Below are 288,358 nucleotides of genomic sequence, written 5' to 3'. Positions count from 1 at the left end.
TATACAAGGGCGTTGTACTTGAGGACAATGTTACGGAAATGGAAGAGGATATAGATGAAGATGAAATGGGAGATGCAATACTGCGTGAAGAGTTTGACGGAGCACTGAAAGACCTGAGTCGAAACAAGACCCCGGGAGTAGACAACTTTCCATTAGAACTACTGATGGCCTTGGGAGAACCAGTCCTGACAAAACTCTACCATCTGGTGAGCAAGATGTATGAGACAGGCGAAATACCCTCAGACTTCAAGAAGAATATAATAATTCCAATCTCAAAGAAAACAGGTGTTGACAGATGTGAAAACACTGAACTATCAGTTTAATAAGACACGGCTGCAGAAATACTAATGCGAATTCTTTACAGATGAATGGAAAAATTGGTAGAAGCCGACCTCGGGGAAAATTAGTTTTGATTCCGTATAAATATTGGAACACGTGAGGCAATACTGACCCTACGACGCATCTTAGAAGATAGATTAAGAAAAGGCAAACCTACGTTTTTACCATTTGTAGACTTAGAGAAAGCTTTTGACAGTGTTGACTGTAATAATCTCTTTAAAATTCTGAAGGCGGCAGGGGTAAAATACAGGGAGTGAAAGGCTATTTACAATTTGTACAAAAACCAGATGGCAGTTATAAGAGTCAAGGGGCATGAAAGGGAAGCAGTGGTTGGGAAGGGAGTAAGACAGGGTTGTAGCCTCTCCCCGATGTTATTCAATCTGTATATTGAGCAAGCAGTAAAGGAAACAAAAGAAAAATTCGAAGTAGGAATTAAAATCCACGGAGAAGACATAGAAACTTTGAGGTTTTACGATGACATTGTAATTCTGTCAGAGACAGCAAAGGACTTGGAAGAGCAGTTGTACCGAATGGACAGTGTCTTGAAAGGAGGATATAAGATGAACATCAACAAAAGCAAAATGAGGATAATGAAATGTAGTCGAATTAAGTTGGGTGATGCTCAGGGAATTAGATTATAAAATGAGATACTTAAAGTAGTAAAGGAGTTTTGCTATTTGGGGAGCAAAATAACTGATGATGGACAAAGTATAGAGGATATAAAATGTAGACTGGCAATGGCAAGGAAAGCGTTTCTGAAGAAGAGAAATTTGTTAACATCGAGTATAGATTTAAGTGTCAGGAAGTCATTTCTGAAAGTATTTGTATGGGGTGTAGCCATGTATGGAAGTGAAACATGGACGATAAATAGTTTGGACAAGAAGAGAATAGAAGCTTTCGAAATGTGGTGCTACAGAAGAATGCTGAAGATTAGATGGGTAGATCACATAACTAATGAGGAAGTATTGAATAGGATTGGGGAGAAGAGAAGTTTGTGGCACGACTTGACGAGAAGAAGGGATCGGTTGGTAGGACATGTTCTGAGGCATTAAGGAATCACCAGTTTAGTATTGGAGGGCACGTGGGGGGTAAAAATCGTAGAGGGAGGCCAAGAGATGAATACACTAAGCAGATTCAGAAGGATGTAGGTTGCAGTAGTTACTGGGAGATGAAGCAGCTTGCACAAGATAGGGTAGCATGGAGAGCAGCATCAAACCAGTCTCAGGACTGAAGACCACGACAACAATAACTAGCATCACCTGGTAATGCCAGCTTTACAGAGCCACTAGCTGTAACTCACAAGTAACGTAAAATATGTGTAGGCCTCAGCTGCCGAACTGCACGCCCTCTCCACTGCGCGGTCGTCGATCACAAACAAGCCCCCACCACTGCCATTGGCTCATCCTTCTTCAGGCACCTACGCATGTACGGGCTAAGCTATTTTGTGCACACTCAACCTCACCCGGTTCTTCCTTTAATTGGACAGTGACAGGAAATCAGTATTAACATTTAAATACATATTAAGTTAATAAAATTTACACATTATAAATTGCTACTCGCAATATTGTCTTTTTGCTGTTCCACCTGATAATGGCCTTTCTAAGGTGCACTGGGGGGTGAGGGGGGGGGGGGGACTCTGATTTCTCTTTCTTGATCATCGATTATCGGAGGTAAAAATACATTAAATACAAACCGCTTGTTCGTGGAAAAACAAGGAAGAAACATTAACGTCCTATCGGCAGCGAAGTCATTACAAGGGTAGCACAAGTTCGAATTAAAAGATGGGGAAGGAAATCAGCCATGACTCTTTGAAAGGATCTATCTCGGAGTTTTCGGGGGCGACTGAGGGAAATCACGGAAAACCTAGACTTAAATGGCTGGGTCGCGGAACTGAACCACCGTCCTCCCAGAAGCGAGTCCAGTGTTCTGACCACCTCGTCCAGTGCGCTGATGCAGATGTGCCGTAAAACAGCCAGAGTCAGAAAGAGTGCGTAGAGGACATGCGTGGTGCAAACAGTGTCAAAGTTTCCGTCTGTGAAAAAGCCTCACACAGCCTGATGCGTGTGTTTTCTGACGATTTGTCTGCACAGTCACACGTAGCACAGTGCGTGTCGCAGAAGCATGCCAACGTGCAGCGAGGGACTGTGAAATCCGTAACAACCAGCAAACGTGTCGAGTGATGCATGCGGACGGGTATTCGGAGCGGCGGCGTAATTGTGTTTGGACGGCTAATGACGCCGGTCCGCGAACACGGCAGCTGCCGCCATTTTGTTTGCTCCACGCCGTATGGAAGCGGAGGATGTTTCCGACGCCATTAACCAACTGGAGGGGACTACAATTATATTTCAGCCCATGCGCTGTAAGCGTCGAACATATTATTTCGCAATTTAATTGGAACTGATTTTAAACATTAAAAGGTTTATCTTATTATCCTTTGCAGACAGCAAGAAAGAATTGCCTCGGTCAGGGACGACTGTCAGAACGTCAGAGGACAGCAAAAGCTTTCACAATAATTGAAGACTAAGAAGAAGGCGAGTGTTTTGAAAATAAAAAGGTTGCGCGCGCCTGCTGCATTAAAATCCGCCAGGTCTAACATCAAGGATCAGTAAAATAAAAAACTGTACTGAACATAATTTCGCAAGCAGACGCCGGCCTCTACAGCTTGTCATGTATACCAAAAATCTGAACACATTGTAACTTTACCTGCCTTCACGAAACACTTTGATCCGAATACTGATACGAACACGTCGTAACTTACTGCAGTCCACTTCGTACCATCTATGTTATACAACGTATCAACCAGACAGGCGTTTATAAGGACCCTTCAATTTAGGAATCGCACTACATACATCGTTAGCTAGTTTTCCGCACAAGAGATCAGTGTCATGAGGGATAGACTCTTCACCAGCCCCATTCCGAACCCCCGTGTTCTCCCTTCCAAAGCCCAACCACTCTACTTCTATTATTTCGGCCACAGTCCTCATTCTCTCATCATTTACCCTCCCCCGGTGTGTGTGTGTGTGTGTGTGTTTGTGTGTTTGTGTGTGTGTGAGTGTGTGTGTGTGCGTATGTGTGTGTTTTCACTTTCTTTAAACAATTTTTTTTTCAGAGTGCTGCTGCACTGCCATAAACAAATTCCACGTGCTGGAGCTGCTTGCCATACTATTATTATGTTCGTATTATTTATTTGAAGGCAGCATGGACTGCTATAGTTAACACTACGCATATGAACGAAGTCAAATCATCCATTTCGAAGGTCAGAGAAAGACGTGTTATCGAACAGCTATGTAGTTTGAGAACCCAACAAACCAACACACAAAATATTCCTGTGTAGTTGCATTATAATACGAGGCCTGGATGACTTACTTCTGGTTCTAGGCGCTCAGTCCAGAAACGCGCGACTGCTACGGTCGCAGGTTCCAATCCTGCCTCGGGCATGGATGTGTGTGATGTCCTTAGGTTAGTTAGGTTTAAGCAGTTCCAAGTGCTAGGGGACTGATGACCTTAGAAGTTAAGTCTCATAGTGCTCAGAGCCATTTGAACCATTTTTGAACTTACTTCCGGCTCATCTTGTAGATACGAAACAACACTCACAGGAGAATAAAGGTTTCAAATATTTTCTATTGGTCACTGATGCATATTCCAAATTCGCTTGGCTCTTACCTGTAGAAAGAAAAGATAGGTGAGGCAGTTGCGAAGGCGGTGGCTCAATTTCTGCAGACAGGGACGAATCACTATCCCACAAACCTTCAAACTGATCGTGGTGGTGAGTTTTACAATAGATTTTTCAAGGCATTACTAGGAGCGATATGCTATATGCCACAATTAAACATTCTCCCAGAAGAAAAAAAGTATCATGGAACAATCAAATAGAACTGTAAAAACCCATAAATGGATGTGTTTCAATTTTCATAGCCATACCAATGGATTGTTACTCTTTCACAAACAATTTAGCTTTATAACTGAATCGTACACCAAACATTAAATATGAAACCAATTGGGGTTCAAGATAATAGTCTTCTAAATACTGTATACGGTTGGGTGTTGGAACCATGCAAACAAAAACTTAATAGTAATGTTTTGGTACATATTTCAAAATACAAGACTGCATCGAAGAATCATACCAACCAAACTGCTCACAAATATATTTACGGTATCCAAGTTCAACAGATGAATCTGACAACATACATTTTAAAGGATAGCAGAGTTAACAAAACAGTATGAAGTTTCTACTTTTAAGAATTCCAGACAGGCATCGGACGAGACATGTTTCTCATAGAACATGTCATGAAATGTAGAGGGAACAGTGTGTTGGTTTGATGGCTAAGTTTCCCTTCGTCACACTACAATTGGATGCACGTCAAGCGTTTGGTATATAACAAGGCTCGCAAACCCTGAAACCATACAGTAGGATAGCACGCAGAGTAGGAAGCACATCGTACATGGTAGTGGCAGTATTCTCCACAAGCTACCTGCAGACTTACACGTTTCGACATGCAGCTATTGCAGACTGGGAACAAAGCTGGAGAATTGGTTAGCACCTAGTGATAAAGGAATTAACCTATTGGACGAAGCTTCCAGACAACACAATATTGCATAAGTCACGAGTAAAAATCAAGCAAACCATCACACGGCGGACCTAATAACGGCTGGTATAGCTACGCAAACAATGTAAGAAGAGATACTTGTATAGTTCAGCATATTGCAGCATTTTCAGTTGATAAAATAAAGCATCCCAAACATAAAATGGGTGCTGGGATGAATCGTGGGCAACGTAGGAACGGTGCTTATAGCCCACTAAAGTACTCTGCTTATTGTCCACTAAAGTAAATCCAAAAAGCCTAGAAAACATCCATTAAATCGCTATTGTCAGCTGATAAACGTGCCCTGAAACAGAAAGCAGAAAAGAAAAGGAGGAAGACTGGTTCAAATGCAACGGCCTCTGCCAATATCTTAGACATCAATTGGAATTCTTCTACTCATAATTTGCGCACTGGCAAGACTTTCATTGATAGGACCCTTAGCTTGTGGAACTGCAATCATCGCCCAAGCAGTGAAAAATCCAAAAAGTGCTCAAGAGCAGCTTGATGAGGCAAAAAGATGGAACAAGGTGGTAGAATCTGTGGCTACTGGAACCGGACTATATTTAAAACCGACGTGAGCTGGTATTCTTCACTGGTTATGTGGAAAAAAAAAACTTTTAGCTGGAACAGCCAACAGCCTGTTTACAAATACACGTCTAGCAGCAGGAAAAGGCAGTTTTATTTACAAAAAAAGTATTTATATGCTTGTTGCGGAGGATGGCCACACAAACAAACTTGAAGTACCAGTCTGCTTAAATCCGTCAGAAAGTTCCGCGTCCCGAAATGTCGCGAAGTGTTTATGTGGTATACGTTGCTTAAGAGTATGTGAAAATCAAACAAATATAGACATTCTTTGAGGACCTAGAACTAACTGGGATGCATATGCTAAAAAGTGAAAATGTTTCTAGTACTTACATTCATTTGGATATCCATACCCACCTCGAGAATTACATCACTACTTTACAAACCCATGTTCTACAATTTTTGATGCTGCCAAAAATTCAGTACACAAGTGTGTGCTGATTTGAGTCTGACGTTCCTCCCAATAGCTGCAAAGAAGAAGAAGAATCATATAGAAAAAATAGTCATCACGCATTCATTCACCAGTTGAGCTTCAGGTGTTGGGTTGGACACTCTGACTTTAAAAGAAGTACCGGTATGTTCAGTTCAACATACAAATTACTTTCCACCAACTGGTTTAAGAAAAGGATATTGGAGTATCACACTAAAAGGTTTCGAAATCTACAACAGCATTCTAACTAATACATAGTCAGACTGTAAACTACATCTAGGAAGCGGTATAGTTGTAGAAATATCATTATGGTGCGCACAAAAGTAATTATGATTTAAGCGGGTATTTAAAATAGCTTATACAAGGGCTCGAGATACATGCAAACACCAACACACTTAAAGCTGAAATAAGAACAACAAAAGAAACAATGGACAGTAGACAGGAATGTTCTACAGCACCCACATTAGTTTTCTCAAGGGGATTATTTTTGAAACCAAAGCCAGAAATTTTTTTAAGCTAGCTCAAATGGTAGTAGTACTGCCGATTAACACAAGCTGAGTTGAGTGCAGTATTGCAATGAATTCAGATCTCAACAACAAACAGATTCATACAATCTATACACCCGTAAGCCTAAACATAATGATCACTGCCCACGGCGATGTCGTACGCCCGCAGGTGACTTTGCGAGCACTAGACGCGGTAACAAATATGTATAAGCTGAGCAGACAGGGACGGAGGAGCTCCTGCCCCCTGCCACGTCTTCACCGTTGTGTCCCCCCTACCCTCCATCTCTACACCCTACATCTCCTTTCCCAAGGTGGCTTCCATCAACTCCCCCTCCCGGATGATGCCCTCTCTCCCTCCATTTATCCCTCCTATCAACTCTGATCCTCACCCCCGTCGTTCCCACCGTCCTTTCCCTGGGCACCCTCTTCCTCTCCCCTTCCATCCTGTGTTTTCTCCCCGCCTACCCTCCCCCTATCTCCTTTCTCCCCCCCCCCCGAGTCCTTTTGTATTCCCCTCCTCTGCCTTCCCCACTCCCTGGCATGTCTGCTCAGCATCCCCCCCCTCTTATGTATACTCATCTTCCATTGGCTCCTTTCCCCCCTCCCGCTTCACTTTTCCTCTCCTCCCCCCCCCTTTTTCCAGTCATCTGACCAGTTTCCCCCCACCTGCTCTTGGGTGTGGTCTGTCATATTTGTGCCAACTTTTTAGTGCAGTGTTTAAGTGAGTGTTCAGTGTTGTGCGTCTTTCCACAGTGTTGCGAACAGAAATCATGCTGTCGCTGGGTGTGCATTTTATATCTCTTGCGAACAGAACCCAGACTGTCGCCGTGTTTTTTTAATTGTCTGTCTATTATTTTTCTGCTTCCTGTGTATTTTATTAGCATCATCAACCCTGTGTTTTATGTTTTAAGCTCCAGAATTTTCTGCCATTTTACCTTTAAGTCACCGATTTTATCGCCAACTGTTATTATTTTTCTATTATCTTCATCTTTTTAAAACAAATTCTGTAGGCTGAAGAGCGGCGTAATACGCTGCTGTCAGCCCGCCCCCTTTAGGGGGAGTCGAAACTCAATAAAGGAAAAAAAAGGGGGACGGAGGATCATCCTAGCGAACATTTGGGATGCAGGTGAGGAAAGCCACTGAGATAAGCGACTTCGACAAAGGGCAGATAACTATTACGCAGAACATGTGAACGAGCATCTCGGAAACGGCGAGGCTGGTCGAATGTTTGGCACACTGTCTAAATTTAAATAATATTTCAGTTCGACTTTGACAACTTTTTAGTTTTGCTTGTAATTACCTGACTAAGTTAATAGAGACACCTTAATGTATTTACTTTTATGGATGTTCTAGGTGAACGCATTATACACACTCAGTTCTCAGTTTTGTGCACAAACAAATAATATTAACACTTGAAACTTTTTGACAGATTAACACTGTGTGCCGGACCGAGACTCGAACCCAGGGCATTTGCCTTACACAACTGGTTTTAATCTTCCAGGAAGTTTCATATCACTAGACACTGCACTGCGGAGTGAAAATTCATTCTGCAAATAGTTTCCTGTCTGTGGCTAAGCAACAGCTTTTTATCCAGAAATGCTAGGCCCGCAAGTTTCGCTGGTGAACTTCTGTGAATGTATATAACCACTCAAATACACACATTTCTGTAAGAACTAGATGTCTTCTTGACATTTGTTTTTCATTGCGGATGCACTAGTATCGTTCGAACTCTACGGGAATTTGCGAGTAGGAGGTTAATGGACGAAGGACGTTGCATTGCAGCTTGCGATAACTTAAGAATTTGGAGCGGACGAAAGCGTATTCGGATAGCCGAAGTGGCTGAGCCAACCGTTCTAGATAATCTGAGGGTCTAGGCTCCAGTCCTCGTCAACTTTGGCCATTACTTTAGTACAGTGCCCTGTGTAACTCGTAACGGTACAAGCATCGTTACCACCTTGTATAAACTGTTTCATTTTCAATAATATACAATTGTTTTCATAGCGTTTTATTACGAGTATTAGCCGTGGATATATGGGTGACAGTATATCGATGACAGTGAGGTTTCAGAGTAAGCATGGTACGCTTATGCCATCTAGAGATATTGGCGATAAACTGAGCTCCCCCACGCACTGCACGGTGCTGCCGCCAGACAGGTAAATGAGTAATCTTAAATTGTAGATATATTTTTGAACTTTACTGTTTAAATAATCACTTGTGTATTGTTATATGTATTTTGTAAAATGCTTTTACCATTGTAATTGCCATGGATTCGTGTAACTACAAATGTACAGGGTCATGACGTTAATTTAAAGACACAACCAATACTCAATAGGGACTTGCCAGCGGAAGGCTTTTGGCGGCAAAATTACCGTCTTTATACACACTGCAACATTCTCTGTGTAGACGTGGAAGACAGTCTCGAGTTATGTGTGGAATCAGGATCACGTGTATTACGTAACGGTCGTAAAATTGAGCATAATTGTAATAAAAGCCTCAGATGAACGAGATAAAGTTGCTGCTATAACTTCTGCAGTGATTTTAAGCATCTCTTATGCAGAGAAGCAGAAGTGGCTGTGTATTTTGTGTGCCAGTTTGAAGCTGTTGTATGCTAGCCTTACGATACAGCAAGATCTGTTTTGCTGGCCAAGTCTGACGATGGGAAGTACTACGACGTGTAAGTCGTAATCAAAAGCTGAAAATTCATCGTACTGTAGCAATTCTCGTAAGAGGCTACAAGCAGTGCTCACCACCAGTGAAAACACTGAAGTATGTTTTTATTGTCGCAGTTCAGTGTATAATAGTTCTCGTACTAGGGCAAAATATTGTAAAAGTAATGGCCTGGCCTCTCTTTTGGTGAAAATATTTGAGATGATTATAAATATAAAACGTTCTAAATTTCTATTACTGGTATAATTGAGAAAAACATCGTAGTGTTGCCAAAGAATTTCTACCAGCTATTTTGCTGTAAATATTACTATACTGTCACTGTACACGATTTCATAAAGTTATTTGCGTGTGACATAAGTAACTTCCACTTTCATAAAGTGCAGGATACAGTGTTTTCCTGTTTAATGAAAGTGTAATGACTTCGTTGTAGGTTTGTTTAGACATTAAGTGTAATGTTTTAATAACAATACCAGGCACATTTCTGCACATATATATCAGATATTGTAAATTAATACGAAAATAATGATTTCTAGGTACACCACTAGTAAAAGCACCACCGCAGTCGCTAAGCTCTTCAATGCTTAGCCGGTTATTTTTTCTGAATATGTCGCTGTACATTTATTTACAAGTGTGTCATGTTTACAATAGAGGTGTTTTGTGCAGATGAAAGTATTCTTTTCCCCCCTAATTAACTTAGTACAGGTATGGTGTCCAAGTTAGTCATCTGCCGTGTAACATCGTCATCTCAAAGCGTTGCCCATTAATATCTGATCCAGTTTGGTTATTGATTTTAATTTTGCAATGAGCCAATTTATTGCCAGAAGGGTTTAGCACCAGGACAACAAATGGTGATACAGATTGTCCAGTCAGTCTCGTAGCTGTAAGTGCTTTGTAAAAACATGTCGTGCAAATACTGTACAGTACTTTTCGAAGGAAGTGCTTTGCAAAATATAATTTCTTCCATGATCCTTTCATCCGCTTTAAAGCGTGCAAATACCATAAATCGTGCAAAATCTGAAATATCACTAGATTCATCATACTGCAAAGAAAACGTGGGTTCTTGTTTAATTTTACGACTGTTGTTCTCAAATATCACCGACTATGTCGTCTATTCTGCATTCATTGTATTATTAGAAAGTGTTACCCCTTTTAGCTTGTTTGCCGCCTGCTTACCTAACATACAAAGAGCCCTTCTTACGAGACAGCAGCAACTGTACAAGTCTATTTTGAAAACTGAAGAAACCGCAAAACAGTTGCTTAATGCTTAATCCACAATCTTTTTTTGTGTAGACGACCAGTTTTGAAAGATTTACAGTAGTAATAAAAGTATTCTGTTACATGCGAATGGGAGGGGATCCTCAAATCTGAAATATCAGATAAGGAACCATGCAGCTAAGATTTTTAAATTAAAATAAATTAAGAGACAGAACACGACATTAGTCACAAATAAAATCACTTATTCATCCGAAATCATCCTCACCCACAAGTTGTCATGAAACTAAAGATTCCGTGTCAAAACGGTAAAAGGAAACTAAAAATAAAATAAAATAAATTTAAAACGGACAGAACGACCAGATATAAAAAGTTAAGAAGATAATAGAATATGTAAAGTCCAATGAAAATGGGGGAAGGGGGGGGGGGGGGAATAACCTACAAAATTTCGCAACAACAAAATGTTCAAAATGTGTGTTAAATCTTATGGGACTTCACTGCTAAGGTCATCACTCCCTAAGCTTACACACTACTTAACCTAAATTATCCTAAGGACCAACACACACACACCCATAAAGAATACCACAACTTTAAAATTGTGTATTTAATGAAAGAAACATAATATAACCTTCTGTTATACATCATTACAAAGAGTATTTAAAAAGGTTTTTTTTCACTCAAAAACAAGTTCAGAGATGTTCAATATGGCCCCCTCCAGACATTCGAGCAATATCAACCCGATACTCCAACTCGTTCCACACTCTCTGTAGCATATCAGAAGTAACAGTTTGGATAGCTGCTGTTATTTCTCGTTTCAAATCATCAATGGTGGCCGAAACACCATATCCTTAACATACCCCCATAATAAAAAATCGCAGGGGGTAAGATCAGGGCTTGTTGGAGGCCAGTCATGAAGTGCTCTGTCACGGGCTGCCTGGCGGCCGATCCATCGCCTCGGGTAGTTGACGTTCAGGTAGTTACGGACAGATAAGTGCCAATGTGGTGGCGCTCCATCCTGCTGAAATATGAATTGTTGTGCTTCTTGTTTGAGCTGAGGGAACAGTCAATTCTCTAACATCTCCAGATACTGTAGTCCAGTTACAGTAGCACCTTCGAAGAAAAAGGGACCAAAAACTTTATTGGCTGAAATGGCACAGAAAACGTTCACCTTAGCGAACAAATGTACAACTAAATGAAACTTTATAGCTCACTTAATTCGCCGACAGATAGTGCTTAGCTCTGCCTTTTGTCGTTGCAGAGTTTTAAATTCCTAAAGTTGTGGTATTCTTTTTGAATCACCCTGTATAATAGCAAATCCTAGCTGTGGGTACTGAAGCCGCACACAACCCAAGCGCAGGCGCTGAACGAAACGGATCTGAGATTGGTGTATTGTTTGAAGTGGAAAAGTGGGAAATAGCAGCAGGAAGGTGACGGAACCATCAGAACATTGAGAGGGAAGAGGACTTGTATATTTAAAAAAAGGAAAAATACACTCCTGGAAATTGAAATAAGAACACCGTGAATTCATTGTCCCAGGAAGGGGAAACTTTATTGACACATTCCTGGGGTCAGATACATCACATGATCACACTGACAGAACCACAGGCACATAGACACAGGCAACAGAGCATGCACAATGTCGGCACTACTACAGTGTATATCCACCTTTCGCAGCAATGCAGGCTGCTATTCTCCCATGGAGACGATCGTAGAGATGCTGGATGTAGTCCTGTGGAATGGCTTGCCATGCCATTTCCACCTGGCGCCTCAGTTGGACCAGCGTTCGTGCTGGACGTGCAGACCGCATGAGACGACGCTTCATCCAGGCCCAAACATTCTCAATGGGGGACAGATCCGGAGATCTTGCTGGCCAAGGTAGTTGACTTACACCTTCTAGAGCACGTTGGGTGGCACGGGATACATGCGGACGTGCATTGTCCTGGTGGAACAGCAAGTTCCCTTGCCGGTCTAGGAATGGTAGAACGATGGGTTCGATGACGGTTTGGATGTACCGTGCACTATTCAGTGTCCCCTCGATGATCACCAGTGGTGTACGGCCAGTGTAGGAGATCGCTCCCCACACCATGATGCCGGGTGTTGGCCCTGTGTGCCTTGGTCGTATGCAGTCCTGATTGTGGTGCTCATCTGCACGGCGCCAAACACGCATACGACCATCATTGGCACCGAGGCAGAAGCGACTCTCATCGCTGAAGACGACACGTCTCCATTCGTCCCTCCATTCACGCCTGTCGCGACACCACTGGAGGCGGGCTGCACGATGTTGGGTTGTGAGCGGAAGACGGCCTAACGGTGTGCGGGACCGTAGCCCAGCTTCATGGAGACGGTTGCGAATGGTCCTCGCCGATACCCCAGGAGCAACAGTGTCCCTAATTTGCTGGGAAGTGGCGGTGCGGTCCCCTACGGCACTGCGTAGGATCCTATGGTCTTGGCGTGCATCCGTGCGTCGCTGCGGTCCGGTCCCAGGTCGACGGGCACGTGCACCTTCCGCCGACCACTGGCGACAACATCGATGTACTGCGGAGACCTCACGCCCCACGTGTTGAGCAGTTCGGCGGTACGTCCACCCGGCCTCCCGCATTCCCACTATACGCCCTCGCTCAAAGTCCGTTAACTGCACATACGGTTCACGTCCACGCTGCCGCGGCATGCTACCAGTGTTAAAGACTGCGATGGAGCTCCGTATGCCATGGCAAACTGGCTGACACTGACGGCGGCGGTGCACAAATGCTGCACAGCTAGCGCCATTCGACGGCCAACACCGCGGTTCCTGGTGTGTCCGCTGTGCCGTGCATGTGATCATTGCTTGTACAGCCCTCTCGCAGTGTCCGGAGCAAGTATGGTGGGTCTGACACACCGGTGTCAATGTGTTCTTTTTTCCATTTCCAGGAGTGTATTACGTAATATGGACACCGTTATGTGCCTGGATAGTGTCATAATTAACGAAAATATTTTTGCAGTTCTGTTCGTTCGTTCATTGTATCGAGAGGATGGGAATGAAGAGTTCTTAAGATTTCAATTTCTTCCAGAACACTGGGTATCCGGCCTCTCTCTCCCGTGCGTAAGACAATTAAATGCTTCAAATGGCTCTGAGCACTATGGGACTTAACTTCTGTGGTCATCAGTCCCCTAACACTTAGAACTACTTAAACCTAACTAACCTAAGGACATCACACACATCCATGCCCGAGGCAGGATTCGAACCTGCTTCCGTAGCGGTCACGCGGTTCTAGACTGTAGCGCCTAGAACCTGTCGGCCACCCCGGCCGGTAAGACAGTTAAGTTATCGCTAACCTGCTCCAGCTGATTCTGGTTGTCAATCAGATGCCCTGTCAGAGCTGACCTGGAACTGACTAGGGCTTTATATTCTTCAAATCTCGTATAAAAATTCTTGTCTGTCTGGTCAATGTATGTGCTCTTGCACAAGGGGTTTTTATCGCACTCAATACGATACGCTTCGGGTCAGGAGAAAATAACCTTTTTGACTATTTCAGGGTTCCTTAATGTATTGTCCAGATTTTTTTGGTGTAAAAAGTGCCGGAGCTATGATGGCTGGCATCAGTTTCTTTCCAATCCTCTGTGATATGTGTGTATGATATGAAATCTTATAAATCTTGTTCTTTTTATTTTTCTCTAGCGCCTTCAGAATGATTCCCTTCTATGCTCCCCACCGCTTCGCTAGTGTTTTCCTATTCAGTTTCTCAGTCATAGACCGCAGATACCCATTCCTCGCAGCAATATACTTAATTATATAGAACTCCCTCTGATGTGAGGGGAAAATAAACGTTGTGGATATTTCACTCTGGCCGTTTCGCTGGGGCGGCGCTGTCGCAAATATGTGCTCCACGTCAGATCAATTTTGTCGAGACTGGTGACAGAGACCTCCACCCAGCTCTAAAGAAAACTTCAATATGTTGCTAAATTTCATACGCAGCAACATACAGAGTGTTTCAAAAATGACCGGTATATTTGAAACGGCAATACAAACTAAACGAGCAGCGATAGAAATACACCGTTTGTTGCAATATGCTTGGGACAACAGTACATTTTCAGGCAGACAAACTTTCGAAATTACAGTAGTTACAATTGTCAACAACAGATGGCGCTGTGGTCTGGGAAACTCTATAGTACGATATTTTCCACATATCCACCATGCGTAGCAATAATATGGCGTAGTCTCTGAATGAAATTACCCGAAACCTTTGACAACGTGTCTGGCGGAATGGCTTCACATGCAAATGAGATGTGCTGCTTCAGCTGTTCAATTGTTTCTGGATTCTGGCGGTACACCTGGTCTTTCACGTGTCCCCACAGAAAGAAGTCACAGGGGTTCATGTCTGGCGAATAGGGAGGCCAATCCACGCCGCCTACTGTATGTTTCGGATAGCCCAAAGCAATCACACGATCATCGAAATATTCATTCAGGAAATTAAAGACGTCGGCCGTGCGATGTGGCCGGGCACCATCTTGCATAAACCACGAGGTGTTCGCAGTGTCGTCTAAGGCAGTTTGTACCGCCACAAATTCACAAAGAATGTCCAGATAGAGAGATGCAGTAATCGTTTCGGATCTGAAAAATGGGCCAATGATTCCTTTGGAAGAAATGGCGGCCCAAACCAGTACTTTTTGAGGATGCAGGGACGATGGGACTGCAACATGGGGCTTTTCGGTTCCCCATATGCGCCAGTTCTGTTTACTGACGAAGCCGTCCAGGTAAAAATAAGCTTCGTCAGTAAACCAAATGCTGCCCACATGCACATCGCCGTCATCAATCCTGTGCACTATATCGTTAGCGAATGTCTCTCGTGCAGCAATGATAGCGGCGCTGAGGGGTTGCCGTGTTTGAATTTTGTATGGATAGAGGTGTAAACTCTGGCGCACGAGACGATACGTGGACGTTGGCGTCATTTGGACCGCAGCTGCAACACGGCGAACGGAAACCCGAGGCCGCTGTCGGATCACCTGCTGCACTAGCTGCGCGTTGCCCTCTGTGGTTGCCGTACGCGGTCGCCCTACCTTTCCAGCACGTTCATCCGTCACGTTCCCAGTCCGTTGAAATTTTTCAAACAGATCCTTTATTGTATCGCTTTTCGGTCCTTTGGTTACATTAAACCTCCGTTGAAAACTTCGTCTTGTTGCAACAACACTGTGTTCTAGGCGGTGGAATTCCAACACCAGAAAAATCCTCTGTTCTAAGGAATAAACCATGTTGTCCACAGCACACTTGCACGTTGTGAACAGCACACGCTTACAGCAGAAAGACGACGTACAGAATGGCGCACCCACAGACTGCGTTGTCTTCTATATCTTTCACATCACTTGCAGCGCCATCTGTTGTTGAAAATTGTAACTACTGTAATTTCGAAAGTTTTTCTGCCTGAAAATGTACTGTTGTCCCAAGCATATTGCAACAAACGGTGTATTTCTATCGCTGCTCGTTTAGTTTTTATTGCCATTTCAAATATACCGGTCATTTTTGAAACACCCTGTATTATGCAATACGTACCAAATGCAAAATCATAGCGGCCCTTGTTTCTCATTGGAAACTTTTTCGAATTTCGTGCAACGCTACAAGTAAAACAAAAACGTATTGAAAAAGATTTTAAAAAACCACTGCTCAATTTCATACGAACATCCGCGCAGTCTGGAAGGAAGGAGATGAGTTACTGTTGGAAGTAAAGCTGTGATGAGCTGTTCTGGGCTGTGCCGCGGTAGCTCAGTCGGTAGAGCACTCGTTAACAAAAGCCAATGGTCCTGAGTTCGATTACCGATCCTTCACACAGTTTTAATCTGACAGAAAGTTTCATATTAGCGCAAACTCCGTTGCAGAGTGAAAATTCTTTCTGGAATACTAATGCTTATTGGAAGACAGGAGTACACACACTTGCGAGCGACATAATAGCTTGTGCAGCGACTGTGTAATTAACTCGATCCATCACACGTGATTCCTACTATGTGGTGTTTTGCATGACTTTAGATTACATCACAAATCAGAACGATTACTCTGGTGTAGCCGACGCAGTGTACCAAACTACATCGATAGAGGCAAAATTCAGTTTAATATGTGAAATTTTAATGACTGATTAGTTAATTATTGTATACATAATAACTCATTAATTATCTCATTAACGTTCATCACAGTGAGATTTTAAGCCAGTGTACAGTTGGAGTTGTGTTAGAGCTTGGAGTTCAGTTTCTGTGTCTAGATTTTGAAGTACGCAGACCAAGTCGCACACTTTGCGTTTTTCTTTGGTGTGTGAACTACGTTTCAACAGCTAATTTTCTAGCATTTCTAGATGGTTTCAGTATTCAACCGGCTTTGTGCGTGTGTGTTCACGTGTCATTTTTCACAACGATCGCTGCTTTACATGCGTTAGGGACTTAAAAATACTCTGAGTGGTTTTGCATGAGATAGTAACGTGTATCATGTATCCATTCGCTTTTTGTCCGTCATCGTTCGTGTTCTGTCTGATAAGCCTCTTCCAAATGGACCTCTCGGTAGTAGAGAGTATCTTCTTAGGATAAGTTATGAGTTTTTTTTGTCAGAATTGTTGCTGAAATTCTTTTAGTCGGTATGTTCGACAAACGCGTGTGTTTCCGATATGTTCCGTTTTCCATACGATGTCTCACGTTAGTCCAGTAGTAATAACAGTAGTATATCTTGGGTAGATTTCCTTATTGTTTCCCTTTTCTAATTTATGTGAGAGACTGAGTCTTTCATACTGCAATTTTTTCTTGACCCCCGGACTCGTGTTAAATTAATTATATCTTTACTGGTTGCCGAATACCATCAGTGCTCGAACCTGTAACTATTGCGTAAACAAATAGTTATATAAAATTTATATCCAACACACGAATGATTTTTCTAGAACCACGTTAACATCAACTCACTATCCATTGCCAGAGCCCATCTTCAACCTCTACCAGGTCATTATTGTTTAACTGATTTATTCAATTGTTGATCCAGTTTTTCCGTATTGAAGGGATCTCCATATTTCTTCTGATTTTAGTTTTCGTCAAGGGAGGTTTGGCGATTCGTGACCGTGTAGAGTACAGTATCTTTGCTTGAGCTGGATGTGAAACACAACCGAGGCCTGTGGAGACACTTAAATGTATATTCATGCTTTCATTTTTCTTTCAGCTTGAAGACAAAGCAATACAGATATTATTATAGTCAGACATTTTCTCATTTATGAATGTTTGTCATTATTTCTGTGGATTTATAGCCAGATCATTGGAGACATTAGCACAATCGTAGAAGTGTGTATACCTTCTTAATTATTCTTGTACGCAATTAACTAAGCCAATAGTGCCAGCGCAAACATGTGCCTTGCACGGGCATGTTGCTCCTACAAGGTATACCCTACCTACATTAATCAGCGCTACTTAATTGCAGGTTCAAATGGCTCTGAGCACTATGGGACTTAACAGCGGAGGTCATCAGTACCCTAGAACTTAAAACTACTTAAACCTAACTAATCTAAGGACATCACACACATCCGTGCCCGAGGCAGGATTCGAACCTGCGACCGTAGTGGTCGCGCGGTTCCAGACTGAATCGCCTAGAACCGCTCGGCCATTCAGGCCGGCTTAATTGCAGGAATTAACCTTTCAATTCAGTGTTCTGTTCAATCTTCACTTACTCTACCAAAAGGTAAGGTTGGCGATTAATGCAGATAATAACTTGTTGTTGTTGTTGTGGTCTTCAGTCCTGAGACTGGTTTGATGCAGCTCTCCATGCTACTCTATCCTGTGCAAGTTTCTTCATCTCCCAGCACCTACTGCAACCTACATCCTTCTAAATCTGCTTAGTGTATTCATCTCTTGGTCTCCCTCTACGATTTTTACCCTCCACGCTGCCCTCCAATACTAAATTGGTGATCCCTTGATGCCTCAGAACATGTCCTACCAACCGATCCCTTCTTCTGGTCAAGTTGTGCCACAAACTTCTCTTCTCCCCAATCCTATTCAATACTTCCTCATTAGTTATGTGATCTACCCATCTAATCTTCAGCATTCTTCTGTAGCACCACGTTTCTAAAGCTTCAATTCTCTTCTTGTCCAAACTATTTATCATCCATGTTTCACTTCCATACATGGCTATACTCCATACAAATACTTTCAGAAATGACTTCCTGACACTTAAATCTATACTCGATGTTAACAAATTTCTCTTCTTCAGAAACTTAAGTCAGTAACTAAAGCATACATATTCAGCCAAGAATACTTGTAATCGAAATATCTCTTGATCCATGATTGATAAAGTTGGTGGTGGCGGTTTCACCTTTATTTATTTATTTATTTATTTTCCCCCCACATTTCCGCCTCAATCAGTAACGTCGGTTGTTACTAAGCTGTCGTGCAAATTAGATGAGTGCCTCCTGGGCGGATTTTCTTAGCAATTTTAGGTTGGCAACATGTTAGCCGTGTTATATTGAAAGACTGATGTTTCTTTCTTTATTGACGAAACACACACTTAATAAGTTGTCAATGTTCGTTTAATTAATTAGCTAAATTCAGTAAACGTGGAATTCTAAAATGGTGAACCTTTGACTATTCAGCTCTGGATTACAAACGTAAGAGCGAATTAAGTATTACATTACATGAATTCGCAATTGCGAATAAGGACAACCATCAGCTGTAGAACGGAATGACGACAATGAAAATTTGTGCCACACCGTGACTCGAACCCTCATTTCGCGAGCAGTCGCCTTATCATTTGGTTATCTACGCATGACTCAGAGCAAGACGCAAACTTCCGTATGTCGTGTACCAATCGTCTACGGCCTGTACTCGTACATCCGTTTTGTATATTCCCCTATAGATCAGACGTTGTACTTGAAACTCGCTTGCCCGGTATCGGCAGATAAATACGGTATTGCATGTCCAAAGGAACTTTGCATCGTAAACAGAATAACACAGGCACTGCAATTTAGTAAATTAAATGTTTTCCATTAATGTGCAGATGGATATCGTCGAACTTTAGTGTTCGCGAAATACACTCCTGGAAATGGAAAAAAGAACACATTGACACCGGTGTGTCAGACCCACCATACTTGCTCCGGACACTGCGAGAGGGCTGTACAAGCAATGACCACACGCACGGCACAGCGGACACACCAGGAACCGCGGTGTTGGCCGTCGAATGGCGCTAGCTGCGCAGCATTTGTGCACCGCCGCCGTCAGTGGCAGCCAGTTTGCCGTGGCATACGGAGCTCCATCGCAGTCTTTAACACTGGTAGCATGCCGCGACAGCGTGGACGTGAACCGTATGTGCAGTTGACGGACTTTGAGCGAGGGCGTATAGTGGGCATGCGGGAGGCCGGGTGGACGTACCGCCGAATTGCTCAACACGTGGGGCGTGAGGTCTCCACAGTACATCGATGTTGTCGCCAGTGGTCGGCGGAAGGTGCACGTGCCCGTCGACCTGGGACCGGACCGCAGCGACGCACGGATGCACGCCAAGACCGTAGGATCCTACGCAGTGCCGTAGGGGACCGCACCGCCACTTCCCAGCAAATTAGGGACACTGTTGCTCCTGGGGTATCGGCGAGGACCATTCGAAACCGTCTCCATGAAGCTGGGCTACGGTCCCGCACACCGTTAGGCCGTCTTCCGCTCACGCCCCAACATCGTGCAGCCCGCCTCCAGTGGTGTCGCGACAGGCGTGAATGGAGGGACGAATGGAGACGTGTCGTCTTCAGCGATGAGAGTCGCTTCTGCCTTGGTGCCAATGATGGTCGTATGCGTGTTTGGCGCCGTGCAGGTGAGCGCCACAATCAGGACTGCATACGACCGAGGCACACAGGGCCAACACCCGGCATCATGGTGTGGGGAGCGATCTCCTACACTGGCCGTACACCACTGGTGATCGTCGAAGGGACATTGAATAGTGCACGGTACATCCAAACCGTCATCGAACCCATCGTTCTACCATTCCTAGACCGGCAAGGGAACTTGCTGTTCCAACAGGACAATGCACGTCCGCATGTATCCCGTGCCACCCAACGTGCTCTAGAAGGTGTAAGTCAACTACCCTGGCCAGCAAGATCTCCGGATCTGTCCCCCATTGAGCATGTTTGGGACTGGATGAAGCGTCGTCTCACGCGGTCTGCACGTCCAGCACGAACGCTGGTCCAACTGAGGCGCCAGGTGGAAATGGCATGGCAAGCCGTTCCACAGGACTACACCCAGCATCTCTACGATCGTCTCCATGGGAGAATAGCAGCCTGCATTGCTGCGAAAGGTGGATATATACTGTACTAGTGCCGACATTGTGCATGCTCTGTTGCCTGTGTCTATGTGCCTGTGGTTCTGTCAGTGTGATCATGTGATGTATCTGACCCCAGGAATGTGTCAATAAAGTTTCCCCTTCCTGGGACAATGAATTCACGGTGTTCTTATTTCAATTTCCAGGAGTGTACATTACGACTCTTGACTGGAAGGTGTATCGGGATCAGCCGCGAACAAGTCGAAAATGTCACCTCTCACGGAACAGAGAACTCCGAGTAGGAGCAGAAAAGGGGAAGTGTTCTAGGCAGCCTAATCTCTGGATGAAGATTACGTGTCTTTGGGCGGGACCGCAAAACTGCGTCCATTCAATGTAAACAGGACTCGGTCCGAAGTCCGGCTGCAGGATACACGGGCGGACTTGTGGAACCAAAGTTGAGATACCTACTGGGGGCGAACCGAGTCCGGAGCCGTAAAGTCAGCATCTGCACACAGCCCTAGGGGGCACGGGCTCCTCCAAGTTTGCTACTTCCACTCCGTCCGACACCGTCTCTCTCTCTCTCATTCTCTTTATCTTTCTCTCTCTCTCTCTCTCACCTACTCTGCCCTCCCCCTCCATTTCTCCTTTGCAGCCACTGCCACTGGCCACGCCTCTGTCTGTGCACAAGCACAGGCTCTCGGGCACACACGAACGCGTATGCCCGACTATAGCGGTGAAGAAAAATTCGCGCACTCTGACTTCGCAGCGCTATCTCCCACATACCAGCAAAACAAAAATGTCTCTCAGAAAATTTCTTTCTGCGCGTATTACCAGCAGTAAATGGACGTTAAACATTAGCAATCTTGCAACACTGTAATCACATGTACGATAATTACCGCTGTCAGGAAATCGCAGTATCGTTGTGCAGTTGTTGCAGTGGATAGCGTTTTAGGTTAGAATACAGGAGCTCCAGGGTTCGATTCCGGCTCGAGCCGGATTCGTTTTTAGTTGCTAAATGTAGTCTGTGTGTGGTACGGTGTCTGGCTTCTTAGTCGTCATACAGCGATTTGCAGCGTATCTTCTACAAAACAGTTGGACTTACGCACTACGAACACAGAAATAGAAGTACAATCGTTTTCATTGGTCAGCTTTTAAAGGAGCCTTTTGCACATCGTGGATGCGAATTGTTTCGCACCGGTGCATCTGCTAGATTCCAAACCTGTTTTATTTGTACCCTCCCCTAACTGATTAGTACCAACCATTACTCTTGTCACGTTCAGGTCCATTGCATTTCGTTAGGACATTACGTCACCTTTAGAGCTAGCAACGTTCTTTGCAAATAATTTCCAAACTCGGTTAGCATTTTTATATATATTATCACCATAGAACCACTAATTATTCCTTTCAGCATTGAGTCTGACATGCGCATGCTGGTTAGCAAGTATCACCATGCGTTTCTATTGTTATTATTATTATTACAATCGACGGAAATGTGGAAACATTACGTCCATTACCTTCAGGGAAACAATGTGATTAGAAAACGAACATTTCACAATTAGCATTGCCGGGATGAATCGTGCAGAAGCTGTAAGAGATGTAATGCGCGTAAGGTGGAGCATACCGCTGCAACTAATGACGTATTTACACTATATGCGCTGTTCACCAGATAGGTCCAAGTTCTACATCTACATCTACATCACTACTCTGCAATTCACATTTAAGTGCTTGGCAGAGGGTTCGTCGAACCACAATCATACTATCTCTCTACCATTCCACTCCCGAACAGCGCGCGGGAAAAACGAACACCTAAACCTCTCTGTTCCAGCTCTGATTTCTCATATTTTATTTTGATGATCATTCCTACCTATGTAGGTTGGGCTCAACAAAATATTTTCGCATTCGGAAGAGAAAGTTGGTGACTGAAATTTCGTAAATAGATCTCGCCGCGACGAAAAACGTCTTTGCTGTAATGACTCCGATCCCAATTCGCGTATCATATCTGCCACACTCTCTCCCCTACTACGTGATAATACAAAACGAGCTGCCCTTTCTTGCACGCTTTCGATGTCCTCCGTCAATCACACCTGGTAAGCAATATTCTAACAGAGGACGAACGAGTGTAGTGTAAGCTGTCTCTTTAGTGGACTTGTTGCATCTTCTAAGTGTCCTGCCAATGAAACGCAACCTTTGGCTCGCCTTCCCCACAATATTATCTATGTGGTCTTTCCAACTGAAGTTGTTCGTAATTTTAACATCCAGGTACTTAGTTGAATTGACAGCCTTGAGAATTGTACTACTTATCGAGTAATCGAACTCCAACGGATTTCTTTTGGAACTCGTGTGGATCACCTCACACTTTTCGTTATTTAGCGTCAACTGCCACCTGCCACACCATACAGCAATCTTTTCTAACTCGCTTTGCAACTCATACTGTCTTCGGATGACCTTACTAGACGGTAAATTACAGCATCATCTGCGAACAACCTAAGAGAACTGCTCAGATTGTCACCCAGGTCATTTATATAGATCAGGAACAGCAGAGGTCCCAGGACGCTTCCCTGGGGAACACCTGATATCACTTCAGTTTTACTCGATGATTTGCCGTCTATTACTAAGAACTGCGACCTTCCTGACAGGAAATCACGCATCCAGTCGCATAACTGAGACGATACGCCATAGGCCCGTAGCTTTATTAGAAGTCGCTTGTGAGGAATGGTGTCAAAAGCCTTCCGGAAATCCAGAAATACGGAATCAACCTGAGATCCCCTGTCGATAGCGGCCATTACTTCGTTTGAATAAAGAGCTAGCTGCGTTGCACAAGAACGATGTTTTCTGAAACCATGCTGATTAGGTATCAATAGATCGTTCCCTTCGAGGTGATTCGTAATGTTTGAATACAGTATATGCTCCAAAACCCTACTGCAAACCGACGTCAGTGATATAGGTCTGTAGTTCGATGGATTACTCCTACTACCCTTCTTAAACACTGGTGCGACCTGCGCAATTTTCCAATCTGTAGGTACAGATCTATCGGTGAGCGAGCGGTTGCATATGAGTGCTCCTAGCGGAGAAAGACTCCGTGTACATTCGTACACATATCCATTTTCTTCTTGAATTACTCTAAAACAGTGTGACAGAGGAATGGCATACACAAACGATGAATATGTGAATACGCTTCTGATTCTTGGTGCGTCCGATAACCGGCTGGTGTTGCCGCTCGTGATATCCTGGTGGACGTCATCCAGACCAAAATGTGTTTCGTTGTCTGGAGCTGCGCCTTCGAGAGACAGCTTTCCTCCTTCCACCGTCTCGTGAGAGAGGCCGTGCACGTTCCCTATGGGCTCTGTTATGTCTTTAGCGTCTCTCTTGTCTCCTGTGCTTCTTCCTTCATGCTCCTGTCGTTAGTCCCTTTCTTTCCCTGACCTCTTTTTCCGTCCTTTTCCTCCCTTCCCTGTCAATAGTTTGTCATTTTATGGACATTTTAGTTCCCTCTTCTAATATGGGATTTTATCGGTTTTAGTTAATCCGAGGTCGGAGGGACTGCTGACCGCGTAGTTTGGTCCCTTCCCCACCCAACCAACTATCCACGGACTCGCCGTACTCCAGCTACCGAGGAAGCTCTTCTGGAAGTCACACACCATGGACCCCAGCGCAGTACACGTAGCGTAGTGAGGCAGCTGCGCGAATCGCAACGTACTCTCACTGGCGTGCTGCGCGTGCATGGCTGCTCCCCTGTCATTATTCCTTAACCCAACGCCTGCTTCCTGCAGACCGCCGTTTGCGGATGCAGTTCCACCAACAACAGGAAGCCAACGACGACTTCATGAACACTGTTATATGGTCGGATGAAGCAGCGTACACACGTGAGGGCGTCTTCAATATGCAGAATATCCACCATTGGTGTGACGTTAACCGTCACGTCACCCGCGACCGTGGGTATCAAGTTCGCTTCGGCATCAACGTCTGGCCCGGAATGTTGGGAGACAGGAAATTGGGTCCCTCCTTGTTGTCTGGCTGGCTGACTGCATCAACATATCTCGCATTCCTTTCAAACTATTTGCCTGACTCACTGGAAGATGTTCCACCTCCTGTTCGGCAGAGGTTATGGTTCCAACATGATGGTGCACATGCACACCAAGGAATTCATGTGCAACGGTATTTAGACAGAACATTTCCAGGGAAATGGCTAGGACGGGAATGTCCTGTTGTACGGCCTTCGCGTTCAGCTGACCCAAATCTCCTGGATTTCTTCCCGTGTTGACACTTGAAGGGGCACGTACATTCTACTCCGCTGACACATGTGAAAGCACTGATATCGCGTGTTTACGCTGCTCTTGTAACTGTTAATGCAGCCACATTACGAATATTCCAGAACTCTATGATCGAGCAGGTCGCGCCATGTTTGAACGTACACTATCCACTGCACCAACTGCACAGCACAATTCCGATCGCAGACCGAAGTAGCTACTGTACACGTGATTACAGGGTTACCAGATTGCCAGTCTTTAATGTCCATTTACTGCCGGAAATATGTGCTGAACGCACATTTTTGTATTACTAGTGTGTGAGGAATCGCGCTACCAAGTCCGAGTGTGCGAATTTTTCTTCACTCTTATACACTGTCAAATATTTCCTGTACATGTGTCTCCGCAACCATAATAAAACGTTTAACAAAAGTAGTTACCAGCATCTGTCTATAAAATATTTGTTACAACCTGCTATCGGCCAGTTTCGCCTTACACGTCATTTTCAAAAATGGTTCAAATGGCTCTGAGCACTATGGGACTTAACATCAGAGGTCATCAGTCCCCTAGAACTTAGAACTAATTAAACCTAGCAAACCTAAGGACATCACACACATCCATGCCGGAGGCAGGATTCGAACCTGCGACCGTAGCGGTCGCGCGGTTCCAGACTGAAGCACCTAGAACCACTCGGCCACATGTCATTTTCAAACGAGTTTTTAACCCGCCCAACGAACGACGGATGATAAAGAGAAACGTGACGGCGTTAGTCACACAAAAGTGTAACGTAAAGGTAAAACCCCACCTGTTAAGAACATACTAACATTTTCCCGTGCACTAATGTATTGTCTAGTTCCATGCCAGTGACTTTTGTATTACAGTTGTAGTTACCGAAGGGATGGGGAAAACCGACATATTAAAACTAATACCGCTATTTTAATTCTGAATTTTAATTCTGTTTGAACTCGATTATAGCACCTGTTTTTCATTTTTTACCAAGAACAGAGAAAAAAAACGAAATATCAGTTAGCGATGGCACCAACCTTAGCCTGGAAATATTTTTAAAACGTGATGTAGTAATGGATTACAATGGTGCTTTAAAAGATTAAATATTTCTCCGGCGTTTCTGTGAAATAATAAAACAGGGAGGAAATTATGGTGACAGTAATAAATTAAAAACTTAGCAACAATTCATTCGTAGCATACAATAAAAATATCAAGTAGCTGATCTACTGCCTGTGACTACGTAACACGGCTTAACCTGTTTATAGCCCTTGAAAACGGACAGATTCACACGAAAAATAGTTCTTCTACCTCAGTTCTTACACGGACTATTCGTAATACCCAGTTAGTGGTATGATACCCGATTACAATATGATTTTTGAGAAGAGTTTCAAAAAATTAGAATCAATAGCAGAATGCTGGTGATTTTTTTTTTGTTGTATTCACCCACTTATCACGTTCCGAGAAAAATAGTGAACGGTGGACGGAGTAAGTTTTCTGTCATTAGTCTATTTAATGTAATGTTTTGATTCTATGTATCTTGAAGCTGAGAGAGCTACTGTTTTTCAATCTTTGTTCGATTTCCGTGTTTATTACACGAAATAACAGGAATAAATAACCGAAAGTTGGTTGTTTCAGAAACCGGTTACTTTTACTGGTTTTAACGGTCAGGTTAACACCGATGTGGAAAAAAAAAGAGAAAGAAAAAAAATGATATAACCGAAAACCGGTTGTTTCAGAGATGACCACCATCCCCAAGTTACCGCAGTCATCCCGATGTCGATTAATGGTGTACAAAAATTTTAATTGGTCCCTTAAGTAAGTCGTGGAGTTCTGTGTAGCAATATCAATCCCACCGTGAGACCAAATCCTTCCTGACGGCGTCGCGGCTTGTGACACGTTTAGGCCACTGTACAAGCGGAGCAGAGATGAATGGGGAATCATTCTACCGGTGATATGGATCGCAAATGGAGGAAGCCACCGACGTAAGAGACTCTGACAAAGGGGAGGTTGCTACGGCCCAGCGAGTGGGAACGAGGATCTCGGGAACGGCGACTCTAGAAGAGCGTAGCGTTCCAACGGATTGGAAAAGGGCGGAGGTCATCCCCGTTTTCAAGAAGGGACGTCGAACAGATGTGCAGAACTATAGACCTATATCTCTAACGTCGATCAGTTGGAACACGTATTATGTTCGAGTATAATGACTTTTCTGGAGACTAGAAATCTACTCTGTAGGAATCAGCATGGGTTTCGAAAAAGACGGTCGTGTGAAACCCAGCTCGCGCTATTCGTCCACGAGACTCAGAGGGCCATAGACACGGGTTCCCAGGTAGATGCCGTGTTTCTTGACTTCCGCAAGGCGTTCGATACAGTTCCCCACAGTCGTTTAGTGAACAAAGTAAGAGCATATGGACTATCAGACCAATTGTGTGATTGGATTGAGGAGTTCCTAGATAACAGAACGCAGCATGTCATTCTCAATGGAGAGAAGTATTCCGAAGTAAGTGTGATTTCAGGTGTGCCACAGGGGAGTGTCATAGGACCGTTGCTATTCACAATATACATAAATGACCTGGTGGATGACATCGGAAGTTCACTGAGGCTTTTTGCGGATGGTGCTGTGGTGTATCGAGAAGTTGTAACAATGGAAAATTGTACTGAAATGCAGGAGGATCTGCAGCGAATTGACGCATGGTGCAGGGAATGGCAATTGGATCTCAATGTAGACAAGTGTAATGTTCTGCGAATACATAGAAAGATAGATCCATTATCATTTAGCTACAATATAGCAGGTCAGCAACTGGAAGCAGTTAATACCATAAATTATCTGGGAGTACGCATTAGGAGTGATTTAAAATGGAATGATCATATAATGTTGATCGTCGGTAGAGCAGATGCCAGACTGAGATTCATTGGAAGAATCCTAAGGAAATGCAATACGAAAACAAAGGAAGTAGGTTACAGTACACTCGTTCGCCCACTGCTCGAATACTGCTCAGCGGTGTGGGATCCGTACCAGATAGGGTTGATACAAGACATAGAGAAGATCCAACGGAGAGCAGCGCGCTTCGTTACTGGATCATTTAGTAATCGCGAAAGCGTTACGGAGATGATAGATAAACTCCAGTGGAAGACTACAGGAGAGACGCTCAGTAGCTCGGTACGGGCTTTTGTTAAAGTTTCGATAACATACCTTCACCGAAGAGTCCAGCAGTATATTGCTCCCTCCTACGTATATCTCGCAAAGAGACCATGAGGATAAAATCATAGAGATGATAGCCCACACAGAAGCATACAGACAATCCTTCTTTCCACGAACAATACGAGACTGGAATAGAAGGGAGAACCGATAGAAGTACTCAGGGTACCCTCCGCCACACACCGTCAGGTGGCTTGCGGAGTATGGATGTAGATGTAGATGAAGATGCTCGGCTGTTCACATGCTACTGTCACTAGAAGGCTCTCGACACCGTGCCTCACAAGCGTCTTTCTAATCAAACTGCGTGCCTACGGAGTATCGCCACAGTTGTGTGACTGGATTCGTGATTTCCTGTCAGAAAGGTCACAGTTATCAGTAACAGACGGAAAATCATCGAGTAAAACAGAAGTAATATCCGGCGTTTCCCAAGGAAGTGTTACGGGCCCTCTATCGTTCGTGATCTATATTAACGACATAGGAGACAATCTGAGTAGCCGTCTTAGATTGTTTGCAGATGATGCTGTCATTTACCCTCTTGTAAAGTTATCAGATGATCAAAACGACTTGCAAAATGATTTAGATAAGATATCTGTACGGTGCGAAAAGTGGCAATTGAACCTGAATAAAGAAAAGTTTGAAGTTATTCACATGAGTACTAAAAGGAATCAGCTAAATTTCGATTACGCGATAAGTCACACAAATCTGAGGGCTGTAAATTCAACTAAATACTTAGGGATTACTATTACAAATAACCTAAATTGGAACGATCACATAGATAATATTGTGGGTAGAGCACACCAAAGACTGCGATTCATTGGCAGAACAGTTAGAAGGTGCAACAGGTCTACCAAAGAGGCTGCTTACACCACGCTTGTACGCCATATTCTGGAGTACTGCTCTGCGGTGTGGGATCCGCATCAGGTGGGACTGACGGATGACATCGATAAAGTACAACGAAAGGCAGCTAAGGCAGCTCTTTTTGTATTATCGTGAAGTAGGAGAGATAGTGCCACAGACATGATACGTGAATTGGAGTGGCAATCATTAAAACAAAGGCGTTTTTCGTTGCGACGGGATCTCCTCATGAAATTTCAATCACCAGTTTTCTCCTCCGATTGCGAAAACATTCTGTTGGCACCCACCTACATAGGCAGAAATGATCATCACGATAAAATAAGAGAAATCACGGCTCGTACAGAAAAATTTAAGTGCTCGTTTTTCCCACTTGCCGTTCGAAAGTGGAACGCTAGAGAGACAGCACGAAGGTGGTTCATTGAACCCTCTGCCAGGCACTTTATTGTGAATAGCACAGTAATCACGTGGATGTAGATGTAGATGTAGATCATCGATGAAAAGTAGTTCAAGGGCGAGAGAGCAGGAGTAGGTCGCAAGGAATTGAATATGCACGCCTGTGGCACATCAGTCATGGAGTACAGTTATGAAACAGGCACAAGTGTTTTGCAGCAAACCATTCAGTGCACGCACACTGAGAGAAGTGTAATGTGCTGCGAATACACAGAACGATAGATCCTTTATCATTTAGCTACAAAATAGCAGGTCAGCAACTGGAAGCAGATAATACCATAAATTATCTGGGAGTACGAATTAGGAGTGTTTTAGAATGGAATGATCATATAATGTTGATCGTCGGTAAAGCAGATGCCAGACTGAGATTCATTGGAAGAATCCTAAGGAAATACAATCCGAAAACAAAGGAAGTAGGTTACAGTACGCTTGTTCGCCCACTGCTTGAATACTGCTCAGCAGTGTGGGATCCGTACCAGATAGGGTTGATACAAGACATAGAGAAGATCCAACGGAGAGCAGCGCGCTTCGTTACAGGATCATTTAGTAATCGCGAAAGCGTTACGGAGATGATAGATAAACTCCAGTGGAAGACTCTGCAGGAGAGACGCTCAGTAGCTCGGTACGGGCTTTTGTCAAAGTTTCGAGAACATACCTTCACCGAAGAGTCAAGCAGGATATTGCTCCCTCCTACGTATATCTCGCGAAGAGACCATGAGGATAAAATCAGAGAGATTAGAGCCCACACAGAGGCATACCGACAATCCTTCTTTCCACGAACAATACGAGACTGGAATAGAAGGGAGAACCGATAGAGGTACTCAAGGTACCCTCCACCACACACCGTCAGGTGGCTTGCGGAGTATGGATGTAGATGTAGATGTAGATGTAGATGAGGTGACAAAAGTCATGGGACAGCGATATTCACATATACGGGTGGCATTAGTATCGCGTACACAAGGTATAAATGCACCATGCACTGGCGGAGCTGTCATTGTACTCTGGTGACTCATGTGGAAAGATTTACGACGTGAATCACGGCCGCACGACGGGAATTGACGGGCTTTGAAAGCGAAATGGTACTTGGACCTAGACGTTGGAACTATCCATTTCGGAAATCGTTGAAGAATTCACTGCACAGTGCAGTGGTCGACGGACTTCACTTAACGCCCGACAGCAGCTGAGTTTGGCTAGAGTTGTCGGTGCTAAGAGACAAGCAAAACCGCGAGAAATAACCGCAGAGATCAATGTGAGACGTACGTCGAACTTATCCGTAAGGACAGTGTTGCGAATTACATGACATCGACTGTAGTCCCGCTCTTAGTCTCGTGACCATATCGGTTGGACCCAAGACGTCTGGAAAATCGTGGTCAGATGATCCCCTGCTTCAGGTAAGAGTTAACGTTAGAGTTAGAATGTGCCGCAGACCCCATGAAGCCATGGACCCAAGTTGTCAACATGGCGTTCTGCAAGCTGGTGGTGGCCTCATAACACAATGGAATAGACTGGGTCCTCTGGTGCAACTTACACGACTTCTGACCGGAAATGGTTATCTTTGGCAATTTGCAGATCATCTGCAGCCATTCATGTTCCCGCCATGTCACAGGGCCACAATAATGTCAGCGACTGGTTTGAAGAAGATTCTGGACAGTTCGAGCGAATGATGTGTCCATCCAGATCGCCCGACATGAATCCCATCGAACATTTATGGTACATAATCGAGAGGTCACTTCGTGTACAAAGTACTGCAGCAGTTGTGTTGTTGTTGTTGTGGTCTTCAGTCCTGAGACTGGTTTGATGCAGCTCTCCATGCCACTCTATCCTGTGCAAGCTTCTTCATTTCCCAGTACCTACTGCAACCTACATCCTTCTGAATCTGCTTAGTGTATTCATCTCTTGGTCTCCCTCTACGATTTTTAACCACCACGCTGCCCTCCTATACTAAATTGGTGATTCCTTGATGCCTCAGAACATGTCCTACCAACCAGTCCCTTCTTTTTGTCAAGCTCTGCTACAAACTCCTCTTCTCCCCAATTCTATTCAATACCTCCTCATTAGTTATGTGATCTAACCATCTACTCTTCAGCATTCTTCTGCAGCACCAGAATTCGAAAGCTTTTATTCTCTTCTTGTCCAAACTATTTATCGTCCATGTTTCACTTCCGTACATGGCTACACTCCATACAAATACTTTCAGAAACGACTTCCTTACACTTAAATCTATACTCGATGTTAACAAATTTCTCTCCTTCAGAAACGCTTTCCTTGCCATTCCCAGTCTACATTTTATATCCTCTCTACTTCGACCATCATCAGTTATTTTGCTCCCCAAATAGCAAAACTCCTTTACTACTTTAAGTGTCTCACTTCCTAATCTAATTCCCTCAGCATCACCCGACTTAATTCGACTACATTCCATTATCCTTATTTTGCTTTTGTTGATGTTCATCTTATATCCTCCTTTCAAAACACTGTCCATTCCATTCATCTACTCTTCCAAGTCCTTTGCTGTCTCTGACAGAATTACAATGTCATCGGCAAACCTCAACGTTTTTATTTCTTCTCCATGGATTTTAATACCTACTCCAAATTTTTCTTTTGTTTCCTTTACTGCTTGCTCAATATACAGATTGAATAACATCGGGGAGAGGCTACAACCCTGTCTTACTCCCTTCCCAACCACTGCTTCCCTTTCATGTCCCTCGACTCTTATAACTGCCATCTGGTTTCTGTACAAATTGTAAATAGCCTTTCGCTCCCTGTATTTTACCCCTGCCACCTTTAGAATTTGAAAAAGAGTATTCCAGTCAACATTGTCAAAAGCTTTCTCTAAGTCTACAAATGCTAGAAACGTAGGTTTGCCTTTCCTTAATCTTTCTTCTAAGATAAGTCGTAAGGTCAGTATTGCCTCACGTGTTCCAGTATTTCTACGGAATCCAATCTGATCTTCCCCGAGGTCGGCTTATACTAGTTTTTCCATTCGTCTGTAAAGAATTCGTGTTAGTATTTTGCAGCTGTGACTTATTAAACTGATTGTTCGGTAATTTTCAGATCTGTCAACACCTGCTTTCTTTCGGATTGGAATTATTACATTCTTCTTGAAGTCTGAGGGTATTTCGCCTGTTTCATACATCTTGCTCACCAGATGGTAGAGTTTTGTCAGTACTGGCTCTCCCAAGGCCGTCAGTAGTTCCAATGGAATGTTGTCTACTCTGGGGGCCTTGTTTCGACTCAGGTCTTTCAGTGCTCTGTCAAACTCTTCATGCAGTATCGTATCTCCCATTTCATCTTCATCTACATCCTCTTCCATTTCCATAATATTGTCCTCAAGTACATCGCCCTTGTATAGACCCTCTATATACTCCTTCCATCTTTCTGCTTTCCCTTCTTTGCTTAGAACTGGGTTTCCATCTGAGCTCTTGATGTTCATACAAGTGGTTCTCTTATCTCCAAAGGTCTCTTTAATTTTCCTGTAGGCAGTATGTATCTTACCCCTAGTGAGATAAGCCTCTACATCCTTACATTTGTCCTCTAGCCATCCCTGCTTAGCCATTTTGCACTTCCTGTCGATCTCATTTTTGAGACGTTTGTATTCCTTTTTGCCTGCTTCATTAACTGCATTTTTATATTTCCTCCTTTCATCAAGTAAATTCAATATTTCTTCTGTTACCCAAGGATTTCTAAGAGCCCTGGTCTTTTTACCTACTTGATCCTCTGCTGCCTTCACTACTTCATCCCTCAAAGCTACCCATTCGTCTTCTACTGTATTTCTTTCCCCCATTCCTGTCAATTGTTCCCTTATGCTCTCCCTAAAACTCTGTACAACCTCTGGTTCTTTCAGTTTGTCCAGGTCCCATCTCCTTAAATTCCCACCTTTTTGCAGTTTCTTCAGTTTTAATCTACAGGTCATAACCAATAGATTGTGGTCAGAGTCCACATCTGCCCCTGGAAATGTCTTACAATTTAAAACCCGGTTCCTAAATCTCTGTCTTACCATTATATAATCTATCTGATACCTTTTAGTATCTCCAGGGTTCTTCCATGTATACAACATTCTATCATGATTCTTAAACCAAGTGTTAGCTATAATTAAGTTGTGCTCTGTGCAAAATTCTACCAGGCGGCTTCCTCTTTCATTTCTTAGCCCCAATCCATATTCACCTACTACGTTTCCTTCTCTCCCTTTTCCTACACTCGAATTTCAGTCACCCATGACTATTAAATTTTCGTCTCCCTTCACTATCTGAATAATTTCTTTTATATCATCATACATTTCTTCAATTTCTTCGTCATCTGCAGAGCTAGTTGGCATATAAACTTGTACTACTGTGGTAGTCGTGGGCTTCGTGTCTATCTTGGCCACAATAATGCGTTCACTAAGCTGTTTGTAGTAGCTTACCCGCACTCCTATTTTTTTATTCATTATTAAACCGACTCCTGCATCACCCCTATTTGATTTTGTATTTATAACCCTGTATTCACCTGAACAAAAGTCTTGTTCCTCCTCCCACCGAACTTCACTAATTCCCACTATATCTAACTTTAACCCATCCATTTCCCTTTTTAAATTTTCTAACCTACCTGCCCGATTGAGGGATCTGGCATTCCACGCTCCGATCAATAGAACGCCAGTTTTCTTTCTCCTGATAACGACATCCTCTTGAGTAGTCGCCGCCCGGAGATCCGAATGGGGGACTATTTTACCTCCGGAATATTTTACCCAAGAGGATGCCATCATCATTTAACCATACAGTAAAGCTGCATGCCCTGGGAAAAATTACGGCTGTAGTTTCCCCTTGCTTTCAGCTGTTCGCAGTACCAGCACAGCAAGGCCGTTTTTGTTAGTGTTACAAGGCCAGATCAGTCAATCATCCGGACTGTTGCCCCTGCAACTACTGAAAAGGCTGCTGCCCCTTTCAGGAACCACACGTTTGTCTGTCCTCTCAACACATACCCCTCCGTTGTGGTTGCACCTACGGTATGGCTATCTGTATCGCTGAGGCACGGAAGCCTCCCCACGAACGGCATGGTCCCTGGTTCATGGGTGGGGGGGGGGGGGCGGCCTCTGCACCAGTAACATCATCGTAATTATGCACGGCTATAGAGGCAGCATTACTCAATATTTCTGCAGGGACTTCCAAAGACTCCTTGAGTCCATGCGATTTCAAGCTGGTGAACTACGCTGCGAAAAAGGAGGTCCGACATTATGTAACGCCGGAAATGCATATCCTCCTATTTCCATCTATTGTACTATAATTTTTTTTCCCTTGTTTTGTTACCTCAAGATATGACATTTCTGTATCTTTATATATTGTAATTGTTTTACTGTTTGTATATATATATATTTATGCATTTATGTTGTTTGTTTTGTGAATATTATTTGTATTTATACGCTGGGTCTGGCGTAGGGAAAACTATGCTATCGAACGAATACATCGATAGGTCGTGTGGAGAACCCAAGTGTTTAGGATCTTTGGTAGTGTTAACTCTGTCGCGTGGAGCGCGGGCAGAGGGGGAGTCTGGCTGGGGTGGTGCAGTGGAGCAGGTGTGTTGTGAGAAGCTCCCTCGAGTTGCCGCGCTTTCGGGGTTTCGCAGCATGTAATTGCGCTCGACTTGCGATGAAAGTTTCTGACATGGTGTCGCGGACAGGAAGCATTAGCTGGCGCACATCAAGAGCCCGTTTCGTCTGGTGACCGTGTCGAGAAGAAGGCGCGCCAACATCCAGCTTCTGCAACAGTGACGGCCGACAATGAGTGACTGTCGCCACCTCCTTGATCGACGGCTTCAAACCTTCAATCAACCAACAAGGAAGACTGGAAGCACGTAAGGTTTTAGAAGTTTACGGCAGACCTCAGCTTTTCAAACTTTTAAAATTGTTGCATCACAAAATTACAGCAACTTAGCATGAACCTTTGTTGCTCATTGTCCAAATTGCATTACCAAGAATACATTTTTCCGAAATGAACCCAAGTGTCGTTGAAATTCAAACGCCAGCATTAAAGTAATATAATTCGATTTCACTGCTTTAATTTCTAAGTTCAGTTAAGGGATTCATAGCTGGCTACAATATTTAAATTACACAAGCACAAATTAAGAGTGCGAGTTTTGTTACAGCAGTTTAGCTTACCTGTGACTGCAGCTCAGCTTGGTACGTACTAAATTTTACTATTGTTAATTGTTCAGAATCATTTAATTCAAGTTCAAAGTTAAATCTCTTATTTATAAATGCATAGATTCAAGTAGCTTTTGAAATGATTGTTGAGGTAGTCCAAGACTAACCGTATTTTACTGAATTTGGATGTGCTTCAGAAAGAAAGCTCACTATTAACTTCAGTCACTAAATTAACTTTCGATTTTCCGGTTTTATTAATTCTTTTGCTAAATTAAGTCAGAGTGTAGCGAAATTTATTACTTCTGACAAACTTTCAGTTTTCACACTACACGTGTCAACTTTCAGTTGCCACACTTCTAGTGCTAATTATATGTGTGATAGCCTTTCTTTTTCAGTTACTATAGTAATTGTCCTTAGGACTGGCGACCGTAATTTCCCCCAAATCTCAAATATCTAATTACCGCTAGTTAATTGTTAACGTAACGGCCGCACATTTACTTTCTTTATTAACTTTACCCTTTTCAAAATTAATTTCCACCAGTTTCATTTGCATTTTTTCTTTCATTTAGATGTAACCTTTTCCTCCCTCTTTACCGACAAATTAACTTCGGTGACGATTGCTTTTCCCAAATTTCCATTAGGTACACGCGGTTTAGTTTTTCACTGTCATTAAGGTCGATAAGTGAGGGGGAGGTTACAATTATATTAGGAGGTATCCCATGACTTTTGTTACCTCAGTGTGTGTGTGCCTCTCCAGCAGAAGAAAGCTATATCTTGCGATTTTTATCTGACGGCACCGTGAATTACGGTAGCAGTGGACGCAGGATCAATGAACACTTGTGTTCGAGTCGTAAGAATCGAGCTTGTCGTTATATCAGGTTGATGTTCGCGTCCAGGTGCGCCGTCATACGGGAGAATGGCCGGTCTAAGCATGCCTCGCCGGTGACCGCAGTGTTATGCTATGTCATACGTTCATCTGACCTCCCATGGGACCTTTGGTAGCAATCGAAGACACCTTGACCGCTGTGGACTAGATGACCGTTACTGTAGACCTTTCGTGCTCGCTGTCTTCCTCGGTGGCGTTGGCATCTTCTTGCAGGACAGCTGACCATGTCACAGTCACGAGGCCAAAACGATGCTATTGAGGTTTGAAGCTCATGATAGTGACTCACATTGCTCTCTTGGTCAAAAAATGCACCTGATGTGAACCCCATGAAACATATCTGGAAGACTTTCAGACGCCAGCTGGGCAACCACAATTTTCGGGAACTGCGTGACTCGTGGGTGCACATAACTTCGTAAGCCTATCAACAACCTGTCGAATGACGCCGACAGAGGCGATGCTGTATCGCATTCAACAGGTGGACCAATACGCTATTAATCTGGCGGTCTTAATGGAGGAGATCAGTGTTTAACGTCCCGTCGACAACGAGGTCATTAGAGACGGAGCGCAAGCTCGGGTGAGGGAAGGATGGAGAAGGAAATCGGCCGTGCCCTTTCAAAGGAACCATCCTGGCATTTGCCTGAAGTGATATAGGGAAATCACGGAAAACCTAAATCAGGATGGCCGGAGACGGGATTGAACCGTCGTCCTCCCGAATGCGAGTCCAGTGTGCTAACCACTGTGCCACCTCGCTCGGTGGCGGTCTTAATGTTTTCTCTCATTAGTGTATAACAAAATTGATTCTTTGCCGACTATTCGCATAACTATGGCTTTGGGAGACTCTTTATTGCAACAATGGCGCATTTGTAGACCGTGCTGGAGAAGCGTGAGCTCGGAGCGAGGCAGTTGGGATAGTTCGGCAGGCACTTCTAAGGCCGTGTGCATACGGACCGTGCCGGCCGAAGTGGCCGAGCGGTTAAAGGCGCTGCAGTCTGGAACCGCAAGACCGCTACGGTCGCAGGTTCGAATCCTGCCTCGGGCATGGATGTTTGTGATGTCCTTAAGTTAGTTAGGTTTAACTAGTTCTAAGTTCTAGGGGACTAATGACCTCAGAAGTTGAGTCCCATAGTGCTCAGAGCCATTTGAACCATACGGACCGTGCATTCGATCGCCGAACGTTGAGCGTGCTGACTCTCTGACGTCATATCGTGGAAAAAGTACGCTGGGCAGATATTCTGAGTGTCTGTTTCAATGTAGACCAGTGAAATAGAAGGACGCCAACTATGCCACATGACGTCATCTCTCGCCAGTACAGTGTCACGAGACGTCTTGTTGGCTTTCAGTTGAAATCCATATGTATATAAGTCGTTTCTAAGCACCATCAAACTGAGAATCTCCCTAAAACCCCGTCGTTAATTTATTACTTATCTTGCGTATTATTAAAGTATACTATTTCAAGGCAACGGCACGTTGAGGAATCATGACAGACGCATTGTTCTTGCTACAATTTACTATAATTATACGTCAGTTAATAACGTATTTACGATGTATGGTAAGATGCAAAGTATGGTCATAACTCGTTAACAGTTGGTGTTGTGTTCTGAGTAGAGATGTAGAATTATAAAATACCACGTTATTTGTTGCTGGTTCGCGTCTCACAGGATGCACATACTTTTTTTACTAACCTAATAGGTTCTGATACTTTTTTATCTGTTCAAAAGATGTACCTTCCATAGATTTCGATTTTATGTAAATATAAGTGCGCTCTTTCTAAGGGTTGATTTTGTTCGATTGGCGTTATCTATAAGGCAGCTTGCTCTCCTTTCTTGTTTCAAGCTTTGTGTTTCACCTGTTGTAAAGATTCTGCTACTGAATAGGGACCGCGATCAAGTAAGACGACCTCGGGGTTTTACTAAAAAGTGAGAATGATGATATAATTTTTTAATTTTGTGGACAACTGTTGTAAATTTGTATCACTCTATTTGTTCAAATGGTTCAAATGGCTCTGAGCACTATGGGACTTAACTTCTAAGGTCATCAGTCCCCTAGAACTTAGAACTACTTAAACCTAACTTACCTAAGGACATCACACACATCCATGCCCGAGGCAGGATTTGAACCTGCGACCGTAGCGGTCGCGCGGTTCCAGACTGTAGCGCCTAGAACCGCTCGGCCACTCTGACTCTATTTGTAACTGAAGTTTTATAAGCCGATGTCCTTACTGACTGGACGTAGTACCTTCCTTTCTGCCTTGTAACATCTTGATGGACTTTGAAATTTATGTGTATTACACAAAAAACAACATGATCCGTTTCTGCCTGATTACATGTTGATGGAAACTGAAATTTTTATATTACAGAAAGAAAAACATGACTAGCGTGAGTAGTAGGGAGGAAATGTGCGTTTTACGTGAGCTATCTAGTACTTTTACGCCCTTTATTTCGTAAACAGTGTGATTTGTGGGCCAGATGCAGGTGACAGCTGCCGCTGGTGCGCGCTGCCATCGCGTATACCACGTTGAGACACGTGTACCGTATGCACAACGAAGGCCACTAGAAAGACACGCCGTGTCGTGTAGGTCGTAGCACGTGTCACTGTATGTCTTACGAGTGACAGCAGCCGTCTCCGGTGGAAAGCGAGTAACTATTACAGAGGAGTTTAATAATCCTTAACTGGGCGTCTAAGTGCATGCGACAAAATTAAGACCTTTAGTGGGTACTTTTTCAATTAAATATTGATTTTCCGTGCGCCCTGCACGCAGGCGAACGTGCCCGAAGTGTTGCGGACAAGCCTTCATACGTGACGTCACAAGTCTGTTGCAGGTCCCGTATATCTCGTTGGACCTGTATGCACAAGTCGCATCGTTTCTGAGCTTTCGGCAGCACGTTGAACACGGAATGCACAACGTTGACGTTCGAAAGTACGGTCCGTATGCCGACGGCTTAATGTGGGCCATGAGTTTCAGAGCCAGTAACAGGAAGGGTGTGTTCTACTCGACTCAAAAATGGTTCAAACGGCTCTGAGCACTATGGGACTCAACTGCTGTGGTCATAAGTCCCCGAGAACTTAGAACTACTTAAACCTAACGAACCTAAGGACAGCACACAACACCCAGCCACCACGACGCAGAGAAAATCCCCGACCCCGCCAGGAATCGAACCCGGGAACCCGGGCATGGGAAGCGAGAACGCTACCGCACGACCACGAGATGCGGGCTCTATTCGACTCGGTATACGGTCTGGTGACATGGCTGCAGGATTATTTTGGGATTGTTGATTGCGTTCCCGGTTAATACTGACGGATGTGGAAACGACTACCGGACGGCAGGGGATTCAGTCACGCCTAAACTTCCTGGAGGGGAGTTTTATTCGCATACAGCCTGTGTCACCACCAGTAACTGTGAAACTAACAGTACGTTCTTACAACATCTACATGCACGAGGTGCGACAATAAAGTAATGAGACTGATGTGAAAAAATTTTTGCTTACCGTGTTGTCTCCTTCAAAGTAGTTCCCTTCTGATTGCACACACTTTTTCCAGCGCTTCTGCCATTGATGGTAACATTTCTGGAACTCATCTTTTGTAATATCCTCTAAGACCCTCGTCACAGCTTTTTGGACATCTCGTGTTGTTTGAAAATGGTGTCCCTTGACCGAAGTTTTGACTCTTTGGAATAGAAAAAAGTCGCACGGAGCGATATTTGGTGAATAAGGTGGCTGTGGTAGTACTGCAATTTGTTTTGAGGTACAAAATTGCTGTACTGACAGAGCAGTATGGGATGGTGCATTATCGTGATGTAGAATCCAATTATCAGCAATGTTGGCCGGGACCCGAAGAACTCTTTTACAAAGTCTTTCTAAAATTTCTTCGTGGTAGTATTTGTTAACTGTTTGTCCAGGAGGTACCCACTCTTTATGAACAATTTCCTTGGAATCAAAGAAGCACACAAGCATGCATTTCACTTTTGACTTTGACATGCGAGCTTTTCTCTGGTGTTGTGTGATGTCCTTAGGTTAGTTAGGTTTAAGTAGTTCTAAGTTCTAGGGGACTGATGACCATAGATGTTAAGTCCCATAGTGCTCAGAGCCATTTTTCTTTGGTGTGGGTGATCCCTTTGAGCACCATTGCGCGTTTTGTCTCTGGATCGTATTGAAATAACCAACTTTCATCACCAGTTGTAACACGGTTCAACAATTCTGGACTGAAACTTGAAACTTCACTGAAATGATACAGGATTTGGGGGTGCTTCGGTAGCTCAGATGGCAGTGCACTTGCCCGCGAAAGGCAAAGGTCCCGAGTTCGAGTCTCGGTCGGGCACACAGTTTTAATCTGCCAGGAAGTTTCATATCAGCGCACAATCCGCTGCAGAGTGAAAATCTCATTCTGGAAACATCCCCCAGGCTGTGGCTAAACCATGTCTCCGCAGTATCCTTTCTTTCAGGAGTGCTAGGTTCGCAGGAGAGCTTCTGTAAAGTTTGGAAGGTAGGAGACGAGCTACTGGCAGAAGTAAAGCTGTGAGGACCGGCTGTAAGTCGTGCTTCGGTAGCTCAGATGGTAGAGCACTTGCCCGCGAAAGGCAAAGGTCCCGAGTTCGAGCCTCGGTCGGGCACACAGTTTTAATCTGCCAGGAAGTTTCATATCAGCGCACACTCCGCTGCAGAGTGAAAATCTCATTCTGGAATTCTGGACTGATTTTCGTTTGCTCTAATAGATCGGCTGCCACATTTTTCCGTGTTCTCTCTGTTGTGGTGTGAGATTTTTGGGGACCATTTTTGCACAAATCTTTCTCATACCAAGATGTTCAGTAATTATTAGACGAACCGTTTCTCGATTGATGTTAAAGTTCTTCTGCAATCAATTTCACGGATCATCTTCGATCAGATCGTACGAGTTCACGCACCCTGGCCAAGTTGACATCCGTCCGTGAGGTTGACGGTCGTCCACTGCGGTCTTCACATTCAACATTCGTTCTGCCTTCACTAAACATTTTATGTCAACGGAAAACTTGAGCTCTTGACATAACCTCCTCCTCTCCAAAAGCCTTCTGAAGCTTACCGTAAGTTGTCGTCACGTTTTCACCCAATTTAACGCAAAAAGAAATGGCATGCCGCTGCGCAATATTATGCGGTTCCATTTCCGTGACGAGTGACACAAACACGTGTTAACTTATTGCAGCACAACTCACGACTGAGCAGTTGCATCGATGTGCCGTTTGGACTACAAGCAGCTTATACACCAACGTCAAAGATATTGTGCCTACACAAGCCTGCAGGGTTGCCACATCTTGCAAAGAAAATCAGTCTCGTTACTTTATTGTCACACCTCGTACATCTACATGGATACTCTGCAAATCGCATTCAAGTGCCTGGGAGAGGGTTCATCGAAGCACCTTTACAATAATTCTCTGTAACTCCAGTCTCGTAGAGCACACTGAGGGAACGAACACCTATATCTTTCCGTGAGAGCTCCGATTTCCCCTATTTTATTATCACGATCGTTTCTCCCTACGTAGGTCAGCGTCAATAAAATATTTTCGCATTTGCAGAAGAAAGTTGCTGATTGAAATCTCGCGAAAAGATTCCGCCACAACAAAAAACTCTTTTGTTTTAATTACGTCCACCCCCAAATCCTGTATCATTTCAGTAGCGCTCTACCCCCTATTTCGCGATAGTACAAAACGTGCTGTTCTTCTTTGAACTTTCTCAATGTGCTCCGTCAATCCTATCTGGTAAAGGTCGCACACCGCGCAGCTGTATTCTAAAAGTGGGCGGAAAAGCGCAGTGTAGGCAGTCTCTTTAGCAGATCTGTTACATTTTCTAAGTGTCCTGTCAATAAAACGTAGTCTTTGGTTAGCGTTCCCCACAACATCTTTCATGTATTCCTTCCAATTTAAATTGTTCGTAATTGTAATTCCTAGGTATTTAGTTGAATTTACGGCCTTTAGGTTTGAGTGATTTGTCGTGTAATCGAAGTTTAACTGATTCATTTTAGCACTCACGTGGATGACTTCACACTCTTCATTATTTAGGGTCAATTGCCAATTTTTGCACCATACAGACATCTTTGCTAAATCGTTTTGCAATTTGTTTTGATCTTCTGATGACTTTGCTAGTCGATAAACGACGGTATCACCTGCAAACAACCTAGGACGGCTGCTCAGATTGTCTCCTAAATCGTTTATATAGATACTGGGACGATATTCCATAAGCACTCAATTTCACTGCTTGGATGGTACAGTGTCAAAAGCCTTCTGGAAATATAAAAATACGGAATCAGTCTCAAATCCCTTGTCACTCGTACTCAACACTTCATGTGAGTAAAGAGCTAGTTGTGTTTCACAAGAACGATGTTTTCTAAATCCGTGTTGACTGTGTGTCAAAAGGACGGCCGTTGTGACCGAGCTGTTCTAGGCGCTTCAGTCTGGAACCGCGTGACCGATACGGTCGCAGGTTCGAATCCTGCCTCGGGCATGGATGTGTGTGACGTCCTTAGGTTAGTTAGGTTTAAGTAGTTCTAAGTTCTAGGGGACTGATGACCTCAGATGTTAAGTCCCATAGTGTTCAGAGCCATTTTTTGTGTGTCAAAAGATCGTTCTCTTCGAGGTAATTCGTAATGTTCGAACACAATATATGTTCCAAAATCCTGCTGCATATCGACGTTAATGATATGGGCCTGTAATTTAGAGGATTACTTCCATTACCTTTCTTCAATATTGGTGTGACCTGTGCAACTTTCCAGTCTTTGGGTACGGTTCTTTCGTCGAGCGAACAGTTCTATATGATCGTTAGGTATGGAGCTATTGTATCAGCATACTCTGAAAGGAACCTAGCTGGTATACGGTCTGGACCAGAAGACTTGCTTTTATTAAGTGAATTAAGTTGCTTCACTACTCCAAGGATATCTACTTCTACGTTACTAGTGTTGGCAGCTGTTCTTGATTCGAATTCTGGAATATTTACCTCGTCCTCTTTCGTGAAGGAATTTCGGAAGGCTGTGTTTAGGAATTATGCTTTGGCAGCATTATCGTGTATAGACAGCTTAGGTCATCGGTCCTTATGCTTACACACTACTTAATCTAACTTAAACTAACTTACGCTAAGGGCAACACACACACCCATGCCCTAGGGAGGACTCGAACCTCCGACGCGGAGAGCCGGGCGAACCGTGGCAAGGCGCCTTAAACCACGCGGCTACCCCGCGCGGCCCATAGCGTATGTCTGGGATGCACTAGGGAGACGGGTTGCATCACGTCAGCACACACCAATCACTCCCCAAGACTTGCGAGCAACTCCTCAGGAAGAATGGGCCTTATTCCCTCAACATGACAATTATGACGTTATTCACCGCATGCTCTGCCGTTATCAGGCCTGTATTGCAGCCAGAGGCGGTCACACACCATAGTGAGCACTTTAACTAGATTTCGGAATGTCTGTGCATATCTGTTAAGTTGTAAAAAACAAAGAAAGTATTCGTGTACAGTTACGCTTATTGCAGTTGTTTATGTTCTATGTTTTTTACGTTGTTTCTACTTTGCTATCGCCTGTTTATACTGTTTTGTCGCAAAATAAACGCAAACAGCAAAATTTTTTGTTTGTTACTTTAATTTCGGACTCCAGTGTAGATGTATAACGACGTACTTTCCCACAGCTGACCAAAAGCAATTGTTTGCCTCCATGGCAGAAGAGGGAGAGTTCAGGACGCTATTAACGTTCCTTCGCTCTTGTACAACGTAAAGTTGTTCTGACCAATGTCCAGCCTAGTTCTGTGGCGGTCGTTGAAACTTCGACAACAGTGGACGCCGCTTCGCTCGGAATTCGTGCGCTTGCAAATGTCAGAGCGCAGAGCAGCGCTGTGGTTCCGTGGTGTGTGGCAGTGGTCGCTTTGTGCCCTTAGCGTGCTGTGGCCGCTTCCACGCAGTCTGTGACGTGTGAACACTGTACACCTTTTCCTGCGACAGTTCACAGGCTCACTTCTGTAGTGCAGTTGACAAACGAGTTGGACACGCATAACTCTCTTTCTTCTGACAGACTGTAACAACACTAACGTTATACTATTGTATATGTAATAAATTTTTTTCTTCTGAATTTCGATAAATTAGTATAATCGATATTCTGGTTTCATTTCTTTTTTGTTTCATGTCATTATGTTGAAGAAGCTATAAACAATTTTCGATGTAAATTTTAATATTTATGTCAAATTTCAAACAATGTTCTAATCGAAGGGAAGTGTACCTAATGTTGAAACTATTGTAAGATGTGAAAGTTGTATTTGTACGCCTGGTCCATACGTAGGCAATGTATTAGAATATGTGGAATGTAAAACCTTTGGTGAATACCCTGTCTGTAGCGGAGCGGTAAAAGGTGGAGGCAGGCAAGCGCGGGAAAATACACACGGGCGCTGCACGGCACAACGGGCTCAGCAGTGGTAGTCGGAGTTGGGCATCGATCTGAGAAACACGTGCTGGATCGAGGAGGCTCTCCTGGAAAAAGTGGTTTCGTTGAGCCTCGGATGCGCTGTTTCCGACGTCTATACAGCATGACAATATCCCATAGGCACTAAATGCAAAAGCATAGCGACGCCATGAAGAAGTAAAGTGCCGATATTTCATGAGCCATTGCCGTAATTGCACGTGTGCTTTGTGCCTCGCCATCTTGCCGCCTGCCGACCGCCTCATCGATACGAACAGGTTGAAACTTTCAGTACTGTATTCGTATGGACCAGTGTCACTTTTGCTACATACTGTTCAATAATAACTTAAATTTTACCAGAACTGTCCTATCAATTAATTATCCTCACAACTAACCTAGACAGGTTCCTTTCCACATGTTGTGCAATTCGAGTATCCTAAGATGAAGATTTAAAGTTTATGTTAATAATAATTACCTGCAGACCTATCAATGTTAAAATGATATTTAAAGATCTTTGTTGTTAATGAATACTGGACGAATAATATAGGTTTGACAAAGTTGGAAGATAATGTTGAAATTGGTTTAGTAATGAAGTTTATTTAAATTGAGACAAAAATAACGGTAGTTAAATGAGCAGGAAATAAGACAAAAAGAGTGGTAAATCATATTTTGAAAATCTGGAATGCTTAATGCTCTCAATAATCAAACTTTCACTACAGTGATCATAACAGTTTCAGGGTCCCCCCCCCCCCCCCTTCTTCTTTCTTTCTTTTCTATTCATTTGAATCCTGAAGTGTGCTGAACTGCTTTGACCAGCGAAGTTAAAGTCAATATAAAACCTAAATTTATCGGTGTTTTCCCTTCTTAAAATTGACTTTGTATGTATGTTTCAAAAGCGCTATTTCTAGGGTAACCTATGCCCGATTTCGGTCAGGTCAATAGACAATACGACATTTGTAGTAAACATTATAGTGTAATGTTGTGTATTTATGGCTTGCCCATAGTAGTGCAGAAAGTGAAATTATTAGTTCAGTAGATTTTCTGGTTCTAAAATTTACCATATAATGCAGTGTTACTACGTGTTGTTATGCTTGAACGTACTTCCTCTTGTACAGGGCAGAAACTCAGTTAATGCCTAATTAGGCTGGCGACCGTATTATTGACAATTGGTAGCATCTGCTGTGTTGTTTCTTGTCCATCCTAACACGTAGTTGCTCTTTAGACTTGCTTGAAGTATCATTGTTGTTACTGAGTGGGCGTAAGTCTGATTTTGCCTCCATTCAGGTACACGCGGTCAACATATTTACTAAAATCCTTTCTTATAAGGTGAAGCCCGTCAACTTACCATAGTACAGGCTTTAAAGAGTTAACGTACGCCAGAGCGGAAGCGTTACAAGACGGCTCGTCCGTTTTCTGACTCATCCTCCGCAAGGCCTCTAGTCAGCTCCTCCCTCCACACTTAAATTAGTCCCAACTGATTCACTTAATAGACGTTTCCGTTATAACTGAGAGAGAAGTAGTGATGACTGGTCAACATGTGCAATGGTTGGACTAGAACATGGAAAGAAAGCGAGAAATGCTTGCTTCGTTGCGCTGTTGTATTTGGCGACGAGCGGCACCTGTGCAACGTCCTCAGTACGTTGCATGCGTCAGAGGCGGTCAGAACAGTGTTCTGCGTAGTTCAAAGTGGATTATGTCGGAGCTAAGCAAATTCGAGCGTGAGCAAATTCTTGGTCCGAGTGTTTGGTGTTCACAGAGGAACAGTAGCGAAGATTTATAGCGTGTACAGGGAAAGCGGAAAAGCATCAGTCTCTAAGTCACAACCCATACGAAAGTGTGTGTTGAGTGATCGTAACAGACGGTACTGAAGAGGACATTAATTTATGAGACCCTTTCTCGTGGAGAAAAACAGCCATATAACGAAAATACTTTAAAAATGGGCTACAAACAATCTCAACCGCAATAAAATATTTATTTACACTGTTTTAGGTCAAAATGTGGTTACCTTCAAAACGTTTACACTTATATGTAAATACAGAACGAATTTAGAGTGCAGTCTGATAATAAAACTAACATGTCAAATACGTAACACACAACCAAAATTAAAAGAAGAAATTGTACCCATGATGGTAAGCAGCGGCGATTAACCAAACTGGTGACATCACGAACATCAACAGCTAAGAGAGCGACACAGTTGTTACTTAGATACGCGATGCTCCGCCCAACTCATACCAGATAACGCCAGCAATAGCCAATCAAGCATACAGGACGTAAACCAGTAGTTAGAACAAGGTATATTATGCACTGGCACTACGATCTAGGAGCAGTCTACAACACCTGACACGCATTTCTATATGTGTGCGTGCGTGCCAGTACGGTTTCAACATTTAGTTGCCGTCGCAGCTCGGATATCGTCTTCCACTGGATGGCGTGCATCGACACGTCAACGCCGTGTCCATAGAAATCACTGGCGCTCTTTGCTAGCATTCGATCTACGACTTTTTAATGGTTATGCTTAGGTGGTTTCTCATTCTATGACTGAACACAACTGTGTAAGCTGTAATGACATTGTCTAATATTTCAATCTAATCAGGCAAATACGAGCTTTTGCACAGTTCGCAGTGTGACAATGTTAAGACAGTTGTCCAAATGACGCATTTCGGCCTCTGAAAGGGAACTAATCCTAAACGCAACACTATTAGATTGTAACTGTCAGAAGGTTAAATAATTCTAAACACAACAATATTAAATTTTAACTAGAAGTTTCTTTACATAATTATTCTTAGGGTTACGTTATGATATTGGTCAGTACTACGATAAATCATCCGATTCCGGTTCAAAGTTCGGTACTATTTTTAGGATGGCAATCAAGTCTATGGTGGATGGTTAGTTATGTGACAAATTGAGCAAAAGATTACCCAAGGTCGCTCGAGTCTACAGTGGATGCAAGCTGGTGAACCAACAAGTTTACACCTCTCCACGCAGTACTTACCTTAGCTGCAATGAGTTGTCGTCTGCATGGCTGCTCTCGTCTACTAAAATTCCTATAAAATCTGATTACGCCTTTGCTGAATTTTCCAGCAGAAAATCTCCCTATGTTTCTCGATATGCGAGAAAACATGAACTCATCCCTAGTCTCAGACTATGGTGTTATACACGCGAATGGCTGGAGCAGCGTGCATATTATATTGCCCTCTCCATTCTTGCAAGAACAGTTAACTAACTGGCTGGTTCGCTTCTCCACAGTTGGAGCTCAACGACGCTACAGCTAATTTGTAGCTGGAGGTCAGCCGTTGTGAACTCAGTGTTCACACAAATCTCTCGTCTGTGTCGCACAGAGCGTTATGCACTCCGTTCTGCACTTGACGACAGTTCAGAGAAAAGTCACGGAAAATTTCGCTCTCGTCTTTCTCATAGCCGAACTCTCTCCTCACCTGGGTTCTTTCGTTCTCCACGTCATGGCTTTTTTCGGCCAATAGGAGCGTTCCTCTTGTTTTGTGGAAACTCACTCTACCAATCGCAAGAGTCCTACCATTGAGTTACATCTAAATCTCAGCACTTTACTCCTTCCTGGTGCGTTTCCGCCAATCGGACGTTTTGTGCCTGCTCCAGACGCCAAAAAAGTTAAATGTGTCTATCACGTGCATGCCACTTGCAGTTCACATGATCGAATGTGTCACTGGTTTTGTGTGTACCCCTTTGGAATTCCGAAACGCAGTTCTCTAAAGCTTCTTTCTGTCCTACTTCTGGCGGTCCGTTACTCGCCCTGCAGTACGCATCACCGGTCACTCACCCACCACTGTGGGACGCGCCCCCTTAAGAGCTTTCTGTAGTGCCCCCCGGGGTGCGACCTCTGCATCTGCCCACGCCTGCTTCCACACAAAACGTTTCCTCTCCCTGCTTGTTTCGCGTTCTGCTCATTGGCATGCATTATATAGGAGTGGTATGAAATTCCGTCGATTGAGTGTCATCCCTTTCGCATTACATATTTATAGGCATTACTCCTCATTACTGCTGAAGTAGGTTAGGTGTCATATTCACCTTCCCATCACGATGTATGAACTCTTATGTAAGGTGCAAAATTGACCTTCATTTATTCTGCCACCTTACAACTTTTCAACAAATCCTCGCAGGGGGATATCAGTGTTCTCGCAACACATTATTATTGGTTATCTCTTCTACGTATATTTTTGTCACATATTGACGCAATGCTGTCTACAGCAGTTATTTCATATAACGTAATGTAGCTATTTCTTCCATTGTTTTAGCTTTTATGTAAATACTCTGTAACTTATAGCAACCACTGTGTTGCGTCCTGTACGCCTGACTGGCTATCGCTGACGTAACTGTGTATGCAGTGGGCGAAGCATCGCATGTTTAAGCGGGTGCTCCGTTCACCGCCACCGCCTAGCATCATAGGTATAATTTCTTCTTTTAATTTTGGTTATATGTAATGCATTTTATATGTTACTACTATTATCAGACTTCCCCTCTAAATCCATTCTGTACTTAGGGTTGGGTTGGGTTGTTTGGGGAAGGAGACCAGACAGCCAGGCCATCGGTCTCATCGGATTAGGGAAAGATGGGGAAGGAAGTCGGCCGTGCCCTTTCAAAGGAACCATCCCGGAATTTGCCTGGAGCGATTCAGGGAAAGCACGGAAAACCTAAATCAGAATGGCCGGAGACGGGATTGAACCGTCGTCCTCCCGAATGCGAGTCCAGTGTCTAACCACTGCGCCACCTCGCTCGCTATTCTGTACTCAGGTTGCAGTGTAAATGGTCTAAAGATGATCAAATTCTGACCAAAACCGGTAACCATTGCATTTTTTATTGCGGTCAAGACTGTTTTTAATCCATTTTTTTTTTAAAAGGATTCTAACGAAAAGTAAGAGGATGGCAGTAGCGAAATTCATGTGTAACTGAATGTCGCGCCCGCGAATCCTGTCAGCACCAAAACAACACGAAGTTAGCTCCAGAAGCAGGGAATGGCAGGGCCAGCTGGAATTCCAGAACCACACATCAGTGACACTAAAGCCGGTAGAAGGAAAACGTGGTGCCAAAGTCATAAGGACCGGACGGTGGAGCGTTGGAAGATAGCCATTTGGTCGAATGAGCCTTGTTTCACACTGTTTCCAACTTCTGGTCGCGCTTACGTCCCAGGAGAGAAACATGGCGGGGATTTGCTGATGATTTTGGCAGCCATAGCGTGGCATTCCATGAGCCCGTGTCACTCTGCAAGTTCGCATTGCGACTATGCTACCATAGGTTCCGAAGAAAATGAATCAGTGGTGACACGAAATTTTAATCCATAATGGCCATAGCCACAAGCTGAACTATGTGTAAAGAAAATGGTTTTCAGACATTTACTTCGCTTAATTTTGACCGTGGATTCCACTATTCACACTCAAAAGAACCCGTTTTACTTCAAAAGCTAACTAAACTAACCACGTCATAATTTGGTAACAAACTGCCACAGAACACGAACACAAAAAAATCCCGTCAATAATTAAAGGAACTACTGTAATGTTGTTCATCTACTGCGAAAGTCAAATACATCTACATCCATAATCCTCAATCCACCTGACGGTGTGTGGCGGAGGGTACCTTGAGTACCTCTACCGGTTCTCCCTTCTATTCCAGTCTCGTATTGTTCGTGGAAAGAAAGATTGTCGATATGGTAATGTTTGGGCACTAATCTCTCTGATTTTATCCTCATGGTCTCTTTCCGAGATATACATAGGAGGGAGCAATATACTGCTTGACTCCTCGGTGAAGGGATGTTCTCGAAACTTGAACAAAAGCCCGTACCGAGCTACTGAGCGTCTCTCTTGCAGAGTCTTCCGCTGGAGTTTATCTATCATCTCCGTAACGCTTTCGCGATTACTAAATGATCCAATAACGAAGCGCGCTGCTCTCCGTTGGATCTTCTCTATCTCTTCTATCAACCCTATCTGGCACGGATCCCACACCGGTGAGCAGTATTCAATCAGTGGGCGAACAAGTGTACTGTAACCTATTTCCTTTGTTTTCGGACTGCATTTCCTTAGGATTCTTCCACTGAATGTCAGCTTGGCATCTGCTTTACCGACGATTAATTTCATATGGTCATTCCATTTAAAATCACTAGTCATGAGTATGCCGTAATATGACGTTCTACCAAACGTAAACACAGTTTACGCAGCTGACAGCTGCCAAACCCCAGTTTCCCACGATAGCGTGCCTTGCACCAATAGCGAGCGAGCAGTTTTGCTAAGATTGCTCGACTCTCGGAACCTGATGGTGGGCGCCACATCTTACACTGAACTCCACATACCAGAAAAAAACACGTAAATTCACTTGATAAATATTTACTATTAAAAACAGTCTTGATCACGATTTATTTATCAAGGTGACCGGTTTCGACCACTGCTGTGGTCATCTTCAGACCTACAAGTTGTATACAAAGCTATAATTACAGGGCGTCATACATTAACTCATTGGTTAGTAATGACATCATGCCGTCAGAAGTGGGCGGAGCCTCCATTATATATAGTAAGACGTGCACTGGTTTCTCCAGTAGTGATTCTTCAACAGAAAGAGGTTCCTACTCAATGGTAATTCATCAATTTATTGCTTTATAACTTTATGTATTTTCTTTAATGTATGTAGCACTCTAATTATAGCTTTGTATACAACTTGTAGGTCTGAAGATGACCACAGCAGTGGTCGTAACCGGTCACCTTGATAAATAAATCGTGATCAAGACTGTTTTAATAGTAAAATTTTGTAACACATTGATCACTGCCACTCCCACAATGTGTTCAAAATTAATTCACTTGATAAAACTCTGTACACATTCACACAAGCACATCCCTCCAAAAGACCCCTTAAAATAATTGGGACAACAGCTGGAATAAAACAAAAGAGAAAAGATAGATAGCAACTAGTATGAACTACTGTTAATGGTGGGTAAACAATGTCAGCATAGAAACACTCTTTGCAGAAAGTAAATTTACTTAAAGTAAGCAAATAATGAGGAAAGTTCGTTATAAAAGAAAAAGAAATTACCTTTGAAACTCCGTGAAGTGCTTTAACTGCTTACAGAGGGAGAGCGGTTGGCGTTGCAGCTGACCTGAGTGTGTGTGTGGCTCTTATAACGGCAGCTCGTTGGTGCTGGCGGCTTTGTTAAAGTAGCTCCATCAGTTGTAAAACTGCAGAGTATATCTCCTGCTGCTTATTATCTTCCTCCGTTTCGTGATATTAGCGTTCTTGGCGTTCCTTTGATCACAGTCCGGTCAGACGTACAAATCCAAAGTCGCATGTGAACGGCAATAACGTTCCTTACACACATGTTTCTGTTATCAATGTCCTGTAAATTGTTTTAAAATAGTATAACATACACTATACCTCGTCGATCACGAAACTATATGCGTCTGTTTTTAACAATCGTGATCGCGAATTCTCAGTTCTGGCGAAAAGAGTACCGCACGTCATAAACAGATTGAAAGCCTCCACGACGACAGTTAATGCTATACGCGAGCAGCAATTCACTGAGTTGTAAACAAGATCAGTTTTTTAAAGTATATCAGTTCGTGAAACTCATTTAACTGCAAACGGTTTTCACCACGATGATCACTGACCACATCCATACAAACATTTCCTTTCACAACATCCACGTCGAAATTTAGATTAATCCGTGGCCGAAACATACGAACACAGCCCTAAATTTTCGTGTGTTTCTATCCAGCAGACGACACCACACTGCAACCAACAACTCACTGTCAATGTTGGTCTGCAACTATCGATATTGCTCTCGCATCACATTTCGTATACACTAACCATTTGGCATATTACATTTAGTTTTCCACAGTCCATTAATGAAAAGCATTGCAAAGTAGGTGAAACATACATTGAAAATTTGCAATATCAGTTAATAGATTCATGTAGCGATATCAACAAACCTTTTAGAAAGCACTCTTCCAATGAAGAGTGAACAGTGATCGGCGTAAAATATTTTAAAAACGTTAGCAAGACAGTCTTGACCTCAACTGTTCTTTATTTTGTTTGGCAACCGGTTACGGATTATCATTTAGACAATCTTCAGGTTGTAGGCAACATGATGGTGACTGGTTACGATGGACGGAGCAAGATCGGTAATGATACGGACTTCAGCTTGCTCTGTCCACCGCCACCAGCTACCATCATGATGCCTACGGCCTGAAGGTCGTCTGAATCATAGACCGAAGCCTGTTGACGACCAAAATAAACATGGTGCGATCAAGACAGATTTATTAACGTTTTTAAAATATCAATAAAGCAAAACAGTTATATTTCATATTCTAGAACAAAACAAAAAAATGTTATAAACCATCAAAGATGTGTGTACAGATTAAAAGAAGGAAAAAGAAAAAAGAAAGAGGAAAAGAAATTTATCTCTCATAACTAGCAATTTCTTCACAATGTCCACCCATGGTACAACTTTTTTTTTACAATTTGTAGTTACATGAGCAGGAATAAAATGATGATGTGTTCATTAATGTTAACACTAATCATATGCGATTACAGGCTTTCTCGTCGTATTTCAGCAACGAAATCTTCACGAGTTCTCAGCCGAGTGGCGTTCGCTGGCTCTCTGCTTTGTTATTGCTCGCGTAACAACTAATATATGAGACAAAATATCTTGCTACGAAAAGAGCCCCGAAATACTTTTTAGGGATACTGAGCTGTGACATTCTTTGGATCATTAATTTTCAACAAAACAAAGTATATTATGTTCTTATTATTCTGGATCTGGCTTTGTATTAAAGGAACATTTTTTTTTCGTTACTGTAACTCGCCATGCAGTTCAACATATCTTCCTTCCTTTACAGTTATTGAAAAGATTACTGAACATTATTTCGTTATCAATACTGATGTTACAGTACGCAATATTTGTTCAACTTCAAAATTTTGCAGTGGATTTTTGTTAACAGTAATGTCCTAGTTCATGAACCACGGGCAACGTATGAGTGGCCAAGTAAGTGGTCCCGACAGTCGGGATACCAGTTACTTTGGAATAAGGCTGGGCATCTCGGACATATTCTGAGTCGTGGTCACCTTTGTGCTCATACGGCAAAGATTACCAAATCCACCGGTTAGTCCCTCAGCCGTTAGGGGTAAAACCCAATGGGACTCGGGGCAAGTAAGACTAGCAACCTGCTTCCCTGGTACTTTAAATATGATGCTGGCAACAATCAGAGCAAAATGCCTCGGACCTTTGGAGGTGACGAACTGACAAACCAGGGACTCCTAAGATACAACTCGGCAAACAAATGGTAATTAGATGGGGAGCTATTAATATCAATGGGGGCTACTCTGGGAAGAAGGTAGAGCTGGCAGAGGCTGCAAGTAAGGTGGGGCTGGGTGTTTTAGCTGTTAGTGAAATTCGGGTAAGGGGTGAGAAAGAAGAGGAAGTGGGAGAATACAAGGTCTACCTGTCAGGAGTCAAAGCAGGAATAGCACAATGGGGTGTAGGTCTTTACATCAGGAAAGAAATGGAACCCAGCGTAGTTGCAATAAGGTATGTAAACGAACGACTGATGTGGATAGATTTGACAGTGTCTAGCAGGAAAATTAGGATTGTGTCACTATATTCGCATTGTGGAGGGACAGATCAAGATAAGATGGATATTTTTTATGAGGCACTCAGTGATGTAGTTGTAGAGTAAAAGACAAGGACAGTGTTCTGCTCATGGGTGATTTTAACGCCAGGATTGGAAATCGAACAGAAGGGTATGAAAAAGTTATGGGTAAATTTGGAGAGGATATGGAGGCCAACAGGAACGGGAAACAACTCTTGAATTTCTGTGCCAGTATGGGCTTAGTAATCACAAACTCCTTTTTTAAACATAAGAACATTCACCGGTATACTTGGGAAGGCAGGGGAACCAGATCTGTCATTGACTATATAATAACAGATCAGGAATTCAGGAAGGCTGTGAGGGACACACGTGTATTCAGGGGATTCTTTGATGACACTGATCATTATTTAATCTGCAGTGAAATTGGGATTGTGAGGCCGAAAGTGCAGGAGGTCAGGTCCATATGTAGGAGGATAAGAGTGGAGAAACTTCAGGATAAGGAAATCAGGCACAAGTACATAACAGCGATCTCAGAAAGGTACCAGTTAGTTGAATGTAGTCAATTACAGTCATTGGAAAAGGAATGGACAAGGTACAGGGACACAGTACTAGAAGTGGCTAAAGAATGTCTTGGAACAGTAGTGTGTAAAAGTAGGATGAAGCAAACAGCTTGGTGGAATGATACAGTCAAGGCAGCCTGGAAAAGGAAAAAGAAGGCGTATAAAAAATGGCTACATACCAGAACCCAGGTAGACAGAGAAAGTTATGGTGAAGAAAGAAACAAAGCCAAACAGATAATTGCAGCATCCAAGAAGAAATCGTGGGAAGACTTTGGAAACAGGTTGGAGACTATGGGTCAAGCTGCTGGAAAACCATTCTGGAGTGTAATTAGCAGTCTTCGAAAGGGAGGTAAGAAGGAAATGACAAGTATTTTGGACAGGTCAGGAAAACTGCTGGTGAATCCTGTGGATGCCTTGGGCAGATGGAGGGAATATTTTGAAGAGTTGCTCAATGTAGGTGAAAATGCGATCAGTAATGTTTCAGATTTCGAGGTAGAATGGGATAGGAATGATGATGGAAATAGGATCACATTTGAGGAAGTGGAAAAAATGGTCAATAGATTGCAGTGCAATAAAGCGGCTGGGGTGGATGAAATTAAGTCGGAACTCATCAAATACAGTGGAATGTCAGGTCTTAAATGGCTACACAGGATAACTGAAATGGCCTGGGAGTTGGGACAGGTTCCATCAGACTGGACAAAAGCAGTAATCACACCAATCTTTAAACATGGAAACAGAAAAGATTGTAACAACTACAGAGGTATCTCTTTAATCAGCGTTGTGGGTAAAATCTTCTCAGGTATTGTTGAAAGGAAAGTGCGAGTATTAGTTGAGGACCAACTGGATGAAAATCAGTGTGGGTTTAGGCCTCTTAGAGGTTGTCAGGACCAGATCTTTAACTTACGGCAAATAATGGAGAAGTGTTATGAGTGGAACAGGGAATTGTATCTATGCTTTATAGATCTAGAAAAGGCACATGACCGGGTTCCTAGGAGGAAGTTATTGTCTGTTCTACAAGATTATGGAATAGGAGGCAAACTTTTGCAAGCAATTAAAGGTCTTTACATGGATAGTCAGGCAGCAGTTAAGAGTTGACGGTAATTTGAGTTCATGGTTCAGAGTAGTTTCAGGGGTAAGACAAGGCTGTAACCTGTCTCCACTGTTGTTCATATTATTTATGGATCATATGTTGAAAACAATAGACTGGCTGGGTGAGATTAAGATATGTGAACACAAAATAAGCAGTCTTGCATATGCGGATGACTTAGTTGTGATGGCAGATTCGACTGAAAGTTTGCAAAGTAATATTTCAGAGCTAGATCAGAAATGTAAGGACTATGGTATGAAGATTAGCATCTCCAAAACGAAAGTAATGTCAGTGGAAAGAAATATAAACGGATTGAGTGCCAAATAGGAGGAACAAAGTTAGAACAGGTGGACGGTTTCAAGTACTTAGGATGCATATTCTCACAGGATGGCAACATAGTGAAAGAACTGGAAGCGAGGTGTAGCAAAGATAATGCAGTGAGCGCTCAGCTACGATCTACTCTCTTCTGCAAGAAGGAAGTCAGTACCAAGACTAAGTTATCTGTGCACCGTTCAATCTTTCGACCAACTTTGTTGTATGGGAGCGAAAGCTGGGTGGATTCAGGTTACCTTATCAACAAGGTTGTGGTTACGGATATGAAAGTAGCTAGGATGATTGCAGGTACTAGTAGATGGGAACAATGGCAGGAGGGTGTCCACAATGAGGAAATCAAAGAAAAACTGGGAATGAACTCTATAGATGTAGCAGTCAGGGCGAACAGGCTTAGATGGTGGGGTCATGTTACACGCATGGGAGAAGCAAGGTTACCCAAGAGACTCATGGATTCAGCAGTAGAGGGTAGGAGGAGTCGGGGCAGACCGAGGAGAAGGTACCTGGATTCGGTTAAGAATGATTTTGAAGTAATAGGTTTAACATCAGAAGAGGCACCAATGTTAGCACTGAATAGGGGATCATGGAGGAACTGTATAAGGGGGGCTATGCTCCAGACTGAACGCTGAAAGGCATAATCAGTCTTAAATGATGATGATGATGATGATAAAACGCCAATAAGTACCACGACTAACACGAGAACATGAGACCATTATCAGAGAAAAAGATGTTTTTACAATAATGTTTGCCAGACCAGAACTACGCACAGCAAGATTTCTTTTACGTTATGAAGGTAAATTACCTTTTTGCACTGTTAATAATATATCACCGAAAGCCCGCGCCCACCTGTAAAACAAATGATAAAATCTGCTGCTCTGCCCTGCAATTCCGAAAGCTGAAAGAAATAATTTTAGTTCAGTATTACCTGTCCGCTTCTTTGCGGTATGATTGGTTTCATTTAATGCAGTTTGAATGCGCCGCGGCAGCGGCTCGTTCGTTCGTAGCGCAGCTCTGCACCACGAATAGCTGAAAATGTCTTAAAAGGATGGGATAAAATACCAGGCAAGCTTATTACAACTCATAATGCAAGTTTTCACTAAGTAGCTCTATTCAAAACATTTAAACAGATTAAATTATTACACACCTTTACAATGAGAATGGCGTACGTCTCTCAATCTTGACAAAAGAATGCTACGCAAGCGTACAATAAAACGTCACAGGCTCTTCCTACTCACGTGACTCCAAGAAGACGACAGAGAAATTAATGTACCGTCACTACTATTTATACTTGTCACATATTCTCATGTTTGTTTGATATTTAATAAGTATCGTCTGTGGCGGTTTCAGTACTCGCCGACACAGATAATATCTTTAAAAAAAATCGGTACATGATTCTATACAAGAACAAAACATGACACATAATGCTTTGTGGTGCTACAGAAGAATGTTGAAGATTAAGTGGGTAGATCACGTAACTAATGAGGAGGTATTGAACAGGATTGGGGAGAAGAGAAGTTTGTGGCACAACTTGACTAGAAGAAGGGATCGGTTGGTAGGACATGTCCTGAGGCATCAAGCATTGGAGGGCAGTGTGGAGGGTAAAAATCGTAGAGGGAGACCAAGAGATGAATACACTAAGCAGATTCAGAAGGATGTAGGCTGCAGTAGGTACTGGGAGATGAAGGAGCTTGCACAGGATAGAGTAGCATGGAGAGCTGCATCAGACCAGTCTCAGGACTGAAGACCACAACAACAACAACAATGCTTTCTCTTTATTACATAAAGTTCGCACAATCGTTGTCCACGCAATTACAATCATCCAGTTCAATTATTCTTTTCTCCTTTTTTTTACGACATATAATATGTGTTTTGCTAAGAGACGTTACATGGCGTCGTCTTCTAGTCGCAACGTTTCAACGGATTGCATATCCATCATCTTTGCCTGGAGATGATGGATACGCAATCCATGGAAATGTCGCGACTAGAAGACGATGCCACTCGGCTGATAACCCGTGAAGATTTCATAACAGTAATCATGTATACATAACCTGTAAACAGACTTGTTCCACAACATTTCGATACAAGAATCGTTCAAAAGATCTGTGGGACGAGTAACTACCTAACTAAGTTCGTGATTTTCATTGTGTTCCTAGGCGGCAAGGTGCCTGTTGACAGAGCTCGCATCCTCCAGGACTGTCGCATCTCCCCTGGCCACCAGTCACCAGACCTCAATATTATTGACCTCAATATTATTTGCGGTCTTCTTTGGAGAGAAGAGTGTGTCATCGCTATCCACCTCGTTAATCGTTAACTGAACTTGTCACCGGTGGGATCCAGCAAGGCGTTCCGTATTACCCTCCTGAACCCACCGATTCCATATTCCGGTAACAGTCACTGGATCTCGACCAGTGCGAGCCGCAGTGTCGCGATACGATAAACCGCAATCGCGATAGGCTACAATCCGACCTTTATCAAAGTCGGAAACATGATGGCTCTGAGCACTATGGGACTTAACTGCTGAGGTCATCAGTCCCCTAGAACTTAGAACTACTTAAACCCAACCAACCTAAGGACATCACACACATCCATGCCCGAAGCAGGACTCGAACCTGCGACCGTAGCGGTCGCGCGGTTTCAGACTGAAGCGCCTAGAACTGCGGAAACGTGATGGTACGTATTTCGACAAACTGCCTATTTGCTTCTGTCTCGGGTTCTTCGGCCGACGTTCATCTAATGATTTTTCTGACGTTTCGCCAGCACGAGTGGCTGGCATTGTCAAAGCTTCACCCTCCACTGCCGGTGGCGAACTGGAGGCGAGCTCGCGGCCGCAGACTATATGTACCTGGCGCGCTAACGTCCGAGGGCTTCTCCGCGGTCATTTCCGGTGCGGTTCTCCTCTTGCTACCTGCGACGGTCGTTCGCTGCAGTACGGGAAGCCAGGATCCGTTTACCTTAAGGCTTTCCTCTTTCTTGTTGAAACTGTTCGCGTGTTTTTGGATTTCTACAGCTTCTCTGAACAAGCGCGTGTGATAGTGCTTCTCTACAGCCAGAACTTCCGTGTCGGCGAATTTTCTTACGTGGTCGGTCTCATTCAGTGCGTGCTCTGCCACGGCCGATTTCTCCACCTGCCCCAACCTGCAATGTCGCTTATGCTCTTTGATCCTGGTGTTAATGGATCGTCCAGTCATTCCGACATAAGAAAAACCACCACCCGAGCCAGAAAAGAGGCATGATTAGTACGCTCGTAACGAGAGCAGGACGAATATGTGAGCCTCAACACTTCAAACGAGAAATGCAACACCTGGAAACTGTTCTGAGGAGCAATGGGTACTCCACAAATTACATTAGAAGTGTAACAGAGCCAAACACTCGGCGAAGTAAGGAACCAGAAAAAGAAATGTCGGGTAGGGCCTTTCTACCATACATTCCCAGAGTGACGGACAGAATCGGCCGTATATTGCGCAAACACGGCGTAAAGACGATTTTCAAACCGACAAGGAAGATCAAAGAGTGTCTTAGATCGGCGAAGGAGAAAAGAGACCCACTTGCAATGTCGGGAATATACCGTATACCTTGCACATGCGGAAAAGTTTATGACGGAATGACTGGACGATCCATTAACACCAGGATCAAAGAGCATAAGTGACATTGCAGGTTGGGGCAGGTGGAGAAATTGGCCGTGGCAGAGCACGCACTGAATGAGATCGACCACGTAAGAAAATTCGCCGACACGGAAGTTCTGGCTGTAGAGAAGCACTATCACACGCGCTTGTTCAGAGAAGCTGTAGAAATCCAAAAACACGCGAACAGTTTCAACAAGAAAGAGGAAAGCCTTAAGGTAAACGGATCCTGGCTTCCCGTACTGCAGCGAACGACCGTCGCAGGTAGCAAGAGGAGAACCGCACCGGAAATGACCGCGGAGAAGCCCTCGGACGTTGGCGCGCCAGGTACATATAGTCTGCGGCCGCGAGCTCGCCTCCAGTTCACCACCGGCAATGGAGGGTGAAGCTTTGACAATGCCAGCCACTCGTGCTGGCGAAACGTCAGAAAAATCATTAGATGAACGTCGGCCGAAGAACCCGAGACAGAAGCCAATAGGCAGTTTGTCAACAAGTGGCCACGAAAGCCTTAACAATTTTGTAGTACGTATTTCTCTTCCTTACACGAGGCATCACAACAATGTTTCACCAGGCAACGCCCGTCTACTGCTGTTTGTGTATGAGAAATCGGTTGGAAACTTTCCTCATGTCAGCACGTTGTAGGTGTCACCACCGGCGCCAACCTTGTGTGAATGCTCTGAAAAGCTAATCATTTGCATATCACAGCATCTTCTTCCTGTCGGTTAAATTTTGCGTCTGTAGCACGTCATCTTAGTGGTGTAGCAACTTTAATGCTAGTAGTGTAATATTTTTGTGCTTTCGTCATGGAGAATGAAAATATAATGGCCAGTCAGTGCACTGCATTAATAATTCTTAACAATGACAACTGCTACCATGTGCACTGAGAAAACTGCAGATATGGGAAATTAACGTGAATTTTGCTAATGTAAAGATAAAGGGGCACATTTTAGGCGTAGAAGAACTGATGTAAACCCATGCACGTGGTGATACGTCTGTCGACGGCGGCACACGTAAAATCCTCAGATTACAATGACTGGACAAATTTATTTCTCAAAGGTTAATGGCAAGTCTATTCCCAATTGGGAACAATATTGCTTCTGGTGGCTCAAGGCCGGTTAGACTGTCACTAAGTTCTCAAAAAATGGTTCAAATGGCTCTGAGCACTATGCGACCTAACTTCTGAGGTCATCAGTCGCCTAGAACTTAGAACTAATTAAACCTAACTAACCTAAGGACATCACACACATCCATGTTCGAGGCAGGATTCGAACCTGCGACCGTAGCGGTCGCTCGGCTCCAGACTGGAGCGCCTAGAACCGCTCGGCCACTCCTGCCGGCTACTAAGTTCTCAAACACCCAATTCGTAAAATTCAAAGTCCTGTAGGACACTCAGTGTTAAAGTAGAAACTGAACAAACAATGTTTAAGTGCCATAGGTAGCAAAATTGTCTAAGTACGGGGTGTAGTCGCTTAAATGTTTAACAAGAATAAATTTACAAGTTCAGAAGTCTGCCGCAACGACAGATTCCCCGTCTTCTTCGGCAAGGAGGTGGCCATGGACGCTGTTAAGTCCATAGCTCCTGAGTTCGTGAAGTCAGACGTGAATGGCAGCAGCGTCATGGAGGCGGCTCTCGAGTGAGAATCCTGACTGGTGGAATCCTCGTGGAACAGGCGCCTGGCCCAGGAAACTCATTCGGAGTGAAATGATATGGTCTGGCCTCAGCGCTGCTCTAAATACTGCTTTGCATCAGGATATATCTTGGTACTAATTTCTATTACGAGTCTTACAGGAGAGAATAGGTTGGTGCATCCCGAGGCCTCTAGGGCCGTTTAGTTTGACTCCCGATGGACGATCAAAACATACCCACCTGTCATCCGGAAAATTGTCCCCTGTGCGTAGGTAGCTTCGAAGCACTGATGTGATGTTGGTTGCTGACACTCCAGGGGTTAGGCCTCTTTACTGCACTGGACACACTACGTGACGGGTACAGAAGCAGCAGCATGTGTCAGCCACATCAAGTAGAATGTAGGATAATTCCATAGGTTGGACTTTTAACGTTTGGCTGAGTTTGGAAGGTAGGTGTCACGTGAATTTTATCAGATGTATGTTGCCGCAATTGATGACAGACTCATTTAAAAGCTAAATGGAAAGAACTCTGAAATATTCGAAAACAGTCGACTTTATATCATTTTATGGCAGTAATGTGTTTATTTTCTTCAGGACTGTACACTTGTTCCACGCACCGAGTGGTACACAAGTAATGCTCTGCTTGACAAAAAGAAAAGAAAAGAAAGAAAGAATTGAAGCACTCTTAACAGGAGGAGAAAACGAAATGCAACTTCATGTGTTGAGAATGTATGTGATGTTATTGCAATGATTAAAATGTGAACCGAAACTGACAAAGAACTTGGTAGTTTGGGTCTGGGCTGGATATTTGAACTGACTCAGTTTGGAAGAGTCTCTTAAAGCCGCTGCCTCCTCTCTCAAGGTGAACTGGCTCAGAAGTTTTTAACTTCTCCTTGATATAATGGATATTGGCTCAGAGATATAGTCGATTCCATGCTGGTCCCACAGATCTTCAATCAGGAAGAGATCTGGGAGTAGCTCAATGCAGGCAAACAATTCATAGAGACATGTGTCTTGTGTGGACGTGCATTATCCAGTTGAGAAATGGCACCGCAATATTTTCACATGAGGGCACAAGTTGTCCATAATCTAGTGTTGTGCTATCCAAGTTCTCTGAGTCATTACCAGCAGTTTCCAGAAAGAGATTTTCACTCTGCAGCGGAGTGTGCGCTGATATGAAACTTCCTGGCGGATTAAAACTGTGTGCCGGACCGAGACTCGAACTCAGGACCTTTGCCTTTCACGAGCAAGTGCTCTACCAACTGAGCCACCCAAGCACGACTCACGCCCCGTCCTCATAGCTTCACACCTGCCAGTACCAGGTCCTGAGTTCGAGTCTCGGTCCAGCACACGCTTTTAATCTGCCAGGAAGTTTCATTACCATCAGTGACCTAAAGCCATGTTCCCCACACCATGATATCAGGAGTAACATTCCTGCACCTCTCCAGAACGTTGGAAGAATGGGGTCTCTCCCCATGTCCCCATCATAATCATTGACTATGGTCATCTGGTGTATTGCAGAACCGTGATTCGTCACTGAACATAATGTGATGCCATTCATCATCAGTACTTACTTTACACTCATAGCACCCCCGAACGCAGCTGTCTGTGCTGTGGTATAAACGGCAGACTGTGCATGGGACGGTAATTCCTTGGCCTGGCTGTTGCTGGTCTCCCATCTACTCTGTGGGGCGACGCAGAATGTTCCAGGGAGTCAAATAGTTGTTCTCGTATGGCAGGTGAAGATGTGACGGAGTTACGATGTGCTGGGTGTGTTATACAGCATCCTGCCTTTTAACAGTTACACAAGGTCAGCTGGAACCTTGATGGTGAATACTCTTGCACTCAATTTCACATGCAGTCCGACATCGGGCCACTCTCACATCTGAATGCCCCTCAAATCTGGATATCGTACGAATCGACCAGCGAGCCAAACGGAGATTCACAATGATGCCCCATTCAAAATCTGTCAGATGCTGATAGCGCTGTCTCACATGAGTACGAGGCACCTCCATTCCCTTTACAGTAGTCGCTCAACATGTGACACTTTTCATGCATCCAGGAGAGTTCAGTGTGCTAACCACTGCGCCACCAAGCTTCGAAACATCTTCATTTGATTTTCGTTCTCCAAAGTCACAATTCAATCGTTTCTTACTGCTTTGGTGTGCGTCTTTCACAGCCCTGTAGCAGTACGCACCAGAAGAACGTGTTGCCATCGGTTTTTTCTTTCCATTTTGTACCAAATAACTTGTTCATTAGAAGTTGTTATCGTTCATTAAAGCACGTTTAGCTGTTGCACTTCTTTTTTCTGCTTTACATGCCGGATCTATTTTTTTTCTTTAATTAAGGTGCCTAAACAACGAAACTTATGAACTTTTCGCTTTGTTACAGTTTTGCTATTAGTTTTCCTTCTCCTCTTTTACTTGCTTACTTTCAGGCATTCGTGTTTGCCATAAATTTTAAGTTCAAAAATTTTCAGAGTATCTGAAAATTTAGGAAGTATGTTCTGCATACGTTTTTCTCTGTCACATCTTGAGGCACTATCATCTGTAAATCTTGTGCATTGAAGGGGATTCCGTTGTCCATATAATCAATTTTTTTCCTTTGTTGATAGTCATAGTTCTTCAATTAAAAAGTTAAATTACTAAGGAGATAGTGAGCACCCTTGTGTTGCTTCTTTCTAATTTTCGCTTAACGTTCTTCTCTGTTAATCTGTGTCGTTGCATGTTGGTTTCTTATATGTATGTTTAGAATGTTGTTTCCCTGTTGCCAGTCTAAGTAAGTAAATTTCCAGATCTCGAAGAGTTTCTTCCGCGTATTACTGTCCAATATTTTTTCTACATCAATAAAAATTTTGTAAGCGTATCTATTTAATTACAACCTTCTCTCTAGCACGTTCTTGAGTGCTATGAAACTTCTCTGATACCTGTTTTTTTATTTAAAATCAAACTGATCATTTCCAAATCATAGTTCCAATCTGCATTTTATTATATTTCTCTGTATAATGGATGTGAATGTTTTTGTTGAATGATATATAAGGTTTATCGTTATGTACTTGGAAGCACTATGTTGTATTCCCTGTTTTTATGAATCAGCATTGCGTTACTTTCTGAAATATCTTGTGATCATAACAAAGGTTGACAATTTTGGAAAGTTCATCTATCACATTTTTCCACTATTCTGACCAAGATCTGATGGCAGTTCATCTGTATCTGGTGTGTTCTTTACACTCAGTTCTTTCAGTGCTTCTTCAGAATCCATTTTCATTGTTAGAGAACTAACTTCGCTTGCCAGCACGTCTTGACTTTCTTAGGTGTATTCTTGATCTATGGTAACGTCTTTTCCTTCGAAAAGTTCGTCGAACTTTTCCTTCCATCAGTTGGCTATTTCAACTGAGTTCAGTAATAGGATTCCTTGTTTATCTTCTACCGCAGATGATGTGGTCCTTAACTTGGATTGTAATCGCTTTATCTTTATGATTGTTTTATCATTCATTCCACTTTTTATGTCAGTTTCTATATCCTTGCACGTATCATTTATCTAATGTTCCTCAGCCTCTCTGCATTTTGGTGCTATTGTGTTCTTTATGACTCTATCTTAGTTCGCCTCCTATAGTGGCTCTTTTTCTGTGCAAATTCCATTCTCTTCCATCCTACACCTTCCATTCACTAATATGAAATCAATTTGGTGCCCGTTATTATCACATGGAGCTTTTCACTTGTACTTCTTTCGTGTATGTACTTTGAAGGACGTGCTTTTTAGTACAATTTCATGCTGGTAACTGCCTGTAACACGGCCGGGGGTACTAACGGTGGGGTCCTTAAACTGACTTGTCGTTTCGTGACCGTGCGCCCTGTCCACACCACGTACCTGATAATCCCGCGGCGGTCGTATTGTCCTGCTCCACACTGCTGCTGGCTTGCCTGAAATTATGTATCTAAATATGAAAGCGGATTTAGGGAAGCCACTCAACATTAATCACAACACTGTCCTACGTCTGGTACGAACATCTATATTCTGAGACGATAAGAAAATCGCAGGTTGCACTGTTTACATTCTAAGTCATAAGTGTTTATCCCAATTAACATTCTTGATGATTATCTGTCCACAGTATCACTTGGACGAGCATAAGCGTAACCGTCGCGGCGCGGCTGATTGTTGATGATGCGGAACGCGATGACCGAACGCACGTTCTCACGCTCGGTACAAGACACTGCCACTTAAATGCTCTCTTTTGTGGTAAATAGTATTACTGATCCACATTAGTTCACCAGGGAGACCGAACACTGCGCGGATGATCGATACTGTACGGTACGAGACGCAACGAGTGGACACACAAATACGTTAACGGCGGCACTGCTCATATTTAATCACTTCTTTGCGCCCCCTTTCACTGAATTCACTTATATATCTCATCACTTCACCGTAATAGCGCTTTTAGGAACACTTGATCGTCCATAATAATACCTTCCATACGCAGAGCAACGCACAACACAACATAATAGCTTCGTGTCCCGGCTCGACACTGCAAAACGCGGCCACCCGCAATGATACTCCGCAAACAAGCCAGCGATATGGCAATACGCTTACAAGCCCGAATAGTTAAAATGATAAGCTCGTTTTAAACTGGTTTATTATCAGTGTTTATTGCGTATTCAATAGTCAGGAGGACTATTTGAAATGATATACGATCCCTTTTTCAGTCTAGGCTGAATACATCCACCCAGAAATGAATTAGAAGTGGATTGATTCCTGGAGACTGATGTAGGGTAATTACTTGTAATATTACTTGTAATATGTACGGAGTTTCCAGTTTTATCCGCCGTCACTGGAGTGACAAGCGTCAGATGTGGTCCGCCTTGTTTACAATACACGCCCTAAATAACTCGGCTCTGAGCATTATGGGACTTAACATCTGAGGTCATCAGTCCCCTAGGATTTAAACCTAAGTAACTTAAGGACATCACACACATCCATGCCCGAAGCAGGATTCGAACCTACGTCCGTAGCGGTCGAGCGGTTCCAGACTGTAGCGCCTAGAGCCGCTCGGTCACACCGTCCGGCCCCTAAATGGCGCGACACGTCTGGTGGTTGCCTGCCGTCGTAGAGGTGCTACTGTGCAGGGTAGCAATGTGCGATGTTAGCAGCGCATCGAGTCTCATTTCTGTTTCATAACAGGTGGCCGGTAACAGTCGACTCCAAAACATCGACTTCTTTAACATCGACGTTTATCGATGACTTTATAAAAGGGCATAATAATCAAAAAAATTTTTAAAAATTGTATATTTTTAATAAATACATCAGTAAGTAGAATTACGTCAACCACGATCTTTTTGTCTGCAGATTGTAGTGTCTTTTTTACTACCTGTTGATGGTTCCAGTGTTGATCCAGGTATAAGCTGAGTCTTACTGTCCACTCCACATTCAACGTAAAACGGAAGTCTCCTCCAATTTTGTAACGTGTTTCACAACAAGCGTAAGTATCAACAAACGTTGACAGCACTCTTCGTGGAATACGACGTCCCTGCACTGTCATATCATTTCGTAAACATCTTTAATGTTACCACAGATTGCAAGAGAATGGAAAAGATTTGAAAGCGTTTATTATTTGTACTAATTATCTTTCGAAGTAACAAACGAAAACACTAACATTATTCGAGAACTGACGTCTGAAAAACCTAAAGTGTCGATATTTTGGTTTCCTTCATACAGGTACAGCAGAGTCCCACTAATCCGAACCCCGGTAATCCAAACGTTCGGTTAATTCTAACATGAAAAACGTTAGTCTAAGTGTCGAAAACTGTGCGGTCAACTGTTGTACGTACACGCTATTTCAATTTACACAGTGCAGTAAACATGTATTAGAAAAACTGGCAAGAAAACGTTAGGTTTAAACAGTGCATAACAATGAAAGGAAAGCTGCCAAACTTACTAAACTACAGCGGACATGTTATCCCTACTTTTTAGATGACGAAAATTCAGTCATTGTTTTCTGGCCTAGTGAAGACAGTCGTTATATGACGCATAGTTGCGTCATCGTCTCATAAACATCAGATCAGCAGGTGTAGCAGCGGACTGTTGCTCCAAAAAACGTAGCGCGAGGTCAAGGGCTTCTGCTGTGTCACTGCGTGGCACCAGCTCTCCTTTGTCGCCTCCGTCACAGCAGTCCACGTCTTCCTGGTCTTGAGTCTCAGCACAACTAAATCAGCGTCAGTAAGGTTCTCCACACATGCCCCAACCGCTGCCATCCACTCATCTACGTCTCCTTCACTAGATTCTTCACATACAGGGATTGTCTGTATCATTTGTAGTTGATTTTCCTCTTCGTTTTCAACTAGGTTGTTCTGAAATTCAAGAGATGTCCACAGTTTTCTCCACGATTTTCTCAAAGTATGTTCTGAAATATTCTGCCATGCCTCACTGGCCCAATGACCGACATCCTTCACAGTGGTCTTTTTTATTTTGTCCATCTTGGATCAGCATTCTTAAAAACTGTTTTCTGTAAATCAGTTTTAATGTTCGCAGTACGGTCTGGTCCATCGGCTGTAAAAGTGGTGTAACATTCGGCGGCAAAAATTTCGCCTCAATTTCTCCATTTCATAATTCCTCAGTGCTGGGGTGAGATGGCGTGTTATCAATAAAAAGGATTGCACGGGGAGACAAATGACTTTCTTTAGAAAACCTTCGAACAGAGGGAACAAACTGACCGTGAAACCATTCTTTGAACACATTACCGTCCATCCATGCTTTTTTCTGGTTGCGATAATTTACGGGCAGGGACTTCATGTTGCTGTTTTCAAGAGCCCTGGGCCTAGCAGATTTGCCGAAGCATTAAAGGCAGCTTGTGATTGCCAGCAGCTTTGCTGCACGCTAATAAAGTCACATGATCCTCGCACATTTTAAAACCAGGATCATGGTCTTCCGCTTTTGGTGCCAAGCTTTTTGTTGGCAATGCCCTAACATTTAGGTCAATCTCGTCAGCGTTATAAATTTGTTGGGGAGAATACTTTCCCTCTCTCATCATTTTTTCAAACTCACTCAAGTATTCCTTCTCTGCATTAAAGTCAGAAGAAAGCTTCTCCCCAGTAATTGTTGACTGACGTATTCCATGACTTTTTTTGAATCTGTCCAACCAACCCGCACTCGCACTAAAAGATTCATCACCATTCGTTAACTTTCTCAGGTAAACAACGTTCTCTTGAACCATTCAAAGGAGTTGCGAGGTGCCGGGGCAAGAAGTGTGTTTAACACTAAATTCTTCTAGAATTTACATATGTAAATGATGCTCTAAGCCCCCCCTATTCTAACTCCGACTTTTGCTGTTGCACAAGGATTAAAAAAAAAATACGCGAACTGACTCTAATCAACCCTGCCAGTGGAGTAGAAGAGAGTTTGGCACCTGCAATAATTTAATTTGATAAATAAGTTAAATAAACGAAGGTTTCATTAACATAGTGAGGAATGATAGGGTTGCTCTACCGATTAACAGAATGAAAGTTCTGTCCAAAATAACAATATGATTTATTAAGACTAAACACAAAATAATAAACAAAAACACATGAAACATTTACAATACATCAAATTGGCTCAAATTGGATACTCAAACAAACACTGTGAATGTGAAGTTGTCCCTAAACTAGATTGTGAGGATTATGACGAAGTGGTATGTGCAGCCAATTCCTTGCAACTCAAATCTTAGAGAAAACACATAGCTAACCCAACATTAATTGCTGCTACCCAAGACAGAACAATGTTAGAAAAAGACGAACAGGCGCGCTTTGCTGATCTCTGATTATCACCTAGGAAAATCCCTGTCTGCCGGTGCTGCGGACATACCTTACCAAACTGTCTTCTTAACTGCCAGAACACGATCTGGCGTACCGGAGGAGATGGCTGGTTGCTTCGACGTTCTCGACCGAAAGGCGAGAGCCGACTACCCACAAGAGCACCCGTACAAAACCGAACACAGAACATTCCTGCCCCCACGACAGTGGCCTTGGTTAACCATTCCAATCAGCAACTCGAAAACCGGCGGAAAATTCCACTCCATTGCCGGAACACTACCATTCCACCATTGGAGATTCTTGGCGCCAATTTCTGCGCCGATTTTGCTACGTCACGGAGCTATGCCCTGAGTAAGCCAATCACAGTTACGATTTTGCAGAAAGTACGGGAATTTGGCAGCCACAACTGCCTGGGTACACAAGTCATTCCCACGTCTCGCTGGTAGCCCGCCAGAAAGTGTTTTCGCTAAGTTTCTGCGAAGTAACGGAACCTCTAGCCCAGCCGCTACTTCAGGACCCTGTGGGCGTGCCTCTTGACAATGTCAGCGTGTGGAAAGCATTCACTCGACTCTCTCACACCCGTCGGCTTACCCTTTCAAAGTGAGCAGAGCCCACCTGTCACCGGACCACCCGGGTGACGAAAGACGCTGCGTGGGAAGTCCGCGTGTGAAGGAATAGCGACTTTTCACTGCATGCAATTAGAGAGGAAAATCGTAAGATAGAAATATGAGAGGGGGCTCATGCCACCTCTCAGAGTTCCCCCTTCTTTTTCCTGCATAAACCAAAGGAAAAGAAGCTTCATCCACTTTATCATACTGGGACTGTTCCAAAGTCTGCCGAACTTCGAGTGTCTTTCCCGAAGACGTTGCACAAGACTGTTCAAGCTTTACTCGGTTCTTCTTCCAATCACAAATAGTTGCTTTACCAACACCCAGTTCCGTTGCCGATGTAGATACATTCCCACCATTGTCTATCCGCTTCAGAGCATTCAGTTATTCTTTGAGAGTTAACGTTATATGTTTCCGTTTACTCGTGACCAAAATACATACACCACTAGATCTGCACGAATACAATACAACTGTTACGCCTGCCAGCGACCGATAACTAACATAACCAAGCGCTTTGCGAGCCAACTAGCAGTGCACTGACCTCAGACACTACAAAGGTCTCAACAATGCACAACAACAAGGGCAGGGAGTGAGAGTGAGCCATTGTTCCCACACTTGTTCTCATTTGTTACCATGGTGTACGTACTTATCTCCTTGGTATATTTCATTCTAGAACTCGTCACCGTAATTTCGACTGATCCAGATAAATCGGTAATCCGAATAAGGTCTGGTCCCAGTTAGTTCGGATTAACGGAACTCTACTGTATTCATATAGAGCCTTTTTAAAAAAAAAAAAAAAAAAAAAAAAAAAGTGTCGAACATTTAGAGAGCTGTTTGTACCTACAAATACAAGAAAAAGAAGTCTAATAAACATACGCTCTAACATGCATGTATTAAGAGCTAAGAACATTTGTTTGTCTTCGATACTGTGAAACACATCTCCTCTACTGATCAAGTGCTCATAACTCTTATAGCATGCATTTTAGAATCCATGTTTACTAGCACTTTTTTCTTGTTTTGGTGGGTACTACCATCCCTCAAAATATTCTACATTTTTTTTAACATAATGTGGAGCAAATGCAACGTATCATAAACGGAACATCGACTTACATAATTCGAAATATCATTTTTATCAGTTAAAAACGATCTTTCGAAACAATGGCACCCGCTAGTAGACGCTTTGAAAGCATGAACTGAATGAACAATGAAAAGCATTAGTTCACAACAACAGCCAATGTTCCTACCTTGGTAACCGGCCCACCATGGGCAAGTTTGACAAGTCATAAACACGATCCACTGGTGTAGTTATGTTCACAAAAAAATTCTTGATTCACAGTGATGACAAATTGCCATCACAGAAGATACATCGCTGTACGGTCATTCATAGACTTCATTATGAATATCGAAGTATTGATTTTTAAACTTCTGTCTTTGGCACTAGTAAAAATCGATCGTAATCGAATAGCCGTAGCGCAAAGTGATTACGTTATATGGTGACGTGGCCAGGCAGCTGTCGCCTCTTCGATACGTAGTTCTGATCTGCCCTGCTGCGCTGTGCCTCAGAAGGCGCCGGGACCACGCAAAGGGTCCGCGGCTCCCGGGGTGGCGCCAACAAATTCATGAGCAACCCCTCCACCCTCCCCTCTCGTAAATACGAGGCGCGCGCACCCGCTGGCGGCGAGTCCTTAAAAACGAGCTGCCTGTAGCAGCCGCGCCGGCGCGTGACGTAACGGGTTTAAGGGGGCTGCAGGGTAGGCAACCCGCGGCGCCACCTCGCCTGGGGAGATGGGGCGCGTGAGACTCGGATGTCGGCGCACGTCACGTGTTTTCATTCTCCCTTTATACAAAGCACTGCTGATGTACGTCACGTTACATTAGTAAACATCCACACCACTCCGATTAGTGGGTTAAAACAAGTCGAGGAGATCTTGTTGTATTTCATGAGCTACACTTAAAACAGAAAAATAAGTTTAGATTCGTACTGTGCGCTTTTGCATCAACGATGTGCCTGTCAGGCATGAAATCTTGATGATAATTAAAAATGATATCAGTCTCGAAAACACAGTAAGCTCATGAATACTTAAAATATAATGCATACATGACCATTGCACAGCCCAATAGCTCGTGTTAAAAACAAAGTGTCTTACTGTGGGGCGGCGGGTAATAATCAAATGGTCGTTACCTCGTTATGCCTTTATGAAAAGGCTCTTAAAATGTCTGTACGTGCTTTCCAGCTAGGTTCGCTGTACACAAGAACCTGAAAAATATTTTTGCAGTCAGCCAGAAAGCAATAGAGAACATACTGACCCTAATTTCCAGCTTGCAAGTCGACATTGCTCTTTGTGCTCACTAAAAGAATTTGTTTCTACTTGCTATATACTCAGAGTGATAACGAACTATGACTATAAATAAAAGTTTTGAGTTTTAATTAATTGACACATAATTTAAAAATTCGTCACACGAAATATGAGTCTTAATATTGTAACTAATACCCCTATCGGAAATATTTAACTATTAACAGTCCAGAGGCTACCCTGTAACACCATAGCTCTAATGCTGTACGGATTTATTTTGCTTTTTTGCTTTTATTTAATGTTACATCGATGAGCTTCTGTAAATATTGTTTGATTGAATAGATAACACAAAATTGTATACTCTTTTCTTTGTTAAAACTTTGATGACATGGTCTGATTCTATGCAGTATATCTGTCATTTAAATTCTTTGTCCCATTTGGAGGGAACAAAACTTACTATACATAAATTTAATTTCTGTGTGAATAATTTTTTGTAGAAATGTCAATATGTGCAAATGTTCTGTTTTATTTAATGTATTTGGTTACTGTTATGTAAACTTAGTTATTGTGTATGTAAAAGGTGTAGTGGTTCCCCTCGGAACGGAACTATGTAGCGCGCGCAAATTGTGGTTGGCCTAGGTAGAAAAGGTGGAACAAGAGTCAGTCGGGGACGAGCTACGAGGCGGGGGCGAGCTACCAAACTGTGCACTGCCATGTAAATGTTGCATATTGTGCTGGTTCCGAGAGAGGCTTTTTCTGCCGCTTACCAATACCTCGGATGGATAGATAAATAGCTGGAACGATTCTGGAATTGGTATCTATCATCGCCACCAAGAAATGACAGAGTCCAGCAAATCTACCTGCAATTCCGCCTACCAATATGCAATCGCCACCTCATTGCGCAATCACTTTAATGAAGCACTATAGTAATGTACAGTGAAGGATCAGCTTAATGGATGTGTTAGTGTGCTCAAATATAAGGTAATTTATATCTGATGTTATGTACCTACCTTGATTTTTTCCTTATCATAACACCTCTCAGGTTCCTCTCCGTTAGAACTAAAGTGATTACCGAGTGTCCCAACTGAAAGAACATTAAAGACCAGTGTTTTTGCTAATTAATGCCTCTTGAATATAGTAAAAAGAAAGTTAAAGTTAATGTGGCGAGAGAGTGAGCTAAAGTTAATGGTGCTTTCTGAAAATAATTTTCCTAGTAAAACTGCTTATTAATGTGTTGTTGCCAACTTCAAATTAAAAGTTCTTAAGACTGAGGCTTATAAAGTTTTGCTTAGTAAATGATCACATTACTGCCTGTTGTAAATCGCAGAAGGTGAGTCAATATCTTACATATATGTTAATTTTATCTCTCAATGTAGTAAAAGCGGAAAACTGCAGTTGTGAAACGTTATATACCCATGTTTACTAAGTGTTTGTCTCTCTTGTGTATTGGAAGTGCATATTAATAATATAACAGGATCCACAGTTTGTCTATTGTGTTAATGCTAGTTAACAAGTAATGAGAAGACCACTAATTATGAAAACCATAATTTCTTTATTCAAATGATAGTGAGAAGCAACCTGTTCGTGGATTCCAATTAACTTTCATTTTAAATAGTAAAGTATTTAACTGAGAGACACTTAACCTATATCCAATTAATGATTCTGCAGTGAACAGTAATAATAATGTTATAAAGACCATTCAGTTTGTATAAGCCCTGAAAGTAATAGTGTGTTTCGATATCTGTTAAAATTTTGCAAATAGTTTCTGTTGCTCTAACTGTTAGTTTCAATCTTACCGTAAACATATGTATGTGTCAGAGTTCGCTGCACTCGCGGTTGACAAAGTATAGCTTGTGTTTATCCATCAAAGTTACTAATAACTATTTTCTTGAACGAGAATGTTAATCACTCTCTTGCCTAGTTAGGCTGGCGACCGTTTTCTTTATCAGTCAAACAGTGCAGATAGGCAAAATTTTGTTTGTACTGTTCAAATATTTACGTAATTCCGACTTTCATTTCCGATAAGCCACCTCCGTTAGATACAACACGGTCAACATAACAAAAATCCTGTCAGAGAGTAATACTGTTCTGATGCTTTATACCGTAATTGTTTTTATTTTATTATTAACTAGATAATTATATTATATATATATTATATATATTAACTAGATAATTATATTTCACGACCTGCCTCCTATTTTAAGGTTATAGTATAGCACTAGCAGACAGGAGTGTTATAACCCCTACGGGAAGTTCCAAGTAAAGTGGTCTACACCCTGACTTTTACCTTGAACGCATTTAAATTTTGCCGGATAGCATTTTCAAAACAGAATCGACAGTAGAACATGAGCTCTGAACTGCCTCTTTAACATTCCTTGTAACCATTTGTAAGCTTATTGTTATATCGCTGGCTTGGTTGCGGAGTATCTTCGCGAGCGGCCGCGTTTTTGCTGATTCGAGCACGGGACACGGAACTGTTATGTTGTGTTGTGGGTAGCTCTGCATGTGAGAGGCATTGTTATTACGGAAGTTCAAGTGCTACTACAAGAGCTATTACAGTTAGGCGATGAAATATGAAAGTGATTCAGAGGAAAGTGCGTAATGATGTAATTAAAAATGAGCAGTGCCGCCAATAACGTATTTGTGTATCCTCTCATTGCGTGTCACACAGCATCAATCATCCGCGCCATGTTCGGTCTCTCAGAATGAACTAATGTGAACCAGTAAAAGTTAGTTACCATAAAAGAGTGCAATCAAGTGCCAGTGTCTTGTAGCGAGCGTGAGAACGTGCGTTCGGTCATCCGCATCATCAACAATCACCCACGCCGTGTTCGGTTACGCGTACGCTCGTCAAAGTGTCATTGTGGACAGATAATTATCTGGAAGTTGGCATAAACACTTGTGACTTAGAGTGTAAATAGTGCGACCTGTGATTTTCGTATCGTCTCGGAATGTAGATGTTCATACCAGACGCAGGACAGTGTTGTGTTTGACATTGAGTGATTCCCCTAACCTGTTTGCATATTTAGATAAACAAATTCAGGCAGGTCGGTGAGCAGTGTGGAACAGAACAATACGACCGCCGCGGGATTATCGGGTACGTGGTGTGGACAGGGCGCACGGTCAAGAAGCAGCAAGCACTTATACCAATTAAGGTTCAAATTGTTCAAATGGCCCTGAGGTCATCAGTCCCCTAGAACTTAGAACTACTTAAACCTAACTAACCTAAGGACATCACACACATCCATGCCCGAGGCAGGATTCGAACCTGCGACCGTAGCAGTCGCGCGATTCCGGACTGAAGCGCCTAGAACCACTCGGCCACCGCGGCAGGCCAAATTAAGGGACCCTCGTCATTTGTACCCTGGGCGTGTTACACATTGTCATTTGAAACTTTGCACAGCTGCATTATTTCATGAATTTAATCGAGGGCTGTAATTATAACTTTGCCATTACAAATACAAATGATAATTAATCTACCATGAATAAGGAAATTTCCGTTCCAAAATTGGTTTTTAGTAAATAACTCGAAAATTAATAGAGGTAGCTTATTGATGTCATGTATTTAATGTTTCTACATAAAACTGAGGCTACATACGAATTTTCAGCTTTCTGAGTTAAATACTTAGCGGTTTTAAATTTTCGTAAAAACGCCGATTTTAACCAAAATACTCCTCTGATCAAATCGAGAGGTCAGTTCGTTCGCATAATCCTGCACCGACAACACTTTTGCAATTATGGACGGCCATCGACGCAGCAAGGCTGGACTTGTTCAATCCATGCCACGTCGAGCTGCGGCACTACGCAATAGGAGGTCCGACACGATATTAGGATCTACCCCACGGCTTGTCACCTCAGTGTTGAATGCCCTTTCCTTACAAGAAACGAACCACTCTCACATTGTTTACAGAGCATTGCCACCCTGCCACTAAGTCCTTGCTTATAAAAGCAGTACTGACTCCATTTTTTTTAAGAATAAGTGCTGCACTCACTGTTCGAACAAAGATTTTCCTACCAAAACATAACTATAGAATTGTCAAAGAGATGATAACATGTGTCAGCGGAGGTACTTCGACACAATACCACTGATTGCTGGCTTTTAATACATGCAGAAAGCGCTCCTAGGGATTAAGGACAAAGGTGCACATGTGATCAGAAGTATCCGGACACCTGGCTGAAACTGACAAGTTCGTGGCGCCGCCCCCCCCCCCCCCCCGGTCATCGGAAATGACAGGTTCCACTCACGCAGGCACACGTTTAGTCAGGTGCTGGAAGGTTTCATGGCGAATGGCAGCCCATTCTTCACGGAGTGCTGCACTAAGGAGAGGTATCGATGTCGGTCGGTGAGGCCTGGCACGAAGATGGCGTTCCAAAACATCCCATGGGATTCAGGTCAGGACTCTGTGCAGGCCAGTCCATTTCAGGGGTGTTATTGTCGTGTAACCACTCCGCCACAGGCTGTGCGTTATGAGTAGGTGCTCGATCGTGTTGAAAGATGCAATCGCCATCCCCGAATTGCTCTTCAACAGTGGGAAGCAAGAAGGTGCTTAAAACATCATTGTAGGCCTGTGGTGTGATACTGCCACGCAAAACAACAAGGGGTGCAAGCCCCTTCCACCAAAAGCACGACCACACCATAACACCACCGCCTCCGAATTTTACTGTTAGCACTACATGCGCTGACAGATGACGTTCACCGGCCATTCGCCATACCCACACCCTGCCATCGGATCGCCACATTGTGTACCGTGTTTCGTCACTCCAGACAACGGCTTTCCAATGTTCAATCGCCCAATGTTTGCGTCCTTACACCAAGCGAGGCGTCGTTCGGCATTTACTGGCATGATGTGTGACTTATCAGCACCCGCTCGACCATGAAATCCAAATTTTCTCACCTCCAGCCTAATTCTCATAGTACTTGCAGTGGATCCTGATGCAGTTTGGAATTCCTATGTGGTGGTCTAGATAGATGTCTGCCTATTACACATTACGACCCTCTTCAACTGTCGGCGGTCTCTGTCAGTCAACAGACGAGGTCGGCCAGTACGCTTTTGTGCCGTCCTTTCACGTTTACACTTCACTATCACATCGGAAACGGTGGACCTAGGGATGTTTATGGGTGTGGAAGTCTCGCGTACAGACATATGACGCAAGTGACACCCAATCACCTGACCGCGTTCGAAGTCCGTGAGTTCCGCGGAGCGCCCCATTCTGCTTTCTCACGATATCTACTGACTACTGAGGTCGCTGATATGGAGTACCTGGCAGTAGGTGGCAGCACAATGCACCTAATATGAGAAACGTATGTCTTTGGGGGTGTCTGGATACTTCTGATCACGTAATGTACTATTCATCCGTAGTTTTCCCCTGCAGAGTACTACTGTTAAGACATTTAGGCAGCCGGCCGTTGTGGCCGAGCAGTTCTAGGCACTTCAGTCTGGAATCGCGCGACCGCTACGGTCGCAGGTTCGAATCCTGCCTCGGGCATGGATGTGTGTGATGTCCTTAGATTAAAAAAATGGCTCTGAGCACTATGAGACTTAACATCTTAGGTCATAAGTCCCCTAGAACTTAGAACTACTTAAACCTAACTAACCTAAGGACATCACACACACCGCCCGAGGCAGGATTCGAACCTGCGACCGTAGCAGTCCCGCGGTTCCGGACTGCAGCGCCAGAACCGCACGGCCACCGCGGCCGGCTGTTCTTAGATTAGTTAGGTTTAAGTAGTATTAAGTTCTAGGGGACTGATGACCCCATATGTTAAGTCCCATAGTGCTCAGAGCCATTTGAACATTTATGGCCATCACTAGATAGTTCTGTATCGTCTGTAAACAAGTGTCTTGCAATGTGAGATAGTCAAGTTGATCAGGGGGTGGTGTCAAGGAATGGTGGGTGTCATGGCTTCTTTCAATTCTGTCTGTAGCCTGTGACCTACATTTTATTCCTATGATAGTACCTACTGTACAACCAGAAAATTCAAAGTAGTAGCCCTTCCCGCCATTGCAGATTACGTGGGCTATCATGATTAGCAAACAGTAACTAGGGAATGGAGGGGTGTAGTTTTACATGTTTATATAAACCCAGGCAATGCCAATCAACTATTATCGCCGGAAAATATTCTAGCGTAGAGGGTCGCTATCCGACAACTGTTAGACAAGTAAATTTGTGGTGTATCTATCAATTATGTACAAGCTAAATTCTCTAAGTACATTTCTGCGATACACATTGTCGAGGCGAAACTATTAGTTCCGCCACATGGGAACATCATTTAAAACATCTAATTTAGTGATCCATAGCCTCAGCATGAGAGAATACTTGATAAAAGGTCTTTGAGGGAAGGAAATCTTTGATGTATGTAGTGTGATGACTCGAAAAATGTACAGACGATTAATCTAAAACATCCATAGCCTCAGCTTGAGAGAATACATGATAAAAGGTCTTTGAGGGAAGGAAATCTTTGATGTATGTAGTGTTATGACTCGAAAAATGTACAGACGATTAATCTAAAACAACATTAGAAATGAGTCTTTATACGTGTAGATGTTCCATTGGCTTGTTTACTATAATGACCGTAGTAGCACGTCATTTGATAAAGGGTGAGCTATCTCCAATGGGGCTCAAATTAAATCAGAAGCAGCAAGAAACTATTAATTTGAACCTAAGTTCGGTAAAAACATCAGCTCAATTTGCACTCCGAATTTGAATGTTAACAATTTATGCGACAGCATTCTCTGTCTAGAGTAATGTGACCTTCCGAGAAAGGTCTTCTAACTCATACCTATGCCGTCTTAATAGTCTGCTGCTGTCAAGTACTTTCATCTACTTTTACAAAATACGGAGGAGGAAAGTTTTAGTGTTGTATGTTTATTAAAATATAGATATGTGGTATCTCCCTCTCACATTTTAGCTTAATTTTATTTGATGTCAGATGCTACATCGTTTATTCGATCCATGCGCTACATAATCTGTTGTATAACTTAGAATGTTTCGCCTTTCTTCTATTACAGCGCGCAAACCGATTGGAGGATCTGTTACTAGTAGTTTGCCTGTCTGATATTTTGTACCATCAACTGTGTGTTGAGATGTTCGAGTTTTTGGAATCCGAATGAAATCTTGTATTGATTCCCTATATCAATGATTGCATGATACTATTATTGAGTTTACCGATTGAAGAAAAGAATTTTTGGCAGGAAATGACCAGTAAGTTTCGCTCGTGTACGGTGTGGAACTGTAGTGGCTTGCGGTTGTCATAATTAAGACTGGCTGCACCACTGTTTCAATGATCATTCAGTTGGGTGTGTCCCTTTTGGATAGTCCGAGGACGTGTGGCTCACAGAGGCAATGTCCGAGTGAGCGTTGAGGTGGCTCGCTCTGTTTATGAACTTTTATTAATTTTGCCGTCCGTGTTATGAAGGTTCTTAATCTCGTTGGCTGTTTTTATTAAAATGGTTTTGATGGTGCGCACGTTTGCGTATCTAATTTAAGCAGTTGCTCAGTGTCCAGCTTGTGTTGATTACTGTCAACTTGTTGTAAGGAATAACGTGTGTACATTATCGAGCTTGTCCTCTTTGCTAAGTGCCGATGCTGAATCGTTAACAGTAATATTCCACTATTAGAGCTCTTCTACTTCTACCAATGGCAAATCAGCGTTACTGGGCTGATTACTAGCAACCCCACTGCCGTACGCTTTTATCCTATTGTTAGTATTGAAGGGGTCAAAGTCTGTGTAACTATAAACGGGTTGTTTGCCCTGGAAATTTGTGGTAAGTTCCTATGGGACCAAACTGCTGAGGTCATCGGTCCCTAGGCTTGCACACTACTTAATATAACTTAAACTGACTTATGCTAAGGACAACACACACACCCATGCCCGAGGGAGGTCTCGAACCTCCGACGGGGGAGCTGCTCTAACCGTGGCAAGGCGCCTCAGACCGCGCGGCTACCCCCCGCGGCCCTGGAAATAGATAGGCTATAGCTAGTGCCGTTTAAGGCTAGCGGCCTTGCCGCAGTGGTAACACCGGTTCCCGTCAGATCACCTAAGTTAAGTGCTGTCGGGCTGGGCTAGCACTAGGATGGGTGACCATCCGGTCTGGCGAGCGCTGTTGGCAAGCGAGGTGCACTTGTAAGGCAAACTGAGGGCCACATGCCCCTCCATATCCGCATCCAGCGACGCCTGTCGGCTGAGGATGACACGGCGCCCGGTCGGTACCTTTGGGCCTTCATGGCCTGTTAGGGAGGAGATTTTTTTTAGTGCCGTTTAAGGATAAGATAGTTACTGTCCGATAATTCTAAGTGATAATCTGTGATAAAGGACTGCTGCTTTAATGTTAAGTGATCCTAAAAAAAATGGCTCTGAGCACTATGGGACTTAACATCTATGGTCATCAGTCCCCTAGAACTTAGAACTACTTAAACCTAACTAACCTAAGGACAGCACACAACACCCAGCCATCACGAGGCAGAGAAAATCCCTGACCCCGCCGGGAATCGAACCCGGGCATGGGAAGCGAGAACGCTACCGCACGACCACGAGATGCGGGCTAAGTGATCCTATTGTCATTAAAGTTAACAACTATCAAATGAGCGCTCTAGGTTAAGAGTTAACTTTGGTGCGGCTTAGTGAGCGGCCGCCAGTGTGTGTCTCATTATAGCAACCGTTATTACTAACCAGGTACATGGTAACGTCTGTGTTGTTTATGTAATTACTCTGCTCTGGATGGTGTTTGTTAATCGTAATTGCGGCGTTCCCTTCACATTTAATATGTACTGAGGCCAAAATTTTGATTTTCTTAAAGTCTTTAATGAATGATTACATGACGCATTTCTGCTGAAGACGTTAAATAGTTGTTTAATTGAATATTTTTATTTGGTACGTTTCTTAAATACTGTCACCCAATGCTGCTGTAAGGTGGAGTGACAATGAAGTTAAGTGGATGTCAAATTAAACACCTTTCAGCCGTCAAATTTCCAACTTTAGTTGGCGACCAGTTTCAGCGTTTCACTACGCCGTCTTCAGGCCCCTGGCCCACGTGTAGCAAGAATCTACCTCGGTTGTGATCAAAACAGGGGCCAGCAGTACTGGTATTCGTAGATGCTTGCTATGGCGATCGGTCCAACTATCACCTGCCGACTGTTCAGCCGAGGTAGATTCTTCCCACACGTCGGCCACGGGCCTGAAGATGGCGTAGTAAAAAGCTGAAGCTAGTTGCCAAATAAAATAAGGTTGGAAATTTGACGGCAAACAGAGACGAAGCTAACTGTTCAGTAGAGCACATTAGTTATTCATATTGAAACGTCCCCTTAGAACAATTATACATGACTGTGCTTAAACTGACACACAAAATTTTTAGCGCAACGCAATCTGACTTTCAATAATCCCTACAAAACAATGGCCCTGACTAACATTAACCTATACCTTTCACAAACCACTTACCTCACAAAAATCTTCGTTACTCGAACTACTGCAATACAGCGAGCGCCACTACTGCCAGCTAAATAAAAGATTCAAACTACTGAAGGCTCTAACTACTGATAGGTATAGTTAGCAAATGAAAGATTTTGATAGAGAACGAACAATGTATTTACCTCAATAGTGTTCAAAAGTCATAATACACTCCTGGAAATTGAAATAAGAACACCGTGAATTCATTGTCCCAGAAAGGGGAAACTTTATTGACACATTCCTGGGGTCAGATACATCACATGATCACACTGACAGAACCACAGGCACATAGACACAGGCAACAGAGCATGCACAATGTCGGCACTAGTACAGTGTATATCCACCTTTCGCAGCAATGCAGGCTGCTATTCTCCCATGGAGACGATCGTAGAGATGCTGGATGTAGTCCTGTGGAACGGCTTGCCATGCCATTTCCACCTGGCGCCTCAGTTGGACCAGCGTTCGTGCTGGACGTGCAGACCGCGTGAGACGACGCTTCATCCAGTCCCAAACATGCTCAATGGGGGACAGATCCGGAGATCTTGCTGGCCAGGGTAGTTGACTTACACCTTCTAGAGCACTTTGGGTGGCACGGGATACATGCGGACGTGCATTGTCCTGTTGGAACAGCAAGTACCCTTGCCGGTCTAGCAATGGTAGAATGATGGGTTCGATGACGGTTTGGATGTACCGTGCACTATTCAGTGTCCCCTCGACGATCACCAGTGGTGTACGGCCAGTGCAGGAGATCGCTCCCCACACCATGATGCCGGGTGTTGGCCCTGTGTGCCTCGGTCGTAAGCAGTCCTGATTGTGGCGCTCACCTGCACGGCGCCAAACACGCATACGACTATCATTGGCACCAAGGCAGAAGCGACTCTCATCGCTGAAGACGACACGTCTCCATTCGTCCCTCCATTCACGCCTGTCGCGACACCACTGGAGGCGGGCTGCACGATGTTGGGGCGTGAGCGGAAGACGGCCTAACGGTGTGCGGGACCGTAGCCCAGCTTCATGGAGACGGTTGCGAATGGTCCTCGCCGATACCCCAGGAGCAACAGTGTCCCTAATTTTCTGGGAAGTGGCGGTGCGGTCCCCAACGGCACTGCGTAGGATCCTACGGTCTTGGCGTGCATCCGTGCGTCGCTGCGGTCCGGTCCCAGGTCGACGGGCACGTGCACCTTCCGCCGACCACTGGCGACAACATCGATGTACTGTGGAGACCTCACGCCCCACGTGTTGAGCACTTCGGCGGTACGTCCACCCGGCCTCCCGCATGCCCACTATACGCCCTCGCTCAAAGTCCGTCAACTGCACATACGGTTCACGTCCACGCTGTCGCGGCATGCTACCAGTGTTAAAGACTGCGATGGAGCTCCGTATGCCACGGCAAACTGGCTGACACTGACGGCGGCGGTGCACAAATGCTGCGCAGCTAGCGCCATTCGACGGCCAACACCGCGGTTCCTGGTGTGTCCGCTGTGCCGTGCGTGTGATCATTGCTTGTACAGCCCTCTCGCAGTGTCCGGAGCAAGTATGGTGGGTCTGACACACCGGTGTCAATGTGTTCTTTTTTCCATTTCCAGGAATGTATATATAGCAGTTCATGACATTCATTCTGTACTCAAAAATCCGCCATCTCATTTCCCACATCCACCACTGCTGGCGGCTCACCTCCAACTGCGCAACGCTACGCGCTGTTCACATCCAGCTGCTCAACACTACAATGGCAGACAACAATGCAAACTGGCCACAGACTGCACACAGCACAGCCAGTGATTTTCATACAGAGCGCTACGTAACGTTGTCAATAAGAAAACATAAACAGCCTACTTACAATATCTCCGTTTTGGAGTAAGAGCCCTTCGCGCCGTGGCTGATAAGGACGCCACGCTGGTCGAGTTGGGTCCGCTTCTGATGTCTGCGGCCAGGTCACTCTCAAGAGGTTGGAAGTTCTGAGGGGTCTAAGCTGACTCCGCAGATTGAAAACTGTATGTTTAAAATTTGAAACTGACTAAAAAACTGTTATTTAACCCAACCGACTTCCAGTCGCAGGAAGACTGCACTGTAGTTCCTTCTCTAGATTGTCGCACAGATGAAAAAATGGTAGATATCGAAATAGACGACAGAGGGATAGAGAAACAACTAAAATCGCTCAAAAGAGGAAAGGCTGCTGGACCTGATGGGATACCAGTTCGATTTTACACAGAGTACGCGAAGGAACTTGCCCCCCTTCTTGCAGCGGTGTACCGTAGATCTCTAGAAGAGCGTAGCGTTCCAAAGGATTGGAAAAGGGCACAGGTCATCCCCGTTTCCAAGAAGGGACGGCGAACAGATGTGCAGAACCATAGACCTATATCTCTAACGTCGATCAGTTGTAGAATTTTGCAACACGTATTATGTTCGAGTATAATGACTTTTCTGGAGACTAGAAATCTACTCTGTAGGAATCAGGATGGGTTACGAAAAAGACGGTCATGTGAAACCCAGCTCGCGCTGTTCGTCGATGAGACTCAGAGGGCGATAGACACGGGTTCCCAGGTAGATATCGTGTTTCTTGACTTCCGCAAGGCGTTCTATACAGTTCCCAACAGTCGTTTAATGAACAAAGTACGAGCATATGGACTATCAGACCAATTGTGTGATTGGATTGAAGAGTTCCTAGATAACAGAACGCAGCATGTCATTCTCAATGGAGAGAAGTCTTCCGTAAGAGTGATTTCAGGTGTGCCGCAGGGGAGTGTCATAGGACCGTTGGTATTCACAATATACATAAATGACCTGGTGGATGACATCGGAAGTTAACTGAGGCTTTTTGTGGATGATGCTGTGATATATCGAGAGGTTGTAACAATGGAAAATTGTACTGAAATGGACGAGGATCTGCAGCGAATTGACGCATGGTGCAGGGATTGGCAATTGAATCTCAATGTAGACAAGTGTGATGTGCTGCGAATACATAGAAAGAAAGATCGCTTATCATTTAGCTACAATATAGCAAGTCAGCAACTGGAAGCAGTTAATTCCATAAATTATGTGGGAGTAGGCATTAGGAGTGATTTAAAATGGAATGATCATGTAAAGTTGATCGTCGGTAAAGCAGATGCCAGACTGAGATTCATTGGAAGAATCCTAAGGAAATGCAATCCGGAAACAAAGGAAGTAGGTTACAGTACACTTGTTCGCCCACTGCTTGAATACTGCTCACCAGCGTGGGATCCATACCAGATAGGGTTGATAGAATAGATAGAGGAGATCAAACGGAGAGCAGCGCGTTTCGTTACAGGATCATTTAGTAATCGCGAAAGCGTTACCGAAATGATAGATAAACTCCAGTAGCTCGGTATGGGCTTTTGTTGAAGTTTCGAGAACATACCTTCATCGAGGAGCCAAGCAGTATATTGCTCCCTCCTACGTATATCTCGCGAAGAGACCTTGAGGATAAAATCAGAGAGATTAGAGAACACACAGGGGCATACCGACAATCCTTCTTTCCACGAACAATACGAGAGTGGAATAGAAGGGAGAACCGATAGAGGTACTGAAGGTACCCTCCGCTACACACCGTCAGGTGGCTTGCGGAGTATGGATGTAGATGTAGATGCAGAACCCAGTGCTCCGCTCCCCAGTCACCATCCTGTGGCACACTGGTATGGCATATGTCACCCAATGACGTGATTAGTAATTACGAAAAAAGTGCCACTACTTAAGTCAGTTTTACACATTCACGAGTGGACTGGTGAAGACCGACCTAACTGGTGTCGTAATTCCGACCTAAATACGACTCGGGCCTCCATACAACTTACTGGGGCGGCGTGGTGACCACCCAGGAGCGGCACGTCCACTGACATTGGTTCAGGCTGCAGAACGAGCGCCGACATAGGTGGCGTCAGTGATGGGGGCGGCGACGGGGTGTCACACCCTCCAATGGGCGCCATTCAGGATGGCGCCGGCAGTGACTGGAGGAGGAGCGCAGGTGACCACTGGAGTGGACCCTAGGGGCATGCCGAGTCTGTGGCCAAACATTCTGCAGCAGAACCACTGACATACCCGGAAACACGCCGCAGGTGGTTCTGATGACGCCAATGCCGTTCGGAACCTGTCACTATATAAGTAGAACGTCTCACGATTTTTGTTGTGACACTGTGCTCCCAACGCTGTTTCTTGCCAAAAAGTTTAAAAAAGACTTCATCCTGCAGCTGAAACTTCGTCTGAGCTTGCGGGACGACTTGTTTCCACGGCAGCCGCAGAAGATGCAACAGGATACGATGACGACGGCTGTGTAATAATTCTGCTGGCGGCTTCCTGCCACATGGCATACAGCGATAAGAGGAAGGAAAATTACCTAAAGCTTTCTTCCACATGTGACTTTCGAACGCTCGGACGAAACGTTCAGCTTCATCGTTAGATTGAGAGCGAATAGGTGAAGCAGGCACATGGTGGATGCCATAAACAACACAAAACTTTTGAAAATCGGCTGACGTGATCATGTTCCATTGTCCAAGACAGTGACCTCCGGAAGACCTTCAGGACGAAAAATTGAAGGCAAAACTAATAACGTACTCGTAGTAGTGGTGGATGTCATTGGGACAACAAAAGAAAATTTAGCGTATATGTCTGTCATCAACAACCATCGCGTGTTCCACAATAGATACGATAAACATGGATGTGTTCAGATGGTCCGGATATATGTGCGCACTCGAAAAAGCGTTGAGGTGGTGCTTACTGCCGGCCGCTGTGGCCGTGCGGTTCTAGGCGTTTCAGTCTGGAACCGCGTGACCGCTACGTTCCCAGGTTCGAATCCTGCCTCGGGCATGGATGTGTGTGATGTCCTTAGGTTAGTTCCGGACTGGAAAGAGATAGAAACATGCGCAGTGTTTTAAAATGAGGCCGCGTTCATTGTCAGTACGTCCCAGAGATGGCAGCACCGTACGGCAGATGGAATTTTACCGCCAGCGGCGAGAATGAGAACTGTTTTAAATTCTTAAAATGACGACGTTTTCCTTACTTGAACAGCGTGCAATCATTCGTTTTCTGAATTTGCGTGGTGTGAAACCAATTGAAATTCATCAACAGTTGAAGGAGACACGTGGTGATGGAGTTATGGATGTGTCGAAAGTGCGTTCGTGGGTGCGACAGTTTAATGAAGGCAGAACATCGTGTGACAACAAACCGAAATAACCTCGGGCTCGCACAAGCCGGTCTGACGACACGATCGAGAAAGTGGAGAGAATTGTTTTGGGGGATCGCCGAATTACTGTTGAACAGATCGCCTCCAGAGTTGGCATTTCTGTGGGTTCTGTGCACACAATCCTGCATGACGACCTGAAAATGCGAAAAGTGTCATCCAGGTGGGTGCCACGAATGCTGACGGACGACCACACGGCTGCCCGTGTGGCATGTTGCCGAGCAATGTTGACACGCAACGACAGCACGAATGGGACTTTCTTTTCGTCGGTTGTGACAATGGATGAGACGTGGATGCCATTTTTCAATCCAGAAACAAAGCGCCAGTCAGCTCAATGGAAGCACACAGATTCACCGCCACCAAAAAAATTTCGGGTAACCGCCAGTGCCGAAAAAATGATGATGACCATGTTCTGGGACAGCGAGGGCGTAATCCTTACCCATTGCGTTCCAAAGGGCACTACGGTAACAGGTGCATCCTACGAAAATGTTTTGAAGAACAAATTCCTTCGTGCACTGCAACGAAAACGTCCGGGAAGGGCTACGCGTGTGCTGTTTCACCAAGACAACGCACCCGCACATCGAGCTAACGTTACGCAACAGTTTCTTCGTGATAACAACTTTGAAGTGATTCCTCATGCTCCCTACTCACCTGACCTGACTCCTAGTGACTTTTGGCTTTTTCCAACAATGAAAGACACTCTCCGTGGCCGCACATTCACCAGCCGTGGTGCTATTGCCTCAGCGATTTTCCAGTGGTCAAAACAGACTCCTAAAGAAGCCTTCGCCGCTGCCATGGAATCATGGCGTCAGCGTTGTGAAAAATGTGTACGTTTGCAGGGCGATTACGTCGAGAAGTAACGCCAGTTTCATCGATTTCGGGTGAGTAGTTAATTAGAAAAAAAATCGGAGGCCTTAGAACTTGAATGCACCTCGTAGTTCTAAGTTCTAGGGGACTGATGACCTCAGATGTTAAGTCCCATAGTGCTCAGAGTCATTTGAACTATTTGGTGCTTACTGATCTTCCGCAAAAACATGGCAACAAGAGGTAATTTGCTCAATCCAGGTGACCATGCCCTACCAAGTACAATAATGTCTGATTACTTGCTTCATGTGAACAACACCCCAACAGCCTCGGCGCCATATAGACCAAAAGTCCCGCTGCAGGAGTGAGCGATCACAAGATGTGCATCATCGTTCTCTGTATGCAACAGCAGAGCACCTGACCACGCGGATAGCGTGTGACGATGCAACACGTAGTGATGGGCCACTAGGTATGGAATTTCTTGCAAGCTCTGTGACCGACCACAGCACCTGTGTTGCAAGACAATCTGAAGAGCTGATTCAGAAGCAGTTGCTGTGACAACACACTGAAAATCGAGAGGAAAATTTGGAAGACTCTCTTTGTCTTTTCTAGTGATTTGAAAACATGATGGCCCAGATGAATCAAATGCTGTGTCCGTACCGGGCAATAACAGAGACAACAATACAGCATTCAAATGTTGGGTAGTGGGCCTGTACAACAATTCATACTGACCATTAGACAATACCAGAGCCCAACGTCGCAATTTCTGCCCTTCTAAGGATTGAAAAAGGCTATTAAAGGAATTTTCAACCATTCAGTTACTGGTAGAACTTGATAACAATGTGCATAATGACGCACACTTCTTTTGCAGCAGACTGAAATTACACTGCGGTTTGTTAAGAGTTTTTGAGGCAAATGCAGTAGGTCAGTCAGAAGAAATCCTGTGGGAGAGCCCATAAGAAGATGCGTCCACAGCTAACACAACAGGCTCAGCTGAATCAAAATGAATCAAACATTGACGACTTAATAATGCTTCCTTTAATTTCAGAAGTGCATGGTGACGTTCTTGGGACCACACAAAAGGAACATTTTTCTGGTGCAGCTGGTTCGGTGGGGCAGCAATTTGCGCTGCATTTGCAATGAATTTAACATAACAGACAAGCTTCCACACGCCAAATAGGAGCTCCTTAATGTCACGGGGCACAGCAGATCTCTAATCTGAGCCAAGTACAAAGTAGCTGGATGAATACCCTCCACATTTATTAAGTGTCCTAAATAGTCAAGTTCTTCTTTCGAAGAAAGAGCACTTTTCCGTGTCACAGAAAGAATTTGAAACAACCAGTCTAAATTTTCCAAACTTTCAGTAGGCGTACAACCCACCGTAACAATATCGTCCAAATAGTTTGCACAAGAAGGGACTTTTGCTGTTAATTGTTCCAGGAACCACTGCAAAACAGCAGGAGCTGAAGCGCTTCCAAACGGTAGTCTCGAAACTGGAACAATTCCAGGTGAGTGTTTGTCATAAAATATTTCTCGAACTGCTCATCCAGCAATAACTGTAAGTCTGCCTCACGTAAATCAATCTGGGAAAAGTATCCGCCTGTTGCAGTCCATCCATTATCTTCTCCGGTCGTGGGAGAGGAAATGCCTCATCAGTTGTTTGCGGGCTTACTGTTAGCTTAAATTAGCAGACAGACATGAACATCCTTGTGATTTTTGGGAATGGCTAAGAGCGATAACCATTGACTTGCACAAACGGGTTGGATAACGCCATTGTGTCCCGTCTTTGCTGTTCCTAAGCAATTTGCAAGGGGGCAAGCGTTGTACGAATCAATCGCGTTTGAGCGTTGTCTTTAACAGTAATGTGGTCTTCAAAACCTTTAACGCTTTCTAAACCTGGTTGAAACAGTTATTTGTTGTTATTACGCAAGTCAGAAACATTAGTATGAGGCACTGAAACACTGATTTGTAACACACTGTATTGTAAGCACAGGTTGACCCAATCAAACAAGTCTAAAACAAGAGTGTTTTCACTGTATGTAGAACTGAGTACATGAAACGACACACATTTCATAATATCAGAAAAAGTTTCTGACAAACTGCACACGACAAGTACTGGAATTTCTTGTCTGTCGGATGCAGATAAAATAGAAATAAATACGATATTGCAGTGCCTGTATTGTTCAGAAATACAATGCAAAGTTCCTTCGAACAGGCAGGCAGGCATGTCTGAAAAAACTTCGCCGCATAGAACAAGATGGGTATGGCAATGAGTCACGCTCGGATGGCCTAATCGTAAGGCGACCGCACGCAACAAATGGGAAATCCGAGTTCGATTTCAGGCCCTGCACAAATTTTCATTGCCGTAAGTTCTTTATATAGCTGCAAATAAATTTCATGTAAAACAGAAGTAGGTTGCTGTAGCAGCGGGCTGCCGGACATGTTGTGTGCCTTCATTAATAAGAGAAACAGAAGCGCCAGCGTCTAGCTACCATTTTATTGTCTTTTGAGCCACTCTTAATCGAACAAAACGTTTGTTGTCCTGTCCGCGTACGGTAGCACAAGCGTTGCGCGATGCGGACGTGCAAGCTGTTGCCTGCGCTGGCTTTAATGAGCTATTACAATGAAATGAACGCCCTTATCTGCTTACAGGCGTTGACATGCGCCAACGGGGACAGATGAAAACGTGTGCCCCGATCGGGACTCGAACCCGGGATCTCCTACTTACATGGCAGACGCTCTATCCATCTGAGCCACCGAGGACACAGAGTACAGTGCGACTGCAGGGATTTATCTCTGGCACGCCTCCTGCGAAACCCACATTCTCAACGTATTCTCCCGCACTACATTCGTAGTACATTATACTCATTAGTCCCTGCAGTCGCGCTATCCTCCGTGTCGTCGGTGGCTCAGATGGATAGAGCGTCTGCCATGTGAACAGGAGATCGGGGCACACATTTTCACGTGTCCCCATTGGCGTATGTCAACGCCTGTAAGCAGCTAAGGGTGTTCATTTCATTGTACGAGGTGCATTCAAGTTCTAAGGCCTCCGATTTTTTTTCTCCGGACTGGAAAGAGATAGAAACATGCGCACTGTTTTAAAATGAGGCCGCGTTCATTGTCAATACGTCCCAGAGATGGCAGCACCGTACGGCAGATGGAATTTTACCGCCAGCGGCGAGAATGAGAACTGTTTTAAATACTTAAAATGGCGACGTTTTCCTTACTTGAACAGTGTGCGATCATTCGTTTTCTGAATTTGCGTGGTGTGAAACCAATTGAAATTCATCGACAGTTGAAGGAGACACGTGGTGATGGAGTTATGGATGTGTCGAAAGTGCATTCATGGGTGCGACAGTTTAATGAAGGCAGAACATCGTGTGACAACAAACCGAAACAACCTCGGGCTCGCACAAGCCGGTCTGACGACATGATCGAGAAAGTGGAGAGAATTGTTTTGGGGGATCGCCGAATTACTGTTGAACAGATCGCCTCCAGAGTTGGCATTTCTGTGGGTTCTGTGGACACAATCCTCCATGACGACCTGAAAATGCGAAAAGTGTCATCCAGGTGAGTGCCATGAATGCTGACGGACGACCACATGGCTGCCCGTGCGGCATGTTGCCGAGCAATATTGACGCACAACGACAGCATGAATGGGACTTTCTTTTCGTCGGTTGTGACAATGGATGAGACGTGGATGCCATTTTTCAATCCAGAAACAAAGCGCCAGTCAGCTCAATTGAAGCACACAGATTCACCGCCACCAAAAAAATTTCGGGTAACCGCCAGTGCTGAAAAAATGATGGTGTCCATATTCTGGGACAGCGAGGACGTAATCCTTACCCATTGCGTTCCAAAGGGCACTACGGTAACAGGTGCATCCTACGAAAATGTGTTGAAGAACAAATTCCTTCCTGCACTGCAACAAAAAGGGCTTCGCGTGTGCTGTTTCACCAAGACAACTCACCCGCACATCGAGCTAACGTTACGCAACAGTTTCTTCGTGATAACAACTTTGAAGAGATTCTTCATGCTCCCTATTCACCTGACCTGGCTCCTAGTGACTTTTGGCTTTTTCCAACAATGAAAGACACTCTCCGTGGCCGCACATTCACCAGCCGTGCTGCTATTGCCTCAGCGATTTTCCAGTGGTCAAAACAGACTGCTAAAGAAGCCTTCGCCGCTGCCATGGAATCATGGCGTCAGCGTTGTGAAAAATGTGTACGTCTGCAGGGCGATTACGTCGGGAAGTAACGCCAGTTTCAACGATTCCGGGTGAGTAGTTAATTAGAAAAAAAATCGGAGGCCTTAGAACTTGAATGCACTTCGTAATTTGTTTCTAACGAGCTGGGTGGTCACCGATGGTATCTGTTCTTTACAGAACGGATACCATCTTAGTATACACATTTAATGACGTAGCCGGCTCATATTGCGCGTGTTAATGGCTTTGCTTCAGCCGTGCATCCGGCCACCGCCGGTCGTTGCCTTATAAATACACTTGACCTTGCTTTCCACAATGTAAATGTTTTGCATCACAAGGACAAGGTTTATGGTCATTATTTGAAAAGCACTGAGGATAAGGCACCCTCACTGTATGCTGTAGTACACGTCGTGTATCAGAAGACTGACTGGAAACTTTTTCCTCTGTGTTCACTATCTGTCTGTGCCCCGTTTTGAGCCTCAAAATCAACTTCAGTTGTGTCCACAATAGTTTGAGGTTCCACAACAAATATAACTGTTTCCAGGTCGGGATCTGGCAATTTTAGAATTGCAGTGTGAGAACGTGTGTTTGACACATTTTACGTGATTGCATCATGTAACATGACATCCCTAGAACTGAGTCCACAAGAACACTTAAACCTACAATGTCTCCTTAGCGCCCTGAGCTCAATACTCGTCTGTTTGAAAGTTTGTGCTGAGGCTCCGTGAGTCCAAAAAATATAAACCTTACCGCCGCGACATGTACCTCACTGTCACAATGCTTGTTTAGCAGCCAAACACCTTTGTCGTAACTACTGGTCTAGGGACAGTTTGACACACACACACACACACACACACACACACACAGTACTGAGCCGTGTCGTTTGCCACGGTTCCTGCTTACCCTCGGTTTATTTCTGTTTGAAGTTTCCGCGCTTTCCTGGAGCGCGTTGCGAACCCTCCTCAAGCGCGCTGCTAGCGCGCCCGCTGGGACGTAACGGGTGCCGTGCGAAGGGCGATGAGGGCACAAGAGGCCGTAATTCTGTGGACAACGTTTGGTTTCCTGGTTTCCGTTCATGGACTGAGGAAGCTATGAAGTCCGTCTGTGGTTGCCAATAACCTCCAGAAGCTGGTGTCGTCACTGAAATGTAAGATTTTTCATCTACACTACTGGCCATTAAAATTGCTACACCACGAAGATGACGTGTTACAGACGCGAAATTTAGCCGACAGGAAGAAGATGCTGCGATATGCAAATGATTAGCTTTTCACAGCATTCACTCAAGGTTGGCGCCGGTGGCGACACCTACAACGTGCTGACATGAGGAAAGTTTCCAACGGATTTCTCATACACAAACAGCAGTTGACCGGCGTTGCCTGGTCAAACGTTGTTGTGATGCCTCGTGTAAGGAGGAGAAATGCGTAGCATCACGTTCCCGACTTTGATAAGGGTCGGATTATAGCCAATCGCGATTGTGGTTTATCGTATAGCGGCATTGTTGTTCGCGTTGGTCGAGATCCAATGACTGTTAGCAGAATATGGAATCGGTGGGTTCAGGAGGGTAATACGGAACGCCATGTTGGATCCCAACGGCCTCGTATCACTAGCAGTCGAGATGACAGGCATCGTATCTGCATGGCTGTAACGGATCGTGCAGCCACGTCTCGATCCCTGAGTCAACAGATGGGGACGTTTGCAAGACAACCACCATCTGCACGAACAGTTCGAACACGTTCGCAGCAGCATGGACTATCACCTCGGAGACCATCGCTGCGGTTACCCTTGACGCTGCATCACAGACAGGAGCGTCTGCGACGAACCTGGGTGCACGAATGGCAAAACGTCATTTTTTCGGATGAATCCAGGTTCTGTTTACACCATCATGATGGTCGCATCCGTGTTTGGCGACATCGCGGTCAACCCACATTGGAAGCGTGTATTCGTCATCGCCATACTGGCGTATCACCCTGCGTGATGGTATGGGGTGCCATTGGTTACACGTCTCGGTTACCTCTTGTTCGCATTGACGGCACTTTGAACAGTGGACGTTACATTTCAGATGTTTTACGACCCGTGGCTCTATCCTTCATTCGATCCCTGCGAAACCCTACATTTCAGCAGGATAATGCACGACCGCATGTTGCAGGGGCCAATCTCCCGGTGTTGTGGGAGCTATTAATAACTGTGTGGCAACGTTTCTCTCCTTTGAGTTTGTGATCGGAAATTGCCTTTCGTGTGTGTTACTGGCCCCTTCCATGATCCTGTATTTGAACCCCATGCTGACTTACTTAAGGCGCGAGTCGTAAAAAAAAAAAAATTGGGCTGTGTACCTTCTTCAAGCCGTTGTTTTCCCATGGACGGCGTAGGTCACCGTGTGGATAAGCACGTTGTTGTTGTTGTTGTTGTTGAGGAAACTGACTATGTTGTTGTTGTGGTCTTCAGTCCTGAGACTGGTTTGATGCAGCTCTCCATGCTACTCTATCCTGTGCAAGCTTCTTCATCTCCCAGTACTTACTGCAACCTACATCCTTCTGAATCTGCTTAGTGTATTCATCTCTTGGTCTCCCTCTACGATTTTTACCCTCCACGCTGCCCTCCAATACTAAATTGGTGATCCCTTGATGCCTCAGAACATGTCCTACCAACCGATCCCTTCTTCTGGTCAAGTTGTGCCACAAACTCCTCTTCTCCCCAATTCTATTCAATACCTCATTAGTTATGTGATGTACCCATCTAATCTTCAGCATTCTTCTGTAACACCACATTTCAAAAGCTTCTATTCTCTTCTTGTCCAAACTATTTATCGTCCATGTTTCACTTCCATACATGGCTATACTCCATACAAATACTTTCAGAAATGACTTCCTGAAACTTAAATCTACACTCGATGTTAACAAATTTCTCTTCTTCAGAAACGCTTTCCTTGCCATTGCTAGTCTACATTTTACATCCTCTCTACTTCGAACATCATCAGTTATTTTGCTCCCCAAATAGCAAAATTCCTTTACTACGTTAAGTGTCTCATTTCCTAATCTAATTCCCTCAGCATCACCCGACTTAATTCGACTACATTCCATTATCCTCGTTTTGCTTTTGTTGATGTTCATCTTATACCCTCCTTTCAAGACACTATCTATTCCATTCAACTGCTCTTCCAAGTCCTTTGCTGTCTCTGACAGAATTACAATGTCATCGGCGAACTAAAAAGCACGTTGTAAAATGTTTAAATAACCTTGTACTGTCTGGCGGAGAGATAGAGCGAATTGTGGCCAATTAATTTTATGGATGTCTGAATTGCGAGATTATGTTAATGTTCGCTAATATCTGTTGAGTTTTAGTACGTAGGCATATTTAACTCAAGTCGTTGTTATTGTGTATGTATTCTTGTGTTAAGGAGTTTAGTCCCCGTGGCATTTAAGTGCTCTATTTAATTATTTAAGGTAGTGCTAGAGTTTCTATTTGGTAATCCGCTTAGCCACGTTTGATGTTGGTTGCTCGGTCTGCCTAAAATGTTGGGTCTGTTGGGTAGAGACCGTTGTTGACTTGCTCGCCTCAGCTCCGAAGTCCCCGTATTGATACTACGGCGGTACTTCTGCCGGAATGTCATTTGCGGGAGTTATCAATTCTTGTGAACACAAATAAAGTTACCTTTGCCTCTGTAATTTTCGTCCGCTGGCCAGCAAACTTTGGTTAATGATTATAAATCGCTAACTGGTCTTCGTCCAACCTAGTGGCTCTTGTTAGACGAGTTCCCTTTCCAGTTCGGGTAAATGTTTCCTCCTCCTGGTGGAGCCATCCTCTTTCCCGAGCCACGCTGGGGTAAGAGTTGCCCGAGCGTCTATTGCCGCTCAATGTTCCAGGAGAATGAAAGAAGAGGTTCATTATCTACTCCAACGTTATGCCCAAGAAAGGCGAATTAGAGTAGTTCTGGATAACCTGAGGATTGTACACTGTTAAGATAGTTTTAGGTTTGGAGAAATTGCTGTTTGGTAAAATTTAGCCTTTTGTGTCGGTAATCCGGCGTATTCCACGATCCAACATTGTTACAGAACTGAAAGATTTGGTTTTGATACATTTGTTGGGACGTGACTTAATTATTTGTTGTTGATGTTAATTGCTTTAAATCTTCTTTAATCTGTGGTTATAATTCTTAATGAGTGATCGTCCTTAACGGTGTAACACTTAATGTACGTGTGATTGTCCCCTATGTCACCTACTGACTTCATTAAGAGACTGTAAAGGTGATCCTTGCTCAAGTTTATGGGACTTTATTATCCGTTGATCTGTATCGTTTGTGGTCTTAAATATATGTATGTTAAAAATGAATAATCATAGATTCTTATTGTTTAAATAATTAAGTTATATAGCAAATATTACGAGTGAAAATATTCTCTCATTGTTACACTTGCTTGTTCTGTGGTTTGCACTGAAGGGTGTGAAATAAATGCAAAATCTAAAGTGAAGCGTTGGAGCGAATTAATCCTTTCCCTTATCATTACCTTTAAAGGTAACTGATTGTTTGTCGCTTGTTACTGAAATTGGTTAGGAGAATAGATTATTGATTGATCCCATAGAAATAGTGGTCATCGACTCCGACTGTGAAAATAAAAAAATCATTGCACGCCTTACCTGTAATGTTGAGTGAAGACAAACTCCACACGACTAAGACAGGTGAACAACGTGCACACTGTAACACTTTCTGTTATCTTTAAATGCGAATAAAACACACAAACAGATTTATACCAAAAAAATGTAAATCCGCCTAATGATGGAGGTCTAAACCTTTGAAACGTGTCGTCGAGATAAATAAACAGTAACTGGTAACAGTGAACTTGTTGTTTCATTCAATAACTTTTGTGTCCTGCCTAATTGGTGAATATGGGGTGCCTAGGAAACTTGTTTTCTCGGATCGCTAGGACAACACTTCAAGCCAATCGTATTAATGAATTTTTATTGCAGTAAGATAAAGGATGAAACTTTGAGAATTTACAGTGGTGTGTCGCAACAATGGGCGACACACAAAATAAGAAAATCACTTCAGTACTCACAGTGCCTAATACAAGAGAAACAATACAATTCCTGAGTTACTGCTGTAGGGCTCGTAGAACGACTAGTCTCCAACTGGGCCACGGCCATACGGCGCGGCGCTTATGTTCTCTTTTCCTGGAGGCCGCTGCTGTCTCGGTGTCGCCCTAGAGAGGGGTCCGTCAGCGTACTAATGACTGACGTCTTCTTCACAGCCCTCTCTACTGTACCGTTCCTGACCGTCGTGCCGGCGCTTGACTTTTATGCTGGAACACGTTCCAACCAAACCAAGTCCTTAAAAACCACCAGCCTGGGCGCCATTTGTTGTACCGGACGAACAAACGCTCATCGGTAGAATGATCGGTTCTTTTTCCAGACTCCGCAAGGAGGTCAAATGGATCATCATAGGTCGTACCACTCTCTCCTTCTGGCTCCTGGATTTCTCCCTTACCTTCTGCGCCCGTCCTGTCTGCCTCTCCCCCACCTTCACCTACCTTGGCCTCACCATTGACCGTCACCTCACCTGGATCCCTCATCTCCGCTCCATCCAATCCAAAGCCCACAACCACCTCTGACTCCTCAAATTCCTCTCTGGCCGGACATGGGGGTTGCACCCTTCCACCGTCCTCCACACCTACAAATCCTTAATCCGTCCCATCCTCTGTTATCCCAGTCCTGCTTGGATATCCGCCTCCTCCCCAAATTCTGTAAGTCCCTCCCGATCCTCGAGTGCCATGCACTCTTCCTCGCCTTTCGTATACGCCTCCCGTCCCCCACGCGAATCCTCTATGACCTAATTCCTTTCCCCCATCTGCTCCTATTCCTCGAACATCTCTGCATACTCTACACCTCCCACCACATCGATCCCCCTCACCCCTCGCTGGTTGCTCCTCTCCTCTCCAATCCCCGCCCTCTGCCACACCTTCACTGTTGTGTCCCCCCTACCCTCCATCTCTACACCCTACATCTCCTTTCTCAAGGTGGCTTCCATCAACTCCCCCTCCCGGATGATGCCCTCCGTCCCTCCATTTATCCCTCCTATCAACTCTGATTCTCACCCCCCCTCCTTTCCTCTGTCCTTTCCCCGGGCTCCTTCCTGCCCCCCTTCCATCCTGTTTTCTCCCCACCTAACCTCTCTCTGCCTCCCCTCTCCCCCCCCCCCGAGTCCTTTTATATTCCCCTTCTCTGCCTTTCCCCACTCCGTGCTGTGTCTGCCCAGCACCTGCCCCCTCTTATGGGTCCTCCTCCTCCATCGACTCCTTTCCCCCCTTCCCCCCACTTCGTTTTTTCCTCCCCTTCCCCCCTCTTTCCTTTCCTACCTCTGTCCATGTCCCCCCATCTGCCGTCAGCTGTGGTGTCTCATATTTGTCTCAATCTTTTAGTGCAGTGTTCAAGTGAATGTCCCGTGTTGTTTGTCTTTCCAAAGTGTTGCGACAGCAGACAGCCAGTAGCAACAAAAAAGTTCCTGAGACAAAGAAACTTGTTAACATCAAATGAAAATTTAAGTATTAGGACGTTTATTCTAAATGTATTCGTATTTGCCTGAAGTGTAGCCTTGAACTAAGTGAAACTTGAACGGTACACAGTTCAGCTAGAGAGAGCACAGACGTTTATCGGATGTGGTGCTACAGAAGAATGTTTATGACTACCTGGATGGGTCAGGGAACATATAAACTGCTGAATCGAATCGCAGAGATAAGAAAGTTCTGGTACAACTTATGCAAAAAACTGATTCGTTGATACAACAGATTATGAGCCATCAAGGAACCGTCGATTTAATAATGGGGGAAGTACGAGGGGAGGGGCCGAAAACTGTAGATGGACATCAGAGTTTGAACGCAGTACGCTGGTTATAATGGTTACATGCTGCAGCAGGTACGCAGAGATGGAGAGTCTTGCACAAGATAGATTATCATGGAGACCTGCATGAAACCAGTCAAGGCCACAACAGTGCTACTGCCGATGTAGACAGTGTAGATGTAGATACAGAACAAATCATAATTCTACATCACATTAGATAATTGTAATGGAACTAGCTGATAATAACCATCTCTGGGTTTTACTTTTCTCTCAGTAGTTGTATAAAAATAATAACAGACAATAAAACTGCAGCGAAAGACTTTTTTGTTTCTTTTTTTTATTCTGACAAGTATCTTACATATGCAGAAAGTATTTACATTCATATATACTATATTTGATGTTTGGTTGTGTGGAGCATACACATCCTGCTTGTCCTATACGCGTAAATGCAAGGTAGAGCTGACCATGTGAGAAACGGGGTTCCTTCAAATTCAGTCCGCAGTAGTGAAATGTTTGGCCTGAGCCTTATTGATTGGCATACTATAAGCTAATTTCATTGGAAATTGTAAAAAAAATGGCACATGAGTTGAGATCAATGGAATTCTTGGTATGACTATCGATTTTTCTTTACGTTTACCTGTTAAAATTATTACTTCAATAATATTATGAAGTAGTTGTTTGACACACAATCTTGTGCCATTACATAATATGGGTGAGTTAATATTTCGTGATAGTATTATTGACGATCCAATTTTCAGTTTCAGTGCATGCAGAGATATACTGGACGGATTTAAACAGTTTGAAAATTCGGTTGGATATTTGACGCTTTCTTCTTCATCCATTGCTGCATCTGTCGATTTATGTATTGTTTTTGCTCTTGAAATCATCTTTTATATCATTTAATTTATTTGTTGTATTACGTCATTCCTTGGTGTTAAAATTGTTCATTGACACAACCAGTCTTTATTTAGGTAGTTCATATCTATCGATGGGTACACATTGTCGATAAGCTGTTCCTCGGCTTCTGCCACACTGCGTAATTATTGTGTTAAAATAAGCGTACCAGGGCACAGGTCAAGATGGTAAGTACCATTCACCTTTTCAATAAATTTGCGCCAAATATGTGAGCTTTTGGATTTCCCATCTCTATTGCACGCACATTTTTTTAAAAAGATAACTTTTCAACCTTATCCCAAATTATTAATCTCTTTAAGCTTGTGTTTATTACATCTGCCGGTATTGATTTTGGAATTACCGGTAATGGTTGTCGAAAGTCTCCTGACAGTAGCAATAAAATCCCTCTCATTAATCCGTTACTTTTCCGAAGATCTTGTGATGTAGTAACGAGTGCTTTAAGACTTTTTTTTCTTTTTTTTTCCATTGTACATTCGTCTCTTATAGTCGTTATATCACTGGCTGGAAACTCTAGGCAGAGATTACACCCCGCAATTTGTGTTGCATAAACGCCATTGGTCTGCATGAACAGTATTGGCAACAAAGTGAAATATACGGACACACGCCCCATATTTTATATATTTTCTGATGCTTTCATTTGCCAAAAATTAGGGATGCCACTAAGAAAAAGAACTTTAATTCAAACGTTTATTTAGTAAAGTAATGCAATAAAATCTTCTTGAGCTTCTTCTCGCATCTATCCGCAGTGTATCTGTGACGTTTCAGAAGTCATGTTCTCTGGCGATCTCGTACCCAGAGGATGGGATAAGAGAACATGCCTTCCGAAACGTTACGGACTCACTACAGCTGTACGAGACAAGAAACCAAAGAACATTTTACAGCAAAGACACTCGGGGAGAACCTCCATTTGAGTATCGTTTAATCAGTGTCTCCCACTTATCGTCTTATTGAATCGTGGCTGCTACATCGCTCCGTTTAATTGGTGGTTAGCGTTGAGTTTCACAGATGCGCGTATGTACATTTTGCGCTGACAAAACGCAAGATGACAGTATTTGTCTTGCGTAGTCCTTTGCAGCGAGAGTCAGTCACATCTTGGTCGGCAAAATTTTGAAAGCCACTTTTTACTTTAAGACTCGCGGTGGAATTTCGGAGCTGAACGATCACAAATCTAGATGCAGCTGACACTGCTTTGGTTTGAGAGATCGCACAATGTTTTTGCACGCAGGGGACGCATTGCTATTACAATTTTCTGCTCTAACTTCGTTCTACTTCCTACATTTCTTTGAAATTTGGTAAATTCAGAGTGTAAGACAGGGCTATAGTCTTCCGCTCCTATTGTTCAATTTGTACATCTCAGAAACAATTATGGAAATAAAAGAAAGGTTCAGGAGTGCGATCAAAATTGAAGGTGTAAGAATATCAGTGTTACGATTCGGTGATGCCGTTGCTGTCCTTAGTCAATCCGAAGAAGAATTAAACGATATTCTGAATGTAATGAACAAACTAATGAGTACAGAATATGGATTAAGAGTAAATCGAAGAAAGACGAAAGAAACGAGAAGTAGTAGAAATGAGAACAGCGAGAAACTTAACATCAGGATTGATCGTCACGAAGTAGATGAAGTTAAGGAACTCTGCTGCCTAGGCAGAAAAATAACCAATGACGGACTACCTCTGACAAAAAGGGCATTCCTGGCCAAGAGAAGTCTAGTAGTATCATACACAGGCCTTAATTTGAGGAAGAAATTACTGAGAATGTACGTTTGGAGCACAGCACTGTACGGTAGTGAAACATCGACTGAGAGAAAACGGAAACAGAAGAGAATAGAAGCATTTGAGATGTCGTGCTACAGAGGAATGTTGAAAATTAGGTGGACTGATAAGGTAAGTAATGAGGAGGTTCTGAGCAGAATCGTAGAGCAAAGGAATATGTGGAAAACACTGACAAAGAGAAGCGACAAGTTGTTAGGACATCTGTTAAGACATCATGGAATAAATTCCATGGTACTAGAGGGAGCTGTATAGGGCATAATCTGTAGAGGAAAACAGAGATTGGAATACATCCTACAGATAACTGAGGACGTAGTTTGCAAGTGAAGAGGCTGGCACAAAAGAGGAATTCGTGGCGGGCCGCATCAAACCAGTCAGAAGACTGACAACTCGAAAAAAATTTCAGTCATGTTATCGAAAGTGAGACGAAACAAGCGCTGTTTCAGGTGATCGTGTGTGCCGGGACTTAAACAGTTAGCTGTTACTAGCGCCATGTCATCATAATGCGCCTGTGCGTAGCATACAAGTATTGCACCACAATCTAAGTTGTTGTTGTTGTGGTCTTCAGTCCTGGGACTGGTTTGATGCAGCTCTCCATGCTACTCTATCCTGTGCAAGCTTCTTCATCTCCCAGTACCTACTGCAACCTACATCCTTCTGAATCTGCTTAGTGTATTCATCTCTTGGTCTCCCCCTACGATTTTACCCTCCACACTGCCCTCCAATACTAAATTGGTGATCCCTTGATGCCTCAGAACATGTCCTACCAACCGATCCCTTCTTCTGGTCAAGTTGTGCCACAAACTTCTCTTCTCCCCAATCCTATTCAATACTTCCTCATTAGTTATGTGATCTACCCATCCAATCTTCAGCATTCTTCTGTAGCACCACATTTCGAAAGCTTCTATTCTCTTCTTGTCCAAACTATTTATCGTCCATGTTTCACTTCCATACATGGCTACACTCCATACAAATACTTTCAGAAATGACTTCCTGACACTTAAATCTATACTCGATGTTAGCAAATTTCTCTTCTTCAGAAACGCTTTTCTTGCCATTGCCAGTCTACATTTTATATCCTCTCTACTTCGACCATCATCAGTTATTTTGCTCCCCAAATAGCAAAACTCCTTTACTACTTTAAGTGTCTCATTTCCTAATCTAATACCCTCAACATCACCCGACTTAATTCGACTACATTCCATTATCCTCGTTTTGCTTTTGTTGATGTTCATCTTATATCCTCCCTTCAAGACACCATCCATTCCGTTCAACTGCTCTTCCAAGTCTTTTGCTGTCTCTGACAGAATTACAATGTCATCGGCGAACCTCAGCGTTTTTATTTCTTCTCCATGGATTTTAATACCTACTCCGAATTTTTCTTTTGTTTCCTTTACTGCTTGCTCAATATACAGATTGAATAACATCGGGGAGAGGCTACAACCCTGTCTTACTCCCTTCCCAACCACTGCTTCCCTTTCCTGTCCCTCGACTCTTACAACTGCCATCTGGTTTCTGTACAAATAGTAAATAGCCTTTCGCTCCCTGTATTTTACCCCTGCCACCTTCCGAATTTGAAAGAGAGTATTCCAGTCAACATTGTCAAAAGCTTTCTCTAAGTCTACAAATGCTAGGAATGTAGGTTTACCTTTCCTTAATCTATTTTCTAAGATAAGTCGTAAGGTCAGTATTGCCTCACGTGTTCCAGTACTTCTACGGAATCCAAACTGATCTTCGCCGAGGTCGGCTTCTACTAGTTTTTCCATTCGTCTGTAAAGAATTCGTGTTAGTATTTTGCAGCTGTGGCTTATCAAACTGATTGTTCGGTTATTTTCACATCTGTCAACACCTGCTTTCTTTGGGATTGGAATTATTATATTCTTCTTGAAGTCTGAGGGTATTTCGCCTGTTTCATACATCTTGCTCACCAGATGGCAGAGTTTTGTCAGGACTGGCTCTCCCAAGGCTGTCAGTAGTTCCAGTGGAATGTTGTCTACTCCGGGGGCCTTGTTTCGACTCAGGTCTTTCAGTGCTCTGTCAAACTCTTCACGCAGTATCGTATCCCCCATTTCATCTTCATCTACATCCTCTTCCATTTCCATAATATTGTCCTCAAGTGCATCGCCCTTGTATAGACCCTCTATATACTCCTTCCATCTTTCTGCTTTCCCTTCTTTGCTTAGAACTGGGTTTCCATCTGAGCTCTTGATGTTCATACAAGTGGTTCTCTTATCTCCAAAGGTCTCTTTAATTTTCCTGTAGGCAGTATCTATCTTACCCCTAGTGAGATAAGCCTCTACATCCTTACATTTCTCCTCTAGCCATCCCTGCTTAGCCATTTTGCACTTCCTGTCGATCTCATTTTTGAGACGTTTGTATTTCTTTTTGCCTGCTTCATTTACTGCATTTTTATATTTTCTCCTTTCATCAATTAAATTCAATATTTCTTCTGTTACCCAAGGATTTCTACTAGCCCTCGTCTTTTTACCTACTTGATCCTCTGCTGCCTTCACTACTTCATCCCTCAAAGCTACCCATTCTTCTTCTACTGTATTTCTTTCCCCCATTCCTGTCAATTGTTCCCTTATGCTCTCCCTGAAACTGTGTACAACCTGTGGTTCTTTCAGTTTATCCAGGTCCCATCTCCTTAAATTCCCACCTTTTTGCAGTTTCTTCAGTTTTAATCTACAGGTCATAACCAATAGATTGTGGTCAGAGTCCACATCTGCCCCTGGAAATGTCTTACAATTTAAAACCTGGTTCCTAAATCTCTGTCTTACCATTATATAATCTATCTGATACCTTTTAGTATCTCCAGGGTTCTTCCATGTATACAACCTTCTATCATGATTCTTAAACCAAGTGTTAGCTATGATTAAGTTGTGCTCTGTGCAAAATTCTACCAGGCGGCTTCCTCTTTCATTTCTTAGCCCCAATCCATATTCACCTACTACGTTTCCTTCTCTCCCTTTTCCTACACTCGAATTCCAGGCACCCATGACTATTAAATTTTCGTCTCCCTTCACTATCTGAATAATTTCTTTTATTTCATCATACATTTCTTCAATTTCTTCGTCATCTGCAGAGCTAGTTGGCATATAAACTTGTACTACTGTAGTAGGTGTGGGCTTCGTATCTATCTTGGCCACAATAATGCGTTCACTATTTTGTTTGTAGTAGCTTACCCGCTTTCCTATATTCCTATTCATTATTAAACCTACTCCTGCATTACCCCTATTTGACTTTGTGTTTATAACCCTGTATTCACCTGACCAGAAGTCTTGTTCCTCCTGCCACCGACGTTCACTAATACCCACTATATCTAACTTTAACCTATCCATTTCCCTTTTCAAATTTTCTAACCTACCTGCCCGATTACGGGATCTGACATTCCACGCTCCGATCCGTAGAACGCCAATTTTCTTTCTCCTGATAACGACGTCCACTTGAGTAGTCCCCGCCCGGAGATCCGAATGGGGGACTATTTTACCTCCGGAATATTTTACCCAAGAGGACGCCATCATCATGTAATCATACAGTAAAGCTACATGCCCTCGGGAAAAATTACGGCCGTAGTTTCCCCTTGCTTTCAGCCGTTCGCAGTACCAGCACTGCAAGGCCGTGGTGGTTATTGTTAGAAGGCCAGATCAGTCAATCATCCAGACTGTTGCCCTTGCAACTACTGAAAAGGCTGCTGCCCCTCTTCAGGAACCACACGTTTGTCTGGCCTCTCAACAGTTACCCCTCCGTTGTGGTTGTACCTACGGTACGGCTATCTGTATCGCTGAGGCACGCAAGCCTCCCCACCAACGGCAAGGTCCATGGTTCATGGGGGGACAATCTAAGTATGAAACTAAAAATTAAAAGAGCTTTTCCAAGCTTTGTCAACATATGCTTCAGTGTATTAATGTTTAAATTGTTAAATCTCAGAATGATCGGATGAATATGTTTCCTTAAATACATGGTTTTAAATAAAAAAACAGTAGGCGGTAAATAATAAAGCTAGAAAGCCCAAAGTTGTTCACAATGTGCAAATTTATGTCAAAATCAACTGTTACAAGTCTGAAAGTGATCGGAGTAATATTTTGATCAACATCGGCGTTTTTACGAGAAACTGTAGGCACTAAATACTGGACTCAGGAAAATAAAAATTGGTGTAAAGCTTCTATTTCATATAAAAACATTAACTATGTAAGCTACCTCTAATAGTTTTTTAGTAATTTATTTAGAACTAAATCTGGAACAAAAACGTACTTATTTGTAGCAGATTAAATATCATTTATATTAAGGACAGAAGGTTCTGATGACAGCGCTTGATTACATCCATTAAATAATGAAGATATAACTAGTTTCAAGACTTTGATTTAAATAACAATCAATACAAGGTCTCTTAAAGGTGCAGTTCAGAGGTCGTGTTCTACTGCCCGAATGAGGTAGTCTTGCGGCCCGCGGTTCTCAGCCGTATTTTAGAATATTTTGGATGTAGGAACTTACGACCGAATCCAGAAACGTCAACTAACGTTAACAGCTATTTAAAGGTATAGTTTCCCCGCTCAGATACAGAAATGCGTGCATAGACAGTGACATTTTAAGATGTGGTTTATTTTAAGTGACATTGGTGAACTGGCTTAGAGCCCGCAGCTCGTGGTCGTGCGGTAGCGTTCTCGCTTCCCGCGCCCGGGTTCCCGGGTTCGATTCCCGGCGGGGTCAGGGATTTTCTCTGCCTCGTGATGACTGGGTGTTGTGTGATGTCCTTAGGTTAGTTAGGTTTAAGTAGTTCTAAGTTCTAGGGGACTGATGACCATATATGTTAAGTCCCATAGTGCTCAGAGCCATTTTTGAACTGGCTTAGAGCTAACTAATGTTGGCCGCTTAGTTCAAGGGCAGAGCGACAAGCAGCGCTGCCGGTGTAGGTTTAGAGGGGGCGGATGACTTACTGCTTGTCTTCCAGCAGTGACACCTCATGGGTGTGCGACTCATACCGGTCAGGTGCTGTGGTGTAAATTTGGTGGTAGGAGAACAATTACGTTCAAAACATTTAGAAAACACTTGTGATCGTATCTCATATTATCGGCCTTTACCGGAATTCAGCTTACCGCGCCCTTACTGTAGCTAGTCTGTTGGGTGCTTATAACATAATAATGTATGAAAATTACCACTTCAGTTAAAAATAAGAGTGGTACATATGCAGCCCAAGGTGCCACCACACAATGTCCTTATTGTCTCTTAAGCAAAAAAGTTTGACGACCACTATGCTACAGCATATTAAATGCGATGTAGATAATTTGATGGAGTGGAAGACTGAAGTAAAGAAATTTCTATTGGGCAACTCTTTCTATTTCATTGCAAAGTATCTTCACGGAAGATGTTAAATATAATGTTTTAGGTTTTATGTAATTAAAATTTGCAGTGGAATGTGTCTTCGTAATGATAAGTCATTTCATTTTACTGCTCTTACATTAAATTACACGGACAGTTTTGACTTCCTCCCAATACCCAGAGACCTGCGGCATCAGTGCAGAACGAGTAATGTAACGTAAAGCAACATCGCCTGCTCGTGTATGACTGCGCAGTTCGATTTCAGGCCGTAGGAGGTTCGCCGTCAGGTAATACAGTCCCATCCGGGCACCACCAACACGCGGTCGTTTAATTTTTCATCAGCGGCAGGAATGGCGACACGAATTTCGTCACTCGTTTCGGAATTCACGAACACTACCTCGCCACGCGTCGTGGGTCGTCTGCAGGACATATTGACACACGTGTCACTCTGCATTATTTGTGCGACTTAAATTATTCACGGCAAACACGCAGTTCGCCAGTTTTAAAAATATGCGCAGTGCACTCCCGGTGGCACAGAGAAACCACATCAAAAATGTACACACTGCTCTGGTTGGGTAAGGCTGACAGCGTGAAGGCAGATGAAGCGCAGAACTGCTCGCGTAGCACAGACCACAGGTAGTTTGGCAGTGGCGCCGGGAACCTGACACAGGTCACAAGGAGCCAGCAAAGCAGGTTCTCGAACCAGCGCGAGCGAGACACGCAGTCCTGTCGAGGCAGGATCAACAGCATGGGTTTCGAAAAAGACGGTCACGTGAAACCCAGCTCGCGCTATTCGTCCACGAGACTCAGAGGGCCATAGACACGGGTTCACAGGTAGATGCCGTGTTTCTCGACTTCCGCAAGGCGTTCGATACAGTTCCCCACAGTCGTTTAATGAACAAAGTAAGAGCATATGGACCAACAGACCAATTGTGTGATTGGATTGAGGAGTTCCTAGATAACAGGACGCAGCATGTCATTCTCAATGGAGAGAAGTCCTCCGAAGTAAGAGTGATTTCAGGTGTGCCGCAGGGGAGTGTCATAGGACCGTTGCTATTCACAATATATATAAATGACCTGGTGGATGACATCGGAAGTTCACTGAGGCTTTTTGCGGATGATGCTGTCGTGTATCGAGACGTTGTAACAATGGAAAATTCTACTGCAATGCAGGAGGATCTGCAGCGAATTGGCGTATGGTGCAGGAAATGGCAATTGAATCCCAATGTAGACAAGTGTAATGTGCTGCGAATACACAGAAAGATAGATCCTTTATCATTTAGCTACAATATAGCAGGTCAGCAACTGGTAGCAGTTAATACCATAAATTATCTGGGAGTACGCATTAGGAGGATTTAAAATGGAATGATCATATAATGTTGATCATCTGTAAAGCAGATGCCAGACTGAGATTCATTGGAATAATCCTAAGCAAATGCAATCCGAAAACAAAGGAAGTAGGTTACAGTACGCTTGTTCGCCCACTGCTTGAATACTGCTGAGCAGTGTGGGATCCGTACCAGATAGGGTTGATAGAAGATATAGAGAAGATCCAACGGAGAGCAGCGCGCTTCGTTACAGGATCATTTAGTAATCGCGAAAGCGTTACGGAGATGATAGATTAACTACAGTGGAAGACTCTGCAAGAGAGACGCTCAGTAGCTCGGTACGGGCTTTTGTCAAACTTTCGAGAACATACCTTCACCGAAGAGTCAAGCAGTATATTGCTCCCTCCTACGTATATCTCGCGAAGAGACCGTGAGGATAAAATCAGAGAGATTAGAGCCCACACAGGGGCATACCGACAATCCTTCTTTCCACGAACAATACGAGACTGGAATAGAAGGGAGAACCGATAGAGGTACTGAAGGTACCCTCCGCCACACACCGTCAGGTGGCTTGCGGAGTATGGATGTAGATGTAGATGTAGGTGTACGACGGTAAACGGTATAGCATTGTGCGAAGGCATTGTGTCAGGCGGAATATCTTTGAGAGTGTGTACTAACCATGTAAGGAATCATTATGTATTACATCTTGCGATATAATTAATAATGGCAGGACAGCCAAGTGAAAGGTTGCAGCCCCAAAAATGTATTTGAGAACGTAACTGGACTCGTTCTTACAGAATTCAAACGGGCAATGCACATGTGAGTGCAATTTGTGTAACGTGTAACTTTACATGAAGATACCGAAAAACCAACAGTAGAGGGTATGCCACTGAGTGCAAATTGCAAGCATTTGAAGAGAAACGTCTTGATCTGACACAAAGCAATGGACTGCATGTGATTACTGGATGCACTGCTCGCCATCTTACCTTCCGGTGTTGACAATTACAGACGATCACACTGTTGAGTTACACAGCTACTGACGCTTGACATCAGGGTAGAAAAGAGCACTTAAATAGTATAACATCGCCTGTTGTAGGGTTATGAAGGCGTAAGACAGGTGGTAAGTGAGGCAAATGGGAGTAAATCTAGGAGACACCAGGACGAGGTCAGTTTCAGTTTACCTATATTTAGTCCGTAACTTCGTACAAAATAAGTCTGACTTGTAAGGCGTGCTCGGACATAAACAACTTACAAAATTCATCAAGAAAACGTGTAGGTCCACTACCCTCGGAGGTGCCGACAGGTAACAGTTTATGTTACTCAAGAAACATTAGTGCAAGAGGTGACTAACAGTAGTAGCCGCTGTTCATACACGTGGACATCATTTCCACAAAGAAAGACAATTATTCAGCAACATTTTCATATCACTGTAAGATAATGTCCTACAGACAGCTGCTAGAAAACCTTGCAGCTGAGAGGTATCATGTAAGCATTATGCAAGAACAGGTTATTAAAGACTGTGTATATATTCTCATCAGTGTGTATACGAAGAAAAAAACAGAGTTCGGATTTACGTGAGCTGTTGTGGCGCGGCGGGTGGCTAGTAAAATATTGTATAAGAATATTAAAGCTTCGCCGTCTTTCACGAGAGACTGGAAACTATTTCTGCGGTCAGCCAGAAAGTGATGGAGAACATACTGACCATAATTTCCTGTTTGCAATTTCGTATTCTTCTTCTACTCTCCGGGCAACGGCCTTGCCGCAGTGGATACACCGGTTCCCGTAAGGTCACCGAATTTAAGCGCTGTCGGGCGTGGTCGGCACTTGGATGGGTGACCATCCAGGCCGCCATGCGCTGTTGCCATTTTTCGGGGTGCACTCAGCCTCGTGATGCCAATTGAGGAGCTACTCGACCGAATAGTAGCGGCTTCGGTCAAAAATACCATCTTACGACGGGGAGAGTGGTGTGCTGACCCCACGCCCCTCCTATCCGCATCCTCCACTGAGGATGACACGGCGGTCGGATGGTCCCAGTAGGCCACTCGTGGCCTGACGACGGAGTGCTTCTGATACTCTCCGAAAGAAATGTTTCAATCTCTGTTTACTCAATGGCATCTGGGACTATGATTATAAATAAATGTTTTGAGTTCTAACTGATTAATGTATTTAGTGAAAGTTCACACGTACAAACACATTCCTGATAATAAGAATAATAACATCTCTATCATAAACAGCACTATGAGCAGTTCAGAGGCGACCTCTACAGTAAGTTGCAATTAAACATTATTTCGCCCCGACTCCTAATCATCGAAGTTAATTTCTCGCCACAAAAGTGGAAAATAATCTCACCACTGACGCGCGGTTTTGTTAACATTAAGGGCGGCACTCAAACAGTTACTTACGCGAAATCTAAGCGACCCTGGACGGTGTACAGTCCTCGCGAGTTCACTTCCTATTTGTTCCGAAAACAAAATTTAGTACCTACTATACCTTTTTCTCATTACTTGAGAAGACTACTTTTAAAGCCAGTGGGATTCTACGAGCACTACTGAACTCTGTGTACTGAGGCTTGCCAAAATTCAACGATAATCCTTTTGTCTTGAACCATTAGTTGATGTTCACTTAAAACTTCCGGGCTAAATAGGCCATGGTAAATGTATAAAACTCTCCCCTGACGTTTCGTCTCTGACTGCGGGAGACATCCTCCGAGGTACAGCGGCGAACTGCCGCAGTCGGAGACGAACCGTCAGGGGAGAGTTTTACACATCGACCACGGCCTATCAGCCCAGAAGTTTTAAGTGAAGGCAATACCGGCCGTGAAAGCCCATATTGTATGATCATTTGTTGATGTTTTCGAGTATTTCCTAACCTACTTTTTCAGCAAGGGAATGATACCGCGTTTTGTTCCAATATTTCAACTTCAAAACGGATGAACTTTGTATCTTCTGATGCATAAAATCATTTATATATCGTATATTGGAAACAACATAGGACCGAAAATAGAACCCTGCGGTACACCATGTCTGATTGCTTCAAAGTCTGAGTGCCTGTTATTACGTGGTAGATAACATAAAAACTATGAACCTGTTGTTAATAATATTTCATAATATTTTAATTTTTATCCTACATATTTCTTAAGGAAAAACTATGAATATAAAATTAGAGAGATTCGAGTGCATACAGAGGCATACCTACAATCGTTCTTCCCGTAAAAAATTCACGACTCTAACAGGATAGGTGTCGGGGAAGGGGGGGGGGGGTGGAGTGACAGTGGTCCAATAACGTTTGTTATTATTCTTGCCTTCAGATAGCTTGATACTGATCAAGCTAATCACTAATCAAAAAAGCATTTTATATAGAGAAATGATCTAAGCAAGGAAATGGTATCTTTAGATGTTCACCTATGCTTAAGGAAGACTAACAAACAAAATCCATGGAGTGTGTAACAACTCAATTCTGAAAGTTACAAACTCTATCAATCGTTTCCTGTGAGCATAATTTGCACAGCATTTTGAGAAGTACAGCTTCCTGTAATAGTGAAAATGGAGAGAATGAGCTTACCAAAGATAGCACTAAAACTGCAGAAACTTTATGTAACATTTTTCTCTAAGTAGCACATCTTTAGATTTGAGCACTTCCTTGTGCATAGCTTACAGTTTCTAAGAAACTTATCTGAAAACAGATTTGATAAAATTCTATATCGCCTGCATCTAATTGCACAAAAGAATTTTTCAGAGTAATGCTCCCTTAGAAGTAAATTTTCAAGTGGTTGTGGTGGAATCAGTAGAAAAGTAATGCAATGGTGTTCAACTGAACTTCATAATATACTAAATTATGCATGTAGTGAATTTTTTCACAGTGCTATGTTTCTCTGATAGGCTGAAATATGATATCACGCCATTTCACAATAAAGGAGACAAAACATTAGAAAAGAATAAGTGACCCATCTCATTACTGCCAGTATTTTCACATAATTTCGAGAAGATGATATACAACGGATTGTACAAACTATTGGCACAAAAACATACAGAGCAGCAAAAAGTTTGGATTTCAAAAAGGATTATCAACTTAGTATGCAGATTTATATTGACAAATGATGTACTAGAATCGACAATAACAATTTACTACCATTGGGAACCTACTGCGACACGGATAAGGCTTTTGAATGTGTGAATCATTATATCCTTAGGCATCTACATTCATACTTCATAAGTGGCGGAGGGTACAAACATGTAGCTACATATGAAAAATGTTGTAAACAACAATGTGTATGAATAAAAATCAGTTGCGAAATGTATGAAAAATCATCACACGAAAACGGATTGACCGATTTTGTTGATTTTTAGTTACTGCGTTCGTTACTGTCGGGACAAGGTTTGCATGAAAGAAAACTTTTGGAAAAAGTATTATTTTATGCGTATGTCCGTAATTGAGGATGGTAATATCATCTTTAGTATGAAAATGAAAATAAACAATATTTTTGCGTTCAGTTTGACATTTCTGCTGTCACCTGTTTTCATAACAAAAAAATCAGTTCAGTTATGTACATAATACACAAATACATTTTGGAAAAATGCGGGAGCTACCCTAAGCTACTGTATGTTTGAAATATCATCAATTGAGAATGCTTTTTGTCTTTACTGTGTTCGTAATTGTCAGGACAAGGATTTTATGAAAGAAATTTTTTTGGAAAATCCACCGGAAAAGTAAAATTAAAGTCAACTATGAAAGAGCTTCACTTGTGAACGGCTCCAACGATTTGGGAGGTTTTTTTCATGTGTGTGTTCGTAAGTGTGGATGGAAATATCATTTTTGGTATGAAAAAGAAAAGAAAATTTTTGCATTCAGTTCTATAGTTTTGCAGTCACCAGTTGTCATAACAAAAAAATCTGTTTTACAGTTATCTACTTAATATATAAAAACATACATAATACATAAATGATAAGTGTTCAGTTTGACAGTTCTTCAGTCACGTTTTTTCATACCAAAAAAATCTGTTTTATAGTTATGTATATGTAATACATAAAAAGTACTGTTGTTACCGAAAATCTCGAAACGGTTCTTGACCGAATTACCACAAATTTTTTCACGATACTCTAATATTCGGACGAACATAGGCAGATAAGCTACATATTTATATAATATACACTACTGCCCATTAAAATTGATACACCACAAAGATGACGTGCTACAGACGCCATACTGACGTATCACCCGGCGTCATGGTATGGGGTGCCACTGGTTAGACGTCTTGGTCACCTCTTGTTCGGACTGACGGCACTTTGAACAGTAGACGTTACATTTCAGATGTGTTACGACCCGTGGCTCTAACCTTCATTCGATCCCTGCGAAACCCTACATTTCGGCAGCGTAATGTACGACCGCAAGTTGCAGGTCCTGTACGGGACTTTCTGGATACAGAAAATGTTCGACTGCTGGCCTGGCCAGCACATTCTCGAGATCCTCACCAATTGAAAACATCTGGTCAGTGGTGGCCGAGCAACTGGCTCGTCACAATACGCCAGTCACTACTCTTGATGAACTGTGGTATCGTGTTGAGGCTGCATGGGCAGCTGTACCTGTACACGCCATCCAAGCTCTGTTTGACTCAATGCCCGGGCGTATCAAGGCCGTTATTATGGCCAGAGGTGGTTGTTCGGGGTACTGATTTCTCAGGATCTATGTACCCAAATTGCGTGAACATGTAATGACATGTGAGTTCCACTATAATATACACTCCTGGAAATTGAAATAAGAACACCGTGAATTCATTGTCCCAGGAAGGGGAAACTTTATTGACACATTCCTGGGGTCAGATATATCACATGATCACACTGACAGAACCACAGGCACATAGACACAGGCAACAGAGCATGCACAATGTCGGCACTAGTACAGTGTATATCCACCTTTCGCAGCAATGCAGGCTGCTATTCTCCCATGGAGACGATCGTAGAGATGCTGGATGTAGTCCTGTGGAACGGCTTGCCATGCCATTTCCACCTGGCGCCTCAGTTGGACCAGCGTTCGTGCTGGACGTGCTGACCGCTTGAGACGACGCTTCATCCAGTCCCAAACATGCTCAATGGGGGACAGATCCGGAGATCTTGCTGGCCAGGGTAGTTGACTTACACCTTCTAGAGCACGTTGGGTGGCACGGGATACATGCGGACGTGCATTGTCCTGTTGGAACAGCAAGTTCCCTTGCCGGTCTAGGAATGGTAGAACGATGGGTTCGATGACGGTTTGGATGTACCGTGCACTATTCAGTGTCCCCTCGACGATCACCAGTGGTGTACGGCCAGTGTAGGAGATCGCTCCCCACACCATGATGCCGGGTGTTGGCCCTGTGTGCCTCGGTCGTATGCAGTCCTGATTGTGGCGCTCACCTGCACGGCGCCAAACACGCATACGACCATCATTGGCACCAAGGCAGAAACGACTCTCATCGCTGAAGACGACACGTCTCCATTCGTCCCTCCATTCACGCCTGTCGCGACACCACTGGAGGCGGGCTGCACGATGTTGGGGCGTGAGCGGAAGACGGCCTAACGGTGTGCGGGACCGTAGCCCAGCTTCATGGAGACGGTTGCGAATGGTCCTCGCCGATACCCCAGGAGCAACAGTGTCCCTAATTTGCTGGGAAGTGGCGGTGCGGTCCCCTACGGCACTGCGTAGGATCCTACGGGGTCTTGGCGTGCATCCGTGCGTCGCTGCGGTCCGGTCCCAGGTCGACGGGCACGTGCACCTTCCGCCGACCACTGGCGACAACATCGATGTACTCTGGAGACCTCACGCCCCACGTGTTGAGCAATTCGGCGGTACGTCCACCCGGCCTCCCGCATGCCCACTATACGCCCTCGCTCAAAGTCCGTCAACTGCACATACGGTTCACGTCCACGCTGTCGCGGCATGCTACCAGTGTTAAAGACTGCGATGGAGCTCCGTATGCCACGGCAAACTGGCTGACACTGACGGCGGCGGTGCACAAATGCTGCGCAGCTAGCGCCATTCGACGGCCAACACCGCGGTTCCTGGTGTGTCCGCTGTGCCGTGCGTGTGATCATTGCTTGTACAGCCCTCTCGCAGTGTCTGGAGCAAGTATGGTGGGTCTGACACACCGGTGTCAATGTGTTCTTTTTTCCATTTCCAGGAGTGTATTTGTCCAATGAATACCCGTTTATCATTTGCATTTCTTCTTGATGTAGCAATTTTAATGGCCAGTAGTGTATAAAGGGGAAAGCACTGTTATCACAAATCTCGAAAAGTTCTTGACCGATTTACTTACAATTTTTACACGATACTCTAACGAACCTTCGGACAGACGCCTGCAATATATTTTTGTAATACATTACATATACAAATATATGTGTAACATAGAAAGTGGAAACCCTTTCCCAATAATCTCGAAAAGATCTTGACCGATTTCCTTCGATTTTTTTACACTATACTCTACCGAAATCGATAGAGAGGGGGAACTGGAGATGGACAAACAGAAGGTAGGAGGGGGACGAGGTTCTGCACAGAGAGTTGGGGGGGGGGGGGGGGCTGGGGGAGGACACTTACGGAGCTACTGAACTTCCACACGCAAATGAACGTAGGGGGAGGAGGATGTGGCATCAAATGCTGCATAATCGAGAGTATAATAGCGGGAGAGTCCCCCATTCGGATCTCTGGGCGGGGACTACTCAAGAGGATGTCATTATCAGGAGAAAGAAAACTGGTGTTCTACGGATCGGAGCGTGGAATGTCAGATCTCTTAATCGGGCAGGTAGGTTAGAAAATTTAAAAAGGGAAATGGATAGGTTAAAGTTAGATATAGTGGGAATTAGTGAAGTTCGGTGGCAGGAGGAATAAGACTTTTGGTCAGGTGAATGCAGGGTTATAAATACAAAATCAAATAGTGGTAATGCAGGAGTAGATTTAATAATGAATAGGAAAATAGGAATGCGGGTAAGCTACCACAAACAGCATAGTGAACGCATTATTGTGGGCAAGATACACTCCTGGAAATGGAAAAAAGAACACATTGACACCGGTGTGTCAGACCCACCATATTTGCTCCGGACACTGCGAGAGGGCTGTACAAGCAATGATCACACGCACGGCACAGCGGACACACCAGGAACCGCGGTGTTGGCCGTCGAATGGCGCTAGCTGCGCAGCATTTGTGCACCGCCGCCGTCAGTGTCAGCCAGTTTGCCGTGGCATACGGAGCTCCATCGCAGTCTTTAACACTGGTAGAATGCCGCGACAGCGTGGACGTGAACCGTATGTGCAGTTGACGGACTTTGAGCGAGGGCGTATAGTGGGCATGCGGGAGGCCGGGTGGACGTACCGCCGAATTGCTCAACACGTGGGGCGTGAGGTCTCCACAGTACATCGATGTTGTCGCCAGTGGTCGGCGGAAGGTGCACGTGCCCGTCGACCTGGGACCGGACCGCAGCGACGCACGGATGCACGCCAAGACTGTAGGATCCTACGCAGTGCCGTAGGGGACCGCACCGCCACTTCCTAGAAAATTAGGGACACTGTTGCTCCTGGGGTATCGGCGAGGACCATTCGCAACCGTCTCCATGAAGCTGGGCTACGGTCCCGCACACCGTTAGGCCGTCATCCGCTCACGCCCCAACATCGTGCAGCCCGCCTCCAGTGGTGTCGCGACAGGCGTGAATGGAGGGACGAATGGAGACGTGTAGTCTTCAGCGATGAGAGTCGCTTCTGCCTTGGTGCCAATGATGGTCGTATGCGTGTTTGGCGCCGTGCAGGTGAGCGCCACAATCAGGACTGCATACGACCAAGGCACACAGGGCCAACACCCGGCATCATGGTGTGGGGAGCGATCTCCTACACTGGCCGTACACCACTGGTGATCGTCGAGGGGACACTGAATAGTGCACGGTACATCCAAAGCGTCATCGAACCCATCGTTCTACCATTCCTAGACCGGCAAGGGAACTTGCTGTTCCAACAGGACAATGCACGTCCGCATGTATCCCGTGCCACCCAACGTGCTCTAGAAGGTGTAAGTCAACTACCCTGGCCAGCAAGATCTCCGGATCTGTCCCCCATTGAGCATGTTTGGGACTGGATGAAGCGTCGTCTCACGCGGTCTGCACGTCCAGCACGAACGCTGGTCCAACTGAGGCGCCTGGTGGAAATGGCATGGCAAGCCGTTCCACAGGACTACATCCAGCATCTCTACGATCGTCTCCATGGGAGAATAGCAGCCTGCATTGCTGCGAAAGGTGGATATACACTGTACTAGTGCCGACATTGTGCATGCTCTGTTGCCTGTGTCTATGTGCCTGTGGTTCTGTCAGTGTGATCATGTGATGTATCTGACCCCAGGAATGTGTCAATAAAGTTTCCCCTTCCTGGGACAATGAATTCACGGTGTTCTTATTTCAATTTCCAGGAGTGTAAATACGAAGCCCACACCTACTACAGTAGTACAAGTTTATGTGCCAACTAGCTCTGCAGATGACAAAGATATTGAAGATATGTATGATGAAATAAAAGAAATTTTTCAGATAGTGAAGGGAGACGAAAATTTAATAGTCATGGGTGACTGGAATTCGGTAGTAGGAAAAGGGAGAGAAGGAAACGTAGTAGGTGAATATGGATTGGGGCTAAGAGATGAAAGACGAAGCCGCCTGATAGAATTTTGCACAGAGCACAACTTAATCATACCTAACACTTGGTTCAAGAATCATAAAAGAAGGTTGTATACGTGGAAGGAGCCTGGAGATACTGACAGGTTTCAGATAGATTATATAATGGTAAGTCAGAGATTTAGGAACCAGGTTTTAAATTGTAAGACATTTCCAGGGGCAGATGTGGACTCTGACCACAATCTATTGGTTATGAGCTGTAGATTAAAACCGAAGAAACTGCAAAAAGTTGGGAATTTAAGGAGATGGTATAACACTCCTACCTGCTACTGCTATACCATAACCTCGAAACTGGAGGCAGTTTGCAAAACAGAATTATTTTGTTAGAGTAATAATGGTATAAAGCAACAGATCAGTGTCACCCTCTGAGAGGAATTTTGATATGTTGACCGTGTTGTACCTAACGGAGGTGGCTTATCGGAAGTGAAAGTCAGAATTACGTAAATATTTGAACAGTAACAAACAAAATTTTCCCTAGCTATACTGTTTATAGAATAAGGAAAACGGTCGCCAGCCTAATTAGGCAAGAGAAAGATTAATGTTCTCGTTTAAGAAAGTAGGTATAAGTAACTATAACGGATCAACGCAACCTATACTTTGTCACACGCGAGTGCAGTGAACTCTGACACATACATATGTTTACGGTAAGATTGAAACTAACAGAACAACAGAAACAATTTGCAAAATTATAACAGATACCAAAGCACACTATTACTTTCAGGGCTTACACAAAGTGAATGGTCTTTATAACATTACTATTAATATGCACTTCTAATACACAAGAGAGACAAACACTTAGCAAACATGAGTATATAACGTTTCACAACTGCAGCTTTCTCACTTTTACTACAGCGAAACACAATGTTGACAAAATTGCAAGAAACTGACTCACCTTTTAGAATTTACTACAGACAACAATGTGATCATTTACTTTATAAGCCTCAGTCTTAAGAACTTTTAATTTTGAAGTTAGCAACAGAACTTTAATAAGCAGTTTTAATAGGAATATTTTCAGCAAACAACATTTACTTTAACTCACTCTCTTGCCACCTTAACTTTAACTTTCTTTTTACTATGTTGAACAGGCATTAATGAGCAAAATATTGGGCTTTAATGTTCTTTTAGTAAGGACACTCGGATATCACTTTAGCTCAAACGGAGAGGAACCTAAGAGTTGTTAGAATGAGGAAAAAAAATAAGGGTTGGTACATAAATTCAGATATAAATTACCTTATATTTGAGCACACTAACACATCCATTAAGCTGTTCCTTCACTGTATATCATTGTAGTATTCCGATGCAATGATTGCGCAATGTGGTGGCAACTGCATGTTGGTAGGTGGAATTGCAGGTAGAATTGCTGGACTCTGTCGTTTCTTGGTGGCGATGATAGATACAAATTCCAGAATAGTTCCAGCTATTTATTCATCCATCCGAGGCATTGGAAAGCGGCAGGAAAAGCCTCTCTCGGAACCAGCACAATATGCATCTTTTACATGGCAGAGCATAGTATGGTAGCTCGTCCCCGACTCGTAGCTCGTCCCCGACTCGTACCTCGTCCCCAACTCGTGGCTCGTCCCCGACTGACTATTAGTTCCACCTTTTCTACGTAGGCCAACCACAATTTGCGTGCGCTACGCAGTTCCGTTCCCGAGGGGAACCACTTCACCTTTTACATACAAACTAAGAACCCTAAGTGAGGATCAGCAGTTTACATAACAGTAACCAAATACATTAAATAAAACAGAACATTTTCACATATTGACATTTCTACCAAAATTATTCACACAAAATTACAATCATATACAGTAAGTTTTGACCCCTCCAAATGGGACAAAGAGTTTAAATGAAAGATACACTACTTTGCATAGAATCAAATCACGACATCAAAGGTTTGACAAAGAAAAGAGTATACAATTTTGTGTTATCTGTTCAATCAAACACATTTACAGAAGCTCAATGACGTAATATTAAATTAAATAAAAGCAAAATAAATCAGTTGAGCATTAGAGCTATGGTGTTACAATGGGACCTGGATAAACTGAAAGAACCAGAGGTTGTACAGATTTTCGGGGAGAGCATAAGGGAACAATTGACAGGAATGGGGGAAAGAAATACAGAGGAAGAAGAATGGGTAGCTTTGAGGGATGAAGTAGTGAAGGCAGCAGAGGATCAAGTAGGTAAAAAGACGAGGACTAGTAGAAATCCTTGGGTAACAGAACAAATATTGAATTTAATTGATGAAAGGAGAAAATATAAAAATGCAGTAAATGAAGCAGGCAAAAAGGAATACAAACGTCTCAAAAATGAGATCGACAGGAAGTGCAAAATGGCTAAGCAGGGATGGCTAGAGGACAAATGTAAGGATGTAGAGGCTTATCTCACTAGGGGTAAGATAGATACTGCCTACAGGAAAATTAAAGAGACTTTTGGAGATAAGAGAACCACTTGTATGAACATCAAGAGCTCAGATGGAAACCCAGTTCTAAGCAAAGAAGGGAAAGCAGAAAGGTGGAAGGAGTATATAGAGGGTCTATACAAGGGCGATGTACTTGAGGACAATATTATGGAAATGGAAGAGGATGTAGATGAAGATGAAATGGGAGATACGATACTGCGTGAAGAGTCTGACAGAGCACTGAAAGACCTGAGTCGAAACAAGGCCCCCAGAGTAGACAACATTCCATTGGAACTACTGACGGCCTTGGGAGAGCCAGTCCTGACAAAACTCTACCATCTGGTGAGCAAGATGTATGAAACAGGCGAAATACCCTCAGACTTCAAGAAGAATATAATAATTCCAATCCCAAAGAAAGCAGGTGTTGACAGATGTGAAAATTACCGAACAATCAGTTTATTAAGCCACAGCTGCAAAATACTAACACGAATTCTTTACAGACGAATGGAAAAACTAGTGGAAGCCGACCTCGGGGAAGATCAGTTTGGATTCCGTAGAAATACTGGAACACGTGAGGCAATACTGACCTTACGACTTATCTTAGAAGAAAGATTAAGGAATGGCAAACCTACGTTTCTAGCATTTGTAGACTTAGAGAAAACTTTTGACAATGTTGACTGGAATACTCTCTTTCAAATTCTAAGGTTGGCAGGGGTGAAATACAGGGAGCGAAAGGCTATTTACAATTTGTACAGAAACCAGATGGCAGTTAAAAGAGTCGAGGGACATGAAAGGGAAGCGGCGGTTGGGAAGGGAGTAAGACAGGGTTGTAGCCTCTCCCCAATGTTATTCAATCTGTATATTGAGCAAGCAGTAAAGGAAACAAAAGAAAAATTCGGCGGAGTAGGTATTAAAATCCATGGAGAAGTAATAAAAAATTTGAGGTTCGTCGATGACACTGTAATTCTGTCAGAGACAGCAAAGGACTTGGAAGAGCAGTTGAACGGAATGGATGGTGTCTTGAAGGGAGGATATAAGATGAACATCAGCAAAAGCAAAAGGAGGATAATGGAATGTAGTCGAATTAAGTCGGGTGATGCTGAGGGTATTAGATTAGAAAATGAGACACATAAAGTAGTAAAGGAGTTTCGCTATTTGGGAGCAAAATAACTGATGATGGTCGAAGTAGAGAGGATATAAAATGTAGACTGGCAATGGCAAGGAAAGCGTTTCTGAAGAAGAGAAATTTGTTAACATCGAGTATAGATTTAAATGTCAGGAAGTCATTTCTGAAAGTATTTGTATGGAGTGTAGCCTTGTGTGGAAGTGAAACATGGACGGTAAATAGTTTGGACAAGAAGAGAACAGAAGCTTTCGAAATGTAGTGCTACAGAAGAATGCTGAAGATTAGACGGGTAGATCACATAACTAATGAGAAAGTATTGAATAGGATTGGGGAGAAGAGAAGTTTGTGGCACAACTTGACCAGAAGAAGGGATCGGTTGGTAGGACATGTTCTGAGGCATCAAAGGATCACCAATTTAGTATTGGAGGGCAGCGTGGAGGGTTAAAATCGTAGGGGGAGACCAAGAGATGAATACACTAATCAGATTCAGAAGGATGTAGGTTGCAGTAGGTAGTGGGAGATGAAGAAGCTTGCACAGGATAGAGTAGCAGGGAGAGCTGCATCAAACCAGTCTCAGGACTGAAGACCACAACAACAACAACAACGAGAGTATGCCAGCCTGCCATTACAACGCGTCTGATGTAACTGATTTATTATGGTTCGTTCGTACGTCGAATGAAAGTCAGCAACAGCAGCAGCAGCTGCTGCTGTCACTTGGCGGACGTGTACCACATACTGGCTAAGGTGAGACATTTTCGATTTAGGAATATAAGTGATTTCAGTTGTAAGTAGGCTGTTTAGGATTTTATGTTGGTAACACCACGTAGCGCTCTGTATGAAAATCACTGACTGCGCTGTGTGCAGTCTGTGGCTGGTTTGCATTGTTGGGATATTCTAGTGTTGGGCAGTTGCATGTAAACAGCGCGTAGCGCTGCGCAGTTGGAGGTGAGTCGCCAGCAGTGTTGGATGTGGGGAGAGAGATGGCGGAGTTTTGAGAGCCGATAATATATACGTGTGTCCATCAGAAAAAGTAAATTTGTAAGACTGGAGCCGGCCGGAGTGGCCGTGCGGTTCTAGGCGCTACAGTCTGGAACCGAGAGACCGCTACGGTCGCAGGTTCGAATCCTGCCTCTGGCATGGATGTGTGTGATGTCCTTAGGTTAGTTAGGTTTAATTAGTTCTAAGTTCTAGGCGACTGATGACCTGAGAATTTAAGTCGCATAGTGCTCAGAGCCATTTGAACCATTTTTTTGTGAGACTGGATGTCATGATATACATATATATATATATACATATATCATGACATCCAGTCTCACAAAAAAATGGTTCAAATGGCTCTGAGCACTATGCGACTTAAATTCTCAGGTCATCAGTCGCCTAGAACTTAGAACTAATTAAACCTAACTAACCTAAGGACATCACACACATCCATGCCAGAGGCAGGATTCGAACCTGCGACTGTAGCGGTCTCTCGGTTCCAGACTGTAGCGCCTAGAACCACACGGCCACTCCGGCCGGCTCCAGTCTTACAAATATATATATATATATATTGGTAAGTGATTCATGAAAGGTATATGTTATTGTTAGTCAGGGCCATTCTTTTGTAGGGATTATTGAAAGTCAGATTGCGTTGTGCTAAAAATATTGTGTGTCAGTTTATTGATGATCTGAATAAGTAAAGAGAGAAATGTCTGTGCACGTTCAGTTTTGCTCAGCTGTTTGAAAATCAAATAACGTAAGGGGTTTATTAGCACAATCATTCATAAATTTTTGTAAGGGGACGTTTCATACAGTCACAGCTGGGCTGAGGTCGCTCGCCGATGGACCGTGGGGTTCCTGCTCAGCCATATGCACTCACATTACTGTTAAAAATATTACTTCTCTTCCACGTAAAATGTGAAGATAATGTCAAATAAAATGTTATTTCCGTAGTTTAAGCACTAGCGTACCTCTTACTAATAATAAGTCTGTCAGTCAAGAAACTGAAATAAAATTTTTGGATCACTACCTGCTTAACCCATGTACGCACTGATACTGTCCAAGTGACCAATGCACTCTAAGTGGAATGAGCGAGGCAGGCTTACATCAGTGTTCGAATTTCCGGTACGCGGAGCTGACAGTTGCTTGCCGTTGCAGGCGCTGAAGAGTGATTATGTATAAATTATTAAAGTTCATTTATAAGAAAAATTTGTCAAGTAAAAACGTCCGTATAAAACAAAACTGCATAATACCATCCAGTGGGCTCTGCCAGGTAGTCAACATCGCGATGCATCGACTCTAAAATATATGAGAAAACTTGACAGAGACATGGTAGAGAAACCTCCTGCAAAGCCACAGTATCTCAACTTAAAATTAGTATATGGAACATAAAACTGGATCTGAAAAACAGCACAAAATTAGGTAAATTTTTATTGATTTAAATCGAAAGGAATAGTTAGACTTTTGGAGTATTCAGGTTGTGAGACCGTTTCACTTCGAGGCCTGTGTCCCGCAATGCATTCATATCCCCTAAAGGTTTTTAAACGATCTGTGTTAACAGTGTAGGAGAAACAATTTCTGTCGGTAATGCTGTGACGCAAGTTATAATTATGGGCGGTAGATTACAGTGGAAAAAACATTAAAAATGGTATATGTAAAATATGCTTTAATAAAGCTGCATTACGACGACTTCTTCTTCAGACATTGATAAATACGCACAAATTGAAGCCAGGATCTGTTATTCTCGCTGTTCCACAGCGACTGTTGCACATAATTCTAAATACACTACTGGCCATTAAAAAGCTACACCACGAAGATGACTTGCTACAGACGCGAAATTTAACCGACAGGAAGAAGATACTGTCCGCCGCTCGTGGTCTCGCGGTAGCGTTCTCGCTTCCCGAGCACGGGGTCCCGGGTTCGATTCCCGGCGGGGTCAGGGATTTTCACCTGCCTCGAGATGACTGGGTGTTTGTGTTGTCCTCCTCATTTCATCATCATCCAGGAAAGTGGCGCAATTGGACTGAGCAAAGATTGGGTAATTGTACGGGCGCTGATAACCACGCTGTTGACCGCCCCACAAACCAAACATCATCATCAGGAAGAAGATACTGTGATATTCAAATGATTAGCTTTTCAGAGCATTCACACTAGAGTGGCGCCGGTGGAGACACCTACAACGTGCTGACATGAGGAAAGTTTCTAACCGATTTCTCACACACAAACAGCAGTTGACCGGCGTTTCCTGGTGAAACGTTGTTGTGATGCCTCGTGTAAGGAGGAGGAATGCGTACCATCACGTTTCCGACTTTGATAAGGGTCGGATTATAGCCAATCGCGATTGCGGTTTATCGTATCGCGGCATTGTTGTTCGCGTTGGTCGAGATCCAATGACTGTTAGCAGAATATGGAATCGGTGGGTCCAGGAGGGTAATACGGAACGCCGTGTTGGATCCCAACGGCCTCGTATCACTAGTAGTCGAGATGACAGACATCTTATCCGCATGGCTGTAACGGATCGTGCAGCCACGTCTCGATCCCTGAGTCAACAGACGGGGACGTTAGCAAGACAACCACCATCTGCACGAACAGTTCGACGATGTTTGTAGCAGCATGGGCTATCAGCTCGGAGACCACGGCTGCGCTTACCCTTGACGCTGCATCCCAGACAGGAGCGCCTGCGATGGTGTACTCAACGACGAACCTGGGGGCACGAATGGCAAAACGTCATTCATTCGGATGAATCCAGGTTCTGTTTACAGTATCATGATGGTCGCATCCGTGTTTGGCGACATCGCGCTGAACGCACATTGGAAGCGTGTATTCGTCATCGCCATACTGGCGTATCACCCGGCGTGATGGCATGGGGTGCCATTGGTCACACGTCTCTGTCACCTCTTGTTCGCATTGACGGCACTTTGAACAGTGGACGTTACATTTCAGATGTGTTACGACCCGTGGCTCTACTCTTCATTCGATCCCTGCCAAACCCTACATTTCAGCAGGATAATGCAAACCGCATGCTGCAGGTCCTGTACGGGTCTTTCTGGATACAGAAAATGTTCGACTGCTGCCCTGGCCAGCACATTCTCGAGATCTCTCACCAATTGAAAACGTCTGGTCAATGGTGGCCGAGCAACTGGCTCGTCACAATACGCCAGTCATTACTCTTGATGAACTGGGGTTATCGTGTTGAAGCTGCATGGGTAGCTGTATCTGTACACGCCATCCTAGCTCTCTTTGACTGAATGCCCAGGCGTATCAAGGCCGTTATTATGGCCAGAGGTGGTTGTTCTGGGTACTGATTTCTCAGGATCTATGCACCCAAAGTGCGTGAAAATGTAATTACATGTCAGTTCTAGTATAATATATTTGTCCAATGAATATCCGTTTATCATCTGCATTTCTTATTGGTGTAGCAGTTTTAATGACCAGTAGTGTACTACTATTATTTTCAGATCAAAAGCTGGACAGAACGCCTGTGGACGGTGAGGAAGTTAGAGGGATGTGTGTGTGTGTGGGGGGGGGGGGGGGGGGCGGTCTGCACCGGGTACCAGCCCTGTGTGGTTGACAAAATGCTAGGTTCTCTGACACAAGATACAAAAAATGCCCTTTTTCGCCTTTTCATTCCTAACGCTTATTGGAGCGGACAGGTAGATAGAGAGATTATAAACTAGGCTTGACTTTTTAGCGTCCATATTCGCGTTTTACCACTAAAATAGGGCGTAAACAAAAATTATTCTCTCACAGTACCTGAGACATTGATGACAATGATCTTAGTTCGATATAAATATTTTTGCAAGTGGCACTGTTAACGTAACTTGGCAGTCACTAAACTGTTTTTATGATTTAGCTGTGCTTCGAAGATTTCGTATTGTTATTTCGCGGTAAGTACAGATTTGAAATTGTAAAATTGAAGAAAACCAATCTTTTACTGCTAAGAAGGTACTGCGATTACAAAAAAGTTGAGGATGTGTATTGGGGAGATATCCGGTTGTGGGTCTCCTGGAAACAAAAAAATATTTTTTTCGCAAAATTTGTAGTTGAATATATGTACCAATGTGAAAATATTAATTTACAGTTTCCTTCATGAACAGGTTATCTAGTCGCTCGCATCGGTTTATAACAAAGACACGGCTGCTAGCACAGTTTAAACCGTATATCTAAAATAGCACGTTCTTGGATGCGACGCGTTTTCCAGAACCGTTTTTCAATTTTTAAATTAATTATGTAACACCAATAGATCAGTACGGTACCCGTGTCGGATCAAAATGAATCGAGACAATTGTTTTTGTCTATTCCCAAACTTTCTATAGCAATGTATTTTCTTTTTATTGTCAACATGTTTGGAATACTGTAATCGGAGTCATTGTTGGTATTATTATTCCACGTTAAACTGCCATAACTGTGCGTCTGCCCTGAATCGAGTGTTGGCATTCTTATATTAGTCTTCTTCACGTAAAGCCAAGAAAAGTGACAAGAGGTTTCTTTTCCTCTACTTAAAAAGCTGCAAAATTTTTGCGGAATTATTTTGCGACGATGACGATGGATCTGTAACACGTTTCTCTAAGTTTGAACGTGATAAGGTTGAAGAATGTGGATACGATACTTATCTAGATGTTACCGCCACTTTTAGTGTTGAAAACGGTCACTTTGAATAAAGGCTCCTTTTTCTTGATCTGAAGTTAAAACCAAATGAAATAAAAGTTAGACAAACTGATTCTGGTATAAAAGTTCGCAGTAACTATCAGTATGGTAAGTTGTATTGTACAGTGTAACAATAAGACATTCAAAAGTACAAGGAAATACAATAGGGATTAATTATTTAATGCAATTGTGACGTCAAATAAATGTGGTTTCACTCAGTATTTACATATTAAGCGCGTGATTTTAAGCTAAAGAAATATGCCTGATGTGTCCTGTTCATGAATTTCTGACACTTATAGGAAAAACTACAGGAAAGCATATACCACTACAAAATATCTGTCCGTTGATGAGTAATTAATTCCATTGAGGGTGCGATGCTTATTTCAACAGTATTCATCTAACAACCCAAAGAAATCTGGAGTAAAAGGTAGGTGCTATGCTAGAATACAGAAATTTCTGCTTGCACACATTTGAGCTGTATGTAAGAATGTTGACTAAACGACTACCGGAGAAACACAACCATTGATAACTACACTAGTGTTCCTCTTGAAAACTGATCAACTTGACTCTGACTTCAATGGAAACATTACGCAAAAATAAGTGTGAAATTTCTGCTGACTTCCTGTCCAGTGAACGTAGAAATGTTGAATTCAAATTCGCTTGGTTCCACAAGTGAGTAAAGTGTTTTATGTTCCGAGAAAGTCTTTCTGTTTAGCTCAGGTATAAGCAATGCAAAGCGATGCCAACATACTTGAAGACACAGGTGCCTGTAAAAAAATGTGACTTTCTATGCCAGCGATAGGGGAGTGTTGGACACGTGAGAACAGCTATGGCACAACCGTAGTCTTCGGTGCAAGACAGGTACATAGCCCCTTACTGTGTTGTAATTTAAACGTCTGCGCATTAATCTTCTATATCATTTCAAAAAAAAAAAAAAAAAAAAAAAAAAAATACAGTAAAAGCTCAAAGAAGAGTATGTTTAAGGAACTTAAAACTGACATGACATGGAGAAAGGTATTAGGAAATTGGTAATAGTTACACATACTATATTATCTGAGAAAATGAAGTTGTTTTGGTGGATAGAGGAATACAAAGACCCACTCTTCAGCAGTACAAAGAGTGGCAAAAGCACCAGGAGATGATAACTGGCCCAACATAGCAAAAAATCAAGTGTGTTCACATCTATCAAAGCACAAAAGTTAACTAGCATTCAACACAGTGTACTAGGAGGGTGGGAAGTGTGTACAGAGTGCTTTCCAAAGTTATATGTACAAAATGTTTTCCTAACTGAAGTAGTTCAATGCTAAAAAAATTTTAGTGCTCTAATTACGGAATACCGTTTATATACTAAGTTATCTTTGATACAATAAAACCTTTATTTTGCACGTAATAATTTCAGTGTAGTTAAGTGCTGATAGGTAAGTGCTGTTTGCACTTCAGCAGCTAATACTCATTTATAATTATTTTGTTGCATCAATTACCAATTGTTCTTATTACATAACTTAATAAATTAATATAATTTAAAATGTGTACACAAACGTGAAACGACAACGTCCAAGTGAAGGACAGCAAAGAAGAAAGCAAAGGGATAAAGATTGGGAAGACCAGTCGCTCCCCAGCTCAATCATGAAATTGTCAAGTATTCAAGGAGCATCAGACCAACTTGACACGGAAGAAGATGTAAATTTATCTCAGTCCGGGGGCGCATTTGTAGATGGCGAAAAAACTAGCAGAAGTAACAAAAGTGAGGGGATGGTTAGATAAAACACTCACTAAAAAACTAAAGAGCTTAAATAAAACGTAAAAAATCTTGTAGCTGTTTCTAATGTAAATGAAAATAGATTGAAAGACAACTCACCATGTCAAGAGGGAGCAAATGAAGGAGAAACTACTGAAAGAAATAGTAATATTTTGATTTGTGAAATTTCTCAGAGATCTTTTCCCGTTCCACGGTTGAGGTCATTAAAACAGGAAGTGAACCATCTCAAAACAAAGATGGACAATCGTATCTGTTAACAGAAAAGGGGATACGGATAAAACGAAAAGTTAACGTCTGTTGTTTCCATACCAATCAGCCAAACGTCGACAAAATTCTGAGGAGCTGGATAGTCTGTATGCTCTTTGGCACATGCGTAAGTTTGAACAATACATGCAAATTTGTTATAGGTTTATGAGCTTGCGGATACTTAGTCCGAACTAGTATAATTAAGAAACCTCAGAAAAACATCAAATTTGTTTTCAAAAGAGGAAAATCTTTATAACAGGTCTGATTGCCACTCGAACAATTGATAATATTTCTCAGACTGAATCTGAAACAGAAAAAAGGGAATGGAGAGATATTTTAAAACGATTAGTAGATATTTCTGTGTTGTTGGCTGTTTACGAAATAATTAACATTATACTTCTGTTACTTAACCACTTGTATTAAAAATTGCTTCGCTTGAAGAAAGTGTTCGATATTTTTTGGGATTGGTGGGCTTCTGAGAGGGAGAGGTTGTAAGAGGGGTACGGAGTGGGGAACGGATGACAAGTTAAAACTCCGCACAGAGCACCAGGCAACTACCCACTCCACTCTCTGCAGGACTCTATGAGCCATACGAGTAAACCGCCTCTGATTTCAATCAAACTTAACTTCTTATTTCACCATAAATTATGTTGTCCTTCCTACAAGTAATTCCTCTGTACTGAATAATACTAGTATGCATCAGCCATTATCGCTACCGTATATGAGGTACTCCGAAAAGAAGCCTGCACATTTATTCGCTCAGACTTGCACAGATATTAATCAGAATCAACGCTGCACTGCATTTGTCAGATTCTCTTTGAAATTACGAACTGTGTTGGCCTACAAATTGCACGTACGTAGTTGTCATTGTCTTTTCTGATTACCATTTATCTCAGTTATTGTGGTTGCCAGGCGTAATTAAAGTGTGTCTGCGCAGGTAAAACGTGTGTGTAACGCCGGAAATGCATATCCTCCTATTTCCATCTATTGTACTATTATTTTTTTCCTTGCTTTGTTACCTCAACATATGACATTTCTGTCTCTTTGTATATTGTAATTGTTTTACTATTTGTATATTTATGCATTTATGTCGATGTATAATTGGTTTGTTTCGTAAATATTATTTGTATTTTTACGCTGGGTCTTGCCTAGGAAAAACTGCTATCGAACGATTACGTCGATAGGTCGTGTGGAGAATCAAAGTGTGTAGGATCTTTGGTAGTGTTAACTCTGCCGCGTGGAGCGCGGGCTGAGAGAAGGCGTGTGGCGGGAGTAGCGAGTGGAGCAGGTGTGTTGTGTGACGCTCCCGCGAGTTGCCGCGCTTTCGGGGTTTGGCAGCATGTAATTGCGCTCGACTTGCGATGATAGTTTCTGACATGGTGTCGCGGACGGGAAACATTAACTAGCGCACATCAAGAGCCCGTTTCGTCTGGTGACCGTGTCGAGAAGAAGGCGCGCCAACATCCAGCTTCTGCAACAGCGACGGCCGACAATGAGTGACTGTCGCCACCTCCTCGACCGACGGCTTCAAACCTTCAATCAACCGACAAGGAAGACTGGACGCAAGTAAAGTTTTAGAACTGTATGGCAGACCTCAGCTTTTCAAACTGTACCATTTTCGTAACTATAATTACAGCAACTTAGCATGAACCTTTGTTGCTCATTGTCCCAATTGCATTACCAAGCAGGGTCCCTTCCTTTTCCGAAATGAACCCGAGTGTCGTTGAAATTCAAACGCCAGCATTAAAGTAATATTCTATTTCACTGCTTTAATTTCAAAGTTCAATTAAAGTCTCAGAGCTGGCTACAATATTCAGATTACACAAGCACAAATTAAGAGTGCGAGTTTTGTTACCATATTTTAGCTTACCTGTGACTGCAGCTCAGCTTGGTACGTACTAAATTTTACTATTGTTAATTGTTCAGAATCATTTAATTCAGGCTCAAAGTTAAATCTCTTCTTTCTAAATTGCGTAGATTCCAGTAGCTTTTGAAATGATTGTTGACGTAGTCCAAGACTAATCGTATTTTACTGAATATCGATGTGCTTCAGAAAGAAAGCTCACTATTAACTTCAGTCACTAAATTAACTTTCGATTTTCCGGTTTTATTAATTCTTTTGCTAAATTAAGTCAGGGTGTAGCGAAATTTATTACTTCTGACAAACTTTCAGTTTTCACACTACACGTGTCCACCTTCAGTTGCCACGCTTCTAGTGCTAATTATATGTGTAATAACCTTTCTTTTTCAGTTACTATAGTAATTGTCCTTAGGACTGGCGACCGTGATTTCCCCAAATCTCAAATACCTAATTACCGCTAGTTAATTGTTAACGTAACGGCTGCACATTTACTTTCTTTATTAACTTTACCCCTTTTCAAAATTAATTTCCACCAGTTTCATTAGCACATTTCCTTTCATTTAGATGTAACCCTTTCCTCCCTCTTTACCGACAGGTTAACTTCGGTGACGATTGCTTTTCCAAAACTCCCATTAGGTACACGCGGTTTCATTTTTCACTGTCATTAAGGTCGGTAAGTGAGGGGGAGGTTACATGTGGATGAGTACGTTTCATTATTCCGTTCTTGATTTCGGTGTATGTTTACTGCGTTATATATAATACGGCCTCGTGAACAGGAGTTGCAAATAAATGTGCTCAATTATTAACATTCTGTCTCTTGTTCTCAAGGTTTTCAGTGTGTCAGTGCGTAGTTAATTATGGGCAGAGCTATTTCGTGTGTGATTACCGTGTCTTGTTACGTTACGGATAATAATCAGTGATAGTCCAGGCTACAACTACACCTAATTACAGTTAATTATGCACAATGGGCAAATTATTCGGAGAAACTAGGGTTGAACGTGTATAGCAGTTCTGTAGTGTATTACGATTCCGATACATGGGCCTCAGTGACATATTTTAGGCAAGTTTAGAGAACGTTACCACAGTCACTATTTTTCTTTACAGGAAATGCAGATGAAAGCAATATTTGGCAAAAGCATCAGAATAGTTTTATTTTGCACCTTCAATCTGGATAAAAGCCCTTCCACTACAGACTCAAAGAACGGATGCCCTATATCCAGAACGCAAGTATCTCATATTGCAATGTGTGATCTGACGATGTATTCAGGAACAGCATACAGGCCTACATATACCACACAAATGACGGCGCGTTTACGAGAGACTTTAATGTGCTAGTGCTCTGCAAGAGCATAAATCATATATCCGTAGGGCATAATACAAACAAAATCCATCAATTGTGGGCTTCAGCTGGAAGCTGCAAAATCCAGTATGGCATCACACGATTTCTACTTTTGGCGAAGAGCTCGGTCTTGCATCTCACTGGCCAAATTCCTTTCCAGGAAGCAAAAATCTGACTTGTCGTATTCAGTATGTTATTCTACAGAGTATTCTAGCGTGAAATTTCATGCTGTGCCGTCACAAAACTCCATCAGCTGCATACCAACGCATGTCTCTTCGTTCCTTGTTAGAACAGCGTTAGTTGTTTGGCTATAAAATAAGTTTGTAATGCTGACCTCCTTCAAATTTCCCACTTCTTGGTACGCACAGAGGCTGAGAAGAGAGCGCTGACGTCAGCACCTGCTGAAACTATGAGGTTGAAAGATTTTCTTCTCATACTTCTTCATGTGATAAGCTTACCTCAATTTTAAAATACTCCGTACTGATACTCCTCATTCTCCAGGTTTCTCTACTCTCCTCTTCCAATCTGCATGGCCTGTATTTGCAGGTAAGACACTTATCTGTTAGCTTTCTTGACCCTGCTATCGTCGGCGGTGTAAGATGCTTTTGTTGTAAACACACCAGGATCTATACCAACTCTCTTCAGCACTTCAATTCTGCCATTATTTCCGTTATTGTAACATAGAACTGCATCATAGATACTTTTGGGGTATTTCTCCAAATTTTCCGCGCCGTGTGTCTTATATTAAATTACTTCTCGCAGTGGCGTCTATGTCGCTTCGGATGTTTTTAACGTTAATATGAATCAACTTGCAGAAGCGCCTTCGTCATAACCACAACCACGGCAGCGAGAAACTGGTATGTTCGATGCGCTGCACTCTCGGCTTTGTGGAGGACGTCATTCGTCATTTAGAAGAGAATCCGTGGACAAGTGCTCAAAATATGGCCCATGCCCTGTGCTCTTACAGCACACAGGTCAGAATTCATTCTCTCTGCTGTGTGCGCACCGTGAAGCGGGAGATTTGAAAGTGATCCAGTTCTCAAATTGATTTTACAGCCACGTGGTACATTTCCAGACATGGGTTCCTCATCTAAAATTCATCTACTAAGGCCCCTTTACAGCTTCTGGAAGCCTGTAATAGTAATTCTGAATCACTCTGCACATATAGGGGCACGGCAAAAATACAGAAACGCCGCGAGAAAAGCGTGCCTGGACATAAACACAGGTGCTAGCCAAGCCTGTAGATTGTGTTGTTGTATTTAACTAGGAACAGCACCTGTGCAATTTTCTCAGTACGTTGCAAGTGTGAGTCCTGCTGAAAACAGGGTTTTGTGTAGTTGTGAGCTAAGTGAATTCGAACATGGGCAAATTGTTGGTGTTCGTAAGGGGCGTGTTTCGTAACCAAGGTAGGCGAAGTGTTTGGCGCTGCAAGAAACGCCATATCAAAGATCTTTACCACACAGAGGGAAAGTCGAAAAACATAATCCACGAGTCACAGGGCGGACAAAAGTGTGTGCTGAGTGATCGTGACAGACGGTCGTCATTGCGACGAAAGATAAGATTACGACAGCTGTAAAAGTCACTGCAGAACTGAAGGTCACAATCGCTAGCTGAAGAGATCACCAGAAATTGATAATTGGAGGGATAGCTACAATGAAATTATAATGAAATGAACACCCTTAGGTGCTTACAGGCGTTGACATACGTCAACGGGAACAGATGAAAATGTGTGCCCCGACCGGGACTCGAACTGGGGATCTCCTGCTCTAACCATCTCAGCCACCGAGGACACAGAGGATAGCGCGACTGCAGGGATTTATCTCTGGCACGCCTCCCGCGAAACCCACATTCTCAACGTATTGTCCCGCACTACATTCGTAGTGACCCCGCCCATTATACTCATTACGAAGTGCATTCAAGTTCTAAGGCCTCCGATTTTTTTTTCTAATTAACTACTCACCCGAAATCGATGAAACTGGCGTTACTTCTCGACGTAATCGCCCTGCAGACGTACACATTTTTCACAACGCTGACGCCATGATTCCATGGCAGCGGCGAAGGCTTCTTTAGGAGTCTGTTTTGACCAGTGGAAAATTGCTGAGGCAATAGCAGCACGGCTGGTGATTGTGCGGCCACGGAGAGGGTCTTTCATTGTTGGAAAAAGCCAAAAGTCACTACGAGCCAGGTCAGGTGAGTAGGGAGCATGAGCAATCATTTCAAAGTTGTTATCACGAAGAAACTGTTGCGTAACGTTAGCTCGATGTGCGGGTGCATTGTCTTGGTGAAACAGCACACGCGCAGCCCTTCCCGGACGTTTTTGTTGCAGTGCAGGAAGGAATTTGTTCTTGAAAACATTTTGGTAGGATGCACCTGTTACCGTAGTGCCCTTTGGAACGCAATGGGTAAGGATTACGCCCTCGCTGTCCCAGAACATGGACACCATCATTTTTTCAGCACTGGCGGTTACCCGAAATTTTTTTGGTGACGGTGAATCTGTGCGCTTCCATTGAGCTGACTGGCGCTTTGTTTCTGGATTGAAAAATGGCATCCACATCTCATCCATTGTCATAACCGACGAAAAGAGAGTCCCACTCATGCTGTCGTTGCGCATCAACATTCCTCGGCAACGTGCCACACAGGCAGCCGCGTGGTCGTCCGTCAGCATTCTTGGCACCCACCTGGATGACACTTTTCGCATTTTCAGGTCGTCATGCAGGATTGTGTGCACAGAACCCACAGAAATGCCAACTCTGGAGGCGATCTGTTCAACAGTCATTCGGCGATCCCCCAAAATAATTATCTCCACTTTCTCGATCGTGTCATCAGACCGGCTTGTGCGAGCCCGAGGTTGTTTCGGTTTGTCGTCACACGATGTTCTGCCTTCATTAAACTGTCGCACCCACGAACGCACTTTCGACACATCCATAACTCCATCACCACATGTCTCCTTCAACTGTCGATGAATTTCAATTGGTTTCACACCACGCAAATTCAGGAAACGAATGATTGCACGCTGTTCAAGTAAGGAAAACGTCACCATTTTAAGTATTTAAAACAGTTCTCATTCTCACCGCTGGCGGTAAAATTCCATCTGCCATACGGTGCTGCCATCTCTGGGACGTATTGACAATGAACGCGGCCTCATTTTAAAACAATGCGCATGTTTATCTCTTTCCAGCCCGGAGAAAAAAAATCGGAGGCCTTAGAACTTGAATGAACCTCGTACTTGCGGAGCGTTGCCGATTCCCGTTGGAGTTCGGGCACTGTTTGTGCATTCGCACAGAAGAAGAAGATGGTCAAGGCGGTGAGCCTTAACTATACATATACTAAGATGGTATCTGTTCTTTCAGACATGTCTGAAAGAACAGATACCATCTTAGTATATATATATATATATATATATATATATATATATATATATATATATATATATACAATTCCAAAACCATCATCAGTGATGCACATGTCCGTTGCAAGAAAACGTGGTGCTGAAGCCATAAAACTTTGACTGTGGAACAAACAAAGAATAGTAATTGGTCAGACATGTCTATTTCACTACAAAGGACACATCGATGGTTTGACACTGCTGTTCAAAGGCAGAAAAGATTAAATCCATGCTTGGACTGGAAAGCAGATAACACAACATGTGAGTATTAAGTTTGAAAAACGCACAAGAGGTAACTATCATGTGCTTCTTTGACTTCAGCAAAGCCTTTGACATTGTCAGCTATCACATTTTACTTGCAAAACTTAACCAGCTCAAATTTCTTGCCATTTGCGGTGCCTTTGTTCTAGTGATGACCACCCCAAAATCTGTATCATGTCAGTGACACTCTCTCCCCTGTTTCACGACAATACAAAACGTGCTGCCCTTTTTTTAAATTTTCTCAGCATACTCCATTAATCCAGTCTGGTAAAAATCCCACACCACGCAGCAGTACTCTAAAAAAAGGATGGACAAGTGTAGTGTAGGCAGTCTCTTTAGGAGATCCGTTACATTTTCTAGGTGCCCTTCCAATAAAATGCAGTCTTTGGTTTTCCTTCTCAACAATATTTTCTATTTGCTCTTTCTCATTTAAGTTTTCAGAATTGTACACTAGTGCCCATTAAAATTGCTACACCAATAAGAAATGCAGATGATAAATGGGTATTCATTGGACAAATATATTATACTAGAACTGACATGTGATTACATTTTCACGCAGTTTGGGTGCATAGATCCTGAGAAATCAGTACCCAGAACAACCACCTCTGGCCGTAATAATGGCCTTGATACACCTGGGCATTGAGTCAAACAGAGCTTGGATGGCGTGTACAGGTACAGCTGCCCATGCAGCTTCAACACCATACCACAGTTCATCAAGAGTAGTGACTGGCATCTTGTGATGAGCCAGTTGCTCGGCCACCATTGACCAGATGTTTTCAATTGGTGAGGGATCTGGAGAATGTGCTGGCCAGGCCAGCAGTCGAACATTTTCTGTATCCAGAAAGACCCCTACAGGACCTGCAACATGCGGTCGTGTATTATCCTGCTGAAATGGAGAGTTTCGCAGGGATCGAATGAAGAGTAGAGCCACGGGTCGTAACACATCTGAAATGTAACGTCCACTGTTCAAAGTGCCCTTAATTTGAACAAGAGGTGACCGAGACGTGTAACCAATGGCAACCCATACCATCACACTGGGTGATATGCCAGTATGGCAATGACGAATACACGCTTCCAATGTTTGTTCACCACGATGTTGCCAAACATGGATGCCACCATCATGATGCTGTAAACAGAACCTGGATTTATCTGAAAAAATGACGTTTTGCCATTCGTGCACCCAGGTTCGTCGTTGAGGTCACCATCGCAGGTGCTCCTGTCTGTGATGCAGCATCAAGGGTAACTGTAGCCATGGCCTCCGAGCTGATAGTCCATGCTGCTGCAAACGTCATCGAACTGTTTGTGCACATGATTGTTGTCTTGGAAATGTCCCCATCTGTTGACTCAGAGATCGAGACGTGGGTGCACGATCCGTTACAGCCATGCGGATAAGATGCCTGTCATCTCGACTGCTAGCGATACGAGGCCGTTGGGATCCAGCACGGCGTTCCGTATTACCCTCCTGAACCCACCGACTCCATATTCTGCTAACAGTCATTGGATCTTGACCGATGCAAGCAGCAATGTCGCTATACGATAAACCGCAATCGTGATACGCTGCAATCCGACCTTTATCAAAGTCGGAAACATGATGTTACGTATTTCTCCTCCTTACGCGAGGCATCACAACAACATTTCACCAGGCATCGCTGGTCAACTGCTGTTTGTGTATGAGAAATCGGTTGGAAACTTTCTTCATGTCATCATGTTGTAGGTGTCGCCACTGGCGCCAACCTTGTGTGAATGCTCTGAAAAGCTAATCATTTGTATATCACAGCATCTTCTTTCTATCAGTTAAATTTCACATCTGTAGCACGTTATTTTCGTGGTGTTGCAATTTTAATGGCCAGAAGTGTAATTCCTAGGTATTTAGTTGTATTTATGGCCTTTGGATTTGACTGATTTATGGTGTAACCGAAGTTCAACAGATATTCCTTTTAGTACTCATGGGGATAACCTCACACTTTTAGTTATTTAGGGTCAATGGCCATTTTTTGCCCCACACAGATGTCTTTGCTTTGATCTTCTGATGACTTTACTAGATGATAAATAACAGCCTGAGACAGTTGCTCAGATTGTTTCCTAAATCCTTTTATATAGATAAGGAACAGTGGCTTTCTCTCAAGTTTACTAGGTTAAACTATCTGGCATTGGTACAAATACTGATTATCAGTATAATGTGAGGTTATTGTTGATACAAAGTACATATCAAGTTTATCAGAATTTTATGGCTTTTGTTACCATATACCCTGAGTTATTCCACTTCCTTGAAGAGTCATCATCTTAATGGTATTTGCTGAATGAATGAAAAACACTAACCAAAATGTGTTCTAGTAGCCAGCAGCATGTAATAATGCCCCTCAGACATACAGTATGAGAGTAGATAACTCTGCCAGTGCATGGTGTGAAACAGAAAAGCATTTTGAAAATATATACCAAGTTACATCAGAGAATCAAAGTTTTAGGCAACTCTTTGTTTTCATTCTTATGTTGCAGTGCAATCTTAAATATAAACTGCAGTTGTCAGATTTTCATTTAGAGAGATCTAGTTATGTGGTAACAAAGCTAATTTGTTGCTCTAATAACATATTAGTCTACTTTTTCACAAAACTTTCATTTGAACTCTGAGGTATCTTCATCAATTCCCATTGAGCTGGAAGTGGGACATAAGATATCCCCATTTAGAACTCTAACAGATGGAACCAATAGATGTTGAACTTACCTCACAACCTACAGAAATATTACCAGATTCTGTATTCACAAATGGGGCATGGTACCTTTTGCTATTTGTTACTGGAACCTTACTGTCAAGGAAAAAAGTAAGAAAAGCTGCCATCAACTCAAAGGTTGGCTTGCAGATTACAAAGCTTTACTAGGCACTGCCCTATTGGAAGTGATATTCATTTCTCTTAAGAAACGCTGTACACAGACAATCATAACTAAAGCTGAAAGTAGACTCTGAATGATACTACATTTTCCACTTTAATGAGTAACTGTCAGACATAAAAGAAAGGAAGTGCATTAGGAAAAATCTTAAGGTCACCAGTAACTAAACCCTAGATCTTTGATTTGTAGTCTGGCAACCACTAAGCATAAATGTATAAAAGATTGAGACCACTGATGGAATGGTATGTGCAATGCAATATTCTGATTTAATATGAGAACACTCTTTATTCAATAATATTCAGTTATAGTAACTATAAGACTAGTTATACAGGACATTTTGTTCTCATCCATACACATCTGTCAGTCATCTTTCACTCTCTCTGAATAACAGAACCGGACATATGTTCTCATTAGAATGGAATCACAGATATAAATAACATCTTCAATTTTAGCACCATATTTTATGGGTATAGTCTGGGATGAAATTGAAGTTTCTTATGATGTTTCAGAAATTATGGGTTGATACAAAAATATAGCTGCAGCCACACTTCTCAAGTGGAGCAATTCTGAAAAAAACATTAACAGGTAATACGTATATATGCAGAAACATAAAATCTTGCAAAATGATTACACAAGCAATGACACATAAAATACATTTTGTTAACATTACAGTATATGCAGATTTGTTAATGTGTGGCACGTCAATTATTTTAATTAGCACCATGGAATTGCAGCAGCATATACTTTATATAACATATCACATAATCTGACCAACAGCAATCATCAGCAGCATATATATTTCTCTCTCTTCATGTCTTGATGATATTTTCTGCTTTCTCCCCATCCAGTTTCATTTTTTTCTCATTTGGGGAACTGTTGTAAGAAGGATCTTCACGTATCTTTCTTATTTCTGGAGAAACAGATCTATTCTCCTCCACCATCTGCAAATTATGATAATGCAGAGTTGAAAGCTGTTGACATTTCTATATATTTAAGTAACATATATCAAAACTGAGCCATTACAATTGTAATTTAAAGTAACTACACAGTAACACTTACATCTTCATCATCGTTCAGTTCACTCAGAACTTCATCCAGTATTCTGGCCACATGATCGGCATTTTTCTGGCTGAAGACCATTGGCGGCTTGAACTTCAACACATTCCTGTCTGGACCATCTGCACTTAGGAGCACACATTCTTCTTTCAGCCTATTTAAAAATAATTTAGGATTAGAAATAGAAAGATAAATTTGGAACATCAGATAATAGGGAGATAAACTGAAGTTACAAATTTCAGTTAGTTGGTTACTTTCATGTTCCATGGATCATATTGCACAGTAAATTGCCATGATGTGGAACGAAAGATTGAGTTAGCAATTCCTACCCACAACCGTTTACACATTACAAATATAGCAGTTCTTCTATGGGATAGAAGGAGTTGTCATGCGAAACTTTTCAATTAATTTTTAAATTTTACCTTGCTGTCAGTTAGACATTTTATATCACTGGGTAAGTGGTCAAAAATTTTTGTTGCAGTGTTGTGCACTCTTTCTGTGCTAAAGACAACCTTTATGTTGAGTAATGAATGTCAATTTTTCTTCTAGTGTTGTAATTATGTACCTCATTGTTCCTTTTGAACTGTAGTGGATTATTTACAACAAACTTCATGAGGGAATAAGTATACTGTGAAGCAGTAGTCAGAATGCCCAACTCCTTAAACAGATGTCTACAACATTATTGCAAGTGAGCACCGCATATTATTGTTACAGCAGGTTTTTGGACAATGAAGACCTACTTTGTTAAAGATGAGTTAACCCAGAACATTGTTCCATATGACAACACTGAATGAAAATAAGATAAATATGTCAACTTACTAAATTCTCTCTCCCCAGAATTTGCTATGATTCTAAGTGCAAATGTGGCTGAACTAAGTTGTTTTATGTGATATGTGATTTATTCATCTCATTATGCACAATTTTCAAAAATGGCTCTGAGCACTATGGGACTCAACTGCTGAGGTCATTAGTCCCCTAGAACTTAGAACTAGTTAAACCTAACTAACCTAAGGACATCACAAACATCCATGCCCGAGGCAGGATTCGAACCTGCGACCGTAGCGGTCTTGCGGTTCCAGACTGCAGCGCCTTTAACCGCACGGCCACTTCGGCCGGCACACAATTTTCAAATCATTTGATTTGATGTACAGGAGATAGGAGTTCCAACATGTGTTTTTTTTCCAGTTTAAATTCTTATCAATATGTACACCTAAGAATTTTGAAGCTTCCACCCTATGTATTATTTCATCACCATGTGTTACACTTATCACTGGTGCAGTACCCGTAGAGGTGCAGCACTGAATGTGATGTGTCTTTGTGAAATTCAGGGTGAGACTATTTGCAGAAAAACAGTCAATGATATTTCTGTGAACTTTGTTTACCATTTCCTCAATTTCTGTATGTAAACTGGAAGTAAATACAATATTGGTGTCATCTGCAAGAAGAACTAATTCTACTTGTTGTACATTAGACAGTAGATCATTTACATATGTAAGAAACAGTAGTGGACCTAAGAGTGAGCCTTTAGGAACCCCAAATGTGATTTCTCCCTAGTCAGAATTGAATGATGACTGTTCTCATTAATCAAGGACAGAAACTGAATCTGTTTGATTCATATTGCTGTTAGTGAAGTCTTAGTTTCCCACTAGAGATAATTAAGTATCAGTTTTGTTATTAAATAAATAGCTGTAAATGTCATATTCAGGAATGTGTTTTTCTGTACTCATATGAAGCTAGTGCTTAACAGGTAATTAATTAATATGGCAATGGAAAACTGCAGATGGAACAAAAATATTATACAAATAAAACTCGCTGGCCATAATATAATAATAATAATAATAATAATAATAATTTTATTGTCGTTCAGCTGATTACAGCAATAGACAAAGTCAAGAGTATATATTTCTACATAAACTTCTATATCGATGTAAATTGGTTCACATAAAATAGGTACACGTTAGAATACAATATTTTCATCTTCAAAGAATTCATCAATGGTGTAAAACGGATTGTTCACTAGTAGCTTGTATAATTTAGCTTTAAAGATATTTACAGGCAGTTCTTTAAAGTCAGCACTTAGTCTATTAAACATCCTTAGTCCAAGAACTAGGTAAGAGTTATGTGATTTTGAAAATCTATGATATGGTACGTCTACAGATGTTCTGTTTCTAGTATTATGGCTATGAATATCACTTCTCAACACAAAATTAGACACATTGTTTCTAATGTACATTAAGACATTGTAGATGAATAAGTTTACTACTGTAAGACACTGCAATTTAATAAACAGAGGTTTACAATGTTCTGTTTTATCAGAATCCGTTATTATTCTTATTACTTTCTTCTGTAAAAGTAAAATGTCATTTACATGACAGCTACTACCCCACAGTAAAATTCCATAAGAGATGATGCTTTGGAAGAAGGCAAAATATGCTGATCTCACATAGTCATTGGGAACATGTCTTTTTAAATTTCTAATTAGATAAATAACTCTTGAAAGCCTAGCCAATATATTTTTAATGTGTGGTTCCCACGTCAATTTATTGTCAATAGTAACACCTAAAAATTTAACAGTTTCTCATTCCTGGTAGTTAGAAATCTCTTTGAGGCTAAAGTAAAGTGTCTGGGTTTTGTTTTCATTTAGCAAGAAGGCATTAGCTTTGAACCATAATGAGGACTGAGCAAGGGTATTTTCGGTCAGTGTTTTCAGTGTAGATCAGAGCTTTTATGTAGAAAAGTTGTGTCATCAGCATACAATATTGTATGAGAATTTATGAATAAGGGCAGGTCATTAATCATTAGTATAAAAAGTAAAGGTCCAAGCACTGGCCCTTGAGGCACTCCGTACCTAACATTAACCAAATTTGATTTCTCCCTACCAATGCACACAACTCGTTGACGGTTCTCTAGAAAAGACCTGAACATATTTATACTGTTGTCATCAAAACCATAGTAAACTAGCTTATTCAGCACAGTGTCATGCTCTACACAGTCAAAGGCTCTGCTCAGGTCACAAAATGTAGCCTGGGCATCGTCCCTAGCCTCGAACATATCTAGGACTAATTTTACGAGGGAGTCCATTGCATCCGTTGGGGATTTACCTTTCCTAAATCCAAACTGTTTATCACTAATTATATTTAGTTTACCCTAGTATGCACTAACTTGCTCATACATAATCGTTTCTAAAATTTTTGAAAAAACTGGGGTTATGGATATAGGTCTGTAACTAGCGGGACAGTTCTTTTCCCCTTTTTTGTATATGGGCACAACTCGAGAAATTTTTAGTATGTCGGGGAACTTACTTTCAACTAGGCATTTGTTAACACAAAAGGTTAAAGGATAAATCACACAATCAATAACATCTTTCAACAAATTACATGACATATCATAGTAATCAACACTAACTGAAGGTTTGAAATTTATCACTATTTTTAGGATATTATTTGGGCTCACTTCTGTGAAAGTGAAGGTGCTTGGGGGAAGCTTTTCAAAGCAGCTGTCCATAATACTAAGTGCATGTACCTCCAGGAGGCAAAATTCTTTGTACTGTCTATAAAAGTACAAGAAGGTAACCTAGTTTTCAGAACTAGTAGTTCCTTCCTTGAGGAGAAAGACGGAATATGTTGGATGAGTACATTGAGAAGCACTGTGGCAACATCTGTCCAGAAATGATGAAGTTGGAGTGAGAAGTATAGATGGATTAAGAGGAAGAGAAATAAAATTAATAGTAGATTAACAAATTGGGAGGAAACGAATATTGAGTAGGGAGGGAGCTAAATCAGGAAGGGTGGAGAATTAAGATAAAAAAAATAAAAGGCAAGTAAGAAAACAATAAAATGAGACACCAAAAATAGAATAACAGTAATGAAAAAGAAGGTATGGATAACAGTGTGATTGTATGTTGTTGGAAGTTATGTAAAAAACAGTATCAGGATTGAAGATATACGCTGTATGTGTAATATGAAGAAGAATGTAGGTTTGAAAACTGAATTACTCTATTTGACTCTATTTATGTGCTTATCTACTGCTCAGTGAGTAGTTGTCTTTCATGATACCATTGCAAATTATAAATGATAATGTAAATTTGAGTATGGAAACAACATTCAAAAATTAGGTCAGGTGTCTACTCAAATCATGAATGATAGCGGATACTGCACACATGTACTTAAAGATCACACACACACACACACACACACACACACACACTCACACAACACACACTTACACCTGTGCACCCTCATAAAATAACTGTTACGTAGGGGAGCATTTGGATGCCAAAATGCAATTCTTATACTTGAGTTTTTCAGTATTTATGTGCAAGTCTCCAGGATCCGTAACAAAGGATAAGGAGAAGTGGAATATCAAGATTGGGATCTGAAGGGGTACAACAAAAAATTTTAAGCGCATAAGAATTTTTTTTTAAAGGCAAATTATAAAGTAAGCCAAAATAAAAATGAATTGGGTGAGAACATGTGAATGAAAGATACAAAGAAACACCTGTTTTAATATAGTATACTGAAAATATAAGAGATTGAATAAAAGAGAAGAAATTACCATAACTTTTAAATATTTGTCTTCAAACTGTTGTGTTAAATGTACTGTCTAAGTAACTTAAAAAGGAATTAGCATCTGGGGAAAGCTATATATCTCTGCTTGCCTAACAGCTAATAAATCTCTGCTGGACAGACTACTCAGTAACTGTAGGGGTTATTTCTAAGTCAGGCACTGTTTGCCAGTAGCCATGTATTCTGGCTGACAGTCTTGTTGGCAGACAGGCAAAAGCACAAGCCAGGACAGTAATAGCAACACAGCTGGCAAACAATGTGACTGCTGTCTTGTATTTCTTTATAACCAACTGCGCTGATGTCAAGGGGTGCAAAAACGTTGTGGTTGTTATACTGGTGGGATGAGTTTTTAAATCTGCAATATTACAAAAGTATGGTTTGATCAGGAGAAATCTAACGATGTGAAATTACTGAGTCACAACAGAACAATTACAGAAAAGTTTAATATAATAATGGAGGAGATGCTGCATTTCTTGGGTGACAAGAGATTGTTAGTGCAGCAGAAACGAACAAAGGACTGGGAGAATTTCCAATATTTTATCTGAGAGCGTAACTGAGATATATAGTCCACAATGTTATACAAGTTGAGAACAGTAGCTTCTTGAGTTCTGTGGATAGTTAATGCTGGGTTAATCTGTAAACTTGATGTTATTGTATGTGTAGCATGTAAAGTCACAAAAAACTGCAACAGAACAATGTATTTGTATCATATGTGTTTACTCTATCAAAATTACAAAATAATTATTTTTTCCAACAGAGAGACTGCATGAAAGTACATCAGTTTCAAGGAGTAATAATCTGCAGACAAAGATATCAGGAGAAAATAGATCTTGGAGGTATTTTATATGCACACCCATACTTCTGAAGCCATCTGGCAGTGTGTGGCAGAGTGTGCTTGTATTAACACTATCATTTTCCCCATTTTTTGTTCCATTTGTGGATGGTGTGTGGGAGGAACCACTGACAGTAAGCTTTGACTTCACTGTTGTGTTCGTTTTATGAGATATGTGTATCATACAGGGTGCCCACAAAGTCACACTATAATTTCAAAAAATCATAACTTGGAAACCATTACAGACAGACATCTGTAGTTTGTTGTTAAATGTTTAACGGCTCTCAAAGTTTTTTTCCTTTGTCTTTTATTGCAAATTTGTCTCTGAGTGTATCAAAATAGTGACATACCAGCAGAAGGTATTCATTTCTTATTGTTCTCATTCCTTATCATCAATTTTAAAAGCCATATGGGCAGAAAAGCCAGCCTGTATCTGTTACTTCAACATTGTACTCACAGCTTTGTTTGTTGGTAAACATCTGATCAAGTGTTGTTTCAGACCCATCCCCATATCTGGTAATTTCCTGCATTGTAGGCTGCATGTTGTATGTGTCAAACAGATTTAATAATTGTACATTGTTCCTATTACTTTTGTTAAAATTAATGTTAAGGTCACCAAGAACTATTGTGCATTTTGACTTGCCTCTCAATTCATTTAAAAGATCATCTATATAATATAAGAATTGGGTAAAGTCACCTGATGGGACCTATAGATGCAAGCAATGATAGTTTGACAGTCTGTAACAAATACAACACTCAAAATCTTTTTTTGCACACTTCACCTTGCTAAGTTTTACCTCCTTAGATTTAACATTTCTTCTAACATAGATGCATACACCTCCACATTTATAAGTTTTCCTGCAGAAGCTACTTATTAAATCAAAGTCTGGTATATTTGCTGCACAAATCTGAGTGTCCTGAAGCCAGTGCTCACTGATACACAGCACAGAAACTTCCTTAAGATTGCAGTTTAAAATTACTTCCAGCTCACACATTTTGTTGCCTAGTCCTTGTACATTCTGATACAGCAAAGATTTGGTGCACAGTTCACCTTAGTGTCCCCTTCAGGTTTTGACCAAGTCTGACACATTTCAGGCTTGGTCAGCCTTATACGATTCCCTGAGTTTTGAGACATATGTTCCAAATTGCTGATACAAGATTTGTTATTTACCATACTAAGTATTTTTGGGCCAGCAGTGTCTTTCCTATTCCACTTAGGCCTTGACCATGTCTTGTGTGACAAGTTTTCGAGCAGTTATAATTGTCAGAGGGTTCATGGTTGCAACTCTAAGTCTAAATCATTGTATAAAGTGATCAGAGGAAGAGTAAATATTATTGTTTTTATTATTATTATTATTATTATTATTATTATTATTATTATTACTGTTCTTACATTATCATTATCTTTGTTTTTATACATGAGTGTCACTACTATGTACTTAAGTCTGTTGATTTCTAATTGACTGCTTTCAACAGTAGCCCTGTTAAGGCAGCACAAGATTTTAATATTTTGCTATAAACATAGAAATAGCCCATAGAATGGCCAATGTGTGTGTGTTTGTGTTTGAGTGTGTGTGTGTGTGTGTGGGGAGGGGGGGTGGGGGGGGGGGGCGGGGTGTAGGCCATGAAGATAACGTATTTGCTATTACCATATGCAGAGGAGGACAACTCAAAAGGTAACAGTTTCTTTGATCCACAGAAGAGTGTCACAGAGAACCTGAAGAAACCAAACTGGCAGATGCTTAGAGATAGACACAAACTATCCTGAGAAAGCTTACTTACAAACTTTCGAAATGAGATCCATCCTTCATGAAATCCTCCCCACTCCACCAAGAGTGTCTTTCCGCCATCCACCTAATCTTCGTAACCTCTTGGTTCATCCCTATGAAATCCCCAAACCACCTTCCCTACCCTCTGGCTCCTACCCTTGTAACTGCCCCCGGTGTAAAACCTGTCCCATACACCCTCCCACCACCACCTACTCCAGTCCTGTAACCCGGAAGGTTTACACGATCAAAGGCAGAGCCACGTGTGAAAGCACCCACATGATTTACCAACTGACCTGCCTACACTGTGACGCTTTCTATGTGGGAATGACCAGCAACAAACTGTCCATTCGCATGAATGGACACAGGCAGACAGTGTTTGTTGGTAATGAGGATCACCCTGTGGCTAAACATGCCTTGTTGCACAGCCAGCACATCTTGGCACAGTGTTACACTGTCCAGGTTATCTGGATACTTCCCACTAACACCAACCTATCCGAACTCCGGAGATGGGAACTTGCCCTTCAATATATCCTCTCTTCCCGTTAATCACCAGGCCTCAATCTCCGCTAATTTCAAGTTGCCGCCACTCATACCTCGCCTGTCATTCAACAACATCTTTGCCTCCGCACTTCCACCTCGACTGACATCTCTGCCCAAACTCTTTGCCTCAGAATATGTCTGCTTGTGTCTGTATATGTGTGGATGGATATGTGTGTGTGTGCGAGTGTATACCTGTCCTTTTTTCCCCCTAAGGTAAGTCTTTCCGCTCCCGGGATTGGAATGACTCCTTACCCTCTCCCTTAAAACCCACATCCTTTCATCTTTCCCTCTCGTTCGCTCTTTCCTGACGAAGCAACTGTGGGTTGCGAAAGCTCAAAATTTTGCGTGTGTGTTTGTGTGTTTTTTTATTGTGCCTATCTACCAGCGCTTTCCCGTTTGGTAAGTCATGGAATCATAATTTTGTAAGTGATTCTTGTTGGTGGCAACCTGCTAATGTGCTCCCAGATGTTTAACCTTCATTTTCTGTCACCTACTGCCAGGTTTGGCACATTCACTGTAGTTTTTCTAGAGTGAAATATGCATCCCTCTTCTATCAACTTTGGGCCAAGAATGCTTTGCATGCCACTTTTTGTGTAGAGCGTTAGTGTCTCATTTGCATACAATGTTTCAGCCTTTGTTATTGTATATTTTGTTATAGGGTCTGATCTTTGTGTGAATGGATATGCAATTCTTATTACATATGTCCTGTGTCTTTCCATATGATCACTACATTTTTTGTACTCAAGTCTTCAGTGAGCTCTCTCCTCTTGTAGATTCGAAGGATTCACTTAGACTTTTGTTTATCTTGCCATATTTTGTGTATATTTTTGTATGTTTAATTTTAAGCAGAAAATTCAGACTCCTAGACAGAGATTTGCAGGCCAAATTTTGTGTGTATTCTTTTAGTATTTCTCTTTGTTTGGTTGCTGTTACTTCTACATCTTAATGTATGACTAGATCATCATCTTAAGATTGCCCTAGCCGTATTGGTTTCCAATGTCCTTGGATTTTCAGTTCTTTTTCCCATTGTTTCATTACTCTGTCCAGGACTAGGCTGAACAATTGTGGAGATAATCCTTTGCCTGTGCATGCTGCAGTGTTGATCATGAAAGGATCATAGATTTCACTCATGAATTTAACTTTTGATGTTGTGTCAGGCAGTGTCTGAACAAGATCTGTTGGTCAAAGAAATCATATGCCTTCTTGAAATCTATAAAGGTGCAAATGATTGGAGCATACCTGATGGCATTTATTTTAGAAATGTTTTAGATTAAATATTTGTTCTCTGCATGAATGACAACAGCAGAAGCCTGCCTGGTATTCACCAGTTTTGGGTTCTAATTGTTCCTGTGTTCTTTTCAGTAAACATGGTGAAGGAATTTTGTAGATAACTTGTAGCAGGGATATTCCTCTGTAGCTGTTAACATTCAGCCTTACATCAGTGTAACACATCACTTATAGATTAGGTCTCAAGCCTGTTCCAACTGGCCAACTGATGCCTAGAGGGCAGTACAAAGAGTGAGCTGTGGCTGTGAGACACGCAATCAGTATGTCGCCAATCTCTCTAATTGTTACTGCTAGTAGAGGAATCCTGTGGTGTTGCTGTTTCTTTATTCACAGCTCCTCATTTGGCCTCATGCAGCTGAGTGGACCTCGTTCCAGACCTCCCTACCTTATAAAAAAGTTGAGGAGGTACCAGTGATCAAGCACAGATCCTTCCTCAACAGATATAGCAATGTTATCCAGTTGGTAATGGAAGTAGCCACACCCAAAAAATTAATAAAACAATTAAATAATTAGAGTTGCAGTTCTCTGTGACAGGCACTGTGGGCATCAGAGTGTATTAGTGTTATTCATGATTAGTGTTGTTACCAGTCCTGGTAGGGTATGTAAGGAACATACCTTCTAACAGCTTTATCCAAAATGTTTGAGAAAGTAATGTATTCAAGAGTAGCTTCACATATCTGTAACAATGAAGTACTAACAAAATGTCAGTTTGGTTTCCAGAAAGGTTTTTCAACAGAAAATGCCATATATGCTTTCACCAATCAAATTTTGAATGATCTGAATAACCAAACACCACCCATTGGGATTTTTTGTGATCCCTCAAAGGCATTTGATTGTGTAAATCATGAAATTCTGCTAGACAAGCTCAAGTATTGTGGCATGAGTGGGACAGTGCACAAATGGTTTAATTCATACCTAACTGGAAGAGTGCAGAAAGTTGAAATAAGTAGTTCTCATACTATGCAAAGATCAGCACATTCCTCAAACTGGGGAACTATCAAGAATGGGGTTCCACAAGGGTCAGTCTTGGGTCCTTTGTTGTTCTTAATATATATTAATGACTTGCCATTCTATATTCATGAAGAGGCAAAGTTAGTTCTCTTTGCTGATGATACAAGTATAGTAATCACACCTGACAACAAGAATTAACTGATGAAATTGTCAATACTGTCTTTCAGAAAATTACTAAGTGGTTCCTTGTAAACGGACTCTCACTGAATTTTGATAAGACACAGTACATACAGTTGCGTACAGTGAATGGTATGATGCCATTAATAAATATAGACCTTAATCAGAAGCATATAGCTAAGGTAGAACATTCCAAATTTTTAGGTGTGTCCATTGATGAGAGATTAAATTGGAAGAAACACATTGATGATCTGCTGAAACGTTTGAGTTCAGCTACTTATGCAATAAGAGTCATTGCAAATTTTGGTGATAAACATCTTAGTAAATTAGCTTACTATGCCTATTTTCACTCGTTGCTTTCATATGGCATCATATTTTGGGGTAATTCGTCACTGAGGAATAAAGTATTTATTGCACAAAAGTGTGTAATCAGAATAATAGCTGGAGTCCACCCAAGATCATCCTGCAGATATTTATTTAAGGATCTAGGGATATTCACAGTAGCTTCTCAGTATATATACTCTCTTATGAAATTTGTTGTTAACAACCAAACCCAATTCAAAAGTAATAGCAGTGTGCATAACTACAATACTAGGAGAAAGGATGATCTTCACTATTAGAGATTAAATCTAACTTTGGCACAGAAAGGGGTGAATTATACTGGCACTAAAGTCTTTGGTCACTTACCAAATAGTATCAAAAGTCTGACAGATAACCAACAAGTATTTAAGAAGAAATTAAAAGAATTTCTGAATGACAACTCCTTCTACTCCATAGAGGAATTTTTAGATATAAATTTAAAAAAAAAATAAAAAAAATAAAAAAAAAAAAGTAAAAATAAAAAAACAAAAAATGAAAATGTTGTCATATTAACTTAAGTATGTTGTTAAATTAACTTAATTATGTCATGTATTGGAAAATTTGACTCGTTCCACATCATTACGAAGTATCGTATTCATGATCCATGGAACTAGTATTAATCTAATCTAATCTAATCTAATCATCAAAATCATCAGATGTTGAGTGATCACTATGAATGACACAGAGATGCTGCTTACTCATGTGAGACAGTGTTATCAACACTTGACCGAGTGTTGGTCAAGTCAGGCAATATCCAAATTTGTAGAGCATTTGGGTATGACAATGGCCCGATGTTGCACTGCATGGTAATGTGAGGTCAGGCATATGCATCACTGGGGTTCTGGTTGACCACATTTGGCCTATGCAAAGTGGGATCACCATGCATTTTGTAACCCCTTCACATCTGCAACCTGCCATCCAAGGAAGAGTAAAGGACGCCTTGCAACATTCTGTGTCATACTACCAGCAGTTACACTAGGGAATTACCATCCAGTGTGTAGGCTGCCACTAATACCGCAAAGCAAGCAGCTGTTTTTTGAGTGGTGCCATGACCAAGAAGTATGCACTGCTGCTGCATGCCATCACAGTGTGTTTAGTGCTGAATTGTGGTTCTGCTTTATATCAGGTGACCATTGTTGGCAAGTATGGTGGCAACCTGGGGAGAGGTACCATTCTTCCAATGCTTTGGAGAGGCAGAGTTATTTTACTCTTAGTATCATAGTGTCAGGAGCCTTTGGGAATACTGATCGAACAACGGTAGATCACGGACATCCTTCCTCTTCGTGTGCTTCCGGTCATATGTCAGTATCTGGTACTATTTTTCAACAGGACAACACTCACCCACACATTACATGAGTCTCTATGAACTGTTTGCATGATGTTGAGGTACTTCCATGGCCAGAAGAATTCACTGATCTATGCCCGGTAGAACACGTGTGTGACCAGTCTGGATGCTAACTCCGCGTATCAATGCCAGTATCCTGATATTCTGCCAGTGACTTTTTCACTATGACTTTCAATTATAGGAAGTAGCCACTCCTTCCAGCAGTGTGCAGGAGAACTTCTGTAAAGTCTGGAAGGTATGAGATAAAGTAATAACATAAGTAAGTCTGTGAGGGCAGGACACGAGGCATACTTGGATCCCAGGTTCAGGCCTGAGGCAACATTCATTCTGCATTATATTATTTGTATTGTCTCTGATGTCTTGCTAAAGCTCAATATATTTCCTACAGGTAGATTGTATAAACTGTGAGCACCAAATGGCTCTGAGCACTATGGGACTTAACTGCTGTGGTCATCAGTCACCTAGAACTTAGAACTACTTAAACATAACTAACCTAAGGACATCACACACATCCACACCTGAGGCAGGATTCGAACCTGCGACCGTAGCGGTCGGGTGGTTGCAGACTGTAGCGCCTAGAACCGCTCGGCCACCCCGGCTGGCTCCAGATCCACTATTGTATATAAAGAGCTTTCCAACATCAATATTCATTGCATAGTATTGCCTGTGACTTTAAAAAAATGTATATGTATGCAACTACTCCCATTTTCCTTTTACTAGAAGTATTCAAAACTGCTCATGGTGTAATGAAATAAAGTTTGTTTGACACATGTCGCTGGTTATTTTCACATCAATGCAGTCTCTGTTTTAGTTTCTCCATGCAACATAAATAATGCCATTTAAGAGCTTTAAACTCTATTCCGGATGGGCTTTAGCCCTTTCCCTTCCTTCCTACACATTATCACACACAGGAATACAAACCTGACACAACACATTAAAATGCTCATCACATTCAATCACACTACACATTTTAATAGTTGACAACTACACAGAGGAAAGGGGAAGGCTCAATATCAGTATTTCATTGTACAGGGAAATGGATACAGTGCCCGCACTGATAAAAGAGAGTTTCTTGTGAGCTTCTGACCTGGATATAACATGCTGTGCTTCGGCTGTGGCTGGTTCCCTGGTCTCGCGGTCCCTGACCAGCTCGACGCCCACAAAGAGGCCGACGCCACGCACGTCCCCAATGATGTGATGCTTGTTGGCCAGCTGCCGCATCAGGTTCAGCAGGTGGTTCCCCACCCTGGTTGCATGCTCGCGCAGGTTCTCACGCTCCAGAACATCCATCACAGCATTGGCGACTGCACATGACACTGGATTGCCACCGTACTGCAAAAAGTGATAACTTAATGTATTTTGTGTAAAACTTTCCATTATTAAGGGGAGTAATACATGAATAAGCATAAAAAAATCATTTTTTTAATTTTAGTCGTAAGAAATTCTGTGTAGTTTTCTGAACAAGAAAAAATTCACTTTGAGGAAATTGTACCAAACTAAACCCCAAAATTAGTGGAATTGAAAAGTGTCTGCACACATGGTGATGTTCCTCTGTCAGTCAGACAGCTCTGTTAAAAACAGAACTTACTTCTCACTTGTTTGTTTCTTATCACTATTTAGTCTATGATATTGTAGTGGCACAAAATTATTAGAGAAGTAATTACATGGTAGGACTCAAAACCCAAATGAGAGTTTTAACAACTGTATATGTGTGTGGATACTAAAACCTGTTGTGATAGGAATAAATACTTTGAAACTAGCTGTGCTGGATGTTCTGCTATGTTTCAGTGATGTTGCAATGAAAAAATTTTGGGTTATGGAATTGATGGGAATGCCTGATGGACTAAATATGAAAAGAACTTCAATTGCCATTGACCACAGGAGACTCTTCAAAGCAGAGAACTCAATGTTGGTAGCCATCAGTGAAGCAGGAATAAGAAGAAGACATCTGAAAAAGAAATGGGAGGAGGAACAGCACCAGTAACAAGATGAATATGGACCTGGGATGCATTAGTGTTATGCAGGGTAGGCAGAGAAACAAGCACTGTATTTCCTAGAAGTTCACCTTTTTATTTTCAGATAGACATTAGTTAGAAACTATTAAAGACAGAGGGCTGAAATTTTATATATCGTACTGTCTTAAAATATACATAACTAGAAAGTATATTACTCTTATAATTTAAATTTGAAAATTAAAGAATTTTAAAGACAAACTATGAGTTAATTACACATATTTTTGATAATCATTGTTACATAATTTTTGGATGTAATTTATGACAGCGCCATCTCTTTGAAAGTCTTCTTTAAACATAATAATGTAAAAAACTTCCAGAAAAATCAAGCTTCTAATTTGTTTTATTTTGAGATATGAGCACCTATGCTGTACATAAATAATTAATATGCTTTATTTCATTTACAACACAAAATACAATTGAGAAAACAGTGAAACATCAAAAGCTGTTGTTCATACATCACGTGGTTCCCAAAAGATCTGTTGAAACATGATAAGCATTACACGGGTTTACAACTCTTGTTCTTTCAGCTGCACTATTTAGAAAACTGACAATTTTTTCAAGATTTCCCTCTTTGTTGATGAACCAGACCCCTAAAAAATGCTGGTACCAAAAATTGGCCAGAAAATGCTAAACTAAAGTTTGATTTTTACATATTGTAAAAGAGGTCACACCAGTATATATGAAAATCCTCCATCGATGACAGTTGCCAATATGTCAGGAAATCACACTGAAGACAACACTGGCAGCCAATCTGTGCAGGCGCTAGTTGATTCTGGGGTGTCTTCCCTGTGATATCAGATGCTGTCACCATCTGAGGAAGATTATGTTCAAGATACAACGGCCATTGTGCTGGAGGTTGCAAATGGAAAATATGTCTATCCCACAGGACCTGTGTTGTGAGAATAACTGTCAATTACAGAACACATCCCTGTAAATTGGTGGATTTCATTAGAATACAGCTAGGATAGTCCTTGTATGCAGCTTCTTGTTGGCTTCATAAGCAATGATGGACTGTAAAGATTTGAGCTTCAGATTGGTAAAGTTCATCCAACAATTTCTCTAGAGGATTTTCTATCACTGAAGACACACTTATTCCATCATCATCAAGAACACAGGTTCCAGTGATTAGTCTGTCCACTCAGTTAAACTGCCAGGTGCAAAGAGATACTCAGCTTCACAAAAAAGACCTATTTTCCATCAATGATCATAACCATCACAAGTCAACAAGGAGAGCTCTGGATTAACAACTGCCATTAACAGCAATTACTCATATTTATGGAAATGAGTGTAGGAGCAGCCAACCCCAACCAGGAAAGTCAGCTCAGACTATCAATGGAGAATCACGTTTCACTACTGTTACTGATGACCTGCCAGAACAATTTACTGTCCTGCTGCCAGTAGTAGCTGGCTAGACTGAGGAACAGTTATGGTAATTGTCGATCTTCTGCATCAATTTTCAGGTGCATTCAGGTCCAGAGTGGAGATGAGGCAAACTAAATGTGAAAACCCTTGTTAGCACTGGCAAGTCATCCCCCTCATGTGGTCAAAAATCCCCTCCCTCCTCCCCATGGTCACAGCACCCCTCCCCCCTCCTGCCCTCACATGTCAGTGGTCATACAGGAAGTTTACAACTGAGGGGTGGAGAATCAAAACAAAATGGAGAAGAAGCTGTGAGATGATATCATTCAGTCACCAGTTATCCCTTGGTCTTCTCCTGTGGTCCTCATGAAAGATAGTGCATGGCATTTGTGTGTCGATTTACAGCAGGTGCACAGAATCGCCAAAAAGGATGTATAACCATTACTATCAATTGATGACACCTTGGAATGTATGACAGAAGAAAAGTATTTCTCCACAAAAAATATCCAGGCTGCTACAGGCAGATTAAGATTCATGCACTGACTGGGAAAAGACTGCTTCCCTAACACCTGATAGCCTTTCAGAGTTATGCCATCTGATCTGTGCAGCATTCCAGCACTCCTCAGCACATGGTGAAAAAATTTTTTAAGTATCTTAAAAAGGCAAAATATCATTGCTACAGGGACAACATTGTTTGTTATTTTCTCAAAGACATTTCAGAAACACCTAAGCCACTTGTCAGCTGTGCTGAAGTGTGCCCTTGATGCAGGTCTTTGTCTTGTAATGGTTCTGCTATATTGGACAATACTTTTTCCCTAAAGTTATCAAATATGGTGTAATACTGTTGATGGTACAAAGATGGTTATGTGATGTCGCACTCAACCTAAGAGTAAGACTGAAAATGGTAGTATGGAATATCTGTTGTTGAAGCCACATTACCATTTTGTTCACTATTCCACGTACTGTGTATCCACCTCATCAGGACAGTCATTTGGTAATACGGAGGAAGTGACAACCATTCCACCAGTGGCAATAAATTTTGAACAGGTGCCAGGTACTTTGTTACTTTGTGTGATTTGCAGCTTGTGGACAATAAGCTGCATCACATCTTCCACAGTGGTAGAAAAATCCATCACTCCACCATACATGCCACAACAACCAGACCTATGGTTCAGGCTTCTGGAAGTTTCATTTGACACCTATGGTATTATTGATGAGAACCTAAAATTCCCTCTGATGTTCAATAGTTTAGACACTCAAACCTTATTGTTATTGGCTGACATTGTGCATAACACACCAACGGTGTGCAAATACATGCACCTTAAGGACAATGTGCTTCATCAAATGCATAAACTGACAGAACTCTGAACCCAGCAAGTTTTGACAAGCGAATTTATCACTCAGAAATCACCTTCTGCATTCTGCTGTAATCTTTGATCCCAGGTGACAGAATTTGAAGTGTCTGAGGCAATGCTCAACACGTAGTAGTTTAACCACTCACCTTTTGCAGTGAAAATTGCTGCGGTTTCATGTAACACCACCAATTTACACTCACAGTTACTTATTGCTGACAAGATATATAATATGTTGTTATGTGATAACTGAGGTAGGGCCCCATGAATAGGGCGTGGTGTTGCAAGTGTAATTATGGTGCATACCTCTAGAGGTGAGTGGACTCCACTGCCAGAACAAGAAGAATGACACTGCAACATCAGTATTGTCCAATGAAAATTCTGTGAGGTTTCAGTGGGTCCCTGCAGCCCCAAGCCTGCCAGACAGTAGAGTGCTAGCTGTGATGTCAGTCAGCTCTTAAGACTGTTGGGACCACTCCTGATTTGGACAGGTCATTAAGAAATGCAGCCCTCTGTGTAATGACCGAAAAGGAGGTGTAGGCACAATCAGTTGCTCTAATGTAGAATACCTACACTCCACCATCACAGCAATTAAAGGATTTTCCATTTCATGTGATATGGTGCTGTCTCACGACAATCTTTCTCAAGAAAGCAAATCTCTTCATGCTATCAGAAATGTGGTTCTTCTGCACTTGTCAACTCAACAATTCACAGGTCACAATGTTGATACATCATATACTTATATGTCAAGCTGCACTTCCTGAAGAATTTAATTGACTGGGCATTGGATGTCAGTTTTGTGCCAGCAAAACTTGAAGAATGATCTTCTGTTGCCTCCTGGCTCACTGCCATGAACAATTCTAAGATACCTACTTTTGGCCAGTGCAGCAAGCTGGTGAGTTTTGATTTCACAAAGAAATTGCAGTGGACCTTCGTGATTGCCGATGTCGCCAAACTATTCATGGAATGGATTTTCTGCACCATTTTTCACTTTAATGTGTCGATACAGAAGGGTCACCTCCATATAAATGTTGAGATAGTTTACAGACATACAAGATGTTCAAGCATTCCTCCCAAAATAAAAAATGCCACTGTTTCAGATGTAGAAGCCTACGTATTCAGCTGTCGAGACAGAAGCATCACTGAAAGATGAATTTTGTATCATAGTGAACACTGGCAATGAGTTGCTCAGGAAGGTGGTGGGCTTACAGGAAGTGACAACAGATGTAGTTAAGACAATGAACTGTTAAGCACTTCAATTGCCATGCACACCATTATCATAATGACAGTTAAAGCTAAACAACAGAATTTAAAAGATGACATCACACCCCGTTGACTCTGGCCAACATAAAACAGCTCCTGGCACCTCTCATTGGCATGCTACAAAACACATGCCTTAACATTCCAACTACATTGGGACCATTGACTGCTTTTGAACCCTCCAAGTTGGTATCTGGAAAGTGTACCAAAGTCAAGAAAAGAAAGAGAAAGTAAAGGATTATTGTAAATTTCAAACGTCCCCTACACATCACTCCTCTGTACGGTTACTGGCATCCTTGAGGGCCTATCATACTATGTATATGCTGACATCTCCTGACTGTTATCCTATTTGACACCAACAATAGGACTACCCAGCTCCATGCCTTCCCTTCTTATTACAACAACACAAGAATGGCAAATCCAGCCAAGTTTCGATCAAATGTTTGCTCTAGGCAGACAATACTGTGGGTAAGGCTACTCACTGTCACTCGATGCCCGCATCAACTGACACAACCACCTACGATGTTACACCTTTGCCAGACCAGCCTCAACAGCATGCTTCCCCAGTTTATCCTGTTTTATGATCAGTCAGCATGAAGACTAGCAGGAGCTTATGGCATGACTACTCACTCATCCCAGGAACTCTCCTTCCTAGGAGGGAGCTACTCACCAAAAAGCAGCAGAAGAACACACTTATAAAAGGTATTACAATTTGTGAGCTTTCAGAGCCAGTGGCTCCTTCTTCTGGCAGAAGGGTTGAGGGGGCAGGGAGATGGGTAAAGGAAAAGGACTGGTGAGGTTTAGGAAGAGATAGAGATCGGAAAAGTCACCCAGAACCCCAGGTCAGGGGAGGCTTACCAGACAGGATGAGAAGGAAGAACTCTAAAATTGTCTTTTGTCAGGCAGTTACTGCTTTTCCATTTGTTGATGGTCATTATCAAAGAAGTTTTTTCACAGATATAAGTTTACATCAAAGAGACCAGCATATTTTAATGCATTATTTACTTACAACTTATAATTTGTTTCTACTGACGCAATAGCAGAAATTTAATAATTTGTTTCGTCGAATTTAATTCTCAGTTTCTCATAGTTTTGCATGCCAGTGAATTCCAGCTGCACTACTTCTGGTGCTTTTCCAGGCAAAATGTAAAAGGTTTGTTAAATAAATCTGTCAATGAAAAATCAAGTATGGAATGTAAAAAGGCCAATGGCCAAAAGCTTTAATTGTGGAAGTCTTTTTGTTGTGCCTACGTGCGACGCAGCATCTCTGCTATAAATCAGTGAAACTATTTCATCATATATACTTTTAAAGCAGGCTTTCAACTTATTTGGCATTTTCTTGGAATCATGAAAATGAATATAATTGCCCAACTTCAGATGTGTTTGAAACACTCAAAAGATGTAAGAGGACCATAAAGCTGAGTAATCAATTGATTTTTGCCTTGAACATATTTAAATGATTTGTAATTTTAGAAATGCTAAGTCACATAAACAATCCATATGTTTTAATTCAGGGACATTTTTCTTTTTGTCATGAAAATTTTTCTTTCATCAGTTGAATTCAGAAACCAAACCAGAATTTTACCACAAATTAGCCATTTTATTTATGTATAAAGAATGAAGACACCATATTTGCTGCTGTCAGTGTCTTTAAGAGAAGTTAAACTGCCTGTGACAGACCATGAGATTTTATGAAAGATATTGTTGAAAACACAACTTTCATGACATATTTAGAACCTATTTGGTTTGGGCACAAAGTCTCCTGGCAGATTATACAGTGTAATTAATTGTCTAAAATCATCATCATACTCCCCTAAATGCTGTATTAATAATGATACCAGTCCAGAATTAATTCCTACCATACAAGGTGCTTCACCACTCATAATGCCTGCGAACTTGTTGTTGTTGTTGTGGTCTTCAGTCCTGAGACTGGTTTGATGCAGCTCTCCATGCTACTCTATCCTGTGCAAGCATCTTCATCTCCCAGTACCTGCTGCAGCCTACATCCTTCTGAATCTGTTTAGTGTATTCATCTCTTGGTCTCCCTGTACGATTTTTACCCTCCATGCTGCACTCCAATACTAAACTGGTGATCCCTTGATACCTCAGAACATGTCCTACCAACCGATCCCTTCTTCTAGTCAAGTTGTGCCACAAACTTCTCTTCTCCCCAATACTATTCAATACTCCTCATTAGTTATATGATCTATCCATCTAATCTTTAGCATTCTTCTGTAGTACCACATTTTGAAAGCTTTCTTCTTGTCCAAACTAGTTATCGTCCATGTTTCACTTCCATACAAGGCTACGCTCCATACAAATACTTTCAGAAATGACTTCCTGACACTTAAATCTATACTCGATGTTAACAAATTTCTCTTCTTCAGAAACACTTTCCTTGCCATTGCCAGTCTACATTTGGTATCCTCTCTACTTCGACCATCGTCAGTTATTTTGCTCCCCAAATAGCAAAACTCCTTTACTACTTTAAGTGTCTCATTTCCTAATCTAATTCCCTCAGCATCACCCGACTTAATTATCCTCGTTTTGCTTTTGTTGATGTTCATATTATACCCTCCTTTCATGACACTGTCCATTCCATTCAACTGCTCTTCCAAGTCCTTTGCTGTCTCTGACAGAATTACAATGTCATCGGCGAACCTCAAAGTTTTTATTTCTTCTCCATGGATTTCAATACCTACTCCATATTTTTCTTTTGTTTCCTTCACTGCTTGCTCAATATACAGATTGAATAACATCGGGGATAGGTTACAGCACTGTCTCACTCCCTTCCCAACCACTGCTTCCCTTTCATGCCCCTCAACTCTTATAACTGCCCTCTGGTTTCCGTACAAATTGTAAATAGCCTTTCGCTCCCTGTATTTTACCCCTGCCACCTTCAGAATTTGAAAGAGAGTATTCCAGTCAACATTGTCAAAAGCTTTCTCCAAGTCTACAAATGCTAGAAACATAGGTTTGCCTTTCCTTAATCTAGCTTCTAAGAGAAGCCGTAGGGTCAGTATTGCCTCACGTGTTCCAACTTTTCTACGGAATCCAAACTGATCTTCCCCCAGGTTGACGTCTACCAGTTTTTCCTTTTGTCTGTAAAGAATTCGCCTTAGTATTTTGCATCTGTGACTTATTAAACTGATAGTTCGGTAATTTTCACATCTGTCAGCACCTGCTTTCTTTGGGATTGGAATTATTATATTCTTCATGAGGTCTGAAGGTATTTCACCTGTCTCATACATCTTGCTCACCAGATGGTAGAGTTTTGTCAAGACTGGCTCTCCAAACGCTGTCAGTAGTTCTAATGGAATGTTGTCTACTCCCAGGGCCTTTTTTCGACTCAGGTCTTTCAGTGCTCTGTCAAACTCTTCACGCAGTATCATATCTCCCATTTCATCTTCATCTACATCCTCTTCCACTTCCATAATATTGTCCTCAAGTACATTGCCCTCGTATAGACTCTCTATATACTCCTTCCACCTTTCTGCTTTCCCTTCTTTGCCTAGAACTGGGTTTCCAGCTGAGCTCTTGATATTCATACAAGTGGTTCTCTTTTCTCCAAAGGTCTCTTTAATTTTCCTGTAAGTAGTATCTACCTTACCCCTAGTGAGATAAGCCTCTACATCCTTACATTTGTCCTCTAGCCATCCCTGCTTAGCCATTTTTTACTTCCTGTCGATCTCATTTTTGAGACGTTTGTGTTCCTTTTTGCCTGCTTCATTTACTGCATTTTTGTTTTTTCTCCTTTCATCGATTAAATTCAATATTTCTTCTGTTACCCAACGATTTCTACTAGCCCTCGTCTTTTTACCTACTAGATCCTCTGCTGCCTTCACTACTTCATCTCTCAAAGCTACCCATTCTTCTTCTACTGTATTTCTTTTCCCCATTCCTGTCAATTGTTCCCTTATGCTGTCCCTGAAACTCTGTACAACCTCTGGTTCTTTCAGTTTATCCAGGTCCCATCTCCTTAAATTCCCACCTTTTTGCAGTTTCTTCAGTTTTAATCTACAGTTCATAACCAATAGATAGTGGTCAGAGTCCACATCTGCCCCTGGAAATGTCTTACAATTTAAAACCTGGTTCCTAAATCTCGGTCTTACCATTATATAATCTATCTGAAACCTGTCAGTATCTCCAGGCTTCTTCCTTGTATACAACCTTCTTTCATGATTCTTCAACCAAGTGTTAGCTATGATCAAGTTGTGATCTGTGCAAAATTCTATGAGGTGGCTTCCTCTTTCATTTCTTAGCCTCAATCCATATTCACCTACTATGTTTCCTTCTCTCCTTTTTCCTAGTACCGAATTCCTGTCGCCCATGACTATTAAATTTTCCTCTCCCTTCACTATCTGAATACTTTCTTTTATTTCATCACACATTTCTTCAATTTCGTCATCTGCAGAGCTAGTTGGCATATAAAGTTGTACTACTGTAGTAGGCATGGGCTTGATGTCTATCTTGGCCACAATAATGCATTCACTATGCTGTTTGTAGTAGCTTACCCGCACTCCTATTTTTTTATTCATTATTAAACCGACTCCTACATTACACCTATTTGATTTTGTATTTATAACCCTGTATTCGCCTGACCAAAAGTCTTGTTCCTCCTGCCAGTGAACTTCACTAATTCCTACTATATCTAACTTTAACCTATCCATTTACCTTTTTAAATTCTCTAACCTACCTGCTTGATTAATGGATCTGTCATTCCACGCTCTGATTCGTAGAATGCCAGTTTTTTTTCTTCTGATAACAACGTCCTCCTGAGTAGTCCCCACCTGGAGATCCAAATGGGGGACTATTTTACCTCTGGAATATTTTACGCAAGAGGACGCCATCATCATTTAACCATACAGTAAAGCTGCATGCCCTCGGGAAAAATTACGGCTGTAGTTTCCCCTTGCTTTCAGCTGTTCGCAGTACCAGCACAGCAAGGCCATTTTGGTTAGTGTTACAAGGCCAGATCAGTCAGTCATCCAGACTGTTGCCCCTGCACCTACTGAAAAGGCTGCTGCCCCTCTTCAGGAACCACATGTTTGTCTGACCTCTCAACAGATACCCCCCCATTGTGGTTGCACCTACAGTACGGCTATCTGTATCGCTGAGTCACGCAAGGGTCCATGGTTCTTGGGGGGCCTGCTAACTTAGTCATATTTAAATGAAAGTTTGAACACTGTTCCAGTGCTGCAGTGAACATATCACCACCACTAATTTGCCTGACAATGAACTCATTCCAATCAATTCATTACATACATCAAGTATGTGTGTTATCCCACATTCAAATACTATTGTCTGGGTTGTGGAGGTGGTGTCTTTTGATTCATCAGTAGCCTGAAAAATAACAAATTTTCTTTGAGGAAGTTTTTGTTTGATCCATGATATTTACCATCATTGCAATAACTCTCCTTTGCACAGTCATCCAATTTAACTGAATTTTCTTGAAATATTTAAGTGATTGCAGCCAAATGTTTTTAGCACCTACCTTGGAAATTTTTTTGACGGGATCTACATCTGTAAGTGGCTGGCAACTTTTTGCTATAGGGTGAGATATTTCAAAATTTAATTATGTTGCAGTTTCTGCGTTTTTAACAGATTCTCTGAGTATTGCATGCTGACATGTAAATTCTCATTTCAATGGAGAAATTTTATGTCATGTAGTTCTTCTGGCAATTCAGAATGCAGACTCTCATATTGTCTCCTTAATTTGTAATGTAATGAATGAAAAATCTGTAATCCAGCAGGCAGGGATAATGCTGACTCTTTCGTCCCCTCCATTCCCCTTCCCTCCTAGAGCATCTCTCACTATTTGCCAAATCACTTTTCATAGTCTTCCAGCAGCTGCTTCAAGCAATATTTGCTTCCCCATACTTTCTTAACTCTGTACAAAATCCTACCAATAAACAACCATCTGTCCACCCACATAAATGGCCACTGCCAAACTGTAGCAAACCAAGTACTCAGTCACCCAAATAAAACTCTGCTCTCATTAAAAATGAATAAGCTTTTCTTGTGTTTAGGCTACTCCAGCAATTTCAGAAACTTCTACTTTCATTTCATTTCCTATCTCTCCCATTCTCTTAAACAAAGTGCAAAAGTTCTGAAAGCTCGTAAATAACCATAACTTATTTCCTTTTGCATATTTAATTGCTGTCATTTGCTCAGATAGTGTTAGTATTTGTTTCTTCAATTTAAAACTGAAGTAATATTGAAATGTCCAAAAAGTGAAAAACATCTCACTAAATAAATACAGAATTAATCCTATGATAATGATGTAAACTGAAGAAATAAATAAAAATTTGTGCTACAGCCAGGACTCGAACACCGGTCTTCTTGCTTGCAGTGGTGTAATGGTCAGCATTTCTGCCCAGTAGAGCCCCGGCCACAGCACAAATTTTAATTCATTTCTTCAGCTTCCATCATTATTATAGATAAAGATGAGACTTAAATGTCACAGGGAAAATTTGATTATAATTAATCCTGTGGAAAAGAAATAATGATGACCATGAAACACGAGAGACTGTGGTTAGAAGGAGACTTAAGACAAGAAAGTGAAAAATGGAAGCATGCACATTTCTGTTAGGAAGACTTCAAGCAAAATATACTTCTAAAATTGAAACAGGTCTCTGAAGCTATTAAGATAAAAATACTTCTTAAAATTGAGACAAATTCTTCATTAGCTTTTAATTGCTCATTGTGCTTTGATTATGTCACTGATTTTCTGGTAATGTACAGCACAGACATTCCATAAAGTCATTATTATGAGACTTAGCTAACAAAATGTAATTTTCAATCTGTCCTGTAATTTTAATTAAGTGTATACTTACAGTATTGAAATATTCAATTCCAGTGTTCTGGAAACTTTGAGCAATTTCTCTGGTTGTAACAACTGCTGCCACAGGATGGCCATTCCCCATTGGTTTGCCAAGAGTAACAATATCAGGTATAACATCGTCACCTTGCAACTGGAATCCCCACCAGTGCTTTCCCACTCGGCCAAAACCCACTTGAACCTCATCAGCTACGCACACACCACCAGCTTCACGGACGTGCCTGGTGATCATAAAAAGAATACAATAAGGAAACAATGAATGGTTTCATCACCAGTGAAAAAAGAAAAGAGCAATGATTTACTATAAACACGTTTCATGTAGAATCTTGGATTTCTTCCTCTTAGACATTTCTTGAATTTCTTTACTTGATAATAATTTCAAGAGTTCTGTATCATTTTCCCAACTTCTTTAAAGTTCACTTCAAAACTTCCAAACAATTACTTTTAAAAAATTAGCTTTTACAAAGATTACAGAATCTTTGCTCCTGAGAAGTAATTTTTACAGCTATAATGGCATTCTACTTTTCATCTACGTAGATACTCTGTGATCCACTTCACAGTACATGGCAGAGGGTACCCAGTACCACTACTAGTAATTTCCTTTCCTGTTACACTAACAAATAGAGCAAGGAAAAAGTGACCATCTATATGCCTCCAGATGAGTCCCAATTTTTTATATCTTATCTCTGTGGTACTTACACGCAGTGTATGTTGGAGGCTGTAGAACCGTTCTGCAGTCAGCTTCAAATTCTGGTTCTCTAAATTTTCTCAACAGTGTTCCTTGAAAAGAATGTCAGCTTCCCTCCAGTTACTTCCATGTTAGTTTCTGAAGCAAGTCCATAACACTTGCATGTTGTTCAAGCCTACCAGTGACAAATGTAGCAGTGCCCTCCTCTGAACTGCTTTGATGCCTTGCTTTAATCTGACATGGTATGGACCCCTAACACTTAAGCAATACTCAAGAGTAGGTCACACTGCACACTAGTGTCCTATATTTGGTCTCCCTTACAAATGAACCACACTTTGCTAGAATTCTCCCAACAAACTGAAGTCGACCATTGGCCTTCCCTGCCATGATCCTCACATGCTCATTCCATTTCATATCACTTTGCAACACTATGCCCATATCTTTAAACAATGTGACTGTGTCAAGCAGGACCTACTAATGCTGTATCCAAACATTACAGGTATATTTTTCCTACTCACCCACATTAACTTGGATTTTTCTACATTTAGAGCTAGCTGCTGTTGATCACACCAACTATAAATTTTGTCTAAGTCTTCTTGTATCCTAAAGTCACTCACTTGTGACACCTTACTGTACACTGCAGCATCATCAGCAAACAACTGCAGAGTGCTGCCCATTCATCCGCTAAATCATTTGTGTATATAGCAGTGTTCTATCCCTGGCACATTCCTGTTGATACCCTTGTCTCTAATGAACATCACCATTGATGACAACATACTGGATTCTATAACTTAAGAAGTCTTCAAGCCACTCACATATCTATGAACCTATTCCATACGCTCAAACCTTCTTTAACAGCCTGTAATAGGCCACCGTGTCAAATGCATTCTGGAACTCTAGACGTATGGAATTTGCCTGTTGTCCTTCATTCACAGTTCGCAGTATATCATGTGAGAATAGGGAAAGCTCAGTTTCACATGAGTGATGCTTTCTAAAACCATGCTGATTCATGGACATAAGATTCTCGGTCTCAAGAAAATTTATTTTATTTGAGGTGAGGATGTGTTCAAGGATTCTGCAGCAAACCGATGTTAGGGATATGGTCTGTAATTTTACAGGGCCATTCTTTTGCCTTTCTTATGTAAAGGAGTCACCTGTGCTTTCCTCCAGTCACTTGGGACTTTGCACTGTGTGAGAGATTTGCAATAAATGCAAGATAGGTAAGGATCCGGCACTGTAGAGTACTCTTGGAAAAACCAAATTGGGATTCCATCCAGACCTGGCAACTTATTTGCTTTCAACTCTTTCGGTTGTCTCTCTATGTCAGGGATGTTTAGTACTATGTTGTCCATACAGGAGACTGTTTGATAGTCAAATACTGATATTTTTGTACGATTCCCCTGCATGAATTATTTCGTAAATACGAACTTTAAAACTTCGGCATTCATTTTTCTGTCTTCAACATCCACACCAGACTGGTCAACAGGTGACTGGATTGAAGCCTTAGAGCCACTTAGAAATTTTACATAAGACCAAAATTTACTCGGGTTCTCTGCCAGATCGTTTGCTAAGGTACGATGGTGTCAGTTTTTTTATGCTTCACACATAGCCAGCAGAATATTAAAACATTGTGCTAGCTTGGTAAGATCACTCTTCAGTTCCATGTAAACATTCCATGAGTCATTAAATATTTATTGACAGACTTAACTATGCAGTAGTGATGCCTGCTGTACAAATGAGGAAAAAGAAATAATCTCTAACACCAGACCCATTTCAATGCTTTGAATCATTTGAAATTTTCTTGAGAAAATAACCTTAAACAATAGTTGTGGCAATGGAGTAGCATTCAGGATGCCAGGGGGCTAATACCTCTTCATAATGGCACTAATTTTCAGTGATTGTTGTCATTGGTTCATATCAAATTAATAAGCTGTTTATAATAGAGGGAAACATTCCACGTGGGAAAAATATATTTAAAAAGAAAGATGATGAGACTTACCAAACAAAAGCGCTGGCAGGTCGATAGACACACAAACAAACACAAACATACACACAAAATTCTAGCTTTCGCAACCAACGGTTGCCTCGTCAGGAAAGAGGGAAGGAGAAGGAAAGACAAAAGGATATGGGTTTTAAGGGAGAGGGTAAGGAGTCATTCCAATCCCGGGAGCGGAAAGACTTACCTTAGGGGGAAAAAAGGACAGGTATACACTTGCACACACACACACATATCCATCCACACATACACAGACACAAGCAGACATTTGTAAAGGCCTTTACAAATGTCTGCTTGTGTCTGTGTATGTGTGGATGGATATGTGTGTGTGTGTGTGCAAGTGTATACCTGTCCTTTTTTCCCCCTAAGGTAAGTCTTTCCGCTCCCGGGATTGGAATGACTCCTTACCCTCTCCCTTAAAACCCATATCCTTTTGTCTTTCCTTCTCCTTCCCTCTTTCCTGACGAGGCAACCGTTGGTTGCGAAAGCTAGAATTTTGTGTGTATGTTTGTGTTTGTTTGTGTGTCTATCGACCTGCCAGCGCTTTTGTTTGGTAAGTCTCATCATCTTTCTTTTTAAATATAATAAGCTGTTTAGAAGGATTTATGTTACCATAGTTTTCAATCTGAATACATCAGTGCTAGTTCTCATTTGTTGTTTGTGTACTTTAACAGAAATAATCATCAGTGGTTGCCCCTGTATATTGATGTAAAACTCTCCTTCATGATGGGATTAATTTATTTATTTGGTCAAGTAAATCAATTTTTAGTACATTGTTTGTCCATATGATATAGGACAAGGGATAATCATAACTAATTTATGATTTCAGTAGTCATTGTAACAAAGTAATCAATGTAATCAAATTACATAATAATATAAAAAGTACATAATAATACAAACTGACAAACTACTTTGCTTGTACATATGAAAGGTAAACTAAACTCCATCCAAACAGGCCTCAAAAGACCCAATGGTATTGACTGACTGTCATATCATCCTCAGCCCATAGGCATCACTGGATGTGAATACAGAGGGGCATGTGGTCAGCACACCGACCTCCTGGCCGTTGGCTGACTCTGTTAACTGAGCCAGTACTTTTTGTTGTGGACTGGCAAGACAGCCAATCCACTATGAAGGAAGTCGAAAGGCATGCATTTAAGCTCATGCAGGCTGGCGTGAGGTCTGGAACAGGTCAGGGAAATGAGACTAGCAAAAATAGTACGTGGCTGCTGGAATACTTAACTTTAATCCATAATTGGTGAACATCGCTCTTGATGGTACATGTTTTACAGCATCAATAGTAACTGGTAATGGCGCCTTGCTAGGTCGTAGCAAATGACGTAGCTGAAGGCTATGCTAACTACCGTCTCGGCAAATGAGAGCGTAATATGTCAGTGAACCATCGCTAGCAAAGTCGGCTGTACAACTAGGGCGAGTGCTAGGAAGTCTCTCTAGACCTGCCGTGTGGCGGCGCTCGGTCTGCAATCACTGATAGTGGCGACACGCGAGTCCGGCGTATACTAACGGACTGCAGACGATTTAAAGGCTACCACCTAGCAAGTGTGGTGTCTGGCGGTGACACCACACTTTTCAGGCAGGTAGCCCCTCAATTGGCCTGACAAGTGCTGAGTGCATCCTGCTTGCCAACAACACTCAGCAGACACACACAGTCGACCATCGAAGTATTAGCCAAACTCAGAAGTGCTTAACTTTGGTGATATAATGAGAACTGAAGTTACCACTGTGGCAAGGCTACTGGCTACATATGACAGCAATAGTTATTAAATGAGACTAAATGATGAACAAAGTCGAAGTACTTCATTGGTTCACGGGCATCACATCGGATAATGTTGTGGAAGCTGAACAATATTTCAATGAGACAACTGCTTGTCACCCTCAGGTGCCTACAGATGTGTTTCTCCAATGGTTCATCAATATATATGCTGACATGCAAGAAAAACACAGGCGCCAAGGATTGAGTTTCCATGCCTAGCTGAGTTGAAATCCTGTGTCTCTATTGGTCAGGTCACTACTTACACGAATTTTGACTGCTTCTGTAATGATGGAATCCCAGTATGTAGAAGCAGACAAAAGGATCTTTTTTCTCTGTAGTTCGTGCTGTGTCTTGTGTCAAGACAGTGTTCAGCCACAGCAGACTTTTCTGGCTGACCCAGTCTGGTGTGACACCTGTGTTCAGCACATCTATCCTTAACAGTGCGACACATCTGGCCAATGTATGATTTCCCACACTGGCACGGGATTTGATATATCTCTGGTCTCCTTACACCAAGGTCATTTTAACAGAATCCAGCATAGTTTGCAATCATGCTGGAGGGTGGAAGATACATTTTATTTGAGATTTTTTGAAGAGCCTGCCAATCTTAAAGGACACACCATCACCAACATACAGTAGAAAAACCATTCTCTTGGAGTTTTCTGTTTCTTCTGGCTGTTCTTGAGCTTTAGAGCATGCAGGTTTAAATGCATTATGGATGTGTTTATCAGAGTACCCTGTTTTGTACAAAAACAGAGTGAAGATGGCTAAGCTCTGCTGATAAGCTGCCTGCATCAGAGATAATTCTGGCCCTAAGAACGAGATTCCGCAACACGCCACAGTGTTGAGATGGTTTATGGCAGCTCATAGCTCATAGATATAGGTTAGTTTGAGTCGGTTTGTGAAACACACTGTGACCCAAGGAACCATCTTCTTTTCTGTAGACCAAGACATCAAGAAATGGGAGGTCTTCATTTTTCTCCATTTCCGTGGTGAAGCAAATGCTGGGATGGAGGGAGTTAAGGTGTTCCAGAAATGCAGGAAGCATTGCTGCTCTGTGTGGCCAAACTACAAAAGTGTCATTCACATATCTCCAGAAACATTTAGGTTTCATCATCACTGACTGAAGTGCTTTTTCCTCGAAGTCTTCCATAGAAAGATTAGGTACTGTGGGAGAGATAGGGCTACCCATAGTAACACCACCAGTCTGCTCAAAATATTGTTTGTTAAATAAAAAGTACATTGAGATAGTAACACCCTCTGTCTGCTCAAAATATTGTTCATTAAACAAAAAGTACGTCGAGGTAAGCATATGTTTGAATAGATGTATGATGTCCTCCTCCAACTTATTTCCTATAAGTTGTAATGAGTCCACCAGAGGTATTCATGTGAACAAAGAGACCACATCAAAACTCACTAATATGTCAGCTGGTTCAAGAGGCAAAGTCTTCAGTCATTGTATAATCTTCTGAGTTTCAAATGTGATGTTCACAGTTTTCTACCAATGGGCTTAGAAGAGAAGCCAGATGTTTTGCCAGGTAATATGTTGGGGATTCTATATTGCTCATGATGAGGCGAAGAGGAACCCATTCCTTATGGGTCTCAGGCAGCCCATTAAATCATGGTGGAAGTGGCACTTGTATTCTGAAGCTCTTTTTAAGAGATTCAGGAAACACTGGATTTGAGGAGCATGGATGTTTTCCATTGTACTGCATCATTTGGATCCTTCTGGAGACGACAATACGCTGAGTCCTTTAGTAAATCCACCATCTTGCTGAAACAAGATGTTGCAGGCAAAAGAACAGTAGCATTTCCCTTCTCAGCAGGTAAAATCACAATTTCTGTGTCCTTTCTTAAGGAACGGAGAGCTTTCCTTTCTTCAGCACTGATGTTCTGCTTCTGTGCGAGCATCCCGGTTATGGCCCTGCAAGCCTCTCACCTTATTTCTTCATCAGTCTCACTTGGAAGTTTCAAGACTCCTTTCTCAATGGCACTGATGAAATCATTAATAGGGAAGGTCTTTGGAATGGGCACAAAATTTGGTCCGTTTTCCAACACCATCAGCGCAGTGTCACTCAGTTGCTTATCTGTGAAACTTAAACACAGTACATCTACATGGTTTATGTTCTTGTGACGATTGGTGTGTAAGGTGATGGAACTTCAAAGTTTGATGCACCACAGCCTGCTGTTGCATCCAGTCTGAAAGCAACTACGTAGCACAGTTCACCCACTCCCAGGAATCCGCTGACAGACGCAATGAGGTATTCAGATATAGTGAAAGCAAGTTCCTGGAGACTCTGCAGCCTCCAAGAGGATCAAAAAATGAGCCAGCATGGCATTGGTGAGAGAAAGAATCAGGTATACCAGGTGAGAATTAGAGAGAGAACCACCAATGAGTAGCTTGTATTTTGAGTGAGAATCCTAACACCATACATAAATGTATTCATTTTTTTATTTAGGTTGTGAAGGTGCATCACCCACTTCAAGTCGTCCTGAAAATCAATATGTTCCCCAAAAACTTTTTATGGCTCACAGGAAACATCTTATTGTAGAACACATAATGAAGGTGGTGGTGCCGGCCGAAGTGGCCGTGCGGTTAACGGCGCTGCAGTCTGGAACCGCAAGACCGCTACGGTCGCAGGTTCGAATCCTGCCTCGGGCATGGATGTTTGTGATGTCCTTAGGTTAGTTAGGTTTAACTAGTTCTAAGTTCTAGGGGACTAATGACCTCAGCAGTTGAGTCCCATAGTGCTCAGAGCCATTTGAACCATTTTTGAAGGTGGTGGTGTTGCCATTTACTTGAAAAAAAGTGTGCCTCTATCCACCACAAAAAAGTGATGTGGGTGAACAAGTTTTGTGACGACAAAAATTTTGAAATTGCATTTGTCAAATTCGTGTCTTGCTCTCTATTTACTACATATATATTGACTCATTCTGGAAACTTTGGTGCTTTCCAAATCTCTTGATGGAGTTCTGAGTAAATTAATGTCAAGTCATAAAATTGTAAATCTGTTCGCACTTGCAGATATAAACATCAACACTTTACATGAGTGCCAGGAAAGCAAATATTTTACAGATTTTATCCTGTCTTGTGGGGCTAAAGATCAACATGAACTTGTACTCACTACAATAATAACAGATATAGTAAAATGGTGTTCTATAAGTATTGCAACACTTTTTTCTCAGGCAATTTAGGTTTAAAAATATGAAATTTGTTTTAGAGCATCATGCAATATTCCCACTTCAGAATGTATATTTTCATGAAGTTCCAACAACTGGTGGCACTATGCGTAGCTTTCAAAATGATGACTTTAATGGATGTGCATTTCAAGTAGAGAGCTGTCATTGAGTTTCTTTTGGCCGAAAGCCACAGAATCACAAGTTTCCATAGGCACTTGCAGAGTGTCTATGGAGACGCGGTAGTGAACAAAGCACGGTGAGTCATTGGGTGAGGCATCATTGCAACAAGGGCACACAGACCTGTCCAGTCTCCCACATGGCAGCCGGCCAGACACAGCTGTGATTGCTGAAATGTCAGAATGTGCAGACATTCTCATTCAAGGTGACCAATGCATCACAATCAAAAACATCATTGTTCAATTGCTCATCTCTGTTGGTAGTGCTGACACACACTTGTCCATCAATTGGGGCACACAAAGGTGTGTGCCCAGTGGGTTCATAACTGTTCAGAATATCATAAAGAGCAGTGAAGGACCATCCGTGCAGAATTGCTTGCATGTGATGAGGCATCACTTTGAACCAGAAACAAAATGGCAATCCACGGAGTGGCACCACACTACTCTCCTCCAAAGAGAAAGTTCATAGCCGCACCTTCAGCCAGTAAAGCCACAGTGAAGGCTTTCTGAGACTCTGAAGGGGTTATTTTGTTTGATGTCATCCCTCATGCCTTAGTGATCAGTTCTGAAATATAATAAACTGTGTTCTTGAAGACTGTTTATTCCCTGACAAGTTGAAACTGGCTTTAGTCAAACCCTTGCACAAGAATTGGAAGATAAAGCATGTTCAGAACCAAATACCTATTGCTCTAATCTCAACACTCAGCAAACTGATTGAGGAAATAATATTAAAAGGAATCTTGGAATATTACAACAATGCTAACATCTTAGGTGATTTCCAGCATAGTTGCAGAATAGTTCAAACTACCACAGCATCTGCAGTACATTTGACCATTATGTACTTGAAAATATTAATTAAAAGTCCCAAGCAGCAGGAGCATCCCAGGACCTCTCAAAAGCTTTCAATAGAGTACATCACAAAGCACTCTTTTCAGAAATTGCAATGAGCATTGTCACTGGAAAACTTATGCAATTGCTATAAACATTTTAAAGGTAGGCAGCAGTGTACAGAAACTGTGTGTGATAATAAAGGAGTATTGGGGAGGAGAAGGTCAAGAATTAGAAATAGATAATTGGTGCTCCTAAGGGCTCTATTTTATTTTTATTCATATGTTATTTCCCAAGTTCTCTGGATAATAGGTGTTTGATCACTATGTAAGCTGATGACATAGCTGATGTCTATTGTGCAGACAGAGCTTGGCGTTATTGAACAGATTATAAATTTTATTAAAAAGGCAAGAGCTCACTTTGAAATGACAACATGAAAGTTAATGTAGAAAAAATAAATGTTATTCACTTAAAGAGAGTATTCCCAGCAGGCATAATACTGTGAATGATGAGATTCTGTCAACAACCTGTTCAGAGTATAAATGTGCCACACTAATATTAAAAGTGTTTTAATATTGCAGAAGAGGGGCTTAAGGATCATACCAAAACTGAAACAATGAATGTCTTGTAAAAGCCTATTCACTAGTTTCAATAATCTCCCAGTTTATGCCATGTATATGCTAGACATGATTGTGCTAGTGAAAGAAGAAACTAAGTTCAAAAATAGCAACATGAAAATTCACAACCTCTAAACTATGCTTAACACAGACTTTCATATGATCAACAGAAGATTAACTTTAATGGCAAAAAGCATATACATCAAAATAGCTGTTTTTTGTAATTTGTTACCTAATGGTCTTACAATGTTGACAGGAGATACCTTTAAAAACTGACTCAAGAGCAGTGGTTTATCCATAAATGCTCTTACAACTTGTATGTAACATGACTAATAATTTAAGCAATGATCTATTTCTAGAAATAAGTATAATAGTAAATTGCATGTGACACCGACTGCTCATTATCAAACAAAGGAAAATCCAGGATGGAATGTAACAGTATTGTGAAAGGGAAAGTTGTCACTCACTATATAGTGGAGAAGCTGAGTCACAGATAGCCACAACAAAACAACTGTCACAACTTGCTTCAGTTGCCAGAGACTGCAGTCAATAGTGTGTGAGTTGCATTTGTGTGAGTGAGTGAGTGTGTGTGGGTGTGTCCATGTTCGTGCATGTGTGCATGTGTGTGTCATCTATTTCTGATGAACGCCTTGCTGGCCAAAAACTTATTTGTGACAGTCTTTTTGTTGTGCCTATCTGCGACTCATCATCTCCGTTATATGGCAACTGCTCATCACGGAATAAATTATTGTCCTACTGTTTGAATTATTTAAATATAGCATATTGTAAGAAGTTATGCTGTAACTTATACTTTCATGACACTGCACATGCATGTAAAATTACATGTTATGAGCAGAGAATAAAAAACTGGTTCAAATGGCTTTGAGCATTATGGGACTCAACATGTGGGGTCATCAGTACCCTAGAACTTAGAACTACTTAAACCTAACTAAGCTAAGGACATCACACACATCCATGCCCGAGGCAGGATTCGAACCTGCGACCGTAGCAGTCACACGGTTCCGGACTGAAGTGCATAGAACCGCACGGCCACCGCAGCCGGCAGCAGAGAATAAATTTGAAACATAAACTATGGAATGCCACAATATTTAGTACTCTGTCTGCTCTTCATTTTGCACATTAATTAAAGGATTGTACAAAAACTGTAATGTTTGTGGAACATGAACATGTAGCAAATAGAGAAAGGGCTCAAACTCAACAATACTGTTCACACCCAAAGTTATCTGAAAGTTGATTAACTTTGAATTCAATTGACTGCTGTTGTGATGAACATAAGAATGACTGCCTTTTATAGAGATATGGCATGAATGAAACCACCAAGATTTATGCATTGGATTTTTTACAATTTTTTTGGATAAGTACAGAAAAAGATAAACGCACAAGAGATGGAGATCAGGTGTAAAACATCTGTAAGTGTGAACCACGAAGGAAGAAATGCAACATCAAAACTTCCCAGATGAGCCAAAATTATGCTGTAACTTATACTTTCATGACACTGCACATGCATGTAAAATTACATGTTATGAGCAGAGAATAAAAAAATGGTTCAAATGGCTTTGAGCATTATGGGACTCAACATGTGGGGTCATCAGTACCCTAGAACTTAGAACTACTTAAACCTAACTAACCTAACTAAACAGGAAAGACAAGTCCCGCAGAGAAAAAGAAGTACACTGGTCTATATGAAGGAGTCAGAGAAAAATGTTCATAAAAATAAAGACTTGTGTGTCCAGAATGAATAAAGTAGCAGTATAACTCCAAATTTCTGTACCTTTTTGAGATAATTGCCTTAAATAAAACTGATCATTACTTAATTTTAGTGATCTGCTAACCTGAAGGCTTCACGTAGGTAGTTTTGTGGTGGAATTATCTGCCCACCACAGCTAATCAGACTCTCAATAAAGAATGCACACACTGAACGACCATCATCCCTGATTTTCCTGCAGATTTCCTTGACGTCTCCAGCGTACTTTTTTCCCATGTCTTCTCCAGGGTAGTCAACATCTCGGTATTTCCCTCTGTAAACATCTGGGCAAGGAGCCTGAAATGCATCAAAGAACTAACTTATTGTATGTTAATGGAACACAGTTCTCACTATAATTTTTTTAGCTAAAATAAGTTTCAGTAACAATATATGTAATGAACATTTGCTCATTATCAGACAAATTATGAGTTCTAATAGTTAAGTAATATTGATAGTTACCTGTTATACTGAATTTGTATCTTAATGTGAAAACTTTCTTATATTTAATATGAACCCTACTTGTTTGAGCTAAAATTATATTTGTTTTATTTAATATGCTAATGAAGATCCTGGATGATGGTGTTTTTTGGGAATACATTGAATAAGTCTTTCCACAGCCAGTGTTAGGGCTTCTTTGTTTATTGGTTTTATTCATCCAAAAATCTATAAGATTGTGGGATGGATCATCATTCATTTACAAATATCACGCAGGAAGGTGTTCACTAACATGCTTGTGCATGCATATCTGTACACTTCTCTCTCTCTCTCTCTCTCTCTCTCTCTCTCTCTCTGACACACACACACACACACACACACACACACATGTACACTACAGGAAATGTTTATAATATTGCAGCAAATTAAAATAGACGAATTTTGGCTTTATCTGGAAGAGAACTTACACTAGTTGCAGTAGGAAATATTGAACTTGCTTGTCTAAAGTCCCCTGTTATAAATTGTTGGTGAAAGCCTATGACTGAAAAGACAAGTCTCTTGCATGTCACATGTTTTAAAAATGCATATGTGAATACAAGTGCTCTAAGAGGAATGATTTTAGGGTTTAATTAAACAGTAAGCATGATGAAATATTTATCTTTTGAGTAAGACTATTGTAAATTGTGGTGCAAGTTTTGAAAGCTGGTGTCTTTACTGGCTGTACATGGAAACTTTAATTTTACCATGTATCATGTTCATGGGTATTTAAGTATTTATATATGTCTTTTAAATCCTTTCTCATATACTTACAAATTTTACTATATAGATACTGAATAATGGCAGGATTGAAGACTTTTGATAAAGGTACTTAGAATGATCCAGACAAAATAAAAGCAGTCAGAGATTTTCCAACTACTTGACAGATTCATTGTGAGAAGTTTTCTCAGAATGAGCTCATACACCAGTCAATTCATGAACAATTTCTGTAGCTAAATATATCCCTTGCATGTACTGCTACATGCAGAGATGTGTCAAAATTTTCCTGTATCTTTCCTTGTCATTAGTGAAGCACTAACATCTTCTCCAGTTCTAACACTGTATGACAAGAATACCAGGACAGAACTTCACGATAATTCTGGCAGTTATGGGATAGGTGCAGTTCTAGTGCAAATTCAGAAGGGTATTGAAAAGGTGATAACTTATGCTTTCAGGGTACTCTACAAGTCTGTGAAGAACTACTTTACATATGAGAAAAATTGCTTTGCAGTTGTCTGGGCCATCAATAAGTTTCAGCCATATCTCTTTGGCAAACCATTCACCATTGTTACAGATCACCAATAACAGTGCTGGGTGATTAGCCTGAAGGATCCATAAAGTTGACTGGTGAGGTGGGCAATGGGGCTTCATAAGTACAATATCATAGCTGTTTACAAAAACAGACACAAACACAAGAGCTCTGTCTGCCTTTCAAGGTATACTTTGGTGGAACACAGCAATGTGGATGAAATATCAATCATCACTGCATTAAATGACATTGTTGCTGAACAGAGAGACAATCCACCAGTTCTGAAAATCTTAGAAGCTTTGAAAGAGGAGGAACCAAACAAAGGAGAGATCCAGTTAATGCATAGACGTTGCATAAGTGGAACTATGATCCAGAGGGTCAGAAATGGTTGCTCATCATCCCATATCATCTGCAGTCAGCCATCCTGAAGTATTTCCACAATGCTCCAACATCTGATCTCCTAGGGTTTGTAAAGTCTCTAGACAGAATCAGACACAGGCATCCCCAGCCAGGTCTCTACCAAACCTTTAGAAACTATGTGAACCACTCTAAGGAATTCCAGTGATGGAAAAACATGCTGCAGTTACCTGAAGAGCATCTGGTACCAACTCTGCTTGCAGCAGTGCCATTCCAGTGAATTACAATTGACCTCTTGTGGAGGTTTCCGAATTTGACAAATGGAAATCAATGGATAATAGTCTGCACTGACTACGTCACAAAATATGCTGCCACCAAAGATGTGCCAATTGATGAAATTCCAGAAATTGTAAAGTTCCTTGTAGAAGATACTTTGAAGCACAGAGCACCCTGTGTATTGATCTCTGAATGTGGAAAAGCTTTGTGGCTACCAACCACAGAAATATGGCTTCCCAGAATGTTTTAATAAAATGTTGGTAGATATATTCTCAATGTACATTAATGTCAAACAAAGAGATTAGGACACAATAATATCTGTCATAACTTTCTCATACAACACAGTGAACCAAGATACTACAGACCTCACACTGTTCTTTCTGAATAATAGTGAACATATTGCAAAGAAGTGGCACATTTCTTAACTATACCACTGAATGCTGGCCTATAGAGCTATCTGGAGTAGAAGGCATCCAGTTTTACAAAGAACTCACACCACATTTCCAGTAGACATAAAATCACGGATTAATGAAAGCACAAGTGTACGGTACAACTCTTGACAAAAAATCATTTCACAATGTGGCAAAAATTGCAGCAAGACTTTAACACACACCCTTCTTCAAGTTATTCTGAACAACCTTTCAGCAGCAGATTGCTTAGGATGTGCATTTGGAACACTTGTGAAAGTAAGAGGTACCTACTTAGTCCATCCCAGAATGTCAGTTGGTGAAGAAGGGAAACAGAGACAAACATTGGACCAGAGGACATTGGAAATTCATTGTTATACAAGACACATCATTTGGTGTCCTCACCAGGAAATCCATGACAAAATGAAATAATTCAAGCTCTCTCCAGACGTTGATATAGATATGGTCATCACAGACTGTGATGTACCTACATCTACATCTACATTTATACTCCGCAAGCCACCCTACGGTGTGTGGTGGAGGGCACTTTACGTGCCACTGTCATTACCTCCCTTTCCTGTTCCAGTCGCGTATGGTTTGGGAGAAGAACGACTGTCTGAAAGCCTCTGTGCACGCTCTAATCTCTCTAATTTTACATTCATGATCTCCTCGGGAGGTATAAGTAGAGGGAAGCAATATATTCGATACCTCATCCAGAAACGCACCCTCTCGAAACCTGGCGAGCAAGCTACACCGCGATGCAGAGCGCCTCTCTTGCAGAGTCTGCCGCTTGAATTTGTTAAACATCTCCGTAACACTATCACGGTTACCAAATAACCCTGTGACAAAACGCACCGCTCTTCTTTGGATCTTCTCTACCTCCTCCGTCAACCCGATCTGGTACGGATCCCACACTGATGAGCAATACTCAAGTATAGGTCGAACGAGTGTTTTGTAAGCCACCTCCTTTGTTGATGGACTACATTTTCTAAGGACTCTCCCAATGAATCTCAACCTGGTACCTGCCTTACCAACAATTAATTTTATATGATCATTCCACTTCAAATCGTTCCGCACGCATACTCCCAGATATTTTACAGAAGTAACTGCTACCAGTGTTTGTTCCGCTATCATATAATCATACAATAAAGGATCCTTCTTTCTATGTATTCGCAATACATAACATTTGTCTATGTTAAGAGTCAGTTGCCACTCCCTGCACCAAGTGCCTATCCGCTGCAGATCTTCCTGCATTTCGCTACAATTTTCTAATGCTGCAACTTCTCTGTATACTACAGTATCATCCGCGAAAAGCCGCATGGAACTTCTGACACTATCTACTAGGTCATTTATATATATTGTGAAAAGCAATGGTCCCATAACACTCCCCTGTGGCACGCCAGAGGTTACTTTAACGTCTGTAGACGTCTCTCCATTGATAACAACATGCTATGTTCTGTTTGCTAAAAACTCTTCAATCCAGCCACACAGCTGGTCTGATATTCCGTAGGCTCTTACTTTGTTTATCAGGCAACAGTGCGGAACTGTATCGAACGCCTTCCGGAAGTCAAGAAAAATAGCATCGACCTGGGAGCCTGTATCTAATATTTTCTGGGTCTCATGAACAAATAAAGCGAGTTGGGTCTCACACGATCGCTGTTTCCGGAATCCATGTTGATTCCTACGTAGTAGATTCTTAGTTTCCAAAAACAACATGATACTCGAGCAAAAAACTTGTTCTAAAATTCTACATCAGATCGACATCAGAGATATAGGTCTATAGTTTTGCGCATCTGCTCGACGACCCTTCTTGAAGACTGGGACTACCTGTGCTCTTTTCCAATCATTTGGAACCTTCCGTTCCTCTAGAGACTTGCGGTACACGGCTGTTAGAAGGGGGGCAAGTTCTTTCATGTACTCTGTGTAGAATCAAATTGGTATCCTGTCAGGTCCAGTGGACTTTTCTCTGTTGAGTGATTCCAGTTGCTTTTCTATTTCTTGGACACTTATTTTGATGTCAGCCATTTTTTCGTTTGTGCGAGGATTTAGAGAAGGAACTGCAGTGCGGTCTTCCTCTGTGAAACAGCTTTGGAAAAAGGTGTTTAGTATTTCAGCTTTACGCTTGTCATCCTCTGTTTCAATGCCATCATCATCTCGGAGTGTCTGGACATGCTGTTTCGAGCCACTTACTGATTTAAGGTAAGACCAGAACTTCCTAGGATTTTCTGTCAAGTCGGTACCTAGTATTTTACTTTCGAATTCACTGAACGCTTCACGCATAGCCCTCCTTACGCTAACTTTGACATCGTTTAGCTTCTGTTTGTCTGAGAGGTTTTGGCTGCGTTTAAACTTGGAGTGAAGCTCTCTTTGCTTTTGCAGTAGTTTCCTAACTTTGTTGTTGTACCATGGTGGGTTTTTCCCATCCCTCACAGTTTTACTCGGCACGTAGCTGTCTAAAACGCATTTTACGATTGCCTTGAACTTTTTCCATAAACACTCAACATTGTCAGTGTCGGAACAGAAATTTTCGTTTTGATCTGTTAGGTAGTCTGAAATCTGCCTTCTATTACTCTTACTAAACAGATAAACCTTCCTCCCTTTTTTTATATTCCTGTTAACTTCCATATTCAGGGATGCTGCAACGGCCTTATGATCACTGATTCCCTGTTCTGCACTTACAGAGTCGAAAAGTTCGGGTCTGTTTGTTATCAGTAGGTCCAAGATGTTATCTCCATGAGTCGGTTCTCTGTTTAATTGCTCGAGGTTATTTTCGGATAGTGCACCCAGTATAATGTCACTCGATGCTCTGTCCCTACCACCCGTCCTAAACATCTGAGTGTCCCAGTCTATATCTGGTAAATTGAAATCTCCACCTAAGACTATAACATGCTGAGAAAATTTATGTGAAATGTATTCCAAATTTTCTCTCAGTTGTTTTTCCACTAACGCTGCTGAGTCAGGGGGTCGGTAAAAGGAGCCAATTATTAACCTAGCTCGGTTGTTGAGTGTAACCTCCACCCATAATAATTCACAGGAACTATCCACTTCTACTTCACTACAGGATAAACTACTACTCACATTGACAAAGACCACAGTTGTACGTGACTTCAATAGACAGACTCTCTCAGATACATGCACAATCATGTGGGCAGTACAGCAGGCCACACCAAATTTAAAAAGCCTTCAGCCATGTGTAGCATACCAGTCTTACTACATCAACCCTGCCATGTTTCTCAATTTCTAATGGTTTGTAACTGGAAAGTTCTTCTCCAGGTTTATGATGAACTTGGCTTCCAGCCTCTGGCTGTATTGGGCCCCAAAACGTTCAGAGCATTTGCTCAATTTTAACAGCCCTGCCCGAACTGGACTTGTGATTAATTGCTATGTAGCTGCTCTTGTAAGTCACTCTCATGATAAAGTCACTAATTAAATATTCTGTGGGACACTAGATATCACAGTTCTGCTCATATGTGAATGACATTTGGTGCCAAGATTGTTATTGATACCAGGAAGTCTACTCAAGGATTGCCCCCAGTAGATGTTGTGTGCTGGAATAGGCTATGTAATGATCTAACAATGCTTTAGTAATGTGAAAACCGGAAGGAACATATGCTTTGAATCAAAAGATCAGTACTGAAATACTATACAGTCACATTTTGCCTTTTGATCTTAATAGGAACTGTAACTTCTTAGCCCTGTCATCTGAGATGACAAATTTACATCTCCAGGGCTAAAACCGTGATTTCATGAACAAAACACAGTCTAGATCTTGTCGGTAAGAGAAATGTTCAGAATCAATCACACATCTGGACTGATGCACAAAGTTTGAGTAACTAAACCATTTTGAAAAATCTCTGAGATCACATAGAACAATACACCTAATGCCAGCACTGATGTTCAGACATTTTGGCCAGCCTGGGCTTATGGTTGTGTGAGGATACTTGAACAATGTCCTTTACTACATACAGAATTACATCGAACCACATCTGTTATCGAGGTGTGGAATAACAAATTATTATGACAAAGGTAACTAGTATTTTGTCATTTGAAACTGTTTTTACTTTATTTTTCTGTGTAATAACTTGAATTTTTTACTCAAAAGACACTTTATACTAGGAAACTGCTTTCTGTACTTACCACATGTACCCATTCGGGTTTCCCCTGTCCTCCTGGCTTATTGAACTTGTACGGCGAGATGTCAATCAGGGAGGATAGATGACCGTGGTACGCACTGCAACAGGTGTGCGTGTACACTCATAGAATCTCTCCTACAATAGGAGGAGAGGGAACAGGGATAGTACTGAACAAAGCCCTATTGGGAAATTCAGCTAAAATTATATATCCAGCTAGCTAGTGAAAAAGGATGTAACGCAACTCCAACATTCAAAGAATGTTGTTAACTGTTGATGTAGTAGGATGACTATCTTCTTATCACTGCTTAATTTTGTTATGCTGAAATCAGAAAAACAAATAAAATGGAGTGATTAGTGCCAAAGTACTCAGCAACTACTAGGAAAAACAATTATTTTTTTTAGAAATAATACCAAAATGGCTGCAAGTTGTGGTTTGATATTAGTTTAGAGCACCAAGTGGAGTCCATCACCTGCAACAAGCTCAAGAGTTTTCTGCACAGTTGGCAGAGAGTATTTTGACATAGAGACGTACGAGAAGCAGACTTACTGGTCCACAGTGATGACATCGTGGTTGCCAGTGTGGGTGCGGGCGAGCCGCAGCGCGAGGTCGTTGGCCTCAGAGCCCGAGTTGACGAGGAAGCAGACCTGGAGTGGCTCGGGCAGCAGGCTGGTGAGCTTCTGGGCACACAGCACCAGGCTGTCGTGCAGGAAGCGGTTGTTGGTGTTGAGCAATGACAGCTGGTCGCATGCCGCTCGCACCACCGCTGGATGGCAGTGCCCCACTGTAGGAGGAGAGAAACATCCCAGTCTAGTCTCTCATTTGTGTACCATATTCCATAAATGCCATCATGAGGAGAGCCTTCCAGATTGTGGAAGAAACAACCTGGAATAGGACCTGAGAAGTAAATTATTGTCAAACAATGGAAATTCCAGGTTGGAATAACAACAAACTCTGGTTCACCTTCAAAATAATTAAATTATTGTGGTATTAATCTATACATATTGATTTTGTGTGAGGTAAATTGTGTCCAGTCAGTGTGTTGTTGGAATTATATTATTTTTTGCTTGTCTACGGTAATATTGAAATATGACTATAAAATACAATGACCTTCAAAAATGTTTTAATCAAAGTGTCCCATTCACCATAACTCCTACAAAGAGCTGTACAGCTGAGAATCACTAGAGAAATGTTGGGTGGTATCCGTAGGGCATCCTGAGTTGTTTCAGTAGTGATGGGGCACCTCTGGTACTCGTAGCAGCACAGAGCCAAACCACAAGATGTAAGGTAAAACTAAAATTATGGCAAATCAGTAAAAACATTACACAAAATTATAAGATTTTAATTTTCTGGGTAGTCAAGGTCATCAGGTGTCCATAACCCCAACATTGACACTCAAAACCAGATCTGCATCTCTTTTGACAGAAATAGTCGACAAAAACAGCACAAATGTGAACTTAAATTACTTGAAATAGGTGTGCAGTAATAAGTTCATTTCTGACTGTTAGGCAAGTGTGAAAGCAAAAACAATTTGTTGGTTTACTTCAGCTGGACATTATTCCTCTGGTTGAAGTATGAGCCCAAGTATTTAAAGTTCTCAACGACCTTCAACTTCATTTTTCCCACCTGTAAATTTCCAGGCACATTGTGGTTCATCCTTCTACCTAGCTCCATTCCTTCTGTCTTTCCTGGTTTGATTCACAAGCCCACCTTCCCTGAACTCAAATCCTCCACTTTTTTTTTAATCATTTCTTCCCTCGACTCTCATACAGCTATTATATCATCTGCACATGCTGGTACTTGCAGATTTCCATTCAGATTGAAGCCCTTTCCTACTCTTTTGATCATGTGACTAATTTTTGTCAAGGGCAAGGCTCGATGATATGGGTGACAACACCTCACCTTTTTGTATCCCAGTTGAACCTCCACTTCCTTTGACATTCCAGCTTGACTGCCACAGAAGAGACTGTTAATGAAGTTTTTCAAAGGATTACTAAGTGGTCATCTGAAAATCAGCTCTCCCATAATTTTGAAAAGAAAACATTATATTCAGTTCTGTACAACAAATAATTTTATACCAACAACTGTTGTGGCACATATGCAGCAATCAGTAAATAGGGTAAATACTCCAAATTTCTGGGTGTACATTTTGATGAAAACTTGAAGTGGAGGAAGTATATTACTGGGCTCCTCCAACAATTAAGTTCAGCTACTTTTGCCTTTTGTATTGTTCCCAGACTTGGTAACAAACAACTTACCCTCCTGACAAAATTGCATACTTTCACTCAGTATTGTCTAATGAAATAATTTTGTGGGATAACTCATCACATAGAGAGAAAGTACTGATAGCACAGTAGAGAGCAGTAAGACTAATAGGTGATGTTCAGCCACAGTCATCATGTACGTATATCTTCAAGGAATTTGGGATAATTAATTAGCTAACTTGATGTCTAACTTTGTCCTTCATTTCTGTTGTACTCTCTTTTACCAGGCTGATTAATTTCTCAGGTACTCCAAACTCCTTAAGGATATTGTGCAGGCTTCCTCTATGGATACTACTGTATCCCTTTGAAAAATCTACACTTGTGATATTAGATTATTAGATTAGATTTACTTTCATTCCAATTGATCCATAGTGAGGAGGGCATCCAGGATGTAGAACATGTCATATACTGGTTTGTTAAATTCCAAATAATTCTGCCAAACCTCTCTCATCGTAAACATATAGTCAGTTGTAGAGTTCCTGACCTCAAACCTTCTTGGTAATAATAATAATAATAACGAGCGTATGGCATTCGTGGCCGGGAGACCCCTCGCGGGGTGGTTCGGCCGCCTCTCCACAAGTTCTTTAACGACACTACGGCAACTTGCGAGTGAATGAGGATGAAAGACACACAACACCCAGTCATCTCGAGGCAGAGAAAATCCCTGACCCCACTGGGAATCGAACCCGGGACCCCATGCGTGGGAAGCAAGAACGCCACCACAAGACCACGAGCCACGGACACCTTCTTGGCAATCCCCTACTATTTACTCAGTTTGGCCTAAGTTTTTTCCAGTTTTATCAAGGATAAGAACTAGCTCATATTCAGCAGTGCGATCCTTCTGTATTTATTACACTCTCTTTTGTTTTATCTTATGGATTGGTACAGTGACTGATAACTTCCATTCTGATGGTATCTCTTCCTTCTTCCATATCATTGTGATTAGTTTGGTCAACTCTTTAATGAGGTTTTCATATCCCTATGGGGCGTATTTTTTCTTTCTTTTCCTGCTGTAAAATTTGAGGTGGGTCTTATACCAGCACTAGCGGGTGGTTGCGTCCCTGGCCATTATAGCAGATCTATAATCTGCTATCCCGTAACCCAGAACCGGTTCTAGTTACCTGTCTAAAGATCCCAGGGGCAACAACAACTTGGTTTTCAGTATTTTGCGTAATTATTGATCGAACGAAAATATCTAAAATGCTATCAGAATCTACCCGTCAAGAGAAATATTCCTATGTTAAAGTTAAACACAAAAAGACAACAATCACTAAGACTGTGTGTTTGTCTTGAGGCAGCAAACTGACAGCACGCAAATACTCGGACATTATCTACCCTCTATTTAGGAATGGAAGCACTTAGCGACTTCCGACAAAAATTACCCATAATTTCAAACATTTACGAATCCTTTTTCTCTGTTATGCTCCCAGTAAAATGATGAAAGAAAAAAGTTTGTTTACAATATTTTCGTTGTCCATGCAGTAAAACTTCAGCTTAACCTCAAATATTTAACACTTTAATTCATTTGTAAGCTTATCAGATGTTTGAAGCTGTTTTATACACTGGAGTTCGATCCTTTAATGAATCAAGAAGCTACTAGTAAACTGTAAAATAGCATTATACTGCTTGGCTATAAAACAGATATGAATTATATAATCAATGATGCATTTATAGACATGGACTATACAATCAGATCTTATGTGTCTTACATTGTGATCAGATAAAAATTCCACGCTGCCAAAAAAAGAGAACCCCACTGCTCTGCTGATAAGAACCACCAATATCTCGCACAACAAGACATAACTTGGTAGCTTATAGCTTTGCGTGCAGCCTTTACTCGAGGCCATTGTCCAGCACACTACTTTGTGGGGGAGAAAATGCAGACATTGGCAACAGGGCCAGAGCTACCAATTGTAACATAATTGGCGAGAGAATTCAAGCTTCGTCAGAAAAAGAGTAAATGATTTATGGAAGATTAGATTAGATTAGATTAGATTTACTTTCATTCCAATTGATCCGTAGTGAGGAGGTCCTCCAGGATGTGGAACATGTCAGAAAAACAACAATACATGACAAATATTTACAACTAAAACAAATAAGCTAATGTACCATTCCACAGGTCCCAAGTGGAATGATCGTCATTTTTTAATGAACACTAAGAGTCATTTTACAAATACTAATGCACTGAATTTAAAATAAAAAAGTTTTTTATTTATTTATAAGGTAATAAACATGTAATACAACTACTATAATACTTATTTACAATGAACACATTACTCACTGAAATGGTACAGAAGTTAGATTATACTTACACACAATCACACACACACACACATACACACACACACACACACACACACACACACACACAGACACACAAATTTTCAGTGAACACATTACTGCACTGAAATTGTGCAGAAGTTATGTTCTACTTATATACAAATCAGTTGGTTTTACTAAGAAATTCATCAATGGAGTAGAAGGAGTTGGCCACCAATAAATCCTTTACGCTTCTCTTAAACTGAATTTCATTGGTTGTTAAGCTTTTTATGGCTGCTGGCAAGTTATTGAAAATGTGTGTTCCTGAATAATGCACACCTTTTTGTACAAGACTAAGTGACTTTAAATCCTTGTGAAGATTATTCTTATTTCTAGTATTGATTCCATGAATTGAGCTGTTGGTTTGAAAAAGTGATATATTTTCAATTACAAATTTCATTAAGGAATAAATATATTGGGAAGCTGTAGTTAGTATCCCTAGTTCCCTAAACAGGCTTCTGCAGGATGTTCTTGAGTTCACACCACATATAATGCTTACTGCACGTTTTTGTGCCCGGAAAACTTTAGCTTGGCTTGATGAATTACCCCAAAAAATAATCCCATATGACATTATGGAATGAAAGTAAGCATAGTATGCCAGCTTTTTCATTTTTATATCCCCTATGTCTGACAAAATTCGCATTGCAAACAGAGATTTGTTAAGACGCTTCAGCAGTTCTGTGGTGTGCTCCTACCAGTTGAATTTATTATCAAGCTGTAATCCCAAGAATTTAACACTGTCCACTTCTTCTATCTTCTTGTCATCGTATGTTAGACATATACTCTTGGGACACCCCTTACAAGTTGTGAACTGCATGTAGTGTGTTTTTTCAAAGTTTAGTGACAAAGAATTGGCTAGGAACCAGTGATTAATGTCCACAAATATTTTATTGGCTGATCTTTCTAAGACTACACTTGATTTGCTATTTATTGCAATGTTTGTATCATCGGCAAACAAAACAAACTTGGCATCTGGTAATGTTACTGATGAAAGGTCATTGATATACACAAGGAAAAGTAAGGGCCCCAAAATGGAACCTTGTGGGACCCCACATGTAATTAGTTCCCAGTTGGATGATGCCTGATAGCTTGATACATGTCTCTTTCCTAATAACACCCTTTGTTTCCTGCCAGAGATATAAGATTTGAACCATTTTGCAGCATTTCCTGTTACACTATAATATTCTAGTTTACTTAAAAGGATATTGTGATTTACACAGTCAAATGCCTTTGACAGATCACAAAATATACCAGTTGCCTGCAACTCATGCTCATGCTCTTGCACAATTTCCACCGAATCAAACGCCCAAATAGAAGATGGGTGAGAATTCAAAAGAAGTTCTCTCATAGCACATGAAGAAGAAGGCAAGGATCGAGGAACTAAAGGAAATCAGAGATGGAGTCCCACGGACAGCCATACTTGCCACAGCAGATAGAGACACCTTACCCCTGGAGTTCGGCTGGGGTGGGGAGCATTTAGGGGAAAGGGGTGGGGGAATTGCTAAACGCTATGTCTGATTTGTGTTGGGTCGGAGATTTTCTCCGCTCAGGGACTGGGTGTTGTGTTGTCCTAATCATCATCATTTCATCCCCATCGACGTGCAAGTCGCCGAAATGACGTCAAATCGAAAGACGTGCACCAGGCGAACGGTCTACCCGACGGGAGGCCCTACTCACACGACATTTACATTTTACCTGCGTTAAGTAATGTCCATGATTATTAAGGTCTATATAAATAAGGCAGTATGTTGACTGATATTAAATCGCTTTCTAATTGCGCCCACAGTTGCCATACCATATAATGGTGCACTTTTCGATGGAGTTGCGCAGGTTGTCATAAAAACTGAAGTTTAAAATTGGATTTCGAACAAAAGGTAGCCTAAAACTGGCTGTAGGCTACGCCACAAAGTTGGGAAGAATAGCAATAAATATTTGTAATCCAGGGTCTATAAGATCAACTACAAGGACTGTGAAAGAGTGAGCAGGGAGGAATTTCAAGACTCTCTTCAAAGATCACATGTACAGCCACAATAAAAACGCATTTGGTACACATTTGGATAAAGAAAACATGTGGGAGGAAATATTCAAGATAATTTAGAAGCGAGACCTGAGTTTCTCGCGACTTATACAATGTTCATACAACTTATAGGAATACAATCTGGTGACATCTTCGACAACCGCCGATATTTCATCGGGGGGCACCCTGCCGTTTTCAAGGCAAAAGCCCGTGTAGAGGAAGGTAGGAATGCAGGAATTGAAAAAAAGAAGAGATGGAGTCCTACACACTGCCATACTTGTCACATCCGATAGAAGACACTTTACCACGACTGACCAGTCGGTCAACCCCTTGCCTTGCCGGTGAAAATGGCAGAATGTTCTCCTGTTGGAATATCGGCAATTGTCGACTATCCGGATACTTTTTAGATTAGATTAGATTTACTTTCATTCCAATTGATCCGTATTGAGAAGGTCCTCCACGATGTGGAACATGTCATAAAAACAACAATACATGACAAATATTTACAACTAAAACAAATAAGCTAAATGAACACATTACTGCACTGCACATTTACAATGAACACATTACTGCACTGAAATTGTGCAGAAGTTTTATATATATATATATAAATCTGTTGGTTTTACTGAGAAATTCGTCAGTGGAGTAGAAGGAGTTGGCCACCAATAAATCCCTTAGGCTTCTCTTAAAGTGAATTTCATTGGTTGTTAAGCTTTTTATGGCTGCTGCCAAGTTATTGAAAATGTGTGTTCCTGAATAATGCACACCTTTTTCTACAAGACTAAGTGACTTTAAATCCTTGTGAAGATTATTCTTATTTCTAGTACTGATTCCATGAATTGAGCTGTAGGTATGAAAAAGTGATATATTTTTAATGACAAATTTCATTAAGGAATAAATATATTGGGAAGCAGTAGTTAGTATCCCTAGTTCCATAAACAGGCTTCTGCAGGATGTTCTTGAGTTCACACCACATATTACTCTTACTGCACGTTTTGTGCCCGGAAAACTTTAGCTTGGCTTGATGAATTACCGCAAAAGATAATCCCATATGACATTATGGAATGAAAGTAAGCATAGTATGCCAGCTTTTTCATTTTTATATCCTCTGTGTCTGACAGAATTCGCATTGAAAACAGAGATTTGTTAAGACGCTTCAGCAGTTCTGTGGTGTGCTCCTCCCAGTTGAATTTATTATGTAGCTGTAATCCCATAAGTTATTTGAACATGAAGTAAGTCTACAGGCTTTCGTGGCCGTTGTCGCTGAAGTTAAAATCTTCTGGGTTATTAGGCTGCGTCATATTTCTTCTAAAATGATCGACGTTTCGACCGCTCTGCTGGACTTTTCTGATGTCCGCTACTGCTAGAGCACTGCAGTAGCGGACACCAGAAGATGCCGAGGAAGATCCCAGCAGAGCGGTCGAAACGTCGATCATTTTAGAAGAAATATGACGCAGCCTAATAACCCAGAAGATTTTATTTGAACACTGTTACTTTAGAAGTGTTGTACAAGGCATCGAAAGAACAGTTACTAAAGCTATTGGTGCCATGAAGATATTCGTCCATCGAAAACAGGACAGAGTGGGGTTAACACTGATACCTATTTCGATGTATTCAGGACCTTACTAGAGTGAACAGCATCGCACACCGGGTTGTAGTGGCCATAGGCGGCTATATCGCGAAAACACCATGAAGCTGGTGTTAGCGGTTTCCTTTCTCTGATCAGTGGTTAGCACACTGGACTCGCATTCCGGAGGACGACGGTTCAAACACGCGTCCAGCCATCCAGATTTAGGTTTTCCGTGCTTTCCGTAAATTGCTCCAGGTTCCTTTGAAACGGCACAGCTGATTTCCTTCCCCAGCCTCGATACAACGCTAGATTGTGCTCCGTCTCTAATGACGTCGATCTCAACGGGACGTTAAATTCACTCTTCTTTCGTTCGTTCTTTCTTTTCTCTGCCGGCACGACAGTGAACCGTTCTTTGGCAGATTGACCGTGCCCCTGATCCTCGCGCGTGTCAAATTACAAATAATAATAATAATAATAATAATAATAATAATTTTATTGTCTTTAAGCCATTACAGCAATAGACAAAGTCATACATATAATACAATAGAGTACAGTACATGCTATAGAAGGACAGAATTGTTAATAACTTTACAGTTTAATATCACAGGTCATGAAATCCTTTACATTGTAGAATGGGTTTACAACTAACCAGTCATAAAGTGTTTGTTTGTATTGTTGCTCTGGTAAATTTTGTATACCTTGTGGAAGTTTGTTAAATAATTTGTGGCCCATAAGTTCATAACTGTTAACTGATTTTGACAGTCTGTGGTAGGGCGTATAGATAGAGCTGTTTGTCCTAGTGCTGTAACAATGTATATTTGCCCTGCGTTTTACTTTAGGTAAGTTCTTCTTTGTGTAGATTAAAACATAATAAATATATTGGTTTTAAGATGCACGGACCTACACAGTTTCAAGGGAGTTAAATTGCGTGTGTTCTGTAAATGCTTCATCCAAAGCTCCCAGTCACATTTTACACAGTTCTACGTACACTGATTTACTGGTGACAATGGCAGACTATGGGCACTCACGAATGACCCGCGGTTGTTACGCGAGATTCCCTATGTAAGTACCGAAATCGTAATACCTTTAGTTTAGTCCTAATGCTGTTGAAATACATACCAAAACAAACTTAAACCGGAACGGCAGTGTGCATCCAACAGAAACTAGTAGGAAAAATATCATACAACCGGCAGGGGTTGAATCCTGACATCGTGTTTTGTAACCGGTCCGATACCGATCTGAGCAAATGTGTTTACCTTTTTTAGTGTATTAAGTCAGCTTTTATCTACTCTCTCTTAAAAAACGATTAGACAATCAGTGTTCACATTTTGGACCGTAATAAGCGAGAAAGAGAAGTAAAAAGAAGAGTGGAGTTGAGTCTGCTCAAAAGAAAGATATGAAACGAGAGGAGAGAATGGGGGGGGGGGGGTTGTTGCCACAGAGGGTGTGCAGTCCCCCGTCTATTGCTGGTATTCTTCGTTACTTTACCCAGTTGCAATATGACACGCTTTCTGTGGTGTCACCGCCAGACACCACACTTGCTAGGTGGTAGCCTTTAAATCGGCCGCGGTCCGCTAGTATACGTCGGACCCGCGTGTCGCCACTGTCAGTGATTGCAGACCGAGCGCCGCCACACGGCAGGTCTAGAGACACTTCCTAGCACTCGCCCCAGTTGTACAGCCGACTTTGCTAGCAATGGTTCACTGACAAATTACGCTCTCATTTGCCGAGACGATAGTTAGCATAGCCTTCAGCTACGTCATTTGCTACGACCTAGCAAGGCGCCGTTATCAATTGCTATTTATCTTGTGACGCATATAGCGTCAGACCGATGTACACCAATTATCGATTACAGTTAAGTATTCCAGCAACAACGTACCTTATTGGCTATATTAGTTACATTGTCCTGTTCCAGACCTCACGCCAGCCTGCGTGAGCTTAAACGCGTGCCTTTCGGCTACCGGTCATAGTGGCTTGGCTGTCTTGCCAAGTCACAACACTTTCCTCTGTGTTTTGATTCTGACGAAAAAAAACAGCCAGAGTTCGGCAACATAAACGGTTAAAACCTATCAAAGGAAAAAAAGGGAGAACGTGAGCTTTAGCATTTCATGACGGCTTAATGACGCACTGCTAGACAGTAGCATAATGAGGCCAGCACGTACATGTATCTGATGTTAATACTGCCGCCCGCCAACCGCAGCAATTTCTAATCACACAACCCCGCAATCATTCGGCAGGAGAAAGTTACCCTGCAAGTGAACTGTGAAAGCAGATCCCAGCATCGTGATCTCTCGTCTTCTTCCCCTCCCCTCTCCTCTGCTCTCTCACTCTCTCTCTCTCTGTCGCTGCATATAACGTCCCATTACCAGCACAACCGGCAGGGCGAAGAACAATAGCTTATCCTTAGCTGAAAATGAATAATAAAAAAAAGTAGACAGACAATTTTACTTGGTTTGTAGGTACTTTTAGGTAATTTGCACATATACTCCTCAGGTATATGTGCAACTTATCTAAATTTTCAAGAAGTTGTCAAAATCTGCTTATGCCACATCCCACGTTTTGTCATCGTCACATGTGGTATACGAAAGTGTCTTCTATGAGAAATATGCACTTGTAAACTAACAGATGTTACAATTTTTCTTCCAGTTGTTGATCGTTTAATTAACTGTAACAGGTCAAGAATAAATATTATGTATACGTCTAATGGCAAATAAAAATGCATTTCTACAAATACCTCTCAGCTGTAACTAGATACATACACGCAATTTTAGTGCTATATGATTCCTGTAAAGGTGCTGGATTATTTTCCCGCCTCTGTGAACCAGCGTAAAATTTTCACCGTTTTAGGCAGTCGAAAGCCTTTTCTAAATCGTTAAAGCCTATAAGCCTATTAATAGTGGTTTATTAAAACCCATCATTTCTACGCACAATGTTCAGAGGTAATTATTCCTTCTGTAGTTCCTCTATCTTTCCTAAATTGCCGGCCGGCGTGACCGAGCGGTTGTAGGCGCTTCAGTCTGGAACCGCACGACCGCTACGGTCGCAGGTTCGACTCCTGCCTCGGGCATGGGTGTGTGTGATGTCCTTAGGTTAGTTAGGTTTAAGTATTTCTAAGTTCTAGGGGACTGATGACCTGAGCTGTTAAGTCCCATAGTGCTCGGAGCCATTTGAACCATTTTTCTAAATCCATACTGATCGTCAGCGAGGTTTTGATTAATTTTGTTTGATATTTATGATATTTGTGAGAATCTTGGAGGAATGGATTAGCAACATTGTGTATGATCGTCTTCATACTTATCTGATGTGGATTTCGTAGATACAAGATTTTTGCTTAGCTACAGAGATTTCTGCTTTTCCATGCATCACCTTGATGAGCCCATATACATAAAAAGTAATTTCGACCTCTAGTGCTTGCAGCACCTCTCTAATTAGTGCATCACATTCAGGAATCATTTTTGGCTTTAGTTCCTTAATGCTTCGTCGAATTCTTCTCTGAACAAAAAAATGGTTCAAATGGCTCTAAGCACTATGGGACCTCACATCTTAGATGATCAGCCCCCTAAATTTAGAACTACTTAAACCTAACTAACCTAAGGACATCACACACATCCATGCCCGTGGCAGGATTCGAACCTGCGACCGTAGCAGCAGCGCAATTCCGAACTGAAGCGCCTAGAACCGCTCAGCCACAGCGGCCGGCCTTCTCTGAACATTTCTGGTCTAAGTTCATCGTGTAATACATCTGCTAACTTTTACATTCATTCAGTGTTCAGCATCCGTCATATAACTTCTCTATGTATTCCTTCCTTCTGTTAAATCATCATTGTCTACGATACACACTCCATTTTTGTTTCCGATTGTGGCTCCTTCTGTTTTTCTGCAAATTGTGCCTTAACTAGTTGTTAGGCTTTTTTTTTTACATTCCGCCTATTTATAATTTCTTCCACTTTAGTGTACTGTTCTTTCAACCAAGCTTCCTGAGCTTTCTTTGATTCTCTGCTTACTAACTTTTTCTTTCTCTGATGTTTTCTTCTCATTCTCCATTCCTAGAATTTTTTAATTGCCTTCTTTCCTCAATGAGCATAGGTACTGAATTACGTATACATGGTTTCGTGTTGATGGTGGCGTTGTGAATCAACTGTTCCTTTGCAATATCTGGAATGACGTTTATCTGGTTGATCCAGCATCCTTTTGATTGAAACTACGTTGTGGTTAATTTTGAAATACTAACCTGGAGTTCTCGTTCTTTAGTTTTGTCACCTCAAAGCGTATTTTAGACCTTTTTTTTTTTGTTTCATCTTGTCTTTCATCCAGACAAGGTCGTGCTCACTGGAAACAACTGCACCAGGCTACGTTTCGCACCCCATCGAGTGCCCTAAACTGAAAACAAACTGATAGCGTGCTGCAGATACTTCATCATAGCGCTTACGTTCGACGAGCTCAGCCGATTAACGTTTATTATCGACAGAGCGATGACCTTCTGTCCAGGCTGTGGTGCGAACGACAAACGAACCGCGTGAACAGACTTTCTCGGCGTTGCCAATTACCCTGGATAACCCCATGAAAATTTATGCCGATGCAAAGATTAAAGTCCTTATGTCGATTCAAGGTCAAGGCATTTTCCCCCTTTCGACAAGTAGAAATCTTTCCATATGAAGGGAATCAGCAGCACCTGATAACACTATAATATACGGGGCTCAGACAATATCCGTGGTACCCAATAAAACACTTGGAGTACATACTGAGAAAAATTAGATACAAACAGCAGCAAATTAGACATGCATTCACCAGTAAACAAGAGCCCAAACCTATTTAGCCAACATAAGAAGGGGAAAATAGCGAAATGGCATTCCTTCCTTTCTGTGGAACAGTTTAGAGCAAAAGAGTACACATGTTAGATAAGTACGCCATAAGCCTAAAGTTCCATTCACCGAGTAAAATTGAAGAAATGCTGCGTTCAGAAAAAGTCTGCCTTGGTTTGAACGTACCTGCCTCTTACAAGCTCCCATGTTAATTTTGCGAATATTAGATTGGGCAGGCAAGCCGCGCCTTGTCCGAGTACTGTCCAGAGCATAAACGTCGTATCAAGTTCGGACAATTAGAAAAGTCAAGGGTAGCTAAACACAGATTTACGCAAGAAGATGCAAAGGCGCTTCGTCTTGTTGAACTCTGAAGCGGTAAAAGTTCGGTTGTGTGCTAGTAAATTAAACAGATGTACACTGATCAAAGCCCGAACATTATGACCAACCACTACTTATCTAGTAGCCGATGTGTGCACCTTTGGCACGGGTAACAGCGGCGACGCGTCGTGGCAGATCTTGGTGGGCCGCTGGAGGGAGTTGGCACCACATCTGCTCGCACAAGTCACCCGATTCCCGTAAATTCCAGGGAGGGGAGACAATGAGCTCTGACGCCACGTTCAACCACATCCCAGACGAGTTCGATTGGGTTCAGATCTGGCGAGTTGGAGGGCCAGCACTTCTGTTGGAACTCAACACTGTGTTCCTCGAACCACTCCATCACACCCCTGGACTTGTGACATGGCGCATTGTCTCGTTGAAAAATGCCACTGCCGTTGGGAAACATGATCGTCGTGAAGGGGTGTACGTGGTCTGCAATCAACGTACGATACTCCTTGGCCGTCATGGTGGCTTGCACGAGATCCACAGGACACATGGATGCCCACGCGAGTAGTCCCCAGGGCATAATGGAGTCGCTGCCAGCTTATGTACGTCCCTTAATACAGGTGTCGAGGAAGTGTTCCCCTGGAAGAAGACGGACGGGCGCCCTCCTATCGGCATGATGAAGAAGATGTCGGGGTTCATTAGACCAAGCAATGTTCTGCCACTGTGCCACCGTTCAGTGCCGATGGTCATCTACATCTACATATATACTCCCCTAGCCACCAAGCGGTGTGTGGAGGAGGGCACAATTCGCGCCAAAGTCATATTCCCCCCCCCCCCCCCTTCTGTTCCACTCGAGGATCGCGCGAGGGAAAAACGACTGTCTGAACGTCTCAGTAGGAGCTCTTATTTCCCTTATATTGGAATGGTGATCATTACGCGAATTGAAAGTTGGTGGTAATAATAAATGCTCTACATCCTCAGTGAAGATTGGATTTCGGAATTTAGAGAGCAGCCCCTTCTGTTTAGCGCGTCGTCTATCTGCAAGTGTGTCCCACTTCAAACTTTCTATGAGATTTGCAACGCTCTAAATGTACCAGTCACGAATCTTGCCGCTCTTCTTTGGATCTCCTCAATCTCTTGAATCAGATCCAACTGGTAAGGGTCCCATACAGACGAACAATACTCTAAGACTGGACGAACTAACGTATTTTAAGCTATTTCGTTTGTTGAAGGACTGCATCGCTTCAGGATTCTACCAATAAACGGCAATCTAGAGTTCGCCTTACCCGCTACTTGTGTAATCTGATCATTCCATTTGAGATCATTTCGAATAGTCACACCCAGATACTTGACTGATGTTACCGCTTCCAAAGACTGATCATTTATTTTGTACTCGTCCACTAATGGGGATTTTCGCCTTGTTATGCGCAGTAGATTACACTTACTACTATTGAGAGATAACTGCCAGTCGTTACACCACGCATTTATTTCCTGCAAATCCTCATTGATTTCTTCACAGCTTTCGTGTGATACTACTTTCCTGTGGACTACAGCATCATCGGCAAACAGTCAAAGGCCTCTGTCAATACCATCAGCCACATCGTTTATGTAAATAGTAAAAAGCAGCGGACCTATTACGGTGCCCTGGGGCACACCTGAAACTACTCTTGTTTCTGTTGAAGTTACCCCGTTCAGGACGACATACTGTTCCCTGTCTGCTAGAAGATTTTCTATCAATCCGCATATGTCATCGGATAGACCGTAAGCGCGCACTTTTTGTAGCAAGCGACAGGGCGGAACTGAGTCGAACGCCGAACGCCTTTGGAAAGCCGAGAAATATGGGATCAACGTGGGAGCCGGTATCTAGAGCCTCTTGTATATCATGCACAAAGAGGGCCAGCTGTGTCTCGCATGACCACTGTTTCCTAAAACCGTGCTGGTTTCTCCAGATGAGCTTCTCAGAGTCTAGAAAGGTCATTATGTCGAACACAAAATATGTTCCATGATTCTACAACAAATCGATGTCAGTGAAATTGGCCGGTAATTATTTGCATCCGATTTTCTACCCTTTTTATAGATTGCTATGACCTGGGCCTTCTTCCAGTCCCGTGGAACTTCCCGCCGTTCCAATCACCTCTGATAGATGGCGGATAAGAATGGTGCTATATTTGTAGCATAGTCAACATAAAATCTTATGGGGATACCGTCTGGGCCAGATGCCTTTCTGGTGTCTAAGGATCTTAACTGTATTACAATCCCAAATACACTAAACACTATGTCAGCCATTCTTTGGTTTGTTCGATAATTGAAAGGGGGCATGGTGCTGCAGTCCTCTATCGTAAACGAGTTTTTGAAAGCTAGGTTTAGAATTTCGGCTCATTTCAGTCGTAGTAGCCGATGTCCTGATGTTAACATAGGCGCATACATGGGTCGTCGGCTGCGCAGGCCCATCTTAGCAGTGTTCGGTGCGCTGTGTGTCAGACACACTTCTATGCTGCCCAGCATTGAAGTCTGATGTTAGCTCCGCCACAGTTCGCTGCTTGTCCTGTTTTACCGGTCTGCCCCGCTTGCGACGTCCGACATCTGTCATGAGGGATGGTTGCCCAACCCCACGACGTCTGGCCCTGGCTGCACATTTATTTCGCCACAGCACTCCTCAACACCCGACAAGTCGTACAGTCTGCGAAATGCTCGTGCCGACCCTCCGAGCCATCCCAATCTGCCCTCGGTCACACTCACCATCTCACACTGACAGGACCCACACTGATAATACATGCACCGTGCGTATGTCTGACTAGCAGTGATTCCTCGCCAGGTGATGCTACTATCGCCTGTACGGGTTTATATCGATAGTACCAGGTGCATTCAAGTTCTAAGGCCTCCGATTTTTTTTCTAATTAACTACTCACTTCAAATCGATGAAACTGGCGTTACTTCCCGACGTAATCGCCCTGCAGACGTACACATTTTTCACAACGCTGACGCCATGATTCCATGGCAGCGGCGAAGGCTTCTTTAGGAGTCTGTTTTGACCACTGGAAAATCGCTGAGGCAATAGCAGCACGGCTTGTGAATGTGCGGCCACGGAGAGTGTCTTTCATTGTTGGAAAAAGCCAAAAGTCACTAGGAGCCAGGTCAGGTGAGTAGGGAGCATGAGGAATCACTTCAAAGTTGTTATCACGAAGACACTGTTGCGTAACGTTAGCTCGATGTGCGGGTGCGTTGTCTTGGTGAAACAGCACACGCGCAGCCCTTCCCGGACGTTTTTGTTGCAGTGCAGGAAGGAATTTGTTCTTCAAAGCATTTTCGTAGGATGCACCTGTTACCGTAGTGCCCTTAGGAACGCAATGGGTAAGGATTACGCCCTCGCTGTCCCAGAACATGGACACCATCATTTTTTCAGCACTGGCGGTTACCCGAAAGTTTTTTGGTGGCGTTGAATCTGTGTGCTTCCATTGAGCTGACTGGCGCTTTGTTTCTGGATTGAAAAATGGCATCCACGTCTCATCCATTGTCACAACCGACGAAAAGAAAGTCCCATTCGTGCTGTCGTTGCGTGTCAACATTGCTTGGCAACATGCCACACGGGCAGCCATGTGGTCATCCGTCAGCATTCGTGGCACCCACCTGGATGACACTTTTCGCATTTTCAGGTCGTCATGCAGGATTGTGTGCACAGAACCCACAGAAATGCCAACTCTGCAGGCGATCTGTTCAACAGTCATTCGGCGATCCCCCAAAACAATTCTCTCCACTTTCTCGATCATGTCGTCAGACCAGCTTGTGCGAGCCCGAGGTTGTTTCGGTTTGTTGTCACACGATGTTCTGCCTTCATTAAACTGTCGCACCCACGAACGCACTTTCGACACATCCATAACTCTGTCACCACACGTCTCCTTCAACTGTCGATGAATTTCAATTGGTTTCACACCACGCAAATTCAGAAAACGAATGATTGCACGCTGTTCAAGTAAGGAAAACGTCGCCATTTTAAGTATTTAAAATAGATCTCATTCTCGCCGCTGGCGGTAAAATTCCATCTGCCGTATGGTGCTGCCATCTCTGGGACGTATTGACAATGAACGCGGCCTCATTTTAAAACAATGCGCATGTTTCTATCTCTTTCCAGTCCGGAGAAAAAAAATCGGAGGCCTTAGAACTTGAATGCACCTTGTAGATCTGTGGTCGTAATGTTCTGGCTGGTCAGTGTACAGTGGTCGTAATCTTGGAAGAGAAGGGTTGGGAGCTGAGAACGGACCATTCACAGAGAACCAAAATTAAAAACTTTGATTTCGGAGGGAAGTTGTGGTGCAGCAGGCGATCTCCGTTCTCTTTCTGGACTGTAATTCTGGCCAGGATATGGAGAAGGGGAAGGGACAGCTGTAATCTCTCGTTTAGATGTTGCTTTCCATATCCAGCCATTCTATATAAATACACGTGCCAATAGAAGAATGCTGAACTGATGGAGCAGAGTCCAAAGGCAGTACAGAGCTTGTACCAAGATGCGCGGTAGCCCACCCAGCATTATTTGTACAACCAATCAGGTGGTGGGGGGAGAAGTCACTTGATTGTTGGGGGGTTGTTTTGTGGGAGGAGACCGGACACCGAGGTCATCGGTCTCATCGGATTAGGGGAGGATGGGGAAGGAAGTCGGCCACGCCCATTCAAAGGAACCATCCTGGCATTTGCCTGGAGCGATTTAGGGAAATCACGGAAAACCTAAATCAGGATGGCCGGACGCGGGATAGAACCGTCGTCCATTTGATTGCCCCTTGAACATCACTCTCTCGTATTTAGCATCTATTCAGCGTCTCCTAAGGTGCTGACGGTCTTAGACCAAATGCCTCTCTCTGTCTTGTAATGTGACTCTGTGTCTGTCTATTCTTCCGAATTCGCCCTGTAATATTACTTTCCTTTCGAACAGCTTTTAACCGTTGCCACCCATCCTGGATCCACGAGACTGGCGGTATAACACTGCCCTTTCTGCAGGGTCATGTTGTAAACCGACACTGCAATAAATTTAGAAATTATTTGGACTGTGCCTATATGTTTCAGTCGCTTCTGACAGCCATCTCTCCTATCGTGTCTACGTCTGACACTACGTCCTGTACATCTCTCTACGGTCCATGTCCTGCATTTGAGCATGCTATTCCCTGCCTGGGCGAAGTCACTCCACCAATAGGACACACACACACACACACACACACACACATACACACACACACACAGGTTCCGGTAATCAGTCAGCCCCTGAAGAAGGGGGTGATAGTCCTCGAAAGCTCGAATTACAATTGAGACATGGCACGGCTTATGCAACGAGAGAACGGCATACATAGAGTCCGCATTGTATTGATAAGTCAGACATTTATCTACAACCTTTGTCACTAACACGTTAGCGACGATCCAGGAATCGGTACCCAAAACTAGTTGCAAGTTGCGTATCTAATATTTTCAATATTTCGCGTAGTTATTTGACCGAATTTAAAAATTTAAAATGCTGTCATAATCTACTCATTCAGAGGTATACTCTTATTTAAAAATTTAACACAATGACACACGTACTACAGTTAGAAACTGTTTGTTTGTCTTGAAGCAGCGTAAATACCCCAGTGCAAATACCCGGACTTCATTAAGCCAGTATTCGAGAATAAGAACACTTGGAGACTTGCAACAAACTTTACACATAATTTCAAACCCTATGAAATTTTCTCTCGTTGATACCCCCCTAAAAACGACGAAAGGAAAAAAAAATTGTTTGCTACATTTTCGCTATTCCTGCAGTAAAACTTATCTTAAGCCGCAGACATGACGTTTTAATTTATAATTTCCTTAGTACAGACTCTATTTGCAGGAGTGTCTACAGACATTATCTGTATATACCACTAAATGTATCTGCAAAATTATACGAGGGTTGCCCAGAAAGTGACGCACCGCATCTTTTTTTTTCTGAGCCGAAAAAATGCTACGAATGCGAAACGTTACTTGCGTATTATTTGAAGTCACCTGAGAGAGCACGCCAAGTTTCCGCCACTTCCGACAGATAGCGTAGCTGAAGGACAGTTTCAAAATGGCGTCTGTAGGTGATGTATGTTACAAGCAATGTGGCGTCATTGAACTTCTCACTGCAGAGAAAGAAACTGTAAGGAATATTCACAAACGCTTGTGCAAAGTCTATGGAGAATCTGCTGTCGACGGCAGTACAGTTAGTCACTGGGCACGGAGGGTGAGGAAAATCGTAACACGGTCCCTGACTTCAGCCGTCGCACGGACGCCAAAATGGAAAATATTGAAATAAATGATATCGGAATTGAAAAACAACTGCTATCACTTAGTAGCGGAAAAGCATCCGGACCAGACGAGATACCCTTAAGATTCTACAGTGATTATGCTAAAGAACTTGCCCCCTTTCTATCAGCAATTTATCGTAGATCGCTGGAAGAACGTAAAGTACCTAGCGACTGGAAGAAAGCGCAGGTCGTTCCCATTTTCAAGAAGGGTCATAAATCAGATGCGAATAATTATAGGCCTATTTCGCTTACGTCAATCTGTTGTAGAATAATGGAACATGTTTTGTGTTCTCGTATTATGACGTTCTTAGATAATACAAATCTCCTTCATCATAACCAACATGGATTCCGCAAACAGAGATCATGTGAAACTCAGCTCGCCCTATTTGCCCAAGAAATTCACAGTGCCGTAGACACTGGCGAGCAGATTGATGCCGTGTTCCTGGACTTCAGGAAGGCATTTGATACGGTTCCGCACTTACGTTTAGTGAAAAAAATACGAGCTTACGGAATATCGGACCAGGTTTGTGATTGGATTCAGGATTTCCTAGAAGAAAGAACACAACATGTCATTCTTAACGGTTCAAAATCTGCAGATGTAGAGGTAATTTCGGGAGTACCGCAAGGAAGCGTGATAGGACCTTTATTGTTTACAATATACATAAATGACTTAGTTGACAACATCGGTAGCTCCGTGAGGCTATTTGCAGATGACACGGTTGTCTACAAGAAAGTAGCAACAACAGAAGACTCGTACGTACTCCAGGAAGACCTGCAGAGGATTAATGCATGGTGCGACAGCTGGCAGCTTTCCCTAAACGTAGATAAATGTAATATAATGCGCATACATAGGGGCAGAAATCCATTCCAGTACGATTATGCCATAGGTGGTAAATCATTGGAAGCGGTAACGACCGTAAAATACTTAGGAGTTACTATCCGGAGCGATCTGAAGTGGAATGATCACATAAAACAAATAGTGGGAAAAGCAGGCGCCAGGTTGAGATTCATAGGAAGAATTCTAAGAAAATGTGACTCATCGACGAAAGAAGTAGCTTACAAAACGCTTGTTCGTCCGATTCTTGAGTATTGCTCATCAGTATGGGACCCTTACCAGGTTGGATTAATAGAAGAGATAGACATGATCCAGCGAAAAGCAGCGCGATTCGTCATGGGGACATTTAGTCAGCGCGAGAGCGTTACGGAGATGCTGAACAAGCTCCAGTGGCGGACACTTCAAGAAAGGCGTTACGCAATACGGAGAGGTTTATTATCGAAATTACGAGAGAGCACATTCCGGGAAGAGATGGGCAACATATTACTACCGCCCACATATATCTCGCGTAATGATCACAACGAAAAGATCCGAGAAATTAGAGCAAATACGGAGACTTACAAGCAGTCGTTCTTCCCACGCACAATTCGTGAATGGAACAGGGAAGGGGGGATCAGATAGTGGTACAATAAGTACCCTCCGCCACACACCGTAAGGTGGCTCGCGGAGTATAGATGTAGATGTAGATGTAGATCAGAAGGCGGTTCGGCGGAACTCCACGGTTTGCAGCGATCGGGGAGACCATCCACGCCTGTCACACCTGACATGTTGCAGCGAGCTGATGTCGTCACTCGCCATTAAAGGATGGCATTCGTGGAAGAGATTTTGAGGACCATGAGGAGGTGTTTCACACAGTGAAGCACTGGCTCCACCACCAGGACAGGGATTGGTACCTTCAGGGCATTCACAGCCTTGTTTCGCACTGGAGGAAGGCCGTAGAACGGGATGGAGATTACGTAGAAATGTAGGGTGTGTAGATAAAACACCATTCTTTCGAGTGTGTAATTCTCATTATGTTCAGTAAAGAATTGTTGAAGAAAAAAATAAGGTGCTTTACTTTCTGGGCAACCCTCATATCATTGTATGACACATAGTTCCGGAAATACGGCGTCATAGGCATCTACAGGCGTGAAAAACTTGCTTCTGCTTAAAATGAAGCTCAAATTACCCAGACTATATTCATCCATCGTAACATAATGAGAGCACTTAGCGACATCCAACAAACTTGAGCATAACCTGAAATCTTTCCTAATTTGTTTTTTCGCTAACATGCTTAACGTTAAACGTGTAACATATTAAATGATTTGTAAACTAATCAGATGTTTTAAGCTGCGACTTTGATTCTTTAAAGAATCGACGGTTTACTGGGAAGTTCCGGGTGATCAAAAAGTCAGTATAAATTTGAAAATTTAATAAACCCCGGAATAATGTACATAGGGAGGTAAAAACTGACACACATGCTTGGAATGACATGGGGTTTTATTAGACCCAGGCGCTCCATCCTACATTGCTAGAGGCGTGAAAGAGCTCTTGTGCGCGTCGTTTGGTGATGATCGTGTGCTCAGCCGCCACTTTCGTCATGCTTGGCCTCCCAGGTCCGCAGACCTCAGTCCGTGAGGTTATTGGCTTTGGGGTTACCTGAAGTCGCAAGTGTATCGTGATCGACCGACATCTCTAGGGATGCTGAAAGACAACATCCGACGCCAATGCCTCACCATAAATCCGGGCATGCTTTACAGTGCTGTTCACAACATTATTCCTCGACTACAGCTATTGTTGAGGAATTATGGTGGACATATTGAGAATTTCCTGTAAAGAACATCATCTTTGCTTTGTCTTACTTTGTTATGCTAATTATTGCTATTCTGATCAGATGAAGCGCCATCTGTCGGACATTTTTTGAACTTTTGTATTTTTTTGGTTCTAATAAAAGCCCATGTCATTCCAAGCATGTGTGTCAAATTGTACCTCTCTATCTACATTATTCCGTGGTTTATTAAGTTTTCAAATTCATACAGACTTTTTGATCACCCAGTATATAGTGTATATTACGGTAAATAATAAATACCCACAGTCACTGAAGCAACAACAGCGAGGAGGAAGGTAGGAAGTAGCGGTAAAGAAGAGAAGGAGAGAGAGAGAGAGAGAGAACAGGCAGCTGGCGTGGGCTCACCGTGGGCCACGTTGTTGATGCAGTCGAGGTACTGTCCGCCCTTCTCGTCGTACATGTACTGTCCTTCGGCGCGCACGATCTTGAGAGGGTCCGCCCGGTAGAACAGCTTGCACGACTGCCTGCAACACGAAGCGCGGCAGGTTAAGAGCTGCCCAGAGCGCGGAAGTGCAGCAGGCGCCTGGGACTGCAGCGGCGTCGGCAACCGGTGGCTCGAGCGGTACAGCGAGGCAGGGCCACACCGGAAAGCGCGGCCAACCGCGGTGAACGCTATATGGGCGAAGAGGCAACAAGCCACATAGTTCCATTCCAGACCACTAGAGGCGCTAGGGGTCAAACGAAGCTGGAATTGACCAATGAGAGCTGTCTAAAATCCAATGGTGGTTGTTTTGAAATATTCTATCGTCTTGCTCTGCACTGAAGTCTGTGGTCCTCGGTTACAGTCGTCTTTGTATTTGTTTCATATTTACATATTACTCATCTTCATTATAAAAAGATTTTTTACTTTAAATTCATAAAGTTCACTGTGGAATTGAAGAGATTTCCCGCTGAAAAACGTCCACAATTAATTGTAAGGTAAGACATTTAATTTTTCATTAAATAATCTTGTAGCCTATAAATGAAATGTATTCTCTTCTATCGTGAGTTAAGCAGTGTGGTTTCTGTTTGTTTGTTTAAAGAACTGTGATATGTCTGTAATAGTATTATTGAATGAAGACTTCTATGTTTTTTTTTTAGAATATTCAACGCAACAGATTGACGTTGAAATGCTCCTGCAAGTTCCCCAGCCGCTCATCTGGCTATTACGTGGGTTCAACGGAGGAAATTTGCAACAAGCATTTCTACAGGTTTCCAAAACAACCTCAAGAGTTGCTTTTAAAGTGGAAGAGTGTTTGTAAACTGTCACCAGATGTGAACTGTGCTTCTTATTTTGTATGTGATGATCATTTTCTCGAAGAAGATTTTATGAATAAAAGTAGGCATAGGCTAAACAGGGGTGTGTTTCCAAAACATGTGACAAGTGTTCCTTGTGAAATTGCCAAAATCGGTAGTGAATCAGGTGACACTGTTGTTAATAGTGAATAAAAAGTAAGTTTTGTTTTCATTTCACTGTTTTCATTTCACTGTTTTTATCCACCTTTCCTGCTTCTGGTACTTGATATTGATGTTTTCTTTTTTGTGTTGAAGCATTTACAGTAGTAAGATGTAGGAACCTTTTTAAGAAATTAATGGTCAGTAGTGCAAGTTTGCTGGGCAGTTACTCAGAACGTATAGTCCTGAAACATAGTTGTAACAAATTTTAGAATTCTTCATTAATTAATACTGTGATAAATATTTCTTAATTGAACCTCTTTAACTGCTGCTTATTCTCTTAATAATAGGCTTTTTTCCTCCATTGATCCAGCAGCTTGTATGACGTAAAAATTATGACATTATTCAGAAATATTTGTAGTCCAGTTTAGCTGCTACAGTGTTATTTTTCTTTTGCTTCAATTATTTACATTACAAGCTTGTTTAGACTTACTCTCAGTTTCAAGTGTTGCATCTAGTTCTTATGAACCATAAAATATGCTGGAGCTTTTACATGTTGATAGATAACAATATAAGCATGTCAATTTAAAAGTCTATTTTTGATGTTTGCGCCTGACGGTCGCTGCTCCTATCATGTTTTCTTGTCTGTCAGACGCAAACGTCAAAAATCGACTGAAAATATTACTGAATAGGTTTCTCTCTGCTGTAGTACAGTGTGCTATAGCTGTGTTTCAATTATTTTATTATGGTACCAGCCAAAATAATTACATAGCATGCCCAGAAAAATAAGGTAATAGAATTAAAAGAAAAATAAAAACCTACAACGTAAGTAAACTAGGGGGAGGGGGGGCGGGGGGTGCAACCCGCAATGTTTTCTTATTTTAGTTCATCTCCATACCACTTGAGGCGCTGCTGTCGGTCTGTGTTTCCCACTTTTAACATGGGAGTTGCGTTTCTCTTTTTTCTTGGTCTGTGGCGCAGCCAACCTTCCTAGTGGCAAGACCTGGCTAGCTGCTCAAACACTTCCCATCGAGAACGCTGCAGGAGCGCCGCTGTTGTGCCTGCAATGTGCGGCTGAGCATTGTCGTGAAAGAGGAAACGCATGACAGTTACGTTATGTGGGCTGCATGTAATCAGGCGGAACCCTCTAGCAGGTACTTCACCCTTGGGAGAGACTCTGTTATTCTAAACATCTTTACGTGCTCACTGTGCACTCAGAACTGAAAGTGTGATGTGACACAGTCGACGAGAATACTAGAGACACTGTACAACACAACTACACAAAGTTTTATCGGATTTTCGCTTCGTTTTTAATTTCGCAACGGATCAGAGGTTGATAAAAAAAACTTGGGCAGTCCAGGTGGTGTTGGGTTCCTAAAGTAGTGCTTGTCAGTATATGTCTTCAGATGTCAATAAGTTTTATACAAGGGTTGGAAATTAAATAGTGGCAACTGTTTATTCACAACCGATACAAAAGAGTTACATGTTTGCACCTGTTTCTGTCCTTCAAAGTAGTCACCAGCATTGTGTAGAATCACTTGCTAGCGATGAGGAAGGCGTAGTATACAGTTAGCAGAGCCTGTTCTGATGATGGTGCGAATGGGGCAGTCTACTGCCTGTCGAATCTCCGGAACAGTTGTGAAGCGAATGCCACGAAGTGGTTCCTTCATCTTCGGAATGAAATCAAAGACACAAGGACTTAAGCCCGGGGAGTTTGGCGGATGGTACAGTACTTCCCAGTCCCATCGACCGAACAGACTAGCCACAGCTTACGCTGTATGCGCCCGCTCATTGTCGTGCAAAGTGACGGGTGGGTTACGCAGGAAGTGTCTCCGCTTCTTTCGCTAAGCTGGTTGCAGGTGATGCTCCAAAAACGAACAGTAGTACTGTGCATTGACGGTCTGCCGTGGACGAACGTAACGCGTTAGGATAACAGCATCACAGACGTACACGACAATCACCACAGCTTTAGACCGCCCCATTCGCACCATCACCAGAACAGGCTCTGCTAACGGTATACTACGCCTTCCAAATCACTGGCAACGGGTTCTACACAACGCTGGTGACTACTTTGAAGGACAGTAATAGGTGCAAACATGTAACTCTTTTTTACGGGTTGTGAATAAATAGGTGCCACTATTTAAGTTCCAACCCTCGTACTTCCGATTTTTTTCTCCTGAGGACATCCATTTTGTTTGTTGTGTGTAGTAAATACACTAATCAAATGAGACACCAACTGACTTTTAACTGCTGAACATCGTTTTCAAAAAATATCATACTAGTATATTCGTTTGTGATATTAAGTCCCACAAAAGTTTATATCTGGAGAACGAATATAATTGAACAGATCCCGTAAAGGAGTACGATCTTAGCAAACTGAGAAAGTATCAAGAGAATTGCCAAAAGAGCAACTCTGGGAGGAGCAGACATATTGGACCTGATGTCCTCATTCCACAGCACACCCAGAACCAAGGTACGATGGCCTCTTCTAACCTCCTGACTGGACGGAGAACGTTTGCAGCCGAAATGTTCCTCAGTCGTGGCAAGCAGTAGAAGTAAAAGAGAAACTCACTTGCAAATACGGTGGATTTACCATCAATTCCCCTCTGTTTTATCGTTGACGATGCGATTTGTGGCCAGGGGCGTTGTCTGAGGAAAGATTTCTTCTCTCTCTCTCTCTCTCTCTCTCTCTCTCTCGCTCGCTCGCTCGCTCGCTCTCTTTGGATTTTCGGTCCCTTTCGAGACATATTTTTTCATCCACTTAGTTCTAAAGTGGAGTTCGGGAAGTATGTTTCTACAACGAACTTTATTTTATTTTGACCATCCAGCTCGTTACTATTAGCAGTTAGGTCTTTTAGAAGAAAATTAGTGTAGAAAGTCCTGGCAGCGACGAAGTTATTAAAGACGGAACACATGCATGTATTGGACAAGGATGCAGCAGGAAATCAGCTGTGTCTTCCAAAGGAACCATTCTGTCATTCGCCGTAGTGTAGGGAAAGGAGAGACAGCCTGATGTCCTCCGAAGTGAGAATCCAATGAAGTATAACCACTGTAGCAGCTCGCATTTCAGAGCGATTTTTTTTTTAGGACGGACGCTTACAGAGACGTGGATTCTGAGATGGAACAGTGGATGGTGAACGGATAGCCGCAGTGGAAACGCAGCTGTCGTGTCTTCCTGCACCCGGGGAATGCAGCAGATAGTGGCTGTGCAGTTCCAGGTCGGATCTAAATGTGGAAAACATTGCAATACTTTAGACGAGTTAATTGCGCAAGATTACGGGTGACCGACAAAAGGAGATGGTATGCCGGAGTCAAGGTAGCCCCTGAGGGCCGGCAACCCATATTACACCACAGAGGATGGGGCTGTCTATGTCCCAAGGCATACCAAAAGCACCATGGTAAACACCGGCTATTTACATACAAGATAATCGAAACAGACATTCGGAGCACTCCTTCCTGCAGGGGGAGCTCGAGCCACGGCCTGCAGGAAGTATCACTACGCCAAAACCTGATTGGCCAGAGACAGCTAGAACCAGCCCCTAAGTTCAGTTCACTCTGGATGCCGACCTCGCGGACTTCGACCACTGAAGATTACTTCTTCGTCTCTGAATTGGACTTTTACTAGTGTGTGTGTTACCACGAAAATTTGTGGAAAATTAGAAGTGAACTTTTGTTTGCCTCATTTAGGAGACTTTTACTGGCATCGTTATTGTTACCTTTCTTTTGTTGTTCAGTCATCAACATTGTAAACGTACGTAAATAAAAGTTGTGTTTGTGAAAAATTGCGAATTGTACGTCACTATAGGAGATAAATGTACTGATGGTAATAATCACAGTGGCACTGTGGTCAGTAACAGTTTTGTGAAAGAAGGAAGTAGTTTTCCATTTACCGTTGTTTTTTTTTTGCATCAGTTTTAGTGCAGCAGTAGGACATAGCAAGTTGTAATAATTATTGTAAAGAAATATGTGAGTTTTATGGCCAACTTTATCTATCCAGATAACAAGCTATAACCGCGAAGTAAATAAAATATTTTTTTTTTAATTTAGATATGTGTGTAGACGTATAGATGAACCTAGTGGAAGGCTGCCACCGAGACAGTGATATGAAATGATCGTATGGCATTGTTGGCCGGGAGGCCCCGTGCGGAGAAGATGGGCTGCCGTATTGCAAGTCCTTTTCAGTTGACGCCACTTCGGTGACTTGCGAGTCAATGATGATGAAATAATGATGAAGACGGTAGCAGCAGTTTATAAACATTAGGCAGAACTTAATTTGACGCGCTTGATTCATTTCGCTGAGATCGTCCGACTCAATTGCCGCGAATGAAATGGCACATCCGCTGTTGTTGGAGGAAGGGAGTCAATGACTGGGTCGTTTATCTCAAGGAGGAAGTATTACGCAAGAGCTCGGCAACCGCATACTGTTTTAAAATGAAACGACCTTGACTGAGAGGGCATCCCGGCGTGCGACACACCCAGGGACCCTAAGTGCTCTCACCTCAAACAGCTGCACTGCAGTTCTGTTGCCCTCACTTCATCTGCGGTAGGTTTCTCTGGAGCAACGACAGATTCCAAGAGACTGGAAAAAAAACGCAGGTCATTCACATTGCCTAAAAAAAAGCCGTTGGACAGGTGCGCGTAATTATAATATATGCGTCGGTGAAGCCATTGTGTTGTGGAATTACGGAACACGCTTCAGCTCGAGTATTATGACGTTATTGGAGAGCTTCTCTGTTTAGAGGGAGAGGAAGATTAGAGCTTAACGCACTGTCGATGCCGAGGTCATTAGAGCCAGACCACAACTTTGACTGGGGAACGGCTTAGAAGGAAGCTGGCAGTGTCATTTTCGAAGGAACCGTCCCAGAATTCGCTTTGAGCGATTTAGGGAAATCGTGAGAAACGTAACGGCGGATGGCTGGACAGGAATTTGAACCGGCGTCCTCCTGTGTGTGGGTCCAGTGTGTCTGAACACTGCCTCGCCCACCTATGATCTGTATCTTCTATGTAGGTATCTTCATGGCCGCAGCAAACGAAGATCTTGTGAGGCTTCGCTCGCTCTGTTCGGCCGCAGGTCCCCCAGATTGATGGCGAGTGTCCTGAGTTGACTGCCGGAAGACATTTGCTCGCTACCCCCCCCCCCCCCCCCCCTCTGTCGGGTGGTGAACGACATAGAAAAAAAAATGGTTCAAATGGCTCTGAGCACTATGGGACTTGACATCTGTGGTCATCAGTCCCCTAGAACTTAGAACTACTTAAACCTAACTAACCTAAGGACAGCACACAACACCCAGCCATCACGAGGCAGAGAAAGTCCCTGACCCCGCCGGGAATCGAACCCGGGAACCCGGGCGTGGGAAGCGAGAACGCTACCGCACGACCACGAAATGCGGGCACGAAATAGAAGCTCAGGGAACATACGACCAGCTTTGAGGCTGGGTTCAATTTTCTAGCAGGCAGAACTAAACACGCAAAGAACATCGTGGTTACCGCCAAGAGTTGATAAAATTTCCTAATTTAATAATCAGTTTCGGTCCAGACAATCATCAGGTTCGTATATTCCAACTGAAAGAACGTATGAAGAGTATTGCAAGATTCCCACAATCACAATCCTATTAACTCATGCAAATATTAATGGAAACCACAGGCACTGAAATGCCACATACATAGAAGTGTATACAAAATCATATTAGGCGATGTAAAATAATAAAATCCGTGAATTCGTCACTGCAAATAAAAGCACGACACACAGAATAATGTAACCAACTATGAACAAAGCATATAATAAAACACAGACATATCTCATTTGTACGGAATTACCTTTGTCACATGGCAATATAAATTACATCGTCAATCATAAACTACGTCATAAAGTGCACTCATTCATGCTGCATTAACAGTCAGCACTACCGATAGGAACGAAGGCATTCTGCATACTGCAGAATCGCAGCTGCTCACTATTTACCAGTTGAATCCAAGCTGATCTAGAGGTGTTTGTATACATCGATAGTTCCAGTACGCCGCGCGGGGTGGCCGCGTGGTCTACGTCGCCTTGCCACGGGGCTCCCCGCTTTACAGCCTGTTCCTCAACTTCGAGCAGTGCTAACGTTAGATATTTTTGGTGATATCCAACAAGATTTTCTCAATCCTCCTGACTCTTTCTGTTTCAGATTTTAATTTTTCGCTTCATGCCTCATTATGAGGCTACAAATATAATTTTCTGTAAATATTTACTAACTTTATTTCATGACGTAATATTCCCTAGATTTAATCATATTAGGATGAAATTTGAGATCTTTGAATCAAAAAGGTTGAATCAATATTGACGCTAGTAATAAAAAAAACTACTTTGATATAAAGCTGATTATTCTTACTATTTTGGTATTAAAGTAATCTATCTTAAATTACCAACATTCGTTTGATGTGTAATAAGCTTCGTGCACTTTTAAGATAATTCTCATTTATTGTTCCGTCTCAGTTGCACATTTTTAATTAAATTACATGTGACGATTGCTCTGGAACATCTTCAGATCTAAAACAAAGTAGACCTAAATAATTGCGTCAACTACCCTTCTTGCCTACTAAGAAGCACATGTAATAGTACGGAGGCGGAACAACAAATGAGAATTATCTTGTGTCCTCGGAGTCTTTCGTGACGGCATACATGAATAAAACGTTCTCGGTTTTCCAGCCGCGTCAATTCGAATAAAATGCTCGAGCTTTCGATGGCCATCTCCGCCATCGTCGTCAGGAGTTCAATACAGTTGCTGAATATTCTCAAGACGATTATGTCGGCTGCAGTGCTTGTGTACAAATTAAGTTTCTGGGGGCAAGACACATTTTCAAACTCACCGAATCACATCAGAAATGGCAATTTCATAATTTTGCCTCCTCTTGTGAAAATTTCTGCGGGAATCCATTCTGGGGAAGGTCGTCCATTATGGATGACATAACATAATCTGGTACAGACATTTAAACGAAGAACTCACGGCTGGTGAACGTCTTATAACTGTAAATACCCGTAAACTCCGCATGATAATCCAGTGTTTTATTTGCAGCTAATCTGAGCGCCTGAAATACCCTCGGTTTCGTAAACATTTATCTAGAGGCCTGTTTCGCAATGGAGGTTGAAAATGTTAGCTGCAGTGCCGTAATCTGGAAAGCCAAAACATTTTGCACAAGTATTTTGATAATCGCTCCACTCGCGGGACACTTTCGGCCATTCAGTCAGGTCTGGCGGAGAACCGGTTTTTAGTCGCGCGCAGATACGGAGCCGCTGGTATCCGGCTGTGGGCGGCTTCGCGCCGCTCGCCTTGAGATTTGCAAAAGGAAAGCAGAGAGCAGCGAAAGCCAGGAAGGGGAGGGGCAGGCGCGCCGTGGTACGAGGTGCGCCGCTGCGACTTACCAGCCGATCGTAACGTGAGAAAGGAAAAGGTTTTAGGGAGGGAAATACGCTGACTAAGGTCCTGACCTCGAGCTCTCCAGACGGCTACAGTGGATCAGTCATTGCCCACGTGGTGTCGTACTTGCGACTTTGCGTTGTCCCAGATCGTTTATAAATAGCGTATCACTGAGGAACTCCGACAGGAAGCCGCGCGGGATTAGCCGAGCGGTCTGGGGCGCTGCAGTCATGGACTGTCCAGCTGGTCTCGGCGGAGGTTCGAGTCCTCCCTCGGGCATGGGTGTGTGTGTGTGTTTGTCCTTAAGATAATTTGGATTAAGTAGTGTGTAAGTTTAGGGACTGATGACCTTAGCAGTTAAGTCCCATACGATTTCACACACATTTGAACATTTTTTTCCGACAGGAACTTTGCATCGTAATTCAGAATAATACAGCACTGCCCTATCGTACTTATCCGCCGACACCGGGCAGGTACGGGAATATGCCTAACGGTTATACGAGTACAGCTTGTAGACGCACCGTTGACGAGATATGGAAGTTTGTATGTCAAGTTAAATACCTTTCAGCCTGCTGGTCTCCAAACTCGTTGTATCTGGCTACCAGTTTTAGCATTTCACTGCGCCATCTTCAGACGGCATGTAGCAAAATTCGGATCTGCTCAAAACAGGGGCCAGCAATACTGGTATTAGACGATTTTTGCTGTAGCGATCACTTCAACCGTCATCTGATGACTGTCATCAGCTGCGAACAATCGGCATATCTACACCTACATACATACTCCGCAATCCACCATACGGTGCGTGGCGGAGGGTACCTCGTACCACAACTAGCATCTTCTCTCCCTGTTCCACTCCCAAACAGAACGAGGGAAAAATGACTGCCTATACGCCTCTGTACGATCCCTAATCTCTCTTATCTTATCTTTGTGGTCTTTCCGCGAAATGTAAGTTGGCGGCAGTAAAATTGTACTGCAGTCAGCCTCAAATGCTGGTTCTCTAAATTTCCTCAGTAGCGATTCGCGAAAAGAACGCCTCCTTTCCTCTAGAGACTCCCACCCGAGTTCCTGAAGCATTTTCGTAACACTCGCATGATGATCAAACCTACCAGTAACCAATCTAGCAGCCCGCCTCTGAATTGATTCTACGTCCTCCCTCAATCCGACCTGATAGGGATCCCAAACGCTCGATCAGTACTCACGAATAGGTCGTATTAGTGTTTTATAAGCGGTCTCCTTTACAGATGAACCACATCTTCCCAAAATTCTACCAATGCACCGAACACGACTATCCCCCTTCCCCACAACTGCCATTACGTGCTTGTCCCACTTCATATCGCTCTGCAATGTTACGCCCAAATATTTACTCGACGTGACTGTGTCAAGCGCCACACTACTAACGGAGTATTCAAACATTACAGGATTCTTTTTCCTATTCATCTCCATTGATTTACATTTATCTATATTTAGAGTTAGCTGCCATTCTTTACACCAATCACAAATCCTGTCCAAGTCATCTTGTATCCTCCTACAGTCACTCAACGACGACACCTTCCCGTACACCGCAGCATCACCAGCAAACAGCCGCACATTGCTATCCACCCTATCCAAAAGATCATTTATGTAGATAGAAAACAACAGCGGACCTGCCACACTACCCTGGGGCACTCCAGATGATACGCTCACCTCTGATGAACACTCACCATGTTGGTTGAAGTGATCGCTATAGCAAAAATCTACTAATACCTGTATTGCTGCCCCTGTTTTGAACAGAACCGAAGTAGAATCTTCCTACACGTCTGTCAGGAGCCTGAAGATGGCGTAGAAAAACTCTGAAACTCACATTGATATCCTGTATCGAACAGCCGACTCCCGCAACCATCTGTAAAAAGACGCTCATATAGGGACGTGAAAGTTTGAGTCGGACCATGATCCGTGCACGGATAGCCGAATGGTGAGGCAACCACCAGCGATAAGCGGAAAATCCGGGTTCGAGTCACGATCCGGTACAAAATTTCATTGTCATTGTGAATACATTTAATGTACGTGATACACAGCAGACTTTAACCTTTGATATCAGTCAGACGGATGACACAGCGCCGAAAACCTTTCGGTAATCTATGAATACGGGAAGTGACTATTAGCGTATGTCCGCTATTGATGATATATGCCGCGCGGGATTAGCCGAGCGGTCTCAGGCGCTGCAGTCATGGTCTGTGCGGCTGGTCCCGGCGGAGGTTCGAGTCCTCCCTCGGGCATGGTTGTGTGTGTTTGTCCTTAGGATAATTTAGGTTAAGTAGAGTGTAAGCTTAGGGACTGATGACCTTCGCAGTTAAGTCCCATAAGATTTCAGACACATTTGAACATTTTTGATTATATATCTTGCGTGAACAGTGCGTCTAGCGTTTCACACAATCATAAAACGTATCAAAGCAAACGCGGAATTGCATTTTATGAGTACGCATCTCTGCCTTACATATCTCGCAGTACCTTGTTTTACGAATCATTATAGGTCGGGATATGTAGCCGCAAACTGTTCCCGCCGGATTCCTTTCCACGTAGGTAATGCGGGATTCTACATCTACATCCATACTCCGCAAGCCACCTAACGGAATGTGGCGGAGGGTACTTTGAGTACCTCTATCGGTTCTCCCTTCTATTCCAGTCTCGTATTGTTCGTGGAAAGAAAGATTGTCGGTATGCCTCTGTGTGGGCTCTAATCTCTTTGATTTTATTCTCATGGCCTCTTCGCGAGATATACGTAGGAGGGAGCAATATACTGCTTGACTCCTCGGTGAAGATATGTTCTCGAAACTTTAACAAAAGCCCGTACCGAGCTACTGAGCGTCTCTCCTGCAGAGTCTTCCACTGGAGTTTATCTATCATCTCCGTAACGCTTTCGCGATTACTAAATGATCCTGTAACGAAGCGCGCTGCTCTCCGTTGGATCTTCTCTATATCTTCTATCAACCCTATCTGATACGGATCCCACACTGCTGAGCAGTATTCAAGCAGTGGGCGAACAAGAGTACTGTAACCTACTTCCTTAGGATTCTTCCAATGAATCTCAGTCTGGCATCTGCTTTACCGACGATCAACTTTATATGATCATTCCATTTTAAATCACTCCTGATACCTAATCCCAGATAATTCACGGAATTAACTGCTTCCAGTTGCTGACCTGCTATATTGTAGCTAAATGATAAAGGATCTTTCTTTCTATGTATTCGCAGCATATTACACTTGTCTACATTGAGATTCAATTGCCATTCCCTGCACCATGCGTCGATTCGTTGCAGATCCTCCTGCATTTCAGTACTATTTTCCATTGTTACAAGCTCTCGATATACTACAGCATCATCCGCAAAAAGCCTCAGTGAACTTCCGATGTTATCCACAAGGTCATTTATGTATATTGTGAATAGCAACAGTCCTACGACACTCCCCTGCGGCACACCTGAAATCACTCTTCCTTCGGAAGACTTCTCTCCATTGAGAATGACATGCTGCGTTCTGTTATCTATGAACTCTTCAATCCAATCACACAACTGGTCTGCTAGTCCATATGCTCTTACGTTGTTCGAAAGATAATTTCTAAATAGTCACATTTATGCCCTGCATTGCCAATGTACGTATTGGGGTCAAACTTCAACGATTTACTTGCATTGTCACTAGACAGATTTGGCGTAAAGTTTACCTTTACATGCCGATTACATTTTTCAGAGGCACTTTGATTAGCAAAATAAATCGTTGCGCTTACTGACAGCAGCCAGATCGAAGACAAATCAGGATACCTTCCTAGCATCTGGGAATCTACAGAAACCTTTCGAGAATATAAGATGGACTAAGATGTTCAGAATCCTTTGAAGATTGGGGCAAAAGTACAGAGATTGAGGAATAATCTATAAGACCTATAAAACCCAAGTGGGACTAATGAATGTGAAAGTTCAGACAAAGACAAGTACGTGTCAAGATGTGCGCAAGGCATGGCTGCAGCTTCTTACGACTGTTGTTCAACTTGTTCGTGAGGGAATAATGAAGGAAATGAAAGAACATTTCTGAAAAAGAATAAAAGTGAAAGAGGCACAGTACCCGTGCTAAGGTTCGCAGTCAAACGTGGCCTTTCTGGCAAGAGCCCTGCCCCCAGACGGCTTAGCAACAGGTACAGTACGAGGTGCTACCCAGTGTTGATAACACAACAAGGCCAGCACTGGCTGTCTGCTATGTTGTGTCAGTGGTTGGTTTTCCTGCAACGTCGGGACAAGCTTTGTAGACCGGCATGCTGGTCATTGGGAGCTTCAACGTTAGGCGGGCAAGGGGTCGCCTCAGGAAAATAACAGGCAGGTCGGGAAAGAGTGCCAGTGTGCACCAGGCATATTTGCTGGCGGTCTCGTCCGAGACGTGGAAAACGCCCTGTCAGAGGCTACTCAAGACACTGGCTGCGACCGACTACAAATTGTAGCTGATTCGAAGCAAAAAAGTCAAATATTCATGCATAAATTAAGAGCTCTGAGCACTTCTCCATCTTCGATACTTCGATCTCTTCTGCCGAAAGTCTTTGCTTTCTATATTTTGGGAGGAGGTGCTGCGAACCAAAGCAATAAAAACTGCCTATTAAACATGCACTCTAAAATGCATGATTAAGAGCTATGAGCATCTCTTTTAAAGATGCGTTTCACAGTAGTGAAGACGAACAAGTGCCCATATCTCTTAAGGTGTGCACTTTAGAGCCCATATTTACTGGACATTTTGTTATGGTTTTGGTCTATATTACCACCTCTCAAAATATGGAAAGGAGAGCTGCAGTAGAAGAGATTTGTTTCACAGTATTGAAGATGAAGAAGTGTTCATAACTCTTGAGGTATGCATTCTAAAGCACGTATGTCCTAGATCTTTTGGCTTCGATGGTCGTTCTTGTCATAGTTATGAACATTTACCATGATACATTAGATGCCAATAGCGGCGGCATATTTATTGCCGTAAAGAATTCGAAAGTATCCAGTGATGTTCTTACGAATTCCGAATATTAAATAATCGGAGTGAAGTTAAGCGTCAAGCGCCAGGAGCTGTAGAGGCTGAGCACTCCAGATAGAACTAGCAGAAATCATTAAGTTTCGTGACAATGCTATTACTATGGAAAAAGACTTCAGTAGACAGCTATAGAATGGGAGAGTCATATGATCAAAACTGGTGCCAGAGACGGGGATTCGTGTGACTTCATTCTGAGTGTCTTGTCCGAAAATTGCTTTCAGCTGGTAGTTAGTACACCAACTAGTGAGAGCCAGTAGTAGGCCTTCGTACCAACAAGGGGACTTCAACTTTTAGAATCAGCTAACATAGAGGACATAAGTGATTATAAGGGTGTGATAGCATGAATGACTATAGGTTTTACAAGGAATGTTAAGAAAGATAGGAAAAAATGTTTAATCAGGAAATACACTCCTGGAAATGGAAAAAAGAACACATTGACACCGATGTGTCAGACCCACCATACTTGCTCCGGACACTGCGAGAGGGCTGTACAAGCAATGATCACACGCACGGCACAGCGGACACACCAGGAACCGCGGTGTTGGCCGTCGAATGGCGCTAGCTGCGCAGCATTTGTGCACCGCCGCCGTCAGTGTCAGCCAGTTTGCCGTGGCATACGGAGCTCCATCGCAGTCTTTAACACTGGTAGCATGCCGCGACAGCGTGGACGTGAACCGTATGTGCAGCTGACGGACTTTGAGCGAGGGCGTATAGTGGGCATGCGGGAGGCCGGGTGGACGTACCGCCGAATTGCTCAACACGTGGGGCGTGAGGTCTCCACAGTACATCGATGTTGTCGCCAGTGGTCGGCGGAAGGTGCACGTGCCCGTCGACCTGGGACCGGACCGCAGCGACGCACGGATGCACGCCAAGACCGTAGGATCCTACGCAGTGCCGTAGGGGACCGCACCGCCACTTCCCAGCAAATTAGGGACACTGTTGCTCCTGGGGTATCGGCGAGGACCATTCGCAACCGTCTCCATGAAGCTGGGCTACGGTCCCGCACACCGTTAGGCCGTCTTCCGCTCACGCCCCAACATCGTGCAGCCCGCCTCCAGTGGTGTCGCGACAGGCGTGAATGGAGGGACGAATGGAGACGTGTCGTCTTGAGCGATGAGAGTCGCTTCTGCCTTGGTGCCAATGATGGTCGTATGCGTGTTTGGCGCCGTGCAGGTGAACGCCACAATCAGGACTGCATACGACCGAGGCACACAGGGCCAACACCCGGCATCATGGTGTGGGGAGCGATCTCCTACACTGGCCGTACACCACTGGTGATCGTCGAGGGGACACTGAATAGTGCACGGTACATCCAAACCGTCATCGAACCCATCGTTCTACCATTCCTAGACCGGCAAGGGAACTTGCTGTTCCAACAGGACAATGCACGTCCGCATGTATCCCGTGCCACCCAACGTGCTCTAGAAGGTGTAAGTCAACTACGCTGGCCAGCAAGATCTCCGGATCTGTCCCCCATTGAGCATGTTTGGGACTGGATGAAGCGTCGTCTCACGCGGTCTGCACGTCCAGCACGAACGCTGGTCCAACTGAGACGCCAGGTGGAAATGGCATGGCAAGCCGTTCCACAGGACTACATCCAGCATCTCTACGATCGTCTCCATGGGAGAATAGCAGCCTGCATTGCTGCTGCGAAAGGTGGATATACACTGTACTAGTGCCGACATTATGCATGCTCTGTTGCCTGTGTCTATGTGCCTGTGGTTCTGTCAGTGTGATCATGTGATGTATCTGACCCCAGGAATGTGTCAATAAAGTTTCCCCTTCCTGGGACAATGAATTCACGGTGTTCTTATTTCAATTTCCAGGAGTGTATTATAGGATACAAATTAAAAAGTATTAGAGTACTCAATGTCAAATATTCAGTTCTGTGAATGAAGACGTCGAGCACACACCGACAAACATGAAAAGTAATGCTCAATACGCATCAAACCGGTATGAGCCGAGCGAGATTTTAAGGGACAGAAAACCCACTATCGTTCAACAGCCGTGCTGGAAAGTTGCTACGAATTCAGAGAGAGCATTCATCACAGACGTAAGCGAAGCCAAAGATCTAGGTGACAAACAGAAGCCGGGCGAATCGAAAACGAGTTTAAGAGGAGCAATGCGAGAAGCATTTAATGAATATGAAAGTAAAAAATTTCCAACTTATCTAATAACCCTAAGAAGTTTTAGTCTCACGTTAAGTTAGTAAGCGGATCGAAACCGTCTGCTCAGTTTCCTAGGGATCATACTGGCATCGGAGCAGAAGATGAAGGAGAGAGGGTAGAAATACTGAATTAGGTCTTCCGAGACTATATCACCGCGGAAGGTCGTAATACGGATCACCGCACGAACTTGGAAATGGCAGAGTCCTACAAAAGTGATCGAGCAATAGATAAAGCAACTACAATCGCTTAATAGTGGAAAAGTATCGTGATCGAATGGCGTGCCCATCAGATCGTACCCGAAAGAACTTGGTCCCTGTCTTGCAGTAGTTTCCCATTGGTCGGTAGAGCAAACGAAGAGCCAGAAGGCGGTAGATACCGGCGCCCAGGTAGATGCTGTGTTTCTTGACTTGCGTAAAGCATTCGGTACAGCTTCGCAATGCCACCTTACGAAGAAAATAACAGTATACAGAATATCTGACCGACTGTGAGATTGGATTGAGGAGTTCCTAGCAAACAAAACACAGCTTGTCATTCTCAGTGGAGAAAAGTTTTCAGAGGTAAAAGTGACTTCGGGCGTGCCTCAATGGAGTGTTATAGGTTCATTCATTTTCACAATATATGCAAATGACGTAGTAGACAACATCGGAAATTCCGCGAGGCTTTTCGCTGATGATGCTGTTGCATATGGAGAAGTCTCAACGCTGGGGAAGTGTGGCGAAATGCAGGAAGACGTCAGAGGGTCGATGCTTGGTGCAGGAACTGGCAGTTGACCTTCAACAGAAACAAATGTAAAGTATTGCGTGTACATAGAGAGAAAGACCCGTTATTGTATGATTACACAATTGCAGAACGGTCACTGGAATCAGTTACTTCCATAAAATATCTAGGGGTATGCATACAGTGCGATTTAAAGTAGAGCGACCACATAAAACTAATTGTAGGAATGGCAGATGCCAAACTGAAATTGGTTGGATGAATCCCTAGCTTACAAAATACTCGTTCGACCAGTATTTGAATATTGCTTGTCAGTATGGGACACGTACCAGATAAGACTGATAGAGGAAATAGAAAAGATCCAAAAAAGAGTAGCGCGTTCCGTTACAGGTCAATTTAGGAGATTCTTAGCCAACTCCACTGGCAGAAGCTGTAAGAGAGGCGTCCTACAGCGCGGTGTGGTGTACTGTTAAAATTCTGACGTGTACATTCCTAGAGGAACGAATTAAGATACTGTTTCCTCCTACGTGTATCTTGCGAAAAGTCCATGAAGATAAAATTAGAGAGATTCGAGGCCACACGAAGGCTTTCAGGAAATCCGTCCTCCCACAAACTATTCGCGACTGGAACTGGAGAAGGGGTGGGGGGGGGGAGAGGGGGGGGAATCGACAGTGGTACACAAGTACCCTCCGACACATACCGCAAGATGGCTTGCAGCGTGCAGATGTAGATGAAGCTACCTAGCGACTGGGAAAAAGTGAAGATCACTGTCGTTTTCAATAAGGCTCATAGAATAGGTGCTCGTAATTATAGACCTATACCGCAGACGCCAGTCTGTTGTAGAATTATGGATCATGATTTACGCTCACGTATTATGACGCTTTTGGACAACGAAAATCTTATCTATAAAAACCAAAATGGATTCCGCAAAATAAGACATTACGAAACTCAGCTCGCTCAGTTCGTTCATCACATCCAGATCGCCGTAGGGATCGACACCCACGTTGATGCTGTGTTACTTGGCTTTTGATAGAGTTCCGTGCTGTCGTTTAATGAAGAAAATACGAGCTCACCGAAAATCGGAACAGATTCGTGATTGGATTCAGGAATTCGTTGCAGACAGAGCTCAAGACCTCCTCCTTAACGAGACGAAGTCGAGAGATGTACAGGAAATGTGATAGGATCGTTACTGTTTAAAATAAGTATAAATAGTCTGGTGGATAACATTGGAAGCTTCAAGAGCCAGTTAGAGATAATGTAGTTGTCGTAAGGTAGCAACGTCAGAAGACTGTAGCGAAATGCAGAAAAAGCTGCAGAGGATCGGTGAGTGGTGCAGAGACAGGTAGTAAATGAATGTAGCGTATCTGGCATAAAATCAGAAATAGATCCAACACTTTTCGACAGACTAATGGCGACGAGTTGCTGGAAACTCTGACTAGCGTAAAACACCAACGAGTAACCAGCCAGAGCGATCTGAAGTGGGATGACCACATAAAACAGACAGTAGGAAAAACATATGTCAGGCTGAGACTCATTGACAGAATAGTAAGGAAATGTACTTCACCCACGAAAGCGGTGGAATACAAAACATTCGTTACACCGATTCTCGAGTATTGTTCCTCAGGGACTCTCACCAAGTAGGATCATTTGGAAAGATAGAGAGGATCCCACGAACAGCGGCGCGTTGCGTCACGGGATCGTATAGTCGGTGCAAGATCACTATGGGCCTCCAACGGCAGGCGCTGCAAGGGGGGCGTGCTGCATCACGGAGAGGTTGAGTACAGATATTTCGAGAGAGAGCTTTGCGGAAAGTGGCGGACAAACACATTTTCCTTCTATACAGGTGTCTCGAGATGATCACACGGGGAAGAGCCGAGAAATACAGCTCATATGGCGCTTTACCGACTGTTATTCCTCGCTCCCGCCATTCGCGAATACAACGAAGAAGTGCGGAATATCGACATTCTCTTCCGTATACCGTTAGCTAGCTTGCGCAGATGCAGATATAGAATGTAAGGATGACTTAGAATACATCTTGAAACGAATGGTCAGCATAACGAGCACATGTAAGGCTTACGGGTAAACAAAGCAAAAACGAACTTGATGAACGATCCATAAATCAATAAAAAAATTAAAAAAATAAACAAAGTGAAAAAATTGTCAGTTATTGTAAGCAAATTACACAGCATAGCCGCAGTAAGTGTGACGTAAGCTAAAGGAATGTAAAACTTTCATTAGTAAAACAGCTTCATTTGTATCAGATATTGATATAATAACGATGAAGAAATTCCCGAAATTTTATGTCCTGAACCAACACCGTCTCAAAGGAAGGCCTCGGCGCTTGTTGGTGACGTCACGTCAGCTAGGCACGGCGAACGTCAGGTCTGTTGCAGGCATACTCATAATGGTGGTGTCTCCCTCTCTGACACAGGAAAATGTGAAACTATTGGCGGTAGTTGACCAACACACATTGTTCTGAGAGATTTCTGCAATCAATTAATTGTGCAATTCATTACACTTCGTAACAGATAGTGTACTCCTGAACTTAAATTTCCACCTGTTTTAAGGATTGACATATAAAAACAACTTCATGGTCCAGCAGCAACAGAATTCGTGCTTCTTTACCTTATTTTTAAATCTGAGGAAGTTACGTTAGTACTGGGTTGCTTTTACAAGAAACTGTGAATATATTGGTGCTCTTCTTTAGGTATCTTGGTTGACTATGGGGTGAGGAGCACTGAATGTTAATCTTGTACACGTTTGGGGATGGCGCGGGGGACACAAGAAGAGGCAAAAGAGAGATATTGTTTTATCAAGTAAATTTTTTTTTTATCTTATAAAGTTTCTCCTTTCAGTTGCAAGAGGGGAATATTTACCTTTTCTAATGTGCATGTTTAAAAAAGTTTAAGCTCAGCAGAATTTTCGATGTATGAAGCTATTTTGTTTCTTGTTTAGAATTCCTTTCGTTGAAAACGACTGTAATGTAATGACTGGCAACAGTTGGACATTTACACATGTAAATTAGTTCACATTTCCAGTGACGATGTCAAACGAAAATAAATAAAAGAAACGAGTTCATTGTAAGGGGGTTGGGGTAAGTTTCGATAACAAAATGGATCAAGTAAATATAGTTACTTGAATGTAAAATTTCTGAAGCTTGCAATGGGGCAAATCATCTTCTCATATTGATCTACGTTTGTTTCGACAGGATTCAGTAATACAGAACTATGATCTTCATTTGTAGCTTTACGATAGTAAGAAAATCTTTCATCTAAATAAAACTGCAGAATCCAAAACAATACCAAACATTTTGTCCAAAAATAAGAGATTTATAGTGATTAGCACGCCCAGGCGTTTCTGCCTGCAACAGACCTGGCGTTCGCCGTGCCTAGCTGACGTGACGTCACCAACAAGCGCCGAGGCCTTCCCCTGAGTCGGTGTTGCCTGAACACAGCATTACATGGAAGTGAAACATGAACCATTGCGAACCCGGAAAAGAACACAGTGGACGGATTTGAGAGGTGGTGATAGCAGGGGATGTCAGAAATTAAGTGCGCAGGTAAGTTATCAAATCATTAAATACCGAAAGTACCAGGTGAGGACATGAATCTATGAAACTTCTTTACTAGATGAAGGGACACGTTAGTGGGACATCTGGTACGGAATCAAGGAGGGACAGATAAGCAAAAAGCGAGAGAGGTGAAAAATACGGAGTATGAACGGACAAAACTGTTTGCAGAGGATGTTGGTTAGTAATTACGTAAAGGTGAAAAGTTTAATTGTAGACAGGTGGACGTTCCGGAAAGCATCAAACCACTCTAAAGACCAAAGACTTTAAAAAAACAATAACAGAAAGAAAACTCAAAAAGCTGATGACGCAAGTGGCTACGCAGAGAAAAACATCATTGTGTTCGATAAGCTGACCGGACTATCTAAGCTGTTGTTTATTATACGGACTTTGACGGTGACCTGGAAACACACTTTTAGGAATCTGGAACACAAAATTTAAAAAAATGAAAAAGAACGACCGGGACTAAAGAAGGGGGCATTTGTCTGTACTTAACGTAGCACAAGTAAGTCGTTAAAATACAGTTATGACATCATCTTCAAAGCAAAAGACAGGAAAGTGGTAAGTAACTATGTTTGTGGGATATGTTGTAGTATTTTCGAATGGAGTTATATCTACAGCGCAGTCTTCTGTTTGCGCTGTGAATGACCATGAAAAAAGGTGGCACGGGAGCAAAGGTAAATCAAGGAATGTTGCTGCTAACAGCCGTACCTCTGCTGAAATGTGTGTCTCTAGTGTAGCACTAGTGTGAAAAACAGCTTTATTCGCTAAAATGCGACAAGGTCCTAGGCCCCAGTTGAGTTACTATACAGTGCTATATACAATTTGCGAGTGAATTAGCTCCACTTGTACCATAACTGAGCACAGAAACATGTTTTCCCAGGATAGAAAAAGAACGCTGGCGACGAATAAAGTGTTGTACGGTATTATTAGCCTCAGAGTTGTCCGATTTGGTCTTGTTCATGGCTCGCGTATTAACTGTTAAACTATAGAGTATTTAAGAGATGGCAGAATGGACTTATTTCTTTCCGTCAATTCTCTTTCGCTTAGGTGAAGGCTGAGTCTCTAATGACCACATCGTCCACTGGGCTTTAAAGGCTAATTTTCCCTTGTTCTTCGGCGAAAATTGAAACGATGTAAAAGGATGAAGGAATAGGCGAATATCCTGATGTTATTGTGAAATGTATACACATGGTTCATAACCCAATAACTGATAAAGAAGGCATTACGGGCAACAATCACTGGTGATAGTTCAGGCATTGTTGGAAGACTACGTAATTTATTTTAAAGCGGGGACGTTACGAGAGCATACTATACGAGAATTGCTTTACAAAATAACTGTTTTGCTCACGATAATCGACGCACGTTTTTAGTAGAGGTGAAATGCAAGGGATGTTTCAGTATCTAGCGCCTGCATCAAGATACCATGAGGTTTTCTGAAAGTGGCATTAGACAGTTATAAAGGCACAGCTTTGTAGAGAGGAACTGCAGATTGTGTGTCTAAAGTCCCGTCGACGACGAGGTCATTAGAGACGAAACAGTTGCTCAGTCTGGGGAAGATGGGGCAGGAAACGGAAAAATTATGTCAATAAATGTAATAAAATTCCCTTTCGAAACATTTCTGTTATTGAAAAACATTTTATAGATTCAGAAAGCTATGCGGTACAACCTATAAAGCATCGGAATGCACCCTACGTTCTCCTTCTCTGGGTCTTCCCTCCGAAACCGCTGAATATTGTGCACCAGTTTAACTAAACAGCTCACATGCTCAAAACTTAAGGATCAAACTAAATATCGCCATCAGAATGATTGCTAGCGTTATCAAATCAACACTTGCAGAACGGAGCATAAAAAGCTCATGTGTACTTAAAAATCTACCAATAGGCCAAGATGTCGACTCCGCTCTCCGACCATCGATAATAATAACCGAGATAGATGTGGAAGATGAGTTCAACATTGCTAACGCATGAACTCAAGAATGGACTGGAAGCACAAAATAATAATATGCCGCGTATCAAAAAGAAGCCATCAGTATTTGACTTGCCAAGCAAAACATGGTCATTGCTAAACAGAATTTGAAACCAACGCGGCAGATGTCCACATTTTTTACTCAAATGGAGTAAGCAACCATCCCCACTTTGTGATTATGGAGAGCCACAAACCGTCATACGCATCACAGAAGAATGCCCCACAAGATCATACGACAATACACAAGAAGACTTTCTACTCGCAACTCCAAAACCGATAGGCCACATAAAGGCACCAAACGTTTGGAAATTGGAAATTTGTGGTAAGGACTAAGGGACCAAACTGCTGATGTCATCGGTCCCTAGGCTTACACAAAAATTAATCTAACTTAACCTAACTTAGGCTAAGGACATCACACACACCCATGCCCGAGGGAGGACTCGAGCCTCCCGTGCGAACCGTGACAAGACGCCGAAGACCACGCGGCTACCCCGCGCGGCTGCCAAATGTTTATTCGTAAGATTTTATATTGTAAATATTATGCTCTACATTACATGTACCTTTTTCAATGCGTCAGAAAGCCATACATAAATAATTAAAATAAATAAATGTAGCTTAAAACTGATTGCCAGATCGAAATTCGAACTCGGATACCTGCCTTACGTTGCCGACGTTCTTTCCAAGTGAGCTATCCAAGCACGATCCATAATCCTTTGTAGCAGCTTCATTACTACCAATAACTCTCTCCTAGTTTCCTGACTTCACAGAAAAGCTATCCCCCATGTGTTAGTCGACTAGCGCTCCAGTTATTGTTCCAATTTAGAGGTTGTTTCAGCAACACCTACTGTGCGTTTTCTTATCGGACGAAATCTCCGTCCATTCGTCTCTTCGTCGGCCATGGCAGTGATGCTCATGTTTTAAATCTCCTTAGTCCCACAACGATCTGCGTTCGCAGATTACGCTATTGAACTCTCCTGTCCTCATTGCAAACAACTGAAAGGTTGCATACCTGCGCTTAAAATTCCAGTACGTCGCATGTATACGCAAGAAGGTGTACGAAGGATGTTTACGCAGTATGAGAGCATCGATTGCTATGTGCGTATCGGGAACGATGGTGCTGTGTCGTAAGATTTCGAGTGACTGGAAATCGTACAGCTGCGCTCCACTGGACGCGAAGCCTTCGAGAACTTCGTCGCGTCTCGCAGATGGTGGAGGAAAGAATTTTACTTGTCCATTTCTACGTCTACACCTAGATCACACTCCGCAAGTCACCTAATGATGTCTGGCGGAGGGTACTTTCGGTACCACTAACTGATCCCTTCAACCCCGTTCGAATCGCGAATAGTGCGTGGGAAGAATGATTGTCGGTAAACCTCTGTATTGGCTCTAATTTCTCGAATTTTCTCCTCGTGGTCAATACGCGAGATGTGTGCGTGTGTGTGAGGGGTGAGGGGGGGGGGAGTGATATGTAGTCCCCGACTCCTCCTGAAAAGGGCCGTCCCGAAATTTCAGTAGTAAATCTCTCCGTGATGCACAATGCCTCTCTTGTAACGTCTGCCAGTGGAGTTTGTTTAGCATCTCCGTAACGCTCTCTCGCCATCTAAACGACCCTGTGACGAAACGCCCCGCTCTTCGTTGGATCTTCCCTATCTCCTCTATCAGTCCTACCTGATAGTGATCCCAGATAGATGAACAACACTCAAGAATCGGGCGAATAAGCGCCTTATAAGCCAATTCTTTCGTGGGTGAGTTGCATTTCCTTAAGATTCTTCCGATGAATCTGAGTCTTGTGTCTGCTTCTTCTCACTATATGTTTTATATGGTCATTCCACTTAAGGTCGCTCTAGATAGTTACACCTAGATATTTTACGGCAGACGCTGTCTCCAGCTGTTTGTCATCAGTAGTGTAGCAGTACAGTACTGGATTTCTTTTCCTATGTAAGCGCAATGTGTTACATTTATTTATGTTCAGGGTCAACTGCCAAGGACTGCACCATTCGTCAATTCTCTGCAGGTATTTCCGCAAATTCTTGCTATCTTCTGGCGTTGCTGCTTTGGTATAGACAACTGCATCATTTGCGAATAGCCTTAAAGAGCATCCGACGCTTTCTAATAGATAATTTATATATGTTGTAAACAGAAACGGTCCTTGTAGAATGAAGGCTTTCACGACCGGGTGACATGGCTGTTGATATACTTTCCGGGATGTGAGGTCGTGGTCCAAGAACTTTTCTGCTCCTTACGTTTCGTCCAGGACTGCGCTGGACTTCCTCAGAGGCGCTGCTCCGCTGAGTCTTGCCGACTGACTGGTCGGGTGTCTGAGAGCGACTTATATATTGTGAGAAAGGGGTGCGTGGTTCAGGTGACACGTGATGAGCAGTGGTAATCCATAGCAAAGATAAGGTTGACTATCGATTACCACCTTGTCAAAGATAAAAATTGTTAGCAATTTTGTAGAGCCACTGTCCATATATCGCCAAGTGTCATAGCCTCCTCTTTCCTATTAAAATTATCGTGATGTTTATAAATTTCGATAGCTTGTCTATAAAGCCGTGGATAGTAATTTAACGTTGTAGATAAAACTTCGGTATCCGAAAACTTCACTTGGTGGCTGCCTGGTTGAAGAGCATGTTCCGCTACAGCTGACTTTTCTATTTTTCCAAGTCGACAAAGACTTTTATGCTCTTTCAGTCGCGTATTTACGCTTCTTTTGCTGGTACCAATGTAAACTTTACCACAGGTACATGGAATTTTATACACACCACATGTCGACAGGGGAGGGCGTTTATCCTTCACAGATCGTAGTACTTGACTTATTTTCTTTGTTGGTTTAAAGATCGGTTTTATGTCATGTTTTCGTAAAATCTTAGCGATCCGATCTGTTACGTTTTTAATAAAAGGCAAGACTCAGCGGAGCAGCGCCTCTGAGGAAGTCCAGCGCAGTCCTGGACGAAACGTAAGGAGCAGAAAAGTTCTTGGACCACGACCTCACATCCCGGAAAGTATATCAACAGCCAGAAACGGTCCTATCACATTTCCCTGTGGTACTCACAATATCACCTTTACATCTGTCGATTTAGTTCCGTTAAGAGCGACGTGTTGAGTTCTATTTGCAAGAAAGTCTTGAATCCAGTCGCAGGTCTGCTCCGATACTCCGTAAGCTCCTTTTTTTTTTCATTAAACGGCAATGCGGGACGGTTCAAAAAATGGCTCTGAGCACTATGGGACTTAACATCTAATGTCATCAGTCCCCTAGAACTTAGAACTACTTAAACCTAACTAACCTAATGACATCACACACATCCATGCCCGAGGCAGGATTCGAACCTGCGACCGTAGCGGTCACGCGGTTCCAGACTGAAGCGCCTAGAACCGCTCGGCCACATCGGCCGGCAATGCGGGACGGTGTCAAATGCCTCACGGAAATCAAGGAACACGGCATCACGAACTACGACGGCGATACCGCGATCGATCGATAATTTCTGATTGCATCACGCACACAATAAATTCGCGCGCATGCGCACTCGTCTTTCGTACTGCGTGGGCTACCACCTGTTGACGGTGTGGAAAGCGTTCTGCTGACGTGGAGACGCTGTTGCTGTTTTTGCGATGTGTTACTGTAACGATGGTGCGCCGCAGCAAGGTCCACCATTGGCACACCTACGCAGATTTGCGCTATTCTCGTCCCGGACGTTGGTCAGCGCTGGAAGCGAGGCATCGCGACGCCCACGCATTTCCGCCCGCTACGTCGCAGCCTTCTTCGAACACATGTCTTGCGCTTCTACTGCCCTGTCCACCTGAACGAAGCTCCAGCATGTGACACGTTCCGTCTCAGTTAAGACCACATTATGTTATTCCTATGTTAAAAAATATATCGCCTCAGCCACTTGTTTATGGTGTAAAACTCTAAGATTGACGCGTTTCGAAAGTCAAGCTTCCATCATCAGAATAATAAAAAGTAAAAGAACCTCCCGGCAGATTAAAACTGTGTGCCCGACCGAGACTCGAACTCGGGACCTTTGCCTTTCGCAGGAGAGCTTCTGTAAAGTTTGGAAGGTAGGAGACGAGGTACTGGCAGAAGTAAAGCTGTGAGTACCGGGCGTGAGTCGTGCTTCGGTAGCTCAGTTGGTAGAGCACTTGCCCGCGAAAGGCAAAGGTCCCGAGTTCGAGTCTCGGTCGGGCACACAGTTTTAATCTGCCAGGAAGTTTCATATCAGCGCACACTCCGCTGCAGAGTGAAAATCTCATTCTAAAAGAACCTGTTAAAACTCGCTAAAATGGAACATACACCGGGCACAATAAAATTGATAATAAAATTAAAACACCGTGGCTACTTCCCTTGTTGCAGCCGTGTCTTCCAAGGTGCATCTCCACATAGTCGTCAAAATATAAAAAACTCTAAAATGGTGTCGCCTATGGTGTTCAACATCCAACCACATGGCTCTCTCTTCTATCGTCGTAAACCGCCCGTGCGTCTTCGTTGATACCACACACCACGTAGCCAAACACGACACTGAAACGCGAGTGAGCTCACGCGCAGGTAAACAAGGAAGTCACAGAGATGTCTATACAAACAGATAACGTATACATGTTCCAAGGACCTCGTGAAATTATGGTATCCTACCAATTGCTGAAAATGTAGTTACTAAAAGGAAGCGGTGAAATGTTTGAAAAAGTTATTTGTATCACCAGTTACCTGTTCATTCAGTGTGTTCTGATTATCCACGCTATGTATCGTAATTTTATAGACCCCACTGTAACACGTGCAAGGCAAGCTATGTAGGCCAAACTGGTAGGTCCTTTAAAGTACGTTACAAAGAACACAGCGATGCTTTCCGCCTTAATGATTCCGAAAAGTCAGCTGTAACCACGCATATTTGGGAAACGGGACACGCCATGTTGGGAATAGATCAGGATCTCGTTATTTTACATAGACAGGACAAAGGCAAAAAGCTGGATCTACTATAACAGCTGGAAATTACGATACATACCGTGGATAATCAGAACACACTGAATGAACAGCTAACTGGTGATACAAATTACTTTTTCAAACATTTCACTGGTTTCTTTTAGTAACTACATTTTTAGCAATTGGCAGGATACCATCATTTCATGAGGTCCTTGGAACATGTATACGTTATCTGTTTGTATAGACATCTCTGTGACTTCCTTGTTTACTTGCGCGTGAGCTCACTCGCGTTTCAGTGTCGTGCTTGGCTACGTAGTTCAAATGGTTCAAATGGCTCTGAGCACTATGGGACTAAACATCTGTGGTCATCAGTCCCCTAGAACTTAGAACTACTTAAACCTAACGAACCTAAGGACATCAAACACATCCATGCCCGAGGCAGGATTCGAACCTGCGACTGTAGCAGTCGCGCGGTTCCGGACTGAGCGCCTAGAACCGCTAGACCACCGCGGCCGGCGGCTACGTGGTATGTAGTATCAACGAAGACGCACGGCTGGTTTACGACGATAGAGGAGAACCTGTGTGGTTAGATGTTGAACACCATAGGCGACACCATTTTAGAGTTTTTTTTTTTTATATTTTGACGACTATGTGGAGATGCACCTTGGAAGACACGGCTGCAACAGGGGAAGTAGCCACGATGTTGTAATTTTATTATCAGTTTTATTGTGCCTGGTGCATGTTCCATTTTAGCGAGTTTTGACAGGTTCTTTTACTTTTTATTATTCTGATGATGGAAGCTTGACATCCGAAACGCGTCAGTCTTAAAACACTGTAAACAAAGGGAGTGAGCCGATATATTCTTTAACATTGACATTCACAACCACGACCTCCCATCCAGTATGGATAAAATCAATGTTATTTTTGCTCCCCCACCTTTCGAACAAAGCGAACGACATGCAGATGTGCGCTTTACAAGGCAACATGCTGTGTTTGTGGCGGACGGTGCATAATATACCGGTATCATTTCCATCCTTCCTATTCCATCATTTCTCTCTTCCCAATTCCTGTTCTACGCGCGGGAAGAAAGAATGGCGATACCCTTCTACACTGGCCCAAATTTCTCTCATTTTAGAGTCATGCTCATTATGCGAGATGTGCGTTGGAAGAAGCAATGTGTTTGTTCATCCGTATTGTGACAAAGTCTCCCGCCTACAGCTCGCTGATCTTTTCTGTGACGGTGACTACAGAAATCAGTGGCTTATCGAGTAGCTCCTCATGAATCATTTTCTTCTCTTCCTTTAATCCGACTTAGGAATTGCCCCGATCCCCTAACAATTCTCAAGCGACGTGATTCATGCATGAATTACTCTTCTTCTGGACTCTTCCAATAAACGTGACACTGGCATCCGCCTTTCCCACGGTAGATTTCTGTGGTTTCGCCACGAATCATCTGGGCAGAAAAACTAGATACTTGAAGATTGTGACTGATTGCCGACTGTGTGGTCAAGAGGTATCGAATCCTTTCCTCTATTTAGGCGCATTACCACATACGAGCGGCGTTTGAAAAGTCCGTGCAGAGTCCGAGAGATGGCACCAACGGTGCGTATCGAGGTCGTGTTTAGTTAGCAGCATCTTTGGAGAGAACGCACATCAAGTTTCAGCCACATTGGTCGGTTTCTTTGTGTTTGGCATTCGTGTGAATCAAGGAAGTCGAGTGATTGTCCAAAAATGGAAGAAAAAGAATTTCGTGTGGTGATTTAACTTTACTTTATGAAAGGCATAACGCCTCAGTAGCCCAAAAAGAGAAGCTTGATAAACATTACGGTGACTCTGCATCTTTGATTAGAACAGTTTATAAGTGGTTTCAAAATTTTCGGAGTGGTCATATGGACACAAGCGATGCTGAACGTTCTGGACGCCCTGTGGAGGTTACGACTCCAGAAATCATTGATAAAATCCATGATATGGTGATGGATGACAGAATAGTTAAGGTGCCTGAGATTGCTAGTGCTGTGGGCATCTCGAATGAACGGGTACGTAATGTTTTGCATAAACATTTGGACATCAGAAAGCTGTCCGCAGGATGGGTTCCGCGATTGCTCACGCTTGACCAACAACGGAATCGTGTGAAGTGTCGCAAGGACAGCTGTTCAGGAAGAATCCGCACTTCGTTTCGTCACTGTTAATGAAACATGGATACACTACTATACTCCTGAGACCAAACAACAATCTAAACAATGGGTTGCCAAGGAAGAATCTACACCAAAAAAAGGCGAAGACCATTCCTTTGGCCGGAAAGGTTATGGCGACTGTCTTTTGGGATTTGCAAGGGATAACCCTCATCGACTATCTGGAAAAGGGTAAAACTATTACAGGTGCATATTATTCATCGTTATTGGACCGTTTGAAAACCGAGCTGCAAGAAAGACGCCGGCGATTGGACAGCAAAAAGGTCCTTTTCCATCACAACATTGCACCAGCACACACCTCAGCAGTTGTGGGCGAAATATTATTGGAAATACGATTCCAACTCGTTTCATATCCCCCCTATTCTCCAGACTTGGCTCCCTCGGACTAATATTTGTTCCCCAATTTGAAGAAATGGCTGGTGGGGCAAAGATTTTATTCAAACGAGGAGGTGACTGCAGCAAGTTATCGCTATTTTGCAGACTTGGACAATTCCTATTTTTCGGAAGGGATCAAGAAATTAGAACAGTGTTGGACGAAGTGTATGAGTCTAAAAGCAGACTATGTCGAAATACATAAATAATACTACACTACTGCCATTAAAATTGCTACACCACGAAGATGACGTGACACATAAGCGAAATTTAACCGACAGGAAGAAGATGCTGTGATATGCAAATGATTAGTTTTTCAGAGCATTCACACAAGGTTGGCGCCGGTGGCGACACCTACAACGTGCTGACATGAGGAAAGTTTCCAACCGATTTCCCTTATACAAACAGCAGTTGACCGGCGTTGCATGGTAAAACGTTGTTGTGATGCCTCGTGTAAGGAGGGGAAATGCGTACCATCTCGTTTCCGACTTTGGTAAAGGTCGGATTGTAGCCTATCGCGATTGTGGTTTATCGTATCGCGACATTGCTGCTCGTGTTGGTCAAGATCCAATGACTGTTAGCAGAATATGGAATCGGTGGGTTCAGGAGGGTAATACGGAACGCCGTGCTGGATCCCAACGGCCTCGTATCACTAGCAGTCGAGATGACAGGCATCTTATCCACATGGCTGTAAGGGATCGTGCAGCCACGTCTCGAACAATGAGTCAACAGATGGGGACGTTTGCAAGATTACAACCATCTTCACGAATAGTTCAACGACGTTTGCAGCAGCATGGACTATCAGCTCGGAGACCATGGCTGCGGTTACCCTTGACGCTGCATCACAGACAGGACCGCCTGCGGTGGTGTATTCATCGACGAACCTGGGTGCACGAATGGCAAAACGTCATTTTTTCGGATGAATCCAGGTTATGTTTACAGCATCACGATGTTCACATCCGTGTTTGACGACATCGCGGTGAACGCACATTGGAAGCGTGTATTCGTCTTCGCCATACTGGCGTATCACCCGGCGTGATGGTATGGGGTGCCATTGGTTACACGTCTCGGTTACCTCTTGTTCGCATTGACGGCGCTTTGAACAGTGGACGTTACATTTCACATGTGTTACGACCCGTGGCTCTACCTTCATTCGATCCCTGCGAAACCCTCCATTTCAGCAGGATAATGCACGACCGCATGTTGCAGGTCCTGTACGGGCCTTTCTGGATACAGAAAATGTTCGACTCCTGCCCTGGCCAGCACATTCTCCAGAGCTCTCACCAATTGAAAACGTCTGGTCAATGGTGGCCGAGCAACTGTCACTACTCTTGAGGATCTGTGGTATCGTGTTGAAGCTGCATGAGCAGCTGTACCTGTACACGCCATCCAAGCTCTGTTTCACTCAATGCCCAGACGTATCAAGGCCGTTATTACGGCCAGAGGATGTTGTTCTGGATACTGATTTCTCAAGATGTATGCACCCAAATTTCGTGAAAATGTAATCACATGTCAGTTCTAGTATAATATATTTGTCCAATGAATACCCGTTTATCATCTGCATTTCTTCTTGGTGTAGCTATTTTAATGGCCAGTATTGTATTTATGTATGTTTTGTGGCTCAGCAACCAGTCTTCTCACCAGGTACTGATAGTTGGAAGTGTGTGTGGATTTTGCTTCTAACGACTCCACATCCCTGTACACAACTTCGCTGTCACAGAGCTACGGACGCTATCCACCTTATCATTTAGACGAGTGTACATCGCGAATATCTGCAGCTGTACCACAGTGCATTAAGATACGCCAGACTCTACCCAGTTCCATGTCTGGCTGCCAGAGAGTGGACTTGAGTGTTGGCTGTGACGAGATGAATCCCGGGAAGAGAAAAGGTAAACGCTGACGTGGCACAGTGGAAATACCTGAGGCGGGCGTTGCCGCCAAATGGCTGACCTTGGGTGTTCGCCCTGTCAGCGAGCCAACGCCTGCCCCGTGGCAGGTGCAACGACCTGACTCAATCGCAGGGGGATATACAGAAAGCAAATGCCCAAGAAACATCAATAAATACGAAATATTTGCTCCAGAGTTTAGATTCACTGGCTGCTTCTCTGATTGTCAACACTGTTGCTAAGGTCATCGAGGAGAACTGCTACTTAAGAATTCTCCGAGGCACTGACGTATCAGGGAACTAATTCCGTAATTTTGCACCTGTCTGTAGTCGGGCACGCGTCAAATGCTTTCCGGAAATCTAAAAATCTTCCTCTTGCCCTTGATCCACGTTTTGCAGGATATCAGGTGAAAAAAGGGCTAGTTGAGTTTCTCACGAGCAATGCTTTCTAAATCCGTGCTGATGTATGGACAGATATTCCACCGAAGGCTATGTTGTTGTGGTCTTCAGTCCTGAGACTGGTTTGATGCAGCTCTCCATGCTACTCTCTCCTGTGCAAGCTTCTTCATCTCTCAGTACTTGCTGCAACCTACATCCTTCTGAATCTGCTTAGTGTATTCATCTCTTGGTCTCCCTCTACGATTTTTACCTTCCACGCTGCCCTCCAATACTAAATTCGTGTTTCCCTGATGCCTCAGAATATGCCCTACCAACCGATCCCTTCTTCTAGTCAAGTTGTGCCACAAACTCCTCTTCTCAACAATTCTATTCAATATCTCCTCATTAGTTATGTGATCTACCCATCTAATCTTCAGCATTCTTCTGTAGCACCACATTTCGAAAACTTCTATTCTCTTCTTGTCCAAACTATTTATCCTCCATGTTTCACTTCCATACATGGTTACACTCCACAGAAACACTTCCAGAAACGATTTCCTGACACTTAAATCTATACTCGATGTTAACAAATTTCTCTTCTTCAGAAACGCTTTCCTTGCCATTGCCAGTCTACATTTTATATCCTCTCAACTTCGACCATCATCAGTTATTTTGCTCCCCAAATAGCAAAACTCCTTTACGACTTTAAGCATCTCATTTCCTAATCTAATTCCCTCACCATTACCCGACTTAATTCGACTACATTCCATTATCCTCGTTTTGCTTTTGTTGATGTTCATCTTATATCCTCCTTTCAAGGCACCGTCCATTCCGTTCAACTGCTCTTCCAACTCCTTTGCTGTGTCTGACAGAATTACAATGTCATCGGCGAACCTCAAAGTTAGAAGCTAGATTAAGGAAAGGCGAACCTACGTTTCTAGCATTTGTAGACTTAGAGGAAGCTTTTGAAAACGTTGACTGGAATACTCTCTTTCACATTCTGAAGGTGGCAGGGGTAAAATACAGGGAGCGAAAGGCTATTTACAATTTGTACAGAAATTGACTATATTCGAACGGAAAATATGCCCAACAATTCTGCAGCAGACCGACGTCGAGGATATTGATGTGTAATTTTGCGCGTCGTTTCTTCTTTTGCCTTTCTCATACCGCGTGTCCGCAAAGTTTCTACGCAGCGGCGAGCCTGGCGTAGCTCGGCTTGCGCGGCGCGTAACGCTGGCAGCTCATTCATGTATCGCCTGCACGTGTTCCGCGGACCTGCAGTGGTAGGATGGGGGCAGTCGTGTTACGTGTGCGTTGCAGCGATTAGTTGTGATACTGACTAGTTCTTGCGTAAGATGAGTGTAATGAGAATGCTTACTGTTTCAGAGAGAGCGTGTTTGGTGGAACAGTTTTTCCGTGCAGGAAGAAACTTTATAGAGCACTTGAGGTTGCAATTTAGACTGCATTTCCCTACATCGCGATATCCATATCGAGACACTGTACGTGATTTAATTCGCAAATTCGAGACAACTGTTTCAGTTAATGATGTGCAACGAACTGGTGCGTGCACAGTTTTAGTAGAACGGAAGCTGGACGCATTTCGGGCAACATGTTGCAGAGACCAACAAAATTGGTGAGGAGATTATCACAAGAGGCTATAAAGTCGCTCATACGAAAGCACGTAAGGCAGTAACTAAGGAACTGTAGAGGTATGCCTACAAAATTGCTGCTGTGCAACAATTACATTGTATGAACGATGCGAACTGAACAGCGTATTGTGAAAGATTTCAGCGATTTCGTTAAACGACATGTAGTCGGCGTTTTAGATCGAACCTTTTTCACTGATGAGGTTTGGTTCCACATATTTGCCTACATTAATTTCCAAAATTTACGAATTTGGTGATCAGAAAATACGCATGCCTTAAGAGGAACGCCATAGCACACGGAGAAAAGTGGAGTGTGGATTGCCATAATGCGAGCGCGAGTTATAGGGCCGATCTTTTCAGGACTACCGTCACTTCCGATGTCTATTGTTGCCATATACTTCATCCATTTATTGCCCTGCTGAATGAAAATGATATCAGTCATTAATTTTTGCAAGATGATATCTTTGGGAGACGGAGTAATTACGGAAGGTCTCTGGCCCCCGGACTTGCCGGATCTGTCTCCGCCCGATTATTTCGTTTGAGGTGCGACTAAAACATTTTAGTATCAAAATAACCCAATGACAATATATGAACCGAAGACAGCGATAATTGGTTACCTGCATTCGATTACACATGAAACGTGGTTAGACTGTTCGCAAATAAATGCAAACAGTTTGAATTATGCCTTCAAGAAAGAGGAAAACATTTCTAGCAACAACTGTGGTATTCATATGAAGATGGTATCTGTTCTTTCGGACATGTCCGAAAGAACAGGTACCGTTGGCCATCTTGCAGCTTTCGAAGAATGACATTACAATGAAATCCGGACCATTAGCTGCTTACAGGCGTTGATAAATAGTTCAAAATGTGGGTCTCACAGGGAGAGAGCGAGAGCTATGTCCCTGCAGTCGCACTATCCTGTGTGTTCTAGATGGCTCAGTTGCCGGCAGGGTAGCTCAGCGTGTTCTGTCAGAGAGCTGGTTGGCCTCTGTAATAAAATTAAAAAAAAAACTGAGTGGAAGGATCAACAAACGAACTTGACCGGATGTCATGTCGCAGCGACCAAACACAACGATCAACAACGAACAAAACGAAAAAAAGGTCGGATAGAGCATGTGCCATGTAAGCAGAAGATCGGGGGTTCGAGTCCGGGTCGGGGCACACATTTTCAACTGTACCTGTTGATAGTTATCAACGCCTGTAAGCAACTAATGGTCAGGATTTCACTGTAATTTCATTACTGTGATATTAGTGAATACAGTGTCTATCTATCTATATCCGAATCCCGCTCCAGCTACTGCCGGGTCTGGGTGCTGACGAGTCCTCTCCATTTGGCTCGGTCCTCCCACCACTTTTCTTCCTCCACTTGCTGCCAGGTCACACCTCTCCTTTCAACAGATATTCTCACTCCCATTTTCCACCGAGTTCTTGGGCGCCCTCTTTGTCGTTTCCCATCCATCTTTAGTTCTTCCATAATTTTGGGGAGTCTCTGCCCATGCATCCTCTTAACATGCCCATACCATCTTAATCTCTTTCTTTCAATTTCTTCTCTCATACTTTTTTGTTTGAGGTCGTTTCTAATCTCTACATTCCTTAGTCTGTTCATTCTTGTTTTTCTTTTAACTGCTGTGAGAAATTTCATTTCCCCTGCTTGCAGTCTGCTCCAGTCCCTTTCTGTCATTGTCCATGTTTCTCCATCATAGGTGACAATAGGGATGTAATAATTCTTATACATAAGGGGTTTTGCTCTTTCTGAAACTTCATTGTTCCAAATCAGATGTTTTATTGTTTGGTAGAAATTGCCTCCCTTCTGTAACCCCCTATTAATTTCGTTAGTTATTCTTCCATCCCTAGATATTTCACTCCCTAAATAAGTGAAACTTTCAACCACTTTGAGGGGTTCTCCATTCAAGGTAATATTTCCGTTGATTCCTTTCTTCCTGTGTAAATACAGTGTAATACTTATAATTAATAAAATTAATCAAATGTTTTTTATTCCAGTCTTTGATCACAATATCAGTTCTTTAGACGATGACCGGTTTCAGTCTGTAATGACCATCCTCAGATCTTTTTTACACCATGTCCTAAAGTGATAAGGCCATAATGGCATCGTCAAGATCTGAGGATGGTCATTACAGACTGAAACCGGTCATCGTCTAAAGAACTGATATTGTGATCAAAGACTGGAATAAAAAAACATTTGACAGTATTGGATCACTGTTTGTGTACGCGACTACGTCGCAGTTGGTAACATTAATTAATTTCATTGTTGTAACTGTAAAAAGGTTGAATCCCACTTTCCAACATAACTGGAGCCAACAGCAATGAATCCTGGCCCTTAGTTACACAGAGAGACGAATGTGCTGCCAACCTTACGCGCCTCGCGAGTCGAGACACGCGGTGGTCGCCGCTGCGGAGAGGCTTTGAGTACTCGCTGTGTATAGGACTCACTCTTTTTTGCCAGTCGCTTGGGCCTATTCGCTGGCCGATAGACTCGCGATAAATGTGTGCTATGTAAGGGGATAATGCCTAAGAGTACCCTCCGTAAAAGGGAATTGGGATTCCACCCGAACCTGGCGACTTGTTTGTCTTCAAAAAAAAAAAAAAAAAAATGGTTCAAATGGCTCTGAGCACTATGGGACTTAACTGTTGAGGTCATCAGTCCTCTAGAACTTAAACCTACTTAAACGTAACTAACCTAAGGACATCACACACATCCATGCCCGAAGCAGGATTCGAACCTGTGACCGTAGCGGCAGCGCGGTTCCAGACTGTAGCGCCTAGAACCGCTAGGCCACTCTGGCCGGCTGATTGTCTTCCAATCTTTCAGCCGATGGTGGTGTTTGTTAGAGATATAAAGATGAGGACGAGAACGGAAGAGGTGGAGAACCGCATCGAACCAGCGGAAAACTGACTTAGAAAAGAAGTGTGTAGTGTGAGGCTCTTTACGAACATGAGAAAAGAACGTAGTTCCCTAGACAGAAGCTTGTGGACGTGCCGCGGAAGCGCCTCTCGGCTTGGCAGACGTGCAGCCCGTAGCCTTGATGCAGGCGAGAGGAGGCTGGCTATATCTGTCTCGCCACGCGTCCTCTAGAAGGCCAGGGAATGTGCAAGCGCGGAGCTGCGCACTGACAAAGGCTGGTCGCCCAGCTGCTGCGAGCCAACTGTGAGAGGCACCCCAACCACTGGCAGGCGAGAAAAGGTGGTGGTGGTCCACCGAGCAGCACTTCACAACTTCTCAAATAACATCCTCCACAACACCTTCACTGCACGCTTCACATTTAATTCGTGTACTCAACACGTTTCGAACTTTATGCTCAATATCGACAGTCTCCTATCTAAACGAAAGTTGCGTTAGAGCTTAATTACGTATGAACTTCAGTAGAGGAAAGTTAAAGACACGTAGGGTTGTAGAAATAAAAGTGTGAGTTTATATGAAATAGAAAACGGGAAAATAAAGGGGAGGGATGAGTGGGAATTCGTGACCTCCAGCCGCACAGGGCACTGTGGTACTGCAATTGGCGAATTTGAAAATTCGTACCGGATCGGGACTCGAAAGCGGATTTACCGCTTCTCATGAGCCGTTGCCATAACCGTTTCGGTCATCTGGACACGGGCCCTCACCAACTCAAATTTCTAACTAAGCGCCCGTTAAACCTCTAGTCGCAAATTATGGATTTCAGTGGGAGTTCGGACGATATTAATGAATCCTGCGACGGGGCGGTAAATAAAGAAGTGCGGCTGAAGAGTTCACACGAATGTGCGTATACAAATGTAGGTAAAAATGTTATTGCAAATTTTGGCTCTCACGTAAGTCTCAGGGTATGATTTCCACACTTGGTGGATTAGTACACTGTTCCACACCCGCGCATTAGTTATAGTTTTTGAATTAATATTCATGAGTACACTTTATGCTAGGGAACAAAAATTAGGCGATTATTATAGCAAAATCAGTTTTTCACGACACAGTTCAATCACTATTTATTGGCGTTGTTCCTTTCTTCCACACAATGAAATTAGCACTGGTGAGACGGTTTACAGTTTCACTTTAATAACAATTTCACTCCGAGCCCCCAAGAGCAGTAATGTAGGCTGCTATACACGAAAATTACTCAATCAATTCCAACAGAACCATAAGTCCCACTGTCCTGTTTGTTCTTGCAGTTTTTGCGCGAAATCACATATCGCCACATGTTCACTTACGCCGGTGTATACCTCGTAAATCGTACTCACACAAATAATCGTGGCACTTCCAGTTCACCAAATATATGCTTGCACACTTGCACTGTTAAACAATACTCTTTGTCGAAATAAATTGGCGTAAATTCTTACTGAAACGACCACATGGGCCACCCAAAAGTGGGGCTTCTTCGCCACCCACCTTCCAAAACGACTGACCAACGGTTGACCCTGGCCAAGATGGCCGCTCGCTTATATAGGCTCGGATGTCGACCCCCCTGGTTTTTAAGTACCAATCTCACCAGTTAAGGTTACAAATTTTGATACACACATCCCTCGACAGAAATAAGTACACCATCGGAACTGCGCTAAAAAGTACATTTTATTTACTATGTTACATTAATTTCTGCGATTATTCTATCACCCGTGAATCAAGTTTTTAGTTTTTGCAAAATTTTGCCACTTAGCGCAAATTTCTTTGTTAATATCTGTACTGCAAAGTTTTAACATAGATGTGCCTATAGCACCGTTTTTACACGTAATCTATAGCGATCTACACATTGCGCTGCTCAAAATCTTCATATCTATAATCATTAATTAATTATGGGCGATATATGTTAATAATAATTTGCAAACAATGAAAATTATTTCAAGTTAAGTGTATAGTATAACTTAACTAGTATGTGATGCCACCCAAAATATTATATAGTGCCGTTCTTTACGTCATGAATTTTCTAATGAATTTTATAAACAATTTTCTCTCAAACTTTGTTTATTGCTCGTTACGGACTTAATTACTTATGAATCTTAACATATGACTGCGGCACTCGATCCGCTATGACGAAAAGTTTTTAATGTGTGCTCGCTCGTCCCTGTATGTTGTTGTTTACTACTTTTATAAATCTTTCAGTATTCCTGATATTAACCGATTTTGAGGTTACTATAACTTTTGCGTCTGGTGACTTGAAATAAAGATCGATCTTTCAGAACGTGCATATTGCTGGCCACAATCCACTGCCGCATCGGTCTTCACCGTAAGCTACATAGTTTTCGCGTAAAGCGCGAAAAACCAAACAATGCCCCAAGCTGCGGGCCACGTGTCCGCCCGGCGGCAGAGGCCATCCCATCGACAAGTTGCAAATCTCGCGCGGGCGCGCCACGCGCTTCCGAGAGTGGCGCACCATGTCGCGCGCTCGCTCTCCACAAAGCAATCCTTGCATACTACACCTATTCATTCAGTAACGGGGATTTGTACTGTCACAATCCGCACTAAAACAAAGTCCAGGAGTCATCGCGCTCTTACAGAAATGTACATATTTGAGTGGTGTATGTTCTGCCGGACATGTTTGCCAGCTTTCACGATCATAGCAGTCTTCCTCATCATTCTAATTACTCCCGCTCTCCATGTTAATCTCGACCATTCACGATTCTTCCTGCCTGATGGCAACCATTCCAGGATTGCTTTCAGCCGTCGCCCTCGCTCCATGCGCCGCACATGGCCATAACATTGAGGACCTCTATTCTCAGTTCCTTCCTCGACTTACTGTTTCATGTCCATTATCACATTAATTCCCTCATTTCTTCTCAGCTGTGTTCTCAATATCCTGGCTGCCCCCCTTATTCCCTCTATCTCTACTGCCCGTAGTCTGGTTCTCTGCTGCTTCCACAGGGTCCATCCTTCTGTACTGTATGTTAGTATACTTTCCACTACTCTTTGCAGAACCTCTTCTTTGCTTCTTTTGATATTACCCTGCTCCACAGAATTCCATTTAGCGTTTTAATTGCTCGCCTTACCGGCTGGATCCTGCATTACACATCTGCTTCACAACTTCCCGAGCAATGGATAATCGATCCTAAGTATTTAAACTGATTTACTGTTTTAATAATCCCTTGCAGCAGTACTATATCCCTACCGTCTCCTCCCACTACTAGATATCCTGTTTTCTCATATTTATTCTACGCCCGCTATGTTCAAATACCTCCATTAACTTCTTTATCGCAAATTTTACATCCTCTCTGGTAATGATGGCACAAAGTAAATTACAGCAAAGTAGAAAGTAGACATACACCAGTCAAATAGATACAAAAGTGTGAGTCGCATTAGACTGATGCCATCGGTCTTCGATATTCCTGGGTGCAAATCTTGCATTGTAACTTAAGGAAAACCATTGTATACAACAATTATCAATCCAAACATACATACAGCGACAGAATAAAATGGTAGATAATGTCGGTAAAAGTATTGCTGAGTGACTTTCTGTGAATGGTCTGACTCTTAGTGTCAAAAAGGCACAACTTACTCAGTTCTGCACATCTAGAGGTACTACACCAACGAGAAGTTTAACATATGATGAGAAATTAATAACTAGTGTGGAAACTCCAAAAATTTTAGATGTCCACATCGACGAGAATTTAAACTGGGAAAAACACATTTTGGAACTCTTAAAACAACTTAGTTCAGCCAAATTTGTAGTTAGAATCAGAGCAAATCTTGGGGAAAGATTGCGCGTTTTCATTCAGTTATGCGATATGCCGCATGGAATATGTTCTGCAATAATACAACTTTAGGAAAATGTTAAATTACTCAAAATCGTGCTCCAGGAATAATACGTGGTGCTGACCCCCCAATCATGTTGTAGACATCTGTTTAAGGGGTTACGCATTTTGCTGTTGCTTCACAATGTATATTTGATTCTCTCATGAAGTTTGTTGTAAATAATCCACTGTAGTTTAATAGGACTTAAGTACAATAAAAGAAGAGAAATTGACATTCATTACTGCTTATTAAAGTTCTATTTAGCACATAAAGAGGTACACGAAGGCTGCCACCAAATTTTTGGTCACTTACCCAATGATACAAAATGCTGACTGACAACAAAGTTTCAGTTGACACCAACTGTCAGCTCTATAGGGGAACCCACCCAAGAGTTCGCTAGACACCTTGCCCCATTGCTGCAACCTTATGTTGGTAGGACGGACGGTCATACTAAAATTTCAGCTCATTTCATTGACAAGTTAAAGGAAATGAGCGTGGGCCCAGATGACATCCTCGTCAGTTTCTATATTGTGTTGTTATTTACCATGATTCCGGGAAACGAAGCTATCTTATGCATAGCGGATGCTGTGGCCGACCGGTTCTAGGCGCTTCAGTCCGGAACCGCGTTGCTGCTACGGTCGTAGGTTCGAATCCTGCTTAAGGGCACGTACGTGTGTGATGTTAGTTAGGTTTAAGTAGTTCTAAGTCTAGCGGACTGATGACCTCAGATGTTAAGTCCCATAGTGGTCAGAGCCATTTGAACCATTTGACGGAATTCCTCATGGTGCAACGATCAACTCTGAAGTGCGATACCTTCAGTGAAGAAAACGACTTCGGTGTGTTCTTCATCACAAAAATGTAAACTAACTTCTCCTTCTCCGTGGCAATGGAAGGCCTCAGACAAGTGTGCGCTTCTGAGAGGAGCTCACAAAACCTCACTGGACTGTTTTTTTCTCATCGTCCATACAGCGTGGATCTCGCACCTTCAGACTTTCATATGTTTGGTCTGATGAAGAATGCAGTCCACGCGCAGCAGTATAGGAATGGTGGGGAGGTCACCTGGTGCAGCAAGACGGTGGCAACGACGTAGACCAGTAGGGTGGTACCATTCGGGCATACAGGCCCTCCCTGTAATGTGGCGTAAGGTCGTCGCATTGAACGGAGATTCTGTTGAAAAACAGGGTTTTGTAGTCGTAAGTGTGGCGAATAATATAGTGTATTGGAATCCTGAATAAAACCGACCTGCTTTCAGAAAAAAAGTGTGTTGCATTGTTTATTGAATGCTCGTCGTAAATGAAAGAATATCTTGACCTAAGGACAAGGGTGTCTTACGCAGTTAACTATGACACCAGATTAAGTAATTCTCTGTCGGGAACCAACTTTGCTAAGCAAATCAGATTTGTTACAGTCGTGGAGACGTTAAGAACAGTGGACAGAGCTAGATATCAAAGGCTAGTTTTGGCTTCCATCGCCGGGTGATTTATCGGGTTGTTTGTCACTCGCGCCAGCAGCCACCACTCGCATCAGTAAAGCCAGCAGAGGAGCCACATGTGGCTACGTAGCGGCGCGTGCCTGGCGGACCCCACGCCGGGAAGTGACACGGAGGCGTGTTGGTGTTTTGGAGGGACCGGCTGGGTTATCGGCCGGTTGCGACACAAACAGCGCGCGGGCCGCGGCCGCTGTTGGCCAACCGCAGGACGCACGTGAAGGCGGAGAGGCCTGGGGACTGGGGACTGGCTGCTGGTGGCGGACTGGGGGCTCCCGGCTGGCTGGTCGCCGCTGACGTACGACCGCGCCACGGTCGCCTACTGCGCCGACACCGCCAACCTCGAGGGCCGACAGCCGCAGCCGGCGTCGTCGACACATCTGTGGACGGCTACCAGCCGGGGCTCGGTTGATTGAAACTTTCGCTGGGCAGCTTAGCCACAGCGAAAAGTTCCCACACTACGGAGATAAACGTAGCACTTAATCATGATGTATGCTCCTCAGTTACCTATGATTCTCTTCCAACGTTGCGATAATTTATCAGTAGCACTTCTTAACCTGACTACTCTTTCTCCTCTTTCTTATACCACTTCTGCGAGTTAATAATGCCTACCCATTAGAAATTCTTCTGCGGGTTCAAATGGTTCAAATGGCTCTGAGCACTATGGAACTTAACATCTGAGGTCATCAGTCCCCGAGAACTTAGAAGTACTTAAACCCAACTAACCTAAGGACATCACACACATCCATGCCCGAGGCAGGATTCGAACCTGCGACCGTAGCGGTTGCGCGGTTCCAGAGGAAGGCCTTCAAACAGAACAATACCTTTAGAGTCCAAGAAGACAATCGCCATGACTTTACAGCTAAGGGTGCGTCTTAGAGCGTTTTATTTGGAGGAGAGGTGTCTGGCGCCACTCCATAGATTGTTCTCACTAGATTACACTATGTGTCATTCTGGCTTATTTACCGTAGGGTTTATCGTAATTATCAAAACACTTAAGATAAATAAGCCAACGTGACATACTGTACAAATTCTCCATTGTTTATAATATCCCTGCCACATGGATCACATCAGGCTGAGTAACGAAGATTTAAGTGTGATGACGTAAATCGATCTTGCCACACCAAACATATCCTAATTACAAAACATGTGACTTGTGAAGATAGGCAAAGCCCGAAACCAGTCAGCCAGTAAATAAATAGCAGCTTTGGAGTTAAATTTTTAAAAAACGTTTTTTCTTTAGTATTTGAGAGCTGCAAGATGTGACGTACTGCAAACGTTTATAGGTGTACCTAGGTTCGGTACCTGCAGCTTCCACAAGTGTGGGTTAATACATTTTGTAGCTGATTTTAATTCGGCATAGTTGCTCAATGCATACGTCTTTCATGTGGTACATACAGGGTGATTGAGCTGCCCCTACCCCTGTCGTTTTAGGCAACCCGCAATGTTACTGCCGACCTTCACAAACCATTCGGGAAATTTTCATTTCTCTCGCTCGTTACGTACAAACTCTTCGTCCAACAGAAAAACTGAGCTGGACCATTTTGTAGGAAACTGTAAGCAGTTAAACTTTGTACTGGAACACGTTTCTCCTGGAGGCCACAGTTTTCGAATTATTCACGAAAAACGTACAGAAACGACCTTCAAACGCAGCTCCACCCCACGCTCATCCCTAACCAGTGAGGATTTCTAGAACGTTGTTCGTGGCACTCGCTCTTATCACTATACAAAAATTTTCGATTACAGTAAAAATGTTCAAATTTGTGTGAAATCTTATGGGACTTAGCTGCTAAGGTCATCAGTCCCTAAGCTTACACACTACTTAACCTAAATTATCCTAAGGACAAACACACACACCCATGCCCGAGGGAGGACTCGAACCTCCGCCGGGACCAGCCGCACAGTCCATGACTGCAGCGCCCTAGACCGCTCGGCTAATCCCGCGCAATTACAGTAAGTAATCCCGATATTCAACATATTTTGGTCTCTATTCATTGGGCTATTAAGCCACCAGTACAGTCGGCTATTTCGTTAAGATCGTTAATTTAAACTTGCCCATGACAGTAATGAAACGACTTTTGTAAACGTTACGCTAGAAGTAATTACGTTGACAATTCGATCCAAACTGAACCCCAACAAACAAAGTAGTTCCGTAGTCAGAAGGCCTGACGAATACAACGATGTAATCGTTTAATTTATGCAGTTAAAAAATCACAAAACTGGTAAGTAATATTTACACGAACATGAGTTTTGCAATTTGTAAGTGCTCGAATAAGCCGGTGGCGTAATAGGGCCAGTCAATAAAGACCAAGGAAGGTGGAATGTGGAAAATAATGCATGCAGTCGCCAATAATTGTAGAGCGGTAGGAGGGAATGATCGCCATGGCTGGTGGGGGGCTGAATGTGGGAGTGGAGGTGCGTTTGAAGGTCACTTTTGTAAGTTTTTCTGGAATAACTGGAAAATACGGCCTCTAGCGAAAATCTATCTCAGTACAAAATTCACTACATTAAATTTTCTACGAAGAGCCTGTTCATTTTTTCTATAGGACTAATAGTTTGGTCGCAGCGAGCGAGAGAACATGAAAATATCGTGCGTGGTTTATGAAGGCACCTATAACATTGCGGGTTGCATAAAACGACAGTGGTAGGGGCAGCTGAATCGTCATCCCGCCTAATCAGGTTCTGCCCGATGCTAAGTTGGGTCGTTTTTTGGGGAAGGAGACCAGACAGCGAGGTCATCGGTCTCATTGGATTAGGGAAGGACGGGGATGGAAATCGGCCGTGCCCTTTCAAAGGAACCATCCCGGTATTTGCCTGGAGCGATTTAGGGAAATCACGGAAAACCTAAATCAGGATGGCCGGACGCGGGATTGAACCGTCGTCCTCCCGAATGCGAGTCCAGTGTCGAACCACTGCGCCACCTCGCTCGGTCCGATGCTAAGTGCTCATGCTATTGAGCAGGGTGGTAGCTCACACACAGTTTTCTGAGGGTTTTCGCATTATAAATTAAGTGGTATTTATGGACTCACAGCCGGCAGCCGTGGCCCGTAGTTTGAGTGCAGAGGGAAAGTGAAGCTGCATTAATCTGCCTGTGCTCGAGTACAAGCACATGTGGAATGGGTGGTTTACCAAGGAGATCCAGTGGAGCTTCGTAACCTAGCGCCCAAGTAAATTTTGCAAACAATGGGTGAGGTGATGTTTGGAGGCGACTGGGTCTTCAGCCATTCATCGCGAGTAGGAGCGCGCTGGTTGGCTCCATTTCCGGTGTTTGAGTAACGGCGCTGCTTAACCGCCCGCCAGCGACGCCGTCACGGCCAAGGCCCGCTGCGGGTTGCGTCACCTGGCCGCGACTCGCCTGGGGCCGCTATCAGCTGTTTTGCTGCTGGCGTAATCAGCTAATCACAGCAACACGCGAGCGCCAGCCGAGTCCCTTTCGTAACGCACGTGACGCCGCCGCATTGTTCGCAGCGTAATTATACAGAACAGGGAAACAACGGTGCGCACAGCAGTCGACTGTCGCCAACCAAACCCCAGAAGCGACATACCTTGTGACGACGCTCCATCTTCATCCGAGGGTCGTGCAGAAGCTGATTACAACTTACATCTTCATGTTACCGTTAACCCTCTGCCCACAAGGTGGGGTGAAACTACCCACCCACCCTATTTGCCTTAATGTGCAAGCGCTATCTAGCTCACGTGTCATCCCTAGCTAGTGTATCCTTGTAGCACGTCACATTCACGGTATTGGAGGGGCCAGCTGCTCAGTGGCATGTACTATCCGGGTGGGATTCCGTCCGACCTTGTTGTTAACGCTCTTCCAATCCATCTTGTAGGCAGAGGACTAAGTGCATGGAAGAGGGTACTTCTTATTATACCACACACGGAGTGACAATTATTGAACCGAGCGAGGTGGCGCAGTGACTAGCGCACTGGACTCGCATTCGGGAGGACGACGGTTCAATTCCGCGTCCGGCCATCCTGATTTAGGTTTTCCGTGACTTCCCTAAATCGCTCCAGGCAAATGCCGGGATGGCTCCTTTCAAAGGGCACGGCAGACTTCCTTCCCCGTCCTTCCCTAATCCGATGAGACCGATGACCTCGCTGTCTGGTCTCCTCCCGCAAACAACCAGACCCAATTATTGAATTACGAGAAATAAAACCGTCATAACTTCTGAACCGCTTGCGCTACGACGCTCAAACTGCACGGTTGGCCGCGTGGCATGGTGGAAACTAGTATGCGCATGCGCGAGCGTCTTGTTGTTATCGGCAATATGCACATGAAAATGTCGTTAATACGCAAAAGCGGCGCATTTGAGGGACTGAGAACCCGCCTTTCGCGATCGAGAAGTCTCTTCACCCTCAATGCGTGACTTTGTGGTGTCCAACATCCAGTCACGGAATAATCGGTGCGATATTCCTTGATGGCACGGTGGCTTCCGAACGATACGTGAAGGTTTTGGAAGATGGTTTCATCCACATTATCCAAAATGACCATGATTTCTACAGTATGTGCTTCATGCAGGACGGGGCTTGACCCCAACGAAACAGACGAGTGTTTGATTTCCAGGAGAAGCACTCTAGGGCATTCTGACTCTGGGGTGCCCAGAAGTTACTGACATGGGCCTCGATTGGCCGCCATATTCTCCGGATCTGAAAACTTGCGACTCCTTTTGTGGGGCTGTATGAAAGGCAAGTGAAACGCCCCCTTAGAAAAATTATATATGACTGTGCTTAGACTGACACACAATATTTTTAGCGCAACGCAATCTGACTTTCAATAATCCCTACAAAAGAATGGCCCTGACTAACATTAACCTATACCTTTCACAAATTACTCGAACTACTGCAATACAGCGAGCGCCACTACTGCCAGCTAAATAAAAGATTCAAATTACTAAAGGCACTAACTACTGATAGGCAAAGGTAGCAAAAGAAAGATTTTGATAGAGAACAAACAATGCATTTACCTTAATAGTGTTCAAAAGTCATAATATATATACCAGTTCATGACATCCAGTCTTACAAATTTCAAAACTCCGCCATTTCTCTCCCCACATCCACCACTGTTGGCGGTTCACCTCCAACTGCGCAAGGCTACGCGCTGTTAACAGCCAACTGCCCAACACTACAATGGCAAATTCCAACAATGCCACCCAGCCACAGACTGCACACAGCATAGCCAGTGATTTTCATACAGAGCGCTACGTGGCGATACCAACATAAAAAACCTTAACAGCCTACTTACACAAGGTGTACAGCAATAACCCAAAACCACTACTGAGCTGAAAACAGCCATTTCAGGACGTCATTGACAGTACCCATGTTCCGACGTTTCAGCGGGACATGCAGAATTTCTCTATTAGTCTGCACCACATCATCGCCAATGCTCGAACATGCCATAACCTAAATCCAAATACCTGTAGTGCCGTTTACGTGCTGAACAAAGCGTGTACACGCCATAATTTGTAACTAATTAACATTTTTATCATACACCTCAATAACTGTCATCCTGCGTCCGTCCACCCCCGGCAGCTGAATGGTCAGCGTGACGGATTGTCAATCCTCTGGGCCCGGGTTCGATTACCGTCTGGGTCGGGAATTTTCTCCGCCCACGGACTGGGTGTTGTGCTGTCCTCATCATCATCCTATCATCCTCATCGACTGAAGGCGCCGAAATGGCGTCAAATTGAAAGACCGGCACCCGGCGAACGGTCTGCCCGACGGGGAACCCTAGCCATGCGATTAAACAAATAATCCTGCGTAAGGCTTTTTCGCCGTAATCAGTAACGGTTCAAGGAACAAGTGACACAAACAGCCGCTTGGGGCGCCTACCTGAGAGGGCAAAATTTGTAGGCAGAGTGTGTCATAATTTGTAGAGAAAATAATCGTTTCCACACTTACTAAATTTACCTTTATTTTTTAAAGTCCTTACCGAGAGCCCAAGGTACGGCGGCAACTAAAACACTGGGGTGGAAGACAGGGGGAAGGAGGGAAGTGTCAAATGATATGTCACTTCTGCGGAAAAATGTTCTCGTACCGGCCATGTAACCGTTCCATTCGTGGACAGAACGTGAGAAACATGACTGCTTGTACGCCCCTTTGAAAGCTGTTACCTTCCAAATTTTATTTGTACGATCTCTAAAGAAAATTGTGAAGGAGCCTGACTTATTTGTAGCTTCATCCCTGGAGAATGCGTTTCAGGAAGTTTTCTAAGTGCGGATTTACAAGAGGTACGACCTCTTTCTTCAGTTAAGTGCCGGTTGAGGTTGTTGAGCATTTCTGTTACACTCTCTCGCCACTCAAATAAGCCTGTTCCATTCACACATATACATCTGCTCCGCAAGCCATCTAATGGTGTCTGGCTGAGGGTAATTTCGGTACCACTATCTGATCCCTCCAACCGTGTTCCACTGGCGAACAGTGCGTGGGAAGAATGATTGTCGGTAAACCTCTGTATTGGCTCTAATTTCTCAAATTTTCTCCTCGTGGTCGATACGCGAGATGTATGTGGGGGGCAGTAATATGTTGTTTGACTCCTCCTGAAAAGTGCTGTCCCGAAATTTCAATAGTAACTCTCTCCGTGATGCACAACGCCTCTCTTGTAACGTCTGCCAGTGGAGTTTGTTTAGCATCTCCGTAACGCTCTCTCGCCAGCTAAAGATCCCGTGACAAAACGCGCCGCTCTTCGTTGGATCTTCTCTATTTCCTCTATCAGTCCTACCTGATAGGGATCCCAGATAGATGAACAATACTCAACAATCGGGCGAACAAGAGCCTTAGAAGCCACTTCTTTCGTGGGTGAGTTGCATTTCCTTAAGATTCTTCCGATGAATCTGAGTCTTGTGTCTGCTTTTCCCACTGTCTCTTTTATATGGTAGTTACACTTAAGGTCGCTCTAGATAGTTACACCTAGATATTTTACGGCAGACGCTGTCTCCAGCTGTTTGTCATCAGTAGTGTAGCTGTTCAGTAGTGGATTTCTTTTCCTCCACGCGAGATGTCTGTTTTGTCAGACAAGTTCAACAGAACAGGTACCTTGCAAATGCATATACAATTATTTCAGTGCGGATACACATTACGCCCGAACTCCTGTGAGAGTCAGGGTGAGCTGCCAGCAGGAGGAGAATCGACAGGGACGCCACTTGCGTGCGACAGGGCGGGAATTTGGGTCAGCTGGGAAGCGTGCCAGGATAGCCGAGGTGGTCAAGGCGACCGACCGCGTTAACCGGGAAATCCGGGTTCGAGACCCCGTCTGGAACAATTTTCCACCTATCGTCTCTGGAGCCCCAATGCGGCTCATGTCGATGGTGCCCCTTAATTCATTCGTTGTATAAGCTCCATGTATCCTGTTAGTCCGACCTGATATGCAGCCCATACACTTGAGCAGAAGTCAAGTGTTTCCTGTGCGATTTCTTTTGTATACTAACTGCAGTGCCCCAGTATCTTAATAGTAACTCGTAGCCTGCCCTTTGCTTTATTTACAACTGAGCCCACGGGGTCATTCCAAATTGTTAGTCCCAAACACAATATTCGAACGGCACGACTTACTCTAGTAGTGACTCGTTGACCCTTTACTGACAGAACGCCGCGTTTCTTCCTTTCGTGAACTGCGCAACTCTTTACTCCTCTGCAATGGGAAGCAGCTGCTAGTCTTCACACAAGGCAGCGAGTGGCACTGGACTGGTTTTTGGGAGTACCAGGGTTCAAATACATCTGTGACCACACCGATTTCTACGGTTTCTTTAAGTCATTCAGCGTAAGGCGGTGATTTTTCTGGGGAATGCTTTGTGTGAATCAGCGTTTCCGGAAGCACCATTCATGTGAAATCGAGATTGGTCTCTTCATTCGCCCGCATCTCGTGGTCGTGCGGTAGCGTTCTCGCTTCCCACGCCCGGGTTCCCGGGTTCGATTCCCGGCGGGGTCAGGGATTTTCTCTGCCTCGTGATGGCTGGGTGTTGTGTGCTGTCCTTAGGTTAGTTAGATTTAAGTAGTTATAAGTTCTAGGGGACTGATGACCATAGATGTTAAGTCCCATAGTGCTCAGAGCCATTTGAACCATTTCTCTTCATTCATGAAATGCAGAGCTCAGCCTGATGTTCTGTCTCGTAATTCGAACTATCAATTCTTCCTTGTATTTACTGTTTCTTTCGGAACTTCGCCTTTAAACCATGTCCCACTGGCAAAAAATGGCAAGAGTAAGACCTGAGGACCTCGGTAGCCAACAAACGTGTTTGATTTAGATGATGTGTGACCTGAAGACTAGAATGTGCAGGGGCCTCATCGTGAGGGAAGAACTCATCCATCCTCCTAGCCAAACGAACCTCTTTCAGTAATGCTGGAAGATCGTTTTCAAGTTGAGTCTAGATAACGGAACTCTGTACGATGATGCGGTAACACAACAGGTCCAATGAACTGACTGTTAAAATCTATCTCAACAAAGCCATGTGGGTTTCTTCGAACCACGGATGTCAGTTGCGAGAGCTTCGATACCGTTGGGACAGAAAGTATTTTCACCAGTAAACAGTATTAAAGGGGTTACTCGGCAGCTTGCATTTAGCCAATGACAAAATTCCAATCGTCTGTCGTCGTCTCCCTCTCGGTCGGGTCTGGTGGTCTAGCGGTAAAGTGCGTTACGGAAACCAAGAGGTCGTGGGGTGTAATCCCGGTCGGACAGCGGAAATTTACAGTCTGCCATTAATCAAATCTTCACCGATCAGTGACGTGAGGAGAATGAAATTTTCACTCTGCAGCTGAGTGTGTGCTGATATGAAACTTCCTGGCAGATGAAAACTGTGTGCCGGACCGAGACTCGAACTCGGGACCTTTGCCTTTCGCAGGCAAGTGCTCCACCGTCTGAGCTACCCAAGCACGACTCACGCCGCGTCCTCACAGCACTTGCCCGCGAAAGGCAAAGGTCCCGAGTTCGGGTCTCGGTCCGCCACACAGTTTTCATCTGCCAGGAAGTTTCAGTGGCGTGAGGAGCCGCCAGGAACGAGACGTGGTTTTGATTCCACATTAAACTGCAGATACGCATTCCCAGTTGAATAACAGGGATAGATTGGGGGCAAGCAGGGTGCTGAATTGATGTCCAGTTAGGATACTTGCACCCGCCTGTGAAGCCACAGGAAAAATTATCTCACACAGGAAGCTATCGGATCAGCTGTAAATAATAATGGTGGAGTCCGAGCCTGCAAACCGTCCGCCACATTCTTCTCTATGAACACTGATACGTGTAGACATTCTGCATGTTGTTGTTGAAGGACTATATCCCACCAACTGAATAAAGGTTTCCACTTCACACCCATTTGTTCCTGTGCACGTTCAGATGAGGCACGGTTGTTGGGCACTGCACCAGTCTTGCGCAGTTTAGTGAAAACACTAATAAACATTTGAGCCAAGTTGCGGTTCGCGTTGGTGCCTTTGGTAGGTTGGCATCGTGTAATAGGGATAGTGGCGCATCGTTTTCTTCTCGTGTTTACTGGCGCCACTACGTTCGCTAGCATTGTCTGTCCGCGAGTGGCAGCACCAGCAGTGGTTATCGATATCTAGTACCCTAGTACTAGGGCGTCAAGCGTTTTCCGGATCGGAGTGTGTCGGGTAGTTCAGTTGGGATGGAGCAGCAGTGAGGTCCGGCACTTCCGGATCGAGAGGCTATAGATGCGAGGGCGACAACCTCGTTCTCCACTGGGCCCAGGACGTTTGAGTTGAGTGAACATCAATCCAGTAGTGGAACCTCCACTACTTTCAGATCACGCCATTTCTTAGCGCGCTGCTGCTCACAGGGTCACTGAGATGAAGAGCAACAAGTGGAGCGTTTGGAGTTGGCGAAATTAATTAGCCATCCTCCACCTTTTATTATTAATCATTGAATTCCTTGGGTTTACTGATGAAGTTCAACGAGCGGTATTTTTCTGCCTAGTGCCCACTAATGCCCCAGTTACGTGCACTGGAGGTTAGCATGTTTTCGCGGCGGTGTACATTTCCTCCCCTTGCCGCTGCTGTCCATAAGGTGTGTAGTTCAACAACCTCCTTGATTGTGATTTGGATATTTGTTTCTTTTGGACTACTTTGATCATAGTAGGTACTTCTGCTTCTGGATGTTCTAATCACCAGATTCTGAAGACACAGTGCTGTCCAACGGTTCTGCCTTGCTCGGGTTATTCCATCGTTGTGTTGGTTATCAGATGTTAGGTAGATGTTGCATTAGTGTTGGCCTGCGTTTAAACTGTCACTAGTTTGAGTTGCCATCCGATTAACTGAATACAACTCTTGGCTGACTGTCTCATTGTTTACGAAGTTAAGCGACTGTCCCAGATCGATCCTTGGAGCACTCTGTCAGGCCCACTTGTCTCTTGATTTGGTCAGATTGTGATAATCGTCAATAAGGCTTTGAGCCGTGAATGCAATTTGTATTAAGAATTTTTAATTAGATACTGTCTCTTAATAGTGAAAGTTTGATGATTGTCCCTTTTTATAATATTTTAGTAGCCCTTGGAGAAGTTAAGTCATTTTTAAGAATTTACTATCTATGCCTTCAGCCGTCAAATTGTTTTTTGAGTCATAACTATTGGGACCTTTAGCCAAGAAATAATTTTAATTTCTTGTCAGTGAGGCCTTCAGCAATGAATGCAATTTGTCGTAAGAATTTTTAGTTTGATATTATCTCTTAATAGTGAAAATTTGCTGATTGTCCTTTTTTATAATATTTTAGTATCTCTTGGGGAAGTTTAATTCGTTCTTAGGAATTTGCTATCCATGCCTTCAGCCGTCAAACTGTTTTTGAGTTATTACTATTGGGGCCTTCAGCCGACAAATAAGTTGAATTTCTGGTCAATAAGGCCTCCAGCCGTGAATGCAACTAGCTTAAGAAATTTTTTATTAGACATTGTGTCTTAACAGTCAAATTTGATAATTGTTCCTTATTGTCAACCTTATTTGTAATTGTTTTCAAATAAAGTGTACATGATTATTTATAAAATAAAACAACGGTGAGTACGGCCCCGTCCATACTGAATCCTGTCTTTCCCTAAGTACCATGTCTCAACACTCTTGAACCTGGTTCTCTGCAGTTAGTAAATCGTCTGCCGCATCATCTATAAGCAGCTGCAGTGTCTCCAGCGCAAAATCTGTACAAAAATAACACATCGGCATGGTCGGCGTTTGTAAATACGTGTTGCATGCTTAGAAGGTCGGAGTCGTGCTACGGTGTATTTACACTGCAGCAACGCCCTAAAATAGTACTTTGTTTCTTGCTAAGTGCTAAATAACTTCGAAAATTGTTTTTCTCGTCAAATAATTCTGACTTCTTCACTACTGAAATAATTTTTCTTAGAACACTTTCATCTGCTTACGTTGTTATTTATGCAGAGTGTGGCTCTTTCTCCGTAAATACTTCATCTCTTCAGACATTTTGTCTCTCTTGTAGGAAAACGCTAGCAGGGAAAATACAAGGACGTCATGCACCGTTTTCAGTGTGTCACGAAAACAAACAAAGCAACACATTGAAGGCTAAAAAGATACGAACATAATAGGCACGGGCTCGGTCAGAATACTTTATCTTCTGATGTTCGCAGGCGCGGCAGCGGTTTCTGCGCGTGTGGAGTATGGCGTTTACTCGGAAATTTAGTACTCCTTATTTGGCACGATCTTTGACGTCACAGACACACTCGCGTCGTGGTCGGCTGCTGTTTCACACGCAGGCACGAAAGGCGCGCGCACTTAGGGCAGTCGCTTTTGACCAGAAAGTCGCCTCGTGTGAAACAGGCTTATTAGGGACAAAGACGCGGCGCGGCCTTCAGCCGCTGCCGCCGCGCATGCGGAAGGTGCGCTGGTGACGTCATGCGGAAGTGGGCGGCTGCACGAGTGCGCGCCTTACTGGCGTGGCGACGGGCAGGAGGCGCTCCCCAGTCGTGCCGTGATCGTGATGATTGACGAGCCACGCCAGCCGAGTGCTGCACGTAGCGCCCACACACAAGGAGAGGGCGGACGACCCGTCTTGGAGACATTCTTGCAGTCGCTGGATCGCTTCAGCGTGGCCACAACGTCTAGACGAGTGTACCTGCATACTTCAGAAGCCACCTTGCAGTGTGTGGCGGAGGGTACTTTCGGTACCACTTCATTTCCCCCCGTCCCTGTCCCGTTCGCGAACAATGCGTGGGTTGGTTCAAATGGCTCTGAGCACTATGGGACTTAACATCTGAGGTCACCAGTCCCCTGGAACTTAGAACTACTCAAACCTAAGTAACCTAAGGACATCACACACATCCATGCCCGAGGCAGGATTCGAACCTGCGACCGTAGCGATCGCGCGGTTCCAGACTGATGCGCCTAGAACCGCTCGGCCACACCGGCCGGCCAATGCGTGGGACGAATGGTTGTTGGTAAGCCACCATATGAGTTCCGCTTCCTCTGGTTTCCCCCAACTCATTTCGCGAAACATGTGTGGAAGGAGTAAGTACCGTCTTGAAACTTCCTGGCAGATTAAAACTGTGTGCCCGACCGAGACTCGAACTCGGGACCTTTGCCTTTCGCAGGCAAGTGCTCTACCAACTGAGCTACCGAAGCACGACTCACGCCCGGTCTCGCAGCTTTACTTCTGCCAGTATCTCGTCTCCTACCTTCCAAACTTTACAGAAGCTCTCCTGCGAACCTTGCAGAACTAGCACTCCTGAAAGAAAGGATATTGCGGAGACATGGCTTAGCCACAGCCTGGGGGATGTTTCCAGAATGAGATTTTCACTCTGCAGCGGAGTGTGCGCTGATATGAAGTAAAGCTGTGAAACCGGGCGTGAGTCGTGCTTCGGTAGCTCAGTTGGTACAGCACTTGCCCGCGAAAGGCAAAGGTCCCGAGTTCGAGTCTCGGTCGGGCACACAGTTCTAATCTGCCAGGAAGTTTCATATCAGCGCACACTCCGCTGCAGAGTGAAAATCTCATTCTGAAATTACCGTCTTACTGTTCTAGGACTGCACGGTCTCTCACTTTTGGTAGTAAGTAAACCTCTCCGTGAAGCGCAATCCCTCCCTTGTAGCGCCTGCTACCATAGTTTGTTGAGCATCCCTGTAAAGCTCTCGTTCTTACTAAACGATCCCTTAATTAAACGCGTCGTTCTTTGTTGACTCTTCTCTGTCTTTTCTGTTAATCCAACCTGCTCTGGTTGTCCAGCGTAGCCGGCCGATGTGGCCGAGCGGTTCTAGGCGCTTCAGTCTGGAACCGCGCGAAAGCTACGATCGCCGGTTCGAATCCTGCCTCGGGCATGGATGTGTGTGATGTCCTTAGGGTAGTTAGGTTTAACTAGTTCTAAGTTCTAGGGGAATCATGACCTCAGATGTTAAGTCCCATAGTGCTCAGAGCCATCTGAACCATTTGTCCAGCGCATGAGCAATATTCAATAATCATTTGAACGACAGTTCTGTAAGCTGCTTCTTTTATGAGTCCCTTACATGTCTCTAAGATTGCCGCAATGAATCTCAGTCCGACACCTGCTTTTTCTACAACTAGTGTTAAGTGGTCATGCTGCTACGAATTTTACGGTTGCTGCTACGTATTTTACGGTTTTTGTCGTTTCTATTGATTTACCACCGATAGTGTAATCGAACAACTGTGGATCTCTCCGTCTATATAAGTTACAGTTATTTAGTTCAGGGTCAGCTGCAGATCTCGGACGATTCTGCAAGCCAAGGCGAGCACCCGGTGTATTCTTAGCTCCCTGAAAGATCAGCACACGGATAAAAGAGCAAGCGCAATAGATGTGGATGCTGATGACGCCGATCTGCCAGATGTAAACAAGACTCTGACCTGATGAAAGGAATGGCCACCACGCTTGACACAAGTATGGCTTGCGGATGACGAGATTAAAGGCAACAATAGCACAGGACTTGCTTAACATCACAATAGCGGCGGAAGTAAAGCTAAAGAAGCACAATCATAAAGCATGGCTCAGGGAAGCAAATAATGGGAATAGAATGGCAAATGCTAAGAGAACTTTCTTTAAGGAAAGCGCTCATTGGTGTCACATAATAATATGGGAATGAGGTAGAAGTCCTTGGAACGCTACGTCTGGGATACAGAGTTGCATGGAAGACTACCATGGACAGCAGGAAACTGAACTGGGAGCATTTGAAATGAATATGAATATATGAAGATGGTACTTGTTCTTCTGGACATGTCCGAAAGAACAGGTACCATTTTCACATACGAGGGTCACTCCAAAAGAAATGCACACTGTTTTTGTAAAAATACAGTTTTCATTCTGCATGAGTGAAAGTTTTACAGTGTGTAGATACATCCTTCACGCTTGTTTTCAAACGTAGTTCAACCTGTTCTCGTGAGTGGCGCCGTCACAGCATGTCTTCAAGATGGCTGCTACACTTAACGTTCGTCAGAAGCGACGTGCTGTCATAGAATTCCTGTGCTGTGAAAACGAGACAGTGGGAAACATCCACAAGAGGTTGAAAAAGGTGTATGGAGATGCTGCTGTCGATCGCAGTACAGTTAGTCGGTGGGCAAGCAGGTTACGTGATGAAAGCGGGCACGGCAATATTGAGGATTGTACTCGCAGCGGCAGGCCTCGTACTGCACACACTCCAGACAATGTGCAGAGAGTTAACGAATTGGTGACTGCTGGCAGACGCATCACAGTGAACGAATTGTAGCGCTACGTTTGGAAAGGAGGAGGAAGTGTTTGCAGAGTACTGAAAGTGTCGGCGTTATAAAAGGTTTGTGCCAGGTGGGTTCCCAATATGTTGACAGTGGCTCACAAAGAAACAAGAAAAACGGTATGCAGCGAACTTTTGGAACAGTACGAGAATGGTGGAGATGAATTTCTTGGAAGAATTGTGACAGGTGATGAAACATGGCTCCATCATTTTTCACCAGAGACGAAGAGTCCGTCAATGGGAGTGGCATCATGCAAATTCACCCAAGAAAAAAAATTCAAAACCACACCTTCTGCTTGAAAAGTTATGGCTACGGTGTTTTTCGATTCCGAAGGACTTTTGCTTGTGGACATCATGCCAAGTGGAACCACTATAAATTCTGATACATATGTGACGACACTGAAGAAACTTCAAGCTCGACTTAGTCGTGTTCGATCACACCGGTAAAAGCAGGATGTTTTGCTGTTGCACGACAATGCACGGCCACATGTCAGTCAAAAAAAACGTGGAAGTGATCACAAAACTCGGATAGACAACACTGAAAGACCCGCCTTACAGTCCTGACCTGGCTCCATGTGACTATCATCTCTTTGGGAAACTGAAAGACTCTCTTCGTGGAACAAGGTTTGAAGATGATGACTCCCTTGTGCACGCTGCCAAACAGTGGCTCCAACAGGTTGGTCCAGAATTTTACCGTGCGGGTATACAGGCGCTGGTTCCAAGATGGCGTAAGGCAGTTGAGAGGGATGGGAATTATGTGGAGAAATGAAAATATTGTTGCTAAAGGATGTATCTACACACTGTAAAACTTTCAGACATGTAGAATAAAAGATGGATTTAAAAAAAAAATAGTGTATATTTCTTTTGGAGTGACCCTGGTAGATAAGGCTTACCGGCCGATGATCTTCTTTAGTGCGGATGCATTCACGTTGCTCAAACTCTTACGGTAACCGGTAGATTGAATGCCGCGAGTAATGAGTATAGTGGGCAGGGGCACTACAAATATAGTGTGTGGACAGTAAGTTGGAAATGTGGGTCTCACGGGGGAGCGTGCCAGAGATAAGACCCTGCAGTTGCACTATCCTCTATGCTGTCGATGGCTGAGTTGGATAGAGCGCCTGCCATATGAGTAGGAGATCCCAGGTTCGAGTCCTACGCGGGGCACACATTTTCACCTGTCCCCGCTGATATTTATCAACGCCTGTAAGAAGCTAATGGTCTGGATTTCATTTGAAACTTGGTGCTATCGAAGAATTTTAAAAATTAAGTATTTAGGTAAAGTATGAAACAAAGAAGTACTAAAAAGAATGTGCGAATACAAGGAAAGGAGTCTGTAGAAGACACATGCCTGAAGATGGGGTAGGTTGGTGGAACATCTGCCACGGCATCGAGGAACAGATAAGGTTGCGCTGGAAGGAGCATTGGGTCGGAGGGGCTGGTTCAAATGGTTCTGAGCTCTATGGGACTTAACTTCTGAAGTCATCAGTCCCCTAGAACTTAGAACTACTTAAACCTAACTAACCCAAGGATATCACACACATCCATGCCCGAGGCAGGATTCGAACCTGAGACCGTAGCGGTCGCGCGGTTCCAGACTGAAGCGCCTAGAACCGCTCGGTCACAGAGGCCGGCGAGGGGGTCCATGGGATGCCTCCTTTTGCCCGACGTACTTGTAGCAGCTCGACGTTGCGTGGACTCAACAGGTAGTTGGAAGTCCCCTGCCGGAATACTGCTCAACGTCGCCTCTATAGACGTCCAAAACTGCGAAACTGTTACCGTTGCAGAATTTTGTGAACGTTGCTTTTGATCATCTAGCTTACATTCATCACGTCCGAAAAAGACACATTTTTAACTGTTAATTACGATTTCAGCATGTGGAAAATTACGGACCCAATGATTATGCATCACCGCATTTTAGCGGGTACAGGTGCTTGAATTTACGCCCGCGACGACTAGAATGGCTAAGTTCACTACTAAATAACCCGGAAATGTCGCAACGTATCGAATTTGTTATCAATTATTTTTCAGCACAACCTCCCACGCAACACCCTTACAAGCTTTTCAGGCCGTTTCTGATCAGCCTGTGTACCCTACGCGGCGTGGTAACAACACTAAACACGAACTAGGCTAATGCCTCTGGTCGTCGTTCTACGTGTCACAGAGAACTGCAACTCCAACGTATAGAACCCAGTACGTTGTCCTCGACGGTGAGTGTTCAGCGGAGGTGAGGGTATCATCTGGAGTGCCCCAGGGAAGTGTCGTAGGTCCGCTGTTGTTTTCTATCTACATAAATGATCTTTTGGATAGGGTGGATAGCAATGTGCGACTGTTTGCTGATGATGCTGTGGTGTACGGGAAGGTGTCGTCGTTGAGTGACTGTAGGAGGATACAAGATGACTTGGACAGCACTTGTGATTGGTGTAAAGAATGGCAGCTAACTCTAAATATAGATAAATGTAAATGAATGCAGATGAACAGGAAAAAGAATCCTGTAATGTTTGAATATTCCATTAGTAGTGTAGCGCTTGACATAGTCACGTCGATTAAATATTTGGGCGTAACATTGCAGAGCGATATGAAGTGGGACAAGCATGTAACGGCAGTTGTGGGGAAGGCGGATAGTCGTCTTCGGTTCACTGGTAGAATTTTGGGAAGATGTGGTTCATCTGTAAAGGAGACCGCTTATAAAACACTAATACGACCTATTCTTGACTACTGCTCGAGAGTTTGGGATCCCTATCAGGTCGGACTGAAGAAGGACATAGAAGCAATTCAGAGGCGGGCTGCTAGATTTGTTACTGGTAGGTTTGACCATCACGCGAGTGTTACGGAAATGCTTCAGGAACTCGGGTGGGAGTCTCTGGAGGAAAGGAGGCGTTCTTTTCGCGAATCGCTCCTGAGGAAATTTAGAGAACCAGCATTTGAGGCTGACTGAAGCACAATTTTACTGCCGCCAACTTACATTTCGCGGAAAGACCACAAAGATAAGATAAGAGAGATTAGGGCTCGTACAGAGGCGTATAGGCAGTCATTTTTCCCTCGTTCTGTTTGGGAGTGGAACAGGGAGAGAAGATGCTAGTTGTGGTACGAGGTACCCTCCGCCACGCACCGTATGGTGGATTGCGGAGTACGTATGTAGATGTAGATATACGAAGTCACACTGACGTCCGACCGTCTTCTGGGTGCTTCACTTTTTGTATTTCATTTTTTTAATCACGAAGTGCACGTAAGCTATATCTTCTCTGACGGGAACTTCAGTCTCGGTTTCTTCTAACAGGTGTTTTAAAAGTTTCGCGTCTCTCCTCAAGGCTACGTAAACAGTCCAAGGGCCACCTCAGCCAGAGGCAGGTGCTGTTTTGCTGGTTGCAATTAGGGGAACAATGCACAATTTGAACTGCGCTGATAGCGAAGCGAGGTTTTTCTGGCTCTGTGAGATAAAAGTGAACAGCTAGGCTGATATAAGCCACGCTTTGAGCCGCAAACCTGTACGCTGCGCAACGCCGCGTCACCTCCACTTGCAGCGCTAACGACCCGGCGGACAAAGGACTCTGAGGAGCTAATAACTCTGTCTCCGTGTGCAGTCTTTACGTAACCTAAGCTGGTCCCTTATCGCTTCTTACGTGCTTACCAATGCATGTAATCCATTGTTTATCGGGACATAATTCGCACACTCACCGAAGGGCGTGGCGATAACGTACAGCAGAAATGCTTTTAACAACAAGCCACAAATAAGTACGTCAGCGACAGTGACAAAGTACCCTGAAGACCTTAGGCTGTTACCAACTGCACTGATAATTTCTCTCTTACGCAACAGCTATACGAAAAGAAAGGAGCGTCCGCAGCTCGTGGTTGTGCGGTTGCGTTCTCGCTTCCCACGCCCGGGTTCCCGGGTTCGATTCCCGGCGGGGTTAGGGATTTTCTCTGCCTCGTGATGACTGGGTGTTGTGTGCTGTCCTTAGGTTAGTTAGGTTTAAGTAGTTCTAAGTTCTAGGGGACTGATGACCATAGATGTTAAGTCCCATAGTGCTCGGAGCCATTTTTTTTTTTTTTTTAAAGAAAGGAGCCGGATGCAGCTGTTCACCCTATATTGCTACACAGCAATCAATCGCCGCAGCTCATTCCGCTTGTACTGCCATTTGTATGCAACACAAGAAAATTATGACAAACCTTGTTGTCTCGTATTTTTTATACCACTTAAATCAAGATTTCGTTGAGTGTATCCGAACGCCCTTGGTCGACAGCGAGCTGTAAACTGCAATGATGTGCCACTGCAGCATAACATAGCTGGATGGAACTTGGAGTATACATAGAAAGAACTGCTACATTATAGGACAGAAGGTAACAAAGAAATAGACACTGAGACGAACAGAAATGGCACTTTTATTCGAAGCCATTAATTACACCGCGATTCATGATGGTCCGCTGGACATCCATCACAAGAGGTGGGATATGGTTCTTAATAGGGTGTGCGATCACCAGAGGAAGCAATTCATGTTCAAAAATTGGTTGAAATGGCTATAGCACTACGGCACTTAACATCTGAGGTCATTAGTCCCCTAGACCTTAGAACTGCTTAAACCTAACTAACCTAAGGACATCACATACATCCATGCCCGAGGCAGGATTCGAACCTGCGACCGTAGCAATCGCGCGGTTCCGGACTGAAGCGCCTAGAGCCGCTCGGCCACCGCGGCCGGCGCAATTCATGTTCTGCAATCTGCGCCCAAGCTGGCCACGAGGCTGGTAGTGATTTCGTGTGGTAGGGCGTTCCATGCGTCCACTAGCGTTGTTGACGACTGGGGTTGGTCGTTGGTGAGTGCGGACGTTCCGCAAGACGTTTCCTCAACGCATCCCACACGCGCTTGATGGGGGGATGGGCAGGCCAGCCCACTCGCCGAATATCCTCTCGTTCCAACAGCTCCTTCACCTGTGCTATTCGATAAGGTCCCGCATTGTCATCTTTAAAAACAAAATCAGGGACGGATGCACCCTTGAAAAGCCGCACGTGAAAAAGTACAGACTCACAATAACGTTGACCAGTAAGTTTTCCGTGTTCAGTGATCAGTGGTTTGATGGTCACCACACCTATGGGCAATTATGCCTCCACACACCATTAACACTTGGACCACCAAAACGACCATATTCGACAATGTTTCTAGGTGTGTTGCGTGTTTCCAGCTCTCAACATGCTAGGGTATGTCCAGCATTCGCGAACATGTAGATGCAGATTTAGATTATCGTTTTTGTGGTCCAGATGGTGTGATGTGAGGAGACAATGTTCCGTGGAGGAAGTGACTTCTCACTCTTTGAACAACGTTGTTGTGACTCTGTACTCCTTGCCCAAAAGCGTTTTTTATGGAGTGCATTTGACTCTGACTTCATTTTTGCGGATAACAATGCGCAACCGCATCGAACGAAATTGTGTATGTGGGGACTTAAAGGTGATTTGCAGAGTATTCATGTAGCCGGAGATATATATGAACAGCGTGAGGAGCTCATGGAACGAGGGGTATTCGGCGAATGGACTGAACTGCCCATTTCCCCAACTTAAATCTCATCAAGCACGCTAGAATCCGTGGGGGAGGGGGGGGGGGACGTATTGCGGAACGTCCAAATGCACTGACAACTATGCAGCAGTTGTCAACCGCACTGGTGGACGAATGGAACCCCTTAGGCCGGTATTACACTATCAAATTTCTTCGTCAAAGATTTGATCAAAGATGTGATCAAATATTCCGTCAAATATATTTGACAAAGATCTTTGACGTAGCTCTAGAAGGGGTATTACACTGTCATCATATTTTTCGTCAAAGTTCAAGATGGCTGACAACAACAACTTCTCATTAACCGCAGCAGTTGCATGTACCACAATTGCACTGTGCACACATGCGGAAGAGAAGCGGAGGAAAAAAAGGAAACATACCTGGGTGAAGCCGTGGGTTTTACGACGACACGATAAAACATTCAACAAAACTTGTACATGAGTTTATAGTGGAGGACGTCAAGTCGTACATCAATTACTTAAGAATGAATGAGCATACATTTCTGCATGTGCTCAGTGAAGTGTATCCTCATATCACAAAGCACAATATTCACTTAAGAACTGCTACATCTGCAGAAGACAGGCTCACTGCAACGCTCCGATTCCTTGCTACAGGAGAGGGTTAGGTTAGGTCAGGTCTCCACACTTCGTGATCTATTTTTGTACTCAGCGTGCCTCACGTTGTAAAGCGCCTCATCAGCTTCATACATCTCTATTAATTTTGTAGTTGTCGGCACATACCAATTGTATTTACCGGCAATTTTTATAAAAACACTACAGACGACAGAACGCTGCAGCGATGCTAGCGCTCCATGTGGTAACATGTCACAATGCAGTGAACAGAAGACAAGCGACGTCTTTGATCAAATCTACAGCGAGGCCCTAGATTTGATCAAATATTGGACGCCATTTGACAAAGTTCCCTATTACACCATCAAATATCTTTGACAAAGATATTTGACAAAGAAATTTGATAGTGTAATACCGGCCTTACCAAATTTGGGCCAGTTAGAAGCACGTTGCAGGGCGTGCATAGCCGTGCTTGGTGATCACACACCCTATTAACAACCACGTCCCGACTTTTATAACGCGCAAGGGATCATCATAAATCGGTGTCACTTCAGTGTAATTAATATCTTTGAATTAAAGTGTCTTGTCTCATTGCTCATTTATATCAGTTATCTTCTGTAATAGACAGTATCAGTTCTTTCTACGTACGGTCCAACTTTCATCGAGCTATGTTACTTGGCAGTGACTTTAGTTCTTAAGTTTTCCACACCATTGCATGTGAGGTCCTTGTTCATCCTCTTGAAGATACACTTGGTACGCTCCAGAAATCAAAAATCAATCGCAGTGCCGTCATGCGGGCATCCTAGCCATAAAACTAGAGGCGATGGTAAACAGGAAAAGGTGTGAAATGGGTTTCTGGCCGTATTAGTTTCCCAGCCTCCCAAGTCGGTTGCTTTAGGGGAAGGATGTCGGCCCACAAGGTCAGCGTGACAGCAATGTGGGCTGCCTAACTCCAAGGCGACTACCTGCTCGTATTCCACCCGAAAAACGCGTTTTCCTGTTTAACGGACAACATTAGCGCTTACCACACAGGTGACAGCTGTAATTGCTTGTTTCCTGCAGTTTCCTAACATGTCCCATATACCACTGTTTATAAAGCCGTAGGCAATTTCAGGGTGCAAATCCCTGTTCAATGCATAGTTTCGCCGTGTTGTGTGCTGACGTGAGCTGTGAAACTTCGCCTGTATAACAGTTACCGTCACTTTATAGCAGACGGTTTCCATTTTACCGATGAGTAACACGTTTCATGTCGCCTTTTGCGGCACGTAGCTCTCCCAAAAGTTGCCTTTGAAACCTGTGTTGTAGTTTGCGTGGAACAAAAACATAGCGACAGAATTTGAGCGACTGTAGAGGGCGACATAAGGACATAAATAATGGAGGATAGGAAGCAATGTCTGGTATCGTCGTCGAACGGCGCTACAAAGCGCCCAAATTACAAGGGAAAACGCAAGCCCACTTACTGTGTGTGACAGCGGGGTTGTCTGCTACCTCTATAAAGTTAGCTTCCTTTTTCGTGGCAGGGGTGGCGTTTGCCACCTCTATAATGTTAGCTTCCCTTTCGTCTCCATTCGCGAGCGCTGCATGGGAAGAACACCTGCCGGTAACCCCCCCCCCACCCCCTTCGAGCTTATTTTTAAAGTTACATGGTTGTTTTAAAGATACTGTAGGAAAACAGACTTAGTTTACATCTATAAAAGGTTCTCTCTCAATGCATAGTTTGGAAGTAAACCACGCCAAATATTGGGGAAGGTTAGCTAGTGATGGACAGTGGAATATATCTTGATGCTGTCTTCTCGAGGTGTGATTTCTGTGAGGTAAGATCAGTTTTGAAGCCTATCGATCAAATTCTTTGCCTGTCGATAAAAACAGACGAAGCGAGTGCATTTAGAGAGGCGGTCGCTTTAATACTGCACAATGGCAACTCTTCTTTTCCTTGAAAAATCTCGTCGGATAATTGTGGATTGCCGGCCGCTGTGGCCGAGCGGTTTTAGGCGCTTCAGTCTGGAACCGCCCGATCGCTACGGTCGCAGGCTCGAATCCTGCCTCGGGTATGGATGTGTGTGATGTCCTTAGGTTAGTTATGTTTGAGTAGTACTAAGTTCTAGGGGGCTGATGACATCAGATGTTAAGTCCCATAGTGCTGAAAAGCCATTTGAACCATTTTTTAATGAGCGGATTAGTTTCTCCTCGCTACGAGTCAGTTAACAGGATAAATTTGCTCTCCTGCGCATGGGCTACATCTATGAAAAATTTTTTGTAGACAGGTGTTGTAAATCTCCTAAATTTTGCTGAAGTAATAACGACATTACTGTATTCTGTCGGGTACTCATTCACTGTTTTTTGTATCCTCGGTACAAAAATTTTCCTTTGCATTCCCTTTTAATGCCTTTTATGAAACTTTTTATAAATACAACATATCGAGTATTATTCCGGTTGATTGTCAGTGGAAGTAAACTAAAAACTGAAAATAAAAATAAGATGCCGCTTGGGACTCGACCCCACGACCCTCGGACTACTGTACTGTGCTCTTTCCGTTGCGCTGCTTGGGAACTACGTTAACATAAATGGTTCATGCCTCGTGAGACCAGCAGCAAAATGCTATTTTTTCTAAACGCATGTCCATCTGGAGCTGTCTCTCCTGTCAACTTTATTTACGACCAAACCGTGAATATACCATAAATTTGGACCTAATCGGTGATGACAAGTAGGCGCGGTCCCTTTGTCAGTATATGTTCTAGTTAAAGAGTCCTTAAGAGATGTAGTTGGTCATGACGCAGATTTAGAACACTATTGCAAATTGCGGAAGTTTGATTTGGATCCAGCTTTTACTTCTGTTTCAGCAACGACAGGGGGTGATACTCATAACGGTGTGAATGCTTCGATGAGTTACGCGTGTTGCAGCAAACTTCCTCTCAGTCGTCTTCTGTTACACCAGCGGCTAAAAACGGAAGGCCAGCTACAGGGGTCTTCACAATGCGACGAGCAACCTACGTCCTGAAAACCCTGTAAGTAGGCTGCTTATGTTTTCTTTATGTAAGTAGGCTGTTTAGGTTCTTGTCTTTTACTGCTCAGACTTTGAAAAAAAAAAAACACTGAAATTTTACTGTGATGAACAATCTGGACTGTCTTTATGGACTGTGAGAAAATTTTAGCTTTTGACCAACATTGTATAAATAAGTGTGTACATTTGATATCTTTGTTATTGTAATTATGAAAAATTTTATCAAATCATTATTGGCCACTGCCCAAAAATATTTTGTAAAATTTTTTGTGGGGAGCATGGGGGCTATGTAAGTAGGCTGCTTATGTTTTCTTTATGTAAATAGGCTGTTTAGGTTCTTATATTGGTAACGCCGCCGCCATGTAGCGCTCTCTGTACGAAAATCACTGGCTGTGCTGTGTGCAGTCTGTGGCTAGTTTTGCATTGTTGTCTGCCATTGTAGTGTTGGGCAGCGGCAGCTGGATGTGAACAGCGCGTAGCGTTGCGCAGTTAGAGGTGAGCCGCCAGCAGTGGTGGATGTGTGGAAGGAAATGGCGGAGTTTTGAAATTACATATATTATGACTTTTGATGATATTAAGGTAAATACAGTGTTTGTTCTCTATTAAAATCTGTCATTTGCTAACTATCCCTATCAGTAGTTAGTGCCTTCCGTAGTTTGAATCTTTTATTTAGCTGGCAGTAGTGGCGCTCGCTGCATTGCAGTAGTTCGAGTAACGAAGATTTTTGTGAGGTAAGTGATTTGTGAAAGGTACAGGTTAATGTTAATCAGGGCCATTCCTTTGTACGGATTTCTGAAAGTCAGATTGCGTTGCGCTAAAAATATTGTGTGTCAGTTTAAGCACAGTCGTGTATAAATTGTTCAAAGGGGACGTTTCAACCCTATTAACGTTACTGTTTTACTGAGCGCAGTTCTCTATAGAATGTGGATGGTTAAGAACTTGCGGGCTTCGCTGTTAGTGCAGTAGTCTCATCGCGACCACATACGACTCGGTTACTTCGTTGTTTCAATTGGTCGCCAGTTAACTTCAGTACCGTACCGTCGATCAACTGGTTTCCATTCCTGCTTTGTTACGTGGCTCAGTGTGTTTCTGATGAGAGGGAATTCCCACGCGGCAGTCTTTGGGTCGCGCACCCATAAGCGACGATACTTTGTGCGCAGAGAGCGTCAGAGTAATCCTTGAAATGTTCCCACGGAGGCCTTCGCAAATCGCCTTGAGCCAATTGGCGCTTATCAGGACCATGTAACGTATGTTTAATATCTCCGGACGCGTCACAAGCCGATCAATTGCCTCATAAAGCACTCGTTAATTGCGAAACATGCCCGGTCACTGAACGAAGTTTGAACTGAAGAAAATAAATCTTATCGCGAGATAAAGTGAATATCACGCGTCGACCCTAATACGTGCGATCGCCGGATAAGTTATTGAGTGTTTAGAGACTTAACAAGGAGGAAAACTGCGAGGTCTTGATAAAACGGCGTACACGGCCCTTTGCCTATCTGTTACGATGCAGGGTGTGCAGGATCACAACACTACCCACCAGTCTGCTACCTGCCATTTGGAACAACGCTAGAGGCCCAACAGTACTCACCAATCTGCTGCTTGCCTTAAGGGAAAAACACTAGAGATCTAATTGTACTCTGTTTGCTGGACAGGGCCTGCGCGTCTGTCTGACAGCATGCAACCACGCAGCTACCCACAAAAATGTAGAGGCGCCTCAGCCGCCGCAGAGCCAGGCACGCAAGATGCAAAGGGTCCCGCACACAGCCCTGAAAGTGTGGCGCTGTGGAGCAAACAGGGAACCACGCTATTCCACAGTGCACAATAAGATATAAAGGAGACTGGAAAGAGTTTATGAAGGCTTCTCCTAAGGCTGTGCGTTGCTAAACACATTGCTCTTACAGTTATGGTGTTTGTGTTGTGGTCTTCAGTCCTGAGACTGGTTTGATGCAGCTCTCCATGCTACTCTATCCTGTGCAAGTTTCTTCATCTCCCAGTACCTACTGCAGCCTACATCCTTCTGAATCTGCTTAGTGTATTCATCTCTACGATTTTTACCCTCCACGCTGCCCTCCAGTACCAAATTGGTGATCCCTTGATGCCTCAGAACATGTCCTACCAACCAATCCCATCTTCTACTCAAGTTGTGCCACAAACTATTCTTCTCCCCAATTCTATTCAATACTTCCTCCTAAGTTATGTGATCTACCCATCTAAGCTTCAGCATTCTTCTGTAGCACCACATTTCGAAAGCTTCTATTCTCTTCTTCTCTAAACTATTTATCGTCCATGTTTCACTTCCATAAATGGCTACACTCCATACAAATACCTGCAGAAACGACTTCCTGACACTTAAATCTATACTCGATGTTAACAAATTTCTCTTCTTCAGAAACGCTTTCCTTGCCATTGCCAGTCTACATTTTATATCCTCCCTACTTCGACCATCATCAGTTACTTTGCTCCCCAAATAGCAAAACTCCTTTACTACTTTAAGTGTCTCATTTCCTAATCTAATTCCCTCAACATCACCCGACTTAATTCGACTACATTCCATTATCCTCGTTTTGCTTTTGTTGATGTTCATCTTATACCCTCCTTTCAACATACTGTCCATTCCGTTCAACTGCTCTTCCAAGTCCTTTGCAGTCTCTGACAGAATTACAATGTCATCGGCGGACCTCAAAGTTTTTATTTCTTCCCCATGGATTTTAATACCTACTCCGAACTTTTCTTTTGTTTCCTTTACTCCTTGCTTAATATACAGATTGAATAGCATCGGGGAGAGGCTACAACCCTGTCTCACTCCCTTCCCAACGACTGTTTCCCTTTCATGTCCCTCACTCTTATAATTGCCATCTGGTTTTTGTACAAATTGTAAATAGCCTTTCGCTCCATGTATTTTACCCCTGCCACCTTCACAATTTGAAAGAGATTATTCCAGTCAACATTGTCAAAAGCTTTCTCTAAGTCTACAAATGCTAGAAACGTAGGTTTGCCTTTCCTTAATCTAGCTTCTAAGATAAGCCGTAGGGTCAGTATTGCCTCACGTGTTCCACCTTTTCTACGGAATCCAAACTGATCTTCCCCGAGGCCAGCTTCTACCAGTTTTTTTATTCGTCTGTAAAGAATTCGCGTTAGTATTTTGCAGCTGTGACCTATTAAACTGATGGTTCGGTAATTTTCACATCTGTCAACACCTGCTTTCTTTGGGATTGGAATTACTACATTCTTCTTGAAGTCTGAGGGAATTTCGCCTGCCTCATACATCTTGTTCACCAGATGGTAGAGTTTTGTCAGGACTGGCTCTCCCAAGGCTGTCAGTAGTTCTAATGGAATGTTGTCTACTCCCGGGGCCTTGTTTCGACTCAGGTCTTTCAGTGCTCTGTCGAACTCTTCACGCAGTATCATATCTCCCATTTCATCTTCATCTACCTCCTCTTCCATTTCCATAATATTGTCCTCAAGAACATCGCCTCTGTATAGATCCCCTATATACTCCTTCCACCTTTCTGCTTTCCCTTCTTTGCTTAGAACTGGGTTTCCATCTGAGCTCTTGATATTCATACAAGTGGTTCTCTTTTCTCCAAAGGTCTCTTTAATTTTCCTGTGGGCAGTATCTATCTTACTCCTAATGAGATAAGCCTCTACATCCTTACATTTATCCTCTAGCCATCCCTGCTTAGCCATTTTGCACTTCCTGTCGATCTCATTTTTGAGACTTTTGTATTCCTTTTTGCCTGCTTCATTTACTGCATTTTTATATTTTCTCCTTTCATCAATTAAATTCAATATTTCTTCTGTTACCCAAGGATTTATACTAGCCCTCGTCTTTTTACCTACTTGATCCTCTGCTGCGTTCACTACTTCTTGCCTCAAAGCTACCCATTCTTCTTCTACTGTATTTCTTTCCCCCATTCCTGCCATTTGTTCCCCTACGCTCTCCCTGAAACTCTGTACAACCTTTGGTTTAGTCAGTTTATCCAGGTCCCATCTCCTTAAATTCCCACGTTTTTGCAGTTTCTTCAGTTTTAATCTACAGTTCATAACCAATAGATTGTGGTCAGAGTCCACATCTGCCCCTGGAAATGTCTTACGCGACTGCGAAATTAATGACACCTCCAAACTTTCACTTGTTACAGTTTTGTAGGCTACTAGTGTGTTAGTATTTTCATATGCTTGTGTCCTTTTTTTTAGCGTTGTTGACCGTCTATCTGTCCATGTCTTAAGACCGTTGTCAGGAACGGGTAGAAGTACGAAGTTGAAATTTGTGTCAAAAAATAATGTCCAAGGTCCCTTGGCGGTGCAAAAAAAATTAAGCTTCTAAGCCAGTAAAATCAAAAGATACTGCCACTTATGTCACATTTTTGATACTCTCAAACCCACTCATCAAAACCTGTTGATGAACTATCTACGAGGCGTGTTTTTTTTTTAAGTAAGTACCGTTTTGAAACGAAAAAAAGTCGTGCTAAGATATCTCAATCATTTTATTTTTACATGAAAGCCTGTACCTTAATCTCCTTTTACATAATTTCCATCAATATTGAGGCACTTGTCATAACGTTATACCAGTTTTTGAATACGCTCCTCATAGAAGTCTGCCGCCCGACTTGTTAACCACTGCATCACCACTGTTTTGACTTCGTCATCGTCTTGAAGACGCTGACCGCCCAGGTGTTTCTTCAAGTGCAGGAACAGATGGTAGTCACTGGGCACAAGATCGGAGCTGTACGGAGGATGATCTAGAGTTTCCCATCGAAAAGATGTGATGAGATCTTTGGCCTGATTCGCCACATGCGGACGGGCATTGTCTTGCAACAAAACGATGCCCTTGCTCAACTTCCATGGACTGTTGCTTTGATTCTGGTATGACCTAGGCGACCCATGTTTCATCGCCCGTAACAATTTGGCTTAAGAAATCATCACCGTCGTTGTGGTACCGCTCAAGGAAAGGCAATGCACTGGCTAAACGTTTGGTTTTGTGCACATCCGTCAACATTTTCGGTACCCAACGCGCGCACAATTTTCGGTAATTTAAGTGCTCGGTCACAATGCCTTACAAAACACTACGAGAAACATTGTGAAAGTCATCCCGCAAGGAGGAAATCGTAAAGCGTCTGTTTTGTCTCACCTTATTGTCCACTTCCTGCACCAAACTTTCATTAACGACCGAAGGACGCCCACTCCGTTGTTCATCATGCACATTTGTGCGGCCATCTTTAAATGCTCTCACCCACTTTCTTACCATTCCATCACTCATAATGTTTTCTCCGTAAACTGCACAGATCTCACGATGAATATCGATGGCTTTTAGGCCTTTAGCACTAAGAAATCTTATAGCAGCCCGTACTTCACAGTCGGTGGGACTTACGATTATCGGAGGAATCTTAAACTCTCAGTACACAACGTAAACAAGGAAGAATGAGACTGTAATGACGCCAGTGCGTAGATTAATGTACAGGCTTTGATATAAAAGTAAAATTATTGAGATATCTTAGTATCCCTTCTTTTAATTTCAAAACGGTACTTACTTAAAAAAACACGCCTCGTATATAGGCCTCCATAATGAAGTTTGTACAGAACCCTTGGAGCGCGAGTTCTATTCACACTTGTCCGGTTATTTTACATTTGTCACATTTTTCTGTAGTTTTTTGCAATATGCTAAATAAATAAATAACCTTTCTGACGTCGTGCTGAACGATTCAGTCGTTCACCTCGAGTCTCGCTGCTTTTCTTCGTAAGATGAGAAGAGATTCTGCTGCACTATCTTGATAGTGTCCCCTGATGATGTTACAAGCTAAATGAGACGGGCAGATTTTACCGGTTTGAGATCAGATAACCTGGTCCAGAAACGAATGAATCGACACTTGAAAGCGGAAGTGATATCATGTTAGCTTTAACTTAGACTGCTGATGATGCTGAAAACCCATTTATGTGTATTTTTGTGAGAATATTTTTTATCTTCACAGCTCGCACAAGGTACTACACTCAAACAGTTGATCAAAGTGTCGTGCCGCAGCTTCTATGCGTGCCTGAAATCGCCGCACAGGGTACTGCCGTGACTGTTCAGGGAACCCGGCGTTGTTGGAGTAACAGCAGTGTCGCAGACAGCCAAAGTTCGTGCCAGGAGATCCTCTCAAGTTTCAACAGGTGTCACGCATACACGACTTCTCATAAGGAAGGAAAGCAAGTGAATGAGCTGCTTGCGAAACAGGACCTCCTCTCTGTCCAGCTTTCAGAGAAGATTTGACGCAAGTGTTCACGAACGGGATGTGCGACGTGAACGGAGGTCCACCAGGTTGAAGTCACCAAACGTGAAAAAGATGGAATGGGATATCGAGCTTGTTACTGCTGCCGCTTTCCACAGCTAGAGTATACATACTCGTTTCAAATCTAAACGCCCTTTCCTTGCTGAAATACTAATAATTAACGTTTAGCTTCCAGATTCGTGTATCCACTGAAAATGCCTTTAACAAAATAGTTAAAGCTAAAAGTGCTTGCATACTAAACATTACTATTGCAGCAACAAATGTGAGACCTTCCGTCGATTTGGGGATAATGTCTCCCAGAAACACACTGTCGGCTGCTGCAGTTACGCAGAGATCGACGAAGAAGCAGGTACGAACCAGATAATCAATCAGCGGCAATGGCCGCCCACAAGTCCACAGCAAATCTGTGTTGGTGGCTCCTCACAGCTATAATCTGGGAATTCCCTGAGGGACATTGCTAGCGAGGTGGCTGAGGTAGTGGTAAGCCACTAGATCAGGGGCGGGCAGGAATTCTGCACGTGTGCGGTGCACATGCACGTGTGCAGTTAACAGGTGTTCTGCGTGCACACAGGGGCAAGCTGGCCACCCGCTTCTCAAACCTCCCCACCATACCGTCTCACCGCTTCTTCCCCTGTAATGCGTTTTGTTTCCTGGCCTGCTTTATTAAATGAAGCAATAAGGTTAGTAGGAGTGTTTGAAAGTAATCATGGTTTGAAAGAGTACCTATTACCTACGATGCGTTTTGTTTAATTATCACAGGCGGAGTTTACAATACGTTTAATGTCTGGAACAAAATTTCTACATACAGACAAACGCAAACAGTTACGTAAATTTTCATTACTGATGTTTGCTCTTAACCGGGACTTATTAATTTTCATAACAGAAAAAAATCTCTCACAAAAGTATGTCGAGCCCAACATTGACTATCTTCATGACTTCACGATAGAGACGAGGAAACTCATGCTGTGGAAACTCGCGATAAAGATCTATTACGCGTGTTGCCAAAAGGAACTTGTCTCGGAGACGAGAATTACACTGTAGATCTATTAATTCCATTTGCAAACTGAGATGAATATCATCTACAGAAACCAGATTCTCTCGAGAACTATTCAAAACCTTGGGATAAGTAAGATATATTCCCAAATCGCTTGAGAAATTCCTCTTTTATTGCACTAAGAACGGCAACATACTGAAATTTATTATAATGGCGTTCAATATTAAACTTCCGCTCACCAGCGAGAATACTGTCACATATTATACATTTCCAATTTTCACGTTTTTCCACAGAGAACAAATGATTCTCCCATTCCTTTTTAAAAGATAGAAAATCTCCAATTCTCCGTTTCCTTGATTCACCCTGCATTTTCCGGTTATTGAAATACAACGTTCACTACGTAGTGGTCGCTTCGCTTCAACGTCCGCAGCTTAGCCTGGCACTACACTGCCGCAACCTGCAGGCTGTCGGCACTGTCCCGTTCGACGGTTGCACGCGAGCAGCACACGTGCAGCGCTGTGCGCTCATGAGCCGCGTGCAGCGTTTGCCCGCCCCTGCACTAGATCCTTAATTAGGACAGCGGTTCCACTCGCTATTCAGATTTATGTTTCCCATGATTCTCATCAGTCTCTTAAGGCCACTTCCCATTTCCTTCCCCAACCTGAACCTGTACTCATGCTCTAATGACCTCGTCACCGACACGACATTAAACCCCAGTCCTCCTTTCTTTCTTTTCAACAGCCCATACATCGCTGTTGCAACGGGCAAGCGTCCCGTCTCTGGTGGAAGACACTTTGCCCGGAGAAGAGCATGGGCGCTGGTCAGTGACGAATCAGATCCAACACACAGCGATGCAGTAACCATTGGCTCACCACGACACGAGGACCAAAGTCAGCAGGAGACTGAGGTCACACTTTCTGTGGGCGTTAGTGGATACCTGATGTTCTCGCATTGCTTTCCACTCACTAGTGAGCATGACCTCCGCTTTACGTGTAAGTAATCGAGTGTAGATGCAAGTCTCTCATTCTCACAAAGTTCCCCCTAGTCGGGAACGGGTGCACGTAGCTGCCCTTCTCGCGCACTGTAATGTGTTACCAATTGCCGTGATCCCATTAACTGTCGGATCAGCTTGGAAACATGGTGCGTGTCGGATATCCCCTACATTAGGAAAGTCCACTGCACCTGACGGGATACCAATTCGATTCTACACAGAGTACGCGAAAGAACTTGCCCCCCTTCTAACAGCCGTGTACCGCAAGTCTCTAGAGGAACGGAAGGTTCCAGATGATTGGAAAAGAGCACAGGTAGTCCCAGTCTTCAAGAAGGGTCGTCGAGCAGATGCGCAAAACTATAGACCTATATCTCTGCCGTCGATCTGTTGTAGAATTTTAGAACATGTTTTTGGTCGAGTATCATGTCGTTTTTGGAAACTCAGAATCTACTATGTAGGAATCAACATGGATTCCGGAAACAGCGATCGTGTGAGACCCAACTCGCTCTATTTGTTCATGAGACCCAGAAAATATTAGATACAGGCTCCCAGGTAGATGCTATTTTTCTTGACTTCCGGAAGGCGTTCGATACAGTTCCGCACTGTCGCCTGATAAACAAAGTAAGAGCCTACGGAATATCAGACCAGCTGTGTGGCTGGATTGAAGAGTTTTTAGCAAACAGAACACAGCATGTTGTTATCAACGGAGAGACGTCTACAGACGTTAAAGTAACCTCTGGCGTGCCACAGGGGAGTGGTATGGGACCATTGCTTTTCACAATATATATAAATGACCTAGTAGATAGTGTCGGAAGTTCCATGCGGCTTTTCGCGGAAGATGCTGTAGTATACAGAGAAGTGGCAGCATTAGAAAATTGTAGCGAAATGCAGGAAGATCTGCAGCGGATAGGCACTTGGTGCAGGGAGTGGCAACTGACCCTTAACATAGACAAATGTAATGTATTGCGAATACATAGAAAGAAGGATCCTTTATTGTATGATTATATGATAGCAGAACAAACACTGGTAGCAGTTACTTCTGTAAAATATCTGGGAGTATGCGTGCGGAACGATTTGAAGTGGAATGATCATATAAAATTAATTGTTGGTAAGGCGGGTACCAGGTTGAGATTCATTGGGAGAGTCCTTAGAAAATGTTGTCCATCAACAAAGGAGGTGGCTTACAAAACACTCGTTCGACCTATACTTGAGTATTGCGCATCAGTGTGGGATCTGTACCAGATCGGGTTGACGGAGGAGATAGAGAAGATCCAAAGAAGAGCGGCGCGTTTCGTCACAGGGTTATTTGGTAACCGTGATAGCGTCACGGAGATGTTTAGCAAACTCAAGTGGCAGACTCTGCAAGAGAGGCGCTCTGCATCGCGGTGTAGCTTGCTCGCCAGGTTTCGAGAGGGTGCGTTTCTGGATGAGGTATCGAATATATTGCTTCCCCCTACTTATACCTCCAGAGGAGATCACGAATGTAAAATTAGAGAGTTTAGAGCGCGCACAGAGGCTTTCAGACAGTCGTTCTTCCCGCGAACCATACGCGACTGGAACAGGAAAGGGAGGTAATGACAGTGGCACGTAAAGTGCCCTCCGCAACACACCGTTGGGTGGCTTGCGGAGTATAAATGTAAATGTAACTGTAGATGTAGTCCTTGGCTCGATGCACATTGTTAGTTTCTCTGCAGTTCCCATTCGTTCACCTGTACGAGGAAATTGTCTCTGCTAATTCTGTAGCCGGGTATTAAGCACATTCTGTATAGGTGATCGACTGTACATCCTGTGCACAGAGACTGCTACATTACGTGTCCTTACATCGACACTGACCATGTTGCTGTACACGAGACGCCACCTGCAGTGTTTTTGTCGTTTCCTGTCTCCACCTTTCGTAATGCATGCGTATCTGCTGATCATGTTTGTCTGTGAAAGTACCAAATAAATCTATTACATCGCACAAGAACCGATTGGTAGGTTCTCGAAAAGCACTGGCAGATTTATCCTACATCATGTCCGACTTTGAAACTTTTGCTCTGCCAATTCTGGCCTTATGCACAAGCCAGGAAGTTCGTGTCCTCACCACCGAGAAAACGATACATTTATTAATAAATTCCAACCAACTGAGGGCATCCCCTACTACGAAAATACCTGATGATTCGAATAGGCTACGAAGCTAATTGGAAAGCTGGTATTGACACTGCCTCAAAGTAGTTTAGTCTTCGTTTCTAGAATGTTCGCCGGCTAGGGCAGAATAAAAAATTTAAGCACCTAATCATGCTAGATTTACAGACTTTTGCCTAATAAATACAACGAAATTACAGTCCAAAGATGTAATGTAGTAAAATTTGAAATTTTAGCTTGAAAATGTGACTTCGCACCAGATGGTAACATAATAAACAACAAACTTACTTGACTGAAGATGAAATCCGTGAAAATGGGATCTAACTAGCAAACGGAGCTATTGCTATTTTGCCGAAAACTGACATAAATGCGTCTGACATAGATGCGACAAGCTCATAGCGGCTGGAAGTGATTTAGTTGGTTGGTTGTTTGGGGAAGGAGACCAGACAGCGTGGTCATCGGTCTCATCGAAGTAGGGAAGGATGGGGAAGGAAGTCGGCCGCGCCCTTTCAGAGGAACCATCCCGGCATTTGCCTGGAGTGATTTAGGGAAATCACGAAGTGATTTAGTACTATCAAAAACTGCACCCTATACACGACGCCGCTGATGTCAAAATTTCGGCGAAAGATATTTGGGTGTAGGACTTTTTTTTACCAAGGTGAACTTACTCGTGGTATTCTTATGTTGCACTCCGAGCAAGTTAGCACAAAGGTTAAGCTACATAATACGCTTACATTTGTGCATGTGTATGGAAGCAGATAAAGACTGCGACTCCTTATGAACTTTATGCACAACACACATTTTTGCTTCAGACGCTTTTTAACACAACCGTAATATTTGTAGTATGGTGGATGCGTTTTAGTAGTAGCCTGTCATTATTAGGTATCCATGTGGTGATTACACATAATTTTAAAAAACAACGTCGAGCAACGACCAAAACACCACCTTCAAGTCACCTAAATAAATGTTCGTGACAGTTTCCGGTTGTTCCACGACAGTTTGAAGCCGCGCAGCACTATCTGCAGAGAATAGTGATGGCAAATCATCTTGCCCGATTATATTTGCCGCAAGTGCAACACCTTTGTGTGAATGTTGGATTGCTCGCGTGCGCGATTAGACATTATAATGTACGGTATAGTACGGGCAGCCTGCTGGTGCTCACCCCACGTGCCGCTTGCGTAGCCGGATGGTCTCCTCCTTGGGTATCTGCTCGAGCGGGTCCATCTGGCCCGCACGCTGATTGCTGTCGGTCATTGTCGCCCCACGTGACGATGCGCGCTGCTTGGAGTCTGCCTGCCTTCTGCGCCGCTCGCGCTCGCCGCTGCTGCTCTAGTGCGGTTGCGCGCGCACCTCCGCCTACCCCCACCACCGCGGTGAGCGGCCCCCTCCACCATCTGGCGCGGCTGGACTGGGCCAACGGCCGTGTCCGCGAGAAGGTCAGAGCCGTGGGCGCCGGCCAGGTGCACCTCTGAATCCAGCAGGGCCCTGAGGCCATACGTCACAGGCTCACACCGTGTCCTGCAGCCAGTAGCGTGAGCAAGTCAGCTGGGACTGGTTCGTTACTGTAGCGAAGACATACCGACTGCCAATGCACCTATTACGGTGCTTTAACCCTTCTGCTATCTTGGATCTAGTATACAGGGTGTTACAAAAAGGTACGGCCAAACTTTCAGGAAACACTCCTCACGGAAAAGATGTTATGTGGACATGTATCCGCAAACGCTTAATTTCCATGTTAGAGCTCATTTTAGTTTCGTCAGTATGTACTGTACTTCCTCGATTCACCGCCAGTTGGCCCAATTGAAGTAAGGTAATGTTGACTTCGGTGCTTGTGTTGACATGCGACTCATTGCTCTACAGTAGCACATCAGTACGTAGCATCAACAGGTTCGTGTTCATCACGAACGTGGTTTTGCAGTCAGTGCAACGTTTACAAATGCGGAGTTGGCAGATGCCCATTTGATGTATTGGTTAGCACGGGGCAATAGCCGTGGCGCGGTACGTTTGTATCGAGACAGATTTCCAGAACGAAGGTGTCCCGACAGGAAGACGTTCGAAGCAATTGATCGGCGTCTTAGCCGAGCACGGACCATTCCAGCCTATGACTCGCGACTGGGGAAGACCTAGAACGACGAGGACACCTGCAATGGACGAGGCAATTCTTCGTGCAGTTGACGCTAACCCTAATGTCAGCGTCAGAGAAGTCGCTGCTGTACAAGGTAACGTTGACCACGTCACTATATGGAGAGTGCTACGGGAGAACCAGTTGTTTCCGTACCATGTACAGCGTGTGCAGGCACTATCAGCAGCTGATTGGCCTCCACGGGTACACTTCTGCGAATGGTTCATCCAACAATGTGTCAATCCTCATTTCAGTGCAAATGTTCTCTTTACGGATGAGGCTTCATTCCAACGTGATCAAACTGTAAATTTTCACAATCAACATGTGTGGGCTGACGAGAATCGGCACGCAGTTGTGCAATCACGTCATCAACACAGATTTTCTGTGAACGTTTCGGCAGGCAATGTTGGTGATGTCTTGACTGGGCCTCATGTTCTTCCACCTACGCTCAATGCAGCACGTTATCATGATTTCATACTAGATAATCTACCTGTGCTGTTAGAACATGTGCCTTTACAAGTACGACACAACACGTGGTTCATGCACGATCGAGCTCCTGCACATTTCAGTCGAAGTGTTCGTACGCTTCTCAACAACGGATTCGGTGACCGATGGATTGGTAGAGGCGGACCAATTCCGTGGCCTCCACGCTCTGCTGACCTCAACCCTCTTGACTTTCATTTATGAGGGCATTTGAAAGCTCTTGTCTACGCAACCCCGGCACCAAATGTAGAGACTCTTCGTGCTTGTATTGTGGACGGCTGTGATACAATACGCCATTCTCCAGGCTTGCATCAGCGCATCAGGGATTCCATGCGACGGAGGGTGGATGCATGTATCTACATCTACATCCATACTCCGCAAGCCACCTGACAGTCTGTGGCGGAGTACCTCTATCGGTTCTCCCTTCTATTCCAGTCTCGTATTGTTCGTGGAAAGAAGGATTGTCGGTATGCCTCTGTGTGGGCTCTAATCTCTCTGATTTTATCCTCATGGTCTCTTCGCGAGATATACGTAGGAGGGAGCAATATTCTGCTTGACTCCTCGGTAAAGGTATGTTCTCGAAACTTCGACAAAAGCCCGTACCGAGTGTCTCTCCTGCAGAGTCTTCCACTGGCGTTTATCTATCATCACCGTAACGCTTTCGCGATTACTAAATGATCCTGTAACGCAGCGCGCTGCTCTCCGTTGGATCTTCTCCATCTCTTCTGTCAACCCTATCTGGTACGGGTCCCACACTGTTGAGCAGTATTCAAGCAGTGGGCGAACAAGCGTACTGTAACCTACTTCCTTTGTTTTCGGATTGCATTTCCTTAGGATTCTTCCAATGAATCTCAGTTTGACATCTGCTTTATAGACGATCAACTTTATATGATCATTCCATTTTAAATCACTCCTAATGCGTACTCCCAGATAATTTATGGAATTAACTGCTTCCAGTTGCTGACCTGCTATTTTGTAGCTAAATGATAAGGGATCTATCTTTCTGTGTATTCGCAGCACATTACACTTGTCTACATTGAGATTCAATTGCCATTCCCTGCACCATGCGTCTATTCGTAGCAGATCCTCCTGCATTTCAGTACAATTTTCCATTGTTACAACCTCTCGATACACCACGCATCATCTGCAAAAAGCCTCAGTGAACTTCCGATGTCATCCACAAGGTCATTTATGTATACTGTGAATAGCAACGGTCCTAAGACACTCCCCTGCGGCACACCTGAAACCACTCTTACTTCGGAAGACTTCTCTGCTGCGTTCTGTTATCTAGGAACTCTTCAATCCAATCACACAATTGGTCTGATAGTCCATATGCTCTTACTTTGTTCATTAAACGACTGTGGGGAACTGTATCGAACGCCTTGCGGAAGTCAAGAAACACGACATCTACCTGTGAACCCGTGTCTATGGCTCTCTGTGTCTCGTGGACGAATAGCGCGAGCTGGGTTTCACACGACCGTCTTTTTCGAAACCCATGCTCATTCCTACAGAGTAGATTTCTAGTCTCCAGAAAAGTCATTACACTCGAACATAAAACGTGTTCCAAAATTCTACAACTGATCGACGTTAGAGATATAGGTCTATAGTTCTGCACATCTGTTCCACGTCCCTTCTTGAAAACTGGGATGACCTGTGCCCTTTTCCAATCCTTTGGAACGCTACGCTCTTCTAGAGACCTACGATACACCGCTGCAAGAAGAGGGGCAAGTTCCTTCGCGTTCTCTGTGTAAAATCGAACTGGTATCCCATCAGGTCCAGCGGCCTTTCCTATTTTGAGCGATTTTAATTGTTTCTCTATCCCTCTGTCGTCTATTTCGATATCTACCTTTTTGTCATCTGTGCCACAATCTAGAGAAGGAACTACAGTGCAGTCTTCCTCTGTGAAACAGCTTTGGAAAAATGCATTTAGTATTTCGGCCTTTAGTCTGTCATCCTCTGTTTCAGTACCATTTTGGTCACAGAGTGTCTGGACATTTTGTTTTGAGCCACCTACCACTTTGACATAAGACCAAAATTTCTTAGGATTTTCTGCCAAGTCAGTACATAGAACTTTACTTTCGAATTCATTGAACGCCTCTCGCATAGCCCTCCTCACACTACATTTCGCTACGCGTAATTTTTGTTTGTCTGCAAGGCTTTGGCTATGTTTATGTTTGCTGTGAAGTTCCCTTTGCTTCCGCAGCAGTTTCCTAACTCGGTTGTCGTACCACGGTGGCTCTTTTCCATCTCTTACGATCTTGCTTGGCACATACTCATCTAACGCATATTGTACGATGGTTTTGAACTTTGTCCACTGATCCTCAACACTATCTGTACTTGAGACAAAACTTTTGTGTTGAGCCGTCAGGTACTCTGTAATCTGCCTTTTGTCACTTTTGCTAAACTGAAAAATCTTCCTACCTTTTCTGATATTTCTATTTACGGCTGAAATCATCGATGCAGTAACCGCTTTATGATCGCTGATTCCCTGTTCTGCGTTAACTTTTTCAAATAGTTCGGGTCTGTTTGTCACCAGAAGGTCTAATATGTTATCGCCACGAGTCGGTTCTCTGTTTAACTGCTCAAGGTAGTTTTCAGATAAAGCACTTAAAAAAAATTTCACTGGATTCTTTGTCCCTGCCACCCGTTATGGACGTTTGAGTCTCCCAGTCTATATCCGGCAAATTAAAATCTCCACCCAGAACTATAACATGGTGGGGAAATCTACTCGAAATATTTTCCAAATTATCCTTCAGGTGCTCAGCCACATCAGCTGCTGAGCCAGGGGGCCTATAGAGACATCCAATTACCATGTCTGGGCCTGCTTTAACCGTGACCTTCACCCAAATGATTTCACATTTCGGATCTTCGTCAATTTCCTTCGATACTATTGTACTTCTTATCGCTATAAACACGCCTCCCCCTTCACTGTCCAGCCTGTCTCTGCGGTATACATTCCAATCTGAGTTTAAGATTTCATTACTGTTTACGTCTGGTTTCAGCGAACTTTCTGTCCCTAGTACTATGTGGGCGTTGTGACCGTTTATTAATGAGAACAGTTCTGGGACCTTTCTATAGACGCTCCTGCAGTTTACTATTAGCACATTAATACTGTTATTCCCTGTTGCATTTTGCCTACTCCTACCTTGCTGCGTCTCAGGAGGCGTCTTGTCGGGTCTAGGGAGGGAATTCTCTAACCTAAAAAACCCACATGTGCACTCCACACGTACTCCGCTACCCTCGTAGCCGCTTCCGGCGTGTAGTGCACGCCTGACCTATTCAGGAGGACCCTACATTTCTCCACCCGATAGCGGAGGTCGAGAAATTTGCACCCCAGATCTCCGCAGAATCGTCTGAGCCTCTGGTTTAAGCCTTCCACTCGGCTCCAAACCAGAGGACCGCGATCGGTTCTGGGAACGATACTACAAATAGTTAGCTCTGATTCCACCCCGCGAGCGAGGCTTTCCGCCTTAAACAATTCCACCAACCGCCTGTACGAACTGAGGATGACCTCTGAACCCAGACGGCAGGAGTCATTGGTGCCGACATGAGCAACAATTTGCAGTCGGGTGCACCCAGTGCTCTCTATCGCCGCCGGCAGGGCCTCCTCCACATCTCGGATGAGACCCCCCGGCAAGCAGACAGAGTGAACACTGGCCTTCTTCCGCGACCTTTCCGCTATTTCCCTAAGGGGCTCCATCACCCGCCTAACGTTGGAGCTCCCAATAACTAATAAACCCCTCCCCCCGTGTGCCTGCTCGGACCTTGCTAAAGGAGCGGCCACATGTCCACTCACAGGCAGAGCGGGCGATGCCACACGGCCAGCCTCCACATTGACCCTCAGCCTCGTGCGCCGCGAACGCCGCTGAACCCGCCACTCCCCTCGGGGAGAGGGTGGCCCAACCGCGCCCGGTACCCGCGAAGATGTCTCGACAGCAGGGACCGTGGGTGAAGCATGTAACACCTGGGGTGTACCTTGCGACGCACCAGACTCCCCACTGCCGCTACACTCCGAGGCAGCAGCCTGAAGACGGCTGACCGCGGCCATCAACACGTTCAGCTGTTCGCGAACAGTGGCCAGCTCCTCCTGCGTCCGTACACAGCAGTCACACATCCTATCCATCCTAAGAAATCAATTTACTGTAGAGAGTTTATCAACTTTTAGCTAGACTGCTAATTCACTAAAGGCGGCTGACTAAACTATGGTTGCTAGCCACTTCTTGTAGAAAACAATGAAAATAGCACTACCGGTCTCTGGACTGTATTGAAAACAAACACTAGCACTACTGGCACTATGGCTGACTAAAGGGACTCACTCTGACTGTATTCAAAACAAATACGAAATCTATGGAACACTATTACTAGCACTCGATAATTAAAGGTTCCTAAAAGCAAAAACACACGGAAGAAGAAATGACAAGTAAGAAAAATACAGTTAACACTTGAATTAAGGTAGCTCGCTGCACAGCAGACGTGAAGCAGACGGCGGTTAGGACGACACTGACACTAACTCGCTAACGGAGGACATTTTGAACATTTCCTGTAACAAAGTGTTTGAAGTCACGCTGGTACGTTCTGTTGCTGTGAGTTTCCATTCCATGATTAATGTGATTTGAAGAGAAGTAATAAAATGAGCTCTAACATGGAAAGTAAGCGTTTCCGGACACATGTCCACAGAACATATTTTCTTTCTTTGCGTGTGAGGAATGTTTCCTGAAAGTTTGGCCGTACCTTTTTGTAACACCCTGTAGAATCAAGCATGTCTGTTGACAAGGAAATTGATGCTCGCATTGGAAGAGCTGCGACAACTTTTGGCAAACTCTCTACAAGTTTTTGGAAAAACAACAAACTCTCTGTGACCACCAAAATTCTTGTATATCAAACTTGCGTCCTCAGCATCATTTTGTATGCATCGGAAACTACCTATGCCAGACGAAAACGTCGCCTTAATGCTTTCCACATGCGCTGCCTAAGATCCATCCCCGGAGTAACGTGGAAGGACCGAGTGACCAACGAAGCTGTGCTATCTAAAACTAACTGCAACAGTACTTCAGCTATCTTGAAGCAGAGACGACTCCGCTGGCTGGGACACGTCCACCGTATGGATCCTGACAGATTACCACGTGAGGTGATGCTTGGAAAGATCTCTACAGCCAAAAGACCTGTAGGACGTCCTGTATGGGTGTTCAAGGACTCCTGTAAATGAGATGTGAAGAGCTTTGGAATCGACACAAACAGATGGGAGGCACGGGTTAGCATGAGACCAGAGTGGCGTGATGATATATCATCTGGAATGTCGAAGCATGATGAAGGCTTGTTAGACAGATTAAGGCAGAAAAAGCTTCGCAATGCTACTACTGCTCCTGCCTC

The 288,358-nt window shown here is 43.2% G+C and overlaps 1 protein-coding gene and 1 pseudogene across 1 annotated transcript; one reads left to right on the top strand and one right to left on the bottom strand.

The window, feature by feature from the left end:
- The first annotated feature begins 109,753 nt into the window (after positions 1-109,753).
- Positions 109,754-109,871, top strand: LOC126100762 (5S ribosomal RNA; annotated as a pseudogene).
- A 28,955-nt stretch (positions 109,872-138,826) lies between these two features.
- LOC126095070 (5-phosphohydroxy-L-lysine phospho-lyase-like) lies at positions 138,827-281,700 on the bottom strand. The gene is made up of 9 exons (XM_049909756.1): positions 281,546-281,700; positions 204,783-204,901; positions 182,741-182,975; positions 182,198-182,291; positions 175,389-175,597; positions 164,272-164,497; positions 152,537-152,781; positions 139,627-139,777; positions 138,827-139,508 (listed from the first exon to the last, which is right to left on the bottom strand). Exons 1-9 carry the CDS (start codon positions 281,635-281,637, stop codon positions 139,377-139,379), a joined length of 1,503 nt encoding a protein of 500 aa, XP_049765713.1. The 5' UTR covers positions 281,638-281,700; the 3' UTR covers positions 138,827-139,376.
- Between the last annotated feature and the right edge of the window lie 6,658 nt (positions 281,701-288,358).

Source organism: Schistocerca cancellata, chromosome 1 (assembly GCF_023864275.1).
Source record: "Schistocerca cancellata isolate TAMUIC-IGC-003103 chromosome 1, iqSchCanc2.1, whole genome shotgun sequence".
In the NCBI taxonomy this organism is placed as follows: Eukaryota; Metazoa; Arthropoda; class Insecta; order Orthoptera; family Acrididae; genus Schistocerca; species Schistocerca cancellata.
The sequence above is the reverse complement of the archived record's forward strand: the minus strand, read 5'-3'. Positions and strand labels throughout refer to the sequence as shown.

Coding starts and splice junctions, on each gene's coding strand:
- LOC126095070 (XM_049909756.1), bottom strand. CDS start 281,637: ATGACCGACAGCAATCAGCGTGCGGGCCAGATGGACCCGCTCGAGCAG. Junction 204,902..281,545: donor CTACGCAAGCGGCACGTGGG/GTGAGCACCAGC, acceptor TTCGTGTTGCAG/GCAGTCGTGCAAGCTGTTCT. Junction 182,976..204,782: donor CATCAACAACGTGGCCCACG/GTGAGCCCACGC, acceptor CTCCTCCTACAG/TGGGGCACTGCCATCCAGCG.